The sequence below is a fragment of the Octopus sinensis genome, linkage group LG7, assembly GCF_006345805.1.
Source record: "Octopus sinensis linkage group LG7, ASM634580v1, whole genome shotgun sequence".
NCBI classification, from domain to species: Eukaryota; Metazoa; Mollusca; class Cephalopoda; order Octopoda; family Octopodidae; genus Octopus; species Octopus sinensis.
In genome coordinates this window covers 21,870,677-22,159,034 of record NC_043003.1, presented here as the reverse complement: position 1 = coordinate 22,159,034, position 288,358 = coordinate 21,870,677, and the positions used below count along the sequence as shown (strand labels likewise).

Here is a 288,358-nt window from a genome sequence, read left to right as displayed (position 1 = left end):
TAGTGCCAGAAATCAAACTCAAAATCTTACAATCATGAACTGACTACCCTAACCATTTAGCCACATCTCTTTGCTCCCACACTCACACACACACACACACACAGAGTAGTTACTGTAACATCTACTTATTTATGGTAAATATGCTCCAAATATCAACTAGCCTATCTAACCCCATGGCAAAGAAACTCCTTTCTTCTGACTACCTGCACACTGGCTCACCATCACAACATCACTTGCTCTAAGAGACATACAATCACATTGCATGCATAGCCTCCGTCACAGGCAATGTATTCCCACCATCACTGAATCCCAGTCTTTGAATCCTCTTTGGAAAAAATTCAGCTGTGCACTGTTGTACCCACTTCTTCATGGCCACTTGTACCTCACCTATGTCCTCAAATCATTGTGCCCAAAAACTGTCCTTTAATGATTCAAGCAGGTAGAAGTTAGACAGCACCAGATCTCGTGGGTATGGATGATGGAGCCTCACTGACCAGCCCAATTTGCCAATTGCCTGATTTGTTGTACAAGTGTGTGGTTGAACATTATTATGAGGAATGTGGATTATTTTCAGATTTTTGTAAATTTTGATCAAGCAAGGTTGTGAAGGAATACATCTTGTTAATCATATGAGTATGTATAAAGGTTTATAATTATGTACAATGAGTTATACTATACTGATGACAGTTAAAGGATTTACATCTCTAAACTAGAAATCGATCTATAGTTAAACCATTTTTTTCAAAAACTCTTTTTTGTTCTCTTCCCTTGCTTTCAGCCTATGCTAAAAGGGTAAATAATGTAGTTCTTAGAGCCATTTGGCACCTATTTCTAGCATGTGCCACTACTCATTAGTGCTCTTATTATAATTATATTTTTATAATTATGTATGTTACATACATACATACATACATATATATATATATATATATATATACACATATATATATACATACACATAAGTATATATGTATGTCTAACCATGTCTTACCCTACATACACGCACATGTGTATACGTCTGTGTGTATATGCATGTGTGTGTGTGTGTGTGCATGTGTGTGTGTGTGTGTATGTGTGTGTGTGTGCATGTGTGCTTGATTAAAATAGCATTAGTCTTTGACTCATATTTCAGTTATTTTGTCACTGCATATTCATTTTTAATTAGCTTTTTTTTTCCAGTATTCCTTGCATAATTATATTTGCTACAACTAATTTAACTACATATCCACATATCCCATGAGTATCAAAAATGTGCTTGATCACTGCTTAAAAAAGCAGGGATCAAATATTGAACAGGAATTCACTGAAAACCTAGCTCCAAATTTTTCATATGTAGAACATTATACATAATTGATGTTATATTAATAAACCATCCTCTTACATACATACTTGCAGCTCAGCGGAGCGAGTCATTAAGAGAGCTGTATCTTTGTTAACGAAATCAGTATTGTGTCAGAGAGAGGACACAAAAAGTACCTACTTTCAATTAATCAGCTAGTAAATATTAGGTTTAACGACTCAACACTTCTATTGACTTGGCTAACAAGCTGAATTATCATTTTTTGTTTTCCAAAGTAAACCCATTTTAAATATAGAAAAATATAAAGGAAAGTCATTCATTATGTTTTGCTGTGTCTTGCTCAAATGAACAGTTTTATTCTCGGTATTTGTAAACATTATAGAGTTGACATGTCTTTCAATCTCATTTCACCGTTTGTTTGCTTCTTTCATTTCCCCAATTTTCTATATTGAATACATTATTTTTTTTCCTTTAATTTTTTTTCCTTATTTTTGTTCTTTATTTATGTGTTCCAGCACAAAGGCTGTGGTCTTGCTGGAGCACCACCATTTAAGTACTAAAGTCTCACTTTTTATTTATTTATTTATTTTACGCTTCAGTCATTGGACTGTGGCCATGCAAAGGTTTAATTGAATGAACTAACTCTAGTACTTGCATTTTTTTTAAAGTTAGGCACTTAGTCTATCAGTTTCTTTTGCTGAACTGTTAAGACACAGGAATGTAAACAAACCAGTACTGGTTGTCAAGTGGTGGTGGTGATGGTAGTGGCAGTGGTGGTGGGGACAAACAAACACACACACATACATATATGACAGGCTTCCACATAGTTTCCATCTACCTAACTCACTCACAAGGCATTGGTCAGCCCAGAACTCTAGAAGACACTTGCCCAAGGTGCTGCAGAGTTGGATTGAACCTGAAACCACATGGTTTCAAAGCAAGCTACTTGACCTACGGCCATGAATGCACCTATATATATATATATATATATATATATATATATATATATCATCATCATCATCATCATCATCGTTTAACGTCCGCTTTCCATGCTAGCATGGGTTGGACGGTTCAACTGGGGTCTGGAGAGCCCGAAGGCTGCACCAGGCCAGTCAGATCTGGCAGTGTTTCTACAGCTGGATGCCCTTCCTAACGCCAACCACTCCGAGAGTGTAGTGGGTGATTTTATGTGCCACCGACACAGGTGCCAGATGAGGCTGGCGAACGGCCACGCTCGGATGGTGTTTTTTATGTGCCACCAACACAGGTGCCAGACGAGGCTGGCAGACGGCCATGCTCGGATGGTGTTTTTTATGTGCCACCGACACAGGTGCCAGACAAGGCTGCAAAAGTAGCCAATCAGGTTGAAGCAAAGTTAAGGACAGAATTTCATTTGCTTGATTCGTTATTAATTCACATGTCAAATACCTAACCCTATATATATATATCTGTAGAAAATATCAAATTGATCGAAAGACAAAAAGTAAAGTAAGGTGTCTAAGATGGTTTTATTCTATTAAGTTACATCATCATTTAACATCCTTCTTCCATGCTGGCATGGGTTGGACGATTTGACAGGATGGGAAGCTAGAATCTGCATCAGTCTCCAATTGTCTGTTTTGACATGGTTTCTATACCTGGATGCCCTTCCTAATGCCAACCATTTTACAGAGTGTACTGGCTGATTTTAATGTGGCACCAGCACAAGTAGTATTATATGACACAAGCACGGGTACTTTATACATGGCCCCAGCATGGGTGCCTTTTACGTGGCGCTGGAACGGGTGCACCTTACATGACATTGGCGCAGGTTCTTTTTATGTAGGCCCAGCATCCGCAAACATGCAAGACAAGGAACTCTCGGCTGAGAGAGGGAGTAGGGGCCATGACTGTAAAAGACATACTTGTATGTATGGATGGTAATGATTTTACTTAACTGAAAAAAAAAAGCATTTGCTATTTGCTAATAAATTCATTCAGCTTTTATAAAACTGATCTACAAGATAATATTGTTTACTCTTTACTCTTTTACTTCTTTCAGTCATTTGACTGTGGCCATGCTGGAGCACCGCCTTTAGTCGAGCAAATCGACCCCAGGACTTATTCTTTGGAAGCCTAGTACTTATTCTATCAGTCTCTTTTGCTAAACCGCTAAGCTACAGGGACGTAAACACACCATTCATCTATAAAAAATGTCATGCATCATAATGTTTAATTTATACACCTTCAGTTATGTCACACTGATGATTTCTAAAAAGAATGAAATGGTGCTACATATAATTATCTAAGACTATAGATTTTAAGACATTCAATTATAAGTAAGCAAAAAAAAATATACATATGTGTATTCTGCATATCAACTTCCTTATTCCTTAATTTCGAATTCAAATTTCTGCTCCTACCAAATGTTATGAAGAAATGATTATCTCCCTTTTACTGACTGTCTGCTAGGGAACATATGTTTGAAAATCTACACATATTGTATCAGATTTGTCTTATTTCTTGATATCAGTGACACAATTTTTTATTCAAAATTAAGTTTTGAAAATTGATAGTGTGTCCGAGAAGACGAAGGTTGAATTTTTTTCTTTAATTATTATAATGCAATTTTAAACCTTATAGAGTAACAGGAAATAGCAAACTTTAAATGATTAACATTATCTTGTATGTTGCTAAACTACCAAGGCTGGAAAAGAAATACTGTAAAATTGACAATTAGTCATGCATCAGTGGAACGGTTCCAGTAAACAGAATATAATTAAAAATTATCTTTCCTCAGATATGTCTGTACAGCAATTATCAGACATATCACTTCTCATAATAAGATATAATATGGCATCATTAAATATAGAATGGTAAATTAGCTTAATTTTAAAGGAGTAATGGAAACATTTTTTTTCCAAAATGGAGCATAAGAGTAAATAGATTTTGAACAAGAGTTCTTGTGTGTGTGTGTGTGCACGCGCACGCACGTGTGTGTGTATGTTGTGCATATATATATATATATACTCATTTACTTGTTTCAGTCATTTGACTGCGGCCATGCTGGAGCACTGCCTTTAGTCGAGCAAATTGACCATAGGACGTATTCTTTGTAAGCCTATTAGTCGCTTTTGCTAAACCGCTAAATTATGGGGACGTAACCACACCAGCATCGGTTGTCAAGCGATGTTGGGGGACAAACATAGACACACAAACATATACACACACAGATACATACATATATATATGACGGGCTTCTTTCAGTTTCCGTCTGCCAAATCCACTCACAAGCCTTTGGTCAGCTCGAGGCTATAGTGGAAGACACTTGCCCAAATTTTTACTAGGAAAAGATTGACAGTGCCTTTGAAGGTTCAACTTGCTTGTTGTCATTAGACAGTTTGATGACAGCAAATGAGCCAAAACTTCAAAGTCACTATCAACTTTTACCATGTAAAAATAAATAAAAATGTACTCTACTAAAAAGTATTATATAAATAAACTGTAAATTGTTTTTATATATAACTGACAAAGAAACAAACATTTGTTTATGTGCCTGCTTGCTAGCTTGTATGTATGTGTGTATGTATGTATGTATGTGTGCATGTATGTCATTATTCAGTTTATTCCAAGATTTCTTGCCAATAGAGAAAGAACCAGTTTCTAACCTAGATCCAAGGCTCCTTCATTGGAGTTTCAGGGTATTTTCCTTTGTATGTATGTATGTTTTATGTATGCATGTATTCTCATGCATATAGCCACATATCTAGACATGCTCATATGTATTTAAATGATAAACTTCTGGAAAGTTTTACAGATTTTTATAATTCCAGTGTTGAATGGGATCTGTAGTCTTCGAATTAGCTTTCTCCTTGTATGGTATGTATGTATGTATGTATGTATGTATGTGTATGTATGTATGTATGTGTGCATGTATGTCATTATTCAGTTTATTCCAAGATTTCTTGCCAATAGAGAAAGAACCAGTTTCTAACCTAGATCCAAGGCTCCTTCATTGGAGTTTCAGGGTATTTTCCTTTGTATGTATGTATGTTTTATGTATGCATGTATTCTCATGCATATAGCCACATATCTAGACATGCTCATATGTATTTAAATGATAAACTTCTGGAAAGTTTTACAGATTTTTATAATTCCAGTGTTGAATGGGATCTGTAGTCTTCGAATTAGCTTTCTCCTTGTATGTATGTATGTATTATGTATGTATGTATGTATGTATGTATGTATGTATGTGTGTGTGTGTGTTTTGTAAAGCACCATGCCCACAATATATTGCTGCACAGAGGACTTTCAGCTGTACAGCGAAATCTAGCACTTGCCCAGTATAGCAATGTAAAATCACTACTGCAGTGATCTCTCAGGAAGATGAAGAACACTTACTGGGAGGATCTTGCTCGTGATGTTCAGGCTGCTGCTGATGCAAATGACAGCAAGAAGCTTTACCATCTAATGAAGCAAGTTTATGGGCCTAAGAGCTCTGCATCAACTCCTTTGCTTTCCAAGGAGTCTTCTACCCTATTTACTAAATCAACAGAAACCACAAGTCGCTGGATTGAACACTTCTCTGAACTCCTAAGCCATGAGTCAGTTGTGGATGAAACAGTGACTGATACTATGCAACAAAGACCTATCATTGGCTCCTTAAATTCCACACTTTCAATAGATGAGGTAATAACATCAATAAGTAAAATGAATCTTGGTAGGGAACCTGGAAGAATGGAATTTGTGCTGAGGTCTTGCGATTTGGTGGTGATTACATATTACAGTCCCTTCAGGAACTTATTAGTGTAGTCTAGAGGGATGATGCAATGCCTTAGGACTGGAAGGATGTAATTATTCTTCCTCTCTATAAAGGGAAAGGAGCCAGAATAATGTGTGGTAACTACAGAGGTATTGCTCTACTAACAGCTGCTGGCAAGGTTCTGGCAAATATTCTTCTTACCGACCTGAATGTGTGTCTCGTAAATGATGTCCTATCTGAATCTCAATGTGCCTTCCGATCTGGTAAAGGGACAATGGATATGATTTTCACAGCAAGACAGATGCAGGAGAAGTGCTATGAGCAGAATATTGATCTTGTTCAGGTATTCATTGATTTAACCAAGGCAATCATCATACTGTGAATAGGGCCTTGCTATGGAAAATGCTTGGCAAACTTGGATGTCTGTATCACTTTGTATCTATAATTAAATCATTTCATGATGGGATAGAGGTTTGAGTTAATGTTGGTGATGGTATGGCAGGACCCATTCTTGTAGAGAATGGTGTCAAGCAGGGTGACGTCCTTGCCCTAACTCTCTTTTCTTTGTACTTTGCTACTGCTTTTACTCATGCTTTTGCTAAGGTTAGCTCTCTGGGAATATATGTCAGGTATCAATCTTCTAGCCACCTCTTTAATCTGCACTGATTTACTCCCAATTCAAAAGTTTTCCAGTCTCTTGTTCATGACCTCCTTTATGCAGATGACTGTGACTTAGTCACTCATACAGCAGATGACATGCAAAAACTTAGGAATCATATTTCTGGTTTCTTGCAAAGCATTATCTTTCCTCAGAAAATCAGGACAGCTGATATCTTGAGTATTGAGGCAATGGTGCACAAGCACTGGTTATGTTGGGTTGGACACCTTACTAGAATGAAGGATAGCAGGATCCCTAAGAAGATGCTATATGGGAAACTTGTTAGTAGAAAGAGACTCTGGCAGAAACCAAGGCTATGATTTAAGGGCTGTGTCAAGTCCTCATTAAAGGCCTGTGATATGCAGGAGACTGACTGGGAGGAAGATGGAGGAAGCAGGTTAAAGAAGGGGTCGACACCTTTGAGAGAGTACTTATTCGGAATGAAGAATTTAAGCATACTGCTTGAAAGTTTACTGCTAGTGTAGTAAATGGAGAAAGCTTGGTTTGCAATGTCTACAGTCGTGGTATACTTGTCAAGAGCAGGGCTCATTAGCCACCAACGGAGCCACAAATGCAAAATATAAGATAGTTCTAGAGTACACAATGTTCCTAAAGGTCACCAGTCACTATTTTGTCCAAAAAAAATCATTTGTGAGGTGTGACAGCAAAGAAGAGCACACATTTACTCTCTGTGAACAATTAGATTCAGAAAGTTTCTGAGGAACACATTGACCCAATTTGCTGACTTTTCTGAAGGCACGCGGGTGTCAATGAAAGGTTGAATGACCAAATACATGCTTCTTTGCTAGTCCCTCAGCAGCTACGGTGCGATTTTGTTCCATCAGGGTTTGCAGGCCATCCTCGTCAAGCTCTAAGGATCTTCCAGGACAAGACTCATCTTCTAGGCTGTAGTTTCTGGCTCGGAATTCCTGGCACCACCACTGATGCTGGCTTATGCTTATTGTCCAATCCCCATATACTACACTAATATTCCTTGGACTTTCTGTTGCATTGTTGCCTTTATTGAACTCATAAAGCAAAATATGTTGAATATGCTCCTTCGTCACTTCCATTATAGCTTTAAAAAATAACTGTTAAAATCAAATTACACTCTTCAAAACTTGCACTATGAATAAGGTTACAAGGTTATAACAAAGTTCATTCTTCACTAAAAGGTAAAATTACCACCTGCTTTTATAGCAAGTTGATGCAGGTAGTTTATGCTGTCCCCCTCTGACTTTTAGTCCATGCAACTGAAAAAACCACATTATTTATGGGATGACCCAATATATATATATATATATATATATATATATATATATTACCAAATATATACGTTTTATTTATTACTTTGCAATTTACTTAATCATCGATATATTATTGTTATTTTATATTTAATATTTCTATTATATGTAATTTTCTAGATGGTGTAATTTATTGTTCATTTTGAGTTGATAAAAGGTGTTTTTTTCTAATTTATATATATATATATATATATGGCGGTGCCCCAGCATGGCCATAGCTCAAGAGCTGAAGCTGGAAAACATAAAAAATAATAAAATATATATATATTATATATATATATATAATATATATATATATATATATATATAATAATAGCACCAGGTGGTGCTATTAAGTTAGACATGGCCTGGGCCAATAATGGCCGAAACCTATCAAAGTATCAAAGTATCAAAGTATATATATATATATATATATATATATATATATAATATATATATATATATGTATATATACATATACATATTCACATATATATATGTATATATATATTACTTGAAGTGTTCTGTATTATATATACATTACAGCTGATCTTACCAATGGGTTTTGCTCTTGAGGTTCAATGGAGTGTTAGATAACAGCTTGATTATGTAACCTTGTACAAATCTGTAGAACTCCCACCATGAAACCGATTGGTAAGGTTGGCTGTAATGGCTACATAATACTGTACACTTTGATTAATACACCCACTCTGTTGAGAAGTATACGAATGCATATTTTTTCTGACATGGAGTCTTAGACAATGTATTGTATATGTAACCATGGTTAGATGGATGGATGGATGATTTGAAGGATGTGTGTGCATCTGTCTCTTTCTCTCTCTTTCTTATATACTCTTTTACTTGTTTCAGTCATTTGACTGTGGCCATGCTGGAGCACTGCTTTTAGTCGGGCAAATCGACCCCAGGACTTATTCTTTGTAAGCCTAGTACTTATTCTATCGTTCTCTTTTGCCAAACAGCTAAGTTATGGGGACATAAACCCACCAGCATCGGTTGTCAAGCGATGTTGGGTGGGTGGGTGGGGGACAAATACAGACGCATAAACACACACACACACACATATATATATATATATACACACACACACATATATATATATATACACACACATATATACGATGTGCTTCTTTCAGTTTCCGTCTAACAAATCCACTCACAAGGCTTTGGTCGGCCCGAGGCTATAGTATAAGACACTTGCCCAAGGTGCCACACAGTGGGAACGAACCCGGAACCATGTAGCTGGTAAGCAAGCTACTTACCACACAGCCACTCATTAAATAAAATGTATTAAATACATTATGATATAGGTGGTTAATGAGCTACCTAATCTATTTAATATATTTTATTTGATATGTCAATATGTTATAATATCTTATTGTATTTATGTATATGTATATATAATCATGGTTGAATGGATGGATGGTTTGAAGGATGTGGGTGCGTCTGTCTGTCTTTCTCTTTCTCTCTCTCTCTTTATATATATGTATATATGTATGGATAGATAGACAAACAAATGGAAATAATTAGTCTTGTCATAAAAGAATTTTAGGCACTTTGAGAATTCAACTTGTGTCAGTTATGTTAACAGTGTTTCATTTCAATACTATTTCGTATCATAAAATCTTTCTGAATATATTTATAGTTAATAGTCAACAGTGTATATAAAGGACAGATATAACTAACATATCTTTATATACAATATATTCATGGATTGAAGAAGAGTAATCAGCTGCATGAGTTTTAAGTTTATGTTAGGATTTCATAAGCATTTGAGAGCTTTGCTTAACTATCCACAGAGATCATCCTTGTTTAACTTCTACTTTTCTCTGCTTGCATGGGTCAGATGGAACGTGTTGAAGCAGATTTGTTTATGGCTGGATGTCCTTCCTATTGCCAATCCTCACCTGTTTCCATGCAAAGTAATATTTTCCCACGGTCAGATATGTTTTTTTCCTGTATACACTTATTGATGTCTGTATGAGTTGTATTAAAGGCCTACATTTCACATTAATGTCTATAGTCTATCATCGTCAGCATCGCCATCCTTTGACGTCCATTTTCCATGTTCCCACGGCTTTATTGATCGCATTCTCACCTGGAATTGATTTTTATAATTTTTTTCAAGACTTATACATGCCCTGATACCGTTAGTATCTACATATCAAATTTGAGCGCAATCAGATGGAGGATGCCCGAGATCCCAGAAGACACACACACAGACAGAAAGAATTTTATATAATATAGCATGGGTTGGATGGTTTGGCTAGAGCTGGCAAGCCAGAGAGCTGCACCAGGTTCCAGTCTGATTTCGCTTGGTTTCTATTACTGGATGCCCATCCTAATGCCAACCACTTTACAGTGTGCTGGGTGCTTTTAACATGGCACCAGCATGAGTCTATGTTTATAGTATAACATGTTTGGTCTTTGAGTTCTAACAGATTTTATACGTCAAAGATTAAATGAAAGTATTAAATATATCACATACAAAGTTTAGTCATTTACTTGAAAGCACAAAATAGTCGTCTACTTATCACCAATATCACACCTGTTTATGGATATTTGAGAAATGGAATACTTTGGGTCAGAATAATTTACAATTTTTCAATTCAATTGAAATTTAACCCTTTTGATAACAAACAACACAAAACTGCCTTTGGTTGGTTCTATGATAGAAAATGATCTGAAATAAAATCTTTCATCAAATTTTTGTTTTAATTTATGCTCCAAAAATTTGGTAAATAAGGACAAAGTTATTTTACTAAATTCTTTATTATTTCCAAAATAATTGAAACAAAGGCAATATTTTTCAGCGAAAATATCTTTCATATTTTCCTTGTTTCAATTATTAGAAGAACCACCTTGAAGAATTTTTGGTCAAATGAATCAACCCCCGCTATTTATTTGTGTTTAAGCCTGCTATTTATTCTTTTGGTCTCTTTTGTTGAGCCATTAAATTACTGGGATGTAAACACACCAACACTGGTTGTCAAACAGTAGTGGGGAACACACACACACACACACACATATATGATGGGCTTCTTTCAGTTTCTTATTTCTTTACTGCCCACAAGGGGCTACACACAGAAGGGACAAACAATGACAGACAAATGGATTAAGTCGATTATATCAACCCCAGTGCATAACTGGTACTTATTTAATCAACCCCAAAAGGATGAAAGGAAAAGCCAACTTTAGCGGAATTTGAACTCAGAACGTAGCGGCAGACGAAATACCTATTTCTTTACTACCCACATGTGGCTAAACACAGAGGAGACAAACAAGGACAGACAGACGGATTAAGTCGATTATATCGGCCCCAGTGCGTAACTGGTACTTAATTTATTGACTCTGAAAAGATGAAAAGCAAAGTCGACCTCAGCGGAATTTAAACACAGAATGTAGCAGTAGATGAAATACCGCAAAGCATTTCGCCCGGTGTGCTAATGTTTCTGCCAGCTCACTGCCTTCTTTCAGTTTCTGTCCACCAAATCCACACACAAGGCTTTGTTCAGTATAAGGCCTTAGTATAGTAGAAAATACATGCCCAAGGTGCCACACAGTGGACTGAACCTGGATCCATGTGATTGCAAAGCAAACTTCTTACCACATAGCTACGCCAGCATCTATGGTAAAAAAGGGTTAATTAATTTATTTCAACTACAAAATTGCAGCAAATTCCTAGGCATATACAGAAAAAGTAGAAAGTAAAATATTTGTGATTGATACTCCAGGACAACAAATGAATTTGGTGGCAGGATATCAAAAACTTTATACAAGTACAGTTGAAATGTTAATCTACTTATAGCTTAAAGTATGCTTGCTCTTTATCATTTTACTTTAGCTCCAAATATCATTATCACAAATTAAATGCGTAGTATATGAAATATACCAATATATATAAGTTGTGTATCTTCCAACTACCTTCTCTTATCAGGCAGTATTATTTTCAAGAACGATTGCAAACTTAAGAAATCTCGCATTTTTGTGTAATATATAGTTTTATATTTCTCAACTAGCTACAAAGTAAAATGGTAAAATGGTAAAATGGTAAAATGCCAGCAGGCAGTCATTTGAACAAAGACAACTGACACATCATTTACCGAAAGGTAAATGGTGTGTACTGTTGGTGAAACCCAATAAGGCAAGGCTGTCACAAGACTTCGTCATTCCTTGGCATTTTCATTTGCGTGCTAAGTGTTGTCTGTCACTTTATTGCGTTATTTATTATTAACAACTTGGTCTCAGTGCTGCTCTACAATTTGTATAAGTTTTTAGTTTTGTCAGAGAAGCTGAAAACTGTATGGCTATCTGCAAAAAATTTCAGGTTCAGTCCCACTGCACAGCACTTTAGGCAAAGGTCCTCTGTTATAGCCTCACCAACCAAAGGGTATGGTAGATAAAAAATGAAAGAAACCTATTGTATAACACACACACACACACATATATGATGGGCTTCTTTCAGTTTCTTATTTCTTTACTGCCCACAAGGGGCTACACACAGAAGGGACAAACAATGACAGACAAATGGATTAAGTCGATTATATCAACCCCAGTGCATAACTGGTACTTATTTAATCAACCCCAAAAGGATGAAAGGAAAAGCCAACTTTAGCGGAATTTGAACTCAGAACGTAGCGGCAGACGAAATACCTATTTCTTTACTACCCACATGTGGCTAAACACAGAGGAGACAAACAAGGACAGACAGACGGATTAAGTCGATTATATCGGCCCCAGTGCGTAACTGGTACTTAATTTATTGACTCTGAAAAGATGAAAGCAAGTCGACCTCAGCGGAATTTAAACACAGAATGTAGCAGTAGATGAAATACCGCAAAGCATTTCGCCCGGTGTGCTAATGTTTCTGCCAGCTCACTGCCTTCTTTCAGTTTCTGTCCACCAAATCCACACACAAGGCTTTGTTCAGTATAAGGCCTTAGTATAGTAGAAAATACATGCCCAAGGTGCCACACAGTGGGACTGAACCTGGATCCATGTGATTGCAAAGCAAACTTCTTACCACATAGCTACGCCAGCATCTATGGTAAAAAAGGGTTAATTAATTTATTTCAACTACAAAATTGCAGCAAATTCCTAGGCATATACAGAAAAAGTAGAAAGTAAAATATTTGTGATTGATACTCCAGGACAACAAATGAATTTGGTGGCAGGATATCAAAAACTTTATACAAGTACAGTTGAAATGTTAATCTACTTATAGCTTAAAGTATGCTTGCTCTTTATCATTTTACTTTAGCTCCAAATATCATTATCACAAATTAAATGCGTAGTATATGAAATATACCAATATATATAAGTTGTGTATCTTCCAACTACCTTCTCTTATCAGGCAGTATTATTTTCAAGAACGATTGCAAACTTAAGAAATCTCGCATTTTTGTGTAATATATAGTTTTATATTTCTCAACTAGCTACAAAGTAAAATGGTAAAATGGTAAAATGGTAAAATGCCAGCAGGCAGTCATTTGAACAAAGACAACTGACACATCATTTACCGAAAGGTAAATGGTGTGTACTGTTGGTGAAACCCAATAAGGCAAGGCTGTCACAAGACTTCGTCATTCCTTGGCATTTTCATTTGCGTGCTAAGTGTTGTCTGTCACTTTATTGCGTTATTTATTATTTAACAACTTGGTCTCAGTGCTGCTCTACAATTTGTATAAGTTTTTAGTTTTGTCAGAGAAGCTGAAAACTGTATGGCTATCTGCAAAAAATTTCAGGTTCAGTCCCACTGCACAGCACTTTAGGCAAAGGTCCTCTGTTATAGCCTCACCAACCAAAGGGTATGGTAGATAAAAAATGAAAGAAACCTATTGTATAACACACACACACACACACACACACACACATACATACATATAATTATATATATATATATACACATATAATTTTATATATATATACACATACGCACATATACATATGTGTGTGTGTGGTGTGTATAAATATCTATTAGTTTTTGTCTTCCCTCCTCCATCATCGCTTGGCAACCAATGTTGGTGTGTTTACGTTCCTGTCACTTAGTGGTTCAGCAAGAGACCAATAGAATAAGTACCAGGCTTACAAACAATAAGTCCTGGGGGTCATTTTGTTCAAATAAAAAGGTGATGCTCCAGCATGGCCATAGTCAGATGACTGAAACAAATAAAAGAATAAAAGAATATGTATACATATGTGTGTAAATACACACACACACACACACAAATATATATATACATACACATCTAGAATGGGCTTCCTTCAGTTTCCATCAAGCAAATCCACCCACAAGGCCTTGGTTGGTCCAAGGCCATAGTTGAAGGCACTTGCCTAACGTTCCACACTGCATGGCACTTTGGGCAAGTGTCTTCCACTATAGCCTCAGGCCAACCAAAGCTTTGTGAGTGGATTTGGTAGACAGAAACTGAAAGAAGCTTGACATATAATATATATATATATATACGCAGGAGTGGGTGTATGGTAAGTAACTTGCTTACCAACCACATGGTTCCGGGTTCAGTCCCACTGCATGGCACCTTGGGCAAGTGTCTTCCACTATAGCCTCAGGCCAACCAAAGTCTTGGATTTGAATGGATTTGGTAGATGAAAACAGAAAGAAGCTCATCATATATATATTGATACATGTATGTGTGTTTGTGTGTCTGTGTTTATCCCTCACTACCATCACTTAACAACCGATCTTGGTGCATTCACGTCCCCATAAGATAGTGGTTTAGCAAAAGAGATCGATAAAATAAGTACTAGGCTTACAAAGAATAAGTCCTGGGGTTGATTTGTTCGACTAAAAGTAGTGCTCCAGCATGGCCACAGTAAAATCACTGAAACAAATAAAAGAATAAAGGAATATTCTCAAATAAAATCGCTTTTAATAAAACAGTGACATATTACAATAATGCATTGAAAATCCTTCAAATATTTTGCAATCATTAGGCTATCTAACTCTAAGTGATCAACCAGAGCAACCATTTTGACAATCTGTTTTTCCATATATTTTTTAAAACTTGCTTCGGCATTGGACGATGGCCATTCAGGTGATTTTTGTTTGATGCACCAACTGCCAAAGTTGGCTGGCAGCTACCGTCCACCTAGCCATAGACCTCCTGGTCATAAACAAATTATACCATTTTCTTTTCTTTTTATTGTTTGATAGCTTTTACTAGATGCACGATCAAAATAAAATGCATGTATTACATATATTTTAGTTCAAAAGATATTTTTTTATAAAGTGTATATATTGGGTTGTATATTTTTGTGAAGTGTATATATTGGGTTGGTGCATAATTATTGCGGCTTTTTTTCAACAAATTTTATTCCTCAAAAACAATAATAACATGTAACAAAAATATCTTTAAATGATTATTCCGGAGCTTATTCACGATCTACTTCAATTATTGCTTCTTATTTGCTTGGCAGGCAGTCAGACCGTCATTTAAAGATGTTTTTGTTAAATATTATCGTTTTTGTTGAATAAAATTTGATGAAAAAAAGCCGCAATATTTATGCACCAACCCAACAAATATTCTTTATTGAATTACTTAAAATTTTATTGAAAAGGTATTTTCTATACACATAGATGTATTGCAGGTTTGCTGCATTTTAAATATGAGTAGAATTTTAGTTTTATTTTAATTTAATTTGTGTGTGTGTGTGTGTGTTTGAGATTAAAGAACTTATCTGCATAAAAACTTATCTGTTTCTTTTACCATCCAATGAAAATGACACTTCTGATCGCAAACTAAAAAAATAAGTAGAACATATAAAATTAGTATAAAATTATGTATATATATATACATATAAAATTATGTATATATATATGTGTGTGTGTGTTACTTAGGTGACCATGTCAGTAGCTGCTAGAATAAGAATAGCCTGGGCAAAGTTCAGAGAGCTCCTACCTCTGCTGGTGACAAAGGGCCTCTCACTCAGAGTAAAAGGTAGACTGTATGATGCATGTGCACGAACAGCCATGCAACATGGCAGCGAAACATGGGCTGTGACTGCTGAGGACATGCATAAGCTTGCAAGGAATGAAGCAAGTATGCTCCGATGGATGTGTAATGTCAGTGTGCTTACTCAACAGAGTGTTAGTACCTTGAGAGAAAAGTTGGACCTAAGAAGCATCAGATGTGGTGTGCAAGAGAGACGACTGTGCTGGTTTGGTCATGTGGTGAGAATGGATGAGGATAGCTGTGTGAAAAAGTGCCACACCCTAGCAGTTGAGGAAACCTGTGGAAGAGGTAGACCCAGGAAGACCTGGGATAAGGTGGTGAAGCATGACCTTTGAATATTAGGCCTCACCGAGGCAATGACTAGTGACTGAGACCTTTGGAAATATACAGTGCGTGAGAAGACCCAGCGAGCCAAGTGAGACCATAAGCCATAGCCTATGCCAGGGGTGTAACCAAACCTCTTATGTGTACCTTTCCTTCTTTGAACACTAAACTCTACTTGTGAATACCTGTTGAGGCAAGTAAAATCAAAATCAAATCAAATTCGCAAATTCGATGACTGGCACCAATGCCAATGGAGCGGGAAGAACACCATCCGAGCATGATTGCTGCCAGAGCAGCTGAATGGCTTCCATGCTGGTGGAAAATAAAAAGCACCATTCAAACATGATCATTACCAGCGTTGCTTTACTGGCACGTGAAAAACATTCTAGTGAGGTTGTTGCTAGTGCCGCTGGACTGGCTCCTATGCAGGTGACACGTAAAAAACACCACTTGAGCATGGCCGTTGCCAGTACTGCTTGACTGGCCCTTGTGCCAGTGGCACATAAAAGCACCCACTACACTCTTGGAGTGGTTGGCGTTAGGAAAGGCATCCAGCTGTAGAAACTCTGCCAGATCAGATAGGAGCCTGGTGCAGCCATCTGGTTCGCCAGTCCTCAGTCAAATCATCCAACTCATGGAAAGCAGACGTTAAACGATGATGATGATGATGATGATATAATAAATATATATATATATATATATATATATATGTATGTATGTATGTATACATATATGTACATATTATACATATGCTAGTATGGAAAACGGATATTAAATGATTATGTCAATGATAATAATATGTGTGTAGGTATGTTTATATATAACTATATAACTATATATATATATATTGTACATATGACAGTATGGAAAATGGATATTAATTGATGGTGACAATGATAATAATATATGTGTGTGTCTATATATATAAACACACACACACACACACATAAACACGCACACACACACACATATATATGATCCAAGGGCTGACTAAGGCTGCTCTCATTTTCAAATATGATATTTAAAGTTGTGTAATTCCCTCACGCTCCCACTGCCAAATCTGTGACATCCTTCTCTAACCTTTAAATTTAACATCAGACATGTCTCCAGAGCCTTTTGCTTGCTTGGCCCTGATTCAGAATCACATCTCTGGAGCTTACTTTATCTACAGTTTTGAAATAACATAGATAGGCACACACCTGCATGTGTGTGTATGCGTATGTGTGTAAATTTGTGTGTGTGTGTGTGTGTGGTGTGTTTATGTTTAGTTGTAATAAAAACAGCTTTACATTAGTTTGATGGGTTGCTGTATATTTTTGTAGAATATAAATTTATTATTCTTAAACAAGAATATCATTGGCAGTGCCCCAGCATGGCCACAGTCTAATGCAGTGCTTTTCAAACTTTTTGCTGGAGCGGAACCCCAAGGAAGCATTCCACTGGCTCGAGGAACCCCTGTGCAATAATTTAATAGTCTTATGCATACATATCTGCACAGGAGAATTAAAAATTACTGCCGATTTTAGCAGTTTTGTAACTCCTTGCGGAACCCCTGGACTGTACTGGCGGAACCCCGGTTGAAAACCACTGGTCTAATGAGTGAAACATAAAACATAAAACATAAAAGATAAATAAATAAATTAATTAATTATATTTCTTTATTGCCCACAAGGGGTTAAACATAGAGGGGACAAACAAGGACAGACAAACAGATTAAGTCGATTATATCGATCCCAGTGCGTAACTGGTATTTTATTTATCGACCCCGAAAGGATGAAAGGCAAAGTCGACCTCAGCGGAATTTGAACTCACAACGTAACGACAGACGAAACATGGCTATGCATTTCGCCCGGCCTGCTAACGTTTCTGCCAGCTCGCCGCCTTTATATTAATAAATTAATTAATTAATGGCACCTTAAGCAGTAATGATTAAAATAAAGCTGTTGACAGTTATATTCTACATGTTCATGTTTAGGCGCAGGAGTGGCTGTGTGGTAAGTAGCTTGCTTACCAACCACATGGTTCCGGGTTCAATCCCACTGCATGGCACCTTGGTCAAGTGTCTTCTACTATAGCCTCAGGCTGATGAAAGCCTTGTGAGTGGATTTGGTAGACAGAAATTGAAAGAAGCCTGTCGTATATATATATATACATAAATTAGAAAAAAAAAACACCTTTTATCAATTCAATAATGAAAAATTAAATTATACCATTTACAAAAATTATATATATATATATTTTATTTTGTGAAATTTGATTCAGTATTTCTACATTGAATTTTTCCCTGTAAGTTTGGAATAATATACCCTCATATTATTATTCATCATCATCGTTTAACGTCCGCTTTCCATGCTAGCATGGGTTGGACGGTTCAACTGGGGTCTGGCAAGCCCGAAGGCTGCACCAGGCCAGTCAGATCTGGCAGTGTTTCTACAGCTGGATGCCCTTCCTAACGCCAACCACTCCGAGAGTGTAGTGGGTGATTTTATGTGCCACCGACACAGGTGCCAGACGAGGCTGGCAGACGGCCACGCTCAGATGGTGTTTTTTATGTGCCACCGACACAGGTGCCAGACGAGGCTGCAGACGGCCACGCTCGGATGGTGTTTTTTATGTGCACCGACACAGGTGCCAGACGAGGCTGGCAGACGGCCACGCTCGGATGGTGTTTTCTTATGATGAGGATAATGATGATGATGATGATGATGATGATGATGATGCTATGCAGTTGATGTTTATTAATGATAAGCCTTCAACATAAATATGTTCTGATTTCAAACCTTGCATGAATCCTTTTGCTAATGTTTGTGGCTTTAGTTAAGTCGTGCCTAGGATTTCTGGTCCAGTTCTAGAGATGATGAAAGAACTGGGTTTTGGAAAACAACAGAGAGAAAGAGAAAGGGAAAGAGAAAGAGAAAGAGAAAGTGAAAGAGAGAGGAGATAAAGAAGGGGATGGTGTGGGTGGGAGAGAGATAGCAATAGACAGAAGCAGAAAAAAATGTGTTAGAAACGGAACATATTCAGAAAGACAGAAGAGAAATACAGAGACAGAGAGACGGGGTGAGAGAGGAAGATATGTAAAGATGCTTTTATACATACATATATGCATACACATATATACATACATATATACATACATACATATATATACACTTATATATATATAATATATATATAGATAGATAGATAGATAGATGGAGAGACAGACAGACAGATAGATAGATAGATAGATAGATAGATAGATAGATAGATAGATAGATAGATAGATAGATAGATAGATAGATAGATAGATGGATAGACAGACAGACAGATAGATAGATAGATAGATAGATAGATAGATAGATAGATAGATACTGAGAGAAAGAGAAAGAGAGTAAAAGAAAGAGAGAAAGAAGCATAAATAGATAAATACTACCATCCCCACCACTTCCCACACAAATTATCATCAGCACCACCACCACCACCACCACCACTCCACCACCACCACCACCACCACCACCACCACCACCACCACCACCACCACCACCATCATCATCATCATCATCATCATCATCATCATCATCATCATCATCATCATCATCAATATCATCACCATATCCGAACTTAGCCACCCCCATTAACCAGAAGGAAGTGATTTTAACCAAATAAGATGATAATGGCTGCTAGAGACTTTATCATTTGAAGGTTCTAAGCCAATTTCCTGTTTATTGAATAACAGAAATCCGTTTACTATCTCTCGTCGTCTCCATCCTCCTGGACCATCTCTCCACTTCACATCTGCCCTACAAAACATAAATAGAAAAAAAGAAATTAAAAAAAAAATATAAAATATAAGTAAAAAAGAACAAAAAAATTCATGTTCCAACCATTATCCTTAACTGACAGCTAAAGGAAAATCTCTGTAAACTCCTCTCCCCACCGTCTCATCATCATCATGACAACAGCGTCTGAATGGTTGACTCTCTAGGTATATTTACCAATAATATATACACACACACTCATACACACACACCACACACACACACATAACAATATGCATATATATATATATATACACACACACACACACACACACACACATATATCCACAAATACATACATACATATTTGTGCATATATATATGTGTATTGTTACATCAGTGTGTGAATGATTGACTCTCTATGTGTATTTGCCAATAATGCACACACACACACTTACACACACACATGAATATGCATATGAATATGCATATATATATATATGTATGTGTATGTATATATATACATATATATATATATATATATATATATATATATAATATATATATATATATGTATATATGTGTATATATATATATATATATATATACATACATATGTACATACATACATATGTATATACATACATATGTATATACATACATATGTATATACATACATATGTACATACATACATACATACATACATATGTACATACATAAATACATACATATGTACATACATACATATGTACAAACATACATATGTACATACATACATACATACATATATATATATATTATATATATATATATATATATATATATATACATATATATATATACTTACTTGTAAATGGATGTGTCATGTTCAATTAAATAAATAAATAATATAAGATACATATATATTTATATACACACATACACACACATATATACATATATGTGCCTACATTTGTGTATTGCTGTAGTTTAACAATTGTAAACAACCACCTCTTCTTCTTTTGCTTCATCATCGTTACCAAACTCTTTGTGCTGCTCAGTAACCATCAATATAATTTCCATAGCAGCAGATCTGTGGGAAACTTGTTCTCCTGTTTTACAACAAATGTTCTGCCACTCTTGGGAACTTTAGCAGCAAAGGTTCAACTGTATCTGATTTCCAAACAACTACGTCCATTTTGATTCCCTTTCATCGGAAGTTATCATCAGATTACTGCTCTGCAGCATCTGTTGACAGAGCTCTCGTCAGCACATCATATTTTCTATTCTCGACTCGGGTGTACCTCAATGTTCAGTTATATCGCTCACACTCTTTTTTCCTCTAAATTGACAACATTGGCTCTTAAAGCATGGCTGGAGAAATCAACTGACATTCATATCAGCAACTATTATATATGTGTGTATATATGTGTATATATGTGTACTATTATATATATGTGTATATATGTGTATCATCATCATCGTTTAACGTCCGCTTTCCATGCTAGCATGGGTTGGACGGTTCACCTGGGGTCTGGGAAGCCCGAAGGCTGCACCAGGCCAGTCAGATCTGGCAGTGTTTCTACAGCTGGATGCCCTTCCTAATGCCAACCACTCCATGAGTGTAGTGGGTGCTTTTTATGTGCCACCAACACAGGTGCCAGACGAGGTTGGCGAACGGCCATGATCGGATGGTGCTTTTTATGTGCCACCGGCATGGAGGCCAGGCAAGGCTGGCAATGGCCACGATCAGATGGTGTTTGTTACGTGCCACCAGCACGGAGGCCAGTCGATGCGGTGCTGACTACGGCCATGTTCGGATTGTTCTATTATGTGCCACCGGAACTGGTACCACAACTACAAATTCCATTGATGTTGATCGATTTTGATGTTGGTGTGTATATATGTGTGTGTCTATATGTTCGTCTATGTGTGTGCCAATGTGAGAAAGTGTGTGCGTGTGTGTGTGTGTGTGCCTATATGTATGTATATGAATGTAAATGTCTCTATCACTAGCTTCATGTTTTTGTTTGTTCCTTCCAACACTAGAAAACCAGTGTTGGTTTGCTTACACCACTGTAACTTAGCAGTCTGACAAAATGAAACCAACAAAACAAGTACCAGAGTTAAAAAATAAAAACCAAGGTCAATTTGATCCACCAAAACCTTTAAGGCAGCGCTCCAGCATGGCCACTGTCCAATGACTGAAATAAACAAAAGAGCAAAGGAGCATACATATAATTCTATTCGTATGACACTACCCTTCACTGTTTGATAGTTTTCACACCTACATAGACTTAAGCCACAGACAATGAAGACATCTTCTGCTAGACAGGAACAACTTCCATGAACAAATATTGTATGTTTCCAATGGTAAATATAACAATCAAGCCAAACTGATTCAACAACACCAAGACACAGTCAACACATTTCGAGCTTATAAAGCTTAGCCATTACAAGCAAATATGACCTGATAGCTTGTACCATGTTTCCACTAATTGTATTAGGTGTGGGTGTGTGGTAAAAAAAAAAGCTTGCTTCTGAATCAAATGGTTCTGGGTTCAGTCCCACTACATGGTACCTTGGGCAAGTGTCTTCTACCACAGCCTCAGGCCGACTGAAGGCTTGAGAGTGAATTTGGCAGACAGAAACTGAAAGAAACCTTAGGCAGAGAGCTGGCAGAAACGTTAGCACGCCAGGCGAAATGCTTAGTGGTATTTTGTCTGCCGTTACGTTCTGAGTTCTAATTCCGCTGAGGTCGACTTTGCCTTTCATCTTTTTGGGGTTGATAAATTAAGTACCAGTTATGCACTGGGGTAGATCTAATTGACTGGCCCCCTCCCAAAAAATTTTGGGCACTGTGCCTAGAGCAGAAAAGCATATTTTTTTAGATTTGTCACTATCGTAAAAATCAAGCATGGCTGTATGGTTTGTTTTAAAATCAAGCAGTTTATTTTGAAATCACACATGACTGTGTGGTTTATTTTAAAATTAATTGAAGCAAAGGCAGTATATTTCAACAGAAATATGATAACAAAATGGTTAATTAATTGCTTAAATCGCTTGATTAATTACATTGTTTGGATCTTTTCCTTTTGATGGACGGAATTCAACACAATTTCTAGTTAACTAAACAATTTGAAACTTCGTATACTGGTAGAATGCGTCAAAAGAAAACATTATTTTCACTTGGCTTTTTTGATAAATTTGTAATTTGTAAGTTTAACGTAATTTAATTCTTCGAATTTTAACCAATGAATTGCCAGCATTTGAGCTCAAATCATTAAAACCTTTTGATACTAATCTGTTCAAGATTTTCCCAGATTCTATGATAAAAAAAACTTCCAGCTTTAACGAAATCTAAAATAGAGTCTTCCATAAAAATTTCATGTTAATTTATGTTAATTTATGTAGGGGGTGGGGCTCCGAAAGCGGTTTCAGGGAGTAGCATCCCTGCCTTCCTGAGCTAGTTTTCCACCACATTTCATAAAAATCGTGGTAGAGGCCTTGGTCTCGGGACCACTCATGTCTAGAAACTGACGTTGGGGGTAAGCAAGGGCATGCCCCCTGTAGAAAATCCAGCTCCAAAAAAGCTTCATGATAGCAAGGGAAAATGGGCACCAGCCAGCCCAATGGTTGGGGTGGGCTGCACCTGCCTACCCAGTTGCTATGGCATTGATGTAGATCCAGCCACCCCCGTCAACAGGGACAAAACCTAGATTTAAAACATTGGATGATGATGTTACAAACACCAGCATTTAAGCAGATGTTTAGACAAAGTTATTCACTCAAATTCTTCATTATTCTCAAAAATAACTGATGCAATTATAGTATATTTCAACAGAACCATAGTAACAGAATGGTTAAGTAATTGCTGAAATTACTTGGTTAACTACACAGTTAAAGCAACAGATTAAATTACATGAATGAACCATATCATATCACTTGAATAAATTCCCAGCTGACATCGTTTTACTCCACATGGTCACTTACAGTTAATCATGTAACTTGGTGACATTGCTTGGCAACATTATATTACATGGTTATGTCCCTTAGTGAAATCAGCAGCTCACATTGTTGTTATACACCATCTTGCCTTGTTCCATTATGTTAGTTGGTTATATAACTAAGTAGGTTACATTGCTGGATTGCATCAGTAGGGGTCATATCAACATTCTTATACTGTATTACATTGTTTGGTTGTGTCATCTGGATCTACAATGCGATATTGCTTAGCATTAAGTGATGTTGAACAATGATGATGATAATATATATGTGTGTGTGTGTGTGTGAGTGTGTTTCATGTTTTTGTCATTGGATTGTGGCCATGCTGGGGCACTGCCTTGAAGGGTTTTAGCCAAACAAATCAATCCCAGAGCTTATTTGTAAGCTTGATATTAATTATATTAATCCCTTTTGCTGAAACAATAAGTTACGGAAAGTGTCAAGCATTGGTAAGGGGCAGGGGGCAATCACAAACACACACATCTCTCTCTCTCTCCCTATCTATCTATCTATCTATCTATCTATATGTATGTATGTATGTATGTATGTATGTATGTATGTATGTATGTATGTATGTATGTATGTATGTATGTATGTATGAATGTATGTATGTATATATATATATACAGTCAAACCGTCCAACCCATGTCAGCATGGAAAGCAGACGTTAAACAATGATGATGAATGGCGTAAATTATCTTTACAACTTCCACAATTTGCCATCTAGATGTGTTGCATGCAACCAATAGAGCCTATGTGGAAGTGTTCTAATGATTCTAATAAAGCTTTATTTGTTTACTCTTTTACTTGTTTCCATCATTTGAATGCAGCCATGCTGGAGCACCGCCTTTAGTCAAGAAAATCAACCCCAGGACTTATTCATTGTTAGCCTAGTACTTATTCTATCGGGCTCTTTTGCCAAACCGCTAACTTACAGGGATGTAAACATACCAGCATCGGTTGTCAAGCGATGTTGGGGGGACAAACACAGACACACAAACACACACACACATATATTTACATATATATATATATATATATATATAGGACGGGCTTCTTTCAGTTTCCATCTATCAAATCCACTCACAAGGCTTTGGTCGGATTTAAGCTATAGTAGAAGACACTTGCCCAAGCTGCCATGCAGTGGGACTGAACCCGGAACTATGTGGTTGGTAAGCAAGCTACTTACCACACAGCCACTCCTGCACCTATTTGTTTGCTGAAGTTTTCCAATAAACTCTGTTGAGTTTTCCTTATTTTTCATTTCCTTCAGAATTTTTCAAATTGTAAAGGTAATTTATGAACACCCTGTATACATACATACATACATACATACATACAAACATACATACATATATACATACAGACTTTTGGATTTTACTCAAAGGATATTGGAATATTGCATATATACCATTATGCCTATAAAACGGATTTACGAATTCAATACCCACACATATCTTACATCTATTTTCTTTCCTCCACCTCACTCTCTATTTGTATCACATCGAAACTAACTATGACTTAATTTTTCCTCTCACACCATCTCCGACAAAGGGATATTATTAATTAATATCCTAGAAACAGCTGTAAGACCTTCTATTTATAAATGCTCTAATATCTATACAGCCTTGATTTTTTTAATCTCATTATGCATTAATTCTTATATACATACATACATACATACATACATACATACATACATACGTACGTATGTATGTATATATATATATATATATATATATAGCAGCTTCCCATACAGTTTCTGTGTACCAGATTCACTCACAAAGCATTGATCGATATGAGGGTGTTGTAAAAGACACATGCCTAAAGCGCACTGTAGTGGGACAGAACCTGAGACCATAGAGTTGCAAAGCAAGCTTCTTAACCAGACAACTGTATCTTAACCAGTCACATTGAGAAACTTTTCCATTGAAATACAAAGAGACATCTGACCTAAATTCATTGCATTCTGTGTTAATTAGGGTTCAGTTAAAATATGCTTTAATATACAAAACTTCACTGAATATATTGTTGCCTGAGTTCAAGATAGACTGGTTCTTGGTTTGTTTACTAAACTTGGAGTAAATAAAGAAAAGGTGCATAAGGATGTGTAATAACTTATAGACCTTCTTTTGTGGAGATGAAATTGGGTGGGTATTAATTGGGAGCATGCACAAACATAAAGATACATACAAACATAATATATGTGAGTCTCTACCTATATCTATTTATCTATTTATCTATTAATCTATCTATCTAACTATCTATCTGTCTATCTGTCTATCTAACTATCTATCTGTCTGTCTATCTGTCTATCTGTCTATCTATCTATCTATCTATCTATCTACCTACCTACCTACCTACCTACCTACCTACCTACCTACCTACCTACCTACCAACCTACCTACCTATCTAGCTAGCTTGCTAGCTTTGTGTGTATGTATGTATGTATGTATGTATGCATGTATGTATGCATATTTGTATGTATGTATGTATCTATCTATATCTATGTCCGTCTATCTACCTGCCTGTCTATCTACCTACCTGTCTATCATGTCTGTCTGTCTGTCTGTCTGTCTGTCAGTCTGTGTGTATTTATATATAATCTATCTATTTATATATAATATTTAAATGCATATATGTATGTGTGGGTGTGTGTGTATATATATATATGTGTGTGTGTATGCATACATATATATATATATATATATATATATATATATACACATACATACATACACTCACACACACTCGTATACCCTACATATTGTTTATATGCCTATTTCCTAGCACCTCTAAAAGTGCTATACAAGATATATATTTATATAACCTACACACACACACACACACACATTAGTGTGTGGGCGGGGTAGGGTATGAAGACATGTGGCCCGGTGGTTGCACTCATGATCACAAGATCAGGGTTTCGATTCCTGAACCAGTGGTGTATTGATTTCTTGAGTGAAACCTTTCATTTCAATTGACATCGAAATCAAATTCGATGACTGGCATCCGTGCCAGTGGAGTGCTAAGAGCACCATCCAAGCATGATCGTTGCCAGAGCAACGAACTGGCTTCTGAGCCGGGGGCACGTAAAAAGCACCATTTGAGCGTCATCGTTACCTGTGTCGCCTTATTGGCACTTCTGCTGGTGGCACGTGCAAAAACATTTGAGCGAGGTTGTTGCCAGTGCTGCTGGACTGGCTCCTGTGCAGGTGGCACATAAAAAGCACCATTTGAGCATGGCCATTGCCAGTACTGCCTGACTGGCCCTCGTTCCGGTGGCATGTAAAAGCACCCACTACACTCTCAGAGTAGTTGGCATTAGGAAGGGCATCCAGCTGTAGAAACTCTGTCAGATCAGATTGGAGCCTGGTGCAGCCATCTGGTTTGCCAGACCTCAGTCAAATCGTCCAACCCATGCTAGCATGGAAAGCAGACATTATATAATGATGATGATGATGATTTGATCAATTTGACATCTAATGTGGGTCACACCTTGCACCTTTACAGGTAATGACAATTTGATGGATGAATGAGCAAACGTACACCCTGAACATTTGGTTACAATAAACGAACCATCTGTGCAGGTTCCTCAGCAAGAAATTGTGTAAACCTCACCTGCTGGCAGTGGCAGGAGAGTCCATCGTATGTATATATGTAAGTATGTATGTTTATGCATTTATGTATGTGTATGTGTGTGTATGCATGTATGTATGTATGTATGTATGTGTGTATATGTGAGTGCATGTATCGTTTAACGTCCGTTCTCCATGTATATATGTATATGTATGAATGTATGTATGCATGTATTTATGTATGCATGTATGTATGTATGCATGTATTTATGTATGTGTGTATGCATTACCATCGTTATCATTTTAACATTCACTTTTCAATGTTTTAATGTTTGAGAAAGAATTTGTTGAGGTAAATATATTATTGTTACCGACCCACACTTGTTCCCAAGTAAAGTAATATTTTCCCAAGGGCAGAAATGTTTCCACAAAAGATTAGAAACAGCATTGTTTGTTTACAACTATCATGCAATGTGAAGACAAGGAGACACTAACATACACGAACATAGTTTTCATGAAGCATTGTCTGATATATATAAATGTTTTAAGTAGTTTTTTTCTAAAGCCATAACAATGGAAGTTATAACAATTTAATGATACATGTTCATGTTTTCCTTTTGTACCTGGTATATCAATATTTCAAGCTTAGGAGCCCTTCTTCAAGAAATTCAAGGAGGTGTTGACAGCTGATTTCTCTGCTTGCTAGAGTATGTATAAGAAGGGTTGTTTTACATTGCTATGGTATTCAACAAGTTGTGTGCAGTTCAGATCTGTTATTAGTTTGTGAGTTGTACTTCTTAATTTAAATAGCTTCTTTTATTCTCAAGTTCCCAATGTCTCTTTCTGTAGCCTTATTGGAAACTTGGATGTCTTGGTGTCTTTTGACAACTAGCTTTAGCATAGAGGTGTTCTTTAGCCCATATGTGAACTTGTCTGAAGGTACATACATATATATATATAAACATATATATATATATACACACATATATATACATATTTGCACATGCAAACACACACACACACACACACACACACACACACACACACATGTATATATTATATATATATATATATATATGTATGTATGTATGTATGTATGTATATAATTTAGAGAAAAACCTCTCTTAAGCAATTCCATAGTGAAAGATGTTATTCACACCATATATAAAAAAATTAAATATACTACAAAAAACATTATTCTAAAAATCAATAAAGTACATGAACAATTTTTAGAATAATGTTTTTTATAGTACATTTAATTTTTTCTATATGGTGTGAATAAAGTCTTTCACTATTAAATTGCTTAATAGAGGTTTTTCTCTAAATTATATATATATATATTATATTGTGAAATTTGATTTACAATTGTTTAATTGAATTTTTCCCTGTAAGTTTGGAATTATATTCCCTATTATTATTATTATTATTATTATTATTATTATTATTATTATTATTATTATTATTATTATTCTATGTTTGACTTTTGCTTTACATTTGCACAAGCTGGCTCCAAGTCTCACCCAGAGACCTCAAGAGACAACAAGTTGGAAGTTCATGTTGGTGTTATGCCTAGGGTGCCATATATTTGGTTTTGTACTTAGTGTTGTACTAGTGAATGCCTAAAGAACCATATGAAAATTATGTTTGTTTTAAAACTTGAGATTACATAGAAAGTATTTTGCGTAGGATATGAGCAGTTCCCATGAGCACTATCATTTGAATTTCTGCCATTTTGGGGTTTCCTGGTATCTGAGTTAGGTAGCAATCAGCCCCTTTTGCTATCATTCCCAGGGCACCTATGACAACAGGTATTGTTTTAGACTTCAGGTTCCACATTTTGCTGATTTCTATTTCCAGATCTTTATATTTGCTCAGTTTCTGGTAGGTCTTGACAGATACGTTTATATCGATTGGGACAGTCATATTATTATTATTATTATTATTATAATTATATATATATATATATATATATATAAAGATGGTGCTCCAGCATGGCTACAGTCATATGACTGAAACAAGTAAAAAGAATAAAAGAATATATACAGGGTGCAATGGGTAAATTGTCGCCATTTTTGTTATTAATTTTGCGCATGCACGTTGATTGTTTTTGAATTTGTTGACTGCACAGTATATTAGGGTTAGCTGTTGACTACACAGTATAGCAGGGTCAGTTTAGTAGGGCCTGTGAGAAAAACAGCACCCTGATGCAATTCACTCTGCCAGAAATTTCGAGATTACATGCCGTACTGCTTGGCATTCATGCCGGAAGCTCCAATATGAACATTTCAGAGTGTTTGGGTGTCAATCTGAGGACATGTGCTGAGAGTGATAAAAATCAAACACCCAGTCAACATCAGGGTGTTTAGAGTGATCACTAGTGATAGCAACATTATACCTCCAGTCATCTTCCCACATGATCTCAGACTCAATATAGAGGCTTACATTAAGTGCCTGGAGGAGGTAGTGCTGCCCTGGGTCAAGAGGGTGGCTGCTGGAAGACCCTGTGCCCAGCAACAGGACTCAGCACCATGCCACACAAGCAGTAGAATCCAGTCTTAGTAGACAATTTCTATGACCACATCACCCCTAACATCTGGCCATCTAACTCCCCAGACTGCAAACACCTTCATTATTGTGTGTTGGGTGCAGTTGAGCGAGAGACCAACAAAACTCTTTGTACACCAAAGATGAACTGAAGGCAAGGATTATGGCAGCATTCACCAACTTAAACAAGGAGATCACATAGAAGAGCTGCAGGAAATTTCAAAGTCGTCTGGAGGCCATGGTTGAAGCAAACGGCGATTTTATTGAATAAGTTTACTGTTTAGTATTTCAAGATATTTTTATGTAATTTTGGTAAATATGTCTGTTAAAAGGAGAGGTCAGTGTTATTTTCATTTTTGCATAATTTAGATGATAATTTATTCACCGCACCCTATATATATATATATATACATAGAGAGAAAGAGAAAGAGAGAGATACATATACATATATAAATAAATATATATTTCTACACACTCAAACACAGACACACACATACACATATACACCACCGCTAAGACAACCTGTTTCACTCCACATCAACTCCAAATGCAACCAGGGTATGTGTGTGTGTGTGTGTGTGGTGTGTGTGTGTGTGTGTGCATGTAGTAAGCTTCTTTTGTAGGTAGTGGAATGTTGAAAGCCTTCTATATAAAATCACAAGATTGCTAACTGTTCCACTTCAGCACTTTATTTGTATACACAGAAGTTGTGTTCTGGCTCTCTGGTTTTTCACAGAACATATCTGTACAGCCTCCACATTTACAGTCCACTCATTGAATTTTAAAAAATTTCATGTAAGCATTTTTAATGTGTACCTTGCTGTTTGTGCTGTGTATATCTTTCTCAAAGATGTGTATTTGTTGCAAGGAAGAATTAAATCCAATGAGCAACAGTTTACGCTGGGTAAAAATTTCAAGATTTGCATCTTTCTTTCATTCTCAAGGCAAAATCTTTTGTCTTTCCTTGACTTTCTTTACTTTGATGCTTTGATCAGGATAAAAACCCATTTTCCAACTGCTGCAAAACAGAATTTATGGCAGGCGTCATCTGCACATTTCTATCTGCCTCTGCTGATAAGAGATGTGCCAACGTTCTTTACACTCATAAAAATTTTAGTTCAGAAGCAGATTCACATCTTATATTATGGAGTATAATTTTACTACATACCACACGAGAAGAAAAGAGTGAGTGAGAGAGAGAGAGAGAGAGAGAGAGAGAGAGAGAGAGAGAGAGAGAGAGAGACATGAGTGGACCAAATTCTCTCATTGTCTATATATACTCACATTTATTTTCTTGATATTATAAAACCAGGCAATAACTAAGTGTTCGTTTTCAATAATTTATTCATCTCCACCGAGTTAGTCAAAATATGGTTTGGACATATTTTAAAACTCTACAGGCAAATTCACTTCAGTTACTGTGGAGGAAAAAAAACCTCTCTTATGGAAAAAGATGTAAAAACATAATATATGCCTAGTGCTTCACAGACATGATTCACAGACATGCATTTCTGGCATTTTAGTCTTCCTCAATTAGAAAACTGAAGAGGGTTAACCCTTGGCAGATTCAAAGTCATAGCTTTAACTAAAAAGCAGTCAATGCCGGTGATTGATTTGCACTATTGCACCATTAAAGAAATGCATGCTGGAAATGAACACCAGAAACACATGCCAGAAACGCACTCCAGAAATGCATACCAGAAACACATGCCAGAAATGCACGCCAGAAACACATGCCAGAAATGCATGCTGGAAATGAACACCAGAAACACATGCCAGAAACGCACACCAGAAATGCATACCAGAAACACATGCCAGAAATGCACGCCAGAAACACATGCCAGAAATGCATGCTGGAAATGAACACCAGAAACACATGCCAGAAACGCACTCCAGAAATGCATACCAGAAACACATGCCAGAAACGCACTCCAGAAATGCATACCAGAAATACATGCCAGAAATGCACACCAGAAATGCATACCAGAAACACATGCCAGAAACGCACACCAGAAATGCATACCAGAAACACATGCCAGAAATGCACGCCAGAAACACATGCCAGAAATGCATGCTGAAATGAACACCAGAACACATGCCAGAAACGCACTCCAGAAATGCATACCAGAAATACATGCCAGAAATGCATGCCAGAACACATGCCAGAAATGCACGCCAGAAACACATGCCAGAAATGCATGCTGGAAATGAACACCAGAAACACATGCCAGAAACGCACTCCAGAAATGCATACCAGAAACACATGCCAGAAATGCACACCAGAAACACATGCCAGAAATGCATGCTGGAAATGAACACCAGAAACACATGCCAGAAATGCACACCAGAAATGCATACCAGAAACACATGCCAGAAATGCACACCAGAAACACATGCCAGAAATGCATGCTGGAAATGAACACCAGAACACATGCCAGAAATGCACGCCAGAAACACATGCCAGAAATGCACACCAGAAATGCATACCAGAAATACATGCCAGAAATGCACACCAGAAATGCATACCAGAAATACATGCCAGAAATGCACACCAGAAACACATGCCAGAAACGCACTCCAGAAATGCATACCAGAAACACATGCCAGAAATGCACACCAGAAAACACATGCCAGAAATGCATGCTGGAAATGAACACCAGAAACACATGCCAGAAATGCACACCAGAAATGCATACCAGAAACACATGCCAGAAATGCACACCAGAAACACATGCCAGAAATGCATGCTGGAAATGAACACCAGAAACACATGCCAGAAACGCACTCCAGAAATGCATACCAGAAACACATGCCAGAAATGCACGCCAGAAATGCATGCCACACACACACACACACCAGAAACACATGCTTTGGAATCTGATAGTGGGAAACACTGGTCAGATATGGTGCTTTTTCACATTTTACCATTCTGGTTAAAAAACTTGCTTTGCAACCATGTTGTTTGAGGTTTGTCCCACTGTGTGGTACCTTGGGAAAGTATTTTCTCTTATAGGCCTGAGCCAACCAACACTGCGTGAGTGAATTTGGTACGTGGAAACTGTGTGGAGGCTCATTGTGTGTGTGTGTGTGTGTGTGTGTGTTTATATGCATGTTTGTGTTTATCCCCACTCAGTGTTTGGCCACAGGTTTTGGTTTATTTACATTCCCACAACTTAGTGGTTTGGCAAAAGAGACTGATCATCATCATCGTTTAACGTCTGCTTTCCATGCTAGCATGGGTTGGACGATTTGACTGAGGCCTGGTGAACCAGATGGCTGCACCAGGCTCCAGTCTGATCTGGCAGAGCTTCAACAGCTAGATGCCCTTTCTGACGCCAACCACTCCGAGAGTGTAGTGGGTGCTTTTATGTGCCACCGGCACGAGAGCCAGTCAGGTGATACTGGCAACAGCCACACTCAAATGGTGTTTTTTACATGCCACCTGCACAGGAGCCAGTCCAGCGGCACTGGCAACGACCTGGCACCAGGATAAGTAAATACTAGAGGTGATTTGCTTACCTAAACCCTTCAAGGTGGTGCACCAATATGACCACAATCCAATAATTAAATCAAGTAAAAGATAAACGACAAAAAGAGTTATCATTAACTGAAGCTCCTTATAGTATTTTCAGAGGGACAGATTTGCGGCAGGATTGGTAGAATTATAAATGAGTCAAACAAATTGCCTCACTGTATTTTAGTCTATGGCTTGTTTTATCTTTCTTTTTAATGTTCTGTGTTAAGGATACACTGAGATTAGTTTTGCCATTCATCACTTCTGTGTGAATGGGGGGTGATTGGGGGGTTAGAGGAAGGAAGAAAGGGGGGGAGTTGATAATGTATAAGTACCAGTCAAGTACTAGGGAGAAGGTGGGGACAGGAAGGTTGATGTTGATGTATAGTTGCTGTGATGCATTGATGTTAATGTGGAGGCAGAGAAGGAGGAGGTGGAGGTGGGGGGCAAGAAGAAGAAGAAAAAGAAGAAAAAGAAGAGCAGCAGGAGCAGCGGCAAGAAGGAGGTGGAGGAGGAGGTGGTGGTAGAGGAGGAGGGGGAGGTGGTGGTAGTGGTAGAGGAGGAGGTGGAGGTGGTGGTAGTGGTAGAGGAGGAGGTGGAGGTGGTGGTAGTGGTAGAGGAAGAGGTGGTGGTGGAGGAGAGGAAGAGGAGCCGGAGGAGAAGGAGCCAGAAGAGAAGGAGCCGGAGGAGGAGGAGGTGGTAGTGGTGGAGGAGGAGGTGGTGGTAGTGGTGGAGGAGGAGGAGATGGTAGTGGTGGTGGAGGAGAGGAGCCGGAGGAGGAGGACGACGACGACTACAGCAACAAAAACAACAACATACACAACTTAAAAAATACAATTTAGCAAAGGCAATATGACCGATAATGAGATTAACCAGATTAACAACAAGAAAGATGATTTATTTCACTTTGAATTGAGTTGAAGAACTGGAAAATAAGTTGGTCATGTAAATACAGGATAGTTTGGTTAAACAAACAACTAGATGACTCTTGAATACAGAGCCTCAGTGCAGTCTCATAAATGGCTAGAGATAGCAGTCAGATCACACTCAACTGTCTTAACGGCAGCTCTTTCTTGATACCACTCGCTATCCATCCTTCATTCATTAACTCATTAGTATTAAAACTGGCCATATCCAGCCAAAATAACCTGTTCTATTTTCAAACCAGCCAGATCTGGCCTCTCACATTAAAAAAGAAAAAAACGATAAACGTTGCCCTTTTCAAGCCTAGCCAGGCTCATGGGCCTGGTTTCCTGGTTTCTGTAGTGTATGTGTTCCCTCCAGCTGGACGGGACGCCAGTCCATTGCAGTGTTATTCAAGAAACAGGAAGAGAGAGTGAGTTGTGGCGAAAGAGTACAACAGAGGTCGCCACCACCCCCTGTCAGAGCCTTGTGGAGCTTTTAGGTGTTTTCGCTCAATAAACACACACAATACCCGGTCTGGGAATCGAAACCGCGATCCTCCAACCGCGATCCTCCAACCGCGAGTCCACTGCCCTAACCACTGGGCCATTGCACCTCCAAATGCGCCCTTTTAAAGCCTGGCCAGGCTCTTGGGCCCAGTTTCAATAGCGTATGTGTTCCTCAGCTGGACGGGATGCCAGTCCATCGCAGCGTTACTCATTTTTGCCAGCTGAGTGGACTGGAGCAACATGAAATGAAGTGTTTTGCTCAAGAACACAACACGTCGCCTGGTCCAGGGATCGAAACCACAATCTTACAATCATGATGCTGACACCCTAACCACTAAGCCACGCACTCACTGCTACAAGGTAATGCATGACTAATTCAAATCAATGTGAATAAAGAGACATTTCATTTTTTTTTTCATAGAAATCTGAATACTAAAGCATTAATACTGATTTCCCTCCTGCCACTTCCATTGTTCACCGACCTCCTGAGACAATAACAAGCCTCCTCTGTCCCCATATGTCTCTCATCCTCCTCATGCACTATGTCTACCCCTCTCTTCCTCACCTACTCCTACAACCTACCCAATATCATACATCTCCCTCATCCTTCTCCTATCTACTAGTTCGTCATTACTGTTCTGCTGCTCAGAACTCACTCATCTATTACTCCCTATCCCTTCATTGCTCTCTTATTCCAGTTTATCACTCACACCTTCTCTTCTAAAATGTGTAGCTCCTCTACAGCAAGAAACCTGTTCTGACTTGATCCCTTATCTCATACTGTTGCCCATCTTTTTCATCTCGTCTCCTAGCATAAAGTTGCTCCCATCTGGGTTTTTAATTTGTAGTCTTGCAAACCACCTGATGACCTCACTAGTGTTAATGGCACAAAAAAATGCACCCAGTACATGTTGTAAAATGGTTGATGCTAGGAAGAACATCTAGTCATAGAAACCATGCCAAAGAAGACCCTGGAGCATAATGCAGACCCTTGGGTTCATCAAATCCTGTCAAACTATCCAACACATGTCAGTATGGAAATATGGACATTAGATGATGATGATGACTACAAGTACGTGTGTGTGTGATATGATGATGAAAGCTATTTTGGATGATATAGACCCTGTTATACAAACAGATGGAATGGTTATAAGGAGAATGCCTTTGGTCATAGATCTGTTCAATCAGGGCTGACCAGAAGCTAAGTAACAACAACAACAACAACAACTAGGAGAGAGAATGCAAATTTTAATAAACATTTAACATTTGAATTTAATTATATATAACAGCATGCATAACCATGTGGTTAAGAAGTTTATTTTGCAGCAACATGGTTCTAGGTTCAATCCCACTGCTAGACAACTGGGGCTAATGCCTTCCCCCTGTCACTTCCATTGTTCACCCACCTCCTGAGACAATAACTAGCCACCCTCTGTCACCGTGTGTCTCTCATCCTCCTCATGCACTATGTCTACCTCTCTCTTCCTCACCTACTCCTGCAACCTTCCCAATATCATACATCTCCCTCATCCATCTCCTATCTACTAGTTCGTCATTACTGTTCTGCTGTTCAGAAGAATAATTAAAACAAGTAAAAGATACACGACAGAGGTTGACTAATACCTTATAGGTTAAATTTGTTCTGTGGAAATTGAGCCAAAGCCTGGCATGTGTGTGTGTGTGTGTGTGTGTGTGTGTGTGAGAGAGAGAGAGAGAGAGAGAGAGAGAGAGAGAGAGAGTCTGGTTGACTGTCCATTTGTAACACTAACTTCAGAAAACAGGCCAGCTGCCTGATCAGCTTCCAAAAGGTAAACATGCAAACCACTGAGATAAATTTCATACTCAACCAGGCAACTGACTGTGAATACTAAATCCTTTCCAAGTGAAGAATACACCACTAATTCAACATAGGCTAATGGTGAGTAGCCACAGGATAAGAACTAGCTGGACTCAATGACATGGCAATCCAGACATGTGTTCAAAGAAATATCAGTTGGGGCAAGTGATGAGAAAGTAAGGAAGACGTAAGAGTGGGCGAAGATATAGGCGTAGGAGTGGCTGTGTGGTAAGTAGCTTGCTTACCAACCACATGTTGTTCAGTTCTTAACACGTGTTGTCACAACCTCTCTAACGCCACGTCTCACCTCTGTCGCAGATAGCAGGAAAAAGAGAGAAAATTTTCTTCTTACTCGCCGACATGACGTCGTCTCTTCCCCTTCTGGTCTTCCTTCCACCTAAAGATCACTGCTCCCCTGTTCTGTCTCGTAATTGTCCATCCACCTGGGGCGGTGTGAAGGGAGGCGTCGTTCCCTTAGAGACCTTCGTCATCGGAAGAGCTAATAACTCTTCGAATATCCAGAACATGACGCGGTATTCCATCCACTGATACATTACTCAGAGTACTGATCGCGGCCACCTTTCCTTTTACTCATTGCGTTGTACACCGAGCGTTCGGGGGTTTCAGCTACACTTCGTCTCCAACCTGCACAGAGGTAATCCCTTCTACCTCTAGCTGCTGTGGCACCACACTCAGGTGTCTCCATTTGTTACGGAATATGGCCCTCGGCGGGACTGACTCTTCGGCTTGCCCTACCCTGGACGACATGTTGTGCTAGAAGACTGCCTCCATAGGGGAGATTCGTCCCCTGTCAGCCATGGCTTTAATCGTACGGTGGTGCCATTCCACAATTACATTTCCTCCGGGCCTGTATGCAGCTCTGAAGAAGCGTCTTGTGCTCCACCTTCCAAGCACCTCTCTCAGCTGCTCTACGCGAAAAACTTCAGTTATCCATTAATAACTCGTCTACAGGCCCCCTTTCCAAGAACACCGCATTCAACACTTCTGCGACTTCGGCAACAGTCTCCGTCCTGATTTCTCTCCATATAGTCATTCGTCCCGGTACACCTTTCTCCAATAGTGCGTTACGTTAATGGCTAGCCTCTTCCAGTCTTCCTCTACCTGAAATTTTTCTTGGTTCGTGGCAGGATCGATCGATTGGTACCTGTTGCAATTCCCCACTATCCTCCTAACGCACTTCCTGTTGACATCGGGGTATACCGTCCTAGCCCAAAATAACGTCCTGTCGACCCACATGTGGTGCATATTGTGCAGCTTCCTTATTTCTGTACCCTCAAGCCGACAAACCGTTGCTAACCCACTCGGAATATCCTCTACTGTTTCCAACCAATGATTTTTCATTCTGGTTAGAACATCTGCTATATTCTTTTCTGAGGGCATGAACATCACATGCAGCTTCAGGTCAAACTCGACAGCTAGCTCCCTCAGGATTACCAGGGGACGCTTAATCACCATTTCTGTGGCCCCTTTCATGCGAATCCTCTTCCGGTTGGTGATCACTGATTCCACCCACCCACGCACTGTAGCAAAATCAGTCCAGACCTCGACGGTTCGTAGTCAACATCTCAATGCTAGGTTGATGACCTTTAACACAACATCCAGTTCGGTTACATTGATGTGGTTGTAGTCGTCCTTCTTCCTAAGCCACACTGCATCATCCACCACAACACCTATTTCTAGCATTACTCCCAATGCTATTCTGCTAGCGTCGCACTACACGATCCCTTTCTTTGTATCAGGCACGTACCAACTACCCTTCACTGGATCTTCTGCTCGTACTCTCTTCAAGACCTCTCGCATCATCTCCATCGTCTTCTCTTCCACTTTATCACCCCAGTTCACTCCTTCTGCTCACCTTTTGACATAGCTACATGCTGTAGGCTATGAAATCCCCTTCCGTGAAGGTGTTCTCCAGCCACTCTTCAATTTTTTCCCGCTTTCTCTTGGTCCGCCTCATGCATCTCCAAGTAGAGATTCAGTGCACTACCTTCTAAGTACCACGGCATAAGGCTAGGCACATCTTCTATTCTCTGCAACTTCGCCACGAGTTTCACCTTTTTTATCCAGTCCACCACATTGCCTTCCCCAGTGAATGGTTTCAACACGTTACTACCGATTCTGATTTTTGGGGCCATTACAAAAGAAAAAAAAAGAAAGAAAGAAAACGAAGAATAAGAGCGAAAGAAAAATATTTAAAAATCCACTTTTCAGACGTATCCTCACAGTTTGTAACAAATGTGCCGAAATAGCTTGTGGTTCGAAGGCACGTAAATAAAGTCACTCTTACCTCGACATGCAATCGGGTACCCCTGACAGACTGTTCAATTCTTAACATGTGTTGTCACGACCTCTCTATCGTCACGTCTCGCCTCTGTCGCAGATAGCATGAAATAGAGAGAAACTTTTCTTCTCACTCGCCGACGTGACGCTATCTCTTCCCCTCCCGGTCTTTCTTCTACCACAGACATTCCAACCATGACCTTGTTTGTTCAAGTGTAAGTAATCTCCGACTATATCATCCATGTGAAGGCGCGTGGCTTAGTGATTAGAGTATTCAGCTTGCGATCGTAGGGTCGTGAGATCCATTCCCGGTGACGCGCTTTGTACTCGAGTAAGACACTTTATTTCACATTGCTCCATTCCACTCAGTTGGTAAAAATGAGTAGTACCTGTATTTCAAGGGGCCAGCCATGTCACACTTTATATCACGCTGAATCTCCCTGAGAAGTATGTGAAGAGGTACGCAAATCTGTGGAGTGCTCAGCCACTTGCACGTTAATTCCACGAGCAAGCTGTTCCGTTGATCGGATCAACTGGAACCTTCGTCGTCGTAAACGACGGAGTGCCAGTATAACATCCATCATGCCATACCGTTTTTTTTTTATTTAAAGAAGAGTGAGATCTGAGAGGGATTTCGCTGCTGTTTCTCGCAGGTATTGTAACAACATTTTAGGGAAGTGTATAGTCCAAGCACGGGTAACCTTTTTTGAGAAGCGAGCCGCATGGGAGATGACTCGTGACCAGGTGGGCCTCACTACTAAAAAAAGCAAAGACAGTTTTTCTCTGGGCGTGCCATTCAGAAACTTCTGCAGACTGCAGGTTGCCCACGACTGCTATAATCTGCTAAACCAATTCCTATACTCTACTGATGCTATATTTTATCATCCTTAGTAGGATAAAATGTAAGGTTGAGTTTGGCAGGATTTGAATCGCAATTAAATATTTCATTACTATTGTATTCAGTAACGCAAAAAATTGAAGAAATTGTTTCAGTGGGTCCGTTGAACCTTGTGGTGTGCGACCAATTGAGATACTTGGTGTTGAAGTGATGTGTGTTCTCTTTTTTTCTTTCTTTGTTTCTCTTTTCCCATTTTTTCTGTCTTACCTGGTTTCGGATTTGTATTTTTAATGTGGTTTTCTATATATATGAACCATATACATACATTCTGTCGTGTCTGGGGAGAGTCGTTTTCTTTTGGTGCCTTATAATTTAACACACTCACCGGTAAAATTTCCACTTATTTCTTATTTTTATTTTCCTAAAATTTCCGTTGCGTCTTGCAACCTTTTCAATAGTCTTGAAATAAGTGGAAATTTTACCGGTGAGTGTGTTAAATGATAAGGAACAAAAAGCAAATGACTCTCCCCAAACACAACAGAATATGCTTCAACACACGAACTCACATAAAGAATCTTGCAAACCAAATCCCAAAACGAAATATACATACGTTATATTCCAATAAAATCAATTTTTTATTAAAGGGAAGGCACTCTAAAGGGGAATACTTGCAAGAGTTATTTCCCTTGAAGCTATCGTATTAAATATGTGCTCATGTTTTTTTTTTGTAATCTACGCCATTTTTCAAAAGTTCATTTCAATAAATTTTATCGCGTTTACTAGATATCATAAAGTTAGCTTAAATTGGTGAATAAAGAGGTTGTTTTTCAATAAGATTCTTTATTTAATCGCGGGCAAATACCAATATGCCAAAATCCATGTAACAAAAATTCTTGATTTATTAAAATGATCTCCGCCTCTAGAATATGTATCATAATTACCAAATGGTAATTAAAACCAGCTGCATTTGAGGAGAGAAGATCATCTCAAGATTCAAGAAATTCCACAAAACTCTCGTGCTATCAAAAAAAAAAGAACAAGCTTATTATCTGGAAATAAGAGAACAGTCTTGAAGTACGTCTGTGAACGAGCGAGCTTACTCTTTTTACTCTTTTACTTGTTTCAGTCATTTGACTGCGGCTATGCTGGAGCACCGCCTTTAGTCGAGCAACTCGACCCCGGAACCTATTCTTTGTAAGCCCAGTACTTATTCTATCGGTCTCTTTTGCCGAACCGCTAAGTTACGGGGACATAAACACACCAGCATCGGTTGTCAAGCAATGCTAGGGGGACAAACACAGACACAAACATACACGCACATATATATATATATATATATACATATACGACGGGCTTCTTTCAGCTTCCATCTACCAAATCCACTCACAATGCCTTGGTTGGCCCGAGGCTATAGTAGAAGACACTTGCTCAAGGTGCCACGCAGTGGGACTGAACCCGGAACCATGTGGTTGGTAAGCAAGCTACTTACCACACAGCCACTCCAGCTTGCGTAGAAAAAAAAAAACACTAACGAGAAAGCATTTATTGTTTTGACTCCATCGAAACTAAAAAAACCCCAAAAACAAAAAAATGGGATTCTTCCCATTCGAAATTTTGCGATTACTGGTCTACCTCTTCTTTGTTACACTTTCGGCGCGTATTTATTAATATTTTTGTTAAAAGATTTTTAGATTTGGACAAAATACTATCAAAAGATGAAGGGTTTTCAGAGAACTCACTGTATATGGTAATTGATCATATGCAAGGAGAACAGTGATGATCAAAACAATGACGTACATATTTACTCTTAATACGTTCCGGCCGATTCGAACGTGAACATGCTTATCGCTGGTGTATTTTGTCTGCAGAGAACAACTTTTCCTGTCGGTCAATGTTCACAACACATTCGAATGATTGAGGGGAAAGAGTTTGCGACACTGCAGTGTTTCAGCCTGATTTATATCGTAACAGCGAGATTGGTCTGGAACGTAGTGACCGGAGATGCCCCCCCCCACACACACACTGATGGTGTTTAGTAGACTGAAATCAAACAATTCTCATCTACAACGATATATGTGTGTGTTGTTATGCACCAAGTGCCTATATGAACGGATCTCTAAAGGCTAATAACGCGGCCTCCGGTGTTCCAACAAGACATCCACGCTAAGCTGAATACAAATATTGATTTTTGGTACAGGAGTGGCTGTGTGGTAAGAAGTTTGCTTACCAGCCACATGGTTCCGGGTTCAGTCCCACTGCGTGGCACTTTGGGCAAGTGTCTTCTATTATTGCGTCGTGCCGACCAAAGCCTTGTGAGTGGATTTGGTAGACAGAAACTGAAAGAAACCTGTCATATATATGTATTTATGTCTGTGTCCCCCCACTCAACATCGCTTGACAATCGATGCTGGTGTGTTTACGTCCCCGTAACTTAGCGGTTCGGCAAAAACAAAGAATAAGTCCTGGGATCGATTTGCTCTACTAAAGGCAGTGCTCCAGCATGGCCGCAGTCAAAATGACTGAAACAAGTAAAAGAGAGTAAAGAGTATACTACTTCCATCGCTAATACCTTACACACACACACACACACAAATAAATATGCGGCGAACAGCTACAGAATACCTTAGCTATGATTCAAAAGCGAATCCACATTGTCAAGGAAGTTCTCAAGCTGTTGTCTTAGCCTTTCTGTACTGAGAAGTTAATGAGAAAAAACCGACCTCTTAGGCCTTCTTCAAGGCATTCACGGGTCAAGCCTGATATAGTGAATAATCCTATTGCTTTCGGTTGACCTAATTAAATTACGAACGTTATAAATACACCAGCGAATATTAGTCGCTCTGTTTTGGTAATTCGGTACCAACAAATAAGCATGGCTATCTTCTTAATCTTAGGTAAGTCCTGTCATGGGCACGAGAACACAACTGTTAATCTATCTGCATGCACTCCTTTTAATTTGTCTTTCTCGCTAGCAGACACAGAAATGAGAATACTATCATACAGGATAGTAGACAATCTCTGTAGACACAAATAATATGACGAAGTTGGTGACTGTAGCGCTATTTTCTAGGTAATGCTCCAGTATAGATCTTTTGGGGTCACGAAAAACGATTCGCATCACTTTTTCTGTGAAAGTTTGAGTTTTGAATTAGCCTTTCGCTGGTGAATCTGGGTTTTTTTCCACTCCATACTCTGACTTTAGAATTCTGGCCCAAAATGATGAACCTAGGTCTCGCATATGAGTATTCTTTCTGAAGAAACTACAAAGCCTCCTTCATCGGGGTGGATAGATAAGAGTCTCTTATACAATGAATGGGACGCCACCCGCTGCGTAGATAACCTCCAACCATTACTGTAGTTCATTTTAATTTAAGACGACTTGAGCAACGTAAAAAATGAAGTGCTTTGCTCAAGAATACAACATGACCTACGGTATGGGAATCGAACCCATAACCTTACTATAATGAGTCCAACACCTTAATCACTACGCCATACGTGCATCTTCACACACCCCACTCAAATCCATTGATAGACATCTTTCCCCACCGTCACATTTACACTCTGCTCTTCATGAACGCTAACAAAAATATTAATCAGTGTTATGGTTGGTTATCCCCACCATATAAATATTTCTCATCTATACTATATAAATATTACTAACTGGGTTTTCGATGCTTGTTGCATCAAATATCTCAACACTTAACTTGTCGATTAGAATACAGCCATGTACTTTGAGAATTAAGAGATTTGATCATTTGATTAGACCTATTACTTTATGCGGGGAGTAAGAAGTTATCAATACTAAATCATTTTTAATATTGACTGTAAGCTAAGGTAAGTGACCTAGCGGTAACGGTGTTGAGCTAATTGTAATGTAATGGGTTCGATTTCTGGACCAATCAGAACTTCATTTCATGTTGCTGCACCGAGGCCTTCTTAGTAGCATTACAGGCCTCCGAACAACTCAATGCTCTATAGTATTTTTTTTTATTAAGAGGTAGGAGTTAGGATGCTAGGCCTCTGCATTAAGAAAGCTCTGAGCTGTAACAGTTCATTCAGCAGCAACTGGAATCAAATCTGCGACGTACCGACGTCTCGTTCATACAGGAATTTTGTACTGACAATCATTTCAACGCCTTGGAATTCAGAGAGTGGGAGTTTAAAGCTCACATGAAGAAATTTAAGTGAGGATTAATGAAGTCGTTGTTGTATGCAATATTTTATATATATATATATAATTAAATCAAAAAATTTTTCAAAATAAAATTCCCTTACCGCAAAGAAAAATCATAATCATTAATGATGTCATAAGTAAGGGAGGCAACTCTGATATTCAAATAAAATATTGAATAGAGGAGAGGGAATGGTATAGTAAGTCTTGCGATGAAGTTATTATTTCGTACGTGGCTTGGCTTTAGAATTTACCTCTACAAAATCCAACATATCATTTCTCTCAATAGTTCAATTACTATCGATAACCCCTCACACATTTCCACTTCAGTGCCTTTAAAAACCAACTGACTCTCAATAAAACTGTCATCCCACCAAACTCAACAGCTATGATGATTAAGTCGCAAGAATTCGGATCTCCAGTTCCAAGAACACACAGCTATCTCCCTCCCGCACGGATTTCTCTTGAATCGACAAAGCTTCAGTTCTTTTATCCCCCACATACACACCTAAACGGCAGAATTTCCTCTTCCACTATCTCAACAGTCAGGCTGTCTCCCATAAACTTTCGCTTTGTCCGTCACATAAACGATTTCATTCTTTCTCAAACCTCCTCCCTATTTCTGTTTTAAAAAGTGACGATCTTGCGAGATATCCTGTTCAGAAGTTCCCTTTTCTTTTCTTCTTCTTGCAGGGTCCGGAGGTAGAACCCATGGCCTTCCTAGACTGTTGAGATCGATGTCACTAAATTTCCTCTTAGACATTAAAGTCTGACAGAAGAAGCTGAGGCGGATTTTCATAACGGGAAGATCAAAGTCCCCAGGGTAACAAAATAAAAAAAAAGGAAGGTGGGGCTGCTCATTGAATTAACGAATCTCCCTTAATTCATAATATTGTAGTTTTTCAGACAGAAGTCAGGCTGGGAACGACCAGGTAAGTTGTTGAAGTGGTGAGCTACAGGTTTGCGGATACCCAGAACACTGTTTCAGGTATCGTCTTATCCCCGGAAGCAACCACCTACACTGCTCTGTGTCTCACTTATATACAATAGATGTATTTAATGGCGACAGAAGCAGTATTAATACCCAAAGATAGTCTTAATCTCCAACTTAATGTGGAAGTGGTGTTAGAATATAGAATAAAAAAATAATAAATGCGCCCTTTTTAAAGCCTAGCCAGGTTTCTATGGCGTATGCGTTCCCCAGCTGGACGAGACGCCAGTCCATCGCAGCGTTACTCATTTTTGCCAGCTGAGTGGACTGGAGCAACGTGAAATGAAGTGTTTTGCTCAAAAACCACAATCTTACGATCATGATGCTGACACCCTAACCACTAAGCCACGCACCTCCACAGAATACAGAACACTGGGTAATTTACCTTGACAGAAGGCAAATAAATCCTTATGAGATTCTCGCAATATTCTGTATTCTAACACAACCTTCATGTTAAGTTGGCGATTAAGATTACGATAAATGTATTGTATAGAGATAAGACTCTACTGCATATGCTGTCAGAGGCACAAGCTTGGTATAATGATGGACGTGTTGTGCCGAAAATGAAGGAGCAAATTGAACTTCGGATGAAGGAAAGAACAGAAGCTCCATATTGGGGGTGACTAGGGACAAAGGAATACCTAAACGTAGTCGCTTAAGTTTTTATCTGTTTAGAAAAAGGGAGTGATGTGCTGAAAAGGGATTCAGTTGCCAGGTGGGTAAATGAATGTGTGACTGAAGTGCAAGGTTCCAGCAGATGACTGGCTTGTTTGATGGTGATGGTCACATCCACAATGGTGTGGCCTCGTGAAAGGAAAAAAGGGTGCATTTGTTACTTGGGGTGGGAAGTTCTTTCCTGCAGAGGTGGCCGAACCAAAGAAATTGTGATAAGGGGTCGACAGATTAGATGTGTGTGCGCGTTGGAAAACCAAATAAACGAAATATGAGTGGGAGCCAGTAGGTTTGGGATTACTGGAAAGTGCTGGTAAAAACATTTTAGGAAATCGAAGGAAGTGTCAGAGAAGGTAGAAGTGAATTTTGGAGCGAAAGACCAAGATGAAAGTGGTGAGCAGGCCCTTCATGAGGGTTAAGGGGACAGTGATACAACAATCGTATAACTCAGAAGTCAGATCTCCGCGAACTGGGTGAAAATCTGAACCTTGAAGTAGTCTACATGTTGATACTCACGTCTCTTCTTGTAACCTGTCTATTGAAATTCACCTGAGGAAGGAGTTCAAGGAATAAGTTCAGTGCAGAGAAATTTAATATCTGTTTGCTTTCGTAAAGTTTAAGCGAGACATGTGCCAAGAGAGCTTACTGAAGCGCATAAGCACAATCGTGTGAAGATCGCCAACGACTACAATGATGAAGGTGCAGCTTCTTTGGAGAGAATAGTCACGGATGAGACCTGGGTCCATCACTTTGAGCCAGAATCGAAAAGGTAGAGTATGGAGTGGTAACACCCAGAGGTAAAGAGGAGTTTGGAGGGTCAAAGGAAAAGGAGCTGAAGAGATGGAGGCTAATGTTGGCAAGATGGCTGTGGGATAGCAAGGTTGTAATCAGGAGCGATGTAAGGTTGTAATGGTTAACTGTGGAAAACTTCAGGTAGAGGATAATAGGATGATTGGAATTGTTAATTTTGAGGAGGAAATTAATGGCAGGGAATTGGATGGAGTGTTTGAGATTTGTACCTGAGGTCAGAAGTAGAGAGATGAGCTGGTGTATAATGGTGGAAATAAGATTTTGTTTACAATGAGTAAAGTCCCAAGGTGGAATCGGTTGCTGAGCAGGAAGTGTACTTTCTCCCTGAGGAAATCTCACTTATTAAACCGTGACAGTGTTGTTCTTGTCCAGTTTGATGGTAAGGTCACCATGGCGATATAGTGCTTCTAGTTCAGGAGAAGAGATATAGAGATGTCTTTGTTGTTTCCTGAAGTCAAAACGGTCCAAATTACGGCGACAAACAAGTCTAGACAACTGAATTGTACCAAAGCAGAGTGTCGCCTAATTTCCATGAACATCTCAAAAACTGGATGGGAAAGAATGAAGGTCTTTCATACTGTCTGTTGTGGTGGAAAACTTGGATCATTGATGCAAATCTGGAACTCAAGCACGAGTTGCTTTAAAGTGTTAGTAAGAATCCATTCAGGAGACTGGTGAGATGGAAGGGATGAGATTAAGCAATAATAATAACGGTTTCAAATTTTAGCACAATGCCCGTAATTTTATGGGAGTGGAATAATTTGATGGCATCAACCCCGAAAGAATGAAAAGCAAAGTTGACCTCAGTAGAATTTGAACTCGGGACATAAATACAAACGAAATGCTAATGATCCTACCACCGAGCCGCCTTAATAACTTTTTCTTGTAGGGACAAGGCCTGAAAAGGCGGCGAGCTGGCAGAAACGTTAGAATGCCGGGCGAAATGCTTAGCAGTATTTCGTCTGCTGTTACATTCTGAGATCAAATTCCGCCGAGGTCCACTTTTCCTTTCATCCTTTCGGGATCGATAAATTAAGTACCAGTTACGCACTGAGATCGATGTAATCGAATTAATCCCTCTGTTTGTCCCCACTATGTTTAGCCCCTTGTGGGCAATAAAGAAATAAGAAATAAGGCCTGAAATTTGGCGGGGGGTGTTAGTCGATTACATTGACCCCAGTGCTCAAGTGGTTCTTGTTCAATTAACCCTGAAAGACAAAGTTGACCCCGGCGGAATTTAAACTCAGAACGCGATGAATTAGAAGAAATGCTGCTAAGCATTTTGACCGACATGGTAATGATGCTGCCAGCTTGTCATCTTTTGTAATAAGACTAATTTTGGCACGAGGCCAGTAACTGTGAGGAGAGGGAGGGATCAGGTTGATTAGATTGAGCAAAGTGGATTCCAACAGGATTTGAACTCAGAACATAAAGAGCTGGATGAAATGCAGCTAAACATTTTGTCTTACACACTAACAATTCTGCCACTTAACAGTAACAATAACCATAATAATCCTTTCTACTATAGGCACAAGGCCTGAAAAAAAGGGGGGGGGGCAGTCAATTAGATCGACCCCGAAAGGATGAAAGGCGAGGTCGATCTTGGCGGAATTTGAACTCAGAACATGAAATGCCGCTAAGCATTTCGTCCGGCGTGCTAACGATTCTGGCAGCGCATCGCCTTTCAGCATCTTAATAATAATAATAAATAAAAATGAAATGTAGAGAAAGTATGAAAATGTTATTCCATTTTATAGGTTACAGGTCCTCAGGTTCACAGAGAAGAGGAAATGAGATTGTGATAGTCATGCTTTTCTTAATGACCAACATAAACAAAACAAAATAGTTACAACTGAGAACCAAAGCAAAAAGTATCAAAAGTTTTAAGCAGGCATGATTCCTTCCTTAACGGAAGAGTTAAAATATGCTGCTATGGACCATATTGGCAACTCACAAAATGAAATCAAGAAGAAAGAAATGTGGCTTTATCAATGCGAACCATTAGGTTTCAAATAATGATTTATAATATCAGGTTAAAGGCCACAGATTTTGTTGGAGGGACATAGTTGGCTTCACCGGGATTTGAACTCAGAATGTAACGGGATGTGGCTAAACAAATCCAAGCACCCTAACAACTGTCCTTGTAAATAATTATAATTTTTCTCACACAGGTACTAAGCTTCAGATTCATGAAACTCTTCTCAGCCCCATTATATCCATACTGTCCAGAACAATGTAGACAAACTGGAAAATAGTTCAAACTAAATTTGAAAATATATCCAACAATTGCAGGTTCAATTTATACAAACTTCAGCATTAGCCTGCAACTGTCACTATGTATAAAAATAAAATGAAAGGAAATTTTGGCAATCATAAAAACCTTCATATAGGCATTGTTCAATCAAGTTCACCAACTGAGAGTGTACAGTCACAGGCAAACAGTACATTCTTGCCAGGAGCAATCTGATCTGAATGCTACAATGACTTCTTATTTCTTTATTGCCCACGAGGGGCTAAATATAGAGGGGACAAACAAAGGGATTAAGTCGACTACATCGACCCCAGTGCGTAACTGGTAATTAATTTATCGACCCCGAAAGGGTGAAGGGCGAAGTCGACCTCGGTGGAATTTGAACTCAGAACGTAACGGCAGACGAAATACCACTAAGTATTTCGCCCAGCGTGCTAACATTTCTGCCAGCTCGCTGCCTGACTTCTTGTAACACCACTAGGTGTTTTTATTATTCTCTTAGTATTATATGGCCATTAAGCAAATAATGTTTCTAATATAAGCACAACACAAGGTCAGTAATTTAAGGGGGGAGCAAGGAGAGAGTGTTAGTCAATTACACTGACCATAAAACTTGACCGGGACCTTCTTTTATCAATCCCAAACTCCTGTACTTAGCGGTGGACAAGAGAGCATTTAGCTAGCAGTTTCCAACATGCTAATCACTGGTTAACTATTTCTGGTAATATGGAGCGACTAGGAAGTATCTGTAAACTGACGATTCTTTCCAAGTCATATAGACTCAAAGAGCAGATTTCCCAGGTTTCCATGGTACATGTATTTCCGGCCCTTGGACGGGCCACCAAACCATTGCAGAGTTACTCATTTTTGCCAATTGAGTGGCCTGGAATAACGTATTTTGCTCAGGAACACAATGCATCACCTGGTGCAGAAATCAAAAATCTCAATCTTACAATCAGGAATCCAACACCCTAAATGCCTCCACATCTGTAAACTGGTATAAAACCAACACCTCAAGACATTTTGTTTGTAAAAGCCATTCTACCTCATTCACTGCCAAAGTACCATATCACACACTTTTGTTATTTTTTTTTTAAATTTAAGAATATCACATTTACTCAATGCTAAAAGTAGAGCCCAATTATAAAACTCATTTTAACTGGGATTTGAAGTTCCGCATGATAGCATATTCACTGGAAGTCACCAAACTATACTAATCAAAACGAATTATATAATATATATCATCATCATCGTTTAACGTCCACTTTCCATGCTAGCATGGGTTGGACGATTTGACTGAGGACTGGCGAACGAGATGGCTGCACCAGGCTCCAATCTTGATCTGGCAGAGTTTCTACAGCTGGATGCCCTTCCTAACGCCAACCACTCTGAGAGTGTAGTGGGTGCTTTTACGTGCCACTGGCACGAGGGCCAGTCAGGTGGTACTGGCAACGGCCACGCTCAAATGGTGTTTATTTACATGCTACCTGCACAGGAGCCAGTCCATATATATGAATGTTTGTTTAATCGGTTGATGTAATTGATATTGAATATGCAATGAATAAAGGATTCAATTACTGTCTGTAGAGTCGAATTCATATGAATAGTGACTGTAATTGTTTATTCAAAGTTTCAACAAAGTTTGAGAAGCCAGTTTTAATGGTGAAACTTTGAAACAAACAATCGCTAGTGATATGAAATATCACTCTCTCTCTCTCTCTCTCTCTCTCTCTCTCACACATGCACACACACAAAGTCTGCTTCATGACTACATGGTTCTGGGTTCAGTCCCATTGTGTAGCACCTTGAGAAGTGTTGTCTACAACAACCCTGCTAGTGGATTTGGTAGACGGAAACTGAAAGAAGCCCACTGTACAATGTGTGTATGCGACATTGACTGGTAGCTGTAAACGAGTATCATTGTCAAACAAGCAGCCACTCATTCGCAATATTCTGTGAGAACTTGTCTGGCCATGAGGAAATATCACCTTGTTTGGAAACTGGTAGGGGTTGGCAACAGGAAGAGCATTTAGTCAAAAGAAAATTTACTATAATAAACTCTGTCCAACCAATGCAAGCATGGAAAAGTGGATGTTAAATGCTGCTGCTGCTATGTGTGTGTGTATGCACATATGTGTATATATATATATATATATATATATATATATATATATATATATATATATTGACTTATGAGACATGTAAATAAATATAAAGTGAGTGTTTGTCTTGTGACTTCAATTTCACGTCACCTTGAGCTTCTCACCTGAAGATTGCAATTGTGTGAAATTCATATCACCTCAATAAACATTCAGTTTAAATAAAACCACATATATATACTGTTGTGTCTGGGGAGAGTCATTTTCTTTTTGTGCCTTATAATGTAACACACTCACCGGTAAAATTTCCGTTGCATCTTGCAACCTTTTCAATAGTCTTGACTCTTGAGAGTTGCAAGACACAACGGAAATTTTAGGAAAATAAAAATAATAAGTGGAAATTTTACCGGTGAATGTGTTACATTATAAGGCACATAAAGAAAATTACTCTACCCAGACACAACAGAATATGCTTCAACACACGAACTCATATAAAGAATCTTGCAAACCAAATCCAAAAACGAACATATATATATACACACACACTGATACATACATACATACATACGAAAGGGTGTTGAAAATTTCCTGGCTTTAAGGGTATTGCACAAGGCCTGGTTGGAAGCCCAACCATCCGAGTTCTTCAACAGGGCTTAGAAAAACTGAAGGACTACTGCAATAAGTGTGTGAATCTGAGAGGGGAATATGTTGAATAAAAGCATAATTAGCTGATTCTCCTGTATTTTCTTTAATGCAAAGCCAGGAACTTTTCAGTAACTTTTCGTGTACATATGCATGTGTGGTTGGCTTCTGCACAGCTTCCTCCCACCAAATTCCATTCACAAGGTATTAATCAACAGAATGTTATGGGAGAAGGCAACTGCCCAAAGTATCGTGCACGGGAGATTGAGCTCAGAACTGCATGGATGCAAAGAGAGTGTCTTTAACCACAGAGCCATGCTTCATGTTTATTTTTACCGACCTCGGAAGGAGATGAATATTGAAGTTGTGCCTGGCAAGATTGGGATTTGAACTGTAAACATTGGAAGAACATAAATGAATGCTGTAAATCAATTTGTCTGTTCAACTATGGATTCTGCTAAGCCCAGGAGAGTGAAAGTTATGAAGAAAAAAAATAACAACAAAAAAGAAACAACAAAAAAACCACAGCAAATGAACAATTAGAAGCAAAGATTGAAACGAAAACAAACAAAAACAGTTATAAATAAATAAAAATTGAAATTAAATTTGTTTGAAGAAAATTTTAGTTTTTTTCTCTCTTTTTCCCCTCCCTCTCACTAAAATGAGAAAAAAAAATTCACAGGTAGGCAGACATTATACAGAATATAAGAAAAATGTACAATATCATTTCTCCTCCTCATGGGACAGCCCATAGATTTTTTCCTTTATCTTTTTTTTTTGAAATTTTTTTGTTGTTTTTGTTTACTGATCACATCAAAAATTTATTTGGCATCCTTCATTATTTCAAATATTTCCATATAGTTCTTTTTTATTCACTATATTTCATTTAACATCTTTCTGAGGGTAATTTTTTTTTATTTATTTTATTTTTTCCATCTCAATTTTTTATTTATTTATTTATTTATTTATTCTTCACATATTTTTTTTTTCCTTTTTTCTTTCTTCAAAAAGTATTTTCGTTTTTTTTTTTTATTTATTTTTAAATGTTTCTTCTTAATTATATTTGTTCCTCTTCAATGTGAATAAAGTCTTTTATCATCTCATCTCATCTCACCTCACCTCACCTCGCAATCAATTCATCCTTGTAGCCTTCTCTCTTGCAGTCAGTCATCTCCCACTGCCACTCTTTGTCTCAAAAAAATACACACACACACACGTCTGCATGCACGCACATCCACGCACGCACGCATACACATATACGTGCACAAACACACACACACAACCTAACACTCGTTCAGATTCTACTAACATCTTTATTTCATCAACCAACGTCATATCATTATTATTATTATTATTTATTATATTATTATTATTACATTATAATCATTATTTAATATGGCTTTCTTTTCCTTAATTTTGTTTTCATCTTTCACACATTAAGTTCCAAAAAAAAAATGTACATATACATATATATATTATATAGATATATATATTTATATATATATATATGCATATAAACAGAATAAAACAAACAAACAAAACTCCTCAATACGCAATGTCACGTTGTAATCAGGCAGGTCACACACAGACGTGACGGCCCGATACAGTCATCGTGACAAAATGCACCACATTTTTTGCACATCACCATGGCCTTTAGACTGCAGGCACAGTTGGGTGACTGCGCTATTGCGCAGCTGCCATTTGGGACAGGAGCGGCACCCGCAGCAGCAGCGGCGGCAGCAACCATCGACGGCAAGACGGTCGACTGGATCATGTGCATCGGGTCACCGACGCTGGTGGCTGCCAGCACGTGTACGGGGGTGCTGCCGGCGATGATGGATACGGGTGTGCTCAAAAGGTCAGATATATGCGCCTCCACATTGTTTGCTAAGCTTAATGCGATGTTCTGGACACTGTCTACTGTGTCTGGCGGTAAGAGAGAGGAATTGGGGGATTGTAAAGGTTGAGGGGTTGGGGTGCCAGACGCGACGTTTGATGTTGTAGTAGTAGTAGTAGTAGTAGTTGTAGTGGTGGTTGTAATTATAATGGTGGTGATGGGCGTTGAAGCCAAGGGTGAGGGTGCTAGAGTGGGTAGCAGGGGGGTAGGTTTATGATTACTACTAATTACGTCGTTTAATACAGAAGTTGAGTTACTTGGAGGCCCCTTCTGTTCTGCTGCAGTAGCAGTGCCAGCTCGCGATAAAAAATTTACCTCTTGTTGTGTTAGATAAAGTTTGTGTTCAGTGTCGACCTCGTCGTTCGGGGTACTTGATGTTTCCGACACTGGGGGCAGCTCGTCATCTTTCAGTTGATTGCTGTTGCTGCTGTTGTTGTTGTTGCTGCTGTAGAGAGCATTGATGCTGGTGTCCACGCTGGCCGACCGGGCAATGTTCTCCGTGTTGCTGCCGGCAATGACCGTGTGGCCGGGGGATTTAGTGGACAATGTGGTTGGCGGTGCACTTGATGACCGGGGCGGTGCAACAGAAACCTGACCATCAAGCTTTCTACTTTTGGAAGAGGGTAACTGACTACAATCAGGATTCGTGTTGTCCATAGAAGTGGAAAAGGAGGAGGTGGACGATGAGACAGTAGGTGGAGAGCAGGAAGAGGAAGAGGAGGATGAAGAAGAAGAAGTAGTAGAAGAAGAAGAAGTGGTTGCAATGGTTGCCATAACTGACTTTGCTTTAGTATCTGGTACCACGACAGTAGCTGTTGTTGTTGTTATTACGGTTGTTATAGTTGATGTTAACAACGCTGTAGTGGTACTAGAGTCAGTCTGAGAACAGGCCAATGCCGTAGTGGCAGTGTCCATGGTCTGTGACATTGAGTCAACCAGCTGGCCAGAGGCGGACGCCACCGCTACCTTGTCCGGTGGTAAAGGCGGCGGTGGCGGCGACTCCGATGCCATTTCACAGTTTTTGTCTGTCCGTTCCAGTATTCTGACCACACAGCCAGAATCTAAAGGCGGCGCTAACAAAGCCGTAGCTAGGATTGAGGTTGTAGTAGTAGTTGTTGTTGTTGAAGTAGTAGTAGTATTACTAGCAGTTGCAGCTGCTGTTACTGCTGCTGTTGATAATGCTGAAGGTGTTGTCTTCACAGCTGCTTTCTCATTTCTGCTTGTTGATGACAGAATCTCTGGATTTGGGCTTGTTTCCTCGACAACGCTTGAGGCTGGTTTCGAAGTAGGCATAGTAGTGGTAGAAGTAGTTGTGGTAGTAGTAGTAACAGAAGTAGTAGTAGTAGCAGTAGTAGTAGTAGCATTAGTAGATGTAGTAGTTGAAGTAGTAATGGCTACAGGAGACTGACTAGCTGCAGAGAGAGCAGAGGATAGAGTAGAGGTTAGAGCTACAGTTGTTGAGGGTGAAGAACAGGTGGTGGATGTCATCGCAGTGGTGGTGGTCGTCATAGAAGACATTAGAGACAGGGATGTTCTGGGGCTGCTGAGTGATGTGGTGGTGGTGGAGGAGGAGATGGATTGCAATGAGTTGGCTGGAGCAGAAAGTGCCGCAGAACCTTCAACTCTGGAGAATGCTGAGGTGGTGGTGTTGATGGTGGTTGCAGTGCTGGTGGTTGGCAAACTCGATTGTACTAACATGTCTGTTGCAGCGGATGTCAGAGCTGCGTGCACTTCTTTCTGCTCGGAAGCTGTTGTTGTTGTTGCTGTTGCCGGTGTCGCCTTGGTATCTGAGGAAAGTGACGACAAGGATGTAGATGGTAACTCCATGCCAACCGAACTAAGAGCCGAGTCATTCTGCACACTGGAACTGTCGTCCTGTCTGGAATCTCTATCTTTATTACTGCCATTATCACTGCTGTCTTTCACTCCCTCGTTACTTTCTTCGACGTTGCCTGACGACGATGATGATGACGGCGACAGCATCGGAGACGTGCTGCTCACAACAAGCTTAGAACTTGATTTCGGGTTCTGCAACTGAGCAAACAGATTAGAAACAGACTCCGACTGCGAGAACAAGATTTTCGAAGATCCTAGTTGGCTTGAGGAACTTGTTACAGGAGTGAGTTTTTGTTGATTGGAGCTGGTGATGGTTGACTGGGGGATAATGATGCTGGGGGCACCAAATGTGTGCTGTTGGAATTGATTGGTTGTCACTTGAATGGCCACGCTACTTGATTTTGGCAACAGCGATACCATTGTGCTCTTGTTCAAGTTACTTCGGCTTCTCTCAAACACAGCTTGGCAGATCTCATGCGAACGTTGCAGATTCACAGCATCATTGTTCTTCTGTGATGGTGCCAGACTACTATCTGATGCTGGCATGCTTTCAGTTTTGTTTGTATTACTATTTGAACTGTCCTTGTTGTTGTTGTTGGTGGTGGTGCTGCTGTTGCTGCTGCTGTTCGGGCTGTTGCTGTTGACAAAACTGATAGGTGATGTTGCTGCCACTGCTGCTGCTGTTGTGGTCGTCGTCGTTGCTGCTGTTGCTGTTGTTGTTGTCGTCGTCAGTGTTGGTGACGTAGCAGAAGCTGTTACAGTACCTGAATCACTAGAACTGGAGTTACTGTTGCTGCTGCTGCTGCTGCTGTTATCATTGTTGTCGTTATTGTTATTGCTCCGCAACTTCCGAAACAATGCAAAAACGTTCTGACGATACTCGTTGGACGGTGAACTCGTGTCTGGTTCGGTACATGTCGCAGCTGTCACGGACGACGTCGTCTTGGACTGACTCGAATTAGTGCTGTTTCGAACAACAGGTTTTGATTTCGGTTGAGACTTTACCAATACCGTGGCAGCCAAGAACTGAGAGGGTACCTGGAGTTGAGCAAGTACGCGGGACTGATTTGTAGGGGCAGAGTTTTTAGAAGAAGCATCGGTGACACAACTGTCAGCAGTACTAGTACTACTGTTACTACTGCTAGCTGCAGCAGGGGGTGAGGATTTGGATACTTGCAGTAAAGCAGTCTGAAGGCGAGGTGGGTGTATTAAAGGAGTGTTGGATGCTGTTACAGGAGAAGCCTGTTTCTCTTGAGGACTGCCTCCCCAGGATGAATGTAAGGTTTTTGGTTGTCGATTGCTTTCAGTCGACGCTTTGGTTTGGGCAAGAATCCTCGTACTGCCAAATTTCTGACTGGGAGAATACTTTTGACGTTTAGAAGGGCTTACACTGTCGATATCAGCAGAACTACCCAACTCACCAGTTAGGTCAGTAGCCACATATAAGGGGCGTTTCAGGTTGCTGGCAATGTCCTGCGAACCAGGCGAAGGTAGTCGGTCGTCCACCTGTGATGTTTTGATCACTTCGGGGACACTGCTGATCACTTGGTCACTCAAAGAGGTGGTAATTGAGGTAGTAGTGGTAATGGAAACAGATACTGTAGTTGCTGGTTTCACACCTGCCACAGCTTCTGAACTGGACATTGCAGCAGCTGAGGTCACAACAAGTGGTAACTTTGAATTGCTGTTGCTACTGTTTCTACTTCCATTACCACTACTATTGCTGCTGTTGTTATTACTACTGCTGCTGCTACTACTATTACTACTGCTGCTACTACTTCTATTACTACTACTAACACTACTACCACCACCACCAGTCACAGCCAATGAACGTGGTTTGAATAAACTGGAAACTCGCTTTGTTTTGCGACGCATTGGAGAGGTAACTTGAGGTGAACGTGGCCGAGAAATAGGAGTTGAACTTGTAGCTTTGGGAACATCTGTGAGATTTCTGCAAAAAAGAAACAGAAGTATTTCAGATTTTTGGATATACAAAAATTACAATGAAATATTTAATTAAAAAAAAAAAAAAAGTAACAAGCTTGGACTGCATCTAAAGTTATTTTATGTGTTTAATTTCAGAAATGTATAACTTTTAAAGATGAAGGTATGGTTCTATGTTTAAGAAGTTTACTTTCCAACCACATGGTTTCAGGTTCAGCTCCACTACATGGCATTTTGGACAAGGGTCTTCCACGATAGGCTGGACTGATGAAAGCCAATAGAAGCTCATGATACATATGTGTGTTTGTGTGAGGTCGTTGCCAGAGCAACAAGCTGACCTCCGTGCCGATGGCACATTAAAAACATCATTCTAGCATGATCGTTACCTGCATTGCCTTACTAGCACTTGTGCTGGTGGCACGTGAACAAAACATTCGAACGAGGTCATTGCCAGTGCCGCTGGACTGGCTCCTGTGCAGGTGGCACATAAAAAGCACCATTTGCGTGTGGCCATTGCCAGTACTGCCTGAGTAGCCCTTGTGCCGGTGACACATAAAAGCAACCACTACACTCTAGGAGTGGTTGGCGTTAGGAAGGGCATCCAGCTGTAGAAACTCTGCCAGATGAGATTGGAGTCTGGTGCAGCCATCTGGTTCACCAGTCCTCAGTCAAATCGTCCAACCCATGCCAGCATGGAAAGCGGACGTTAAACAATGATGATGATGTGTGTGTGTACGTATGAATGTGTATGTTTGTGTCTTATTGCTTTGACACCACATGATAATTGTAAGTGAATCTCACTGTCATACAAGGAGTATCATTCATTTCCAATATTCTTCAAGAACATGCCTGGTCATGCTGAAATATTACCTTGTTTGGAAACAAGCGAGGGTTGGTGACAGGAAGGGCATCAGACCATAGAAAATCTGTCTAAATAAATTCCAATCAAAGCCATACAAGCATGGGAAAATGGATGTTAAAAATGGTGATGATGACTTTGCTGGCACTGGTGCAGTAATGTGCTAGTTTGAGCACTCAGTCATCAGAAGGGCTAAGCTCACTGTCTTCAGTTTTCATGCCAAACCCCTGCCTACAGTAATTAATCTTGGGTAGTAACCAAATGAGTACAATCACAAATACAAGCAGCCAAAATAGGGTTTTCTAAAGGGTTGCTGAAGTAATATTATTCAAAAAATACATAGTTTGCAGATTAGGGTTGATCCACAGCTGAACTGCTAGGTTATGGGGATGAATAACAAATTCCCATGTTGGGAATTGAACCCAGGTCAACTGTGTTATGAGGATGATGTTACACATTTTTACCACATTACTTTAACAATATGGTATATGGAATAATTGGATCCTATTATTTCTAATTATTTACAATAATTAAATTATGCCACCCTACTCAGGTAGTAGTAGTTGATAAAATGACACACTCACCTCTGCCCCCACACCTGTTCAAAATGCTTCATCTGAAAAGAAAAACAAAGAGACCATGAGAATCATTAAAATCTTAAGTAGATGGAAGTATTTTAACAAGCAATATTTCTGAGGCAAAAATCAATGAAAAATAAATTTTCGCTCAAGTTCATTTCTCCCTCTCATTTTCTCACTTTGAAGTTGCTTACAATAGGATTTACAGTTAGAACAATGTCATGTTGTTATAATTACAAGTTAAAAATCTGCCAACTAGAAAGGTCAACTGATATTGTTATGCAATAAATGAGTTGAGAAACAGCAGAAATAGTAATCTATCAGATTAAATGGTTTGCGCTATTACACTCTTTTAACTCTTGTTACCAAATTTCTGTTGAAATTACACTGCTCTTGTTTCAGTTCATTTTAAAATTCATTAAAATAACATTTTTATCACTAAGCTGAGGTTTGGAACAAATTAACAAGAAATTTTGAATGAATATTTTAATTTAGATCACTTTAAAATAAGACTTTTGTACTATAGAACAAGGGACATTCTTATGTGGGTTTGGTATTAAAAGTATTAAGATACAGTGAACATCAACAACACCCGCTATCCCATTATTATGGATAAAATTGGGACCAATAGTATTCTGAGAGCTTTGTTATTCAAACGATTCATACACTTCTATATCTTTGTGCCAATATGCACAACACCAACAATAAAATGATATCTGTGTTACACCCAGATAACGACAAACTCGACATGTGTGAACTCATGGTAAAATACACATCTATCTAGCCAATGTACAAATACAAAGGAAGAAAATGCTCAAATCATTAGCAAATTTTAACCATTATATTCCTTCTATGTTCCAAGAAACTGAAATTTAGTGGAAGCATAATCCTTCATAATATCTATTCCTGAAATGCTAAAAAAAAAATTACAAAGAGTACAGGGTGCCTCAGCCAAAAGAGGTTTCTGTTAGACTCAGTAACTCCCAAGATGTGAAGAAGTTGCAGTGCTAACTTGTTCAATTACAGACAGCTCTACAAGCAACCACCAGATTTATAAAAAAAACAAGGAGATTTTTTTAGGTTCTCACTTATCATGAAACAGTTACAGAATATTGTATCGTTGTAAACAAACTGAATTACACCATCAGTCATCTTATTAAATAATAACTTACCTTCCAAGGATCCATCTTCGTCTGTTCTTTCTCTTCTTCTTGCTTCAAGCGTTGTTGGTTTTCAGGTGTAAATTCTCCTGCAAATTAGGATAAGAAAATGGCGAAAAATGAATACAGTAATGTAATGCCAGTTTCATGTAATTAAGTTTTAAAAAAAAAAGGATGATCTTCTGGTGAGCTGCATCAAATTGCTAATCATTTATTTCATTTATACTATTTATGCTAAGACAGTCTACAAGGCCAGTCACAGTCTATTTCCTTTTAAACTTTTGGCTTTATGCCTACATAAGAAATCAATTTAAAAGTAATTTAATTGTCTGTGCACAAATTTCTTAGTTTTTAAATAATGTTAATTTTGTTTAAATATCAAGTGATTCCTGTCAATAACAAAAACAGGGTTGATGCTAACTGGTCAGTAAATAAGGAGAAATTTCAATGTAAAAACACATGCTCCAACAAGCAATCAAATTCTTTATACCCAGAATTTTTAAATTACATACAACATTCCCAATATTAATATATTCTGCATTTATTTTAGGCACTTTTATTTTCCATGAGAAAACATCCGTGATTTACACAATGTAGCCTACACAGCAAATACTTTTTGCAAGCTATACTAGTATACAATAATCCCTCGACTATCACAGGTGTTACATTCCAAAACCACCCTGTGATAGGTGAAAATCCACAAAGTAGAAACAGTACTGTACTGTATTTTTTATATTATTTTTATAATTTGTATATATTTACTTTATCATATATGCAAAACAACACACACTCACCTCCCAAGTTTCATTTTCCATACAGTATGTGCGATTTTTTGTTTACTCATCTAGGGTACACTATGTATTTTCTTTTAATATATTTTAATTAATGTGTTATACAGTGCAGTACTGTATTTTTAATTATTAATTTATTAATTTTTAGGTGTGAAAATGTTTATTTTACCACAGAAATAATTAAAATTAAAAAAAATATAAATACATATTGGCTGCAGAAACCCAAGATATACTGAAGAGTCCACGATATACATAAATTAGCCAGAAAAATCTGTGATGTACTGAGGGTGCAATAGGTGAGCCGCAATATGGCGAGTGCTTACTGTAGTTTGAAGGTCACTTTCAAATTTCCTTTTTGTTTTGTTTATAATATGTAAATATTTTCAATTATTTTATACAGCAAATTATAATAAATTTATTCAGTTTTTTCCCCATATACCTTAATACTAAAGAAAAGTCAGTGTACATTATACACAAGAACAGTGTTGCTTCTAATATTTGCATGTACAAAAATCTTGCACTATGCATTGAATATACAAATATAATTATTCATTCATTATTTTAGACAAACTTTTGTGTACATGATTTTTTTTGGTGCATTGGTTGCAAAAACTATATGCCTCTGCATGCACACAGTAGAGAGGGAACAGTACATGAGATAGTTTTTATTTCATGAATGCACATTATATGCAAATGTGCTTTACATACAAATATAGTATTTAAAAAAAAAACCTCCGTGTCCCAAAACAATAAAAGCAAGAGTAGAACGACTTATAAATATTACCTTCTGCCAATCTTTCTTTCCATTCTTGACAGGCTTTGGAAAAGAACTCATTATTTAAAGCAGTTGTACTCATTCTGTATAAAAGAAAAAGATAGAGGCATAGAAAATTTCTTTCAACAAACAAATGGCTTTAAAGTTAATAATCTCCCTTGGCAATAGCATTCCTCTCCTGCACAGAAAAAAAATTATAATAATAATAATAACGAAATTATTGTATACAGTGCTCAGGTGCACCACAACTTGTCAAAAGTGAACAGTGTATGAGTGTTGGCAAATCTCAGGAAGCATGGAAGTTTTGAAGGATGCAGTGCCGGAAGTTTGTTCCATACTTCAGCAACTCTTAGCGCAAAAAAATGTTTCCGAAAGTCATGGGAGCAGTGCTGTTTTCTGACTTTGTAAACATGTTCACGTGTGTTAGACAGGTGGAGTTTGAAAAGATGCTCAGTGTTATTGTTTATATAATTGCAATCTAGTGCATGCTAGAAACACACTGCTTTGGACAAGTATCCATCAAACCTATGCCAGTGTAGCCAAAAACGAATGTTCTCATCATTGAAATAAAGTTACCATTTTCAAAAAATATATTTCTTGGTGGGTTCTTCTATTAAACACTTTTAATAGCTAATAGAGACCATGTATCTAATAAGAACCAGTTAATACAATTGCCAAACAAATTAACAGTTCTTCTAAATCAGTATTTCTCAACCACTTTTTTGCCTAAGGACCCCTTTCATTACTATTTTAGTCTGGTGGACCCCCATAGCCTCTTATAAAACCTAGTTTTATAGATACTTTTGAAATTCCTATTTTGGTCATCACACATTAACTTCTGTATGTTGAACTATGTAAAATGTCAGAGAAAGAAACTTAATTGTTTCTCCCAATAAATACATCCAAGTCAAAATTTTTTCATGGATCCTTAATATACTGCTGTGTGTATCCAATTTACTATTTTGCATGCATGGATCCCCCACCCCCACCCCAAACCTCATATGGACCCCGGTTGAGAACAATTGCTCTAAATTGTCACTTTGTATTACTGTCAGTTGTTATCAGTGCAGCTTGGCTATGTCTCCTAAATTGTTATCTTGGTTTAAACAAAGTGCACACAAAAAAAAAAAATTCAAAAACAAAAAAAACAAAAAAAGACACTATTATTTCTTACCTGGACCCTTCAACCAACCGGTCACACTCAGGTAAAAGCTGAATCAACCGATACTGGTAATCTGCTGGAAGAAGCTGGAATGTGTGCTTATTAATTAATGCCTGAAAAAGACAATTAAAAAGTATCTTGTAAAACAGTGATTCCGATTGGTTTAATGTATACAAAACAGATTATTGTATATCCCACTGGTGTAAAATCATCATCATCATCATTTAACGTCCGCTTTCCATGCTAGCATGGGTTGGACGGTTCAACTGGGGTCTGGGGAGCCCGAAAGCTGCACCAGTCCAGTCAGATCTGGCAGTGTTTCTACAGCTGGATGCCCTTCCTAACGCCAACCACTCCGAGAGTGTAGTGGGTGATTTTATGTGCCACCGACACAGGTGCCAGACGAGGCTGGCAAACGGCCACGCTCGGATGGTGTTTTTTATGTGCCACCGACACAGGTGCCAGACGAGGCTGGCAGACGGCCACGCTCGGATGGTGTTTTTATGTGCCACCGACACAGGTGCCAGATGAGGCTGGCAAACGGCCATGATCAGATGGTGCTTGTTACGTGCCCACAGCACGGAGGCCAGTCGATGCGGTACTGGCTACGGCCACGTTCGGATGGTTTTCTTGTGTGCCACGTGCCACCGGCACTGGTACCACAAAGATACAAATTCCATTGATGTTCATCTATTTTGATTTGTTTATGATATATATATATTAGAAGAAAGAAAACAATAACTTGTTACTGAGTCTATATACTTGTGTACAGTTATGGCATAGGGTAAGTTATGAAAAGATCATTTGACTGAGCAATTTATTAATGATGCTCAGATTATCTTTAAGTGATATGGCCTCTTAGGGCTGGGACTTCAAATATGGGAAAGGGGTTTTTATTTAACCCTTTAGTATTTAAACTGGTTGTATGAGGGCCAAACATTCTACATGTTCTATGTTCAAACTGACCAGATTCATCTACTATGCAATGTCTTCATAAAAATATATACATTCACATCATTGAAAGTTTGAAGCTGCATGATACTGCATGATTAATTCAAACCAATTTGAATAAATTAGCATTACATTTGACAAACTAATCTGAAAGCTAAAGGGTGAAAGATGGTGAGTATATGTTGAGATAAAATTTAAAACATTATGTAAACCTAAAGCTGATATATATATATATATATATATATATATATCTAAGTTATGAAATAGTATTCATATATCAATCATAAATAAACTGATGAAAAGACAGAGAAATCTTTTCTGTAGAGTTGTCCAGTACATACATGACAACTTGGAACGGAAATGTTATCTCACATCCTTGAAGCAAAACAAAGAATTTCTGTTTTTTTGATAACTTGTGCTTGAATAATGGTTTAAAATTTTGACACAAGGACAAACCTAAAGAGAAGGGGTGGTCAATTACATCAATCCATGCTAAATTGTTATTATTCTATTCACCTCAAAAGGATGAAAGTCAAAGTGAACTTTGGTGGGATTTTAACTCAGAACATAAAGAGCTTCGAGTAGGGCTGAAACCAATAAATGAAAAGACAAAGAAACAAAGCTAAAAGACAATTAACTCACTCTTAAGTTAGTGTTCACAAGAATGGAGTCAGGTGTCTCCAAGTCAACACATCCTTCTTTTGTTTGTTCCAGCTGGGCAGCAGGACTCAACTTCTTGTTGGTTCTCTTTCGGGGCTACAACAAATGAACAAAGTCATTCACAAAAGTAATTAATAATAAATAAAACAAATTTCAAACAGATTTATCATTTTTTTTTAAACACAAGATTAGAATAGAATAAAGGTTGATGACTACAACAACAATACAGATGATTCCGGGAAATTACAACTATTGTAGGCGCGGGCATGGCTGTGTGGTAAGGGAGCTTGCTTCTTAGCTACATGGTTTCGGGTTCAGTCCCACTGTGTGGCACTTTGGGCAGGTGTCTTCCACTATAGCCCCGAGTCGACCGAAGCTTTGTGATTGAATTCAGTAAGCGGAAGTTACTGCCGTGTGTGTATAGCTGCTCAGTACCACTCCGAAGAGAGAGAGAGAGGGATATGTAAATATTTTCAATTATTTTATACAGCAATTATAATAAATCTATTCAGTTTTTTCCCCATATATCTTAATACTAAAGAAAAGTCAGTGTACATTATACACAAGAACAGTGTTGCCTCTAATATCTGCATGTACAAAAATCTTGCACTATGTATTGAATATACAAATATAATTATTCATTCATTATTTTAGACAAAGTTTTGTGTACATGATTACACAGGTAAATTACCTGTGTAATTTAGAACACTAGCTCCATACTAGAATCATATGAATGATGATAGTGGTGGTTGTGAGGATGGTGGAGGAAGAGGAGGTGATGATTTCTAACATAGACACAAAGCCTCAGTGTGCGTGTGTGTTTTGGGGAGGGGGAGGTAATTATATTATCACCCAGCTTGTTTTATCAACTCCAGAAAAGTGGGAAAACAAAACCAAGCCCTATCGTGGTTTCCACTTGGAATGCCACTAAATACTGCAACAAATTTTGTCTGATGCACTCAATCTGCCAATCCACTACCCCCCAATGATGATGATGGTGAATATTGTGGTGATGACGATGATGATGATGGTGAATATTGTGGTGATGATGACGATGATGACTGGTGATTTACTACTATTTTTCACTATCTGCATAAATAAGATGGTTTTATTGTTTAAACTGGATACCCTTCCTCCTATTAACCATTCAACTGTGAAGTAAGAACAGAATCAAAGCATTTTGCCCAGCATGCTAATGAATCTGCCAACTTGCTGCCTTCACTGCCCTTCTGATAAGAACAATAATAATTGTTTCTAATATAAATACAAGGCCTGAAATTTCATCAACCCCCATCCCTACTTGATTGGTACTTTATTTTATTGACCAGGAGGAATGAAAAGCCAAGGCAACCAGGATCTAAACTCAGACCACAAAGAGCTAGAAGTTCAAAATCATTCCAGTGTCAACATTTCAGTTATTCTTGATAATAATCAGTATTTCTAATTTTGACATAAGCACAGCAATTTTAAGGGAAGGAAATTAGTCAACACCATCAACCCCAAAAGGATGATAGAGAAAGTTGACTTTAGTGGGATTTGAACTAATATAGGCATAGGAGTGTCTTCTACTATAGCCTCGCGCTGACCAAAGCCTTGTGAGTGGATATCGTAGACAGAAACTGAAAGAAGCCTGTCGTATATATATATGTATGCATGTATGTATGTATGTATGTATATATATATACATGTATGTATGTGTGTGTGTGTGTGTATATGTTTGTGTTTGTCCCCCCCCCCCAACATCGCCTGACAACCAATGCTGGTGTGTTTACGACCCCATATCTTAGCAGTTCAGCAGAGACCAATAGAATAAGTACTAGGCTTACAAAGAATAAGTCCTGGGGTCGATTTGCTCGACTAAAGGCGATGCTCTAGCATGGCCACAGTCAAATGACTGAAACAAATAAGAGTAAAGAGTAAGGAGAATTACTGCAAGACATTCTGTCTGATAGTCTGAAGATTCAGCCAATCAATAACCTTAGTAACATCAAATCTTTCTACTATATTCTTTCCTGAAACATATGAATAGCATAGAGTATTACCTGATTTAAAAAACAAGAAAAAAAGCCCATGTTCAATGTCTCTTAATGTTGTACTATCTATTTAATGCACAACTGAGAAACGTACTTGTCATAAATTTGTATCCTATCCAAGCAACATTCACAAAGACTTGATGCACTGTCGAGCTAAAATATACCAACATAACGGATATAAATCTACAAAATAATTTGCTAAGAGTTAGTTCCCCTGGACTGCTTTGCAAACGAGGTAATTGACCTTACATTTTTCGCAGAAAAAAAAAAAAGATTGTTTTATGTATAAAATGTTACAATGAAAAAATAAATTTTCCTCTTTGATACATTTTAATGTACAGTTCACAAAAACATCAGGTGGCTGGATTCATCACATCCATTATCCAAATAACTGCGTGGACACACCATTTCTAATTACCATATTTCTGAACAATTGGATGTTCAGTGGAAGTTGGATGCAGAGGATTCGCAGCCCATTTCCTGACCAGAGCCTTCAGCAGTTTGGGTATCGAGGGAGTGAGAAGGAGGAAGGCCATCCACAGTACCACAAATGCAGCAGAGACGGCCTTAAGATGGCTGTGGATCAAAAGAGGAGGGCCATATCTAGGCACAAGCTGGGGTCTGATCAGCCCCTGCTGGGTCACCGGGAGGAGGGTGTATGATGTTGAAAGACCTGAAACACCTGATGATACCAGGCATATCACTGAAGATGTACCCAGATGCATCAGTCATTGATGTATGCACACAATAAACAGTACACAATGCTTCATCAGCCTATGGTTTATAATAATAAACAAACGTGAAGCAGTGTGACTAGTTAAATGATAAGCAATCCTTCTCAATGCAGTGATGTTATAATTTCCAAATCTTGCTGTTTCATTCTTTCTATCAGCTACAGAGGTCTGAAAGACTGTACAAAGGTCAGGTTAAAGTTGAATCAGTGACTCACTAGACAGGTGAGCTCTTAATTCTAGTTCCCTTGTGACACTTGCAGAATACAGTTGTGCAGTTTTGGCCTTAAATTTGTTATTTTATGCAAATATGCTTCCCAGGAAGACAATTATACAGGTGTCATTCAAACTGAAAGTCACCGAGAAGACAACTGTGTGGCTGTTAGAGAAGTTAGTGGTCTGAGAAAGTTTGTATGAGATATTGAATTAACTTCACACACATGACAAAAACCAATATCTTGCAAGATGTTGCTGAAGTGAGTACTTGTAAATCATCAAGAAGGAAAATATGTAACTCATGGAGCTATTCAAATCTCCAGAGAAGAGGAATCAAAATCACCTTCACTTTTTTTTTTTTAACCTAAAAATCTGGTATTTTCCTTGTATTGCACAAAGTGAACTTAGCTTTCTAGTTTAAAGCAAGTGCACAAGATGCGTATAACGAGACGATTTAACACATTGGCAGAGAATGAAAACTGCACAAAAGCTGCCTGCTGATTGAGATGATAAGTTGAAAATAATGATGAACAGTGTGATTTTGTAAGATTTGAATAGACCTTTGTGTTTGAAATTTCTAAAAGTTATAGCGCAATTCAAATTTCTATTTGACATTCACAGCCTTAGACAGTGCTGAATTAGTGACAAAAATTCAGCACTGCTACCTACATAGTACTATTGATGAATTTGACTTTGACAAAGTTAATAAATTGAGTACAAGGGATGGAGATAAAACACAAGAGCTACAAAGTTTTGATGTGAATACTGGATAATTATTGATATTGTTACTGTAATTACTCTAATATTTCCCCACTTTCCTTTAAAGAAATATCTATATAAATAGTCAACCCCTAATTTTTAGCCTAAACATCTGGTCTAAATATTCAACTTTTACACTAGTATACACAGCCCTTGCCTCTTTCTCATAGCATTAGCATTTACTCAATTATCTAACCCATGCTAGCATGGAAAACGGACGCTAAACGATGATGATGATGATGATGATGATTATATAACAAACCAATTTCAATATTTTATTGTATGATGTTGTTGACTCATCATCATCATCATCATTTAATGTCCACTTTCCATGCTAGCATGGGTTGGACGAAGGACTGGCGAACCAGATGGCTGCATCAGGCTCCAATCTGATCTGGCAGAGTTTCTACAGCTGGATGCCCTTCCTAACGCCAACCCCTCTGAGAGTGTAGTGGGTGCTTTTACGTGACACCAGCACGAGGGCCAGTCAGGCAGTACTGGCAACGGCCACACTCAAGTGGTGTTTTTTACGTGCCACCTGCACAGAAGCCAATCAAGCGGCACTGGCAACGACCTCACTCGAATGTTTTTCACGTGCCACTAGCACTAGTGCCAGTAAGGCGATGCTGGTAACGATCACGTTTGAATGGCACTTTTTACATGCCACCAGCACGGAAGCTAGTCAGCTGCTCTGGCAGCGATCACACTCAGATGGTGCCCATAGCGCTCCACTGGCGAATTTGATTTTATTTTGATTTTTATTTCACTTGCCTCAACAGGTCTTCACAAGTAGAGTTTAGTGTCCACTGAAGGAAAAGTACGCATAAGTGGGTTGGTTACACCTCTGGCATAGGCCACGGGTTATGGTCCCACTTGGTTACTGTCATCTAATATTATTAGTTGTATGTTGTTATCAACCATTATCTAGTGTTGTTAGCCAAGATGTGATTTAGAAGCTATTACAGATGCAAGTCGATAAGCTGATACCTTCTATAACAACAGCTCACACACAACTGGCATCGTGCTGAAGAGTATCAGCAGTGCATGAGTAGAATGTGAGTTCTTGAAGGGAGTGTCAGCAGTATGAGACATAATAGAGGGAGTGGCAATACCATGAGTTGTTAGGAAGAGAATGCAATGAATCATCAGTAATATGTTAGTTGTTACATCAGTAAGTATCAGAGTGTCAGTTGTGTGTGATGTCAAGAGGAAGGAGCATCAGTAGTGTGTGTGTGCATAAATTACTAGCTAGCATATGCCATTTGGGTGTGAGTTGTTAGCAGTGAGTAAATTAAAAAGGAGGGATGAATTGAAGGAGTTAAGGAGTGTTCGGTTATGTCACCTCTAACACTATTGATGAGAAGATTGTTGTTTCTGTAAAATGAGCGCCAATGACAGAATTTCTACATAAAAAGGTCTCATAAATATAGACACACACATGCATGAGCACACAGAGACACAACTTACAACAACGTTTAAATAAGGTGTTTTGGAGACCTACATAAATAAGCGTGTGTATGTGTATGTGTTGGCAAGTGTGGTAATCTTTAGAAGCAATCCACATCAATATATTCTCATATATGTAACATTCAGAAAAGTTTCATTTTCAGTTTCTCACTTTTATCAGTGGTTTCTAAAATCTTTCGGGCTGCTGCCCCCTTGACACCCAGGCCACATTCCTGGTGCTCATACCTCAACTAACCTTTACAAACATAGACCACTTTCTGAAGCAAATTCAAAGCAACTGTATTTCACAAATAAAACTAACCTAACAAACCCATTATTTTGTTTTTACACAAATTGCTACCCAATTTTCTTCAATGCCCCCTTAAAACTTTCCACCACACTCAGGGAGTCAATACCGCCCACTTTGGGAACCACTGACTTATATTATCAACCAAATGATACCATCAGAAACTGAATAATTGAATTTTTTCTTATTATATTTTCTAAATATTTACTCTGACATGGAGCAACAGACCCTCACAAACACATCTATTAGACTATTGCAGTCCTAAAAGAAAAACAGACATTACTTTGACCTTACAGAAGTGTAGTTGGCAGACACTGTTTAATTTGAAGTATGACAACAAAAAGATTAATGAACCGATAAAATTTTTTTAGAGTATTCAAATGAAATACTGGGGGAGTGGGTAAGTCAATTACATCGACCCCAGTGCTCAGCTGGTACTCATTTTATCAACTCTGAAAGGATTAAAGGCAAAGGTGACCTCGGCAGAATTTGAACTCAGAACGTAAAGACGGTTGAAATGCTGCTAAGCATTTTGTCCAGTGTGCTAATGACCCTGCCAGCTTGCTGCCTTATTCAAATGAAATATTAATTAAACCTAATGAGCTCTGATAAACATTAGTTTATAAAGTATTCAATATATGCATACATAATGTGCAGAAGCAATACACGGGTGTAAAGAGAGAACTGTAACCAAACACGAAATTCATATGCAAAAAATACTTTTTAAATATTCCTCAATTCAATAACAAAACTCAAGAAATGCTATGTGGGCAATAAAACTCATGAAATGTTTACTACCAGGCCGGTGGCACGTAAAAAGCACCCACTACACTCTCGGAGTGGTTGTCATTAGGAAGGGCATCCAGCTGTAGAAACTCTGCCAGATCAAGATTGGAGCCTGGTGCGGCCGTCTGGTTCACCAGCCCTCAGTCAAAATCACCCAACCCATGGAAGGCGGACATTAAACGATGATGATGATGATGAACGATAATGACACTGACATTCTTATTGACAATACACAAGTCCCGTCTCTTAGAGAAAATTCCAAGGAACTACTTCCTAAACTTGGTGCCTGTGTGCTCAGATTTAAACAACCTCATTTGAAATAACACATTAAATGAATGTGCTTGGTTAAATTTTCAGTTAGTAACCCTTACCAGAGTCAGAATGAGACTTCGGCGAAAAGAAGTTTGCTAGGTGAGGACATCTGTGGGTGTTTGATCACTTGTGATGCATAAAATATAGTTGTAGAAAATGGTGATCAGCATTTGCCATCACCTAAAGACCCTGGGAAGACATCGAAAGCAACCTGTAGTGTACACAGATATCAATGATGGACTGCTGTTAGACTGAGAAGAATGGTAAGGGGGGAACAAATGACATCACCAACATGATCTCAGTGATGTCAAGCCTTCATGTGTGGCAAACAACAGTCAGTCGATTACACAGTGGTTATATCATGTTATATCATGTTTGTGAAGGCGTGTGGCTTAGTGGTTAGGGCATTCGGCTCACGGCTGTAAGGTCGTGAGTTCGATTCCTGGCGATGCGTTGTGTCCTTGAGCAAGACACTTTATTTCACGTTGCTCCAGTCCACTCAGCTGGCAAAAATGAGTTGTACCTGTATTTCAAAGGGTCGGCCTTGTCACACTTTGTGTCACGCTGAATCTCCCTGAGAACTATGTTAGGGGTACGGTTGTGTCTGTGGATTGTTCAGTCACTTGCACATTAATTTCATGAGCAGGCTGTTCCGTTGATCGTATCAGCTGGGACCCTCGTCGTTGTAACCGACAGAGTGCTCCCTCATATCATGTTTAATGCTATTTTGCCTTGTGTTTATAACTTGATAAAGACCCTCTGATAGAATTTAAAATTTCCTAAAATATTTTTTCTGTAATACAAAATAAAAGTGTTGCCAAAAATACAATTTGGCTGCAATGTGTAATGATGTTGCTGCCACAGTTACAATGGCTACGTCAGCTCTGATCAAGGAGACCTCCTCTGATCATCACTATAGACAATTCAAATATTGGCACTGATCCAATAAATCAGAACTGGTCTATTTACTGACCACAAAGAACAGTACATTATTGATTACTTATTTCAATGCCAACTTGACCACAACAGTAATCAAATTAAACCATCCAGGACTGAAGTTTTCATCAGTACTCAAGCACTCGGTTTTTATGTTTTTTTAAGAGGAATTTCAAATGTTTGACATTGTTTAACCTAATTGTTTGGTTTGCTTTCTAAACCAAATCTGACTGAGCTAGTTTTGTCCTAAAGATAAAATAAGCAACATTTAGTTAAATACAAGAGAATTGTTTGCAAAAGAAAAAAATGTATATTTAGCTGGTTTTAGCAATTTCCACCTCGATTACATCTGCTTACACTTACATAATGTGAGGCAATGATCTACTTCCCCTACAACAAGAAGACTACTTCTATCCCTTCTTTTGTACTTTAGCCTATCAGAACCTAGCATAAAGGCATTCCTTTCAACCACACTTCTGCTCAATTGAGAGGTATCTTTAGTCATGCAAGTTACATGGTGACCTCACTGGTGCTGGTGCTATGAAAAGAGCACTCAGTACATGCTGTAAGGAGGGTGGTGTTAGGGTGGGCATCCAGCTGTAGAAACCATGCTAAAATAAACATTGGACTGGAGTACAACACAGTCCTCTAATGCATCAGATCCAGTCAAACCAGTATGGAGGACAGATGTTAAATGATGATGAGGAGGAGGAGGATGACAATGATGATCCAGAAACCTACCAGTTAAACTAATACTTGAGGTTAGGAAAAAGAGTATATTTATTTATGCAGTATCTTACCTTTTTACTGACACCAGGAACACTGGCCAAGATCTCTTTCATTGTCTGCTGTGGCCTTAGCACACCCTGCAAAGAGTGGCCACCTCCAACAAGGGAAGCCCGAGTGGCATGCCGGTGGCTACTCCCTGCACCGGTGGCTGCCATAGCAGCAGCAGCAGCAGCAGCAGGGGATGTTGTGCAGCTGTTGATAATCGTTGTGCCAGCAACAGTGGTCTTGCTGTCTGCCAGGGAGTTCACATGATTAGAAGTGACGGACAAGGACGATGATAATGAAGATGAGGAAGAGGATGATAATGAAGATGATAACGACATGCTACGATGACCGGTACCACTACTACAGTTGACTTTTTCAGGAAATTTATTAAGTTTTTCATCTGCAATGAGAACAAAAGAAGAGAAAACATTAATCACATGTAGCTGCAAATATAATTAGTAAATATAATAATTATTCAAAAAGTTGTGACAGTGGTTATTAGACCTATTACAAATTACAATACCACAAATGGTCAGTATTTATCTTGGGTTCTTGTAACATTAGACTTGTGGGAAATAAAGCGTTCCTGTAGATAAAACAAAAGTCTTCTCCGCAGAGGTATTTTCTATTAGCACATACAGTAAAATGTTTCCAACAGGATGTAAACCTCATAATCTGCAAATGAAGTTTTCTCAATACAAATGTCATATGCAGTCATCTAATTCACTTCATATAAACCCTTTTGATACAAACCTGTCTGAGACCACCCTTGGTTCTATGATACAAACTTTTCTGTTTCCAAAGTGATAGAAATTAAAATTTTCATTGAAGTTTCATGTTAATCTATGTTCCAAACATCAGCTTGATAACAAAATCAGAACTGCATTCACTTACAACACTCAGTGAGAGCAGCATACATTCCATCATTTTCCTTTTGCTGAACATTGTATAACATTCATGCACACACACACATTATAGTAAAGACACACATTTAGTAGATTTAGCTCTATTTCTAGAGAACAGCTGAAAAGCAGATGTATAATAATACAAACATTCATAGAATCAACTGGGGTTGAAAAAAATTAATTGAAATGGACAATTTTATCAAGAAACCACAGTCTGTATTACAGCACCACTTCCAACATAAAGTGTTGCCTATTTGACAGTATTTGATGTAACAGTAGAAGACATAACAAAAGCAATGCTGTTGTCAGAAGAAAAGGACACTAAAGCCAACAGCTTAGTAATAATCTCACCATTATAGATATATAAAGCTTCAAGATTGGTAGTCCTCGGTCTAAATAAAATACATGATCCAAACAGATTCCAAGACATTATACAATAATTGACTAACCAGGCTGCATTATAATGAAAGAAGATAACGATCATTTCAGGTCACAAAACCCAGCAATATCATACTATATGCATCTATTACTTGAGTCTACAGAAAATCTACAACCTATTTTTATTTATTTATTTATTTTTTCAAAGCTAATGGCTTAACTTATAAATAAATAAATGAAACCTAGGTAATTCTTGAGTTAGGGTCTAGATGCTATGGACTGAACTCAGCTTTGCTGTAGTAGACATATGACATGGAGTGGCCAAGTGAATGTTTGGTGCTTTTCTAAGAAGCCTTGTAACACATGGTTTTGGGTTCAATCCCACTGTGCAGCAAGTGTGTTCCTACTAGCCCTGCACTGATCAATGCCTTGCGAGTGAACTTGATAGCTGGAAACTGCATGGAAGGAAGCATATTTTGTGTGTGTGTGATCGTCTTTTCCAGCACTTGACAACTTGTGTTGGTTTGTTTACATCCCTGAACTTAGCAGTTCAGCAAAGGAGTGTAATAGTATAAGTAGTGACCATAAAAAAAAATTAAAAGTACTAGGGTCAATTTGTTCAACTAAACCCTTTAAGGGGGTACCCCAGGGTGGCCACTGTCAAATGACAGGATCAAGTAAAAGAAAATAGCCTCAGTACAACTTTTAATGATAAACAACTGTAAGAGATACAGCAAAGCAGTAAGACCATGCTAACTCTTTGTTTCTATCTCAACACACACAATCATACACTTTGATGCTGGTTGCAGTGAAAGCAAGTGTAGAAAGTGTGTCCGTCTATTGTATGTTGAATATTGAATTCTAGCAAAATCACAGAAATGCAACCATGCAGAGGAGGAAATGACAATTTGTATATTCACTTTGTTTCAGCCATTAGACTGCAGCCATCCTGGGACACTGCCTAAAAGAATTTTAGTCAAATAAACCAAACCTTTCTTTTTTTTTTTTTTATCTGGTACTTATTCTATTGATAGGGACGTAAAAACACAAACACCCAACTGACAAGTGGGTGCGCACACACATGCATACACAATGGACTTCTTACAGTTTCTGTCTACCAAATCCACTCACAAGGCTTTGGTTGGTTCAAAGCTATAGTAGGAGATATTTGCCCGAGGTGCCATGCAGTGGGACAGAACCCAGAACCATGAGGCTGGGAAGCGAACTTCTTACCACACAGCCATGCCTACACCTATAAGTTGTCAAATCGTGAACAACCATGTCAGTGGTTACAGGTTTTGAATGACCTTAATCCCTTATCCATTGTATATCCAATAATGAGAGTGACAAGGGAGGGAGTGTAACTCAGTGTAAAGCAAATATTGCAAAGGACTTTGTTCAGAAAACATGGTTCTTTTTCAGTTTTCCAATCAATGTTTATATCCTTCACTAACATACACTGAGAAAAATATATCAAAAACTTTATTTTACATCTGCATTTTTCCATGCCAGCAGAGGTTGGATGGCTTATAATGCCCAGCTAGTTGAACATACAAGCTTTGCTTGTAGGAAGACAAGTAACTCCTGCTTATCAAATTTCATTCCCAAAATATTGGTCAAATTAAGGTGAGGTAGAAGACACTTGCCCAAGGTGTTGTACAGAAGCGATGAATGGATTTGAACCCAAAATCAGATGGGTGTAAAGAAAACTTATTAACCACACAGCCATGCCTGACAGTGTATGGTAGATGAAGAGGTAAGAAAATCTACAACTATAGAAGGATTTCAGATATTTTAAGATTCAAGCCTTTATTTACTTCAACAATCTTCAATAAAATGAGTTGTAAAATATCGCCCTCTGTTAACCCTTTAGCATGTAAACTGGGTGTATCCAGCCTAAATGTTCTATCCGTTTTAAGTTCAAACCAGTCAGATCCAACCACTCACATCTACCCTACAATTCTATTCTAAAAATAAACTATCAAACCATCAAAATCTCAAAGCTATGAAATAATGCCTGGTTAATTGAAAACAATGTGAATAAATAAACATTACGTTTGACAGAGTAATCTGAATGCTAAAGGGTCAAACATGCATAGAGCTAGCTTGTACTGGCCAAAGTTTATAAGATATAAGCCTAGTGCATTACTGGCCTTTATCAACACCAATAGGAAGGAGGGGTGCAAAGGTTACATAAGCAGCATTTGTATTTAACACTGGGAAATACCAAACCAGTTATAAGAAGGTACTGCTCTAGCCTATATCAAAAGATTAAAATCTCAAAACAGCCAGTACTCTGATACTGCAAATGAAAACCAACTGATTCTGCAGTTTGATAAAATTGATATCGCTATCAAGCAAAGCACATCACTGAAATATCAAAATATAGTCTGACACTAGTGATATGATGTTGGACGTAGCTATAGTCACAGACTAGATATAGAAAAGATATTGGATTGATATTATGGGTTCTATCCAATAATGGTTATATAATTATTAATAACTGGAAATGAATAACGCTTCTGTGGTATGGAAACTGAAGCAACATGGCCTGCTCTTCTTCTTATCCAGACAAATAAAATGCGAAATGAAAATAAAATTTTAAAAATACAAAAACTTAGTCTGAAATATTATTGCTTTAGTTTTAAAAACAAAAAAAACCCCAACAAATAAACCTTCAGGACAGAACTTGATATTGGCAAATAAAAATTAGTTAACACCCATTCTAGCAGAAAATTAAACACCAACCAACTATATCTTAATGCAATGTTATAGTACATCAACTGATAACTACAATTTCCGGATAAAACATTATATGTTTAAGTATATACATACATGTATGTATGCATACACACACACACAATTGCACATGATTTTGCATGTGTGTACACACAATTATACATAAGTGAAATGAAAATGAGCTAAGAGAAATGATTCACAGTGGCCAGAGGCATGTATTTGGACAAAGACATAGAAAGGATATGTTAAGTACCAGACAAGATATAATCTTGAATATATTGAAATCAGCTCTAGTCTCCAGAGAAGGCAGAATAATTGCTTGGTGGTAATTCATGGCCACACCAAATGAGAAGGGGGAGATAATCTCAAGAGTCAAGGATTTCCCCAAAAACCAAAATGCCATGAAAAGAAAAGACAGTCTGACTGTCTGGAAACAAGAGAACAGTTGTGGACATTTGTTTTTACCTCAGTAGGTATGACATCTCAGCACTTGCTCTGCCTTGTCTCCAGCAGAAAAAGATATTTACACATAAACAAAGAAGAGCAGAATACATCTAAAGCATAGGTAATTTGCATAAATGAAACAAAATGTACTAAAAGAAAAAGAAAACAAAAACCAGGGTGGCCAATGGCTAATTTTTGAACAACAAAGATGAATATATCTTATATGGTATTAAATACCATACAAGATATAGTCTTGGATTTTTTGAAATCATCTCCACTTCCAGAGAGATAGAACAACCGACTGACGGTAATAGGGATCAACTCCAAAGACCACACACAACACATTCATTGTAATCAAGACAATGATGCACCATTACACCAGAGTAAATCTTTAACTTATAACCAACCAAATTGGATACTTGCAAGTGAAAAAGTAAATATATATATATATAAGCACCAACCGATCATGGCCATTGCCAGCCTCCCCTGGCAACTGTGCCAGTGGCACATAAAAAGCACCCACCACACTCACAGAGTGATTGGCGTTAGGAAGGGCATCCAGCTGTAGAAACACTGCCAGATCAGACTGGAGCCTGGTGCAGCCTCCTGGCTTCCCAGATGCCGGTCGAACTGTCCAACCCATGCTAGCATGGAAAATGGACAATAAACGATGATGATGATGATATATATATATATATATAAGTTTTCTATTAAATACAAATCCAGCTATAAGTAGTAGCTCAAAACACACACACACACAATGAGCTACGATTTATAGTTGGTTTTGCATTTGAGATACATTGGTAATAGAAGACTTACACATTTCTTCAAGCTTTTATATTTACTTGTAAATATAACCATATATATAACAACTGTATGCTTCCTTGAGACCTTCTGAGTGCTTTCTGGAATTTTCTATTTATGGCACCTCTCTTACTCCAAAAGATTTCAGATTTTAGATAAAGGATTTTCAACTGTACATGTACACACACACACCACACACACACACACACACACACACAATCAAAATCCCAAACATCATTTATACATAATTCAAAATCTTGAACTTTTTGAGGCTAAAATAGCACCACAAATTGAAAATTACAGGATGCACTTGGAAGATTACTAGGGTATGTGCTGACGTTACAAGCCATGCAGAGAGAGAGAGAGACAGACAGACAGACATACAGAGAAAGATTATAGCAGTAAATATCTCGCAAATATAACAAAAATATCTACCAACATTAGATATGTTTGCAAAGAGATTTAACAAAGCTGGACCAACACACACACAATGATATATGAACTAGTGAGCAATTTTAAAAGAACAGGTTCTGTACATGATATTTAAAAAAAAAAAAAAGTAGACAACCCTATATTGCCAGAGGATATTATGAATACAGTGAGTTGAATTGTCAATGACAATTCTTACTCCAATATTCTTGCAACAGAACACAAACTCACTTTCACAAAGCCATTAATACATAAAATTCTCAAACTGTGTAAAAACAGCTATCATTTGCACTGACATAATTTACACGAAGAAATTTCACTGCAAAGCGTGTGAGCAAGTACTGATTTTGTAGATCACATCCACTGTGAAAATTTAACGGATAACACTATTTGCAGTGATGAAATGACGTTCTGTACATGTGAGAAGGCAAATCATCACATTTGGACAGATGAACATCCAAAGGACTTTGTCCAACAATATGAAAGGGACTTGTCTAAAGATAATGCTCAGATGGGTATAACAAAATGTAAGATAACTGAACTTTTTTTCCCTTCTTTACCCAATTAGAGGATCTATCTAGCTTACCATTTTACAGCAAAATCCTTTGAGCTATAGTTAACTGCAGATGAGATAATTAACATTGATTCATTTCAACAAAATTATTCCCCAATTATTCAAGAATACCTACATGAGCTGCTTCAAAATTGATGAAAAGAGATATGAGAATAATAGATGACAGCCATCTAAATGCCCAAATCTAGCTTCTTTGGTTTTCTTTACCTGTGACTTTCTCGAATTGCAAGCCAACCAAACAAGAATTACGACTCTGGAGAATTCACACGAACATGTACGAAATGCTGCAAATAATTTTAAGGACATTTTTTGGAAAATCCTGTGGCACAAACATACCAGTGCAAGGGATACTGATGACTGCCATGCTGAACTTGAACCTCGAAACTTTTCCAACGGTATTACTTATCTTTCATTCTATAATTATATATCTTTGATGTAGTTTTAACGTTGCTTCATTAAAATAGATAGGGACTTTATGGACATGTTGTATATCCTCCACCTCTCTCTTAGCACTAGTCTCCCAGTCATAAGAATATAAAAAGATCCAGTCAGTTCTATAAACAAGGCAAAATAAAACCTAGAAATTTATTATTATTATTATTGTCATTATTTGTATAAAAGAAGCAATATTATTGTATCTGGCAGTGCAAAAGGAAGCATACACAGGTACACTTGCATATGTGTTGTACTACTCCACCAACGTGAGTGCATGCGCGCGCGCGCACACACACACAAAGACTTAATCTATCTGAAGTGACCTCAGTTTGTCATTACAAAGAGATCAACTACTGTCCTGAGAAGGTTACCTTCAACAAAATACACATGTAACTGCAATACTGAAACAAGTATTTAAATCAGGCTTTTCTGTGAAGTTGATTTTCTAGTTCTGCAAGGGCAAATTCCTTTAAAGAAGTAATTTTTGCAATTATTTTGTATCATCCACAGATTTTTGCATATATAAATAATGGAAAACACCTCAAAGTTTATTTATTGTGAACTGTCAAAAACAAACAAATTTTCTTAATATACTAGTCAAGTGTTGATGAAATCTCAATACTGTTAAAATAACAGTTATTAACAACTAAGCTTGGTGCCATCAACAGAACCCACCACATAAACTGGTAACAATTTCAAACCTTGCTATCTTTATTTTCTACCTAAACTAAATTAGAAACGAATTGGATTAATTTACACTATTTTACAATACATCTCTGATGCATGATGCAGTCCTTGCACTTGTTAAAATTCTAGCAAAATGTCCAACTCAAGCTAGCATGGAACATGAATGTTAGATGGAGGTGATAACAATGATCTCAAGTGCTTGTGCCTAAATGAAATACACCAAGTACACTCTGGAGGTTGGATGGTGAAAGGAAACCAAGTCAAAACTGCTGAAGTGTGCAAGTAGGATATGGTCCTACAATCAGTCTAGGAAGAGAAGAGCCACTGTGAAGAACTTAGACAGTGACAGCCATCCAACCCATGACAGCATGAAAAGCAGATAGATGATGAAGAGGATGATTTCTCACACTGATTCCACATACATACCTTAATTTTTGTATGTCCACACAAAAAAAAAAAAAAAAAAAACCCTCAAAACATTTATACATTTACTTATATTCTGAATTCTGCTGAAACATAGACAGACCCAAATTTAATAAATAAATAAATAAAAATGTACAAGAATACACCATCTCCTAGCAAATTATATTATTATTATTATTATTATGATTATTATTATTATTATTATTATTACTACTACTATTTAGTAATAGTGGAATTTAAAAGTTGTTTTTTTAAACTTAATTTGAACAACTGAATTATATAATACCAATGGTGTTCTCTCTGATGCTGGTACCATGTTAAAAAAGCACTCAGTTGTAGAAACCATGTCGGAATATTTGGCACAGTCCTTTGGCTTGCCAGTTCCTATCAAACTATCCAACCCTTGCTAGCATGAAAGACAGATGTTAAACAGTGATGATGATGATGATGATGATGTGTCTTCTTTTAAACAAAAACTAGATCTACCCGCCGTGACCTGTTGGGTCACAACCACTCCAAGTTGAAAATGTTAATGAACGGCAGCAAAGGAAAAAATACTATTTCAAACTTCTTATGATAAAATTCTTAAATAATATAGTTCTCCTGCCTTTGGTGTGACAACATAAACACAACCAAGTGTTTCTTCTTTGAAAATGTTGAAATGGCCTTCAACTTTTTTTCTTCGCTTTCTTCTTTGCCATTCTTTGTTACTACTGTTCCAAGTGAAATACATGGGTACTTCAGCATAAAATAATGCTTTTCAAAGTCATCACTGATGCATAATGGAAAAAATCCCATCAATATTGTTCTCATATGTCATTCACTGACAACCATATATATCTTCATTATTTCTGAGCAATATTCTTTGTTCATCTGGTAGATGAACTTGCAGTTTCACTATTGCAGATGCTCTTTCAAGAATTGAAAATCTTAAAATGGATGCAACTGCTTGGGATGGTCCAATATACCAATTCATTAGGTATTGAGTAATTTTGTTATCATTGTTTATTTGGATGGCTGTTTAGTCATTTCCTTTCAGCATGAACTTGATGATGTACTTAACTGACCTCACTGCGGTAACGATTTCAATGTTGCAGAGGCATTTGAATTCTTTTAAAAGAATTTCATACGACACAATCCATTTGTTGTTGTTTTTTCCATTTTTATGAGATTCAACTCCTCCCGTTGCAACTGATTGTCTATAAAGAGATAGTCTCACTGTCTGTTTTTCTGCCTTTTCATTAAGATGATAAAGATTGATATTTTATTTTAGATAAAATATTAATTTTCCCCTTTAAGAAAAAAAAAAAAAAAAAAATCAAGTACCTGTGATTAAAAAAATATAGGGAAAATTTCTCTTTCAGTCTATAACACTTGAAAGTTGTATAAATGATTAAGAGAAGAAAAAAGGACAGACAGTGGTCGCTGGGCCGACTCTTTGAAGTGTCAACATTTTCAACTTGATTTTTTTTTTCTTAAAGGGGGAAATGACTATTTTACTTGCAATCTTGATCATCTTAATTGAATGGCAGGAAAACAGACAAACTTTGAGTTTTAGTATAATATAAAGATTATGACACACTAGTAAATTAACTGAATTCATAACTGCATGTACTTCTCATCAATTCACAGTGCCATAAAAAGAGTGACAAACTGAATGACAAGACAAACTCAATAATTCAGGCTGCCAAATTTTCCTTATGGAATATTCTAAAAATAAGAACTAATATCTAATTTTAATACTGAGTTCACAAAAGAGCATTCATTTCAGACACATACAAACATTTCACATGCTAAGCATCAAATGACTAAATAGTAAAAACATCAACATCTGATTGGAAAGAATACAGAGATATCATATTTGATATCTGATTTAATAAGCAATGTTATGATTATTGCTAATCAATGTATTTAGTGTTTCAGAATATATAACAAAATAATGACTAGGTTTACCCATTCTTCTTTAGCATTCAATCTTTCATGCTGTTCAGGAGCAATGGTAGAGTTTTAGAACTTTGGATATCATCATTATCATAATTTAATGTCCACGTTTCCATAACAAGAAGTTGTCTATTGCCAACTCATTTCCAAGCAAGGTAATATTTCACTTTGGGAAGACAGGAAATGAATAACATTGCTTGTATGACAATGATGCTCATTCACAATCATCACACAATGCCAAGACAGACACAAACATGCATGAATGCACAATGGGCTTCCTTCAGTTTCCATTTGTCAAATCCACTCATAAGGATTTGGTTGGCCCAGGGCTATAGTGGAAGATACTTGGCTAAGTACACACACACACACACAAAACAGGCTTTCAGTTTCCATCTACCAAATCCATGCAAGGTTATGGTTGGCCCAGGGCTATATTAGAAGACACATGCTGAAGGTGCAGTGCAATGGGAGTGAACCTAAGACTAAAGAGTTGGGAAGCAAACTTCATAACCACACAACCTCACCTTTATAAGTTGGTGCCCTTTCTACTGTTCACTATCCAAAAGTAGAAGTCTTATCTACACTTATAGCAAGGGTAGTAAACAAACAAGTAAATGGACCACGTTTGGGCCAGAATTACTAAATAACAACAGTAGAGCTTGCAGTCAATGGTTTAGATTTACGATCACTTTTGCTTTTCCTCTTAAGATATTAAAAGGGAGCTACAAAAGCAAAAGTTAAGACTGCTTCATTAGTACCAGAAAGAATTAAATGAAATTTGTCTGTCTTTGGGACTTGAGAAAAGTTTGACAGCTGAGCAGATTTTCCTGTCTTTATCCTTCTTTCTTTAACTAAATATTTTGATGGAAAATTCTGTCCCCATCTTTCTCTAAATTATAATGGTCAAAATATTCTGTTAGCAGAGTAAAAAAAAGTTAAAAATTTTTTTAAAAAAAAAAAAAAAAAAATAATAATAATAATAATAATAATAATAAATGAAGAATTTTTAACTTCATTGCTAAGCAAATACTTGAGAATTAACTAAAGGATATAGTTTAAACTTAATTTGTAACCCTGTTTTACAATGGATAAATTCAGCTAAGAAATCATTTTATATAAACTCTTTTTTTTTTTTGTTATCAGCTACAAAACAACTTTTAGAATCTAACACAGATGCAGTAGAGCAATAATACTTGCAAAGTTTGAGGTCAGTGGTGGCTAAATGCTATTAATACTATCTACATATTGCTTTCAATATGTGCTAAGCACCAGAATGCAGCATACAAGCCTTGCCTGTTTACTGGAAATCTTAAACTTCTGTTATTTGCGAGCAACAGAAGAGGGGAAAAATATAACCAGTGAAAACAAATAATAGAATTTGAAAATGAAATCTATCTTTAAATTCCTCATGCATACAAATAAAATATGTGCAAGCAAGAGAAATAACATCTAATGGGTAGAAGTAGCGGATGGACAGTACTGAGGAGGGGGAAGGATAATTAAAATGAGCATTCCCAAAAGAGCAATACATTCAAGAACAACCAAAATTGACACCACCCAGGGCTGTGTGGACACTTCACTTTCTCTTATATTTTCTCATATAAATGTTCTGTACTAAAATAAGTTTGAGTTATTCTACAATTTAGTATTGTTATTGTTGTTATTCATACTGACATAAATTGGGCAGGTTTCATTCAACAGCTGAGGCCGTAAGTGTTTCTAAATTCTATCTGCAAGGCTAGACTTTCTGAGCTCCAACATAAATAATTTCTGCAATGTTTTTCTTCTTTTTATATGTCTGATTTGTAGTACATTTTCACATGAAACAACAAATTCGTATTTGTGTTGATTCTGTTATACAGAAACTTTTGGAAGCTTGAGGAAATGAAACTCAAACACATTTATACAAGGCTGGAGATAGCACTGACCAAATGGCTTAATGGTGAAGCACCCTAGTGAAATGAGACATTTTCTCAAGATCTATTATATGATAACATATTGGCTTTCTGTATCATTGTTTTAGTTGTCTTAAAACTAAACTAGAGTTTATACAGATGCCCCAAGATGGGAAGGTAACAACAGCTATGTTGTGAATCAGCTTCAACTTCTGTAGACTGGAATTAGTGATGAAAATGATGAACATGGGGAGTGCTCTACAAGCATAATGTTTGTTGTGGGATCAGTAAGGATGGTAAAGTGAGATGAGATAAAGAACATCAAGTAGGTTTTGACAGATTCAGGAAATTACAAGCTAAACTTCAAAGCAAACATGACATTGGTTTCTCCACCCTCCTCAGACAATCTTGTGCAAAGCAGAAAATGACAACTTTCTCTCTCCTCTCTCTCTCACACACAACAGGCTCTAATACAATCTCCTTCAACGAATTTCATTCACAAGGCACTTGTCCCGAGGTGTCACACAGTCAGGGCTGCACCCAAGACCATGTGATTACAAAATAAACTTCTTAACCACACAGCTATGCCTGTGCCTTCAAGATGAATACTGAAATAACAGACCAGCATAGAATAAATAGCATAACAAAGAGCAACAAAAACAACAGCATGGGAAATTCAACTTAGAAGCTTAGGCTAGTTTCTGGTGGAACAGCTCATGTTTGTTAACAAAATGGTTATAAACAAATACAGTGCCATTTATGGTTCCAAAGAAACACAACAGCAATAAATTCACATCATAAGCAGCTGACTGATAGGTTTAAATCATGCATAATAATCTTACCAGAATCTATTTTCAAACAAGTCTCACTTGATAATAAATATCTAACTTTGCAAAAAACCATCTAAACTGCATTAGTTTACATAGTTTTGCTAAGTGTATGTGAGTGCATGCTATAAGAAATGAGCATAGTTACTCCCAGGTATTACAGACACTTTGTATGTGAATATGTGTGCATGCACTCAGTTGCCTAAGCATGTGCATGGACATATGCATACAAAAAAAATCTCTGTGTGCAAGCATGTATCAAACCAACAAAAAAAAAAAAAAATTTAGATATTCTAAGCTTCATAACATACTGCATAAGATGTTAGTTCTTGTTATCTCTCTGCAAGTGCTAAACCAACAGAAGGGAGACAGACAGACAGGTGGAGATAGAAGGATAGGCAAAAGTGGGAGGGGAGGGGAAGAACAATAGATTTAATGTGCAAGATTCCAGTGCATTATCAGCAAGCCAAACTACATTCCAACTAAATAACAACCAATGTCTGTTAATCATGATTAGAATCAAACATTTCAACCACAATAAATGGGGAAGGAAAAAAACTAATAAATAAAAAAAAATTAAGGAATTTCTTTTTCTTTCTTTTTTTTTTACCTGGGGCAAAAGATAAACAAACGCGTAAAAAGTTTAATAAAGCATGAGTTTGCTGGTTCTTTTCACAGTCACAAAAGATCAAAGAGAAAAAAATGGAAATAATTGGAATATTTACATCGCTTAGGTCGCAAAGCCTGCCTGATATTTCGTCTGCCAGGGATGTCTGACACAGTTGGGGTGCTTGCTATGGGAATTGCTGCTTCCTTTACAGTATCACCTCCGTCCGTGCTGGCTGGTAAAGTTCTGGGAACCGCAGAGATCGAACTACAAGTTGTCACGTTGGACATGGTAACCACACTGGCTGGACCCAAGGAAGTGACATCTTTGGATTCAGTACCAGCCACCTGAACCGGCTGCTCCCCATTCGACTGCTGCAGCTGCAAAACGGGAGATGTGGTCACAGGCAGCTGCTGGACTAGGACTTCCTGAGATTGACTATCAGTACTGGCTAAACTTTCTCCTCCCTCTCCCCCGCCACCTCCACCTCCTCCACATACTGTAAGAAGAAAAAAAACAACAACAACAACACAATGGGTGACCACCATTTGACGATAATTTTTGAAGCTGGTAATCCATGGAAACTTGGATTAAATGTGCGCAAAAAAAAAAATAATAATATATATATGTATATATAAATATATTTGTCTTGAAAAGTCAATAGTAACATAAGACTGGCTAGACCTTTTCTCCTGAATATCAGAAAAATCTGTCAACTATTTCTTTATTTTCATTTTCATTTACTTATCATCCAAGTAACAATTTTATTGTGAGGTATGAAAATATCAAAGGATTTTCAAAGAAGGAAAAAAAGAGAAAAATAGAGAAAGAAAAGTCAGGTTATCACACTGAAATAGATTGTTACATTTTCCAAATATATTATCTAAGATGGTATATGTTATTACAAAACAAATAACTTTTCCCCACCAACTTCTTTCCCTGTGGCTGCTGTCAAAACAGTGAATTAATAAAAGAGATGAAAACCATGGACAAATAAATAGGAATATCCAATCACTAAATAACTGCATTGCCGCTGCAATACAGAAATTACACAACAGTTTGAGAACAACCGAGCCAGTGTGCACAGAATATTAAGTCAGATCAATTGGAGATGCTTTATAACATTCTGTTTAAGAGACTATGTCTTTGTTTTAGTCTGCAGTTTATGGCTAGCTGTGATGATGATCTGCAACAGTCTGTGTTGTACAACCTGCTATTGGATCACCAAGAGGTATTTCAGTTGTTTGAAATTTACTGATGTCATTCTCTCTCTCTCTCTCTCTCTCTCTCTCTCTCTCTCTCTCTCTCACACACACACACATACACACACGCTTCTAGATTTGTATTTGATTTTTATTTTATGAAGACCAATTTAATGTTCTTCAGACAAATTTTTCCCTGATTATAAAAATTGTTGATTTTTCTTTTGATATTCTGTTAGGTCTCTACTGTTTTATTTGAGATTTACTTTCAAATCAATACAAGGAAACTTTCAATTATGGAGAGAGAAAAAAAACACAAAATCAGAATAATGTAATATTTAATAGTTATTCCATGCAAGCACTATAATTTACTTCGTGTTTATAGAGGAGGAGGGGGTTGCCTGAATTACCTCCCTTGGACATCATGCACCTTGGTGGTACATTCTCTTCCTCTAAAACAATTGGAAGACAAGTTTGTGCATGTGTAACCCTTCACCAACACCACAACACACACACACACATACACGCTCTCTCTCACAATCACACAGAGGCTAATTTGTGATTAAACATCACAGCTGTTCCGCAATGGATGATGAACGGAATGTAGACATTGTATGTGCGGGCATCACATCCTTATATATGCAAGTTGCTGTTACACGACTATGCCATTAGATTAATTAGGAGGAAAAGCTAATTGCAGTGAGCAGAGACGACAATCCAATAGTAATACCATGGAAAAATGCTAGATTGTTATAAGAATAAATCACTGTCGTTTGATTTTTAGAAATATTCTAGTAAAGTGTTCAGAGTTTGTAGTCATAAATGCTAACGTTTTGTCTGACAGTTCAATATCATCGTGTTAGGACAGAAGAACCATTATTTATCAAATAAAGAATCTAAACTGTAGCAAAATAAAAATGAAAATATTTTCGTTCTGTTGTGTTCAACTAATTATATATCAAAATGTTTCCAGATATTTCTGTGCATATAATGAGAGGTGAGACAATCTTATGGAATTAATAATGACAAACTGCATTTCTTATTTAAAGTTTTCCTAATGGTCAATTTACAAAGATTAATAATTGGTTACAATAATTCTCTTTCCTCCCATAATAGAGTGTTTCCAACAAGCACAAACAGCGTATGTTCGATGACTGATCATTAATTTCACTTCTCTTTAATTTACATGAAACCAATTCTTTTCTTCGTTATAGGTTTTTAATGAAAAGATAAAAGTGAAAGCTCTAGGTGGTAAATAGCATTTGCTGTACAAATTAGAGCAAAGCAAACATTTAAAAGATAATTTATTGCTGCTAAATTGTAACATGAAAAAGACTGCATCCATAAAACAAAACACACTTTGCAATAAATAAATTGAATCATGTTCTTGAACAACATTAAGAAATTTGCAGAAAATATTTCCTTATTGTTCAAATCTACAGGATCACCACTGAATAACTGTCTTTATATAGCAGTGTATCTAAGGTAACTCAACAGTACCCGTCTCTCTCTCTCTCTCTCTCTCTCTCTCCTCTCTCTCTCTCTCTCTCTCTCTCTCTCAAGCTATAAGCTAATGCAACAAATTATCTACTTTATATTCTTACTTCAGTTAACAGCAAACAACTACACTACATTGTGTGGAAGATTTAAAAGCTGAGTGCAGTTTCTCCATCAAGGTCACAATTCAAAGCTAATGGTAACACATGAACTGCTAACCTCTTGCCTCTCTGTCTAGTATTCTATCAATTTAGGCTCTGCCTTCTCTGTTCAGATATATGTTCACTTTTAATTTTATTTCCTCACAAACATCTATAAACATTTTTTCTTTATTTACATTTATGTGTAGAAAATTTATAACAAAGACTGATAAATGATTTACTTATCTATTTTTTAAAGAACTATATGTAAATGGTAACATTCAGATGGTATACACATTTAAATATCTGTACATTTTGTGTGTGCATGTGTGTGCACGTGTACACAATGATCTTAACTTGCAAACATAAAATGGATGGTTCTGGCTGTCAGTTGTGATAGTTAAACTGAGTGCTTCAATGGAGTAGTGGTGTGTGAGGGGGAATCACCTGAGATCAAAAGTATCAATGTAACCAAACAAGCAATGCTTCAGAAAATAATAATAGAAAAGGCAGTGAGCTGGCAGAATTGTTAGCACACCAAGCAAAATGCTTAGTGGCATTTTCCTCCATCTTTACATTCTGAGTTCAAATCCAGCCAAGGTCAACTTTGCCTTTCATCCTTTTGGGTGTCAATAAAATAAGTACCAGTTGTGTACTGTGGTTGATGCAATTGACTATCAATTCCCCCATCCCAATTTTCAGGCTTTGTGCCTAAAGTAGAAACAATCTTAACAGTTGGAGCATCTAAAGCAAACTGCATGCATCAACAGGCCCTGGATGGACAAACTTGTCTAAAATCTGTTACAGTAAACATGGTAACCACACAGGCTGGACCCAAACAAGTGACATCTTTGGATTTAGTACCAACTCCTGAAACTGTTTTCTTTTAACATTTTTTTTTTTTTAAATCCAACCTGTGTAACACACAACAGCATGAGCCAATGAAGGAGTATCTATATATTGGATTTGCAAGAAAGTAATTTCGTTTATTGCAAATAGATAGAGTTACGATTTTTTTGAATGACTTTTGTCAATGTTATGATTTTTTCCTTTTGACAGCCGTTACTTTTAGCTTACTTTAGAAGCAAATTGCACATAATTTTGTTTACAGCTGTTAGTTCAGTGTCAATTTTAACAAGGAGCGCAAAAATAAACATTTTTGCCATATTTTGCCTTTTAATTTCCATAAAGGCAAGAAAGTTGCTGAGGCCTCACAAAGAGATATGTGAAGTTTATGGTATTCATTGTTTAAAAGAATGCACATGTCAGAAATGGTTTCAAAAATTCCATTCTGGAGATATTTCACTCAAAGATGACCAACATTCTGGTCAACCTACTGAAGTTGGTGATGACTGAATCAAAGCCATAACTGAATCTGATTGTCATATAACTGTGCAAGAGATTGCAGAGAGGTTAATTGTATCACACACAACAACTGAAAATCACTTAAAATGTCTTGAACTCATTAAGAAGCTTGATATTTGGGTTCCACATAAACTGAATGAGATTCACTTAACACAAGTCAACATTTGCGATAGGCATCTCAAATGCAATGAAATTGACCTCTCTCTTTTTTTTTTTTAACGAATCATCACTGGTAATGAAAAATGGATTGTCTACAACAACATTAATCAATATCGACCATGGACCAAACGCAATGAACCAGCACAAACCACATCGAAAGCTTATAGCAGCAAAAAAAGGTAATGCTGTCGATTTGGTGGGGTTACAAGTGTTGTGCATATTGAGCTGCTTCGAAGGAACCAAACAATCAATTCAGGTGTTTACTGTCAACAGCTAATGAAACTGGAGGAAGCAATCAAAAAGAAAAACAGCCAGGATTGGCAAATCATAAAGGAATTGTGTTCCAACATGACAGCACTAGACCACACATGTATTTGCTAACTCAAGAAAAATTATTGGAGCTTGGTTGGGAAGTGATGTCAAATCCAGTAAATAGCTCTGACCTTGCACCACCAGATTACCATTTATTTCAAAGTTTGCAAAATTCTTTGAATGGTAAGATTTTCAATAATGATGAAAAAAGCACCCACTACACTTACAGAGTGGTTGGCGTTAGGAAGGGCATCCAGCCGTAGAAACACTGCCAGATCTGACTGGGCCCGATGAAGCCTTCTGGCTTCACAGACCCCAGTTGAACCGTCCAACCCATGCTAGCATGGAAAACGGATGCTAAACGATGATGATGATGACCTGAAATCACACTTGCTTCAGTTTTTGGCTGATAAGGACCAGAAGTTCTATGAGTGCGGAATCATGAAGTTGCCAGATGGCAAAAGTTCATCGAACAAAATGGAGAACATATTAAGGATTAAATTTCATTCTTTGTATGGAGAGAGAAAAAAAAAAGGATTTTTATTTCACACTATAAAACTGAAATTACTTTCTTGCCAACCCAATAATTGTTCATCCAACCCATGCAAGAAAGGAACAGTGAACACTAAGGTGATGATGATATCAGGTGAAAATATTTCATTTAAACTAAAGGACGACCTCAAGATGAGATGACAAAAGACTGAGATACCTGTCCTCCACAGCAGAAGGGTTAAGGCCACTTTCTCTGCTGACGAGGATTGGCTTACAAGAGTTCTGTGCAAGTGACACTCTTGTCAGTGCCGCATAAAAACACTCATGCTGGTGCTATGTTAAAAGCAACCTGCTGTAGAAACCAAGTCAAATCAGACCGGGACCTGGTGCAGCTCCCCAGTTTGTTGGCTCTGGTCAAAGTATCCAACCCATGCCAACATGGAAAACAGACATTAAAGGATAACGATGATGTAAACCAGAAACATGCATAGACTGAGTGTAAATAAACTGAGAAGGTAAGAGGATTAAACAGGCGATGGTTGCTGTTGTTGTTTAGCACCAGATCATTCTATGAAAGAGCAGGGCTATGATCAAAGGTATTCCAGTTGTTACCACCCGCTTTGTTATCAGACAATGTGTATCTAAGATCACATTATCCAATGCATCTCTTGATTTTGTAAGACAGGCAAGGTGCGATATGAGAGAGATTTGTCTGCTATGTCTATGTTAAGTAGATATATAGTTATAGCAGGTTAAGAGGCCATATTTCAAAATATGTTATGAGACCACATAACTGATTTGTCAGGCATTGGTTAATGTACGTAGAAAATAAAAGAAGTGAGCTGTCATAACACACCACAAAGTAGATGAATAATATAGATTAAAGAAGATTTGAGTCTGACGCAGTTAGATCAAAATTTAAATGTGATCAAATCTTGATGAGCCACAGCTTAAGAGGTTCATAAAAGCAATGTTTACCACAAGATTCAGTTGCTCCCAATAACATTCCAAGAAGGTCTGGTACAAATCCTATGATATTAATTACACAGAGGCAAAGTGATTTAAATACCTTACACAATAACCTATCAAAAGCTATGCTACAGATAAAAAAAAGTCATATGCTACAAGCTGGTAGGCTAATATTGTATTCATTCGGTCATTTCATCCACAGAAGCATATACACTCTTACATGCAAGTGTGTGTGTGTATGCAGGGTGCAGTGAATGAATTGTCATCTAAACTACACAAAAATGAAAATAACACTGACATCTTACTTTAACAGATATATGTACCAAAATTACATAAAAATATCTTGAAATACTAAAGAGAAAATTAATTCAATAAAATTGCCATTCACTTCAACCATGGCCTCCAGATGACTTTGGAATCTCCTGCAACTCTTCTGGACAGTCTCTTTGTTTAAGTTGGTGAATGCTGTCATAATCCTTGCCTTCAGTTCATCTTTGGTGTAACAAAGAGTTTTATTGGTTTCTCACAAGGGGGTTGCAGTTTGGGGAGTTAGGTGGCCAGATGTTAGGGGTGATGTGGTTGCAGAAATTGTCTGACAGCCATGACAGAGTTCTACTGCTTGCGTAGCATGGTGCAGAGTCCTGTTGTCAGACATAGAGTCTTCCAGCAGCCACTCTCTTGACTCAGGGCAGCACTATCTCCTCCAGGTACTCGATGTAGGGCTCCGTGTTGAGTCTGAAGCGAAGTGGGAAGATGAATGGAGGCATAATGTCACCATCAATAGTGATCACTTCAAACACCATAATGTTGACTGGATGTTTGATTTTTATCATTCTTGGTACATGTTTTGGGAATACAGCAAGCCAACAGTTATTCTGTGTGTTCACCATCTGATCCTGTCAGAAATTTTTCTTGACTGAGATAAACCAAAGCATGTTCGGTTGGAGGAGATGTTTGAATTTGTTCAAAAGCTTCATAGCACAGGGATAAAAATTGGCCCTTTCTCATCTTGTATGAGGAATACCAAATGTCTTCATGCACTACCTGCCTGATAAGAAACACTCCTGTATCCCTGGCAATGGACCTGATTGATTTGGAGAGATCGTTGTCAATCATGGCTTGGATCTCACCAACAAATTCAGTTCTTTTCTTATCAGAACAATCAGAGTGAGTTTTCTGAGCTGCAGTACCTTCGTAACCACCATTAGACTCATCCAACTCTTTCCGAATCCTCTACACTGTCCTCAGATTGACACCCAAACACACTGAAATGTTTATATTAGAGCTTCTAGAGCAAATATCAAGCAGTACAGCATGTTGTTTCCAAATTTCTGGCAGAGTGAATTGTGTTATGGTGCTATTTTTCTCACAGACGGTGTCCAACAGAACCTACTATACTGAATAGTCGACAAAATCAAAAGCCAACAATGTGCATACATGAAATTAAAAATATAAAATAACAACAATTTACCCATCGCACCCTGTATATATACAGACACACACACACACACATCCCTTACAAAAGCTGTATTTTCTACTGATGCAAAATACAGAGCACAAAATTTAGCTAGCTAATATACTTGTGGGTTGTTAATTGCAGGAACTATTACCAGGCATGAAAATTAGACTTTGAATTAAGAGACCACTAACTGTTACTGTGGTAGAATTACACTGATATTTCCACAAACTACTACAATATGCCATGACTATTTTGTGACTGAGCAAATTAGAAGCACCTTAAAAATAAACTTATATTTTGTCTTAATAACAACAATAATAAAGTTATTAATACACCTATTCCCAACCCCAACACATTTTATGACCATTTTTTTTTTTCTATTTACTTGCTTGCGATGGTTTTGTTGCTGGAGAAATTCTGCTTTACTGATGGATCCCCTTCCTGCTGCTAACCATGTAATGATCAACAGGAGAAGAACTTCTCATCATTAAGGAAAACTGTATAAGCAGAGTTATGTATCCTGTCAAAGAGCATAAAGGTAACATTAACCCTTTAGTGTTTAAACCGACTGTATCTGGCCCAAATATTCTACTCATTTTATGCTCAAACTGGCCAGAACCAGTGTCTCACACCTACCCTGCAATGTCATTTTAAAAAAACAATTACAACTTTCAACTCTTGAAGCTACGAAATAATACCAGATTCATTTTAAAAAATGTAAATAAATAAGGATTACTTTTGATATATTAATCTGAACACTAAAGGGTTAAAGTTTCAAACTGTGGCACGAGACCAGCAATTTTAGGAGGAGAGATCAAGTCAGTTAAATTGATCCCAGTACTCAACTGGTATTTATTTTTTTTCAACCATGAAAAATTGCAAGTGAAGTCAAACTCAGCAGAAGTTGAACTTAGAATGTAATATGCTGCAAGAAATGCCACCAAGTATTTTGTGCAATGCAGTAATGATTCTACTAGCCCACCACCTTAATAAACACAGTCATGAGATTTGAACTTATGATCATATTGGTGAAGAGTAGAGTATCTTAACCTTGAGGCTACAGTGTCATGAAATACTGCTTAACAGAAATGCTGAGTGCTTAACATATAACTTCTTTACATCTTTGATTTTTTAAATTTTTTTTTTATTACACCTGAAATACTATTTTGGTTTGAAGCAGAGAGGAGTGCATTCTCAGAGAAACAACAAGAACTCTGGCATGATCTTGCTAAGAATGAAATAATCAGTTTAGAAGAGAGAAAGGCAGAGGAAACTAATAGTGAACTTTTTCAAATAATTTCTTTTGCATTATCAATTTGCTTGAGTTGACAGATTGGCAAATTAGCTGACTATTCCATATCTAGGATAACTCGAGAGCTATTGCTATGTGTATTAATTTGTATCCAAGTAATTACATTTATATTTCATTTTATTTTGATATTGACTTTGTTCTGAAAAGATGGACATTGCTGCTGCTCCAGTTACTGGCATCTTTACAAAATGAATATCTAACTTAAACATTTTTATTTCCAGTCTGGTTGGCAACGAGTATGTAACGGTGCTTCGAAATATAAATATGTAAATATGTTGGCAGAACTTGAACACATTGCTTCCAAAGTCAGAATTCTGACATGTTAACCACTCATGCTATTAAAAAAAAAAAGGAAAAAAAAAAACTGTTTTATATTTGGTGTGAATAAAATATGGTGACTGCCATAACATGAAAGAATATCATAATTAAAAAGAGAGAGAATCAGTCAAGAAATGAGGAAAAAAAAATGTCCTATAAATCAATGCAGGCAAATAGAATAACAGAGTAGTAATGAAGAGGTAGGTCTGTGACTGGTAACACACTTTTATACCATACAGAGACTTACTACACTCTAGAGCAATAAACATATGGACACCAAGAGCAGCAAAACTGGGACTGAATATACTTAATAATGGATTGATTTCAAAATAAATCAAACTAAAAGAAACCTCTTTATGTAAACAACATATTCAAATAAAAAAAAACAAACTAAAAAGAAATACATAAAAAAACAAAAAAAATATAGACACAAATGCAAAGCTATCAATATACCAACAAGACTGTCTGACAGGAATCTGCAGCTGACAGCTACAACAGTCCACTAAACCACTACAGAATGTAATAAATAACAGATCTGGGGAAAATGGGATCCAGAAACAACAATAATTCGTATCTAGAAATAGATGAATAATTTTCCCTGTGAGCCATCTTATATTTAAAATACAGACCTATTGTAACCAAGAGTAATTAGGGTGCTAACATAGAACATTCTTCAATATTGATGGATGGTTACAAAAGAAAAACGTGAGTTTGGCACATTAATTTTAATATGAGTTAGAAATATCTCATAGCAAACAGTTGCAAAACAGTGCTCAACAAGTGACAGATTTAAATAGAACCAGAGGGAGATATACATTCAAAATAATACAAATGGTATAATGGTACCACTGTGGAATAAATGGCTTTTCCAAGAAGTTATAATGTAAATCACTTAGACACAATGGTGTCCCATCTAAACAGACTTAATTGAAAAAAGAATAAAACCTTATTACATAGCTATTAAAATAAAAGGACATTCGTCATACAATACTTTGAACACATATATCTAATTTGTGCTGATGCATTTCATACCCTGTCTTGAATACTAATATATGTTGGAGGGTGTAAATACTCCACATGAATTACTGGAAGAATTGTAAGAATTAAACAGCCTTCCTAATGCCAATAATTAATGTATGTATTAGGTAACAACATCAATATTTTTAGCACACTTAACTACAAGAAGTTAAAAACTGAACAAGAGAGCCAGTTTGATGCTAGAAAACTAGAACTGAAATAATAGAGGCTAATGGAAGAGAGGAAATTTAAGCACTGGTCATGGGAAAGAATTTAATGAGAGAAAGAGAGAGAGAGAAATTATATTCAATGTTTTGGAGAAGGCAAATAATTTAATAGGTGCAATGAGTGAGTTGACTACTGGATAGGGAAGCTGATCATCTTGTTTTTCTGTATGATAGATGACAATGTAACTATTGGCTAGGCTGATTGAAGGAAGTTATAAATAAGCATGGGCACAGCCACATAATTTAAGACGCTTGCTTTGCAGTCCCACTGTGTGACACTTTGAGCAAGTGTCTTTTGTTGTAGACTCAAGTTGACCAACACTCAATGAGTGACACTTAGTAAACAAAAATGTGGGACTGCTTGTCACTAACACTAGGCTTGATGTTATTTTTTTAATGACTCATTCACTGTTCACCTTCCTGTCTTTTTGTGCACTGTTCTATGTACTGTACATGCACTTTTGGCTACCTTCTGAGATGAGTTGTAGTGCACCTGAACACTGTATACAATAAGTTCGTTATTATTATTATTTTCCTTCTTTCTTCAAATTTTCTTCCGTTTCTCGTTGAGTGTTTTCTGTACATCTGGGGCAGAGAAGCTCATTGTATGCATTCCCAGATTACACACGCAAATTCACAGGTAAAATATGTATTTAAAAAATAAATAAATAAATACATGAATGGATGTTGTTTTCACAGCGATAATGCTCTTCTCAGTACGACTTTTTGAAATTCCTGTAGCGATGGTAAGCCTGGTATCATTTTCAAATAGGTTTCAGTACCTTTTTTTATCATTCCTATAGATCCTACAATCACTGGTACTGTAGTTGCCTTGAGATGCCACATTTTTCAATTTCTATTAGCAAGTCTTTATATTTACTGATCTTGTCAAATTCTTTCGCTGCTATATTGTGATCGCAAGGAATACTCATGTCAATTTTAATAAACACACCTTTTTTTGTCTGATCTTTTATAATAATATCTGGTTTATTTATAATTATTATTATTACAGGATGCCCCCACGTCTCTCTTTCTCTCACACCCCTTGACTGCTGAATGAACAAAACCGGTACAGCAAACAAACATACCTTGAGCTAGTTAGGTCTAGCTAAGTTATCTCCCTTGACATCTAAGATCACGTACCTTTTTATTTCTAATACTATCAAAATAAGCACCAGGAAAGATATTGAGTGCAACGAGAATATAATCAACTGAAACCATTAGAGACAGTGCCCGAGCTTAACCAAAGATCAATACCTAAAACCAGTATGAGAATTAAAAGAATAGATATATAGTTTTGTTTTCAAATTTCCTAACAGTAGCATGTCCAGACGAAATTTATGTTGCTCAACATTAGCTAATCTCTCTATATATAAAGCTGAAGTTGTCTGTGTATGGCAGGTTTGGTAGCCTTCAACTAACACTATCTCCTCCGAGACCCTGCGGCGCAAGTTGACCAAAATTGAGAGTATGATAGAAGGCTCGCTCTTCCTTCCATAGAAGAAAAAAATTCAAATCGGACCATGTTAACACCAAAAATTATTTACATCAAAAAGGTGCTTTTTTTTCTATGGAAATCCCTATTTTTTGCAATTTTTTGACTGCTGTGTTGCCATTTTTCGGTGTTTTTCAACCAGAAAAATGCTCACTTAAAGAGAATAACAAGCTACATAATGCAAAATTTTTATTTTTCAAAAATTCCAATTCTAACGGGTCGAAACAAACCCGAGCAATGCCGGGCGATACTGCTAGTCTAGAATAATGTAAGAGCAGTAGCAAGGGTGGAGCGGGGGTTGTGGGAGGTTTGTGTGTTTACGTATGTTTGTATGTGTACATAACGTGTACAATAGATTCACATTGAAATCAAATTGTGAAATAAACCAATGTTTATGCGACATTCTTTACAATAAATAAAAGAGGACGAGAGGGAAAGGGAGACTGAACGAAATACAAAAGAAGCACAAACAGTGAGGTGCCATTATCAGGTTTGTCAATAGTTAGGTGTTTGTTTACGTATGCATGTTTTCTGGAAGGATAACCATTGTTGCCCACGCTAAACATGGCATTAATATTTGTATGGATTTATCAGAACAATAAATTGGGAATAAATGGTTTGAAAACAAGCCTTCTTGCAGAGTAAAATACAGATATCATGTACAGAATGTATGAAATATGGAAGAAAATCTATCGAAAGGTCAGATTCCATAGGATTGCGTTTAATTTCTCTATTTTAAGGTTAACCCATCAAATATCAAATTTAAGAAATTGAAATAATTAAATAAATAATAATAATAAATTTCAAATTTTGGCATAAGGCCAGAGCAAAGTTGACTCATGCAGCATGTGAACTCAAAATGTAAATTGGAAGAAATGCCCCAAAGCATTTTTTCTGGCGTTGTAATGATTCTGCTAGTTTGCCACCTCAAAAAAAAAAAAAATAAATAAATAAATAAATAATGATGATGATGATAATCACCTTTGTCTTTCTTCTTGTCCTTCCCAATAGCTGCCTTCAGCAGTGCCATTTCTGGAGTCTCACCATCTTTAATGATGGTAGCACCAGAAGACAGCAATGCTACCTCATCCACCTGCAGTTCCCTACAATCAACTGTAGGGTTTGTTTGCTGTTGTTGTGGTGGTGGTGTTGGGGGTGATAATGATGATGATGATGATGACGATAATGATGATGATGATGTAGATGATGAAGTAGATGATGATGATGATGCCGGCACTGACTGCTGTACCACCGGCGATGACGACTCTGTGCTCTCAACAACGACCTCATCCTTAAAAAGAAAAGAGAAAAAAGAGAGAGGGAAAAATAAATAAAGATGACACCATTAACATTAAAATTTATTTCAAAATAGTTCTGAACAAAATTAAAAATAAAACGGGAGTTTTTTGGGGGGATTTTTTTAGAAAGAAATTTCAGCAGCGATGTGAATTCATAAAAATTTGAATAACATTTTCAACTATTAATCATTCTGATTAAAGCAACTGATATGAAACAGGCTAAATTAAAATAAACATAATATTAATAATAATAATAACAAAACTATCGATGAAAATATAATGAATACAAATATTCTTAAATTAGAATTAACATTTAAATATCAGTCAACTAAAAAAAAAAAGCAAACAAAAAAACTCAACAAAACCCACTTTTTAAAGCAGTCATCATCACATATGCCAATAGCCAAGTCAGTTGTTTTCATGGTTCATACTATATCAATAGTTCTGCACTTTATCAATGGCTAAAACACTTAACTCTCATTGATTCATTCATTACTTTTATCATCAACCTTTTTGTGACCGTTGTCCATGCTGGCATGGGTTGGAAAGGTTATCGCATTCTGAGCTAGTTTCTATTTGGAGTTACTGTCCTAGATTATTAGCCAAGGATCAAGTCATGGTCTTGTACATAGCATTTGGCCTTAGTGTCTACAGCTAGATACCCTTCATAGCACCAACCACTTTATAGAGTGATGCACAGTTGAATAAGCAAGATAGCATATTTTGTGGTTGTTTTTACAAGGTAGAAACAACAGCCAAACTCTATCAAATCATACCCTATTACTTGCAAAAAAAAAAACATTAGGAACTACATCATCATGTAATACCTAGATACAAGACAAAATGGTTACAGTTAGAACACCTTTGATCATAGGTCTGCTTAATCAGTATGAACTAGGGTGAACAACTTGCAGTATTTTCCTTAAATCATCCAAAGAACATAGCTGGAAGAGACTAATTTATCCTTGATACAAGAAAAAAAACAAAAATCTTGAAGTAGAGCTCTTGTAATCTTTATCAAAAAATATTTTAATTATTTTTAAACCTGCTTCAAAATTAACTACACAAACTCTTCAGTAAAGAAAGAAATGAAATCAATAGACTTAGTCACAGTATTATATGGGTATGTTTTAGTGAGCTTTCAACTGATAACAGTTATTGAATGTGGTAGGACACGAATACATCCTGATGCACCAAGCTGAACGCAGTATAAAGCATCCATTTTCTGAAGATGGCCTGCATTACTTACAATAAGATTGATCCACCAGCCGCCAGCAATTTTCCTCTCTAAGTAATACAAGTCACCTCCCAGAATAACAACTACAACTGCTACTGCTTCGTATGTAAGGAAAGCAATTCAGTGGAAGACAAACCATAACAAAAGGAAAGTAGTAAAGATAAACTGAATGACAGTATCAGACGGCACTTTTCCATAAACATTTTTCTTTCTCTCTCTTTCCAAGTATATGTGTGTATTGCCACCATCACCCACTTACATCTGCTTTCTATGCTGGCAGGAGTTGGACAGGTAACTGTTGCTCTCAGGGGAAATCTCATTTGTAAGGTTCATTTCTGGCTTGGTTTCTACACCAACCACCTTACTGAGTATAGCGGGCACACTTTCTCATGGCACTTAGCATTAGAGAAGTTGCCACATATTCAACAAGACTAAAGGTCTTGTTGAAGATGTGGCAACTTCCACACTTAACACAGTGTACTAGTTGCTTTTTATCATGGCATCAGGACTAAAGAAAACTGATGGAGAGCAAAAATGATGAAAATAGATGTTGATACTATTATAAATGGCCAGTAGGAAGTATAGATAGAATGTATAGAGTGCTTGCAGATTTGATGAGGTCCCTTACACATATAAACATAGGGCAAGTATCTTCCACTAAAGCATAGAGCTGACCAAAGCCTTGTGAGTTTGGTAGACAGAAACTGAAAGAAGTGTGTTTTCTGTGTTTACATTCGCATTCTATGAAAGTCATGAGCTATAAGTGGTGGTGGTGTTACTTTTCCTGTCAAGATATTACTGGCTTGCATTGCACATTTGAAGACATGTGAAATAAAAAGAACCCTTACTTAGAAAACAGGTAAGGGTTAGTAACTGAAAGAGCATCTGGTTGTAAAACAATGCCTCAATAATATATTGGGTTATCCCATAAATAATTCAGTTTTTTTTATACTTCTTTTATTTTCCAAAATTAAGATTTTTAATCTAAAATATACTCCCCTTCATTTTCTACAATGGTCTTCTATCTATCTGGTAGACTTTGAGGCCCCTCTTTAAAAATTCCCATGTCCGTGATGAAAAATACTCCTCCAGTACTGTTCTGACCTCGTCTATAGAATTCATATTTTTTTCTGTCTAAATGATTTTGAAGACTGCAGAATAAATGGTAATCACATGGGGCAATGTCTGACGAATACGGTGGGTGGGGCATCATTTCCCATTTAAAGTACTCCAGCCTTTGGAATGACATCCTCACTGTATGTGGCTGAGCATTATCCTGATGGAAGAAAACTTACATCTTGAAACCAAAGATGATCGTTTTTCTTGTAGCACAAACTTAAGCTGCTCACAGTAGATCTTTGTTATTGTTTGGTTTGGGTTTAAAAGTTCCAAGTGGACTAAACCTTTCATATCCCAACAAACAGATAACAACACCTTATGTGGGTGAAGACCTTCTTTAGCCTTGGGTGCTGATGCTTCTCCATTCCTACTCACTGTCTTCGGTGCTCGACATTTTTATAGAGAACCCATTTCTCGTCACCAGTCACTATTTGATCCCAAAAAGCTTCAGTCATGAGACGTGACAGCAAAGAAGAGCACACATTCACTCTCTGCAAGCAATTAGACTCGGAAAGTTTTAGAGAAACCCAACGACCCAATTTGCAGACTTTTCCGATGGCATGCAGGTGTCGATGAATGGTTGCTCTGCTATCCCTTCAACAATGGGATTTTGTTCCATCAGGGTTTGCAGGACGTCCTTATCAAGCTCTACAGATCTTCCAGGACAAGGCTCATGTTCTAGGCTGTAGTTTCCAACTTGGAATTTCTGGAACCACTGTTGACACTGGCTCATGCTTATTGTCCAATCCTCATATACTGCATTAATATTCCTCATGCTTTCTGTTGCGTTGTTGCCTTTACTGAACTCATAAAACACAATATGCCAAATATGCTCCTTTGTCACTTCCATTATAGCTTTGAAAAAAAATAACAACTTAAAAACGAACTGCATTCTTTAAAACTTGAATTAAGAATAAGGACATGGTAAAATTACTGCCTGCTTTTATAGCAAGTTGATGCAAGTAGTTTGTCCCCTGCCCACCCACTTTTAGTTTATGCAATTAAAAAAACCATATTATTTATGGGATGACCGAATATTTGTCTAATCCATACTAGCATGCAAGAAACAAACATAAAACAAATTATTTCACCCAGGGGCAGAAGCAAACAAGATAACTGGATAACATCCATGAGCTCAGTTGGTCTTGCTTAGAGATCCAGGCAGATTAATTGGAGACAGCTGCTTCTGACCTGATGGAAGGCATATTTGAGGATATTGCTCTCACAACCCTCCAGGAATAAATGGGTGAAGAAGATTAGATAAATGTAACATTTACCAAAATGAGAGTTGCTGTTTAGTTCATAGTTAGCTCTGCTTGAGCAGATTTATGATAAAAAATTGTTCCACCTTGACTAATCTTGTCTTTTTGTACATCCAGGATTAGTCAATGCATCTGTCTTTCTTTTCTTTAAAGATAATATAGAATAATCTTAGGGAGATTTGGCTGCCATTTTTAGTAGGTCAAGCAACTGTGAAAAGGTTTTCTTATTGGCTTGTGTTTTTAGATCTGGTAAGTGGCGACAAGGCAGGAGCACCATATTTCACTCCATAATGAAGGAATCGATAAAATAAGCACCCTGTAAATGCTGGATTAACTAGGTAAAAAACATATTACATTCCTTTTGCAACAAGAAAAACCAAAGTACATCATCATTATAAGCAATAATGATGACTGACTAAGCTACATTTATCCCAGACAAAATGTATGTCATGCTTACAAGCTTTAAAAAGTCATATGTAGAGAAGTTAAGAAAGAGGGAAAAAGAGAAGCAATGGGTAAAATGTCTATTTGAGCATGTGCATTTACTGATATAATTGAATGGTAAAGAAATAAAGTAAAAGGCTAGAAGATGTAGAAAGCTATAGCGAATACCCAATCGTTGATGTCACGACAAAGATAAAACATATTATGAGAAGCGAAGCTAGCTTATAAATAAATCTAAGCCATACAAACTAAGAGTTCTTATTCTTAACCTTTTGTTTTATGTTCCCCTGCTCCAACAAAGAGTAACATAGAAACGCAACAAAAATGGTTATTAATCCATACATTCTACAGCAGTAGCAGGAACTGCTGCTGCTGCTACCATCCCTTACAAGGGTATAAAATCAATTGTTGAAGTTGAGTCAACTACATTGACCTCAGCACATATTTTTATTGACCCTGCCCCTACCAGGAGGGATGAAGCTAAAATCAATCCCAGCAAGGTTTGAATGCAGATCCAAGAATAACAACAAAAAAAAAAAAAAAAAAAAAAAATCCAATGCACTTAGTCTGATGCTCCAATGTCTTGGCCATCTCTATTTTACAAACAATAATATTTAATATCAGGCAAATTATTTCTTTTCAGAGTTGAGGAGGATAAAGGATTATCATATAAGATGGGATAATGTTTAAAAAGAGATCTAGTGCTGTATCATTCCTTATCGGAAAACTGCTTCTCATCAGATTTTTTTTTTTATGACATATCAGAGAGTGGGGAAGGAGATGGGAGAAAGAGAAAGGGAGAGTTTGAGTGTGTGTGTGTGTGTGTGTGTGCACATGCACTCACACTCCTTGGCTTAAAATAAAGTGTGTGCATGTGCAAATATGTTACTTAAAACCAAGGAAGAGTTGCAGTGACCACAGGTTCTGCCAAGTTGGAGAGGCTATTACTCAGCTTGGGTTTCTACAGAGCAGTGATGGATAGTCAGTAGAATGTAATTCTGGACAACAGGGAGACGTGTAGTGTACAGTTTCAAGGTGGGGTGAGAGTAGAAAAGATAAGTCAAGGAAAGGGCAGATAGAAGCAGTGGATGATAGATCACATACTAATTCAGGAGAGCAAGAACCATTGTAATAATGATAAAAGAGGCACATGAAGGGCATAGGGCACTGGTTGGTTTGTGTTAAGAAGCTTGCTTCCCAACCACATGGCTCCGGGTACAGTCCCACTGCGTGGCACCTTGGGCAAGTGTCTTCTATAGCCTCGCACCAACCAAAGCTTTGTGAGTGGATTTGGTAGACGGAGACTGAAAGTAGCCCGTTGTACATAGATGTTGGTGTGTTTATGTCCCTGTAACTTAGCAGTTCGGCAAAAGAAACCAACAGAATAAGTACTATTCTTACAAAGAATAAATCCTGAGGTCGATGTGTTCGACTAAAGGTGGTGCTCCAACATGGCCACAGTCAAATGACTGAAACAAGTAAAAGAGTGTAAGGTGGATAAAGTTTACATATAAAACAGATGCCTCAAATGCTTTGTTTCTAGATGCAGTCTATAAAGGTTTGTGTAACAGCTGCATCATCGCTGTTACATGAGCTGTACTCTAATATGAGAGATACTATGCCTTGTGGTGAGCCAGCAAATGTTTTTAAGTATTATCTAGCCCTAAATAGGTAAAAGCATCAGTGCAGCACCACGTAAAAGTGCCCTGCGCACTCTGTAAAGTGGTTGGTGTTAGGAAAGGCATTCAGCCTTAGAAAAAATTCCACATCCGGCTGGAGTTTGGTGCAGCTCCCCAGCTCTGATCAAGCTGTCCAACCCATGCTAGCAAGGACAACGGATGATGATGCTCATCATGAAGTGTCTTGGTGTTGTTAGATGAGGTTGGCTTGTTCTTGCAGAAAGCTTTTAAGCTGTCTAATCATAAAAGTAACTGCATATCAAGCAAGATGTGTTTTGGTTGCATGTAACAGTCAAGGAGTACAGAATAGCATCACCTACATAGGAATGTATAGTTATAGATGTTTACAGTAGGAAGGTAATTCATGTACTTAGGAAATGATGGCAGTGGCACAAGTGAACCCTAAGAAAAACACGATTGAGTGAGAGTCAAATAAAAACCCATCAACACCTAATGAAGTCTCTATCTGTCAGAAAACTTCAGCTGAAAGAGATGAAAAAAAACTCGTTGAAACCCATAAAAAGGCAACTTAGCTAAGAGGAAGACATAGCTGATATATAAAATAACTTATTTCCATCTAAGTTCGTGTAAATTCTCAAATGCAAAATAGCAGTCCTCCAATAGATCTGGCTTTACAGCCATGATCACAGAGAAGGGAGAAATATTTAGTAATAGAGGAGATGGTCATTATAGCTGTTTCCATTTCTGAATGACACTAGAAAGTTAAATAATAATAACCATGTCAAAGAACTCTAATGTTACCATTCCTGCTGCCTGTTCTACTTTCCAATTCTACTTTGGAAATGAGCAGAATCAGAGAACTTGCTCTTTTTGAGGACGGGATATACTATTTACACATTTCCATAAGCTTGAACAGACAGACATCCATGAGGAGTGAAGTGGGTTTGGGGTACACAGTTTGATAGCAGAAATTATTAAATTCAGTTATCTTATTTGATTGAAGTGAATGTAAAGTTTCCTTCTTGGGAGTAATGTCCACATGGTAGTGAGGTCAGTGAAGTTCCAAGAAGGTTAATAAGAGAGAGAGAGTACTAAGTGCATGCATGCACAAAATAGAATCAGAAGTATAACAAGCAGCTGAAATGATAACAGAGTACTGCAGCAAAGTTATTATTAAATGCTCAGTGTCATGTTGTCCAGAGTAAAGTGAAGTAACTACTACAAAAACTGGCTAAATATTTAGGTGTATCTCACAAAGCTGTCCACAATTTTCAGCATTGTTGAAAACTGTTTTACCTCTGAATTACTAATGGACTTATGTTAAGATAAGGAATAGCCACGATTTATATACAAGTAATAAATATGGTGCTCTGTATTTTTTATTCTACATGTGGTCTCTCCCACCACTTCTTTCAATAATGAGATAAAATAAAAGAGCTCCAATCACTCTAATTCTAAACATAAATAGTTACTATCTTTATTGCTTTAATGTCAAACCCACTCCACTTTCTCCTAGATTCTCTTAACTCTCTACACAGATTAATCCATCATTCTCATATTTGCAGAGAGAGTCAACATGCTTTCAGTTGAACAGACAGCACCACAACAAACACTAAACAAAGACAACTTCTTTCAAACCATCAGTTTGTTTAGGGTTAGTTCATAGACTACTTAGCCATTTTTTAAAAACTTCTGGATATTTGGAATTTATAAGAATTTGCAAGCACTTCTCTCTCTCTCTCTCTCTATCACACACACACACACACATGCTCAATTTGTTTGGTTCCTGAGTGAATTAACAGATTTTGTCAACATAGTCCTTAATGTACTTACATACATGCTATACAGAATGAACATACCATGTTTATGACATTCTTGAGCAAGTATCTCATCCACCAAGGTGAAAGATCATACAACTAACTTTATATGAAGATGACTATTCTTCAGCAGATATTCTGAAGTGTTTGTCAGTATGATGCAACTGTGTGTGTGTGCATGCGCACATGCAAGTGGACACATATAGAGAACACTGTGTCAGGTTGCATTAAGTGTTGCTGGTGATGTAATCGAATACAAGCTGTTACAAGATTGGATCATCAGTGACTAAACTAGAGCTTTCTATTAGGTAAACAACACTATTTACTTGGCTAACCTGATGGATAGTGCTATTAGAGAGAGACTTAGTAGGCCAAACTGCACCCCCACCAAAAAAATGCTGTCAAAAGACTGAGTGAACCCAGTACAGGATCAACAGCTATCTAGTATTAGAGCACATGGAATATAGAAATTTTTGCAAGGTGAAGGGGTGCACTGTTAAGACGACTTTTGAATGAGGTGGTCCCTGAGAGAGAGGGGGAGGAGGCCATGGTTGGACAACCTATCTGCACTGACCTGCTTTCTTTCCAGGAAGACAAAACGTAGTGGCGTACATACTGGGAGAAAAACAAGCCGTGGTGGTTGGCTTTAACTCTTATGATATTGCCCCTCATTCTATGTTACAATCTTCCCATTTTAAAGCAACTTAAAACCTTTCATCAAAATACTGTATAATTTACATTCCAAACATCAGTGTAATAATAATATGGTTATTTTGCCAAATTCGCCATTAGTTTCAAAATTAATTGAAACTAAGGCAATGTATTTCAACGGAGATACTGTAAAAAAAAAAAGTGGGTGGGGGTAAAGTACCGTAAATCCTTGAGTATAATCCGCATTTGTCCCCAAAATTTAAAGGTCAAAATCCCTAGTGCGTACTATATACGAGGTTAAAAATGAAAAATATTTTCTAAGCAATGTCCGAGTCTATTTGCTGTCCGGCAATGTTTATACAGACTCATTTTGTGATGTCAGGCATGAAAATACCTTAAGCTAAGCCTGAGAGCAATGAAGTCATAGACCTCCTTGACTCAAGTTAGAAAAGGGGTGCATATTATACAAAAGGTTTAAGTTTTTCAGAGGTACAGCCCCCTAAAAAATCCCCTGCATGTTATACTCAAGGATTTACGGTAGTTTCCAACAGACCACATTTCCAGCAGCCTCTGGCTGTTAAGTGGAGGTACCAGTTGTCTTGAGTCACTCACAACTGTATTTATCTCCTTCACAGTAAAGCTTATGATACTGGGAAATGTACACCTCCAATGTCAAAACCTTCATTGCTCTAATACCAACTCTTGCAATATGGATAATGGATTTTGAATCTCAAGGGTGGTCACTGAGTTTGCAATGGTCAGGGTACCACACACGTCTGTGAGGAAGAAATATAATCTCATCTGTAGTCTCTTTGCTCACGGAGTACATGCTAAGTAAAACATTGGCAATAGCAGTTGGGATTCTGTGGCCCCCAAAAGGTTCCAATATTTAAGGAGAAAATGGAGTCATTATTGGATTTGATAAACAACCATATAAACAAATTGAAAACATTAGCATACCATTAATGCAGAGACAATGTGGAAATGATATTGGCTGTTTGTAAATTTTCAGATTCTTATCAACACACTCATCATTCAGAACTTCATGACTAGAATATGCATAAGTTAATGTACATTGCACAGGAGCAAGTACATGAGCTTCCATGCATATACACCATCAACACCACCACCACCATAACAACAACAAAAACAATCAGAAATAAACATCTACATTTAAATTTACTTATGATGCTGATGATGATGATGATGATGATGACAACATGAATTTATATTTAAAAGGAAAACTCTGACAAAATAGCAATTAACAACTATTTAGACAACAGAGTAAAAGTATAAAAACATTGTCATATTTTGAAGTTAATTTTCTGTTATTGTTTCCCTAAAACACTTTCAGTGGTGTTCTGACTGGTATTTCTTCTTGGAAATGCATCTGGCATCACCTATTTCATTTACAAACAACACACTTATATACACATACTTATTTGTTCTAACTGGGATTGGACTTGATTTTCACTTCCTCATACGAGGAGAAGGAGCAGCAGGAAGACCGAAACGAACTGATCTCAATCTAAGTGCTGATACTTATTTTATCAACACTAAAGTAATCAACAGCAAAAGTGAACTGCAAAGATTTAAAATCAAAAACTAAAAAGCTTATAAACATGTAGTCAAAGGCTGTATTTCTACTCTCTTAATATATATATATATATATGTATATATATATGTGTGTATGTATATAAATATATATGTGTGTGTGTATATATATATATATATATATATGAACACACACATTGTGTAACAAATATTTGTAAATTGTTTTCAGATATGTTCTAACATATCTGAAACATTAAATTTTCAAAGTTAATACACTTTGGATGTAAAATATTGTGTTTTAAAATATAAAAAAAAAATGCACCATATCTTTAAAAGAAAGAAGTTTTTATTTGTTTTAGCAGCACACACACACATCCACTGGAAGAAAATACAGCAGAAAATATGCGCAGGAAAAACTGATAGCTGAGACTTGTGAATGGAAAAGTGACTGTGTGTGTGTGTGTGTGTGTGTGTGTGTGTGTGAGGCAGAGACAGAGAGATAGATAGGGAATGAATAATACTAACCTCTCAGCTGTTAACAACTGAGAGGAAACAAAACAGAACAGAATCAAGCCAAACAACGTTTGTGTAAGAGATGAAGGAAGGGACACTGATGCAGCCTCCTCGCCTGCATTAATTTCTATTTTAATAGACACAAAAGAAAAAAAAAGTGGGTGCCAGTGCAAGTCAGCCATTGATATAATGTTTGTGTTCTGTAGCAAAATCCATGTTTGACCTACATACACTAACATGCCCTGACAACAAGGCAAAGAAAGCTTGTTTACATCGATTCAACTTCCCCCAGTACCACAGTGCCCTTTTTTGGAAGCAGGCAGGAGTGAGCCAGCTCTAATAAGAGCAGAATCTGAAGTGGATGGTGCTCAATAATTAATGCAGACAATGTTTACTCTTCTTCGGTAGTGTTGCTGTTGCTTAGCTTCTCTCATTCTCTTACATTCCACAATCAAAATAGTTAATACCTTGGAGAGTGAGTGTGGGGTAGAGTCGAAGTACAAGCATAAATTAAGATGGATTGCTGGTGAAAGGGAGTTTATATTTTCTTTCAGGTAGGTGAGCGAGTATTACAGGCCCTCCCCCCTCCTTCTAATGTTCACCTACCTCAGAGGAATACAAACTTAACATACAAAATTTTCTACCTTTTACCAGAAAAATACTGCAAACATTCATGAGCCGTAAATACCATAATCAAAGACAATACAATTTTGTGAAGCATTTAATATCAGGCAAATATAAGCAACTTACACAAAAAATTGTAATTATATATATATATATATATATATATTATATATATATATATATATATATATATATATATATATATATATAGGGAGAGAGAGAGAGAGAGAGAGAGAGAGAGAGAGAGAGAGAGAGAGAGAGAGAGGGGGGTGTTTCAATATACAAAAGAAAAGGAAAGCCTGTTGAGAAAACTTGTACACTTTCTCTCTCTCTCTCTCTCTATAACAAAGTGATGAAATCAAGCTAATGAATAGGTATAATTGAGTGGTAACATCCACTCAGTAAATGTATAGTCAGAGTCAGTGCATTGGGAAACAAAGCACTTAGAAAAGTTGCCAATGGCCAGCTGGATGTAAAGTAGCTGCCCAAAGATGTAGCTATTATGATGACAGCATATTGTAATAACAAATTATAGCTAGATAAATTCAATTGCCAAGAGAACTAAAAGCAAAACCACAGTATGAAAAGGAATGTTTTTAAAAGGACACAAAACAATTTAAAAAAAAAAAAATTTTTTTTAAAAATAATACAGAAAATCAACCTTCACTTGAAAAGAAAGGACTAAGCTAAAGAGAAGGCATAGACAGCATTATAAGCAATGAGAGAAGCCAAGAAGCCATTATCTAACAAAACAATTACAAAATGTTCTGTGCATAGCAGATAGTTTTGAATGAAAGTTATTTCTGAAATTAACTTCCGGAGTTTACTACAGTCATTTAATAAACACTGAAAATAAATATGCAAAGAAATGTCATACACACACTCAAATATAATCTCACATGAGAAACTTGAAGTTAGATAATACAGCAATTTCCCAGGATTCCTTAGTGGAGGAAATAATCGAACAAACATAGTGAAGGTTAATGCAGAAGACAATAAATAAAGAAATGCATTTTTAATTAGATTTGACTGAATTCTAAACATACCAGAGATGGCTACAAAAGCAGGGGGAAAGAAAAACAAAATGATAATGGACTGAAAAATTTTAAAGTAGGTTACATAAAAATTATACAATGGCATAGGTAATGGAAAATTTGATTCTCATTCCAACGAAAATGGAAATGAAAATAATAATAATAATAATGATAATAATAATAAGTATATAAATAAATTAAAATATTCAAAACAATACTTTGCATAATGTGTAACAATAAGAAAAAGAGAAAGTTATATGTTTTCAGGGCAAAAGGAAGAAAGGGAAAAAGCTTATCAAGATAATTTGACTTTGAACTGATCGACAAAGTCACTATGATGTGCACTCTTAAGATTGCAGCTATTATGCAATACACCAATCTTAGCTGCATGGCATTTGCCAACTGCAGGCACTAGCATGTCTAAACAAGAATAATTTTTACCATTCACACTAGTGAAATCATTGAATTCAAAACATTCATTACTACTCTTCACAATGTAACTATCTATATGTGTATATATATACATACATACACACTTGTTCAATGAGACACTATTTGGAATTGAAAACAGATATTCAGCTATGTGGACAGTTCAGCAGCAGTGGCATAGCTAAATCAAATCAATAGCAATGAATACAAGTCATCAATGAAGGCACCTACTAACAATATTAAGAGGTCAATTCCGGAGCACAGTCTATTTATCATGACTGAAGCTACAACTCAGCTACAATATTTGCTGTGAAAGAAGAAAATCCTGAAGTGATCTTACGAAGAAAATATGGAAGAATTACACACACATGCAAGCACAGAATTAAATTTCTCATTCATCTCTCTGATTATTTAATATGTAAATATTAAACTTAGTATTCGACCTCAAAAATACTTTGAACAGTGAAATGTATCATGACAAACTTACAAATCCTCATATGAATCGAAAATCAGCATACACAGTGTGTTCAGAGAGATGGTTTGTAATGTAATGAGATACAATAAAGTCTGTTTTTATGAAGAGACACTGAGATTTGAGGATTGGTATTTAAAACTGTGACAAGCAAATTGCAACAACAGATGATCACAGGAAATGTTCTTGAAACCCTTGACCTCGCAATCTTCAATATTGAAAGTAGCCATTTTAACATTCACTTTTCCATACCTGCGTGGGCCAGATGGAATTTGTTGAGGTAAATTTACTACAGTTGGATCCCCCATGTTGCTAGCGCTAACCCAGGCCTGGCCGACTCAAATTACATTGCGGGCCACTTTAATCACACAAAGTTTTTTGAGGGCCACTTGTATACTTTATGCACTAATAGTCAAATAATCAAATTACAGAATCAAGAATTTTTCATACTTTTCATTTGTTTGAAATTATAAAATTGTAGGCTATCACTTATGAATTTGAAATTTATTTTGAAACAAATGTTTTATTACAAACAATTATATTTTGAAATTAAACTCAATACTTGAAGAAAGTATCAAGATAAAAGTCTGTGGGCCACATGCGGCCCATAGGCCGCAGGTTGGTCAGCCCAGCCCTAACCCATTTCCAAGCAAGGTAATATTTCCCAAGACTGGAGATGTTTTCCTGGAAGATCGGATAAAAGACAGCTTGTATGATGATGATACTCATTTACAACAATCTCATGAAATCAAGACACACATACACACATGCAGAGGCTTTGAGCTTTCATCTACCAAAATCACAAGACTTTTGGTTGTTCCAGGGCTATAGTAGACAGACACTTGCTTCTAAATATCATGCAGTGGAACTGAACCTGAAGCAGTGATTTTTGTGACAAATATTTTCAAATGATTAAGGCATGAACATCACAACTTCTTGGATCTATCTTCTCCTCCTTCCTATATTGTAGTTGATTTTCTATTACAGTTAAAAATTTGAAAAAGTGAATATGCTCTGTACGCAGCATAAACTGCTGTCATGTGTGGTACATAGTACACATTTGAAACCAATCATACTACACTGAATTACTGAGTTAAATTGTGCAGTGAAACTATTTCATATATTAACCATAGGTATTATAATGTTTAAATTTTTTCCATCATTCTTAGCTATAATATTTTTCGCTTACAGTTTTTTAAATCATTTTATCTTACATTTGACATATTTCAATCACCAACATATGTTTAGATAAAGAGAAACTACCTCATATTTTAACAACAGTTATCACTTTTTTTTCTGTCCATCAGATATAATTGTGTTTCGATTTCTCTGCCCCCCCCCCCCCCCGCCAATTTGTCAGCAGTTAGAAATAATTATTGATTGAAACTAACATCACTTCATAAATTAGTCACTTTATGAACATGTGTAACACATGCACATATAAACATGCACTTTATACAGTACATTAATGCCATTTTAGCAGGGACTCAAGTTTCATGACCAAGTGAAAATTTACTATAACAGGATTAAATGAAGTTTGTTTTCCTTAGCCATATTCAGCAGGAGAAAAGGCAATAACAATGGCTGCCGGTAATTTTTGAGAATCTGCCATAAAATGTGGTATTTAGGAAAATAAATAAATATGAGAAAGGAGCAATAACTCCCATATGGATTCAATGCTTTCATTTGCTGAAACTTCACACACACACAGGGAGGGAGGGAGAGATCTTTTAAGTTCCAAATAATTGTACAAACAGGCCCGATAATCTTAAATATACAGAGCACTAATAATGCACATTGGAGTTTATCACTTCCTTTAATAATTAACTAGACACTGTTGTGGCATATGCAGCTGCAAACTGTCCACCGATATATGCTGAATCCATTAAGTCCATATTCTCAAATAACATCCAATTCGGTGAGAAGTCTACAGATTAAATTGCTGCTAATTCAGCAATATATCCTGACCTCATGACAGTTTTTGCAGTTTCCTACATGACTCCCAGTCAATTATGGAAAGAAAACTTCCTCCATAATGGTAAATAGTTTCTTTCCTTCCTTCTGTTTTTCTTGATTAGCTTATTTAGCAGTTTTTTAAAAAAATGATCTTCAAATCTAACAACCTTCAGTGATGCAGATTGTTTCACCTTTTGCATACAGAAATCATTAAAAGACTTGAAAGTAGCATTTCTCCTAAAGAATATTTCCAGTTTTATCATTTTTGCATAACATGCAGGTGTTTTGTGCCAGTTAATTATCTTATGTAGAGAATAGTTGTAAGAGTTTAAAGATATGCAGAAAATAGAATATTAAGGTAATGAGAGAGAAAAGCATAATTCACTAAAAGAATAACAAGTGTTGTAACTACCATCAGATTTCAGATTTTCAATACTCCCACTACCTTTTTCAAAGCATAGTCAAAGTTTCTCCATGCTCTCATTGCGCAATGAGTGATCTCCCCTGAAAAGAGTTGCAAGACCCATTGTGAGCCTGCTTTCAAGTTAGGCCCATATCTGCAGGGTCTTGACAGCTCTGTTTCACGTATGTCTCTCCTTTCTGGCTTGCACCCAAGAAGCTCTCACCAGTCGGTTTGTGGACAAAAACAGCAAACAGCCGAGCATCTGCAACCTCACACAGAAAATTAAGTTTGGCCCTTTCCACAACTTTCAAAGCTAGCTACCTTTAAAAGGTTCATTATCATTAATGTGTTTGATATGGTTAAAGCACCAAAGTGACCTTATAAACCTAGAGAAGCTTGCAAGTTTGGACAGGTAAAATTAAGTAAAAACATAGATACATAAATATTCTGTAAAAGACATTATTCACAATATGAACACATCTCAAAAAATTTAGTACCTACAAATGTTTACAGCACTGAAGAATATTCTCCATCAAATCCCAAGTGTTGGGTAACATTGAAGCAAATTTTGTATCTATAAAACATAAAATAAATATTCATATACATTCCTACTTGATCCACTAATCTGTATCAACACATTACTGAAGTTCAAATATCTACTGAATTTCCCCAAATAAAAAGCAATATGTATTTTCTATTGAAGTCAGGAGCGATTAATAGTTTGACAAGATCAAAAGAAGCATATTTCAATATCAATAACGATACACTTTGAAATAATATGATTGATAATATCGTCTATTTCTAATAGTGGTTTGTCTATATTGGCAAAGGTTGAATAAGTCTACCATACAACAGGTCACTACTTGTTTTGATCTTTTGTTCTTTCATTTAAGAGACTCCTCGTCTTAAGATCTGACTTCTCATGTCTGCTTATGTCTTCTTCTGTCATGGATACTATCTGCTGACAGCATACAGTACCCGTTTCCCATTCATATCACATATTGCCATCAGTGCAATCATTTATTCTGCACAGATAAGCTGATGCTTTCAATGAATAGTTTATTTACTATGCTCTGCCTGTCACATGCAACAGAGCACACTTTGCCTTGTTTCTCTCACCCCCACCTGACTTCCATAGTCAATACTTGTGTCACACTACCTTGTTACAGAACACTTTGTAGCTTACTTTCTGAAGAGAGAGAAACGAGGCGCACACTCTTCATTATCAACACATGCTGTAAGTCTAGCAACTTCTTCCACCTTTTCCTACTCTGGCAGCTATGCTTTCTTTACAATGCTACTTATTTAACCCTTTCATTACTGTATATATTTTGAGATGCTCTGTGTTTGTTTCAATTACTTTAAATATAACAAAGAATTTAGTAAAATAACTTAGCTATCATTCAGCTAATGTTAGGAACATAAATTGTGACTAAGGTTTGGTGGAAGATTTTAATTCAAAACTTATGAAAACAAGAAATTTGTACTCGGAGCCAGAGCCAGTTTCAGTCGGGTTGGTAATGAAAGGGCTAACTCTTTAGTATTCAAATTACTGCCAAATATAATGCTTATTTATGCATTGTTTTGAATTAATCATACATTGTCTTGTCCCTTTGAAATTTCAATGATATGATAGTTTTTTTTAGAATGACATTGTAAGGTAGGTGTGAGAAGATAGATTTGGCTGGTCTGAGCATAAAAACAAGAATATTTTGGCAAATATGACCTATTTAAATGCTAAAGGGTTAACAAGAACTATTAACTACCTCTAATGAGACAACTGAGCAGACGACCCCATTAACTACCAAAGTTCTGGTTTTTCTGCAAGTCCACAAGAGATTCCATTGCTTTTAGTGTATTTTGCATCGAAAACAACAGTACCACCTGCTGCAGAATCAGCATGCCAAACAAAATTTTATGTTGCATTCCTTCCAGCCTTATTTTCTAAGTTCAAATTCTGCTAAGGTCAAACTTGCCTTTCATCCTTTCAGGATCAATAAAAATAAGCAGTTGAGCACTGGCGGTATTTTGTCCATCTTTACATTCTGAGATTCAATTACACCAAAGTCGACTTTGCCTTTCATCCGTTAGGGGTTGGTGAAATAAGTACTAGTCATGCCCTAGGGTTGATATAATTGACTGGCCCTTCCCATCAAATTTTAGGCCTTGTGTCTTTAGTAGAAAGGGTTGTTGTTGTTGTTATTATTATTATTATTATTATTATTATTATTATATATTGATCAATGCCACTTTGAAGGCAGCATCTGGATTTTTTTTTTGCAACTAACAATTTATGATCTACCATATTGACATCTGGACTCAAGACTCTTCTAGTTTTATTAGAATGTTTTCAACAATTCAAAGGATTCTGCCATGAGAATCAGGTCATATGATACACATGTTTACAAAGACAACCTGTAATATTAACAAAATAGAAAAAAGTTTAAAATTTTACAATTTAATGTTGGTAATAAAAAAAAAGGGGGGGGGTTTAGCCACTTCAAATTAAATAATCTAACACTTTCATGAATTTGATACTATATTTGAAGTAAATTCAAAACTACATGTAAAGCCAATCAAAAATGAAAAGTTTTCAATTAAACATAACCAATTGAAAGCCATAGCTATTTTTTTTATCTTTTCATATATTTTTTTCCCTGAGAAGAGAAAAACAAAACTGCAAACTTATAAAGATTGTTAGTTAAGTGTTATAAAACTGAATGGTCAAAGTACTGACACACACAAATAGATTTCTGGCACAAGTACCCCCATAATGCTGTTATTGTTGGTTTATCTGTATTGAAAACTAGTGTCACTCACATTTGACAATTAAATGTACTAGGGGTCAGACTTCAGAGGAACATTCAGATTTAAAAAGCCTGCACGGCAGCTTAACATGTAAAGAGTTAGAATAAAAGCAACAAATATATTGAAGAATTAACATGAACAGCAAAGAGTTAAAATAAAATATAATATGGTGTACATTTCTAAGGTTTTTAATATTTACCATAATAAAAATGAAGCCAAGTTAATTAAACTAGTTGATTAAAAAACTCTACTGAACAAAACCTAACATTCATCTCTGCTACTACAATAGAAAAGATAAGAGAACTGCCATCTTTTGAAAAATGCCACCCAAACACATATGCCTTCTTTTGCTTTTGTCTAAAACATTAATCTAGGAAAAAAAAGAAAGACTTTGCTTGCATATAAGTTTCAATATTTTGCTTTCATTAAAAATCTATATACGTGAGATGGAGAAAGTATATATGTATATAAAGAGGGAATTAACAAAGCATGTAAGCTAGGCAAATAAAGACTAAAACAATAGTTTATTTAATGAAATCTTACATATCTATTACAGAAAACAAACCCAAAACAAAGATAACAAGTCCAAGGTTGCTTCTCAACAGCTCCTTCTGTGTCTTTAGCAAAATGCTTTATCTATGTTTTGAAAAAGGGCTGCAATTAATATAAGACTAATAATGTTAGAAAGAGTTGATTTCAAAGAAACCAAAGAAAAATACTATAATAATAGAAGAGTGTTGCAGTTCATGTGAATAATAATAATGATGATGATAATAGTTTCCCTATTCATATAAAAACATAACCAAGAGAAGTAAGTGTCTATAGAGAGAAGTGAGAGAGAAAGGATCTTTGATGTTTCAAGGTACTTCATGTACCTAAATTCTTCTAACTGCATCCAAAAGGTAGGTTTGGGGGCATAAATACAAACCAAAACTGCAATAAAACCTGAAGCTACAAGCAACTATGCTTATTTAAACAAACACAAACACCATTTATCTGTTTGTTTTCTGTTGGTTTTTCCATACTAGCATGGATTGGATGCATACATATTACTGAAGCATTGTTTTACAGCTAGGTGTCCCTCCTGTCACTAATCCTTACCCCCAACTCCTTTTTTTTTAAATCCAATGTAAGGAGTTTTCATTCCACTCATCTCTGAAAGCATAGAGCTATTGGACAATTTGATAATCAGGAAAATGTCAACAAATGACATGAGCCATTGTTTAGCTCAATGTACAATGTAAACATTCATACACGTAAGTGCACATGCATGAAAGATTTTCTACAGCTTCCATCTACTATACTGTGTGTGTGTGGTGTGTGTGTGTGCACGTGCATGCATATGTCATTGTCTAATGTCTGTATTTCATGCTGACTTGGCTTGGGATGTTTGACAGGATCCAATGAGTCAAGGGACTATTGAGCTCCAATGTCAGCTTCGGCATGGTTTCTAGGGTGGGATGTCCTTCCTAACACCAACCACTTTAAAGTGTACTGGGTGAGTTTTTCGTAATACTCACTGGCACCAATGAGGTTGCCAAGTAACATGCAATAATACAAAAAAAAAAATTAAGTGGCGTTGTAGAGGGGGGGGGGGAGTAGCTTTGTACCAAGTATTGAAAGTATGACAGAGGGACAGGCACAGGTATCTTGCTACAGAAGAGAGAAACAGCTTAACCTAATCCTAATGTTCGTCCTTCGGTTCGAAGATGACCAACTGACATCATCTGATGGAACTGCCGCCATGAGACCGGAGGTGGCTGGTGAGGCCAATCCGGGCAAGGAAGCCCCTCCCACAGGTGGGGCAGAAGTGGGTAGGGGCAGTGCTACTGGTGCAGGCGGCTCTGACTTTACGCATCTGACGTTCTGCTCCGCTGACCGAATCCGTCCCTCCTCGGCTGTCCCTGCTCCCACGGTGATTGCGCTGCGCCAGGATGAGCGGTTGGCAGCAAGTGTCTCCCAGGTCTCTGTTCCGATGGAGAAGTCTTTGAGAGAGACCTTGAGACTATCCTTGTAGCGCTTTTTCTGCCCTCCGACTTTGCGCCTGCCCTGGCCGAGTTCACCGTAGAAGAGCTGTTTTGGGATGCGAGTGTCGGACATGCGGGAGACGTGGCCCGCCCATCTCAGCTGGGCCTTGCGCATGATTGTGATGGTGCTAGGGAGATCTGCCTGCTTCAGAACTTCCGTGTCTGGGACTTTGTCCTGCCAGCGGATGTGAAGGAGATTCCGAAGACACCTGAGATGGAAGTGGTTTATCTGGCGCTCGTGCCTTCGGTAAGCAGTCCACGTTTCGCAGCCGTATAGTAGAGTGGTAAGCACGACTGCCCGGTAGACTTTCAGCTTGGTGTTGAGGCTGATTCCTCTCCGCTCCCAGACTTTCTTTCGCAGTCTCCCAAAAATTAAGTGGCGTTGTAGAGGGGGGGGGAGTAGCTTTGTACCAAGTATTGAAAGTATGACAGAGGGACAGGCACAGGTATCTTGCTACAGAAGAGAGAAACAGCTTAACCACACCCCCTGCATTATACAGGAGTGTTGTAGGAGTAACCAGAGAGATGATAAAGATGTTGGTGACAAGGTATGTGAATACCACTGGAGGGCTGATTGGATGTGTTCATAAGAGTATTAGAAGAGAGTGACAGATGGTTTGAGATGAGTGTAAAGGTGAATATAGTGAATGATGAGGAAAAGTGGAGGTGTGCTTGTTGGTAAATATCGTTATGGGGTGAGGGGGTAAAAGAAGTATGTATATGCATATGCCAGCATGGAAAATGGACGTTAAAGATGATGATGATTGCAGGATAGCGCAGAGCATGCTACAAAAGTTCATCCAACTATTGTACTCTCCGAGGATAAGACTTTTAGTAACTTACACATAAATCTTGTGTTTATTAAATGTCTTATTGGGCGGAGTTTTTTCTTTGCTGATCTTTCCAACAATGAAAACCGTACATTGTGTGTGTGTGTGTGTGTGTGCACATGCATATGCACATATGTTTTGCAGTGTGGATAGGCCATATAGGCTGCGATCACCATGCTCTCTACCTCAGAGAAAAATAAGAGATTGGAAGTAAACAAAATCTCAATGGCCTACACAGAAACTATTTAACATCAAATATTACATTCACAGCAATCCTCTGGACTAATCTAACTTATCAACTCCTCCTTCCTATAGTACCAGGAAGGATCCTTACTTGTCACCTTTCACTTTCATATTCTGGTTATAAAAATTTCAGTCGCTTAATAAACTTGAACTATTCTAATGTAAATAAATCATTTTTAGATCAACAGTAGAATTTTATTGCATATGTTCTAACCAGTGTGTGTGTGTGCGTGCGTGCGCGCGTGTACATTGAGGGAGTGGATTGTATGTGTGTCAAAAGTGAAAGGTTGAGAGGGGGATTTCAGCGGACATTTTCTCCAGTCAATTTCTAGTTGCAATTTAGTAAGCAGAAAATAACTGCAGTTAGTTTTAGACTAAAAACTGGAATTTCTCGTGTTCATAGTTTTGTTATTTTGTGTATTTCTTTCTTCATTTCTTTATCAAATTGAGAATCTACATAGAGGAGAAGGCATCGCGAATTCATACAGAAAGGTAAAAAGATGTTAAGAAACATGTCTGTGAAAAAATATTAATTCATTCAAAGTGTCTACTTCCTTATATCCAACATTCTGACCTAACAAAGCTATAAAGTGGTACAACAAAGCAACACTAAATTTAACTTTGTTTCATGAAAACTTTTATGCAAGCTGGATTTATTTATAAGAATGCCATCTCCCAAAAATAAGAGACTTTAGATGGGGGTATGTTAACTCACTGCAAGTGGTGGGCATGGAAGAGAAGAAATGGTGGCATAATAGAGACTTCAAAGTGATCGCTATGACTACCAGATTGGAACAGAAGAATGGTGGAAGGTGGGGGTGGTTTCATTTTCATTTTTTTTATTTCAAGATTTGGCAGGTTAACGTGTTCTTTATATAGCACCAGTACATGTTAGTAGCAACCATCATCAAAATAATGCAGATTTTGTTTCACTAATACAAAATGGCCACTCTAACAGTGCAGAGTAAAAATAGCTTTCCTATCTTGTTGATTTCAGGAATGTTTTCAGGAACAAGCTGTCATCTTTGTAAGGGAGGATTCAATCATGGCACCACAAAGCTACCAAACTACTCATCAATTACCAATTAGTTCAGTACTTTAACTAGCACTATCTCCCTTTGATGCTATATAGAATGGGAGAGGTTTGACAGCTTGTAAAACAAATATGGAAATCACTCTTACAAAGAGCCTCTGCTTATGAAAAAAGCCATTAAGGGTTTTTTTCCCTCATAGCACTTAGCATTGGTTGCAAACAGGACTTTTAGACATCTGATTTATTTTTCCATAACACTAAAACTCACAGCAGTTCAGAGTATGGGGCTGAGCTTCTGAAAGCAGACAAATTGCCCGGAAAAAGAGGCCACTGTCTTTGATTAATAAAACCAGTGAGGAGGAAGCAGAGGAATACACTTATTAGTTCTGTTCTGGCCCTTTTTCTCGTAGTTTTACCCCTAATTTCTTAGTGTAAAGCTGTCCCTTTGGTGCAAGCTGCATCACAACTTCACTAGTGCTGGTGGCATGAGAAAAGGCACCTGGTAGATGCTGTAAAATAGGGGGTATCAGGAAGAGCATTTGAGTATAGAAACTATGCCAAAGTAGTTACTAGAGCATGATACAGTCCTTGAGCCCATCAGATCCTGTCAAAATGTCCAACCCATGCTAACATAGAACATGGACTGATGATGATGATGATAATGTCAACAATACAAGTCTTTAGTCAGGTGGGGGAACAACCTTACCCAACAGTCTGAGAGGAACTAATGGTTACATGGCCACTGCTCCTCCTCTTCCATTGGCTTATTTTAACCAAATGTGTGGCATAGAAAAGAATGGCCAGCCAAGTTATTACTTTTCACAGTTACTATTTGCAAAAAAATTAGATATCAACATGAAAACTAGAAGAGATTCAAAATATCAACTGTCAATACAGTAAACGGAATAATTAGTTCAATCCTACATGGAATATTTTCAGAGATCAAGTCGTCAAGACAACAGACAGCTCTAATAGAGGAAAAATTCTCATCCACGATTCTAAAACAAGTCATTTAGCATGAGTTAGCATTTCAAAACATTTTCCTATTTTCTTTCTTCTCTAAAAGGGTCATCATAATATTGGTTCTTTTTTGCTATGTAATCAATCTCAGGTATAATGAAAAAGCCTTACTGATTGGTGGATTTGATCCCAGAAACATGAGATACAAAACAGGAGTTAACACCCTGTCAACAAATAATCTACCTTTCTACAACACCTTTACTGCCCTACAAATCGGTTAATGTTGGCTTTGTGAATGGGACATAATATACAGAGAGAGAGAGAGAGAGAGGAGAGAGAGAGAGATAGAGAGAGAGATAGAGAGAGAGTGAGTCCATTTAACTGGCATGTTTTTAATTTTAAAACAGTTAATAATAGAGTAAGGTATTAGAATTTCTAAGGATTCTGAGGTAAAATTTCCATTTGATTTTGGATTATTATTATCATCATTATTACAAGAGCTAACTTATTTTATAATTAAAGATTTTAACCTTTTACAAAGTCACAGTAGCTGCATCACTAGTGTTGGGCTGCTGGCCAAAAAAGAATCAACCTCATAAATGAGACTTGTGCTGCAGCCACAGTCAAGACATCTCACTCTTACTAGTTCTGTTCCCCAAGCTGTAAGGCAATATAGCATGGTGCAGATCTTTAGAGCAAGTGCACCACTTTTAATTGCAAAGTGTTTGATTTAAAAGTGCTGCAACCTTTTTGAGTTGGACTGCTATTAAAAAAAAAAAAAAAAACTATGGTAGAATATTAGTAGCTCATACATGAATCGCTTATTTACTGATATACACTATCCATTCCGTATACATTTACTCTCACTATGATATTTATCTATTTATTTCATGGACATTGGAGGAATGAAATGATAATTTGTTGAAATCTGGAGTTTTAACTATAAAACAACGCATAAAGCTCCAAGCCAATTATCTTTCTTAGCAGTTTGTGCACCAAATTAATTACATCATATACTATAAAACCACAGACAATTAAGAATGTGCAGCAATGGCAGGTGTAATGAAAACAAAATCCAGAGGTAAAGTGCAATGAAATGATAGATGCTAATCTCAAGAAAAGAAAGGACTATTTCAGTTTGGGGCAGATTTTATTTCCTTAAGTGTCTCATTATAAAAGCAATGAATGTTAGAAAATGTATGGGATGGTGTGAAGATAACATAGTTAATGATGGAAAAATCTAGCTACTGAGATTTGATGAAACAGAAAGTAAACTCCACTTTTCTTGAAAGGAATGAGTGTCGTTTATAAATTAAAAATTAGCCTTTGTAGGATTATTAGTTGTTACTTTATCAACTGTGGATGGAAGAAAGATTAAGTTGCCCTATGAGAACAGTGAGGCATCATATAGTAAATTTGTTGGGGGGAAAAGAATGACAAAATAGGGGAATGAGTGAAATCTGAAAGCATTTTCAATTTCTGGTATTGTATAATGCAATAATGCAAAACCGGGGTAAGAAATTATTATCTGATAACAGCAGTAGAAAAATTCATCCTAGATCTGACCAGTGAACAAGTAGATGGAGTGGCTGTGTGGTAAGTAGCTTGCTTACGAACCACATGGTTCCAGGTTCAGTCCCACTGCGTGGCACCTTGGGCAAGTGTCTTCTACTATAGCCTCAGGCTGACCAAAGACTTGTGAGTGGATTTGGTAGACGGAAACTGAAAGAAGTCCATAGTATATATATATATGTGTGTGTATATGTTTGTGTGTCTGTGTTTGTCCTCCCAACATTGCTTGACAACCGATGCTGGTGTGTTTACATCCCCATAATTTAGCGGTTCAGCAAAAGAGACCGATAGAATAAGTACTAATCAATTTACTCAACTAAAGGCGGTGCTCCAGCATGGTCACAGTCAAATGACTGAAACAAAAGAGTAAAAGAGACAGGTAAGACTTTATAAAAGAGATAGAAAACAGTGCACTGGATGGTGCATAACCAAATAGTGGTAGACTTGAAAGTAAGTTTTATAAATTTTCCCGCTAAGTAGTTCAGCCAAAAGTTTTGGAAGTTTGACAGAATGTTATAAATACTGAAATATTGGATTCCAAACCAGAAAAGTCTCAGGTGCTACACAGAACTCAGTCAGATTTTTGATAAGATGTCCTCATTTTTTTTCTACTTCATTGGTCTTTAGTAATCATGAAGAATTTCATATAAATAATTTAAATGTTTAAGCAATGAAGACTTGTTACTATCACATTCAATATTTCTTGTATGATGTTATATTCAAATAATTGTTGTACATATGTAAATGCAAATACTCTGGGTAATTAAAAATATGGAAACTTATACAATTAGTGTGGTCATTTGTATTTTCAAATGTATACTACCGATGTAGTAACAAACCAGCATTTTAAATTACCTCTTCTCTTGTGTAAGTATGGGTTATTTAGTTCTGTAAATTTGGATATGATATATCAAATGCTACAACTGAATATGAAATTCAGTTAGTTGTATGTTGTTCCAAATGCTGCTCACCTACCACAGAAGAGGAGAATGCACCTTTAGGAAGCACATTAATTAATAATGGATATGACAAGATTTCAGATCTCTGTTACTATACTGGCCAAGATGCTTGTAACTTACTGTTATAAATATTAAACAGATAGAAATTCGATCAGCTGCAAGTTTGGTCTCCGAGAGGTTAAACAATGCATACAAATATTTTAGATAAGCAAGTCTATGTAAGAAATAGTAAGAAAAATTCCCAAACGGCTTTCTGACAAAGACTAATTCAAATTAGTTTATTTTATTTTTCTCCCCTTTAACTTGGAAGAAAAACAGCAATGATTTCTTTTTTTTTCTTTCTACAGGATTCTCTGTATATACACTTAGCAATTGGTTTATTCAGGTTGATATAGTATAAAAGATACTGACTCATTTCCAATAAAAACTTTGTGAAAATATGACAATTAAAAGGAATATATCAAGTAGGATTTGCATAGGAGGTGGGAAAGAGGAGGGGATCTTTCATCTCACCAAATGCATGTTTATTGTCAAATTAGTGTGCATTACATTTTGTCAACAAGAATTTTTTAAACAAACAGCAAAATGCTTCCTTAAAAATTATGACAAAATAATGCAAAATTAAGTAAAAGAGAAATAATAAATTACTGAGAACTGCTATATAAAATACGCCTATTACCATAGTGATTAGCAATATTGCAAAGATGTATGCTATTGTGCTGACTCATCCAACCTCATACTGGCATAGAAAAGTAGATTTAGTAACATTGATGACATTGGCAAAAGTTGACAATGACAATAATAACAACAGTGATGATAATAATAATTAAAAACTGGTTTTAAACAGAAATATGTAAAAATCTTATATTCATTAATTGCAATCAATAATTGTTTGTAATCTTTTCCTTCTTTTTTTTTTCCCACCCTTCCCATCTTATTGTTATTCTTAATTTCAGTCTAACTCCGAATTGTATAACTTTCTAGAAATCTGCATTTGCTTGGATCTGTTGTGCTCATGAACTAATTTAAAATATCAACCCTCTCTGATGCAAGAATAACATCCCCCAAGAGAGTTCAAACTCAACCATCTCCATTGTATGCATGCCAGTCCCCTCTTCTCTCGGAGGAATAAAACCATTGTAAGGAAACTAGATTTGAGAGGGAAGTAACTGAAGAACAGTTAGGTATATGGATATCATGACAGAGCCCAGGTCATGACAAAAGGACACTAGTTAGGATGCTTTTGAAGAGTGTTGAATATGAGCGAAGTGCAGGATATAGATTGTTTATACAATAATGGGGTAAAAAGAAATTCTAATCTTGCATTGATTAAATGGAGGGGGGGGGGGGTGATCCAAAAGATAAACATATAAATTGGAAATATTACAAAAAAAAAGTTGGATCTACTGTCAAAATTTTAGCTAATTCTGACACTAAACCATATACAAAGCTATCCCCAAATTAGGAACTACTCTATCCAATAAGGTGAAAGGTCACTGACATCTGTCTACCACTTACATATTGAGAACAAAGCAACACACACACACACACACACACAATAACTGCATCTAAGAAAACTCAACAGATCTGCCTAAGAAAACAGTGAGTCAAGTAGCTTCAAAATAATGATAATTAAACAAGCTTTCAATCACCAATATTTTTGAAGATTTTCACATGCCACCACCACATCACTACTAAATGAGTTTTCTAAACAAAACTGCCCTAAAATACTTCTGCAGTCTCAACTGTGTCATATCCTCCAGACTAAGTACTAACCGAACCCTTCAACCAAAAGATTTACCATCAACCTTGATAGATAACACTGTGTTCAAGGCATTAGGCAGTATGTGAAGTATCTATTATCTCTCTTTGGAATGCTAAATCTATTATCTAAGCCTTGCTTTTGGGATAATTTGAATCCATCACTGCAAGTTAATAAAATCCTTGTCGTTTTTGTTGTGCACCTGCTGCATAGGCAATAATCTGGTCTTCTGTCTTTCTTGTGGACAAAGTTATGAATGGGGATTGAACAGAAAGTTTATATACCTTTGATTCAGCCAGCTGTCACTTTCTTAACGAGGACAGACAAGATTGTAAGGTCACAAGGATTTGATTGGAATCTAAATATTTTCATTCGTGTATGTGCTCGTGCATACATGTGCATGTTTGTTCCAGTCAAGAATTATTTACTGAGATAAATCAGCTAAAATACATTATTATTGTTGAAATAAAGAATTTTCTTTTTCTTCCTAACAGCATGGTATAAGTTTTTCTATTAATAAACACAATAAGAACAGAAAAGGATATTAGCCTTTTTTTTTAGCATACTTTTTTTTTTGCGATTTACAGAGAAGCAGCACAATATACTTTCCTCCCTCCCCACCCATTATATATGTATGTATGTGTGTGTGTGTATATGTATATATATATATATATATATATATATATATATATATAAACTGAAAACTAAGAAGAAAATGAAGTTCAATTACTGCTGAAATGCTTGCAGACAAAATAAGAATGAAGCTATTAAGTAAATATGAATGGTTACTGGAACCATTTATTAAAGTTAACCGACTAAAAATAAAAATAAAAACAAAAACGAAGAAATAAATATAAAAAAATTACCTCCAACATGGATTTAAGGGGGAAAATGAAATGTGTTAATGTGAGTGATTACAAGAATATAGAGTTGGAAAATGGTTTATTCATAATTTAATCATTATGAAAAGTGGCAATATTCACAGGAAAACGCTCCACGTACATCAATTATGGTTTTCTATTGGACTAAATAAAATAGTTCGCCTTATCAGCATGGTTATTTTGGTCTCATGAATAAAGTGTGTGAAAGAAATAGTAAGTGGAATCCATACAAAAATTTCACTTGTAGAGAAATTTAATTTTATATATTATACATATAATTCTACAACAACTTTTTCCAGACAGTTGTAAAAAGAAAAATACTTAAATAAATCAACTTTTAAATGATATTGTATATGCTTCACAAGAGAAACAACCTGAAAGCTAAATGCTCCTTGACTTCATTGTATTAAAAATAGCTCCAACAGTCAAATTGTCTTCATTAGACATTGGTACTATTTTTTGTTATTGGTGTTTCTTTTAGCTTTTACCTGTTCTCTTCTTGTCTTACAAGTTACTTGGTGACCTCACTAATGCTACTGATACAAAAACAAAAGATACTCAGTTCACACTGTAAAGTATTTAACATTAGCAAGGGCATCCGGCCATAGAAACCATGTGAATGACTGACATTGGCGCTCAACACAGCCCTGGGGCTTGCCAAATCCTGTCAAACTATCCAACCCATGCTGGCATGGAAATGAGTCATTACATAATGCTGACAATGAATGACCTTCAGGTTGTGCTAAAGCTGAGAGCCCACCATCTGTTATCACGCACTCACGGAGTGGTTGGCGTTAGGAAGGGCATCCAGCCGTAGAAACACTGCCAGATTTGACTGGGCCTGATGAAGCCTTCTGGCTTCACATACCCCAGTAGAACCGTCCAACCCATGCTAGCATGGAAAACGGACGCTAAACGACGATGATGATGATGATCTCACCTAGTTTTCATTGATAAAACTATCAAAAATTAAATCAACTCTTAATTTTTATAAAGCTCTTCTCCCTTTTTATAAAGCTCTTCCATGAGGTGTTGTGTATAGCTGCCTTATTTAAACATTATGTACAATTCTACACTTTCATTGAAGGGTAAAAAAAATGTTATTTACAAAATAACATTTACATGTCTGCTTCATTATCTCAGAGTATTATATTTTTTGTTATTTATATACTAATTAAAGACTTACATTAACTATTTTTAATGAAACACATCTCAGTAGCAAACAAAATTAGTTGTTTTAAGAAGTTAACATTAATCTTAAATTCTCACATAAGCAGTTTAATGGCAATAAATTCTCACTAAATATTTGTAAACGATTTCTTTTTTGTATTTTAACTTGAAAATTACTGCTTAACACCAATGTTAATACACAAATTTAAAAATGAGTTAAATATCTTTAATGCTAAAATGATAAAAACCAATATCAATGTGAATAATTTTGTATTATATACTTTGATAGTTAAATAAAAAAAGTTGCAGGTCTAGCATATGACTCCAATACTGTGCAATTTTGATGGTTTCTACTATCTTCTGCACACTTCATTCATATTTTAGTAACATCAATCATGAGAAGAGAGACAAATCCCAATACAAATGCTTTTAAAAGCAAAAATGCTTTCAAAATAAAGTCTTTCTTGTTCAAAAGATTCAGATTCTAGTTCCAGTTTTATTTTTTACTACCTTAATTCTACAACAATTCTCCACCACCACCACGACCATTATGTTATGTGCAATATTTTTTATTTTGCTGTAAACTCATTATTTACAAAATACCATCTGAAGAAAGCTTCCATTTAATAAATGTACACATAAAAACCAAGAACATCAAAACAAACTTTATTCAACAGTCAATAAATACTGATATGTTATGTATTTTTTCAAGAGATTATGTATTTCTCTCCCAAAAAACTCTCCAAAATCCATACATAAATTTCTCAGCTTCTTTCTAAAAAAAATTTTTTTTTGTAAATAAAGTATCATTGAGAATATTATATATTACCATCTTGTGATACACCTACAGGAATAAATTTGAGTATCAGTGCGTTTTATGCATTTATGTCAATATAGATGTACATTATTTGCATATATGGGGTATATATACGTTATCATCATAATCATTTTAATGCCTGCTTTTCGATGCTTGCATGGGGCAGACGGAATTTGTTGGAAGTAGATTTTCTACAGCTAGATGCCCTTCCAGTTGCCATTTCTCACCTGCTTCTAAACAAGGTAATACTTGCCCACAGATAAGCATGTTTTATGCAGAATACTGGAAATGACTGACACTGCTTGAAAGACAATAACCCTCATTTACGGCTATCATGTAATGTCAAGACAGGGAGACACAAACATATTCCAACTCAAAGTTTCTATCAACCAAGTCCATTGGTTGGTCCAAGGATATAGTAAAAGAAACTTGCCCAATGTTCCACATCTGCACCTATGTTTGCAAATACATATGCAAATATCTAATTTCTATTTTCTCTTAATTCTTTAGAGTGCAACACAACTGTAAAACTGCAAAAATTCCAACCAGAGAAGCAAGAAAAGAATCAGGAGACTGAAATGGAAATGTGCTCTGTTGGAATATCATTTTATGTAACTACAAACAAGCAACAACACTGCAAACATAGATTCCTAAGTTCACAAGGAAGTCAATGAACATAAAAAAAAAAATTAGGAAAATATGTTTAAGAGATTTCACATTATAGCAAGAATTTTAGGGGGGCTAAACACTACAATACATAGGATCACTGTGTGCATGTGTGCACACGCATGCAAGCACATGTGTGCTTGCATACACATACAGTCTTATGTATTTCAGTCATTTGGCTGCATTCATACTGGAGCACTACCTTGAAGGGTTACAATAGATCCTATGACCCACAGTGCTAATTTTTCCTTGAGAAAGGTACTTAACGGATCTCTGTTGAACTACTAAGTTACAAGATATCAACACAGAACACCATTATCCTAGTATCAGAATAAAACAGTCACGCACACAACTTTGCCTCTTTTATATTGTTTATTGCTAAAAGTAAATTAGAATGTATTTAACTAACAACGTGTACTAATTTATGACATGATTAATGTTACAGCCTTATATCACTATAATTTATTAAATATTAATAAGTACACTAATGACACATAACGAACGTGGCCAAATTGTCAATGAGAGCCTCATAGCTGATGCTGGCCTGCAAACTACTTGTAGTCAGCCAGGGTGTAATCTGGTCAATATCAGGTCTCCTCATTTTGGATCTCATGCTTTAATTTACTTCCTGTATAACAGATCAACAAGTATGCTGAATCCACATTCAAGGAAATACGATGATGGGAACAGTACAGTTTAGTTTTGGTTAGTGAAAGTATGTTTGTATGCAGCTTCAACAGATGCCAACCCAGAAATACCCATGACATAATGCAGTACTTTGACAATCATCAATGAGATCATACTGAAATGGCTGCACATACCATGAAGGAAAGGAAAGATTAGTTATATCAACAAACTGCTTGTAAAGGGATATCTTGGGTTAACTTTGGGTAACAGCCGATTATTTGATTATTTCAACAAAATCATCCAAAATACAGTGATACCAAAAAGAAGTGGGCAAAATATGGAAGTACATTATTTGTATGTACAAATGTTTATTAATTGAATATTTTTATTGTGTGCATGTGCATGTATGTACACATGTATATATGCAGACATCTAATTCCCTGCTTTTTCTTCCCCCACCCTCTTAATTAATCTTTGAACTAGTATGCAACAAAACTGAAAGACTGCAAAATTCCAGATTAAACAGGAACAGAGTTAGGTAAAGAGAAAAATGCAGGCAACCAAAATGAAAATATGCTCTCTTTCTCTAATTAAAAATGAGCTGGACAGAGCTTTAAAAATATGCTGATGTTCCACTGAATAAAGCCATCAATGTTACTTATATAAGAGAGAGCACTGTCATGGTAGGGAAAATTAAGGATTAATGGTACTTATGGAAAGTGACCCTGCTAGCTACAGTTTCTCTCTTTCTATTGCATTATTCATCATGAATAATATGACAGCCAGATACCTTAAGTATAAAGGTGTTATGAAATCTGTCTCCAAAATTGTCAGTTGCCTATGCTTAAAGAGGAAAATTCACTAATGTTTCAGAAATTTAATGAATATCTGATGCTTGAAGATAAATCCAGTGATGCTTCTCTCTACTACAATGTTAGGTGACTGTCAACCAATAATGTGTTCAGGTCTGTGGATTCTACCTAGCCATACATGGAAAATGAGAAACGAAGTAATGAATGATCTGCAAATTCTCAACTTGGCATTCAAATGGGAAGGATAACACTGTTTCTGATACTACTCAGACAATTTTCAGCTTTGAGAACAAGATAAAAAATTTTCAAAGGGACATATTGCCAAGACAGTTCAACCACTTTCCTAATTTCAGCAAGAAAATTATGTATATTGAAATAGATGACCACAAACTAGAAGAAAACATGAACAAATTAGGACTGTTTGATACTTTCAACAGTTTTGATGACTTTGACCTTTCTTTGCCTTCCTTAAAAATCCATTCATGATTGATGTGGTCACTGATGGTCAACTAATCTTCCAATTGTAAAAATGGAACTACTAATGGAATAACCGAAGAACATGGGTCAAAAATTGATCCACAAATCTTGGTTTACAACTGAGTTCTCGAAGTAAGTTCCTGCACTGAGACCATCTCACCGCAAAAACAAAAACAAAAAAAACCACCTCATATACATTGAGTCATTGTATTCTGTAATGAAGCTTGTGAAGTCAAAGTATTGTGCAATCGCAACAAATAAACATTTGATGGAGCTAATTTATACAGCCTTGGTAATGTATTGGCCAGATTTTCAATGACTCACAGCCAAGCTGGAGATCAACAACACCAATATTAGTAGCAAATAGTGGCTTTCATAGTCTGACAATTGTCACATTGTCTATATATATATATGTCATGAAAATCTTATCAGGCTGTAATTTTGGAAGGTGTTTATGTTTAATACATATCTAATTTTATTAACTTACCTTTTTTTAAACATATCTTTATCAATATTTACGCTCTCTCTGTGCACGTGTGTGTGTGTGTGTGTGTGTGTATGTGTGTGTGAGAGAGAGTGAGTGAGTGAGTGAGTGCTATTTCTTTTTTCGTTTTATTTTACTCGGTCTAATTTTCATGTTAATGAAATGCAAATTTGCATATTTCTTTTAGATGTTCCTGTACTGCATCACCTTATCAAACAGCCTTGATATAGTGAAAATTTCAAATATAGTCAAGTTTATGAAAACATCTGGTATGAATGCTTTGTAAAATTAATTCAATGCTGCAGTTTAAAAAAAAAGAAAGAAAAACTACATGCATGGATAAATATTATCGCATACATGTATTTCTTAATATTTATATAACATATTTGTAACAAAATATGTCAAAATATAAACAAGTGCAAAGTTCATTTATATCTTGCAGCTCTCAAATAAACATCTGAAATTTATCCAGGGTGACTCTTACATTAAGTAGGTTTGGTCATCCTTTTGAACAGTAGTTTGTAGATAAAATACAATGCTGAAATACATTGGAACCTGTTGAAAATATAATTCAACAAATCATGCATATCTATGTACATAAATATCATTATCCTCATCATCATTGTAATATTGATCAAAATGTGTTTTTAAAAAATGGTAAGCTAATAAAAATAGATATGTATTAACCATATACAGCTTCTAAAATTACAGTTGTATAAAATTTACATGATGTATATATAGACAATTGCGATTTAATGTCCGTTCTCCATGTTGGAATGGGTTGGATGGTTTGACAAGAGCTGATAAACCAGAGGACTGCCAGCTTTGGCATGGTTTCTGACTGGATGCCTCTCCTAATACCAACCACTTTACAGAGTGTACTGGATGCTTTTTATGTGACACCAGCAGCAGTGAGGTCGCCAAGTAACATGCAAGACAAAGATCCCTCAACTGAGAGAGAGAGAGAGAGAGAGATATACAGAGGGAAGAAGCTTTGTGCCAGGTAATGAGAGATTAAACTACAAAAGAGGAACAAAAACACATGACTTGCTGGTACAAGAGATACATGGCTACCCCAATTGGAGAGGAAGATGGTAGTGATGTGCCAGGGCATACCCTTAATGTACAAGGAGGTGAATGTAAGTGGAGTGGTACATAGGATTGGAAAGCTAAGTGATGAGCTGGAGGGGAGGAGAAGCGATAAGCAGAGACTGGTGGACATGGATATATAGTGGAGCAGCAGGGTAGCAATGACACAGTTGGCAGGGGAGAGACAACAAAGTGGTATTGGGGTGCGGGGGGTAGAAACGTGTAATACATGATGAGATGTAGTCTGATGGGTGGAGGGGAAATTCATGTAACACATGGTTGGAGGACACATAATGCACCTTCCTAGAATAAATAGATAGAAATAAGAAAAGGCTGGAAGAAATCAAGAAATCCAGGAAGATGCTGTCTCTGTTGACAATAAAAGGATCCTTTTCTCCATACAAATGTAGACTGCATGAAACATATATAAGAAGCACTGAATGTAGAAGACTTGCAGAAGTTGGAGAGAAATTAGAGAAGTATTATCTGTTTGGGCTACATTAGTTTGTGTGAAAAGCAGAGCTGCAAGTAAAGTGAGAAGATAGCTGGACATTAAAGATATCAGCCAACATGTGTAAGAAGGAAAGCTGCACTGGCATGAATACAAAATGCAGATAAAAGACATCTGCTGGATAAAACATGTACAATATGTTGGCATATTTCTAATTTTTTAAAAGAAAATTTTTTTAAGAAAACTACTTTCTTTTTAAATTTATTAGCAGACTTGAATTAAAAAAAATTATATGTAAACACAAGCACTGGCATGGTTGTGTGCTTAAGAAACTTGCTGCCAAACCACGTGGTCTTGGGTTCAGTCCAACTGCATGAAATCTTTGGCAAGTACCTTCTACTATAGCCAGGGACAACCAAAGCCTTGTGAGTGGAATTGGTAGGCAGAAACTGAAAGAAGCGTGCGTGTGTGCATATGTTCTCTTGTCTAGACTCCACATGATGGTAGTAAACAAGCATCGTTGTCATTCCAGTCATTTGCAGAAAACATGTCTAGCTATGGGGGAAAATATTACCTCAATTGGAATCAGGTGAGGGTTGGTGACAGGAAGAGCATCTGATCAAAGAAAACAGGCATCAACAAATTCTGTCTGGCCAATACAAGCACAGAAAAGGTGGACATTGGAGGAGGTGATGGAGGAAGGGAGGATGATGAGGTGTTCAAACTATAGTGCTATTGGAGAAGAACAACAGAAAAGCAATAAGACTTGACCAAAAAGTAAATTTAAAGAAAACTGTTCCCAACCCCACAAAAAAATATAAAATAATTTTGAAATAGCTACAACAGAATTTATAAAAGAAATTTAATAGATCCTAATAAGAATTATTATCTGAAGAAACAAAGATATAACAATAAACTTTATAATGAAACATCATGCAGACCATACAACGGGAATAAAAGATTTATAAAATAGTTTGGGATAATTTTCTAAAAATGGAGAAGAAACTAAGCTAGATTTTTCTAGACCTGCAAATTTAATTGATCTTATTAAATTGTCAAAAATACTGAAAATGTCTGTCTACAGATTGTGCTTGGTCAATAAGAGCTATTAGATAAATTATTCAACAAATTAAAGTATAATAATTAAATGCTAAATTAATTAATTATAAGTTGCACTTAATTAGTTATGATAATGTGCCTATGTCAGGTCAACTTTGCCTTTCATTCTTTGGTGGTAACGAGGCCTAGTAAGCTAAAGAACCAATCAAGTGCTGGCATCGATTTAATCAATTGTTCCTTCACATGAAATAATGATGATGGTGACTTGCACACAGGGCGAGCAATTTCAAGGGATAAAGTCGGTTGATTATATCAACCCCAGTACTAAACAGGTACTTTATTGAACCCCTCAGATGGATGAAAATCAATTGGAGCACTGGACCGACAGAAGCTAAAATGCAGTATTTGTTCCATATTTGTTACAAATTCATATCCAATCAAGGCCAACTTTGCCTTTCATCCTGCTGGCCATGTGCCTCAACAAGAAGAAAATTTCATAGTTATTATTATTAAGGTGGTGAGCTGGCAGAATCATTACCATGTCGGGCAAAATGGTTAGCGGCATTTCATCTTTATGCTCGAAGTTCAAACACTGCCACGATTGACTTTGCCTTCCATCCTTTAGGGCCTGTGAAATAAGTACCATAAGGTAACTGACTTGATCCCCACCCACCAAAATTTCAGGCCTTGTGCATATAATAGAAATTATATTTATCATTATTATTTGTAAGGCAGTGAACTGGCAGAATTGTAACCATACCAGACACAAATGCCCAGTGGTATTTAATCTGTCTTCATGCTCAGAGTTCAAATGCCACTAAAGTTAATTTTGCCTTTCATCCTTTTGGAGTCAGTGAAATAAGTACCAGTTGAGCACTGGGGTCGATGTAATCGACTGGTCCCCTCCCCACAAACTTCAGGCTATGAGCCTATAGTAGAAAGGATTATTATTATTACTATTATTATCATCACCATCATCATCATCGTTATGTTCTGTGTTCAAATCTCGCTGAGGTAAACTTTGCCTTTCATCCTTTCAAGGTCAATAAATTAAGTACTAGTGAAACAATGGGGTCTATGAAATAAGCTTACGCCTCCCCACAAATTTCAGGCCTTGTGCCTTTAGTAGAAAGGATTATCATTATTATTTTTTTTTTTTTTTTAAGGCCAACTTCCTCCCAAGGTCAAGACTACCTATCAGCCTTCTCAGACCAATAAAATAAGCAAATCAAATACTGGAATCAATTTTCCAACATGTGTGTCTTTGGTTTTATATCAGTAGAAACAGCAGTTGGCACTGCCACCATCATCATCAGTAGTAATAGTAGTAGTGGTAGTATAATGGAGTGCATCAGATTAAATGCTTTTCAATACTTAATAATATTCCACTAGTGTCAACCTTCCAGTGCCCTGAAGATTCAATAAAATATCAAGCACATCAATCCAATCACTTATAATACCATTTCTTTACAATTCGTGTCTTTATGCCAATGATTTTTTTTCTTTTTCTTTTTTTCCATTTGAGTATAGGATGACTTTTGTTAATTTGGTAAAGTGTAAAACTGTTAGTGCAGCTGTCCTTCTTTCCTTCCAACCATTAAGTAAATGGTACTTATAATAAGCTAGTTAGATTGATGCTAGCAAAACAATGAGCTTTATCTAGATGTATGTAAACACACAATGGTCTAAGTATTTTACATTTCTTTTAAAGTTCTCTTGGCAACAAACAATTACATGGTCTGCATGGTGCCAGGGATTATTATAGAACATCGTAAAATTCAAAACCAGAAGAGTCTGGTGCAGAACTGCGTCAGCAACAAGTAATCCAAAAGCAAAGAAGTAAAAATAAAAATAGTGACCACGAGGAAAAGAAAAATACCAACATTTCTGACTCAGGCCCTTCGTCAAAGAAGTTAAAAAAGAATGGGTTCATATGCTGTTAATCTAATTGGAACAGGCTGTCTTTGCTCGTGCCCAATAGTTTAACAATTAACCCTTTAGCATTTAATCCAGCCATATCCAGCCAAAATATTCTACTTGTTTTGTGTTCAAACTAGCTAAATCTACCCCTTAAAGAAACACTACTTTATCACCATAAAAAGCAGTTGCCACATCAAAATCTCAAAGTTACAAGATAGTGCAGGATTTATAGAAAAAAATGTGAATAAATAAGCATTACTTTTGACAGAATTTGAATTTTAAAGGGTTAATTAAAAAATGTAGTCATTTCAACAAAGTTAACAGGAAAGAGTGGAGAATTATATGGTAGTTATGGGTTTCCAATCTAGCATCTTAGCATTACTGTTTTTGTTTGTTTTAGATATCATAGCAATCATTTACAGGTGATAAGTATTTCATGGGACAATCCTGACATCATTTTCAGCTACTAAGAAAATTATTTGCTCCTAATCGTATGAGACTTAAACCAACATAACCTACTTCACAGCAAACTGACCAAACTGGCTTCTTTTGCTTTTTGATTTCTATTAAGCAGGTGAAGCATTCCCTAAACTTTAAAGACCTTCCCATGTTGTAGTAGATATTCATGTAATATTTTTCCTTCTTTGCTATATGTATGTAAAAGCATAAGTAGGAAATTATGCCTTCAGGAGACTGCGATTCTTGGAAGAAAAACAGAGCAAAATATTTCAAGACGTGACAAAATTGAGATGAAAGAAAGGAAAGTATAACATGTGGGCTTCAGCTGAGATAGTTACTGATGGAGCAACAAAAAAGACAAGGAGAACTGTAGAATAACTAAGCTATTGGTTGTACTTTGTTGGTGAACAAATCTTTAACAATTAGCTAGATGGTTCCCAGTTGTTGTTTTTTTCTTTTTTGGGGCGGGCAGCTTAGTTCTATGTGTAACAGTAGTATTGTTTCAGATACATGGGTTGAATCAAACAAAACTGAAATATTTTCTGACCTTAAAGAACTGAAGAAATCTACTCATTGGCTACAATTTTACACATACGTATTATATACAGATGTAATGCACAAGAGTGATGACTGTGATGCTATGAAAACGTGATGTAATATGGTTTCATATATATATATATAAGTTTAATATCTTTGGCAACAGCAAAAACATTACTGATTATAAAAGTTCTCTTTAAAAATCTGTTTTAATATTCTCTTGTTCGTATTGCGACAAATCTACACATTTATGCATACAAACATGCATACAAGCTTAAGCTATCATAGCGAGACTAGCAGATAATCATATCCAATAGAAAAGGTTGTCTACAAGTAAATTTCCATATACGACAATCATTATACCTGAATATATATATTCAACAGTTAATAGATGCAGACCTATGCTTTGTATACACTTACAATCTGCACCAATAAGATAATGGGCATTGATAATGAATAAGTAAATAAACAGCAACATTATTACTACTCCTACTACTTCTGGCCACAGCAGGACTGTGAAAAAGGCTAGTATAGGCCGACTGCCAAAACAACAACAAAATTCCTACAAATGGATCGTTGAAAAAATCTCAACTGAATAGTCATCAATCAATACAAATTTCAAATAATTTGTCCAAACCAAGTCTGACAGAAATTGAAGTAGATTTTGTAATGAAGTTAAAAATAACTTAACTGGGAGAAATGCTGAGAACATAGGATAACACTGATGTACCTAATTGTACACCATCTTTATGCCTACAGTTTTTGATGTGTCTTTTATCCTCACAAAGTCCACATTAGTTAAGGTGCACAGTATAGTAACTAGGATGTTATGCTCAAAATCTTAAGGTCATGACTTTCATTCCTGAACTGGGCAGCACATTGTGTCATTTCACACTACTCCAGTCCACTTTGCTGAAAATAAAGAGCAGTAGCTTGGGGACGTAATTCTTCTGATGGGCTTGTACCTTGTTGAGGGGGTTAATCTTCAAGAGTAGAATTAGTAACCGCCAAGTTGCCCAAGCTCTAGATGATGATGATGATGATGATGATAATGACTTTGGCAGACCTTTCAAATAATAATCCATATAGAAGATGGATTAACAGGTTTCACACTGAGTAAAACTAAAACTAATGACTATAAATGGATTTTTAACCCGGAAAGATTGATTTTAGAATATACATACTTTCATTTTAATATGGCTGTTAGAAAAAAATCTAGATTCACAAGCAAAATTCTGAAATGCTTCAGTTTCAGAATCACACTAAACTATCCTAGCCTATATGCAGATATGATGTCAAGTGTTATAAAGCTATTGACAGTGACAGTGGTAGTGATAACAGTATTAAAAGAAATAGATTAACTGACACAGGTATCATTCAAAAGAACTTAATCTTTGTCAATGGCTATTTCAGATAGTTTTAATAACATCCATGGCTCCAGAAATCTTGATCTATTTATAGAAATGGTATAATAAATGTTGTGTACAGAGTAACCAGATAAAACTTTTCTCAAGGACAGATCAAATTTATAACAACAAAACAGGATTAGGAAAGATGTTTTTTGTGCAAATCATTTGGATTTCATTTTGCACTAACTCCTCTCTCCTTTTCCCTTTTACCTTTTATGTGTTTCAGTCACTGGGCTGTGGCCATGGTGGGGCATTATCTTGAAGTGACTCCAGGATTATTTTTTTTTTAGTCTGGTACTTATTCTATTAGTATCTTACGGACAAATTGCTAAGTTACAAGGACATAAACAAACCAACACTGGCTGTCAAAAGGTAGTGAAACAAACACACACACACACACACACACACACACACACACACAATGAGCTTCTTTTGGGCTTTGGTTGGTGCAAGGCTACAGTGGAAGACACTTGCCCAAGGTGCTATGACTTCTTTCAGTTTCCATTTACCAAATCCACTGACAAAACTTTGATTGGTTCAGGGCTATAGTAGAAGGTACCAAGCAGTTAGGCTTGAACTCTGAACCATGCAACTGGGAAGCAAAATTCTTACCACAGAGCCAAATTTTATAAATAGAATTTTACTTAGGAGGGAGAGGGTTAAGGTTCTTTTTACCTGCCTTGTTTAGCCAAAGGCAAGTTATCAACTAATATTAAGGTTCTCAAGCAGCTATTAAAAATAGTTAACCTAGTATCTAGCCAATCAAAATGTGAAGTTATAAAGATAATCAATCATCTTGCACTCCCAATATTACAGTCATGTAAAAGGAATGACATTTATAACACACAAAATCTTTTAAAACATCTCTGAAAATAGATTCTTGAAGAAATAATTCAGTTAAGTACAGTACATATGGCTCACATCAAAGAACTTCACAATCAACATCAAAGAAATTAAATGAGCACATAAAATATCATTCTACAGCTGTTATTTTTTAAGTAGGCATTCATTTCAATAATTCTTATTTAAATGGATCTTGATTTTTATCAATGTCACGTCATGAGTAGTTGCTATTTATGTTATGGTCTGTGATTCACATTGTCTTTTCTTTTAGAGGAGAATTTACTATGCTTTGCCCATAATACAATGAACACAGTATGAAGATTTCTTTTAAATCTTCATGAAAAGTGTTTATCTACCATTTACCAAATCTCTCTCTCTCTCACACACACACACACAGTGGAATACTTAGCTGGAGTGGATTCTCAGTGTGTTTTTATGACCTTTCTCTACACAAACACCATAATACTATTCTGAAATGGATAGAATACTAAATTCTAAAGTAACTAACCACAGTGAGTGATGTATAACACTGCACAAGAACTTTACTCGATATCCGCAGTAAATTTTCTGACTATGAGTTACAGTAATAATATAAACACACAATAGTGATTTCTTTTAGGCAAGGTATGAAAGTTCCAAACATCACATTCACAGAGGAGAAAAAATAATTCTGTAATGCTACCTTCTATCCCAGAGCTTTGGTGAAAACTGTGAATTAGATAAGCTAATGACAGTCACCACAGAAAGCAAATGCATTAAAACAAATACACATTGTACTTTTTAATAAAGTTTGGTTTCTTCCCTTAATCCTGTATGTATTACCTGTTAAAATTCTAATTCTAATGGCTTTATAACCCACTTTAAACTACCCTTTCCCCTGTCCCCCACTAACTTCAGTACAAACTCCTATTTTAATAAAGAGCTGAAAGGGAATTTAATTCCTTTATTTCATTGGCTTATATTACAATATAATGTACACCCTAATTATGGACAATGAAGTCCCAGAAAAACAACTGATGTACAATACACACTGACTTTTCTTTAGTATTGTGCATGGAACAAAGGAGTGTTTAGCCTGATTTATTATAATTGCAATATAAAATACACTCGAAAAGTTCACACTTCCTAAATGAAAATAAATTTGGAAGTGACCTTTGAACTTTTACCAATGTGAGCTATAAAAGTGCACCTACTATAAAATCAACATTACAGAAATCACATGAACAAGTTTTCTTGTAATCAATCTGATTTTGACATTGTACTTTTAAGTTTATACTCAATTTTACCATTCAGTTTGCACAATGAAGCATTCATGGTCATGTTGTCACAGAACAAAATATTTATTGCTTAAACAGGAATCTTTTAAAACCTCCCCTCAGTGATTTTATTGTGCTTTTTTTAAAATAAAAAAAAATAAAAAAAACTAGCTTTAGATTTTTGGTTCCAAAAAAAGAAAAAAAATTTTTTAATCAGTATCTTACATTGAAATGAACTTTTTTCAGTATTCAGAAAATTAAAAAAAAAAATTTTTTTAAGATTTAAACCAATTCATCAAGTCTTTCATAAGAAATGTCAGGGGACATACACTGTGTTGACACGGAATGTAGAGTACGACTTCTATCTAAATAAATAAGTAAATAAATAAAAATTGTATTTCATTGCTAACCAATGTAAATTTTATTTTCTGATTTTTATTCATATTCAATGAGCAAAATTTTGCTGTATTTAGCTTGGAGACTTGATTTAATCTCCCATGTAAGCATACATATGAAATACAAATGGACTTTTAATATGCACTATTTTTTTCCTCTTATTTCATTTTAATGTCTACTTTTCCATACTTGCATGGATTGGACAGAGTTTAATAGGCAGATATTCAACAGCTACGTGCTCTTCCTATAGCCAGCACTCACCTGTTTCCAAGAAAGGTAATAGTTACCCATGGCCAAACATGGGCCGATGCCAGTGCCGCCTTGACTGGCTTCTGTGCCGGTGGCACGTAAAAAGCACCAACCAATCGTGGACACTACCAGCCTCCCTTGGCACCTGTGCCGGTGGTACGTAAAAAGCACCCACTACATTCACGGAGTGGTTGGCATTGGGAAGGGCATCCAGCTTTAGAAACACTGCCAGATCAGACTGGAGCAGCCTCCTGGCTTCCCAGACCCCAGTCGAACCGTCCAAACCATGATGATGATGATGAATGCCACTGCTTGCTGGTATGACAATGACAATTATTTACAACTATATGAAATGTCAAACTAAGGGGACACAAACTCAAATGTACAAACACACATACTCAATCAACTCATTTCAATTTCCATGTACCAAATTCACTTGCAAAGTTTTGATTGGTATGGGCAATAGTTGAAGACACTTACCCAATGTGCCTTAGGGTGGGACTGAACATGGAACCATGTAGTTCAGCAGCAAACTTCTTAACACAGCCATGCCTATATACATATGTTTGAATCACACTAGTAGACAATTCATACACCTTTGTCCTATATATAAGTTGCATGTTGCTTTTTATAAGTACTGTTTGCAATTTTGCTTAGTTTCAATTATTACCAATAGAGTGTAGTAGGTTCAGAATTAAAGATATCATAGCAACACATTTCTATGCCCAGAACAAAGAGACCACTCAGTGCCTGTAAATTTCCACTCCTGGTTGGCTGACAATTATGCAGCACCTTAAAGTTAGCTGATCAAGAACTGCCTATATTTGTTTTACATACATAAAAGCCATGCTCATACAAATTCATGAGTTTGCATAATTTCATAAGAATGAATAAATAGCTATCATGATATAAATTCATGAGAATGAAATAAACATTTAGAAAACTGATTTTAACGAACTTTACTAAACATATATCTACACAATCGCTCCATGAGTAAATCACCATAACTGGTTCACTAATGTAATGTGAGCCCATTTCTGTTCATGAATCTTCACCCACCTTGAGTTGGATGGTGTACAACATTTATGAACAGATCATTTAGGTGAAATAATATTTACCCATATCCATGGAGAGCTTACAGCTATCCATGGACAGGAGCAAGCTGTCTAAAAAATTTTCTTCTAATAGCCATGAGAGTGACAAGTCCATTTGTGGTTAATTCACATGCACAAGTATATAAATCTTTCCCCAATTTCTCTTATAGAAGAGACAGCTTTGTTTTTGGCATTTTAAGTGGTGCTTTTTGTTTCCGCCAGTCACTCGCTAATTTTTCTGACACACAAAATTTCTCTCAGCACTACAATTTTCATACTCTTCAGCATACTCAATAACATCTAACTTAAAACCAGCCTCGTAACCTTTATTGCTCATAGCCACCTTTTGCTTTCAGAAATGCAATAAATTTCTTTGAAACTTCTGTCAACAATCCTGTGCATGTACAGGCAAAATGTTTAGACAGATATCAGTGAAGCAACATGCATATCATCACAGATGCTTTTGCTTTTCTGCATATGTTTGTCATGTTTACTTTCACATGTGACATCAACAATCTATGTTTACAGACCGTGTAGTTGAGTGCAACATTCAACCTTTCCTATTATACACAAAATCATTTGCTACTGGTCTGGGTGGATGTGTGTGTGTGCAAGAGGGTGTTGTGAATTTCAAGTCCAGAGTAAAGTTTAGTAGGTAAGTTGCTGGCATGTTTTTTATGCCCTTTGAGTAAAACACTAACTTATCTATGAATATATATATATATATATATATATATATATATATATATAGCATTATCACAAGCATAGAAAAACATTATTATATTGATTGAAAGTCATCATTATTGCTCAGGCAATAGATTGAATCATGCTGCTCTAAATATGCCCAACATTTGTTTTGGGGTAAAAAATGAATAACACTGTGTTGCGTGTAATGCACACCTTTAATCTTTAATTTTACAAATTGAGAAGGCATATTGTACATGAACATTTGAGAAGGGAAAAAAAGGACAACTTAAATGGCAAGATGGATGCAGTAGCCATAAATGGAAAATGGAGTTCAGAGAGCAGAAGCCATCAAAATGAAAATAGAAGAGAGAAAGACACAAATGAAAATTCAAAATGAAACATTCTGAATGCCAGATGGCATAACTTTTGTCTGGCAAAATCTCAAAATGGAAGTGAATGGGGGCAGAGCTGACAATATTTTCCCACATCTCCTGTGGTCATTAACAGAAAGAGAGCCAAAAGATCAGCTGAGGTTTTAAATAATTTGATGTCCTATGGGTAGAAAACTGATTAACAATTGTCACTGATGTTCAGAATACTGCAGTCATAACAAAAACAAACAAAAAAAAAATTACATACAGGAAAAGAAGCTTGCCTAAATCTTAGAAAGAGATTTGGTGCTCTTTCATAATTTTAAACAAAAATTTAATTTAACATCTCAATGAATTAATACAAAAAATTGTTGCAATAAACAATCTATGGAGAGGGGTGGGGGCTCATAAAAATTTTGGTTTGAGCGGCCAAGCAACTCAAGTCATTTTTTTTTTTTAATTCCCAGACAGACCAAAATACTTGGAGGTAGCAAATACAATAATCAATAAATCTAACAACTAGATCACTATCTTGGGTCATACGAAATATTTCGAGCATGTTTCATACGATTTGTTGCACAATCTGCCTTGACATCTGCAGTTTTGTTGTTGCCATTGAAGCACAAAGAAGTTAAATTTCTCACGATATAAACGAAACTGTCATTTTGCAGTTGAACGGGCATCTGTGCTTATCCTCAGCAGAAGGAAGAACAGTGATTTTGACATAGAGTGTTGTCTTTTAGCTGAGTATATATGTAGGAGCTGTATGGAGTGGGTCAGATTATTACTCAAGCTCCCTACAACCCAGCCCTGCACACACATACAGTTAAAGTGTATAGAGCTCAGAAAGAAAAAAATTAATGCTAGTATATATGATGATGGTCATGAAGAAAAGCTCTGATTATAGATTTACTTCATCAAGGCTGACCTGGGTTGAACAACAACAAACTATTGGGCTTACTGTTAGCTTCCTAATTACAGCCATTACCTTGTGTATAAAACCAGCATAAAAAGAGCAATGACTTGTTTTGCTAATGTATATTACATCAGTAGAGTACAGCTCCGTTTCTTTTATTACTAATCAATCTGAAGCAACTTGTTCGTTCGCCCACTAAAACACTGAAATTTAAAACAAAGCTGAAGAACGGTAAAAATAATAGTCCATGCCTTAAGAGTCAGTTCAGACATTAGAAATTAGCAACTAGTGAGTCACTAAATCAGTACTGGTTACCAAAGACAATCAAATTGATAAATCAAATGAATTTATTACATATTTATCTGTGAAATGCTTGTGTAGTAATAACGAAAAAATAATTTTTTGATTATTTTTTGTTGTTTATTTGTTTCAGTCACTCAACTGTAGACATGCTGAGTACAGCCTTGAAGGGTTTACTTGAACAAATAGACTCCAGTACTTTTCTTTGGTTTTTTTTTTTTAAAGCTTGGTACTTATTGTCAGTCTATGTTGCTGAACTACTAAGTCATAGGGACATACACAAACCAACACTAGTTGCCAAGCAGTAGTGGAGAACACACATACACATAATGGGTTTCTTTCAGTTTCCAACTGGCACTGGTTAGCCCAGAGACTATAATAGAAAGAAGGTACATGTCCAAGGTGCCGTGCAGTGGGACTGAACCTAAGATCACATATTGGGAAGCTAACTTCTTAACCACACAGCACAAGGCTTTGGTCAGTACAGGGCTGTAGTGTAGAAGACACTTGCCCAAGGTGCTGTGCAGCGAGACTGAACCCAAGACTACAGAAGCCAAAGCAGTTAATTCTTTCAAAGATTTGGTGCTCCAGTAATTTAATGTTCACACACACACACACACACACACAAGCTATACACATTCATAAGTTTAGTAATCTGTCATGATCAGTTAGTGGCAGACAAAACAGTATTACTATTCAGGTAAGCCACTTTCTGCTACAGCCTAAAATTTCAGCATTGATACCTGCTGACAACAATAGAATTGAATAGCTTGCAATCTCATGGCTCATATATTAAGCCCTTTATTATACAAAAATCTGGATACAACTACATAATTTAATAGGTAATTACTCTTCCAAAAACCAATGAAATGCTTTAAAAAAAAAATTATTTTTAAGTGATATTTTTTTCTCTCTGCTATAAAAAAAAAAATTTCCATTAGCTAACATTATAAGATTTCAAAACACTAAAGAATTTAACCAAACTAAGGAATTGGATTTTAATAAAAGAACTAGGAATAACAGTAAGGAACAAACACTATTGATTCCCAAACTGAATAGCTTTGCAATTTATAACAGTTCCACTAGTACATATTATAAGGAAGAAGAAAGATAAGTTATGCAGTGCTGCATGCAATATGCAAAGGATATCTCTCTCTCTCTCTCTCTTTACACACACACACACACACTAATACATTTGCAGCAACATGCAGACCACTTCTCTGCATGCAATTAAAATTTATTTCCCATCTCCAGCTCCATAAAATCCTGGCAAGATTCTGCAAATGGAAATCAACATAGAAATGTTTTGTATAGATACATAGCCATTACACAACTAAAAGGGTGAAACTTGATCTCCAACAAAACAAACTCAGGTGTTATAATATTGCTGTGAGGTTTGAAAGATAGAAGCGCATGCACACACACACACACATATATATATATACAATAAGTTAGAAATGTACAGTGATATTGTAAACTTTTTTTAAAGAACTGTTTACTCATAAAATATGAAGCAAAATAAATTTGGTAGATATTATTTTAAAATATAGAGGAAATGCTCATTCACATATTTGAAGAATACAGGTAGAAAATTTCTGAGTGGGCACAATTGTCTTGTAGAAAAGGAGAAAACAACCATACTTATTTGTAATTCAATAGTATATGCGATAACCACCCAGAGAAGTAAAAACAGTAGCACCAAGTACAAATAAACCGTATCCTACTACTATGTCAAGAGGAGAGGGGCTACATGATCTCTTGCCTTGCTAGAAATAGGAACTATCACACCCTACTTGGAAAGATATATTGAATAATAAGAGAGAGAATGGTTACATTTGAAATGCCTTTCATCAAAAGCTCTGTTCAAATAAAACTGACCCAGGGTCGAAACAACTATTTATAACAGTTAACACATCATCTATTAATAATATGCATGCATGTGTTTTATCTTTATTTTTTACTTACATCAGTCACGTGGCTGCAGCCATGCTGGAGTACCACTTGAAGTGGTTTTGAAGACTTATTTTTAAGTCTGGGCCTAGTATTTATTCCAGCTCATCTTTTGCTGAATGGCTAAGTTACAGGGACGTAAACAAACCAACACCTGGTGTCAAGCAGTAGTGAGGGACAACACAGACCTAGAGACACATGTGTATACACACACAGCCAATTACTATACAGTTGACATCTACCAAACCTACTCACAAGGCAGTGGTCAGTCAGAAACAATAGTAAAAGACACTACTTGCCCATGGTGCAGCAGGGTAGTGTTGAACCTGAAACCACATGGTTGCCAAGTCAGCTCCATAACCAGACAGCCACATCTAGTGACTGAAAACTTCAAAATCATATTTTCAAATTCAGCTTCAAGTAATTAGCTGTGATTTTACATTGATTTACTTCAGTCTAGCTTGGCAAGTTGGTGTTAGAGAAAATATCCAACAGTAAAAAATAAAAAAAAATAAATGATAAATATATATATATATAAACAATGCACCATTTTATACAAACTTTCACAACTGCAAATCACACCAACTTTTTTGCAAGCAAGGAAAAATTGATGTAAATCGATTTAAGAAAATAACTAACTAAAATTGAGTTTGAGTGTATAGTAATGTTTTATACTCAACCAACTTATGTCATACACAAAATCTAAAACCACCCCTCCTGTGTTTGCATGGCTAGGTTTTGCAGTGGGAGTTGTTTTTTCTGTTTTATATCTAAAAATTGAACATTTGCATATTGTTGGGGTTTTTTTTTTTTTTTTTCCTTTTTTTCTGCAAGACGCAACTTTCTATTAAATTATGGAGGAGAACTGACACCTGTTTTTATCATGTTTGAATAATGTAATAAATATATTTTGCCTTGAGACACAGTGCAATGCTGTAGTAAGGTATGATCTTATAGTCCTCAGTAATCTTACAACTTAATCAGAGAGAGAGAGAGTGTGTGTGTGTGTGTGTGTGTGTGTGTGTGTGTGTGTGTGGCAGACAGTTAATTGCATATACATAGATTACTATTTGAAGCATATCTGTGTGAAATGTGCTTTGTAAATAACAAAAATTCACCCACTTTTCTCTCTCTCTTTCTCTCTCACACTCACTCCTTCCCCCCTCTTAATTCTATTTGAATTTTTTTTAATATCAATTTGGCTCTGCTTTCAAGGATCTGTTGGGGCTACCTAACTACTTTTGGCTTCATGCCAAATGCACCAAGTACTGAAAAAGGGCAGTTCAGTATATATAGCAGATGTAGTAACATTTAGTGCACTCAAGCACAGTTAATTAGAATGGTAGTTTCATGGTCCGATGCTTTTCCTAGAGCCAGGCATAGAATGTTTAATATGATAAAAATTTCAAATAACACGCCTGCATGATTGCACACACTTGAGTGGGGTGAAACTGAAGAAGTAAAATAGCTGATACATCCAGATATGTTTTATTTGCTATCAGCTACCTCTTGCACTTCTGTTCAAACAACGGAATATTTTATGGAAATAGATACACTACCAAACGTCAGGAGTGAATTTAGGATAATAGTTGCATCATCAAAGCTGCACTTATCTACATGTTTCAAGTCTATAGAAAAGAGAAGAGAGCGGTTATTTTTGCATCTGTTTTTCTCTGTTGGCATAAATGGGATGTTTACAAAGAAAAGCATTTTGTATAATTGTATTTTTTTTAATATCTAATGAATACTCAACCATGAAGTAGGAATGATGTTTCATCGGTGAAGCAAATTGAAACAAATATTAATCTAGCTTTTGAAATATGAGCTAAGGGAAATAACTCAAATGAGTCAATGGTATGAATTTGAGTAATTGGGTTAATGAGAGATGTACTAAACAGTACACAAAAAAAATTCTTAATTAGTGGAAATCTCCCTTTCAGAGAAAGAAAACAAAAACCTAATGAAAAGAAGGTATTGATAAGGAAATTAAGAAGTTATTTCTCTCAAAGCTAATTTACATGCTTATTTTTCTCTTTGTTAGTAGGCAAGGGGTATTTATAGACATGTTTCTGTCTCATCAGACCTCTTAAGCACGGTACAATCTAGCCAAGTCTGCCAATCAGTTGACACAGAATTCTACATCTCCCTGTAAATTAAGTAATTTCAAGGAAACAGTACAATAGCTGTAGTAAGTTTCATATTTATGACAGTTTTCAATAGTCCAGTACTTTAACTTCACAGTTATTATTGTCATTATTCAGCTGGTATTTCAGATATAAATTAATACAAAATTTTGATGGAAGGTTTCAATTTCAATCACTTTATGACAGTAAGTTTGTATCATAGAACCAGGTGAGGTCTCCAGCAGGTTTGTATCAAGTGGATTAACTATATTTTTTCTGTCTTGGGTATCCAGTAGTGAGGCTTGAGTCCAGGAGTTTGGAGAAGCATGGTACTATCCCTTAGTTACATCTCCCAGGTCCACTCTGACCTGGGATGATAGAACTTGTCATGGGTCCCAGTTGCAGGTCAAACTGCAGAAGATGGTCTTGTGGTTAAGGCTATATATGACATGGGCTGGCCTCCAAGAGATGTTGCCTCACAGGCGCAAGTATGTGGACTTGCTTTGATGTCTTGAACACCAGTCCTTTTGCCTCGGGGCTAAAAGGCCTTGTGCTTGAAAGGTCAACTCACAAGAACAGGAGGCTAGTAAAAAAGTAAGAGGCACAGGAATTCTCCACTGTATCTTTAAAAAAAAACAACAAAATTCCTCAGGTCTTGGCAAGGGAGGCCCATGACTGTCAACAATTGTAAAACAAGCATGGGTGAGAGAGAGAAAGAGAGATTTTTTTAAACATCTTTTCTCTCTCCATAATTATTTATAGAATTTTGCAAAAGGATGGTATTTATATGATTTACAAACACAAATATTTCACTGCTAGGTAAGCTTGTTCCCTATTTTGTAAAACAAACAAGCATGATCCCTATTTTGTGTTTTCAAACACTGTGCATGACGAAACTAACTTTTTAAGAAATTTTTCATACAAAACTAAAAAAAAATTAACAAAACATATTTTTATCCAATTAAATGTTCAAGAAAGACAAAGAAAATATTATCCATAACAGTGATTTAGTAACATTAAAATATAATTTTAATAAGAAGCTGTACAAACAGGTTTTCAGTATACATAAAATTTTTTAAAAGAGACAGTGGTTTGCTTGCATACTAATTTGTTTTTTTCAATATCTGTATTTGTAGTAATAAAAATATGTCAGTGAATACTAATAAATATGTCTACAACTCGAATTAAAAGAAGATCAATCCTAAAAATCCATTATGTATATATGTATCAAATCTAATGACATTCATATTTTTCACGCAGCAACTTATGCTTTTACTAAGTGCAATGTTCAAGCTTTATTTTCTGACAGAAGTGCTAATATAAGCAAAGGAACATACGTCAAGAAAACCCCATTATACAAATATAGGGCACAAAAGGTAGCAAATAACAATAGAAAATATAGCTATAAGAAACAAAGAAGAGAGAGAAAGTGAGAGAGAGAAAGTCATTTTCAATGTAATTTATGACACAAAATCAATATCTGTTCCACTTAAATAGGTACAAAACATCTATCCACTTTCTATATATCTGTTCTTGTTCTAGAGTATATTGTATGCTGAGTATAGATGTGAAATTAACAAAAATATCATATCAAAGGACAAAAATACAAAGAAGGGAAAGGAGGGGGGGATCTAGCAAATCGTTTCAGTTGAGGAAATTGATTATCTATCTCACTACAATTCTACAACCCAGGAACCTAGTGAGGAATGATGTTAAAAAAAGAGAGAGATAGCTCAAATAAAATGAATATTAAACACACAAAAAGTTGAAGTCTACATAAAAATCTAATGAATCTAATTTACACTCAAGCACATAAACCTATGTGAATTCAATGATTTCAATTTTCTAACAAATCTGAGAAACTGTAATTCTATTTCTAAACTAAAAATAAACCACTGATACATACAAAATGAGGAAGTAACATCAATGAATGATATGCATAAGCAAGCATACATACATGTACTCTTCTCTAGACGTCTCTCACCATTTAACATAATTTTCCATGCTCCCATGATTTTTTACAAGTCTACTACATGGACTATACTTTTCGTTAACACTACAATGCGTTTCTAGATTATATAATTGTGACACCGAAGGCTACATGTACTTTATATGAATCTACAAAAAGCATTTTGCTAAAACAAGAAGTCGTATTAAAAACTATAAAATCTGAACCTTTAAGTTTGGTGATGGACAACATAATATAGTTCATTACAACATTGTGTTGAGTTACAAATGACTGTGCCAGAGTATGATTATCCTAGTGGAAGTTAGAGATAACATATTTAATGTGGAAACTTAAAAAAAATATCTAAAAATATATATGTGCAATATGGAAAAACAATATTGGTCAATGGCTATATTTTTCTTTTATTATTTCTTTTATATGTGCAGAAATCATGCTTTGATTGGTGTGTGTGTCTGTGTGTGTGCGTGATCGAAAATACTTCTATCACCTCTCGAAGAGAGTCAATCGATTTCAAAAGCAAAACAGAGCCCCTGATCAAAATGCCTAAACCCTAGATTGAACTAGAGACTTTTAGGTCTTTAGTTTAACACACTCATGGACACACACATTTACATGTTGATATATATCCTTATCAAAATGGCTGCCAGAAAACTGCTCAGGGGACAGTTTTCCTTCTAATATCACACAATACACAATCCTACTGATCATCTCCTATGGGAAGACATCATTTATGGATTATTATCAAGAAAATATATGCTGTGATTTCAACACCTGCATTATATAATACAATTGTAAAACTAAATGATGTTGTTTGTTTAACTCTGAGTGCTCATTGAAAAGACCTATGATGAGAAGCTTTCTTGCCAAGACTATCCTATAATTTATTTCAAATTACTACATTACCCAATATTCACTCTCTTGACTATCTTTCCTTTTTTTTCTTCTTCTTTCCTCCAAGAGGAAATGTTTAAAAGTTACATGCACACTGACATACGTAGTAAATGCTGAAACATTTTCATGAAATTAACTTTAGCCAGGATGCATTTTCACCAAAATAGCTGTGCTGGCATTATACCCAAATGTTCAACAATTGTTGTATATACTCAAGAGTATTGAAGGCCAAATTTTTAAGCAAAGTGTGTGTCTGTGTGTGATGGGACAGGACCTATACACAAGTAATAGTTTGGTTACTCGAAATTTGTGCATAAATAAGAATGGCTAGGAACAACTACTAGCTTTAGACATGAATAATATTTGCCAGCTACAAGTAGTAAATACAAATTTTGAACCAATTAGTAATGAAATAATATGCAGTCTTTTATAATTATGTGCAATGCCTTTATTTTTAAGTGTATGGTGTCTGGAGTTTACATCTTACACTTCATTTTTAAGTGCAGCATCTTCATATTTAGAGGTTTATTGATAGTGAGACATTAATTTGTTTTTTGATTAAATCTGAAGCATCAATTTCTATTAAGTACATTTAAAACAAGAGAAATATATTCTGTAAGTGAAACCCAACAATATTTCTCAATATAAATTTTACTGTCCGTGTTGTCATCATCAGAACCAAATGGCTCCTGTATCAGTATCTTCTTCCTCAAGCATGTGGTCAGTACTCACACCATCTTACGACAAATCATTATTTGTTTCATCAATAGAATTCAAATTCCCAAGTTTCTTAAAAGAATGTCATAATTTCTTGTTTATTTTCATCCTAGGCCTCCACAATTCAGTGTCAAATTAATCTCAGGACTTGAGGCAATCCAACAAAGCTACACGAAGAAGATAGCCTTTATGCAGCATATAAGCTATTGGGAAAGACTCAAGAGATTAAAACTCTATTCCTTAGAGCGTAGGCGAGAAAGCTATGACATAATATACATCTGGAAGGATTTGTCCCAAACTTTGGCATCGAGAATTACACAAATACTAGAACTGGGTGCCACTGCATAGTGCCAAGGACTCCAAATTTGCCATCAAGATGTAGGACAAGATACTGCAATAGCTTGGTCTTTAGAGGTCCACAGCTCTTCAATATCCTCCCAAAGGACTTAAGAGACCTGCATGGGGTGGATATAGGTGTCTTCAAAATAAAGTTGGACCTCTTCCTGTCAGGTGTCCCAGATGAACCAACTTTGTAGCAGGAGGTGCAGATGAGGGCAGCTGCATCAAACTCCCTCATGCACCAAATGCCAATTGCTAAAAAGCATTCATGAAGTAAAATTATGTAGCAACACCAAATGGTGGTGCCCAAGCATGGGCATAGCTTGTGAGCTGAAACTAGATGAAATAAAAGAAATAAAAAAAATAATAATTCATTCACATATTGCTAGTGTTGGAGCTTGTATTATTGCCTCACTTCATATATGTCTTATGACAGTTCTTGTGAAAGATTCTGTGCAAGATCCATATCTCAATTTCAAGACAAAAAACATATACAGATTCTCAGGAAACACCACATTCATTTCATCAGTTTTCGTTGACATACTTTGCCAGTTCCACTTGCAACTATGGCCATTTGTTACATTTTCCTCTGTTAGTACATTTATTTTCTGTCATCTATTTTTCAGATAACCTTTTCCAACTACTAACACTCTAAATTCTTTTCTCTGCATATTCAATCACTCAAAGCTTGAACTTAGTTGTAAACTAGTTTCATTTTTCAAATTAATGTTAAAAGAATGAGTTTACTATGTCTTCACTAATGGTAGCCTACTCACAACTTGTTAGTTTATAGTATTCCTGTTTAGAATGTTGAATTGTATTACTTTTCCTCAATTGTTTTACAATACTGCAGGTAAAACAGTTTAGCAGAAAATATTGTGCAAATCCCATTGGGTTTCCTTTTTATTTTTTTCTTATTTTTTTTTTCCCAAACTGCTGTCTGACCTGAAACACTTGATTTAATCAGCAGAAGGCATTGTGGAAATTTCCTATGAATCTGAAGGAAAAAAAAATCTATAAATATTAGATGCAATGCAAGCTTATATATGTATGTGCTGTATTGTTTTGTATATGTATCTACTGTACCATTCTAGAAATGTTCAGAAGTGACAGAGGCAACAAGTGTTTGTGGTCAATGCATTGGTAGTTTGAATATAGTGTCGTGTCCTAGAGTGCACTGCTTCATCATAACAGCTAAATCAGTATGTTACATTAACCCTTTTGATACCAACTAACCCAAGGCCACTGCTGGTTCTATATTACAAACTTCCTGCTTTAAAATGATCTAAATTAAAATCTTTCTTTCAAAATTTCATACCAATTTGTTCCAAATACCGAGTTATTTAAGGACAAAGTTATTTTACTAAATTCTTCATTTATAATGCCCACCCTCCTTGAGTGTTGAGATTGTGCATTTTGAAAAGGATATCTATTAACATACAGGACTTAGTGGATTCATTGTGGATTAGTTTGAGTCCATAAATGTAAGGTTAAACAAACACAACATTCAGTGTCCAGAGGGAGAGATGTCATAGGTACATAATCACACATACATGCAACTGTGCAAACACAGAGGAATGACTAAACGGTGGGGTACCATATAAAGTATATTACTTTATTACTGCCAGTATAACTTGTTCCATCACCATCAAAAAAAGAAAAGGAGGGGTGTCAGCCAATATCTCGATCCTGTAATAAATTATTGATGCCTGAGCTAAAAATCAATGGCTGGCTTATACACAGGATTGACTTATGTAGATACAGTAACAATATTCTGATGCCTCCAAGAATGTATTGCTAAGGGGAAAAGCAATCACAAAGATCATGCAGTGAACAGATCTTTGTACTGTAAAACATTGTGGAGCAGTGCCTGGAATTCCAGAAAACACCGGTTTATTGATTGTAAAAAAGCTTTTGACAGAATACACAGAGAAATGCTGTGGTGTACTGCCAAGGCATATGGTATCTAAGAAGACTACATTTCCACCTTTAAGAGTCTACAGACTATGTGAGTACTGAAAGTAGCAACTCAGAATTCTTCAACATTATTACAGGGTTGTCTCCTGTCACCCCTGTTGTTTCATCTGATCATCAACTTCGTCATATAGATAGCTATGGGAGAAACAGAAACATAAATAGAAAATTACCCGAAAGAGATTGGGTGATTGGATATTATTCCATAACCCAATCAGCTGTTGGGAAAATGCAGAAGATTACAAATTCATTCATTTAGTTATTCAAAAAATGAACACTGGTAAGGTTTCCCATTGTCTTCTTCAAGATCATGAGGATATTTGAGCTCACTACAAGCTTATGAAAGCTTACCAATGTTACGATGTTTAAAATAGTAAACAATACCCACTGTTCAAAATGTGCAGTAACCTGCTATGCTGGTGACACAATATACAGTCAATTCTACTAGTATGCCAGAAACCAATCACTAAATGATTTGGATATCAATAGAAATGAAAGGAAAATTATCAAACTGACATCTGTTGGAAAAGCGCAATATGAATGGGTTGAGGTTTTTTTTTTTTTTTTTTAAGTATAAAAAAGGGACACACATTTTATATAATAAATAATGATTTGACAAAAATGTCATTTAGTCTTATCCCTCTATCTCAACTGTTTTGAATCCTACCAAGCAACCCAGTCCTTCATCTCTCTTGATCAATAAGTATCAGTGATATAGAAATCAATATTCAAAAAATAACCCTAAACTAAATTATCAAATATAAATCGTATACAGATTTTGTGCAACTCAATTCACTAACCACAGCCTAGTTACTAGTGAGCCAGCAGCTGTGTGTGAGAGAGAGAGAGAGAGAGAGAGAGAGAGAGAGAGAGAGAGAGAGAGAGAGAGAGAGAGAGAGAGAGATTGAGATTTGAAGATCTGTTGAGCAACTTCTGATAAACAAATCTGTCAAAGTCAAGTAACTTTAACCAAACAGAGTAACTATTTGGCTACATTACACAAGGCTGTTTGATTACACCTATTCATGGATGGCTACATCTAACACTATATTCTATAGTTAGCCATCATGAAGAATAGTGTTTCTATTGTAATGTCTATCCTTTTTAAGTAACTATATTAACACACAATAAATATGAACTTCATTTTCTTTTCTCCACCCCACCCCACCTTCCTCTTAGAATTAAATGATGACTATGTAGAAGGGATGCTAAAATGGTCTCTTTAGTAACACAATTTTGTTTCAGAGATTGTTTTCCTATATTCTGATCAAGGTTTTCAAATATTTTTAGCTTGTTTATTAATGAACTACGGTTAAAATACAGAAATGCCAACAATTTGATTAGAGCTACACTGACCCATCTTTTCTACTGTCATTCCTGACAAATATTTGCTTGGTTTGTTGGGTCTTTTCTCATTTTTTTTTTTTGTATTCTTTCTTTTGTAAGTAACAAAAAAGAAATATCAGTAAATTGATTACATAAATTTGCCTTTATGGACTCAAACTAATCCACAATGAATCCACTCAAGTTCTGCATGTTAATAGATATCCTTTTCAAAACGCACATTTTCAACACTCAAGGAGGGTGGGCATTATAATTGTCAATATATTTTATGTTGGGATTAAGAGAATGGAAAGAAAAATACGCCTTCATATTAATGGATTGTATGGGAGGAGGGGATATAGTTTAAGCCGCCTGACAAACCATGTCCAATTTAATTAGCCTACAATCAATCTATGCAGCTTATTATATATGTTAATTAGAGTAACTCTGGAATTCTAACCAAGAGCTTTTGTTATTTTTAACCAAATTCTTCGTTGAGTCATTTGTCCTATAAAAGCATACACAGTACACATACAATGCGTAAGTTTAATGTATGTATGTATATGTGCAGATGTTCATTCATGCAAGAAACAAAATTGCTAATATATGAAACATTTATTGAGAAAGACTGCCTTTTACAACTGTATCAAGTGAGATGTCAGGGAATCTGAGGGACATAATTAGAAGAGAGAAGGAAAAAAATTCAGAACACCCAAAAAAAAAATATATATGTGTATGCTATGCTTGCAACCCGACAACAAAAGAGGTCAATGCAATTAAAATATATTCAATTTTACAGATTTATCTAAGCATGACTTGCTCTTAATGGAAAAGTTCCTTAATTCCAAAATAGTGTTGAAAGTACATCAAAACTGATTATAAAAACATTCCAGTTTCTAAGACATGTTACATGTTTATGTTGAGCAGTGAGTGTAGCTAATGAGTCAGCATGCATAAACCACACTTACTGACAATCTTTCTCTTTACCTTCAACACTAGATTTAATTTTTTCTTTTCTTTTCTTTTTTAATATGACTCTCATAAAATCAGGAGATAATAAACTTAATTTATTTTGTAAGTATTTTTTTATTTTTATTTTTCTTAATTAATATGAATATTCAGACATCAGCAATGATTATGTGTGTATGTGAAATGTAACTTTCTACTGAGAGTTTCCCCACTGACAGCAATCTTTAGGTTATGTAACATTTTCTGTGGAGAATCTATATAATTAACCAGAGGTTAGGTTGTAAGAGCCATCAGGAGCTGCCGAGCAAAAACAATAACAGATCATGCTAAAATTTATAAGGGACATGCTAACTATTAGCAGAAAGATTCCCCAAGTTGAATGATAAGATGAAAATAAATTGACTGAGAGAATAAGTGCCTGGGGAAAGATAATAAAGCCAAGCATTAATGAGTTGAAGAAAACTCAGAATGAGGCAGAATCAGCCAGAGAATGATGTAGCCTAACAAAGGAAATGATTAAGAACAAATCAATTTGAGGAAGAAAATTTCCAAACCTGTTTAATTTAAGCCAGAATATGTAGAGAGGATAATGTAGCTCATATGACCTGCATTGTCCTCTCGATCTTATCATTGTGAAAATGAAAAATATGAGAGTGGTTGGGTAAGAGTAGCAAGTGTGGCCTTTTACATAATGTCATGCAAGATGTGAAAATTTGAATATGCACATCAATTGTAGGAGCAGACATCAACTACAGATAATTTAAAATCCTTATAGCCTCTTTTTTTTTTTTTTTTTTGATAAAAAAAGAACATAACATACATTCAGGAATTATATATATATATATATATATATATATATATATATATATACCGGAGTAAACACATAAATGTGAAACAAGGTGGAAAAAAGAGTACTCAAATACCAGTGGTAGAGTAATATGCTTTATTTTAAGCAGCAGAAAATTCAACAAAATCTGTTACTCTGAGTTTCTCGTTGCCGTTCATCAGACAGTTTTTGCTAGCAAAAACTGTCTGATGAACGGCAACGAGAAACTCAGAGTAACAGATTTTGTTGAATTTTCTGCTGCTTAAAATAAAGTATATATATATATATATGTAGTTGAAATTTATAGAAAAACAAAAGATGAAGACAGGTGTATGAACAACAAGCAAGTGTATTAATTTGACGCTCAGGAAAATGAAAAAGTCTTTTAGGTTTTGAGCCTATGCTCTTCAACAGAAAGGAATAAGAGAAAATAAACAGAGAGAGAATGAAAAAATAGTGGTCCAGCATATATATAATGGTTGCAGACATGGTAGTGTGGTAATGATGTTAGCTTTACCACTATATGGTTCTAAGTTTGATACCCATAATGATCTTGTCAGTGAAATTTAGTAGATGGAAACTGTGAAAGCTCATCACATATATATATGTGTATTTTGTTAATATAACCAGCAGAATCTACCATATTTCTGTCTCTAAAGAGAGAGATAACACAGATCTTATAGACTTCCTCATGCATGGTTACTATACACTAACTAGAATGATATCCATCATATGACAGGGGAAGTTGAGACACGAACTTTTTGCCAGTTTGGTAAAATAAGGCAATGTTATAGTTGTAATAAATTGATGATTAAACTCTAATGTTGTTATTAATAATATATGAGAAATTTAAAATAATTTTAATCTATTTTAATGTATATTTTTACTTTGAAAATACATATTTCATCACAAAATGTAAAATTATAGTTACTGTATCTATATAAAATTACCTGATAACCCAGAGCAGCATAATATATATTCCCAACATTACCTACTTTATGACAGATAATATTCCCACATACATGTGCATGAATGCATGTGTGTATCAGCAAGGAATTACCAAGAAACTGACGCAAAAACAAAATTACCTGGTGGCGTCTTTTCTGTCCATTTACATTCTATCTATTATGCATTTAATAATTACTCTAAAATACCCAGGTACATGTACAACACCATTCTAAAAAGCACTTAACACTAGCAGCGTTAATAACTTCATTAACCCTAAATACTATACCGAGGCACACACCACAAACAATAAGTACAGAATGACAGCAACTGCCATGCTTTGATTAAGTCCACTTAGAATCTACAAGAATATAAAGAGAATACATCATGTCCAGACTGCAACTTTAAACCCATGCAGTTAAGCAGATTCTGTCAGAATGTAGTCTGTTCTTCATTGACCCAAAAGCAAAGTTTATCTGAAATATATATTTGGAAATTGCATCTAGTCCTCTTTGGATGACTACTTGCATGTTGTAGGCTAGCTTGATCAGAGCTGACTTGACACCTACATACAACTGTGTTGTCTAATTTACAAAATTTATTTACTACTCCCACATCATATGAAAAATCCAGTCTTCAGGCCTTAACTACTTGTACTGTTGTTCACTACAAAAATAATCGATATATTTTACAAAATATTTTAAACAAATGAATGCCAGCAGTTAAAACCTGTATCGAGGCACATTCAGGAGAAGAAAAAAAAATTTACTTCATATTCTGAAGTAAAAATATTTCAAGAAATATAATTAAATAATTTATTAGAGTTGAAAATATGTATAAAATGAATGAAAAACTAATAACGATACAAAGTCTAAAATTGATGTCTTCATAATATTTAACACTTTTGTATATCATTTATTTTGTGCTTCAAATTCTTAGCTAGTTCAAGATATCAGAAACCAGCCGACTAATTGCTTTTTTTTCTTTTTTTCTTCTCTTTTTCTTTGTTTTGTTATGAAACATCAAACTTCTCAAAGTTACAATACTGAATGAATACTAATTTTACATTTCCAGTAATTTCAATGATGAAATAATTTCTAATGCAATTTATAAATAAGTAATTATATACTACATACTTTACGAAATATATATATACAAAATATAAAACTTTTAAAAGAAAGTGAAAAACATTTAATTTAAAGTATGGTTTATCTGAAATTCACGAAGAAAATTATTGCATTCATTTTGTAAATATACTTAAGGTAAGTTACACCATGAAGTGCAATTGAACTGAGGTGGGAGGTGGGGGGTGAAAAACCAATTCTATTAAAATTTAATGGTAAAACTCGTTAATATATAAATAATACTATTTAATTCTGAACGCTAATACAATATAACATCAAATTCCATGGAAACTAGAATGTTCAATTTCAATCATTTCTTTCTTTACTTTATTGAAGGCAATGAAAATGTAAGCAACTGAATAAATAAAGAGAGCAAGTTTTTCAACTCAGCAATACTGAAAGCAGCACAAACAAAATGTTTGCTGTTGACAACAACAATCCAGAAATTGCTGCAAGTCCTGATTACAAAGAGAGAGAAAAATGGAGGGTAGGAATCACAAAGAAAGAGGAGGTGGGAATGAAACAAGGTCTAGTTGGATAGTCTTGGCTTAGCTAAGTCACTTCAAAAATTACGAAAATCATTTTATTGTAAGGAATTGACAAGTTAACATGTGCACAATTAGCACCTTGCAGAATTGATCTGGCAACATATTGGATAGTGACTATTCTTCGACACTACCTGGATACCAAGTTAATTGTCAATAAATTCATAAAATACTAAAGTGTAATATAACTTCTTGCATTTAAATCAGTTTGAATAAGTTGGATCAGAGCTGGCCAATGCAAACATATAGTTTGTTGTAATATCTTCTTTTTTCCTTTTAATAATATTCAGCATGGCTGTGTGTTCTGAGAAACTGGTTTCCCAACCATGTGGTCATAAGTTCAATCCTATCGCATGGCACCTTGAGCAAGTGTCTTCTACTATAGCCCCAAGCTGACCAACGCTGTGCAAATGGATTTGGTAGATGGAAACTGAAATAAGCCTGTCATGTGTGTTACGTCTGCGTGTCCACTACTGCTTGACAACTAGTGTTGGTTTGTTTACGTCCCTGAAACTTGATAGTTTGGCAAAAGAGATTGGCATCTGTTCCAGAATGGCTGCAGTTCAATGAATGAAACAAATAAAAGACAAAAGACTAGAGAAACAAAAATTATCAGCTTTCCCCTTATGTGGACACAAGAATAGAGAAACTAAGTTTGTGACTGCAATTATCAAGAAACTGTACTACTTGAAACAACAATTAGCTAAAAACATTATTTTTCCACAAACATGTTGTTTACTTAACATTTCAAAATGCTATTTTATCCCTTCATCAATTATTCCAAACTTCTTGTTATCTTGGCCTGTTTTTTCTTTTCTTTTTTTTCTTTTTTTCTTGTGAAATGCAAAATACACTAGGATAAGCATAAAATCTTGCAATAATAATCTGACAAATATTTTTGCTAGAGTAAATCAGTCAACAGATGTTAATATCCAAACTGGTCTACAATATGCAACTATTTTTAATTTTAAATATCAATGAGTTGCCCTTTCAACAACATAGTTGATTGAAGTATCAGTAATGGCGAATACATATTACCAACTGTACTAATTATAAATCATGTTGTGACTAATGTTGAAGTGAATGAAGGAGGCAGGTTTACAAAAGGGAAAAAAAAGAATTATATATTTGACCCTTTTAGTAGCAACCTGCCTGGCAATGCCCATACAAAAGAGTTTATACAGGTACAACACCAACTTACCAGACACCGGTGGTCCAGAACGCCTTATAATTTGCACTAATTTAAAAGCAGAAACTTCAAATTCCCACAGCTGCCAGAGAAGTTTACTAGTGTATTAATTACACTGATATACAGGTACCTGTATTCATTTAATTGTTTAAGTAAATTGAATATTTATTTAACATAGTGTGTTGACCAAGGTGACCACCTCTGGATAGGAAAAAAAATTAGTAATCCAGAAAGACATTGGAACCAAAGATACCAGAAAATCCATGTTGTATCTCTATTTAAATTATAATCTCAATTAAAATCTTCTTATATTATGATTGATATTATGAGGCTTTAGTTAACACCAGCATAATATATCAATATATAAAGTTATTGATATTTTCATACAGCTCTCCAAAATCTTAATTATATTGAAAATTAATTGAAACATATGGCCAGTCTATTCATTAGATATATCTTTTTCTTTTTTTCACAAAACTGTTAATACATTAAAAGCCATTCTGTCAGTATAAGAATATCATAATGGTTTTTGATTTAGGTACAATGCCAGCAACTTTGGGGGGAGGGGGCTTAATCAACACCAATGGCACCAGTACTTGACGGGTACTTTGTTTCATTGAAACTGAAAAGATGAAGGGCAGAGTCAACCATATCAAGATTTGAACTTAGAATATAGAGCATCAGAAGAAATACTACACAGCAAATTTTCTAATGCCTTAATGATTCTGCCAGCATGTTAATTCTATATCTAGAAAATCACAAAATTAAAATATGATCACTTTGGAATGTAACATTAAAAAAAAAATTATAGTACATTCATATTGTAACCTCATTCCTTCATACACATGCAAATAGACACATTTTAAAATAAGCACAACTTATATCACTCCAAGTATGATTCCGTAATAATGATTCAGATAAGAATCATTATACAACAAATTCAAGTATTTGTAAACTATATTACCGAATGCTTTCTCTTTTTAATGTTGGATTATTATTTATTCATTTTATATACTGTCTTTTTATCATTTGTTTGAATCGAAACAAAAATAACTCCCCTACATAAATTTCCAAGAAGTGCTATAACAATTAAGATTAGAAACTGCGTCTCAGTTAAATTAAACGTAATGAGAAATACAAACGCTGATACTCAAATAGATAACCAGCTTGAAGGGAGCAGAAAAATCACTTTAGTGTAAATGAAAGTAAAATGCATTTGCATCCAAAATTCCAACAAAATTTTACCATATTTATGAGATGGTGGCGATGCTAATGAAAGGAACCCAATAAGAACAAATGGAAACTTAAAATATTCTTCATGAATATTATTAAAAAACTATTCATCTAGTTGCCAGACTTAATTTTATTTAGAACTGACAGCAGATGAATGAAGAGCAAAACAACTGATTTAATTTCAACTTTAAATAATAAAATTACTGAAAATTCACTTGCTATTTGAAAAGCAGAGCAGTATTTATCCTGTAACAAAATAGTTCCTTATAAGACATTCAGCAATAGACTGGTCTGAACTGAAAGGAAAATAACAAAGGCAAAACTCTTCCTGGATGCAATAATTATTAGTTGCTAATTTAATTTTGGTAGCTATTAGTTAACTCAAGAAATTAAACTTACTTCATTTGCTATGAGAGGTTCTCATTAAATTCAACATGACACAAGAGAAATAAGTTCAGAATCTTTTACTTTTAAATTATAGTGAAAGCCATCATTACAATTAATTTAACCAGCTTCAGCAAACATGGAAAAACTTCTTGAGGAAGTTTCAGTACAAATGATGTCCCTGAAAGTATTTGACAAAGCCGCTAACAAGACTGTTCAGACTGAAGTAAATTATAGCTATAGCTTTAGTAAGTAGGTCACCGTGATATTCAAGTACTAATATTTCTGTTATTGGTTTGGTCTGTGCTTATAGCTTTTGGAGCTTTCTAGGCTCAGTGAGATCAATATGGTTAATGTTTCTGAACAGTTGCAAGCTGATGGCTGCAGGAAAAAAACATGAATGGGAGAGAGAATTCAAAAAGGATGATATTTCTTAAAGAAGGACTGGTTAAAGTGATCCATACATATTTGGGATGGGGGTGCGATAGAGATGGTCAGAGATGAACACATCCAAAGTCAGTGAAGGCGAGATGAGACCAGAGAGGTTTGAGCCAAAGGAGAAGCCATTATAGAAGCAATAAAAAGGGGGGGGGGCAAAGTGAGGAGACATCATGCTTGTGAACCTGAGGTTGGACTACATGTGAATCAGCTGAGCCACCTTTGAAAGATCTGGTCTAGGATGTTGGTATATGTAGCAACAGCACTGTCCCAGATGTAAGAACAGTACTCTATTTTGGGTCTCACCTGAGTTTTGTAAAGGGTCAGTAGCTGTTGAAGGCCTATGTATTTTCTGGGGCTGAAATATTTTCTGGCTTTGAAGAGGAACAGCAGTCTTTGTGATGCAAGTTTGCTATGTTGAGATTGTGCATTTATCAGGAGAGTACCTCATTGGTAGGAGGTATTTGTAGCATTGGTGATTCTAGCTGTGTGTTGTTTGTGTTTGAAACTGGAGTTGGCAACGTTGTTTTTGTGATATGTATAGTGGTTGTCTTTGTTATAGAAAGAGACAAGATTAGTATGATCTTTATGGGAGTAGTGCAGGTATAGCCTGGTTATTCAGGTTGCACGTGGACAGCATCAAGTATGTAAGATGAGATGAACGAGAGCAGTATCAATTCTATAGAAGAGGGCTTTGTTAGAAGTGACAGCAAAGTAAGTAATCGATGTATCAGAGGAATAGCATTGGGGACAAAACTGAACTTTGGTGCACACCAGAGTTGCTAGTGTGGGGTAAGAGAGAGTGTGCATAAGAACTTCATCAGCACACACTGTGATGGTGTAATGTAACAAGAAACACTTGATGATCCAAGAGGTAGATGGGGTCCATGAGAAGACAGTCTTGCATGAGACGGACTCAAGTGCATTGCTATTGTTATGTGCAAAAACAGTTTCCACCAAATTCCTACAGAGGTCCACTGGCAGGTTGATTTTACCTGGAGTCAATATAACCAAATTACCCGCTTCCCCCAAAATTGCTAGCTTTATACTAAAATTTGAAGCCATTATATTATTCTTCTTCTTCTTATTATTATTATTAGGGCAGTGAGCTGGCAGAATCATTAGCACACCGAGCAAAATGCTTAGCAGTGTTTTGTCCGACTTTACACTCTGAGTTCAAATGCTACTGGGGTCAACTTTGCCTTTCATCCTTTTGGGGGTCGATAAAATAAGTACCAGTTGAGTATTGGGGTCGATAAAATAAGTACCAGTTGAGTATTGGGGTCAATATGATTGACTGTCCCCCTCCCCACAAAATCCAGGCTTTATGTCTATAGTAGAAAGGATTATTATTATCATTATTATTATGACAGTAGAGTTCAGGCACATGATAGCATACCAAAGCAGCAGGCTTTGCAGTAATAAATCCAACTTTCTTCTCTTCAAAGTATCCATTAGGCAATGAGGAGAAATTAACCAAATTTTATTCTGTGAACCTGAAAAACTACTGAACGGCTGATACTCTGTCTAAAGTAAATTTCCCAGACTGAAATCAGCCAAGTCAAAGCTTTGCCAAGCCATTATATTACTTCACTAAGCAACTGTCTGTCAAGTAGGCTCTCTCTTAACAAATTTTAAGCTAGAATCATCTAACTAAAAGACAACATTCAGAAAATAGGTAATAGCCAATTCCTCTCCTACACACGCATGCACACTAGAAAAAATGGGCATTAAAGCATGCACGTACAAACTACATTCATTCTAAGCAATTATCACATAGTTTAAATACTTTTATCTTTCTTAATACTATTTCTCTTTACGTTTACCTAATCTTTAAATAGAATTCAGAACAATCGCTCTATTTGGAGTTGGATTTCTAGCAACAAGAACAAAAAAAAAAAGATAAACTAAAAATAAAATAATCCCATACTGGCAATAGTGTAATTGGAACTTGGGAAAATACTCGCCTAATTAAATTTGCAAGGAACAGCTAAGTAAACAAAAAACAGAATGCCAACCTATATCCAACAAATAATTCTTGTGCCATTTATCCTTCATGTTCTTCAATTAAAGGTAGAACATAACATTCAAATAAAATAGTATAGTACTTCATTAGTTAAAACTACAAATACTTTCTCTTTAAAATAAAAATATTTAATTAGAATTTTTCCCTCAGTTCTTATGTAGGTATTGTAAATTACCTTTACTCCTTTGTTTTCTCCACTGTGTCTTGAGCAATTTTTCATTATTTTCATGATAGGTATAATTCTAGACAGAACTGTTTCACTCTTCTCTGCACTGGATTCAATTAATTCTCCAAATACCAGCAATACTGAATTCCAGTGACACATTGCCATAATTCTGTATAGTAGGAATATAATCAAATGGATTGGTTGATCCAGTACAAGCCTAGTATTTATCTTATTGATCATTTATTTTATTGAGTAATCATGGCACCTTGGGCAAGTTCCTTCTAAGGCTCATCAATGCCTTGTAATAGAATTGATAGATGGAAACTGTATGGAAGCCAGTCGCACATGTATATGTGTGTGTGCACATGTTGACATTCTATGGTTTTGCTCATCACCATATGTGCAATATAGTGATGTTTACATTTCTTGTACAAATGACCGTTTGACACTTTTGAAAACCAGTTGGGGAGAAGAAAAAAATCCTTTTTTGAAAACAAATTGGTGATGAGAAGAGCATCTGGCCATAAAATGCTGCCTCGAAATAAGTCCCCTTCTAAACAACACAAACACAGAAATGAATAAAACAGCAAGTAGTTTATTTAATCTGGTATGTTACTATTTTTGGAAATTAATTAATTTCTAACTTTGAAGAAAGCTACAAGTTTTTATAAAGGAGAGGCTTAGTCAATTAAATTAGCCCAAGTACACCACTGGTATTTCATCCACTCCAGAAGAATGAAAAGCAATGCTGAACTTGATATAGTTTGAAATCTGAACACATAATAAATACTAGTCATACTCCTATTCATACTCTCTCTTCTTTGACCTTGTCTCCTTGGTTCTTTCTTTCCCTATCACCACTCTCTCTCTGATTGTTTACGGTAAATGTGACAATGTAGAGAAGATTCTTTAATCCTGCAAGGGACAAGGCAACCTCTCCAGTGTGGGTACCTCAATGAAATGCACCCAGTACACTCCATAAAGTAGCTGACTTTAAAGAAGTGCATCCAGTTATAGAAACCCTGCCAAACTGGATTGTACAAACAAGACATGATCCTTTAACCAATCTAGGAGGACTGACTGAACTATGAAAACACATCCTACCCATACCAGCATATAAGAAAGTAAAATGATTCAGTTGAAAACATATTGATTTAACAGACTGGACAGGAAAAATATATGCTACAAAACACTATTCCCACATTTCAGTAGTTATTTGTATTGCAAGAGTCAACCAGCTTTAAATTACTAAGCTCCTACAAAGCATACAGTTGTCCAAATTTGTAAATCACCTTGCTAAAACAGGAAACATGTAAATATATTTGTAATAACAAAAGGTGGGGGGCTGCGAAAGTATGCACATGTGTACACAAGTTCATGTGCATAGTGCAGCCGTGATAAAAATAATACATTTCATTTGATTAGATTAGATTTTCATATCAAACTAAGTACCCTGAAGCAAAATACTTGTTCCAAACAAGAACACCAACATTATCATCTATATAAAAAGCACGTTAAACCAATATCAATACGCAATCTATCTTCATTTACTGTGTAAAGTATCATATTGAAGTAATTATATAGTCATACAAATAAAAAAAATACAAAAAGAACCAATATAAGTAGTTAGTCATATCTGATCAAACATCAGGTATTTAAACCATAAAATTAACACATGATTGTGCTTGCATACACAAAATAGACATAAATTGTAAAATACATAAAACTGTACAATAATGTGTAATAATATGAGGTAAATATTAACAGTATTTGACATTTACAAACATTTCTTCATTCATATCAATATGATGATAAATAGTACGCCACTTCTTCAAAATTTCTTAATAATTATATAAGTTTTAGTAATTATAGAACTCAAATACTCTGAACTTTATCAAGAGGGGAAAATCTTTAACAATTCTATGACAATGGTATAGTCATTTTCATCTAGAATACCAAAACTCCTTATTTTCAAATTCTCATCAGGTGCAGAGAAAAAAATGTCAAACCAAACTTCCTTTTAATCATTTTCAATGTTTCTAAAGAACCTAAGACTTCTCAGAAACAACTGCTTACATTTGGTATCATTGATGAAAACTGATTCAAATCTCCCATTGATTAGGACACTAGTCTGTCCAAGGTGACATTTTCCGAAGATTTAGTGCCTCTTTCCAATGGGTGAATTGAAGCATATAAAATTAAATGTTCTAGCAAGAGACATCAACAATTCTATCCAAAGATGCAATGACATGGCCTACCTATAGTTTATCCAAATAGGCTGATGGAAGCAGAGTAATTATTCTTATTGATAAGAGCAATGCTGTGCTAATCACTCAGTATGAACACATGACTAATCCAGAGTCTTATCCAATCATCACAACAAGCTTTAACAAACTAAGAATGAATATTCATATATGCAAATATATGTCAGGAACATTAATGCCATCGACAAATGACTTCAGAATGAAAATAGGATACACTGAAAGAATTTCAATAAAAATGATCGCCATTGAATCTTTCATCCCTAGTATCATCATTAAATTATCTTTCCAACTTCAGCATTAAAAAGAAAAATCTTCACGGAAGTTTCTATGGAATTGAAAATTAATGATACTAATTAGATGTAATAGCAATTCCTGGTAGCTTCCTTAACCAAGTATCAGGCAGTTTTTATAAAGGAAACAATGACCAATTGTACATACAGGTGTATTATCTTACTGTTACAGAACTATAAATGTGGAAGGGAAGGGGAACACACACACACACACAAGCTGATGTAGTCACCTGATCTGTTAGAAATCAAAGCCAAATTTCCCCCAAATTATATCCCACAGTCTTTGGAAAAGTAATGTGATCTTGCATTCCCTGCATACAAAAAAAGAATAGATGGTCGTGGCAGGAATGCCTCTGAACAAATATCTAATGAAGTAGATGTTAATAAAAGTACTGAGTTTCTTTGTTGTTTTCACAGGAAACAAACAAACTACTATTAAGTCAAACTTCACAACGAAATGCCACTAAGTATGTTGCCCAGCATGCTAATGTTTCTGCCAGGTTGCTGCCTGAATGATGATGATGATGATGGTGGTGGTGGTGGTGGTGATAAAATAATAATAACAATAACAACAATGGTGATGGTGAATTATTGACATTTTATGCCTTTCATATGAGCATTAATAATGTAAGTGAAATAAAAAGAATCAAAACTAAGTTGATATAACAATACAGCACCTAATGCAACCATGATAGCTATACATTTGATATCTAAAGGAATTTTCATTGTAAATTAAATAGATGCCAATACTATTACACATTTTCTGTCACTATTTTGCAACAGAGTTCCCAATTAATAAAGAGAACACCTGATGCATTCTGCACAAAAGGAAGTAAACCTTGTTACCAGATTGGAACAATTGATGACAAGTATAGAAAGAGCTTAAGAATCAGAGTACAGAAATTTTCCCCACTCCTCTCTCTATATCTTTGATAATTTTCTTCCTTCATTCGCTCAATGTTTTTCTAATTCTCATTTACTACTCCAAATTAATTAGGTTATTCTTACATACATGTATTTTAGTTTTCCAAAATCCATGACAATTGAAATCTATGGACAGATATGGCAGTTATCTTTGGGAAATTTCAGAAAAATGTGCTGGATACATAAAGAGGAGTTTCTATATCAGATTTTATCCAAAAATTTCCTAAAATAATTTCCATTACTTATTCTCAAACTCATTCCAGTTTATCTCGAATAAATAGATATCTTGTCTTGGCAAATTTTAGGTCTTGAGCCCTTTATTCAAGAGTGGATTCTAGCATTATCAGTATCCCTCCAAATATAGCAAGTTCCCTTTATTGCCAAGCCCTTCATTAATCAATAGCATAACATGCAAAAGCAAAGAAAGAAAATACATATTACCAATAAACAAAAACATTTCTAAACCTATCATGAAAGCATACATGAAATGTATGCTGAAATGAATAGAAAATTTTACTACAATAATACACTGGAACAGCGTCCATAAAGTAGATAAATGATGAAAAAAAATCTTACTTCGGATTGAATGTAATACAATATATATAAAAACAGCATGCTTCAATGAACATGTTAAACACAGATTGTTAACCTATAAACACATTTTGAAGGTCAAGTATAAATTTAGTTATTTGTGTCACACTACACACACATACTTTGGAGAATAAAAAAATAAAAAAAAGTATTGGAATTTTGTTGCTATTTTTGATATCCATGATTTCATCAGATCTTGACTAGTGTGCAAATGTGCGCACATTAACAGATAGCAAAAAATTGAAGGCACAAACATGCATACATGTACACATACATCAGTAATGCTAATGACTAAGAGTGATTGAAAAGAGCAGATCAGGTTATTCTTGTTCTTACTGTACTTTAGTCATGCAGTGTACGATATTTTCCATTGTTATTTTTGTTTTATTTTGCTATATGTTCTTTTTCTTTCTTTTCTTTTTTGTATTTGTATTTGATATGTACTTCAGAGAAAGTCTCAATGCAAGGAAATAAAGATAGACTAAAGGTATGGCATTTATTATTAAATATGATAAAGAAGATTATTACAACAAGATTATACATCTGTCACGTATAAGACATTTAGAATTGCTAAAATTTGCTATCAACTTAATGAAATGCAATTTGGTCACAACTACCATGAATACCCCTTCTGATGCTATTTAAGATGCATCGGAACAGTACATGACTAATGGAATAAAAAATTATTTAAAAAACAAAAACATTACATAATGGCTCAGCCTTTAAAAATAAATGGATGTGGAGTTGATGTCATATATAGAAAGTCATTTCAGGTTCAATTTGGCAGATTTTACCAAACATGGCAACATTCCTATGGAATTCTGACTACAAATTATCTTTCCAATATAAGTTTGGACTGCTTGAGATAGGTATTTGATAGAAAATCAGTTTTCCTTGAGCTTTCGCCAAAGGAAGAGTGTATGCATATATAATACTTCCTTAACATTTGTGACCTCATGAAAAGCAATACTTATAGAACCAAGTACCATTATTCCGAACACATTTAAATATAAATCAATTAAAAGTGAAGAAAATCACATTATTTATTTATGGCACTTCTAGATAACAAAAAAAAAACTTCATCATATAGTTTAACCTATTATCCTCTGCGTGTGCGTGTGTGCACATGCGCGTACGTACACACACACTTGTTTTAAATGTTGTTCAGCCCAAAGTCAGCATTTAGCAGACCTACAAAGAAAGTTATTCAAACCATGACAAATCCCATCATGTTTTCAGGAATACAATAGTATCCTAGATACATTCTGCTGTCTTGAAAGAGGAAATTTTGATGCTATTTTCCACATGAAGTTCTTTTGGTGGAGGGTACTTTATTACAACAGAAAGGAACATTTTTATGCAGTCTATCAAATAATATTACTTAACAATATGCAAGTCTCTTGAAAAGAATCAATTTCTTGTTTAAAGGCAAAGATTAATTACTATTTCTAAATAATATTTCTATAGTACATGTTTAAGATGGCTCATAGACTGTCTGAGACATACGACGTCTAATCAATAAGTATCCAGACTGTTGCCATAGTAACGAAGCTAAAGCAGGCAGAGTGAAGCCGCTTAGCATAGTTTGGCACACTAACTTTTAATGTTCTGGCTCACTTCTGCTGTTTATAGCAGTGCTTGGAAGGAAGGTGTGTAGCATGTGATTGTCACATTGATCACAACAGAGAAAGTTGTCATGAAGATACCGGCTCAGGGGCCTATGCAAAGATGCAGAAATGTATGGAGAGGAGTGTATGAGCCACATACATGTGTATGAGTGGCTCAGACGTTTCCAAGATGGCCGAAAAATGTCGATATTGACAAACGTTCTGGGAGACCTACAACCAGCAGAACTGAGAAAAATATCGCAGATGTGCATGCAGCAGTGAGAGGAAATTGTCAAATCATCATCTGTGAATTATCAGAGGATGTACAGATTAGTTATGGTTCACTTCAGCCCATTATCACTGAAGATTTGGGTGTGAGATGTGTGTCTGCCAACTTTGTGCCAAAACTGCTTTCAGCTGACCAAAAGGACACATGGGTTTCAGTTGCACAAGATCTCTTTGTGTTGAGAACAATGAAAACTTTTGAAAACTTTATGTAGCCCTCTGAACATGTATCGCCAAGCTTTTGGCAAAATTTGATGCAGATTCTCTGTTCAACTTTCTGTTATAGTCAATGTAACGGTCACACACTACACACCTTCCCTCCAAATACTGCCATAAACAGCGGATGTGAGTTAGAACGTTAGAACTTCATACGCATGCACAGTATAATTCAAAGTCAATCTGTGCCAAGTGTCTTCATTCTGCATGCTTTAGCTTCATTACTATGGCAACAGTCTGGATTCTTACTGATCAGAGCTCGTATACTACTTATTTTAACTTATATCAGCCTCCTTCTCCCAATATACACAAAGGTCGAATGTAACAATGTGTGTGTGTGTGTAGAGAGAGAGAGAGAGAGAGAGAGGAGAGAGAGAGAGAGAGAGAGCACATTTGACAGGACATATTTTTTGCTTTCTTTCTATATAAATATAAGGCCAGAGATGTTACAAGGGAAGAAAATGAGGTATTTGTGTAATATCTTTCTCAAGAACACTAGTGGTGCAAGTGGAATGAAAGGACTTCTACAACTAAGACATCTAAAACTGGGTCGCTGACTTACCTCTATTTTAAGATGCATAGTTATTAAAGCAGAAGTCAAAAGTGCCAACCTCAAAGTAAAACCTTTAAGTGCAAATCAATTACTTCAGTAGTAGTTTTTAAGTATTTACTAAACAAAATCTCATTGGTAGACAAAATTCTTTCTTAACAGCCAATGCTTTCAGTAAACTAAATCCTAACTCAAATGTGTCTACTTGACCAATTTTTTTCAGTGTTCAAAAGATTTAAAATTGGATTTTTTTTGTTGTTGTTGTTGTATCTCTCAGATGTTATATAAGCTCTAATTGAAATAATTACTCTGTTAGTTAATATTTACATTTTCAAGCTTAATTTATACCATGAATGCCTAACATATTTTCCATTTTCCTCTTTTTCTTTTTTCAGACATTGAAATAAACATCAAAATAGCAATACTTCTGCTTTTAATTTATATTATGGTATTTTACAACAATTTTACTAGCAACAAATTAGTAAAATCATTAAGAGTGCTGGAAAAAATACCTGCTGGTATTTGTTCCCAAACCAGACAATACGTTTGTACAGAGGTCTATTTGTTTAATTAAACCCTTGAAGACAGACAGTGCCCCAGCATGACTGCAGTTCAAAGTCAGAAACAAGTAAAAAAAAATATACATAAATAAAAATAAAAAAGATAACTATCTGAAATTCCTCTGAGGTCAACTTTTGCTTTTCATCCTTTCAGAGTTGATGAAATATTACCAATCTGGGGCATTAAATTGGTGGAGCAGTAGAAGGGTTGGGCAAGATGCCTTGTCCACTACAAGGTCCAGTTCTTGTGATGTGGTGGTTTGTGTGCCTCGTCAACCCTGTGACCTATATTAGCACAGCACAAGCTCCAGGTAGGTCACTCCACCACCTCATGCTAGATAGGTCAATAGGTCAAAGACTAGAGACCAGTCTAATATGGACTTCTTCTAGAGGTAGAAATGGATTTGCACAGGGCTAACACTCCTATCTAGAAAAAAAGTAAAGTCACAGAAGCATCAATACCAATTCAAAATGAAGCCTCAAGTTGAGAACAGTAGAGCAAGTTGGCTTATGCTCCATAGGGAATTCAGAGCTTAAGTAAGATGCCTTTTAATAGCTATTTCAACTCTTTGCATTCTGACAGCAGTGTCAGCCAAAATTGGGAACCTTTCCTTTGGATAAGTATAAGATATGTAGAGAGGAGAAGCTTGTATGCCTAGAGAAGTGCTTGACTTCCATAAGAAAATCATACCTAGGCCTGCACATATATATATATGCAATAGCATGGTTAACATTGACAAATAGAGAGCCCCTACCTATTACACTGCAAACCCATCATGTTGCCACAGAAGTTTTCTCCCCTCTCAATGCAACACAATGTACCCACAGCTACAGGGAGAAAAACTCATATGGCACCATGATATACCTAAGCATGCTAAAAGGGTGTGTGTGTCTGTGTGTACATGCACACCTGTGCATGCATGTACATGAATGCACACACAAGTAATTTGTTGGAAAGCATAAAGTATAGTCTCAGAAAAATGCTGAAAATGAACACTAAAGATGTTGCTGGTAAAGATAACAGCAGTGATTAGATGTTCTGTGTAATTTTCTGGGTTTGTTTAAAAACTCATTTAAACAAGAACTGATAAGACAACTTACTGAAAAACAGCTGAGACAAAACTACAAAACCTCTACTTTAATTAGATCATGTGTAATAGCCATTTAATAAATTTGAAATTAAAATCTCTAAAGCTATATACTACAAATAAAGGATAAAATGTTAATGGGTTCACAAGAATGTGTAGGCTTTGACATAGATTACTAGACAGACTTGAAATACTTCCATTAGCAGCTAATCTATATGACAAAGATCTGTAAACATGCATGCACACACACACACACAAATTTTCCTATTTGATTTGTGATAATTTGCTTGCTTCACAAAATCTCATTTCTTCTTGATTCAACAAATTAGAAAATGGGAGGATTTTTTTATCCCTAAGTTGTTTTTTTTAAAGGATTTTTATAACTCTTTAAGTCTTGATCATGAGGGCTCTTCTAAGCAACTAAAATGGCAAAATTAGCCAAAGAGCTTAAGACAGGAATTAAAAGGTCTTAAGTCCCACTATTATAACTTAAGTCTAACTTAATAATTTTATCGCACTTATTCACCAAACAGAGATTATCTGTGAAAATTGCCCTCCTAACATCTGCACAAACCAGTTAAAAGAATCTTTAGAGACAGGCACAAGCATACCTGTATGGTTAAGTTTGTGTTGCTTCACAACCATGTGGTTTCAGGTCCTATCCAACTGCATCACACCTTGGGCAAGTGTCTGTTTGAGCTTCAACTTGAGCAATACCTTGTGGGTTTGGTCAACAAAAACTATTGAAAAGCCACCACACACACACATATATATATATATATATATATATATATATATATACATGCATGTGTGTATGCTTGTATGCACACACCTGTGTGTGCTAGTCTCTACATGTTTCCACACCTAACATCAGTCAGACAGCAACAATAATGATATGCCCTATATAAACAAAAGTCCAGCAACTCAGCAGTTTATGTCAAGTCATGGAATTTTTAAAGTACTTATTTACATGGGCAACTGCCAGTTTTCCTCAAAAACATCTTGCCCAGGTTTACGCATACATATGCAGATACATGATCAGAGTTAATTGGTAATTTGTTTTTGTTATTTTTTTCTTTTCTATTTTTCTTTTTTAATAAACTTCTGTAACATTCCTATTTTGAACTACATGCAGGTATGGCTTTGTGTTAAGAAGTTTGCCTCCCAACTACCTGGTCAGGTTCCTGGCATGGTACCTTGGGTGAATGTTTTCTACCAAAGCCTTGTGAGTGGATTTGGTTGACAGAAACTGAAAGAAGCCTCTCACACACACACCAATGTGTGTATGTCTTTGTGTTTACATCCCACCCCAACATCACTTGACAACCAGTGCTGAAATGTCTACATCTCTATAACTTAACAGTTCAGCAAAAAAAAAAAAAAAAAAAACACCCAATAGAATAAATGCCAGGCCTTAAAAAAAGATTTGCAATGTCCCAACATGGCCATAATCCAATGACCAAAACAAGTAAAAGATAAATGAGATTGTCAACTTCTTTATGACTTTTACTGATTTTGCATTTCTGCTCACATTGCCCTCTATACATACTTTTACTTACAAATATTCAAACTGAACATCACATCTATCAAAGATGGTCAACCTATCTTGCATGCACCAAAAGTGTTACACTGAATTAGAAATGCTACTCTTCACATTTTTGTTCAACAGACATTTGATGTATGCTTGATCCAAAGGTAGCAGCTAGTGTCACCTGTCCATCATGGTCTTTGCTGTCAGTTTACAGTTGACGCTCCCACACTAGAGTTGGGCTTTGTTCATCCTTTGTGAATATTATTGCATTTTCATTGGGGTTTTTTTTTGTAAATTAAACCTGGTTCTTTTTTTTATATTTTACACTTCACAGTGCAAAAAGTAAAAAAAAAAACAAAAAAGAATGAGTAAAAGAAAAGCAGAAAGTGATATTAAGTGTAAATTCAATGAATAGTGGGGAAAGGAGCTTCTATTTATAGCAGATCCTTCAGGAAAACCTGCTGTGCATTGTTTGTGAAAATAGCTTTTCACATAATAGAAGACATAATAGACACAACACAACAGACTAAAATAGAAGGAAAACTAAAGCTAGTGTTGGGGATTTGAATGGGGGAAAGAAATGCGGTTGAGGAAAATGAAGAAAACAAAAAAAGACAAAAAATATTTGCTGTAAAATGCAAAAACTTTGGTGATGAAAGATGTCTTATGAAATTGCTTTAGCTATTGCCTCCAAAATGGGAGCCTTTCTTTGATAGGGAAGAAATTGTTTCGTTTTTATCTCTAAATATATGCAAGATGCCTTGGTGATAAAATATTGAAAGAAAAGAAGGTGAGTTGCTCTGTGAAAGGAAGAAGTTACAAAACATGCTGAAGAATTCATAGTTATTTGAACAAATGAAAGGCCCTAGCACAAGTTTGCACTTTATTTTCTTATACCTTTGGATGAATTGATCAACATGTGTGATATAGGTCAGTTGAACGTTTTTATAAAAGAATCAATAATTTCAGAGTCTTTGAACAATTTGTCGCTCTTGAATCACCTCAATGAAAACCTGATGGAATTATGTCAATGATCTGTTATGTCACTGGGGCTACAACTCTGCTTGAAAGCATTTTAGACTGTCCTCTAGTAAAGTATTACTGTCCTACATACACCAAGAGTCATGTGGAAAACACTTGCAATACTTCAACACGTTAATGGTTGTGAAATGCATTGCTAAAATTAGAGCAAGAGCATTTATTAAACAGATGAGAATTCAGAGAATATTGTGACACACTAGATTTGGAATATGGCAACCTTGTCCTCCATTGAGGTGGATTTCTAAGCAGACTTTTGAAAATGAAAAATGCTGTTCATAATTTTCTACAAGAGAAAAAAAATTAAGTACCAGAAAAAATAGCTCTTTTATATGCTAACAAATGACTATTTGAGACAGCAACAAATTCCTTACAGAAATACATTAATCATTATCATCATTGTTTTAATGCCCACTTTTCCACACCAGCATGGATTAGGTGAAACTTATTGAGGTAGATATTCTACAGGTGAGTGCTCTTTCTCAAACCAACCCTTATCTGTTTCCAAATAAGGTAATATTTCCCCATAACCCTTCAACAACACCAAGACACATATTACACACAAAAGAGGGGTCTAACAATTTCCATTAATTCCATTCAGAAGGCATTGGTCAGTCTGACACCATAGCAGGAGAAACCTACCCATGGTACCATACAATGCAAACAAACCCAAAACCTCATGGTTATAAAGAAAACTTTAACCATATGGTTATGCCTATCAAAATGAACTTAAGATTGTTCAATACTTAACAAATAAAAAAAATGAGGATTTGAACCAGTTTTCACACTTAAAAAAATCAAATTGAATATACTGAGGAAAATGGCAATTTTACAAACAAAAAAACTGGGTTTTTTTAATTTGTTTTTTTTAAAGAAAATAAAAAAAATCAAGTTTTCAAGAGTCATTTGAAAGTCGTTTTCATGATTTTGCTAAAGAAGAGACCTTGAACACTGGCATTTATAAACCTATTTCCACAAAATGAACACACAAAAAAAAATCATGAAAATGCCGAACATACAAATGGAACTTATTGGCTTAAAAACAAATTCATTATTGGAAATGAAATTTAAGGAGCTGCCCTCTGTTCCAACTACAATCCACATGATTAATTTCTGGCAACTGTAACCCTAAAAACACGTTTTTTAAACTTTTAAAAAAAAAAAGAAAAGAAATATATTTGCCCAGAGTTACATTTTCTTTTTTTTCCAGAATGACACACAGATGTGAACAAACATTACAGTCCATGAAATAGATTTTAGAATTGGTGGGAGAAGAAGAAAAAAACATAATCGACTAATTAAAGTTTGAAGAATTCACAGCTGCTTTCAGGAATAAATTTTAGTTCCAAACATAAAACCCTTGGCAAAATTATTTCCTTAGTATTTTGATAGGTAATCTAGTATATTTGGGTTATTTAAAAAGAAAATATACCTATTTAGCTGTTACACTATTTCAAACCTGTAAATGGTGTTGGGGAATTTGATGCACTTTTATTTTAATGATTTAGTGTGAAATCAAACTAAACAAAATAAAAGAAATCAGTCTAAAAGGAAAATATGAAAAAGGAAGAGACTGATTGTACAAACAAACTACAAGATAGCTGAGTGAGTCAAGTTAATGCATACCTTTGCCAAATTAGAGACAAGAATGCATTTGAAACAATAACCTTTAAATCATGTCTAAAAATATTCAATAATTACATTTCAATAAAATTTCTGTGAGAAAGAGATAGGGGCGGGGGACAGAAAGAGTGTGTGTGTTGTTGCTGCTGCTGCTGCTGCTGCAAAGATGAAGAACCAGTCATGGCCTGAAGAAAACATCTCTGATCTGATCGGTAATTATCACATGCATGTGCACACAGCAATACTGATTAATGTGGAACCAAATAATATGAGTCTCAATTATTATGCAGTTGGTAGTGTATCACCAGAATTTGAATATTGCATATAAGAATTTACTATTGAATACAGTATGTATAAGGAATGAAAAATAATACAGTATTTCTTCAGTTCTTTCTCTTTTACCTCCCACAGCTGCTGCTGAATCTATTGCATCGAGTTGTTTTAGACACATGACATTTGTCAAGTTGTTCTTTGGTACATTTGCATCATCATTGTTTTAATGACCACTTTTAATGAGCAAGCTTGTATGGGTTGGATGGAGTTTATTGAGGCAGATTTTTCAGTGACCAGGTGGCCTTCCTGTTTCCAAACAAGGTAATATTTCCACCATGGCAAGACATGATTTCAGAGAAGACAGAAAATTAATGACAATGCTTCTACAATAGTGAACTCATTTATAACTATCATATGATATTGAGACATGGAGATACAAACACACACACAAGCTTCTATCAGTTTGTCTATCAATTCCACTCACATTTTGGTTGGCCCAGGGCTATAGTAGAAGACACAAGCTCAAGGTGCCAGGGAGTGGGACTGAACCTAAAACCATGTGTTGGGGGGGGGGGCAAACTTCTTAACCACAAAACCATACCAGCATATACTTTCTATTTTGGGTAACTAAATTACTTCAATTTCTTCAGATCATACAATTCAGACAAAAGCTAATTTTGAATTACTATCAGGTTTCTTTGATCAAAAGAAAATCATGGAAATATAAGCTAGCGATATAATGTATTTACCAAACTTGCCAAGGAATATACCCAAATCTTGCTTTCCAATCACTTTATTAACTTATTTTAATAAAAAACAACTAAAAAAAAAAGCCTTACATGGTTCTGAATTCAGGCCCATTGTGTAGCATTTTGGGCACGTTTCTTCTACTACAGCCTCAAACTAACCAAAGCCTTGCGAGTGGATTTGGTAGATGGAAATTTTAAAATGCTGGTCGTGTGTGTGCTGTGTTTTCCCCCACCATCACTGCTTGACAATCAGTGTTGGTTTATGTTTCCATAACCTAACAGTTCAACAGTGAGACCAATAAAACAAGTATAAGACTTAAAAAATAAATACTGGGGTTGATCTGTTCAATTTCACTTTTTAAAGAGGTGCCCCAGCATGGCCACAGTCCAATGACTGAAACGAGTATAAAAGATAATTCTAAATCCTTAAAGCAACATACTCAGCAGAGAGTAGCTGTGTGGTCAAGAAGCTTCCTTCCCAACCATGCAATCCTGGGTTCAGTCCCACTGCATGGCACCTTGGGTAAGTATCTTCTACTATAGCCCCCAGGCCAACCAAAGCCTTGTAAGTGTATTTGGTAGATGGAAACTGAAAAAGCTCATCATATATACACATATATGTATAAGTGTGTGTACCTCTTGTCTTGACATTACGTGATGGTTGTAAATGGGCATCATCATCATCATACAAGTGAGGTTGTTTGTTTTCAGTCTTCAATGAAAAACCTGTTTAGATATGGGAAAACAATACCCTGCTTGAAAACAAGGTATGGATTGGTGATAGAATGGGCATCTGACCATAGAAAATTTGTTTTAACAAATTCCGTCTGACCCATGCAAGCATGGAAAAGTGGACACTAAATGATGAAAATGATGACGAATGATCAATGCTGGCTACATGATAAAATCATTGATGCCTCAGAGGAATATCACATCACTGTTAGGGGTATTTGGGTGGGGTTACTGTAAAACTGACATGGTCTGTTAGCTTTGGGTTTAAATCTTCCCATGCATCAAGAGAAAAGAAAATTCAAAGAAATCTAGTGGATTTTCACTTGCTTCATTCTATGAAGACAAAAGCCTTGAAGTGATGCTCCAATAAAAGAGTCAAAAGATTACAGAAAATTAATTCCTACAGAAGAATATTAGCATTTTCTTTTCTTTTTTTTAAAAAAACAAACAACTAATGATGTAGCATTTCTCAGTGGAACAAGGGAAGGGTGGGGGTTATCAACTTTATGCAAAAGGTATGAAAAGCTTGAGAGAGTTAAGTAGCTTACCAAATGGTCCAGAAACTGGAACGAATCACTCAAACTCGGACCCTATTCTCCAGTGATTTCGAGCACTAAGTATTGCATTATCAACAACACTACAGTAGTGCAAAGAAAGAAAAAAACTATAATAAGAATTTGATTCAAGAAGAATATTTCGAGAACAAATCTATGATTATATAATAGGTTTTATTTTTAATATATTTAGAAAAGTGGTTAAAAAATTATTACTACTATCATTACTATTTTACATGTTGCCATATCAAACTTTTCTTTTGGGGAACTACATACAACACAATGAAGATATGCTGACATTCAATACCTGTGCTGTAATATCGTCATATGAACAATATCATAAACTAGAATTGAGTTGGAACACTGCTAAGAAAGAAAATCAACTAAGGATGCCAACAGACAAGTGTGTGTGTGTGTAAGTTTGTATCTGACTTAACCCTTTTGATAACAACCCACCTGGGACTACCCCTGGTTATGTGGTACAAATTTCCAATTTGAAAGTGATCTAAAAACAGTTTGTCAAAATCCAATCTTGTGTTAATTTATGTTTCAAATACCAGTTTTCTGTTAGATCTTATATGACAGTTATCTCACAAAATTTTCTTTGTTTTTAAAAGTAATTAAAACAGAAGCAGTATATGTCAACAGAAATATGGTAACAAAAGGGTTAAGATTGTCATTGTTAAAAGGTTAAAAAAAAACATTCCTTGATGACTGTGTGTAATTATCTAAGAAATTCTCATGCCCCTGGGATTGGTCAACTAAATATTGGTAATATAATGTGACAGAGAAAAAAAAATGACTACCTTTACTGATTCCTTATAGAAATTATGAGTGGCAGAATTGATCAGAATTATGGAAAAGTTTACTGGAGATATTTGATTATATTCCCTTATGTAAAGAGTTCAAATCATGCTGAATGAACTTTGTTTTCATCCTTCTGGGAGAGTCAATGAAATACTAGTCAAGAACTCAAGTCAATTTAACCACCTGGATCCCACCTCAAAATTAGTGACTTTATGCCAAAGCTGAGAATCATGATCATCATCAATTGATATCCAAATTCTATACTGGGATAGGTTGAATCCTCATATTTGTTACCATCTTCATCATTAACCACAAACGTAATATATTTTGTTGTATTGAGAGGGTGAGGTCATTATGCCAATGATAAGCGTGCACCCACACCCACACACAGAGGTTCTATTTCATTTACTCTTACTCTTTACTCTTTTTCAGTCATTTGACTGTGGCCATGCTGAAGCACCGCCTTTAATCAAGCAAAACGACCCCCGGACTTATTCATTGTAAGCCTAGTACTTATTCTATCGTCTCTTTTGCTGAACCGCTAAGTTACGGGGACGTAAACACACCAGCATCGGTTGTCAAGCAATGTTGGGGGGACAAGCACAGACACACAAATATACATTTCTTTATTTTTATTTGTCAATTGGTTAACCATTTAACCTATTAACTACTCAATAGCTTGAGTAATCATTTGTTTGGTCAATCAATCAGCTATATTTGTTAGAGTCCTTTCATCACTATTCACAATGTCAGTGATGCAGTTACAAATGGTAACAAAACGACAGGTGGTTGAGTGACTGAATGATTAATCAAACAATCGATTAGTTAATTGGTTAAATGGTTAACAAAATGACAAATAAAATAAAGAAGTAAAACAGAACCTGTGTGTGTGAGAGTGTGTTTATTGATAGAATGACCCTCCTGAGATGCAACAAAATGTTTCAACACATGAGTTCACATCAAGCATTTTGCAAACCAAATACACAAAGCAAAATAATATATTATTTTTCTCGCAATCATATAAACATTTATGTGTATTTTACATTCCATAACAGACTACTATAGCAATAAAAAAAATTTCAATAAAATTACTGTTTCACAACAATCTAGCATGTTTTTTTAAATCCCTAGAGTTAAATTTGGTCATAGCATATATTTTGTTTGAAGAATAGGAAGCAAGTCTAAATAGAAAATAGCAATTTAGTAACATACTATATAACTATATTTTAAGGTTTTGCTCCAACAGCAGAAGGGAGAGATACAAGTGACCGTTTGATCATTTTTGCTTTGCAAAGGTTATTGCAAAAACATGTATGCATATACACACATACATCACAAACAGACCACACATAGACACACACACACACTTCCAATCACATTCTCTGCAGATCTGCAATGCAACAAAATAATATAGAGTATCACTATGTCTGTATTCACTGAATAAAAATTTTCACTAGATTTACTTTCGTAAGTTATTGTATTAGCAAAGGTACTTTAATCTAACTCAAGGCTTCATACCATATTGGGCAAAAATCAATTAGTTTAAGCTACTATTATTCCAAAGCCTCAATACACTGACTAATAATCTATTGATTGATCTGTCCCAAAATGTATGGGAATGTCTATTTTCAGAAATATCCAATCCATCCTGGCATGGTAAAATAAGAAATAATAAAATAAAAACCTTGAGAATGAAGTCTGGCAGTATGTACATATGTGTTTGTATATATGTCTCTATATGTCTGTGTCAGCATTTTTGTTTACGGATGCTGCATTCCTTTGTAATAAACAGTAACCAAACATTTTGGTAAATAAAAGTTGTTAAAATAAATACCAGGCTGAAATAAAGTACTGGGGCCAATATGATCAACTAAGACCTTTGAAAGTGAAACCCCAAGATGGCTACAGTCTAGTACTGAAACCAATGGAAGAGTAAATGAGTAGATAAATTATACAGCTATAATTTAAGACTGAACAAAATAATAATAATAATAATAAACCTTTCTACTGAAGGATTAAGGTCCTGAAATTTTGGGGGAGGGGACTAATCAATTACATCAATCCCAGTGTTTCACTGGTACTTAATTTATTGACCCTTTAAAAGATGAAAGGCAAAGTCAACCTCAATAGAATTTGAACTCAGGACATAGCAATAATTCTCTCAAGTTTTGGAACAAGGCCAGCAAATTTTAGGGGAGGGTGTTTGTCGATTTCATCAAACTTGACTGTTACTCTGTTTTATTGATCGTAACAAGGCAACGTTTTATTTTGGTAGCAAGTTTTACCTTGGTGACATTTGAACTCAGAACAAAGAGCTGGAAGAAATGCTAAGCATTTTGCCTGGCATAGCAACACTTCTGCAGTTTGCCACCTTAATAAATGAAAATACCAATTAATTTATGCACAACAACTAAATAAGACAAAGTTTTAGCAAGGTTAAACAGCTGAAGTACTCATCACGTTGTGCAGTTCTTGAATGTGTTGTGTGGGATTCCAAAACAATATTCCTATATACTCTCCTAGCTTTTTTCTATCTGACTGAACATGAGCACAGCTTTGTGCAAGCTAATGGAGAACTACACATGTGTACTGAGCTGCAACAATGATAAATTAGTAGATTTACAAAAACATAACTCCACTATAAAAGAAGAAAAACTTAGTCTATAAGCCAAGGGAGCCCCATGTGAATGCTCAACCTGCTAGAAATAGCAGTCAGTTATCCCTCAAATCATACTAAAAAAAAAAAAAATGGTACTAACAATGTAGCTGTGTGGATCTACACACACACACACACACACACACACAAGAAGTGAATGCTCTAACATAATGCAAAACAACCAAAAAGCTATTAAATTTATGGTTATAATCCTTTCTATTTTTGGCACAAGGCCTGAAATTTTGAGTGAGGGGTTAGTCAATTACATCAACCCCAGTGCTTAACTGGCACTAATTTCACCAACCCAAAAGTATGAAAGTCAAAAGTCAACCATGTCAGAATTTGATCTCAGAATGCAAAAACAGATGAAATGCCACTAAGTATTTTGTCTGGCATGCTAACGATTCTGCCAGCTTTGCTGCCTTAAATTTATGGTAATAATAAAGCTACAAAACCAAGAGAGCTAAGTATGCTTGAATAGATGTTGTTACATCTGCAAAAAGTTAATTCAGTTAATCCACAAAAAGGAATTGCAGAATATTGCTTAGTCAATGGCCATTATTGGAACAATGCTGAACGTTAACCCCCCCCCCCCATTGCTAAAATGTCTGTTCCAAAGGATCACAATAATAAAACTGAATGGTGGTGTATCATCAATGGTTAATAAAAACAAAGTTAATATAAAAAGTAATAAAACTATAACAAAAGAAAAAAAAGACATCATCATAATAATAAATAATGCCAGACAGGACAAACAACTGGAACCATACTTGGAAGAAATCTCATTTGGCAAGTGTCTGGTAACCAAGTACTTGACATAACAATCAGAATCGATGAGAACTTGTCATGTGCTTCCACTTAGACAGTTATAACCTGCAGCAATAAGAGTTAAGGTCAGGTAAGAATAGTAGTCAAGATAATGAAACCAAAAGACAGAACCTTGGCAATGAAAGTCAAAACAGGCTGATGAACAAAGGCAGCTCTCCAAGCATAATGCCATGTATTAATTTTTTCTCAATATTCCAACTTCATTATGAAATAAATGCTATTTACTTCAATTTGTCAAATTGCTAAATTTAGACAATCTTCTTAAATGCATTCTATAATTTTCACTTACACTGCTATTTCCAATAATCTAAAGTTAAAACATTTCATCAATACCATGTCAATTTTTACATAGATCACTAGATTATATCCATGGATCATAATCTTACACATTAGTAAAGACTGGGCATTCTCCAACATCAACTTCTTTCAAAGTTTAAAATGAGATATCAAACAGACCATGTTAACTCATTCATCTCTAATTTTCTACATCCTAAAGCCTCACCACACATATTGCACTGATAAACATCACAAATCTTTTATGCAATCTTCCTTTCTGAACAAAGAGAAACTCTTTGTAGTCATCAAAGAGCTTCAAACTACCTCAAATCCTATCCACTGTGCTAGTTAGCACTCTTGTACTTTTAGTACTATCAACATTGTATTATTGAATTAGTCCTGCCACTTTCTATATTAGCATCAAGTAAAAATGTTTTACAAACTACATCAAAACTTATTAGGTCAAGTATTTTATTTTTGTTGTCATAGTCTACCATTAATGTTTTCCTCTCTCTTCTTTTCTTTTCTTTCTATTTTATTTTGTAGATAGCTAGGCTGAAGTAAGTAGATTAATCTACTCACATTTAAATACAACTATAGAAAATTTTTTAACAATACCAACTCTGATAAGAGACCTTCTCAAGCAATAAATTAACAATTACATCATAGAAAGTCATTTTAGCCATTTGACAACACAAAAGCTATTACATTCATTATAAAGTTTTTTCATGTCCTAATTACACAGTCTAATATGAAATGTAAAAAAGTTTCTGCGTGCTTCTGTGCCCCGATCACTAACTAGACAGACAGAAAGATAAATAACAATATTATTTTGTCCGTGATCATGTTGCATATGAGTGCAATAAAACTTCATCATAGACTGTACTATTAAGAAACTAGCTGACGTACCTGGGAATTCCTGGGAAAGCAGGGCTTATCCCTTGTGTCCATTCTCATAATTGTTTTGCTAATCCAATAACAACAATACAAAGTATGTAGCCCTTAAAATGCGTTTTGTGCATTTACAGAAAATACCGAACTGTCTTACACAGGATCTTGTTTTTAGGAATTCCCAATAAGTTATGAATATCCAAATTGTGAAGTCAGTTATGTAATAACATGAAATTAGTTACCCAACAGTAAGAATTCAAATAAAGTAGCCCCGAAAAGGGCTTTAATGCGTTCCCAGAGTATATAGAACATAGGAGGAAATACTAATAAGGTATGTACACTAAAATCGTGAAGCATGTTACATAATAACAGGCTAATTAAATATGAGATAATAACAATTCTTGAATGGTTAAAATAGTTCTTCCATGATGAAACTGTTTCAACTACAACACACAGTCTCAGATCAAGTCATCTGTCAAACAACTGCAGTTTATCAGATAAAATTTATCGTGATTGTAACACTGAAATTATGCATTTAAAGGTACAAAAGTCAACAAAACAAAGTACCTTCATTATATACAAAAAAATAAAGAACAGCCTTTACAATTAATTATACCAATTAATAAGTTTATGTGAAAGTAGCAATGGGTGCTGTCTAAAGAATTGAGCAGTTGTAGATACTACAATCTGTGGCAAATAACCTTAACTGATAACTTCCAAAAGTAGATGTGTTACAACACAACAAACAGAAAAGAAAAACTGTAAAACTCAAATCCTCCCAAGAGCAAACCTGTGATAGACTGGCTTCCAACAACACTTAAAAAACTGGGATATGCTCCAATGTGTCTCAACATCTGATCATAAATATTAGTAATGAGAGATAGATATATATATATAGATAGATAGAGAGAGAGAGACTTTGTGTGTGGCAGGGTAGCAGAAACATATGTATAAATTTCTATGTGTAATGGAAATATAATTTTCAAAAATACAGTTATAAACACCATTTCCCTAATGTCTAAATGGCATGTTTGGCCAAAATTTAACTTTATGAATATAGTACTTTCATATTTTTTGTTAACATAAAAGATATAACCAAAACTGAGAGAGGAGGAGGAGTATGCATGCATGCGTGCGTGTGTGTGTGTGTGTGCGTGCGCATACTTATGCATACATTCATGATCATATATGCAAGTAGCATTTTCAAAAGAGTGTATATAGTTTTTAATATTGTGAAGACTGATGCTATCTAATTAGATGCAAAATTTGAGAGACCAATCAGCAAAAATTTCCATGAGAATCAGCTACACCACAACAAAGGAATATAATTTTGCTCAAGAATAGATCTTTCTGAAAACATTTTTTTTTTGGCTGAATTTGAAACAGTCACATATGCAATATTTCCTCCCTATTTAACAGACCTATTGGTTTGTAACGACAATAACAACACACAGGAAAAAATGATTTCTGACAAACACAAGATATGTAAGAGAAAGCAATGTGTGACAGTATTCATGCCTTTCTCTGGAACATCAGCAAAGCGAATGGAATGAAATAACTACAACTGGGAAATGAAATAGCAACAACATATTGTGAGCTTCCTCCAAATAATATTTGAAATATACACACAAGAAAATATCAATAAAAGATCACTTGACCAATTTTTAAAATATTATATATTAAACCTCAAAATAAAAAAGTAAATAACATACATATACATACACACACTAATATATCATCATCATCATCATATATATATATATATATATATATATATATATGGTAAATAATAAAAATTAAAGAGAAAAGTTCAGTGCTATTATGAGTGTTTCAAATGTGTGCATGTACTTATTCATAGCCATCTACTCTTCTGCTTTTAAACAATATACTCATAATAAAGCAATAAAGTCTTTGACAATAAGACAATTTTTCTTTTAAATCAACTCCATAAAGAAAATATTGTTTCTCAATGCAGGAGACAATAAAAAGCAACAACAACAATCACAACAAAAACCTACGTTATTATTTTCCTCAAAATCTAAAATGAAGAAACACAGCAGCCTATTATTCCAACAGCACTGTATTTCATTTGATATTATCTGTCTATCCACTACAAGACAAAACAAAACAAAAAAGAAGGAAAAAAAAATGTAAAAAAAAAAAATATCTATTTCAGTTGTATAGCAGGAAATCCTACAGCTTGCTCAGTATCAGGTCACAGTGACAATTCAACTGTATTGCGCAACAGCTATTTAGTATTTCTGCTATACCTGTTTTTCATCCTCCTACTCCACACAAAAATACAAAACAGATCTGTTTCCTTTGTCTTTCCTTTTCTCTATTTTTTTCTTTTAATCTTGAAGCTATAGGTCATCAATACTTTAAGGAACCAGAAGAATACAATTGGTAATATTTATAAACAAAAAATATTTATATACACATATATGCTAGACATACATTTTTTTTTTGTAACTGTAGATATAAAGAAATTTTTTCTTCTTTTTTTTTCTGTCTGCAGAAAATATAAAATCAGTAGTTTAATCAGATGTACATAAAAGAAGCGTTGGTAGATTTTATATACCTTATCTGAGTAATATAAAATTTTCCATGTTTTGCATGTGTGTGTGAGATGATCACACACACACATACATGCATGCGCACACACATGTATGTATTCACATATACACACATGCACATATGTAATGTGCAGGTTATATTTGGTTTATATTTTGTAGAATTAAAAGTAATGCAGGCAGCTGAACTCAGATGAAACAATACAGCATCAACTGCAATAGCTCAACAAATCTGAAATAAAAATTTACCATGGTCAACTGCCCCCTCCCCACCTTTGTTCACTTTTTTCTTTGTCATGGCAAAGAACATATTCTAGGGATCATCAAAAAATTAAAAAAAACAGAAAACTCACACTATCCTACACAAAAGTATATTTTGTGTTTAATAATCTTATGTTGTGACCCCCTTCGGTCAGACACTGACCATGGGTTTGCACATAGAGAGTTACCCTCTGATGCACAAGTCTGGGCAAGGTTGTTTTTATGGAAGACCAGCAGTCGCCCATGCATACCGGCCTCCCCTCTCCACGTCACCGATGTTGTCCAAGGGAAAGGCAAGGGCCGATACAGCTTGGCACCTGTGACGTCGCAACTCATTTCTACAGCTGAGTGAACTGGAGCAACGTGAAATAAAGTGTCTTGCTCAAGAACACAACACGCAGCCCGGTCCGGGATTCGAGCTCACAACCTCACAATCGTAAGCTCGACGCTCTAACCACTGAGCCATGTGCCTTCTATTAATCTTAAGATAGCAATTAATACATTTCAGTAGGCTTAAAGAACATGTGACAATTTCTAAGCATTATGTAAGAAATTAACTATTTGTTAATTAATTTCTCTTTATACGAATTAAATAAAATATTCCTAATGAATGTTTCTAAGGCTCTATCCTATTTCTAATGCAAACCATATCAACTATTCTACCAGTCAAATAGATCCAAATCCAGACAACATTCTTCTGTTCTTATATATATATATATATAATTCCTCGTCTAAATTTCAGAATAGTTTTTTAACTAAATGTTAGTTTCTTTTGTTTTTGTTTATTTCATTATCCAAACTTTCAAAGCAGATTTTAAAATAACATTACTATATTTATGTTCTCTATAAAATATATTTCAAGATTCTACAGGTTGAAAAACATCTCAAAGCCTCATAACTAGGTTATTCAGTTACCAACATGCCACCCAACAAACAAAATATATGTATCATTAAATACAAGCCATCCTATGGACTAAAGAGAAGTGTCTATCATAAATTTGCTAGTTGAACATGACTGACAAGGTTATAAATATCAGTGGTAATAAAATGTAAAAGCCACTTACAATTATTAGTACATTGGTATGGTACTTGTAATTTTTACCCTCTGAATTTTAGTTATTTTCTAGTTTAGGTTTTCCGTAAAGCTTGTACTGCATATAATATGTATATGGTCCATTAGGGTAATTATATTTTAGCAATGTGAATGAGTGTGTGTGACCAACTACTGTGATAAGTCCACTTAATACTGTCCAAATTGTTGGACAGGCACATGACAGTGGTGCAAAAGTATTAAAGTAACTGGATACACTAAACATATATGTTTCTATTGTGGCAATGGTTATGTCTCTCAAAGCAATTATTATGTTAAGTATCAAATATAATTGTGTGTACACACACACACACACACACACACGGACAATTTTTTTTTTGTGTGTCCACTTTCCATGCTATCATGGTTTTAGTGGGTTCGTACTTGAAATTAATGTTCTCTCAAACATTTTAACATGGTTTCTGCAGCTGGACATCCTTCCTAATATTGATCGCTTTACAGAATGTATTGGCATCAACACTAGAGAGGGAGTCATGTCCTTGACAAGACAAAACAAAAGGGTCTGTCAGCCTTTAAATGTCTCTGCTCGTTTATCTACCACTTTAGAGGGTGCACTGGATGCATTTTGTCAAGGTAGCAACACCAGTGAGGCTGCCTTGTACCCTGCAAGACAAAAGAGGTCTCTAACCGATCTACAATGTTTTTATTCGTCCATAACTAACAGGGTGAAATGGAAAGAGGCTGACTGCAGAAGATGAACAAGAGAGAGAGAAGAGAGTAAAAGAAGACAAGCAGAGTGAGTGAGGTGATGGTGTGAAACAGGAAGGAGAAAGGGAAAACATGAAATGGGAGCCAATCTGAATATAGAATGATGTAGAAAGAACACAAGTTAACAATGCACTCTGCTGCCACAGGGAAATGCACAAAGAGGAAAAATCGAAACAAACATCCCTTTTCCAATATTATAAAGCAAAACAATTATTACGCTGATATAAGTCAATAAACTCATAAAATATAAAATTGCATCCAATTCATGTATTTCCTTCTGTATTTACAAGGACTTTCAGAAGCTATTGTTTTATATCTTTATAATGTTCACTTTCCCATGCATGCATGGATCACACAGAATTTGTTGAGGCAGATTTTCTAAGGCTGGATGCCCTTCTTGACACCAATCCTTGCCTGTTTCCAAGTAATGTAATACTTCCTCTTGGACAAACATGTTGTTCATGGAAGACAAGATATAAAGGACACCATTTGCATGACAATGACACAATTTTCCTTCGCTTCTTTCAGTTACCATTTACCAAATCCACCCACAAACCTTTGGTTGGCTTGAGGCTATAGTACAAGACATTAGCTCAAGGTACCATGCAGTAGGACAGAACATTTTACATATAGTTATATACTGGAATATTACTATATTTTTGTGGCACACACTTCTTGCAGTAATCAGGTGTTCCTGATTATGTGTATGTATGAGTGTGTACATACGCAAGCACATAAGAACTTGCATGTGTGTACCTGTGTTTGTTGCAGCTGCAATTGCTTGAAAGAAAGTGCAGAGAGTAGTGTTATCAGCTCTTCCAGGCAACTAATTTGGGCACTTCACACCTTCAAAACCATGTGGAATAAGTGATCAGCAAGAATAATCCAGATGAAAATACAATGCTTCAAATAACATATACATCCAACCTATACAAGCATGGAAAAACACCATATAATAAACAAATGAAAGAAAGCAGGGTGGTTAAATTTTAAAGATCTATAATGTGGATCAAAAGTTGACCATTTTCTGAGTAATGTTTTCTGGTTATCTATTGTTTTTTCCCCATCTGGGCATAACATGTGAGCATTCCTGGGTTTGAAACATTATAAATGACTAGGTGAGCTGATGATGCACAGAATCAAACGTGCTCAACAAGATTTCTACTTGGCCTTTTATATGCATATATAAACAAGAATGTTATTAACACTGTCTGTAAAGTTTCAGCCAGCTAAGCTTTGAAGTTAACCATAGCTTTATATAGTCTCTGTTGAGTTAAAATTTTCTTTGGGTGTGTGGGTTACAGTGGAGTGGCATTTAGGTTGTAGGGTGTGTTGTGGTAGATGGGTGTTTTAGAGAAGTTTTTATTGATTAAATTCGATTCATACATGTAGAACTTTGTAAGCAGGTGTGTATGTTTAGGTGTGTCCTCTTCAGATCATGGGATTGTTTTTTAGTGGTTCACAAAATGGATGTAGGAAGGTCTAGCATGTGCCAGTAGTTTTAGCTATTTTTAGTTGTATTGGAAATAAAACTTCTCCAAATCACTTCTCTACCACAACCCATCCTACAACTTAATTACCACTCCGCTCAAACCCATTTACCCAAGGAAGATTTTAACTGAACAAAGACTATATAAAGCCAAGATTAACTTCAATCCATCTCAGTCCCACGATGGCTTAGCTGGCCAAAGCTCAAAGTCATTGTCAATAATATTATTGTTTAGAAATAATAAATTTGTACTCTACAAAAGTATAAAGTAACCTATCAGATTAATGTAAAATTGTTATTATGATAACTGAACATAAAAATAAACAATACACATACACATTTATATATATACACATATATGACATTTTCACAGTGAATTAAATTTCATGGCTTTTTCAGTAATGATGTAAAATATCTACCCAAAAATTAGAACTTGCATTTTCTGCAAATTATGTTGCCTCAATAAATTTGACACATCTCAACAAAAAATAGTTTCAAACATGACACTCCTTAACAGAATACAGCCTGGTATATAAAACTACTTTCTACAACAAGTGTTAATATATAAACTACAATGTTAGTTAATCCAAAAAGGTACTCCTTTGTTAGAGTGTCTATATGGTTGTTCTAACTGCTAGAAATACCAATCAAATCTCCTTCAAATCACACCCTACCATCTTAAAAACCAACACATTGGTTTTGAGTATACTGTGCGTGCATGCGTGTGCTTGTGCACGCACACACAAACAAACAAACACAATGATTACAGTTGAAATGCCCTTAATCATAGGAGCACTTGATCAAGGCAGACAGACTTGGGGCTAAACAACATAATAAAAAACAACAGTATTAGTATACATGACAAAATCTATAATGACAAAGTAATTTCAGAATAAAACTAGTGCCAATTTGTCAATGATGCTTGCAGCAACACATAAAAGTTCAGAGATAGCAAGAGAAAATGGGAAGAAAGAAATATTCAAAATGTGTACGAGAAATGGCAACACCCTCGTTGGAAAATGGATTGGTCCAATATATTAGCTTTAACAATCAACTTTGCAGCATCTTGCAACAATTCATATATATATTTACTTTCTCTTTTTACTCAGAAAATTGCCAATAATTCAGCAACGTAAACAATTATTAAATATTTTTCACTTGTTAAGAGTCTAGTTCTCTAACGAAACTATTCAAAAACAACATTGCTTCTCCATGGAAAATAGTTTATATTATGAAATATTCATAATGATAATTAGAACTAAGGCAGACAATGGTTCATTTAGCATTCTGCACCTAAACCATTTGGCAGAAGTGGATGTGACACAAAAAAGTAGATTCACTAAATTTACAAAACTACCTATGAAAAATTATTGTTAATGATGATAATTTTACTACCAATATACCAATACTATACATTAGGCGCAGGAGTGGCTGTGTGGTAAGTAGCTTGCTAACCAACCACATGGTTCCGGGTTCAGTCTCACTGCGTGGCATCTTGGGCAAGTGTCTTCTGCTATAGCCCCGGGCCGACCAATGCCTTGTGAGTGGATTTGGTAGACGGAAACTGAAAGAAGCCCGTCGTATATATATATATATATATATATATATATATGTATGTGTGTTTGTTTGTGTGTCTGTGTTTGTCTCCCTAGCATTGCTTGACAACCGATGCTGGTGTGTTTACGTCCCTGTCACTTAGCGGTTCGGCAAAAAGAGACCGATAGAATAAGTACTGGGCTTACAAAAAAAGAATAAGTCCCGGGGTCGAGTTGCTCGACTAAAGGCGGTGCCCCAGCATGGCCGCAGTCAAATGACTGAAACAAGTAAAAGAGAGAGTAAAGAGAGAGTATATACTTACATAATAAATTGGAAAAAAAAACTGCAGTGCTTAGCAGTGGAATGGGATAGAAGGAATTGGAAATTAAACTGCAGTGCTTGGTGGAATGTGGTGGGGATGAAATATACAAAATGATAAAATTGTATGTATGCACACAAACTTGAAATAAAATAGTATTGGGCATGATCCAACAAAAATTAATGTTTTATAAGTAATTTCCATATAAAATATCTATCTGTTTATCAAACATAATTTCAAATTAATATCTATTTTTCCATTTAGTAATTGTAAACATCTGCATTACTTTTTGCAGCTGAGATGCGCTTGAATAAATTATATAATTAAGACTTAGAAATGGTATCCACACGATAAATATAATTGTTGGTAACAGTCACAGGCTGACCAAACCAACAAGGTACCGACTATGGTATCATCACTTTGTATCCAGTGTTGTGACCTGTCAAAGACAATTTTCAAAACCCTAGTTCAAGTACTGTTGTACCTCCAAGCAGTATTCAGGTACTGACTGCATGGAGGTACTGCATACTGTATTTGATAGTGTAAAAGACACATGAGGATAATTAGATGCACCCAAATGTCAGCAGTGCATATTAAGAAAAAGGAAGCTTCTAATGCACTGAAACATGTAATGTGGAGGTGCATGGCTGAGTGGTTAGGGTGTTAAATTCATGATCACAAGATTGTAGTTTCAATTCCTGGGTTGGGCAATGCACTGTGTTCTTGAGCAAAACACTTCATTTCACATTGTTCTTGTCCACTCAGCTAGTAAAAATGAACAATATGATGAAGCCACAACAGGCCTGGTAAGCTGGCAACAGATGGCAGACCTGCCTAAAAAAAAAAAAAACAGAAAGGAACTTCTGGACTGACAAGACATAGGCCTACCCTGATATTGGGTAAAGCATGTAACATAGGCCTAACTTAGCACACAGTACTTGGTGGGGGTGCATCTTATACACCATTATACAGTAATTACTGTTTCATCTATTCAGTCTTTATATTAGGTCATCAAGTATGAAATCTGTAGTAAGGTATTATGGTAAACTTTGACAGCTGCTCATTTTGCACCATTATTATATTTTGATAATCTTTATTTTTTGTTAGAAAGCTGATACATCTATTTCTTTATTCTAACTCATTTTGCACGTTATAAAGTATAAATCGTTTTTTGCTATTTTTGTTTAGAGATGGATAAGTCGGAAATTCGTACAGTTTTGAAATAGTTCTTTCTTAGAAATACAGCATCACAGACAGCTCAGAATATTAATGGAATATTTCTTTCTAATGTTATTACACAGCAGACAGTATCAAAAGAGTCTGCAAAATTACATTCTGGTAACTTTGACCTCACAAATGAGCAATGCAGTCAACCAGAAACAAAGGTGGATAACGACAAACTGAAAGTAACCGTTGAGTCAGATACATCTCAAAGTGCTCATGAATTATCGTTGTTTGGTGTTAGTAAGCAAACAATATTGACTCATCTAGTTCAAATCGGTAAAGTGAAAAAGTTGGATAAGTGGGTTCCAAATGAACTCAATAAAAATCAGAAACAGCAAAGTTTGGAAGCCTGCATTACGCTACTTTCTCGTCACAAAAATGAATCATTTTTTAATTGAATTGTAACATGATGAGAAATGGATCCAATACAACAACCATAAATGTTCAGAACAATGGCTAGATAAAGACGTGCCACCAAAATACAGTCCAAAAAGCAAAATTCACCAAAAGAAGCTGATGGTGTGTGTTTGGTGGTCTGGCACAGGTGTGATCCATTATAATTTCATTAAACCTGGATCATCAATCATGGCCAAAGTATACTGCAGCCAACTGGACCAAATGATGCAGAAACATACAAAAAAAAAAAAGCCTAGATTAGTCAACAGAGCCACTCTGTTCTAGAAGCAGTTTGATTGACCAAAACCCTTTATGGTGGTGCCAAAGCATGACCAGACCCAAGTGATTGAAACAATTAAAGGAATAAAAGAACAGCAGAATTTATAGCAGTGTTAAACTGATTTCTTTTATATTAAACACCAGTACATTCGCCTTGCAACAGAAAACACATAATGCCTATGGTTAGTATGGTATACATACACATATGCATGTGGTCAGGACAACCCATGCCAGCATGGAAAATGGACATTAAATGATGGTGATGATGATACATACTACCCACACGTGTGTATGTGTGTGTGTATATATATATATATATATATATATATATATATATACACACAGATACATACATACACACACATATATATACACACACACACATTAACACATACATACATACAAGTCTGCATGCATGTGTGCATAGTGATATGTTATTCATCTTCAGTTGTAGATGTTTTATGTATTTCTTAAGAGATATATGAATTTTTTATCATTTCTGCCAGTGCTGCAACATACAGTTCAACTTTTGATTGCAACTAACTTTAAAGATCACTCACACAACAGCTAATCTTACCTTTCTACGATTACGAACTAAAGATACTACAGGAATGGAATTTATCTAAATCTATCAGAAAATAAGTTAACAGAGAAATAATAATAATAATAATAATAGCTCTTTCTACTAAAGGCACAATGCTTCAAATTTTGTGGGGAGGAGTTAGTCAATTACATCAGCCCCACTGCTCACCTGGTACTTATTTTATCGACTCTGGAAGAAGAAGTAAAGTCAACCTCAGTGGTATTTTAACTCAGAATAAATCTACAAGAAATTCCACTAACATGATGATTCTGCCAGCTCACTGCCCTAATAATAGTTCTTTCTACTACAGACACAAGGCCGGAAATGTTTCAGGAAGGGGCTAGCCAATTACATCGACCCCAGTGCTCAACTGATACTTATTTTATTGACTCTGGAAAGAGAAGCAAAGTCAACCTGAGTGGTATTTGAACAAAAAATAGAACTAGAAGAAACTCCATTAACATGTTGATGATGAAAGGCAAAGTTAAACGTGGTAGCATTTGAACTCAGGACGTAAATAAAGAACCAGAAGAAATGCTGCTGAGCATTTCTTCAGGCACTCTAATGATTTTTCTTGCTTGCTTGCTACCCTGACAGTACAATTCATAAAGAAATTTAATATTGTTCTGGCTAGCTCTATTAAGCCATATCTACAACAAGCAATTCAGTACACTGAAATTTTTAACTTCGTTACTTCACTGTTCCAAGAAAACACAAATGTCTTGAGCCAGTGAGAAAGCCTCAGTGCAATTGCTCAATTGCAAAAAAGAATAACAACTAAATCCATTTTAAACTACACTCCACTAATACCTAGGGATAGCATTAGTATTCTTCCCCACATTCTTGCTATTCTAAGTACATCCACCCACCTCTCTCTCTCTCTCTCTAGCACATACACTCTCCCTCCTAATATATATTTGCATGGCTGAGAGGTTAAGAGGTTTGCTGTGCAACCCTGTGGTTTCAGGTTCAGTTTTACAGCACAGCAACTTACCACTTAGTCCCAGGTCAACCAAAACTTTGTGAGTAGCTTTAGTAAATGGAAACCGAAAGAAACTTGTTGCGCGCGCACACACACACACACACACTTGATATCATGCTAATTTTTAACAAATGCAACTGTCATTTAACTAGCCCTGTTTGTAATCTTCTATGGAAACATGTTCAACCAACTCGGCATTTGTCTTCAAAAAGACTAGGGGGAATATTACCTTGTTTGAAAACAAGTGAGAGTTGGGGAAAAGAAAAGCATCTGGCTATAGATCACTCTCAATGAATTCAGTCTGACCTATGCAAGCCGAACATTAAAAAAAAATGGATGATGATACACATACATACTGCTGTCCTGAACAGGTAGGGAATCACACCTTAGGAAAATATTAACTCAAAATAAAATTTTAGCCAACTATAATGGCCTTTTCTTCTACTCTTCCCTATCTGAAATTCCTCCCAATCATATTTGGCTTGCAGAAAACAATGACTTACTGGTGTTCAACCATACTGATGTCCCTCACCTCAGGACTATGAAGGCCATGGGAACTGCCTTCTTCCTCCTCCTTAAGCTAATATGTGTGTGTGGTTGATTAATGAAGATTCTTTAATTCAGACTTTTGATGTTTCTAATTAAAACAATCATCGAAAAACGGATGTTTATTTATATTGCTTACATCTTCAAAAAATAAATAAATAAACTACATGATAGTCAAAATTAGTGACAGACTAACAGAAAATCTACACATGTGCACTCTTTGCTATTTGCCCTCTTAGTCATGTTGCCTTGGACCAGTGTCTCTGAGCCTGGGAGGTGATGGAAAATCTTACATATGTGTTGGGAATAAAAAAGGCTGACTTGTCTAGTAGGCCAGTGACCCTTTGAACCATGAGGACTTGTCTAATTGATATCAGAGTAAAGAACATGGACATTAAATTATGATTATATATACATATACATATGTAAATTGCCTGTGCTCCTACAGAGTGGGGTAAAGAGGGCAGACGTTTTTGAAATGGCTATTACTCAGCCCCAGGGGAGGGACATATGTCCAACAGGTACCATTTGGTCCATGGTGTCTTAGCATATATTTTTTTCAGGTGAAGTCATGGCACCATGGACAATAGAGCATTGCATGTTTACTTACGACAGTTACATGAAGAATAACGAGTCTGTCACAGCAGTTCAGCATGAGTTTCAGTGCCACTTCAACATTCACTGAAATCAGGCTGTTCCCACCTTTGAACATTAGGCCTCACTGAGGCAATGACTAGCGACCGAGACTTTTGGAAATATGCTGTGCTTGAGAAGACCCGGCAAGCCAAGTGAGACCACAACCCATGGACTATGCCAGTGGTGTAACCAGTCCACTTATGTGTACTTTTCCTTCATTGGACACTAAAACTCTGCTTGTAAAGACTTGTTGTGGCAAGTGAAATAGAAATCAAATCCAATGACAGCACCGCATGACTGGCATCCGTGCTAGTGGAGCGCTAAGAGCACCATCTGAGCATGATTGTTGTCAGGGCTGCTGACTGGCTCACGTGCCAGTGGCACGTAAAAAGCACCATTTGAGCATGATTGTTACCAGTGTCACCTTACTGGCACTTGTGCTGGTGGCACGTGCAAAACAACATTCAAGCGAGGTCGTTGCCAGTGCCACTGAACTGGCTCCTGTGGAGGTGGCACATAAAAAACACTATTTGAGCGTGGCTGTTGCCAGTACCACCTGAGTGTAGTGGTTGGCATTAGGAAGGGCATCCAGTTGTAGAAACTCTGCCAGATCAGATTGGAGCCTGGTGCAGCCATCTGGTTCACCAGTCCTCAGTCAAACCGTCCAACCCACGCCAGCATGGAAAGCGGATATTAAATGATGATGATGATATATATATAATTGTATTTGACAAATAACTCCACTCATTTTTACACGTATTTTCTGGACTGAAAGGTGGTGGGGGAAAAAAGCAGTTCAAAAAATTAACTCAACACTGCTAGATCATTTTTGGTTAGTGTGTACACATTAAAAAAAAAAAAAAATAAATAAAATTAAAAAAATACAAATTTAACACACAAGTTGAGCTTGGAGTAATGCAGAAATTTAACTGACAATAATTCAAGATGATTTACTCTTTCGACTGGTTTTCTGACACTTTCATACTGAATGTCATTAGTAATTGCACACAATAATGTACTGTACTTCACTTTCATTGTATGACAACCAATCAGAAAGGGAGAAGCTGAGAGAAAGCAATCTGTTGTTCACAACCTATGATTTGAAACCTCTAATAAAGAAAAAAGAAGCTGTCATGTTTTGAATGAAGTAAAAGCAACAAGTTCCAACTTAGATGCAACAAACACACAGAAAGCCTCATCAGAAATGGTTTTCGAGTAAAAGCACTTTTTCTCACAATAATTTTTCACTCTCCGTTTTTTTTTTGTTTTTTTTTTTTCCCGTCTCTCTAATGGTTAATATTCTAGTCTATGACAATGATTTTCCTGTGTAAATCAGGAGGCCAAAAAAAAAAAAAAAAAAAAAAAAACCACTAATATATTCTATCAAAACTGGAAGATTAAAGTACTTTGTGAGATGCCAACAATTGATGAAAACTATGAGAATTACAACTTACAAACAGGTGTGTCTGAAAATATTTGGTTGATTAATGAAGATTCTTTAATTCAGACTTTTGATGTTGCTAATTAAAACAATCATTGAAAAACGGATGTTTATTTATATTGCTTACATCTTCGAAAAATAAATAAACTACATGATAGTCAAAAGTAGTGACAGACTAACAGAAAATGAAGAGAGAACCTACTATAAAGTAGTAGATAAAAGAGTCACAACCAATTTCCTGGCTTGAAATTGCTTTCACATTGATGAAGAGACTAAGTGAAAGTGAAACAGCAATGCATTTCCTCACAGTTTAACATGAAATATAAACCAGCAAGTGAGCTCTATGGCCTGCTAGAAATAGTAACCAAATCTCCCTCAAATCACACAGTACCATCTCAATGAAAAAAATACATATTGAACAATAGTGTAGTACCTGATGTGTGGGGATGCAGGAGTTATTCTAAGATTATGGTTTCAATTCCTAGACTGGTGATATGTTGTGCTCTTGAGCAAAATACTTCATTTCATGTTGCTCCAGTCCACTAAGCTAGCAAAACTGAATAAGCCTGCAATGGACTGGCATCTCATCCAGCAGGGAAGTATATAAGTCACAGAATCCAGAAAACAAGCCTTATTAGCCTATGGCTTGGAAAAGACCTTTGCTCCTCTTTATTTATTATGTTGTTTTTTTTTTTTTGATAATCCCTGATACCCAAAACTTGTGTGGTCACAGCAGGAACACCTTTGATCATGTCTGCTTGTTAAAGATTGTCCTATAAATAACAACAGTAGGGTGCCGAGAACACCATCCGAGTGCGATCGTTGCCAGAGCAGCCAACTGGCTTCCGTACCCGTGGCACATAAAAGGGCACCATTCGAGCGTGATCATTACCAACATCACCTCACTGGCACCTGTGTCGGTGGCACGTGTAAAAAGATTCAAGCGAGGTCATTGCCAGTACCGCCTGACTGGCCCCCGTGCAGGTGGCACGTAAAAAGCACCCACTACACTCTCGGAGTGGTTGGCATTAGGAAGGGCATCCAGCTGTAGAAACTCTGTCAGATCAAGACTGGAGCCTGGTGCAGCCATCTGGTTGCCAGCCCTCAGTCAAAACCGTCCAACCCATGCTAGCATGGAAAACGGACGTTAAATGACAATGATGATGATGAGAAAACACTCAGCAAATGCAAATAATACTAGAAACAGTGAGCGCTCTCACAAAAATATATAAAAAGCCAATAACAGAGATTATTTTTTCCATTGCTTTTATGAATGATTCCACATGGCTCATATTTCATAGTAGGTAATTATTGTTGCCTCCTTAACCAACTAAAAGCTTTTTTTTTTAACTCTAATGGTACATGTGTTGTAAACCACTCAAACCAAATATCACAGCAAGTTGGTAATTGTACAATACACAAGTTAGCACTGAACATAACTAATTTGTTAAACATACCAACATAACTAGCAGGAATTGATACCATTTTCCTTTGAGCACTGGACAATTTAAAAAGCTTTTTCCTCTTTAGCAAACACAAACTTGCTCCTCAAACAAATACTCAGCTCCTTAAAAAAAGTCTGATTTTGAAATGAAAATGAATAAATTAATTACAGGTGATCCGAAGTTTGGATCAATAAGTAATATTTGGTTAAGTCAGAAGTTGTTTTGCAAAAGAAATTGAATTGAAGTCTATGATGAACAATATGATGGATGAACACATGGATAACAAATATAAATTTATCCAATTTGACATTGTTGATTATTATTCTTCAAAAAGTGGAGAACCTTTGAAAAAGCAATCAATTTGGCCAAAAGATACATAAGCTTGCAGATTGTTATGCATACAAGAAGATCCCTCCAATCTGACCAGTAGTTTTGATACTAGTGTGGATGAAGGGGACAAATTATGTGATCTAGTAGGTTTGTACCTATTCTAAGGAATAGAAACTTCTTTGAATGGTGTTAGTTTATGTCTATTGGGTATGACAAACTCGATGTCTTTGAATAGTGTGAGCTGTTATAAATATTAAGAAATTCAGCCTAACTGCAATGGTAAATGCAAACCATACAACTATAAACTTCACTTTTTGGATGTCAAGCTCAAAGTAAACTTGTACATCCACATTCATTTTAATCACTCACTAAACATCACTAAGAATGTACCAATAAGCATCAACAAAAGGGTAAGTGCCATTATCCTCCAACAAAATAACTTAACAGACTTTGAGTGCAACAGCAAGGCATTATGACATAGCCAATACAAAGAAAGAATAAAGTACAACAGTCATCTAGCAATTGCCCTAAAGAAATACTAAGAAAAGAAACCTTATAAGATATAACCCTCCATACAATAGTGGTTTAAAAAATAAATTAGTGTTGCACAATATCTCGCTCTCCTTAATCTGAAAATATTTTTTTAAATGACCATAAATTCGACAAGTTGCTCAACAAAAACAACTTTTAGACAAGGCGTATCTGTAAGAACATTAATTCAAGGTCTGTCTGCACCAGCACAATAGCTGGTTCTGTGATCACCCCCTGGAAAATGTCACAACACTTCAAAGCGCATTTGGAAAATCTCATGAAGCATAGATATTTCAGAACAGATCAAAATCTTATGACCTCTACCTCACAGAAGGTACCCATCATCCACCATCCCACTCCAGTCTTAAACAAAACAAATTAATTTTGTCTTGCCAATACAGGTTCAACATCTTCCCCAAGGAATTTTAAACTCCCCTCCACACACACACATCTAGAGTCATCTTATTACTTACATCCTGCAGCCAGGTAAAGTCAACTGACCAAGCAAACAAAATCGTAGTCTAGGTTAAGCAATTCTAGTTTGCTGCACATAACATATTAAAGATTCTACATACTTCCAACAAAAGTTGTACTGCATGCTTCCATGTCTTGGTACAATAGCATATCATTATCATCATCATTTAATGTCTGTTTTCCATTCTGGCATAGCTTAGATGGTTTGACTAGAGCTGATAAGCCAGAGAGCTATCCCAGGCACTAATTGTCTGTTTTAGCTTGGTTTCTATGGCTTGATGCCCTTCCTAATGCCAAACATTTTACAGAATGTACATGGTGTCTTTCACAAGTCACTAGCACATGTGTGTGTGTGTGTATATATATCATCATCATCATATTTATATATAGGGTCATTCCATAAATAATGTAGTTTTTTAATACTTTTATTTTTCAAAATTAAGATAAACAGAGTTCTTTTTTAATCTAAAATATACCCTCCATCAAATTCTAAAATATACATATATATATATATATATATATATATATATATATATATACACATATATATATATGTACACATATATACATATATATATACATACATATATGTACACATATATATATATATATAATATATACACATACATGTATACATATATACATATATATACACATACATACATATATATACATATATGTACACATATACATACATATATATACATATATACATACATATATATACATATATGTACACATATACATACATATATATATACATACACATACATATATATAACATACATACATACACATACATATATATACATACATACATACACATACATATATATAAATACATACACACACATATATATATATACACACACACACACACACACATATATATATATACATACACATATATACATTCACATACATATATACATACACATACATATATACATACACATACATATATATATACATACACATACATATATATATACACACATATACACACACACATATATACACAAACACACAAGTGAGTTGGCAAATGAAAGGACACTCAACCAATTTATTGGGAGTTACATGTATAGATCAAAACAGTTTGATATATATATATATATATAAGGTTTATCCAAACGGGAAAACAGAAAAAACAACAACACGTGGAACAATTACAGTATTATTATTATTATTATTAGGCGCTCAGGAAAATGGAAGAAGGAGGGTATACATGCACACACATTCACAAATACATTATGCATGTACTTATTAAGAGGTTGGAAAACTCAAACTCAACATTGTGTAAGTATAAAAGAATCAGAAAGGGTGCAAAATATTTTCCTGTTGAATGAGAGTCCAGAAGCACTACAGAATAATGGCAAAATTAGCATGTATTTAATGTGAATGGGAATGTACTGGTATTTTACAGCTGCACAAGTACCCAATATGCATTCAAAATGACTTGTAAATGGTCTTACACTGATAGAAATGGATATCTATCATTTGCCATGACACCTAAGACAGTACATGGAATGTAAATTTTGAAATAATAATTTAAGTACATAACTCTCAGAATTTATAATATTATTATGCATCAAGCTGTGACCTATCATCAGATGACTAGTGTGCGTGCGTGGAGCGGGGGTAATGCACTGAAAAGAATTCAGTACTACAATGTACGTGTTTGCTTGAGAGAAAGAGTAGGTGTGTGGATATCATTATCATCAACGTTTAATGTCCATCTTCCATGCTAGCGTGGGTGGGACAGTACAAGAACCGGCTGGGCTAAAAGCCTGCATCAGACTTCTGTGACTGCTTTGGCAGAATTTTTATAGCTAGATGCCCCTCCTAACACTAACCACTTAGCAGAGTGGACTTAGTGCTTTTTACATGGCACAAGCAGAGGTGAGGTGAGTAGTGCTTTTTACATGGTACAAGCACAGGCGAGGATATGTGTATGTAAATACTTAAAAATAAATGCTATTAAATGCATAAAAAACAAAGAACATTGACTGAATAAAGGGTCTAATGCCCAATACAAGGGCTGTGTCTAAATGTGTCTGTGTACTACACACACATATACAAAGCTATATATTAAAAGCAGCATTTCCTGGCTGATCACTGAAGTTAAACAAAACTGAAACTTAGTAAGAACTTAAATGGATAACCACTGGATAAACATAGGTGCTGTAAGCATCACTGGAACACTGGCATAGTGTTGGGTTCAGTCCTGTTGCATGGTACCTTGGGCAAGTGTCTTCTACCAAGCTTCAAGTCAACTAAAACTTTGTGAGAGGCTTTGGTAGACAAAAACTGAAACAGGTGCATTATATGTGAGTGTACTTGTGTATGTTTGTGTATACGTGTATTTCCAGTCATCCACGAAAATACATGCATAGCCATGGAAAAATATTGCCTTGTTTGGAAACAGGTGACAGTTGGCAACAGGAAGGGCATCCATCCATAGGAACTCTACCTCAACAAATTCCATCTGATCCAGGCAAGCATGGAAGAGTGGCCACTAAATGGTGATGGAAATTATATATGTATGTATGCATATAGGCACAAACATGCTTATATAATAATGCAGTTGTTTCACAAAAATAATTTGATGAATTACAATACAAAAGGAATTATGTGTTTTCTTTTATTTATCATATATAGCACACTTCTACCTACCTTAACGTTACTCCTTCACTCAGTTGAGGGAGTTTTGTCTTGCAAGGTACTTGGCGACCTTGTGAGTACTGGTGCTAAGTAAAAAGCACATAGTACACTGTAAAGTGGTTGGCAAACCATACCAAAGCAGCCAGTGAGCACAATGCAATCTTCTGGCTTGCCAGCTCTTGTCAAACCACCCAAAACTTGCCAGCATGGCAGGTAGACATTAAATGATGATATATAACCTTTTAACTAAAAGTGAAAGTAATATACACTTTTAGATAAAATGAAGGAAATAGTTTAATGTGCCTACATAATTTTATCTGATATATACAAAAGTACTTCTTTTTTTTATCTCCTATTATTATTGTAAGATACTTTCTTGAAGGAGTAATGAGAAATTTGGCAGAAGGGTTATGCTGAATTTGAATTTGATAAATACCTCATATCAGGTTAAAGTGACAGTTCTTACAAATATCAATTTAATATGTCCTAAATTCAAATCAAGTTATGAACAACACAAAACAAAAACAAAACAGGCTTATCAAGAGTATGTATCTCTAGTAACATTATTTTATAAAAAAAAAAATTACACAACAGATCAAAAAAGACACAAACATACATTATCAATAAACTGGAAAATACAGTACAAAAATATCACACTTAACTGTCTTAGGAGTAATTTAGTATTTAAAAAAATGTCTTGACAGCCATAAACTACTTGCATATTTTACAAATATCTAAGTACATGGTAGTATTAACCAACTGGAATATTAACCTCTTGTTTCTATTTCTATCTATGCTACATTTTTATTCCTCTATTGTTAGATTACCTTTAAGCCATGATTCTACTTACAGAAATATCTTGGGGTTAGGATGGTACCTATAGACCTGTAAGTCCCTAAAGCAGAGTAACTTTCCAGTAATTTCTCTTTGAAGCCCCATCCATACTCTCAAGAGTGTGGGTTTCAATAGAGTAGCAACACATCATCATACTAACTCCCTATGAAACTTCTAGTTATCCTTTTAATGTACTCTGGTAATTCATTAAACACCTTTTTTTTTCCAAACTTTTCATTTTTAAGTTTCTTTATCTTTCCAAACTGAATATTAACCCCAAAAACTTACAGGGTTGTCTCTTAAAGCAAATGTTTGGAAATTTTTTTTTTTCTAAATGAGAAAAAAAAGCTTAATGAAAATATCATTGGCTAATGGTTAATAATTGCCGGTTTGCTTATGTAGATTGTTGTGTGACAATGAAATAGTACACTAAAAAAAAAAAAGAATGCCTATATTAAGTCACTTGACTTCCAAGAAATAGCAGCTAAATCTCTTGCAACCATTCTAAAAAGTGAAAAATATAGTCCTGGAACAAGTTGGATTATAGGTCTGCTCACTTAGGGCTGATCTGGGTCAAAGCAATAACACTGAAACTTTTTATTTCCAGTTAAATATTTTTGCCATATTTTCTTCTAAGGAGAATTTCCAGGATTTTTATCATGAATAATCATGAAAGATTAGTTCTTGAATCAAATAAACATAAAGCTGCAAACCTGGTTGCATGATTAAGCAGTTTGCTTTGCATCCACATGGTTTGGGATTTAGTTGCAATGTGCAACACCTTGGGAAAGAGTCAACCTCAGGTCAATCAACTCCTTGTCAGTGAGTGAACTTGACAGAGAAACTGTAGTATCTTTGCTTGCATTATTCAACTATTCAACATCTTCATACAAAATCACTTGAGAGGGTGATGCGGTGTTAACAATTTGCCTAACCATAAAATTGCCTTGTAACTCAGCTCTTTTGAAAACAAGTGGAATAAATATTCCTCACTTGGAAAACAAATAAGGGTTAGGGACAAGAAGAGCATCCACGTATATAACAATGCCCAATAATGTCTTCATCCAATCTAATGTTAACACGGAAAAAAAAAAAAACACCTTAAGCAAGTGTATGTCATGCATAGGTGTTTGTACAAAAGTTTACATTCTCTGCCTTTACAAAGAATTGCTGGGCTATGGACAAGTAAGTAATATTGTTGACATTTCCCTGCCAACAAATCATTTGTTAGCTCTCCACTTTCAAAGATGAATGGAATGAAAACTCCTTTACTTAGAATATACCTAAGGATTTATGACAGGAAGGCTAGTCAAACTGTAAAAATCAATGCATCAACATATGCTTGTCTAACCCATGCTAGCACAGAAAAACAAATCTAAGATGAATGATCTCACAGCCATGGTACATTTAAAGACAAACAAGTTCACTGTTATCAAAGAATAGAACTTGTTATCCAAGTGTAGATCTTAAAGATACAGTGTGATGGCCATATCATTGGACTGGTATGCACTTTCATGTGAGAACAATAAAGCAGCAAAATTATCAGAAAGACAGTCACAATTATATTACTGGGCAATTGCTCTTATCAAATCAACAATGGAAATAAGTTCTAATGTTAAATGATTATTAGAATTCTATGAATAATGTCTGCTTCAACTTGAGAAAGCTGGTATGATTAGAAAAAAATACCATTAGATGCATTCTTGATAGAATGTGGGCATGGTGGGGGTGGGGTGGTATGTATATCTATATATATAAAACTGTAGTTGTGTGAGTGTCTGTCCCCTTCGATTTAGATTCCTAACTACTCCCACATTTTGCGGTGCAGTTTAACCAAATTCGGGTATCTTATAGTCGTGATTCATATCGAGCCCGTCTGAGTATTAGCGTGCGTCTACGATGAGTCTACGATTTAAAAAATAATTTAACATCATTTTTTATTCCATTTTAATGCATAATTTTTCGTGTGTCGATGGCAACGGAGTTGGCGTCCATGGTCACACCTGCACCTGTTTGCTTCTCCCCCTTCTTCCCTCCCTCGTGAAGCTGTGGGGAAGGGAGTGTAAGGAAATCAACGTCGTAAAGCGTTGTCAAGGAGACCAGCGTTCTTTTAGAACAACGACTTCATGGCTTGAAGACACCAAAACAGAAATGGCTAAGAAAGCCCGAATTGGCATCTATAAGGGAAGTAACTCTCTAAAAATGCTTATATAGTTATTTCCCTTACAAACCCGAGCAACGCCGGGCGATACTGCTAGTATTAGATAATTTTTTTTTAATAAGTGTTAATGACAACAATAAATTATTTCTAATTCAACCACAATGCCAACATTCTTGTGGGGAAGGATTAGTTGCAACTATCAACCTTTGTGTTTGGTAAGCTTATTTCATCCATCTTGAAAGGATGGAAGGCTAATTTAACCTCAGCCAAATTTGAACTCAGAGTATAAAGAACTAGAAATACAGCAAAACTACTAATGATTCTGGTGGTGGTGATTTCTAACTTAAGTACAAGACCAGAAATTTTTAGGAGGGGGTGTTAGCCAATCACACTGACTCCAGTAGTTGACTGGTACTTTTCTATTTTATTGACCTCAAAGAATGAAAGGCAAAGTTGACTTTGGTGGGATATGAACTCAGAATGTAAAGAACCGTAAGAAATGTCTTGAAGTATTTTGCCCAGTGCTTAAAAGATTGTACAAATCCACCACACTCCTAATTGTTTCTAATTTAGGTTCAAGACCAGCAAAATTTAGGAGAAGCGGGTTTGTCAATTAAATCAACCCATTTTTGACTGGTGCTTTATTTTCATCAACTCTGAAGGGGTGAAAGGTAAAGTTTAACACTGGAAGGATGAAAAGCAAAGCCAACCTCAACAAGATTTGAAATCAGAATATAAAGAGCTAGAACAAGTGCTGCTCAGTGTTTTGTGTGACACACTAACGTGTCTGTCAATCCACTGCCCTAACAATAACAAAAATTATAACAACAATAAAAGCATTAACAATTTACAAGGTGAAGAAATCAGAGCTCAAAAGTAAAAAGAAAATCAATATGATAACTACCAACATTTCTAATAACTAGATCTTAAGTAGAATAGGTTTCAATCTATCTGTAAGAAAATGTGGTATCAGTAACAATATCGATATGAACATTAAAAGCATAAGAAATAAACCAAAGGACATATAATCAATATGTGTGTATATGTGTGTGCGCACACGAGCAAATTCTCTTACATGTTATAAAGCTTAATATCATGCACTTTCACGAGACAAATCTTAAGAGTAGATGTAAAAACTGTCCAGAAAAAGCAAGATTATTTCTTAACGTGTAAAAATTATTCCAGCTTCTGAGCTTAAAGAAAGATTATTTTCCAAGTTGAAACAATAAATATTCACATATACATATTTAGAATATTATGAATATTATATACACTTAGTATGTCGTAGGTAATAAATGCACTTTCACTATTGACAAGATAGAGACAGAGAAATGCTAAAAGCAGTTGGAATTTTTATCAAAAACTAGAATCAAAAAAAGGGAAAAAAATCTTCATTTTATAAAATAACTAACATTGTAGAAAGCTCTTTCGTAAGTTATAAAAATATCCAGCATTCCCACCACCACCACCACCACCACCAAAACCATTTACATTTACATAACACTATATTGGATTTTCTCCTCAGAGATAAAACTCATTTTCATTTTTCATTTGTAACCAGAAATGTAAATGCAATAGTGCATATATGCATGAATGTGCATGCATATACCAAAGACAATGCTAGCAAAGAAAAAAAAGAGACCTTTTTGTCAATGATGAGTTAAAAAACAAAAGTAAAATTACTATAAAAATAAATATTCCCTTTACTACTTCATAAGAAAAGAGAAAAAAAATGTTGGTCATTAAAATCATCGCTAATAAAATATGAAATAAAACTGAAATGTATGACCAAAATGACTAATAATCATTTCTCTAAGACAATAAGCCATATTCTATAATGTATTATATTAAAGAATACTGAATTATCGAATGGCTTAATTCTTTAGAAATAACAATGAGATAAAGAGATTACTGAAATACAAAAGACTCAAAGTATTTTTGAAATACATTTGTTTTTTTAAACAATATATTAAAGAATATTAAACAGTTGCTTCCATTTGCTACTTAATCTGGTGCCCCTGACATTTTCAACAAATGCATTTCTCTTATTTTCAAAACATAAACCCAGCAGAGAAAGACAAATTATATATATAAATAACAGTTTTATATTCAGAATTTTTGCATCAATATATTAATGAAGTATGTCCTGAATTCTGTGATCTGAATCCTTGTTTCTATCACAACAGATAGAAAACATGGTAGTTGCAGATGAGAATAGACACTTTTCCCTCAACAATTCTTATTTTCAGATATATATATATACAAACAATGCCAACTTCAGTACAGCAATATCAGCAAACATTCACCAGTATATTGTAACCAAACCAATGTACCACTGCAGTGGAGCTAGCCATAAAACCACCACTGAACTAATCCATACCTACATCCAGTGTTAAACTAGAGACAAACCCACAGCCACTATGACGCTGGAAACAGTTTGGCATTTACAATGAAATTCAAGGGGATTCACGTACTATCCACAATTCATCTTTTTGATATTTTTTTACATTATTACTTTAAATACCTTCAACCCTTTCAATTGGTTTACTCTTTGCTAGCCCTAATAATAGTCATCTCAAAAACTCATACTGTTTTGTCTGAGACTGCTCACAAAAAAAATCATTTTAAACACCTTTGTGTTTTTCTCTTAGAGCTCCATCCTCTAAGCTGCTTCCTTATCTATGTCTCCCTTCCTGATAAAATTCAAAGCATACATTAACTGTATACGTTAAATTAATAAAATGGGTGCCAAAGCACCTTTTCATTTAATTCAGTTTGAGCTGGTATTAAAAAATTATATCTGTACAGTTTTCATAACCTAATATAGGTAAACTACTGATTTTCCAGCAACTGATAATCTGGTAATCCAGACATAATTATGTGATGGTGCTTAAATTTTCCATGACCATTGCTAATAACTTTTTCACTACCAAGCTTTTACAACACACACTTATTTACTAGTAACATATCATGAATGTGGTAACACTCTCCTTACAGATAACTGTAAAAATATAAAGATGCAAATGTTTAAAACTAAATCTAACACCAAACGCTAAGTCTCTAAGAATTCTCTCTTTCTGCAAAGTTAATAGATAATTTTAACCTTCACTGCAGAGAATTCAATGTCCCAGCATGAAAGAAGGTAAATATATGCCTTCCAAGAAGTTAGTGTGTAGATTAGATTTTGTTTTAAATATTTGCACCTTTATATTATTCATATTAATTATAGGGTCGGAAGAATATTTCCAATTTTATGACATATTTCTAATGAATAAACAAAGGTATTTCATAAAGGCTTAGTGGCAAAATAAAGTCATTAGCAATGTGGTATCAGTCTGCTAGAAATTTACCCTGAATTAATGCTACATGCCTTCTGTTAATCCAGAAAAACAGATAATCCAACACAGGTCTGGAACCAAGAGTACAGGAAAATGGGTGATGTGTTTGTACTTTAAAAAAGTTATCTTCAATCAATGTTAGCATATGTGAAATGACTGGATTCAAAAGACACGTAAGACTAAAACAAAGGGGTAGGGGGACATTTATTTTGGTAAAGTATTATATTGGTAATGATAGTTAATCCACTGTAGACCAAGAAATATTTTGATACAAGACTTGTAGAATAATAAAATCTTTAAAGCACAAATTCTCTTCTGAACATTATTGCCAAGGCTTATTATTACCATTACCACAACCAAATCTAAAAGATTTATAATAAAACAAGATTCCAAGATCAAATAAACATTCACCATAGTATTCGGAACAAAGAAAGAGATAGATAAAATCTCTATCAATTGGAAATGACATGAATAAAAAATATACATAAAAATATATAACTACAAGATCAAACATCGGAAGTGTCCAAATTCAAAGGAATAATGTAAATCCATTCACTCACTGAGAGATATTTAGGGAAAACATGAAATTGTAGAAGGGATAAAGAATTGAAAGGGACAAATTCTAAGACACAAGGACAATATGCAATTTATAAAAGATGGAAAATTGATTCAGGTAATTGAAATATAAGCTAGACACCAAGGAAGAGAATGACAGCATCATTTATAAGAGATAGCAAGGTAACGGATCAAACATCTTTCATTGAGAATCAATGAAAGATTATGCATAACAAAAGAGGTCAAAATTCTATCAAAGATCACATAGTGATAGATCAAAATAAAAAAGAGAGAATTGTTATATTCATTTATTGATTTTACTCTTTGATATTTAAGAAAACAGGAAAATATTCAAAAGAAAGAAGTGCAGCAATGAAAAAAAAAAAAAAAAAAAAAAACCCTCTCATTTCAACAGTTTTCTGTCACGTCACAGTGAAGTTTCTAAAATCATATGGAATTTCTCTCATGATATAATCCAATTTCATTATGTTTACTGATAATTTTTGAAGCAATGCTTGCCCAACAGTATCACTCCATTTGAATGTATAACCTTTTCAAAATCAGGTTATGTGTGGGTGACACAAGTACATTAACAATAAGTTTACCCAGGTTTCAGAGGTTAACTCAGGAATTCTTTAACAAGTAGTTGTCTGCATATCTTTGGTGCAAATTATACTGAACCTTACAGATGAGAGAGAGAGAGAGAGAGAGAGTAAGGTGATACAATAGCAAAAAAAAAAAACCTTCCATTCAAATATTATCAAAGACATTCTATCACAGTCTACAAAGAAAATTACTTGATCTAAGCTATCTAACAAACACTTCATACTTTTTAGACATCAAATGGTGAAAGCTCCTGTTCAATCTAGTCTCTCTTCTCCAATATACCAGACCCATTTCCAGACATCAAAACAACAGAATTCAATGATTCACAAGAAAGTAATGAATTAACCCTTTAGTATTCATATTATTCTGTCAAATTTAATGCTTATTTATTCACACTGCTTTGAATTAATCATGCATTGTCTCATACCTTTGAGATTTAAATGATGTGATTGTTTTTAGAATGACATTGTAGACTGGTTTGGATATAAAACAGGCAAAATATTTGGGCCAGATATGGCTAGTTTAAATGCTGAAGAGGTAAAGACTGCCACAGTATGGCCATGCATGTTTTGATGTCTATCTGGGCTAAACAGGTTGATAAAATGCTTTCATGTTCAACATTTTTCAGCTGCTTAATCATTCTTTCAACCTGAGACTAAAAAACAACTAACCTTAACCTTTTGAGTTTCTAGGAAACCTCCAAGACCTTATGCTACAATGTATAAGCAAACGCTAGCATCGTATAGCCATCAGTTTTCTGGCAACAATGCCTATGATCAACTAAGATTTCAAAAGAGAACACGGCTTACAACATTACCAGCAACAAATATTAACAAGTGACTTAATATTAATGATGGCCATACATATGTAGAGAGACTGAATGAAAAATAGTAACAAAAAGAAAAATAATCCAAAGAATAGAAAAAAAATTCAAAATGTCAAAAGTTAAACCAGAATTACATTCATTTACTGTTTTGCAGAAATGCAATTTCAAAAGGGCTAGAAACAAAAACTACGAAATTTACCAGAAGCTTCAGTTAGTCATCAGAAAAAGCTACTACCCAAAAAGGATGGGCATATAAACATATAAATAAATAAATAAAAAAAAAAGTAAAATTATTCAGAATTTAAAACATGATGTATTGTCATAATTCTGCCATTGGCTATCTATATGAGTCAGATTAATTATAAGATTCATCGAGAATATGGCTTCATGCAAATGTGTGTAAGTGGTGTTGTGTTGTTGGTCACATCTGGCAGGATAGAGAGAAAGACAGGGAAAGAGAAACCAACTCTTATGTTCCCACTTATTTCGAATCTACTGAAAAAGTTATCCTTCAAAGAATTACTGGTAGTTGTTTTACACTCCTCTTTTCACTATTGTTACACAAATATTTCCCAACAATACTCTATTAAAGACCAAAATGCAGTTAATTGAGTCAAAAGGATATCTAACTCAAAACGGAAAAAAGCTCATACCTCATCACCAACTATGTTCATAACCACCCAGAAGTGCCTGCAGACATAGTGCCTTCTACCTACATATTTGGTGCTTAGTATGGGTAGATGAAGCTCTATGCCACAGGAAGCGGAAGCACAATATGTTATTGTTTAATCTCCAGGTCAGTCTGATGCCCAGTTTCAAACTAAAAGGGGTCTGACAATATCCTTTGCATTACCCTCAAACAATGTGCTCCCAGAAGTAATCCCTATTTTCATAGACCATTTCACTCTTTCTACGTCTCAACAGAATATCCTAATCTTTGGCATGCTACAATTTGTCCTCTCCCCTTGAAGATCAATCTCTCAACCAACTGCACTCTATCACACTCACTTCCAATATCTTAAAGGTAATGGAGACAGTCATTAATAACAAATTCACCAACACATTGAATTTTTCTCCCTCCATAGTGGACCACCAATACAGTTTTCACAAAGTCACATCTACAGGAGACTTACTCTGTAATGCTGTTTGCTAGGAATTTGGTGAAAGCAGTGTTATTACCTTCAACATCAGCAAACCTTTTAACTGTGACTGGCATATGAATCAATTTTTTAAACTGCTCACCTACAAGCATAAATTTGGTGAGATCATTGTTGCCCTCAACCTCAGTAAAGCTGGTACAGGACACTTGTTGAAACAGAAGTATCACATTACAAGATACTCTGATACAGTGTAGTCCAGCTGAAACAGCCCACCTTTGGGGCCCATGCATTTTACATCTTTTAGCTCAGTGGCTTCTAGTTAGATTACACTAACATGGCATATGCTGATGGAGTGCTATCTGACCCACAGTTTATCTACTATGTCTATGTAACAGGGAGAGGTGTCAAGACTGACACTTTGCAATGAAGGGAAAGAGATTTTCAACTGTACTGAAAATACACAACATGCATATACAATGTAATGCTATGAAGTTGCTTTGCCAAGTTATTTGGCAATCCCACTAGTGCTGGTACCTCACACCCAAAAAAGAGGCATCCAGTACAGTCATATAGCTAGTGTTAGGAAAAGCATCTAGCTGTTTCTTGCTAATGCCAATACTGGAACATTGCGTGCCAGCCTGCAGCTCACTGGATACTATCAAACTGTCCAACCCATGCCAGCAAGGAAAACAGATGTTAAACAATGATGATGATGACCAAGGACTCTGGTGGTGATGGGAGAGGAAATGGAATACAAACAAAATGGTTGTATGTAATGTAAAACAAAAAAAAATTAATAACAGGAATTAAAATATTCAATTTTGTATAGTTACATGACAAAACAAAAAGTTAATTTTTTGTAAGTTCATGTGTGTGTGTTTTAAATACATTATTTTAAACAACACACTTTGTATATTTATGCCATCCTCCTTCAACTTAACCCTGTTATTATTCTCAGTACTATGTAAAAACCTCAGCTGAAAAAATATCTTTCCCCTTAGATCAAATGTCAGTTCCAAAGTAAGATTCCTTTTCACAGCATAAAACTTATCCAAACTCACAATCTACACCAGACAATTTCGTTTTTTCCAATGCAGTCCACTACTACTTTCCTCAGAGTGGTTTTCTTTTAAACTCAATTCTTTTTTTTTTTTTTTGCTCACATAAGCACAGGTATGACTCTGTGGTTAAGAAGCTCAATTTGCAAGGTTCAGTCCCACTTTACGGTATCCTGGGCAAGTGCTTTCTACTATTGCCTTAGGTCAACCAATGCCATGTGTGTGGGATTGGTAGACTGAAAATGTATCAAAGTCCATTGTGGATATGTGTGTGTGTTCTCTCCACCCCCACCCCTTGACAACTAATGTTGCTTTGTTTACATCCCTGCAAATTTGCAGTTCAGTAAAAGAGATCGTAAGAAATAAAAACTAGACTAAAAAATAAGTACTGGGGTTGATTTGTTCAACTAAAAACCCCTTCAACTTGATGTCCTGGCATGGCCGCAGTCCAATAATTGCAACAAGTAAAAAGAAAAAGATACTGGATAACACAGTCCTAGACAGGATGGTCATGACAGGAAGATCATAGATCTGCACGGTAAGTAATGACAGAATAATAAAAACATCCAAAGAGATCCTGAAATTGTCATCAATAGGAATTATGGCTACCTTTCAGAGAAAATATGTGAAAAGTGAAAGTAAAATTGTCAATTTCTTTAACAAATTTTATATTTCTTCAATGCTTTTCAGTTGAATCGCTTATGTTTATGTATTTTCTGTATATGTATGTATATTGGTGTATATAAAGTATATGCATATGTGTATCAGTGTATACACAGACATGTATACCCATAAAGATACATATACTTACACATGCAAAATATATACATACACACACAAACACATACATAAAAATTGCATAAAGATGTGTGATTCAACTGAAAAAAATTGAGGAAATACAAAATTTTTACAGAAATTACTAAACAAATACTTTCACTTTTCATATACTTTCTCCAAAAGATTGCTGGAATTTTAACTTCCCATACCATATTCAACTGTGTTAACCCTTTTGATACTAACCTGTCTGCAACCACTCATGATTCTATGACACAAAATTCCTATTTTGAAGTTCTCTGAATTAAAAACTTCCATCAAAAGTTCATGTTAAATTATATTCCACACATTGGATTAATAATGACAGAGTTATTTTACTAAATTCTTTATTATTTTGAAATAACTGGAACAAAGGCAGAATAAGCTCAACAGAAATTTGTTAACAAAAGGGTTAAGCAGTAGAAAACAATAGCTAGTACAGAATCATCGACACCACTCCACACACATTAGTGTTGCAAATACCATTTCCTTTGATATAAACATCAGACTAGGTTTCAGATTAAGATAGAATTTAACACATAAAGCGCGACAGGCCACAATCATGGCCGTCAGGCCACAATAGATGCATTTAATTTATGGGTGTTTGTTGGGGTCTAATATCACCCAAACACTCCGATATCCCCCAGAATGCAAGGACTAAATAGATCAACTAATGACTTTTCAGATGATGTAAAACTCTCCACCAAATACTAAGAAGATATTTTTACTATTTTTTGTTTTATTATGTATGCATGGTAGTCGCATTTTCATAAAATGTGCTCAGCAGTCCATGCTATGTAAGTGCAAATCCCAGCAGAATATTTTGCTTTCAGGAGATGCTAAAGATTACCATTTGTATTTAAATTCATAAGCCACTAAGTTTAGTGGCTGTCAAACTGGAATCAAGAGTCTCTAATTTACATACAGTCAGGTCTTGCATGTTTTACCTTTTACTTGTTTCAGTCACTGGACTGCAGCCATGCTGGGGCACCATCTCGAAAGTGGTTTTTAGTCCAATAAATCAATCCCACTACTTATTTTTTGAAGTCAAGTGCTTATTCTATTGAACTCTTTCACTGAACTGCTAAGCTACAGGGTCATAAACAAACTACTTGCCAAGCAGAGGTAGTGGGAGAATAAACAAACACAAACAACACATATATTCTTTTATTCTTTCACTTCTTTCAGTCATTTGATTGTGGCCATACTGGAGCATCGCCTTAAAGGCTTTTTTAGTCGAAGAAATTGACCCCAAGACTTATTCTTTGTAAGCCCAGTACTTATTTTATTAATATCTTTTGCTGAACTGCTAAGTTACAGTGACATAAATACACCATCAGTTGTTAAATGATGGTGGGGGTACAAACACGGACACTAAGACACACACACACACACATATATATATATATATATATATATATATACATACATATGAGGGGTTTCTTTCAGCTTGCATCTACCAAATCCACTCACAAGACTTTGGTTGGCCTAAGGCTATAGTAGAAGACACCTGCCCAAGGTGTCACGTAGTGGGACTGAACCCAGAACCATGTGATTGGGAAACAAGCTTCTAACACACAGCCATGATTATGTATATCTATACATAGGATGGGCTTCCACAAAATTTCCGCCTACCAAATTCATTCACAAAGTACTGAATGGCATGGGGCTAGTGTAGAAAACATTTGCCCAAGGTGCCGTGCAGTTGGACTGAACACAAGACCATGTGATCGCAAACTGAGCTTCTTAACTACATGGTCATGCTTACACTTATTACATTTGTAATATTATGAGTAAAACAAAATTTTGATCAACTGGTAGTATCCGAGCAACTTAATAGTTGCTTGGATACCTTCTCAATGGATGTCATTTAAAATCCACAAACAAAAAATAACTCCAATATGATCAGTTAATTGAACTTTTTAGATAATTAAGACAGGCGTGGATGGGTGGTAATAAGTTTCTTTCCAAACTACAAAGTTCCAGGTTCAATCCCACTATGTAAAACCTTGGGCAAATGTCTTCCACTACAGCTCAAGGCTGATCAAAGCCTTGTGAGTAGATGTGATAGACAGAAATTGAAAGAAGCCTGTTGTATATATGTATATATTTATGCATGTTTGTTACCCACCATCGTTGCTTGACAACAGGAGGTGGAACGTTTATGTCCCCATGACTTAGTAGTTCAGCAAAAAGTGACCAACAAAATAAGTTCCAGATTTTTAGAAAACATGTACAGGGATCAATTTGATCGACTAAACCTTATAAGGTGGTGCCCCAGCATGGCCACAGTTCAATGCCTGAAACAAATAAAAGACAAAAAATATTGGAGTGGATCTGGTCTCTAAAGCCAACTGGTGACAGCAACATACACACACACACACACACAAACAAAACACAATGAAATAGAAGACATTCATTCAAACAGCCATAGAAACAGCACTATAGTTCTCCATATTTTGTCCACTTGGCAGAGAAGATTAATAAAAACAAGTTCAAATAAACAAGAGACAGTCTAGATTTTTATTCCTCTGCTCATTTCTACAATCTATATCATCATCAGACATCATCCCCCCCACCACCACCTTCTTACATTAACTTGAACATGCTTACTCAGACACACACAGCACCTATGTACACATTTCTTCCTTAGTGGTTTAATGTGTGAAGCTTGATTCATCAAACGTAACAATATTGTCCTTAGACCACTGGACTCCCAAGGAGGAAGCAGAACAGAAAGGGGAAGGGAAGGGGGAAGGCAGCAACGACAATTCCTTACGCTCTCTCTCTCTCTTTCTCTCTCACTCACACACACACACACACACACACACACACACACACACAGTATGATATCTATGCATCACTCTTAGCACAGCAAAGTACAGAGCTGGTTATTTGAGGAGAAGACAATATAGTTTCTAAAGAAAACAAGCCAAGATGAAAAGGAAGCTAAAACCCAGCAGTCGGTGGAGCCGCACTGTCCGCAACTGACCGTACATTACCACCACCGCCGCCACCAACACAAAACAGAAACAGCTTGATCAAGCATAAAAATCCAGACTGAGGCAATTGTGACACACACACACACGCACACAAAAGACTGGCGAATATGACGCAGTGAAAAATTCATCATCATCATCATCACTATTATCGAAGGCCATTAAAATAATTTCATCAGAACTCTCATCGAAATGCTAACGACAACATTAAAAGCTAGAAAAGAAGGAAAATATAACAAAAATGGGGAGAGACGGAAGCCGACAGATTCGTGTATCAAACAGTAGTGAAGATGTAAATAAATGATAATTCCTTACATTGGCAGGGAGCCACAGATATTTGTAAGTATAAAATGTGGATTATGATAGAACTCGGCATGGTTCAAGCCAGCTAAAAATCTCTTTCAAATCACACCTCACAGGAAAAAAGAAAAAAAGTACACTGGATAAAAAAAAAAAAATACAGACAAGATGGTCATGGCTTGAATAAACTTCAATAAGTCGGCTCAGTTGAAGCTCATCTTGAACTTAATAACAACAGCAACAACGACGATTTCGAATTTTGGGTATAAGACCCAAAATGTGAAAGGAGAGAGCATGTATGATTAATCTAAACTCATTTCACTGAGCTCGGATGAACGAAAGATAAGACTCAATACGATTTGAGATTTTACTTCCAGAAAAGATGAAAGCAATATTTGTTTATTATTATTTCTTTTTTTTTTTTTTTTACAGTTGGGAGAAAGCCACGACTTTTCAAATTTTCCTTTGAAACAACGAAAATATGTAACATATATATATTCAGTCCTAAGTCAACCCTGAGAGAGCAGCCTTATGCTCAGCGACGCTCCAATCGTATTTTTTTTTTCAGACAGTTTACCTCTGACCACACTCTTTGATATGCACTTCATATATACACACACACATAATATAAAGACAGAATGATCTAGAGGAAATATTTGACTGCTATTTCTAGAAGGTCAAGCGATCTCGATTGCGTGGGTGAAACAGGAAGAAGAAACTGGATCGTACATTTTGCAGCAATTTACTTCCACCACGACAAAATCAACTATAATATGAATTATAATTATCCAGTGAGGAAATATGAAAGAATATATATATATATTTCATTAAAATTAACGCAATTGTATACTTCTGTATTTTATAACAGCAAGAACGATAAATATGAAATAATGTTAATGCGTGTGTGTGTGTATAAATGTATGTATGTATATATAGAAATGTATGTATAAAGCTGTAGTGAAAAACAGGTACAGATAGATAGATGCTATATATATGAACGAAAAAAAAGTCTTCAAATTATTCATAATCACTCTTGCCATACAGAAAAGAGAGAGGTGCTACCAGGATTATTGGATGGGTTAGCTAGCTAGCCATTTAAAACGGGAAGAGGATGATGAAATTCAGGAATAACACAGAAGAATGAGAGAGAATACAGGAGCGAAAACTGGCATCAGAAATTAAATAGACATTCTTTACATGCATCAGACATAGCTAGGACGACAGCGAGGAAGGGACGAAAAATCCGTCGCTTATTTGGTTACCAAACGGAAATGATAAAAAAAATTTTTCTGCTGTTTGTTTATCCACAACACAACCCCCTAACATCGTCTTTATCAATTTATTATTAGTATTATTATTTACTTGTATTGACTGATATATAATTTATATATATATATATATATATATATATATATAACACATATTACACCACACACACACACATTGGAATGTGTGCGTGTGAATTTGGTGCTTTATTTACACGGAACTGTATTGTGATTCGTTTTGTGGCCATCGAAGCGAATAAAAAAAATATTACTACTATTATAGCTGAAATAAATTAAAAACAGGATCAGAAACGGCAATCGAATAAAATGTGTGGGGGGGGGGGGAAAGCAGCAGAGTGTATGTATATATGTGGCCGTGTGTTAATATGTATGTATGTATGTATGTATATATAAAGTGTTTAGACATGAGTGCAATGTAGGCACCGTATACTTCAAATAAATGTACATAATAAATACCATTTTAATATAAACTGTTATTATGAGAGATAGCTCGAAAAAAGGGGTCGATACATGTTACATGTAGCCCTGCTTCAATTAAATGACTGATTTTTAAAACTGCATGCTCTGCTTAAGTACCAAGAGTCACTCCTAGAAAACACAAACTCTCACACACACACACAATGTGAATGAGTGCATGTGCACTGTGATTGTGGTGCTGGTGAGAAAGTGCGCCGTTGCTCTAAAATGAATAATTTGTTAAAATACTTTGTTTTGTTTTGGTTTTTCTAAAATTATGGAATAGTAAGGCGACATTTTAATAGAGGTTCACAATTTTTTTCAAATTTTAAAACTGAAATTTCTTTTAAATAACTCACATATTTCCTTCCCCCACCTTAGTAACGACAAAATAAATATCCGTTTGTCATCTATTTTCGCATATACACGCGACACGGACATATATTATCCAGTTATCTATTTGAAATGAGCGAGACAACGACCAACGAAGGAACAAGCCCCTCTGTAGTCAGTCACACGACGTGCTAGAAATAGCAGCCACACTCTCCCCCCTCAAACCATACTATCTTGAAAATTGATCACACCTGGGATGTCTTCAGGTTATTAAAGATCTTTCGAATCAGGAGATCTCTGTGCCTAAATACAGCAATGAAAAATTGTAAATTTAACCTCGATATAATCCAGAATTAAAACAAATCGCCATCTGAAATTATTACAAAGACCGATCATGTTTTAGCCATCCAAGCCTTGCATCATAACCAGCCATCAAAATTCCACATGACAACAAAATGAACGAGTTGATGCAGTCAGCATAAACAGTTTTAACATTTACAGACACACGGACACGGGCGCACACAGCGTATACAGAATTTTGTATTTTCAGCCTTGCGATACAGACTCAGAAAAGTACAGTTCTAAACTGTTTATATACACCAACGAAAATAGATCGACTGTTTGTCCTGCGTGTATACATATACTAACCACATAGACATACACAGACACATAAACACACGTATCTAACCATATGTATACAGAGAAAGAAAGGGAAATTCACATGCGCGCAAAAAATTAGTTTCTTTTTAGCATATGTATTATCATAACAAACCTAATTTGTTCAAGTCAAGGTTTCTTTTATAATCTGCTCTTTTATATTTCAGATTTCTCCACTGTTTCGTGAGAAATATACAAAAACACATCTTTTTATTTCTTTGGAAGTTTATTTTAACACTCCTTATTTTCTTCCAAAGTAAAAAATAGTAAAAATAATAATAATAATAAATAAAGCGTTAGTGCATTTCAATACAATTCACGTCGCAAAATGTAGGCTGAGAGAGAGACGGATAATTCTATCTACATCTATGTGAAGATAAGGAAACAAAGGAGAATAAGAGAGAGAGAGAGAGAGAGAGAGAGAGAGAGAGTTGAGTGTATAGATGATAGATTGATAAACGAAAGAGATGCACGTTGGCATATTAAAAAGAGAAACAGGAGGAGGGGGGGCAATGCAAGCTAGTTTAAACATATATTTATCTTGTGTACGCCATACTAGCGTACAACAAAATAGCTGTAACGTGTACATAGAGCTGGTGGTGCTGGCTAGCATCGCAGAACAGAACTGCAGACGAACATATATATATATATATATATACATACACATATATGAATAATTTAATATACACGCAGCATAAATACGAGCTACTATTAGTTTCATGCTATGGAAACACAATAAACCGGCAGATTAATATATATATATATGTTCCTGCAACTCTATACATACATGCATACATACACTATAACATATACATACATACACTATACATATATATATATATATATTATATTATATATATATATATATACACATACATAGATACATATATATACATATATATATATATATTATATATATATATATACATACATACACTATACATACATATATATATATATATATATATATATATATATATATATATATTATATATACACATACATACATACATACATACACACATTGTGCTTCGAAAACTATTAGTAACTCATATATTAAATTGTATTATCTCTCACTGGATACAATACTTCTATTCATTATTATTATTTTTCTTTGGTGATCCCACCAGCAACGAAACAGTGAACCATATATATATATATATATATATATATATATATATACACACATACATACAGGCGTGACTGTTGGGCAAGTACCTTCTACTACAACCCCGGGTTGGCCAAAACTTTCTGGATGTATTTGGTAGACGGAGGCCGAAAGAAGCCCGTCGTGTGTGTGTGCGTGTGTCTGTATATGTTCCCCACCACCGCTTGACAACCGGTGTTGGCTTGCTTATTATGCTCCCATAACTTAGCGGCTCGGCTTATAAAACCGATGGAATAAGCACTAAAATTTTAAAATACTGGGGGGGGGGGGCGATCCGTTTGACTAACGATTCACGGCTGTGCCCCTGTATGACTGCAGTTCACTGACTGAAACAACTCAGACACAAACACACATGAAATACAAAACAAGCATCCATACAAATTCATTGTTCCTGCAACTCTATACATACATACATACATACATACACTATACATATATATATATATATATACATACATACATACACTATACATATATACATACATACATACACTATACATATATATACATACATACACTATACATATATATACATACATATATATATATATACACATACATAGATACATACACATATATATATATACACATACATAGATACATACACATATATATATATATACATACACTATACATATATATATACATACATACACTATACATGCATACACTATACATATACATACATACACTATACATATATATACATATATATATATACACATACATAGATACATACGCATATATATATACACATACATAGATACATATATATATACACATACATATATATATATACATACATACTTATATACATACATACATACATACATACATACATACATACATACATACATACACATACATATATACATACATACACACACATACATATATACATACACATACATATATACATACACATATATATATATATAAAATTGTGTTTAACAAGGATAGTATAGCGTGATCCAGTCTTGTGAGTGATTCAATCAGATTCTTGTTCGAGGCGACGAAACAAGAAACCGCTGCATGTACGTAATTCCTAAAATGAGCATTCTTAGGGTACGGTACATGTCAAACACAGTAGGGGCCTTGAAAGATAAATATTTCTTTTATATACAGTTACATGTTTTATACACAAGAAACCTTATTAAAAATTCATATCTGACGTATTGTTGTTTCTTTCGGTTAAATATTAAACGACATTCGTGCATTGTATTCGTTTGTTCCAGTTTATATACACACACATATTTATATATCTCTACATACATGTATACATAAATATTGACACATGTATATAGATGTATATATTCATGTATATATTTCATAGTGATGAGAGACATGCGTATGTAAAGGTGTATGCGTAACGTGGGCAGTTGTGTCGGCGTAACAAGATTGTTCTCATGTGACGCTTATGCTTATAATACATGGTTAAAAATATATATATATGCATATCATATACATAAATACACACACACACACAGGGATGTATATAAGCGTGCTGGAACATTATAACCAAATATTTGTGCTAATATATATTTGGTGGAATTATTGTCGGCAAGGAGTATCGTGATCTGTTTTCAATTCCTGGTTAGACTCGCTATCAACCAGTCCTAGTGAAATGCATGGTTGTCACGACCTCCCGCCTTCCACCACCACCACGACCAATAAATTCGATGCGTCATACCCTGAGTAAATCACATATACATACATACATACACACGCAACATTTCAGCTGCTATATATATATATATAAGTTGGGGGTGTGAAATATGAAAGAGTATGTATGTGTGTCAGTGAATACACGAGCTGTGTAATATGTGCAGGTATCAGTCGTATGTATACGTGTACACACACAAATACACACACACACGCGCGAATGCTGATGAAGATAATGTCTATATTCTCAGCTCAATCCCACACGTCTTTCGTCCGTCAGACTGACTCATAACACAACGATTATGCCTCCTGGGTCGTAGAGGTAAAAAGATTATGGACATCATACCATGGGCATGCATTATATACATATTTATATATACACACACACTAAAGCCGGTTGTCTATATACATACCCACAACCAATCTCTCCCTTTCAATATATATATATATATATATATAATATATATATATATATATATATATATAGACAAATACATATATATATATATATATATATAAAGAGAGAGAAAGAAAGAGCCAAATATATATATATATATATATATATATATATAATCAAATATATATATATATATAGTCAACTATATATTATATGTTGTCAACTATATATTAAATACATATAATTTCAGGCCTATAATAAATATAATTTATACATACATATACATGTAATTTATGAATGTGTGTGTAATTCATATATACGTTTGTGTGCGAGTACACGCGTACAAGGCATATTAATTCAAATATACAATGTTGTTTATAGTTGCGTACGTGTATTGTATGTGTATTCACTACTTCTACTACAAGTACCTTCGTTGGAAATGTGTGCCTTCACTTTTCTTAGTACTTTCTATTGGTTGTAACGAAAATACGAACTTCAATACACAATGACGGTATACAGAATATATTGAAAGCCTAATGCTTAGAAAACTGGTTCTGTAGTATACGAAACCCTTGTGGTTAATAAAGAAATCATTATTATTATGAATAATAATAATGTTTAATTATATCATCCACTAATGGAGGATTATTGAATATCATCATAATCCAGTGATGGTGAGTGATGCAAGCGTTTTGCTAAGTTAATGAAATCCCTAACAAGAGAGAAAACAACCCTCTTTTAAGTCTAAGATGTTTAAAAGAAACGTTACCGATATATACAAGTTACATACATTCATTTATAGATATACACACACATATCCATCCATTAACATACATGTACATACACACACACATATATATATATCGTGTGCCATTCATAATAGAACACAAGCTGAGCAGGCCAAAAGTGGACGATGATGACCTAATGTAATTGACATCATAAGGCAAGATTCCTATCTGACATGGCAAATGAAAAGCGCATGTCATACTCCTGTATCTAGCAACCAGCCACGGTTACATAGAGATCACTAGTTTCTGGAACATAGCCAGTTCGTTCCTCTATATTCAATATCACGAAAGAGCTAGGGGGATATAGCGGCTATATGTCACCCATGGTCATAAGAAAGACATACTTTCAGTAGTTAGACGCCATAAAGACAGCAATTCTAGAACATCATCAAGGATAACTCCATCTAGTTGAAAAGAGTTATTAATGAGCAGCTCAAGATTACAAAGATTTCTACAAGACATATGATGCAGAGAGACATGAAGTTTTACATGTTAAGGACAAAGCAGTTCATATACGGAAAGCCCAGAGAAAATTGTGCAAACAAACTCAAGCAGTCAAAGAAATCCATTTATGCTCTGGATGTACTGCAAATGAGAAAAACATCATCCAGGGCCAGATGGCGAAAAGGTATCATTAAATTGTACATTTAGATGCCATCATGTCTAATAATCCTGCACTATGCAGACCATGTCATACTGCCTGATTCCTTCCTGGAGAGCTTCATGATTAATGGCATTGCTTATATAGAGCTGCTTTACATGGTGGTCAAGTTTTGGATTGAAAAGGTGGGACAAGAAGGCTATATATATACCACCAGGACTCAGTTCCCTCTCATATAACCTCCACAACCCAAGAGTGGCTGACCAAGAATTTTCAAAGGAGTCTTCTAGAATTCCCAATTCAAAATGCTCAGATAGTATATCTTGGACATCCTCAAGAGAGAGAGTGAGATTAAGTGACAGCCCCCACAATATCAAGGACTTGTTGAAAGCTGCTATTCTAAGCATGATGGACAACATGAATGAGAACCAGCTGATCTTGACATGGAGTCATTTCCTCGCTATACCAAGTTCAAATGTCTGCTTTGGCATGGTTTCCACAACTGGATGCCTGTCCTAACACCATTACACAGTGTACGTGTGTGTATAAAGATAGATACACACACACACATACACACAAATAAAAAATTAAGACACATGTAAGCATAAGTGCATGTTAGGAAGAGCATCCAACATTAGAAACCATGCCAAAGTAGGCAGCAGGGATTGGTGGAATCTTCTGACCTACCAGTTCCTGTGGAACCATCCAACCCATGCTAGCATGGAGAATGGGCGTCAAATGATGACAATGATGATATATATTTCAAAGATGTACTTCTCTAGTATGTTGATTCAATGTATTAAAAGAGAATCAACCACACACAAAACTGAAATTCCCTTTAAATTTACATTCAATAGGTGTCAACATTCTGTTGCAGAACTGCAACCTGACACAGTTTCACTACAACTGCATGATTGTTATCAGTGACTAGGTTGCATTTATACAACAGAAAGTTTGATAGCTTGTATGATGATGACACTCATCTACAACTATTGTGCAATATCAAGACAAGGAAACCCACACATACACGATGGGATTCTTTCAGTTTCCAAATTCATTGTTAGCTTTATTAGCGTGGAAAACGGACGTTAAACGATGATGATGATATATATATATATATATATATTATATATATATATATATATATATATATATATATATATATATATGTAGCGTAGACTAGTGGTCATCATTTCATGTTTTAATGTTTGTCTTCTATTCTTCCATGGACTGGACGATTTGACAGGATCTGACGAGATCCAATGTCTACTTTAGCATAGTTTCTGTGGCTCAATGCTCCTCGTATGTGCATGTGTTTATAAACACACACACCATTAGTAATGGAGAGCACTGATGGACTTGGTCAGCGCTACACATAATGATGTCTTTGGGACCACCAACCCGGGATGACCCCAGTCCCATCAAGCAAGCTTGGCTGTGTGATAAAAAGTCCACTTCCCAACTACATGGTTTCAGTTTCAATCCCACTTTCAGATACCTTGGGCAAGTGTTTTCTACTATAGCACCAGCTCAACAAAAGCCTTGCGAGTGGATTTGGAAACTGAAAGAATCCCATCATGTGTGCGTGTGTATGTGTGGGTCTCCTTGTCTTGACATTGCACAATAGTTGTAGATGAGTGTCATCATCATACAAGTGGTGCTATTCATTTCCAATTCTCCAGGGAAACATGCTGGATCAAGAGAAAATATTACTTTTCTTGGAAACAGGCATAAGTTAGCAACAAGTAACTGAAATCTGACTCAAGCATGAAGAATCAAATATTAAAACATTGAGAATGTATATATCTATGTGTGAGTGTGTATATATATATATATATATATATATGTTAATGTTTGTTTTATTTTCAGTTATAATAAAACCAATTTGTTAACCTATACTTTTGTAGAATACAAATTTGCTATTCTTAAGCAAGAATATTATCAATAGTGACTTTGAGGTTTCGGCCAGTCCAATGATGGCATAATTGGCAGAAGCTTCGAAATCACCGTCAATAATATTCTTGTTAAAGAATAATAAATATATGTCTATTTTTGTACACCTGTATGTGTTTGTGCGTGTGTGTGTATGTATGTATAGGTGCAGATGTGGCTGTGTGGTAAGAAGCTTGCTTCCCAACCGCAAGGTTCCAAATTCAGTCTCACTGTGTGGCACCTACTATAGCCTCAGGTCGACCAGAGGGAAACTGAAAGAAGCCCATTATATATGTGTGTGTGTATTTGTGTGTCTGTGTTTCTACCCTCACCCAACCCCATCATCACTTGACAACCAATGTTGGTGTGTTTACGTTGCCATAACTTAGTGGTGTTAGCAAAAGAGACAAAGATAAGTTCCGGGGTCAAATTGTTCAACTAAAGGTAGTGCTCCAGCATGCCTGCAGTGAAATGACTGGAACAAGTAAAAGTGTATATATATATATACACATAGGTAAAGTGTATGTGTATAAGCTTTATTGGATCTAATGTTCTGCACACATATTACTTGCATTCATTTTCTTTTTTAATCATTCAAAACAACTCCATCCAACCATACAAGCATGGAAAAGTGAACATTAAATGGTGATGGTCTTCCCCAAACATGAGAAGCAGGGCATCAAAAGGTCCCACATTTGGTGTAGCATCTTGGCCAAGTATCTTGGTTCAACCCAAGCTTTTGAGAGTAAAACTCAGTAGACAAAAACTGTGTAGAAGCCCATTGGATGGATTCTACTAGCATTCAAAGTTCTGGCCTTGTCATACACCATGTCATGCTGATTCTGCCAAGGAATTACATTAAGACTACCTGTGTCTGTGGAATACTCAGGCACTTGCACATTAATTCAACGAGTAGGTTTCAGCTCATCAAATTGAAAACTTATCATCGAAACTGACAGGTTAACTTTTTACTAAGAGTGTGTGTGTGTGTCTATATGTATGTGCATATCACCATCTTCATTCTTACATATACTTTTTCATGCTGACATGTTTGACAGGACTAATATGTATATATTTACATCTATGTATGTGTGTATAGTTATGAGGAAGTGCATTGTGACCAGTGGTATATAACAGTAGCCAGTAGTGTGGTCAATGTAGGTTATATATATGCACTTCCTCACGTTGCTGTGACTTTTGAACAATGCCATACTGCTGACTTGTCAAGCAAGCAGACCAACATTGCCCCCAAATGGAACACCAGTCCAATGCAGGGTTACCCATTTCCAGCTGAGTAGACTGGAGTAACTTGAAATGAAGTGTTTTGTTCAATAACAGCATACAGCCAGTCGGGAAATCAAAACAACAATCTTGCAATCCTAAGTGCAACACATCAACCATCAGGCCATGCACCTTCATGCACACACAGAGATTGTCTTGCAAGTTACATCACATCTCTAGTGTTGATGCTAAATAAAAACCACCCATATACTTTGTACAATACCTAAAAACTATGCTAAAACTGAGACACTTGAACAAAATGAGGTCTACTGTCTGAGTGGATGTCAAATGATAATGATTTTAGAGGGCACCTTTTAGGCATATTCAAAGTTTAAATAAAATTATTAATACAAAACTAATGATACTAAACTTTCTAGATATTACATTAGATCGCAAAAGAGATAAGCACATTTACTATAGCAAGACAATTGAGCTCATAGAATAGATCCATAAAAGTCCAAGCCACATTTCAGTAGTAATTAAAAATTTAATAACTGGTATAAATAGGTGACTAACCTTTTCTCAGGTAAAGCAATTTCCAAGAACTAACCAAGAGCAGCTTCAGTATGACGCAAGTTTACATAATCCCCACTATCACTTCAAAATCACAAGATTAAGGAGAAAATAATCTGGTTAAACCCTATCATCATTTAGATGTCACTATAAACATAGCTTAGTATTTCTTCTTCTCTTTTGTAATTTGTCAATTTACACCAAGAAAGAAATATCATAAGCTCCTTAATGCACACAATATTAAGGTTAATTATTCTTGCCTTGATAACACTGCTTCCATCATCAAATTTCATAATTGGAAACATACATCTACGCACCTATACCATCAACCATTTTGCAATTGTCAAAATCAATTCACATATCAGCTGAAGGAATCTTGTCTCTTCAAAAGGATAATATACCGAACATCGGTAAATAGTACACAAAGAAGCTACACAGGGATCATAACTAAGTACTTTAAATTATGTCACAATCAACAGCTGCATTCCTTTAAATGTAAAAAGCAGAGAAACTCATTTCACTGTCTCAACTGATCTGGAAATCCAGTGACCAAAGACATTACCACTCAGCAATAACTTGGAATATTACTGACAATGTTAATCCATATTCCAATAAATTATATAACTGTAGGCTTTGCTTATCTGAAAAGTTCTAGATGTGAAACAGACTACAGTACATTTCAACAGAAAATTAAAAAAGTTAGCCAACTGCCACCATATCTGGACATTGCTTACCTCCTCAGCCACATAGCAGACTTCCTTATCAATGAATATATCTTGGTCAGGTATATTCAGTGACAGCTTATATCTTGCTCAGGTAGTCTCCCATAGCATTTTGCAGGACCAAGAGCAACTTCATCCTCACAACATACTTGGACCAATAAGAAGTAACCTTACAAACACATTCATGAAATGTGTCTGAATGATCAGAAGTACTTTAAATGTGTGCTCAAGAGTATGCGTGCAAAGTTTTTAGTAATGCAAAAGTGAACCATTGTTTAATTATAAATTTATATATATGTATACACACACACAAGTGAGTGTCTATGTGAGCATATATATGTGTATGAGCATCAACATATTTATTTTTACATGCTTTTTCCATGCATTGCCAGATTACTATCTTTTTCTTTTTTGAATGGGAAGCGGAGAGATTCAGATCATAAGAGTAACTTACACTCCTAATGCGCATGTATTTTATACATATATACACACATACATGCATGCACATATGACTTGATACATTGCTATTCCCTTCTTTATCACTAATTATTGACACCCATCTCTTGTCACCACCAACTTTAATTCCTAACCCCCATTCTCTATGATATTGCCCTTCTGCCACTTAACATTGGTATCCATCTCTCTCTCTCTCTCTCTGTCAACACTCCTTTGTCTATCAACTTCTTACCATATTGTCACCTCCCATACACCTGATGCTGTTTCTGATCAAACTCCTTACCAGCAATCATCATGTACCTGTCTTTCACTCCTAACACTGAAGTTTTTCTTTCACTTTTCTATCATGCTCCCACTCTGGCTCTCTGATCCATACCACTTGTGTAGGCAACAAAGAGAGAAACTTAAGGGAACAATGCAAAGACAGATCATACATTATCTTGCTGGAGCTAAGGAAACTTTCTGTTACTGAATTAAAAAAACAAGTGGAAATAACATAGGGTAACGTGGACTGTGTTGCTGGGATAAAGACAACACATCTAATGTTAATGTCAAGAATAAATGCATCCAATACACTAAAACTGGTTTGTAATAGAAAAGGTGCCCATCTGTAAAATACCTGCCCCTCATCCCCTGAAATAATGGAAAGCACAAGCAATGTATGATCTGTATAGGAATTCACTTGATTTGTGACAAAACAACCAGAAAAGCAGACATAGAAATGATGATGTATGTAGTGTACACACACACTCCTATGACAATCATCAACCCTGTTAAGGTGGTGAGCTGGCAGAAACGTTAGCACACTGGGCAAAATGCTTATTTCGTCTGTCTTTACGTTCTTGAGTTCAAATTCCGCCGAGGTCGACTTTGCTTTTCATTCTTTCAGGGTCGATAAATTAAGTACCAGTTGCATACTAGGGTCAATGTAATGGACTGGCCCCCTCCCAAAAAATTTTGGGCCTTATGCCTAGAGTTGAAAAGAATCATCAACCCTATTTCAAGCATAACCACCACTTCATTGCAGGCCTAAGCCTGTAACAAGTTTGATAATATTTTTTACACAGACCCACAGATAACAACACTAGGCCTTTAATAAAATAATATGCACATAATTTGGTCAGGAATCACACTAACAGTAACTCTGCCCTTTGGCATCCATTTAAAATGGATTTTAGCTCAGCAGTAGATGAGCATACCCTTCTACATAGAGGACAATAGTGCTCTGTTGGTGCTACTGGATCTGTGTGCATATTAACATTACATATTGGTCTATTGCTGTGACCTTTCATGATTAACAAGTTGAGTCTGTGTAAGTGTACTGTGTCCACAGACTAATGAATGTGAAATTATCTTTAAACTCTATCATGAAGAGCTTCAACAGCAGCATCTACTTTTCAAGTACTACATAATATATATGTCCATACACACACACACACATGTGCATTTAGGATAGATCCATAAATATCAAATATATCTATATTCATCCGTTTAGACATCTGCTTTACTGTAACAGAATGGGTTGGATGGGGACTTATTTATGGCATGATTTTATGGCTTGATACTTTTCCTAGTGCCAACCATTACATGTTCTTCAAGTAAAGGATTCATTATTCTACATGTCTTTGAAAAGTCATCATGACAGGCCAAAATGTCAACAAGGAATGTAAACCAGTCTTTCACTCAAGTGTAACATTCATACACATTCAATCATGCACATTATATGTGTGTGTGTGTGTGTGTATACATATACAATGAAATTCCAATAGTTTCTGTCAACAAAAATCACACAGAACATATAGGTTGGCCAGGGATATGTTTGCAGACATTTGCCCTGGATGCAGTCTAAAAGCCTGAACAAGAAAACACAGTTGTGAAGCTAACTTGTTAACCACATGGTCATGCTTACATCTACATACGCATGGAATATAAATACACATATGAAATATATACATACTTGAATATATATATATACACACACAGAGCTGTATGTATTAGTGTATATATATATATATATATATAGTTGTATTTACATATACCCATACATATCATTTGTTTGCACATATGTATATCCATACATACTGTATTTACTTGTGTACAAGTCATACCATTTTAAACTAATTCTAACTGAAAAAGAATGAGGTACAAGTATCAAAGCTAAATCTATGAAGGGAAAACATTTTGTACCGATTTAGCACTAATTTTGGGTGCAACTCTCATACACAAATAAATATAATGTGTATACATACACATACATCATTATCAATGTTCTAACATCAACTTTTCCCTGCTTGTATGGGACAAATGGCATTTGTTGAGGCAGATATTCCATACCTAGCTGTCCTTCCTGTCACCAAACTACACCTGTTTCCAAGCTTTGTAATATTATTCCTTGCCCAGACATGTTTTCATGAAAGACTAAAAACAAAGGATGCCACTTGTATAACAGCGACAAGCTTATGCATAAATGTATGTGTGTGTATATATATATACACACACATGTATGCTGGCAGGGCTGGACAATTTGACATGATCTGACGAGCCAGAGGATTGCATTCAACTCTCATGTCTGTTTGGGCATGGTTTCTACAGTTGAATGCCCTTACGATTTTCAACCAATTCACAGAGTATAGAGGGTGCACCTTTGTGGCACCAGAACAAGTAACGTCACCAAATATCTCTCAAGACAAAACCCCTTGACAGAGTGGGGAGTGCAGTACTGAAGGAAGTGACTTTGTGCCAGATGTTAAGAGGTTAAAAGTATAACAAAGAATCAGGAAGAGGTACCTTGTTGTAGAGGAGACACATGGTCATCCCGGAAAGAAAGTAAGTTTAGTAGAGCGGTGTCAAAGCATACCCTTAAGGTACAAAGTGGATAAAGAAATAGGAATAGAATCAAGGATGGCTGGATGGTTAGGCTCACAAAAGTGTGAAAAGTATATATGTATACATACATATATGCATATACATATATTTATATGCATACAATATATATATACATACACCTACCTGCGTATGTGTTTGTGTGTGTATGTGTATGTATATATATATATATACACACACACACACATTGTCTTTACATCCACTTTCTCATGATTGCATTACACAGACAGAATTCAATGAGGCAGATTTTCTACAGCCTTATGTCCTTGTTACCAATCCTCATGTGTTTCCAACGAAAGCAATATTTTTCCTTGGCCAGACATATTTACACAGATTGGAAATGAAAGATATGACTCGATGGTGACACATACACACACTACTATCACAGACACATCAACTTAATTTCTTTCAGCCCTCTCAGAAAAATTTGGTCAGCCTAAGGCAATATAAGATATTTGCCCAAGGTGCCATACAATGGAACTGAACCCAAAACTGTGCAATTGGAAAGCAAACTTGTTAACCATACAGCACACACACATGTAAAATCACCTATGCCAGTGACACATAAAAGTATCAGTGCCGGTAACATAAAAAGCACCCACTACACTCTCAGAGTGTTGGTGTCAGGAAGATCATCCAGCCATAGAAACCAAACCAAAATCAGACTGGAACCTGGTGCAGCTCTCTCCAGTTTACCATTTCCACTCAAACCGTCTAACCCATGCCAGCATGTAAAGCGGACGTTAAATGAACATATATATATATATTATATATATATATTCAGACTAATACATATGTATATACACATATATATACTTATTGACATGGTTTTATATGGCTGGGTCCCCATCCTAATGCTAACCTCTTTACAGAGTGTCCTGAGTGTTTTCATGGCACCACAGCTAGTGTTGTCACCTTGTAGCTAAAGCGAGTGCCCTCAAATGAGAGACAAAGGATAGTAGATGGGGTGGTCAGTCTATGCAAGATGTTAATGGAAGAAGCAGGAACAGGTTTAGTGTAGTGAAGATTCATGTCTACCTCACATTTTACAAGGGTAGATAGAGGTGGATAGAGGGAAGTAGCAGAATGTGAAGTAAATATGGTGGTGACAAGGTGAGAGAAGATGCTCTCACGATACCATATCCTAGAAGGTAAACAGAAGGGAGCGTAGATATAGAAGAATCAGGGACGTTGGGTTAGGTTGCCAATATATATATATATATATATATATATTATATATATATATATATATATATATATGTATGTATGTACCGTCAACGTTTGAATGAAATTTTTGATACCGTTCTGGTACCTACGGTTTCATGACGATGGAGATCAGCGGTTTTTAAAACCAGAATTTACAACACAAATGACACTCCACTGCTAAAACCGATGAGAATAACAGAACGATAACAAAATTCTAGTTTAAAATATTGCTTATCTACTTTTTCATTGTTTAAAACTCCATCTTTCAGTTTGTTCCTAACATACACATAGATTTAGACACACACACACATTATATATATATATATATATATATATATATATATACACACACCTGCAGCCTTATACACATACAAAAATATACATAATATAATCACCCACCTAACTACTCTCATATTCATAAACATACAAACGTGTATATATATATATATAAACCATACATACATTTAGATAGACACGTATATGAGTGTGCGTATAAATACACACACAAATGTATTTACAAATATATTATACATGTACATATATAGGTTATATATTGTGTGTGTGTAAATATGCGTATATATATATATATCTATATAAATCTCACACACAAAGAGATGATGATAAAGAGTAATAGAAAGGTTGCTGAAGCCGCTTAAGATTCAAATGTATGTTTGCGTGTGTGTGTGTAGATAGATAGATAAATATAGATAGATAGAGCTGGAGTGATGGTGAGACAAAGATTATGTGGGTATATTTGCTCCAACTCAGAGGTTACGATCGGCGTCTCTGGGGAGATAATACATAGGTTTTCACAACACCGACCGACCACCATCAGCTTCCCCCGCCCCGTCGCCTTTATCTTATATACATATATATATACATGTATGTATAAATATATGTATCGTAGACGCACATTCGTTGACCTAATATAGATCATTATTAATATATGTATTCGCGAAGAAGAAAACAGAAAGAACAAAAGAAGTTAGAGTCGCTGTAATACAAAAATAACGATGATACGAATAATAACCATGATAATAATAATAATATACATCATTACACAGACGAAGAGACAGGTAAGAGTAGTTTCAACTTACAATTTTGGATGCTTCTGACCAAGTTCGACTTTTCTTTTTCTTCGATTGCTTATCTCTAGAATTCTCCGTTTGCATTGCGGTCGTCGAAACATCACCCTAAGGGGTGTGTTAACGAACAATTACTCCTTTCCATGGCTTGCGACTATCGAGAGCAAGCGCCATTTTGAGACAATAAGGTTATGTGTCCCCGGCAAAGGCGTTCGGCACTTTCCGCCACAGCTTCGGCAATGCTCGCTGGCGCGTGTCACGTTCTCGACTCGAGCAAACCAAACCAGCTTGGCCTTCAGCCAGAAATGAATACTTGAAAGTGTTGCAATAGAATCTAGTTGATCGAAATAAATATAGAAGTTGTAATTAAAAGATTAACTATCAAAACTTTTTTATTGAATTAATAAAGTGTTGGAAAAGTGTACTGTCCTTATATTTTTGTTAATCTCACAGTGATTAATTTTCGATTCTTTGCTCACGAAAAAAAGAACGGTTTACACAATGGTTATATGAAAATGTACATCGGAACACATGGATGAAACAAGATCAGTTTTGATTTATAATTGTTGTCGTTTTTAGCCCCAGATCTAATTTCAATGAGAAAATTTCGATCAAAGCTATTTTATCATGAGTGACCATCCTATTTTTACTCATCAAATGTGTCATGTTCTGGTTTTTGAAGCGGATGTGATTTGATGGAGATTTAGCTGCTATTTCTAGCAAGCCGAGTGACCACACAGAAGGTCCCTCGTTCGGTGGTTTATTATTTTGAAATTCATGCCCAACCTGAAAGCAGATTGATAAAATAGTAACTGTCTTCTGTTACCGATATTGTCTTTATCGGATTTATTAACATTATCATAATTAGGAGTGTCTCCTTGATAATGGGTTCTAGCATATACCATGTTTATTTGTTGTATTTCTTCTTCCTTATGGAATTAAAGCAAAAAATAAATAAAATCATTTATTCCGTTAAAGCTTCGGTGTAAACAAAAAAAATATGCCTATTTATGATGGCCTTCAAACCTTTGACGTTATAGAATTTGGCGCTTTTTTTTCGTTTCCGGGGGGGGGGGTGAAAGTAAGTGTTTACATTGTCATAGGGGAAGGTGTTTTTCTGGGCGAAAAAAAAATGCTATTTATTAACTACAAATAATAAATGGTCTTGATATATTTAAAAATCATTTTCATATCCATCATTCGGAGGTACTTTGATGAGCTGTATCCTCAGTACATCCAGGACAGATCAAAAGCGACGAAGGCAGTAAATTTGAAGTGAAATAATTACCTCCTTTATTTGCCCTTAACCTCTTTGACTCCCTTTTGTTAACATTTGATATACTTGGTTAGTTAATAATCATGTTTTACTGATGTTAATTATATATATATAGTTTCAAAAATGTTTGGTGGATTCGTTTGAAATAATGGGAAAGGCACAGTAGATGCTTCCTAATATCAATCCAACTCTCTGATGTTCACTATTTCTTTACAATATCGAAAACTTTCGATCTTCAATACTTTTTATTAGTGAAAAGTGAGTGGAATTCTTACAGAATGTGTTTCAATTCTAAAAGGAACCAGTAATGCGTAGACGTTATAGTTAGTATCCACTATATTTGTATCAATTCAGTAGGATTCGCCAAATATTTTATTATATTCATAATTAACGTGAAAAAGCATGGACATTAACTACCCAAGTGTAACGAATGTTGATTAGAAGAGAGTCTATCAGAACATGAAAATGAGACAGTGGCTTCTAAATAATGGCCTTCTTTCATCATCGCATTCGACTTTGTCCTGGTTCTGGTGGGGATAAACATCTTCGAAGACTCGCTAATGATGAAGTTGAACAATTATTTAAAAATATTAGATAAGGTTATTTGTAATAAATAAATCATAATTAAGAATGTCCCGTTTCTTTTTTAGTTTACGAAAACAACTTCGTTTTTAACAAGGTAAACATTTCGGCTTTCATGTGGCCTCGAAAACTAAAAAACGCAGAGAATATGATAATATTAAAAAAAAAAATTTTATGAACCATTTGATTTTGAAGAGAGAAAAAAACTTCATAGGATTCGTATAACAATGTGTAAAATACCAAATATGCTCTAAAAAAGAATAGAGCAGGGAAAAGCATCTGAGTAGAAGAGAGAAATAACAGCAGAAATTATGTTGAGAGTAAATGAAAGTTTCAAACTGGGATGATTTAACCCTGACAGTTTCTATTTGCAAAGTATATATTTGTGACGGAATTTTTCAAGCGTTAGTGTTCCTTATGCTAATTTAAAATATTTTTTTGCATTTGAAAAATTACCAACAGAAACTTTAGAATACATTTTTTATCTTTCAACTTTGTGAGAAAATTTAATTTTCTATAAATTTTTCCTAATATCAAATTTACCTCATACCTCTAACAATATTCAAAGAAATACGCCAAAAAGATAAAGGACTTTTTTATGTATTAGTAACACTATTTTAGACAGAGATATTGTATTTATAAGTAAAAAAATAAAGCCTTTAGTTAAAGAATATTATAAATTTTCATTGATTTGTCAAAGCTGATGAAATAGATACCAAATAAATAATATTTTCACGATTTTTAAATATTTAAAATATCAGCAATTAAAGCCTTTTTTTTATAGAAGAGCGAAATAATTTTACAAAGGCTTTTAATTTTAGAATAATCAATCTTTCATTCATTTCATAGAAATATAAAAACATCTTGTTTTAATTCAACAAAATAATCGCTTCTATTTAGTTAAAACTACTACCAAATTTTAATTTCTGCTTACGCGACTAAATATTTATTTCTTATAATAGCGAAAAAATATACATGCGTATATTAATTTATAATAAATAACAATTTCTTCTTTCAAAGAAAAAAAAAACATTTGCAGAAGAAAAAAAATTCTTTGCATTCACAACAGATCAAATTCCATCCATTGTTATGATTCATATGAAACCTATTGCAATAGATGTGTTGAAGAGACAATAAACATCAACAAAATCGACATTAATATGCCAATACACTTATTTATTATTCGGCGATCTTTGTAATATTTTGCTGCCTTCCCGCTTTATATTCTCAGCTTCTCTCTTTTTGTTTCTCTTTCTCTCTCTCCCTCTCTTTTTGTTGTCGGCTTCCCCCCCCCCTTCCCTCTCCGCCCAGATGGTCCGTGGTCTTAAGGGGAGATAAACACGTCAATTGTTTACACGATACAATAAAGAACGAACCAACGTGCGAGCCTATAAGTGGTCGCTCGATCTGCTAGAAATAGCAGCCAAATCTATATTATTTTACACGCTCTCTTGATAAAAGAAAGGACACGCTAGACTGTATAATCTCACATAGCCCTTAAGAGATTGAATTTTCATGGCTAGAGTGCCTTTGATGGGATGTGTGCTGAATCAATGCTATCTTGGCTCAAAACAACCATGACGACATAAGCTTTTATCTGCTGAGAAACCGATGAGTCGAGCGACCTTAACCTTTATTTATCTTTTATACTAAAATTGTCTTCAAAATTCTAAAAGCTTTTGAAATAAAAATTGATAAAATTGTTGTAAACACCTTTAAAACAACTAAAAATAAAATATCTATTAAAATTACGCGTTAATTATTAATGAGGAATCAAAAAAAATATTCACACATTTTTTATGATAATTGAAAATAAACCCTTTGAATATATTTATATATGTGTGAAATATTTAAATTTATTTTAAAAAGTTCTGTAAGCTTAAATTATAATAATATTTATACGAAAATATTCAAAAGCTTGAACACTTCCAGATGTTTACTTGTTAAAATGATCTTATCTCCCTTGTGTCAAATAATTATTTCAGTTACACCAAAACTAGTTCTTACGGAGAACGAAAAACGAAACCACGTAAGGTAGCTAACTTATATATAAAATAGATGCTGTGAGTGTGCGCGCGTTTAGCTTGTAGTTTAAAAAACGTTAGAATGAACACATACTAACCGTAAATTAATTATTCAAATTTTAAATCAGTATTTAGACATAATTTTCTCGTTATTTTATTTCTCTATTGATCAAGTGATTTTATTTTTAAAATGTTCTTCACTGGAGAAGTTATTTTGAACTGATGACGTTTTTGCTTAGTATGGGTAAAAAACCAACGTCTGTTGTGCAGTGGAATATTTTAATGCAAAGCCATATCCCAACTCTTACAGCCAAATGCTGTTATAGTTAGAAAAAGGAGCGAAGGTTTTCCTATTTTTAATTCTTGATTCAGTTTCTATAATTAATGCATATATTTATTTGGTATAACTAACAGAAAAGTCAGTTTCCAAGGCCCTCACAGAACCTCTTTAGGGTAAGCAGATCGATGTCATTAATGTTCCTCTCGAACCTTTGCACGTTAATACATGCGGAAAAGACATAAGCAGAAAAGAGGATACTAGGGAGCCGATGTTCCAGGAAGGAAGAACTGGACGTAGTGGTTAGTGAGGATCTGATGGAATTAGGAATATGAAAGAAGAGAGGAGTGGGTCGTGAATGTCTGAGTAAAAGTGGCAGGAGCTCAGTCATATCCGAGGAACTGAGGTCATTATAGTAACGATAGAGAAGGCAGAGAGAGTGGATCAAAGGCTGTACTATGTTTGTGAGAGACTATGCTTGTCAGTCGGGTGGCCCTTTTCTAAATGCAGTCTAGAATATCCGTTTGTGAAATAATAGCACCATCCCACTTGAAAGAGCAATATTCCATTGCATACTTCATCTGAGCTTTGCGGGGACTAGCGTATCGTCTTGCCTGAAGAGAAGACACAGCCATTCGTGTGAAGTGCGATGTTAAGAATATTTTTGTGCCAGGAGAGATAAGCGGTGGTAACGTGGCCGAATATTTCGAGCAGTTTGTTGGGTTGTCTCTTGCTCATTATTAAGCGGGCTTATAAAGCATTTTTCTTTTGCGTCTTTTAAATGGTATATATATTCTTCTTTTCTTCATCTTTGCTAGGTGCAACTAAAATTAATGATTTGTTTTTCAATGAAAATTATAGAGTGAAAATTCGAACGTAGATCTGAAAAAAAAATTAGAGAAAGTAAAAACCGAAAAATTACAATAAGACGGTGATACCTATCCTAGTTTGTATTTATGAAAAAATTGTATTTATGAAAAAAATTGTTTTCTGTTGTAATTTGTATTAATCTCCAACGTGAAATATTGCTTGGCGTTCAAAGTTAATGTCAACACACATTTCCACCCCTTGTTTCATTGGTGCAGCGTGTGAGAAGTGAAAAAAGTTGCCAGTCAAGGTAATGTATAAACACGTAGGAAAATTTAATTGAAATACAGAAGTGACCATGAACTTCCCCAACAAAAATAAATAAATGTTGCTAAACGCATCCAGCTTAAAAGATACCTTCGATAGCTCCTCTTTCACTTCATTTTCCGGACAAGAAAAAAAAAAAAAAAAAAGAAAGAAAATGATTTTTATTTGAATTTACTAATTCCTCGTGTGGTGTAACCAATAACGGAACTGTAGCAGAGCTACAGCCGCTATAGAACTGAAACATGCGTCTGCAGATGACAATGCGAAAGAAAGTGACAACAATTAAGAATTTTGACTAGATTTGAAGTTTCACAGTTTTATTTTGAAGATAACTATAAAGAATTAATATAGATGATGGGAGAGAAAAAACATTCTCATTAATAATACTTTGGACGTTCTTACAGAATATAGTGGGACGTTATCTAGTGCGCCAAAATCCCTAATTTCTTCGAATATGTTTACATATCGTAGATTATCAATCTGTAAAAAAAAAAAAAAGTGGGCGGGGGAAAGAGGCAGTTTCTCCGCCCCCTTACGGTAGTTTTTCAGTTTTGAGTTTTTTTCAAAAAAGAACTTTCTGATTTAAGCTGCATGATATTTTCGAAGAATCATAATTTCGGATGTTTAAAACATAGATCTAAAAATATTTTGAAGAGAAAATCAAAACTGAAAAGTTAGGAAAAGGAAGCAGGTGAGTGCTAAAATACCCCGCCGCTGAAAAGTGTTTATTTATTTATTCATTTTTTTCTTTTTTGCGCGATCGCAATAATATACAATCTTTAAACATTCTCATCTGAAGGAATAAGGTTTAAGCTGTTGATAATATCATACCTATACAAGAGGAAAGCCAATAATTTATATTAAGCAATAATTATATCTACTCCGAAAAGAAAAATAAATTATTCTACGCAACGAAAATGATTTTAAATTTTGACACAAGGCCAGCAATTTTGAGGGCGTAGGTTAGTCGAGTACATCGATCCCAGTACTCCACTTGTACTTATTTTATCGACTCCGACAGGATGAGAGGCAAAATCGACCTCGGTAGAATTTGAACTCAGAACGTAAGATAGCAAAAAGAGCGTCGCGGGTTGTTGTCATCCAAATGATAACATAAGTACTGCAATAATTTTATCTTAAACACATCAACTAATATCTTGTATAAATAATCTATATGAAGATTATTTTGATTTTTTAAAATTTTATTCCGTATTCATACAAATATTTTCGTTTTGTTTTTGTGGTTTTTTTTTTTGTCTAGCTTCTGAAGTTATACATAGCCTCTTCGAAATATCCTTGTGATATTGGATGACAATTCACTAATCGTAAATTTGATTTACCTGCAAGTTATTTCGGTAACGCTTCATAGTATCAAAGGGATCACAAGACAAGCAACCAAAGAATTCACGGTATACCTACACAGCCGTGCCCTCCCATAGCTTTCTTTTCTCATAACTTCCAGAAAAATGAATATTTTCTCTTGAAATACTTTTGAGATATTGAAGATCACGATTATAAAGGAATTCGTCGTAATTTTTTTTTTCGGAGGTGGGAAAAGGAGTTTCGGATAATTCACACGAGCTGACTTTGATGTTGCATAACTTTCCGACAAATGAATATTACTAAAGAACTATTTTACTAATATCTTTCAGATGGTGTAGATTTACGATTATATTCTCTTTTTACTTGTTTCAGTCATTTGACTGCAGCCATGCTGGAGCACCGCCTTTAGTCGAGCAACTCGACCCCGGGACTTATTCTTTGTAAGCCCAGTACTTATTCTATCGGTCTCTTTTTGCCGAACCGCTAAGTGACGGGGACGTAAACACACCAGCATCGGTTGTCAAGCAATGCTAGGGAAACAAACACACACACACATACATATATATATATATACATATATACGACAGGCTTCTTTCAGTTTCCGTCTACCAAATCCACTCACAAGGCATTGGTCGGCCCGGGGCTATAGCAGAAGACACTTGCCCAAGATGCCACGCAGTGGGACTGAACCCAGAACCATGTGGTTGGTTAGCAAGCTACTTACCACACAGCCACTCCTGCGCCTATCGGAACTTGATGTGTAAAAAAAAAAAAAAAATGCCGGCGCGCACATATAGATACTTACACACATATTTAAAAAATGAAACTAGAAATTTTCATTAAAAAAATATACTTTTTTCTAAAAGTTATGAGGAAACAAAATCGAGAGTGGGGGCACGCACATGTGTGTCGAAATGAACAGCGGTCCATCGGTCGAGACCATCTAAATCTAAGTAGGTATAAATATTAACACTAATTCGTTAGCTTAAAGAAAACTACATACGATAATCTATTTTATTTAGCGAAAAATGTGTTTCTATTTCTATGCTACATAAATCTACACCAAAGTATTCTTTAGTGACGTAAAATCTTCAGCGTTTCTTTTCAGATTTTTGTCTTACATCTGTCACAGCCAGAACCTCGTAATATTTTCATATAGGAAGAAGGCTATGTTAAAAGGAATGTATATACTGTGATATTTGGAGAAATGGTAAAAAGAAATAAATAACCTGTCGAGGTTCATATAAGACAGACAGGGATTGCATTTCTTTTATAATATACACCATTTTGTTTTCATATATGAAAATATACTGAAATTCTGGTTATTGAGTGATACATATCATACGGAATAGGTACTAGATGATCTGGAAATTTCAACTGCGATAGACTGATACGCTATTCAGATGAAGATTTATTTGATCATTTGCTTTACGCTACACGTTTTAATCACTATCTCAGCAAATCAGGGAATTGGAGTGTGTATTTGTGAGTTATCTCCCTTGGTGAACGAGTACTGCTATTCAGAATCTAATATTGACTTTTCAGTTTAAAGATCATGGATAACTTTTTTTCTCTAAAAAGAATTAAAATCATATCAAAAATGTTTGTCGATATAATTCCGTAAGTACGAGAAATTGTGTAGTAGAGGCAATTGGCGCCGGGCAAGTGATTACGATATGAAGGTGGAGCCTTATTCCAAGACTTGTGTTGAGAGCTGCTTCATGCAAACAAGTGGTAAGCAAGTTTTTCGAGGTAATCTAACTTAGATGTTTTTGTAGAAGAAAATTGGTAAACAGAACAACGTTTAACTTCTACTTCAAACAAATACAAACTATTTAAAACGTACACCGATCTTTGTCTAACTAGAATTATCGTTCACATCAAATGTGCAGCCGACAGTTCATAGCCACGTTTTTTTTTAATCCATAAATTTCACGAACATATGCATGTATGTATATGACCCGGACCGGGCTGCGTGTTGTGTTCTTGAGCAAGGCACTTTATTTCACGTTGCTCCAGCTCACTCAACTGTAGAAATAAGTTGCGACGTCACAGGTGCCAAGCTGTATCGACCTTTGTCTTTCCCTTGGATAACACTGGTGGCGTGGAGAGGGGAGGCCGGTATGCATGGGCGACTGCTGGTCTTCCATAAACAACCTTGCCCGGACTTGTGTCTAGGAGGGTAACTTTCTAGGTGCAATCCCATGGTCATTCATGACCGAAGGGGGTCTTTACCCTTTATATGACTTGGTATACAAACATTTATATATATATATATATTATATATATATATATATATAAAGAAGTATTAATTTATAAAAATATGGTAAAGTAAAAATTCACTTTACCACACACCGAACTTTTCAGAAATAGCAGCCAAAAATTTGGCTATTTCTTCAACTGCAAATAAAAGTCTCCAGACAATGCATACTCAGAAAATAACTCACATAGGTATAAGGGAAAAACAATGAAAGATCACATCCATATAAGATACCCGAGGACAGCCTGTTTCTGGATTCGTGGGTAAAACGCCACTTTTCCTTCATCAGCTCAGAGATTTCTTCTGATTTAGATTTGAAAATACTAAGAATCAAACATACCCGTCCGATATCTGTAACATCGGACAAACCATGCCAGACACCTAGTACTAGCGAATCCAAAAATACAAATGAGATCTATTATTCTCCCTGTCCACCCACGTGAGTCATAGAGTAGTACATTCCTACAGAGGCAAAAACTGTAGTTCAAATTCTTGGAGAGAAAGCATTATATATACATAATGTATATATAATATACATGCAAATGTTGAGAAATTAACATGCAGGGGGTGCCGTGATGGTTGGCATTCTCACACAAAATCACTGAGGTGTCCAAACTAAAAACTATATTTGAATCTTCCTTTCTAGAGACTGTTATACTGCCTTATAATAGGCATTTTAATTTTAGACTTCTTCAAATAAGACATAGGTCATAACTAGTAAATATACAATATTTTCTACTCTACTTGTCTTATATACTAAACCTCTCCTGCTTTTCTGGCCTGTTTTTTTTTTTTTTAATTGATTTCTTATTTTTGATAATTTTTTGTCAGACTCATGTATCCTGTACACACCGTAACAATTTTAAGGAAAGCGCAAGATGCTTTGCATCATTTTCTTCATCTTTATGCTGTGAGTTCAAATGCTACCCGAGTTGACTTTGCTTTTCGTCCTCTTGGTGTTGGGGGGGGGGGGGGTCGATTTAATCAGCTTACTCCTTCCCTTGAAGTTGTAAGCCTTGTGCCAAAATTTGAAACCATTATTATTGTGTGTGTGAGAGAGAGAGGCGGCAAGCTAGCAGAGTCGTTAGCACGCTGGATTAAATATTTAGCAGTATTTCACCTGTCGCTATGTTCCGAGTTCAAATTCCACCGAGGTCAACTTTACCTTTCATCCTTTCGGGATTGATAAATTAAGTACCAGTTGAGTGCTGGGGTCAATGTCATCGACTATCCCCCTCCCCTAAATTTAAGGCCTTGTGCCTATAATAGGATTATTATTATTATGATACCCAAAGTACTGAAAATGGCAATTTTTTAATTATTTTTTTATGAGAAATTAACAAAAACATTACAAAACATAAAAATGAGGATATTTAATAAAAGAAAACAGGTTAACATTTGCAAAGAAATTTTGCAATGCACCATAAACCCTAACATGGTTTTAGTTGGTTGCAATGGGAACATATACAACTTCCATAATAGGCTGGATAGGATGTTGAGAATCGATAAATCTGATAGGCTAAAATTTCAGTCTTTTGAGTTTGAAACTTAAATTCCTACGAAAACGTGGTTGCAATTTTCATAATTGGCATCTGTGTTGGAAGTTTCAATAAAAAGTGTGTTAAACAGAAAATACCCTATGCTTATTTTCAAGCATATTTGTATATGGTCTGGTACATTTACACTCATTACTTTAGCAAGTAATGGTGGAGTCTTTGCTTTTCTGATGAAGTCTTATAAAATTAAAACATGCCTGGAGTTGTTCCCCATACTTGCTGGAAAACTAGGATAATTTTAATTATTTCTAATTAAGAGAAAAACAATTAGTTTTAAATATCTGAGCTAGAAATAAGTTGTAACAGTACTACCGCAAAAAAGTCTATTTGCCAATGTAAAGTGGCAGTCCTGATAAGGATGGCATTACTAAGGGTACTATGTTGGGTATGTAACCTTGTTCCATAAATTTATAATGGAAGAGAAGTGGAATATTTGACAGTAAATTATTAGAACTTGAATCAAAGCAGGGTAATAGACTGAGCTTCAAAGTAGTTTACTTTTACTGTGATACCTGTAGAGGCATGGATATTATTCAATTACTATAATTGTCAAAGAATAATTCCATTAAAAAAAATAATTTTTCAGGCTATTAATTATTAGATATAAAAAAAATTTCAATATTTATATCTGTTCCCTTTTTTGATTAGTTTGGTCTCTAGCAGTGGCACAGCTAGAGTAAACCGTGCCAGGGGCAAGCCACAAAAATGTGCTCCCTGCCACTTACAAAAACAATGATATTATATAGTACTTATTTGTTGCAAGTAATAAATGTTTTAAAGAAATATTTTTGGAATAAATACTTTACCAGGGTTCATTTGCTGGTACATTTTATATATATATATATATATATATATATATATATATATATATATATATATTTATATATATATATATATATTTATGTTTACTTTTATGAAACCTTATTTTAACTGATTGAAACATTAAAAAAACCTAATGTGTGAAATGAGATGTAATAAAAAAAACAAAAATACAATTGTTTAAGTCAACTTTCTTGCTTTTGATGAACAAAACACTCCAACTGATGTAAAGTGTACATAAAAGATATTTAGATCCCTGTAAGAGTCTGAATGGGTCTGTTTCAACAATGAGGATTCAGTTGTTTAACAAACTGAATTAATACGTGGCTGAAGATACCCTAGATAATGTGTATGGCAAGGCCATACCTTGGCCTTACCAGGTACAATCCATCCTGTTGACTTCCATACAGTTTCCATACAATTTTACTTTATACCTTTTGTCAAGGATACCAAACCTTATGATTGCAAAACAAACTTCTTAACCATTTAGTTATGTTGTGGTCACAAAGACAGACAGACAGACAGACACTTCTAAAGAACTAAGTCAAAAAGAAACTTTATTCAATCTGATTTTATTGTTCCAAAATGACAGTATGAGATGTAGTGGAAGTCAGAATCACATGATATTTACATTCTCCCACCACAAAAAAAAAAATTATTCATACACGATTTTTTAATGGCTTTTATTTATATTTTCATATCGAATAAATCTCATAACAATTTCAGTAAATTAATATTACATGAAAGAAATGTCTAAGTGATAATTTATATAATTGTTTTCTTTTTACATGAAAATCAACAACCACAAAGAAAAACATTTGTTAAAATAGGCTCAGTTTATTTTCTTCATGGTGAAACCGGTCTATCAATCAGCACAATTCAAAAACAAAAAGATAATAAATCCCTTAATTATGCATGAAATATGTGATCTATGGGGATGAAAAATTAATTATATTCTCCTTATGGAAAATGCAAATCTTGTCACTATAATCCAGTAAACTACACAACTGTTATTTAGTTCAAAATATGACTGCTGAACTCAAAAACTCCAGTCAAAAGCTCAGCTCACCAGGAGCTAAAGAGAAGCCAAACAGCGCATACTTCAGGGTGATCAATTGAGCCACATCTTAGAACTGGTTTGATTGATATATAGACAATAGCAAGTAATCACAGACATAAAAATAAGTAGCAACTGGAGTCTAATCTCAGATGCTCATAGTCAAAAACAATGTAAGATCTATACCTACTTTTCCATTCTGGTATAAGCTGGACGGAGATATGAAAATATATTTAATGTAGGTGTTTTATGTACATACACAAGCAATTTACTAAGAGTGGTAATACTTATTTCTCATTGGCACAAAGCCATGCAATTTTAATAGCAAAGGCATAACTAACTAATTTTATCAGTCCTGAAGAGATCAAAGGTCAACTGCAAGATTTGGCCGGTGTAGTTTGGAAAAAAGTAAACACTATATACTGAAGCTGTGGCACTGCCAAATTATGGACAGAATCATTTAAAGAACAAATCTATTTGTAATTTCACAACTAAATTATGTCTCCAAGAGTTTATTTTTTATAATTGGCGGTATCATTCAATTGGCAGGTAGCCTGACCAACATCACTGGGATATTTTTGAGGGACAGGGAAATGAGATGAAAACATATCTTCTGTGAACACACTGATATGAATGAAATGAGACTGGGAATTGAAACCAGGTAATGAATTCCTGTCATTGAATACATGTTGTCACTATACACCTCTTGTCTGTGATAGTTATACCTGAGTACATTAGTAAGGAGTAACAATAAAGACTGAAGATTAACATTACATATAGACTTTTATGAAGATAGATATATAATTGCAGTTTTTGGCACTAACAATGCAGTGTATCATGTGATGAGGTGGATGCATTCCAATGTTGTGATGCTATAAGCACAGCATATTACAGACAAGTTGGAATAGCTTGAAGAAAAACAATGTGGCAGTGTGGAGCAGCATGATTTTCATGCTGTAGTATGTATTTCAATGCAGTGCATATAATAATGCCATAGTGATATGTCATTTATGTATGTAATATTGCAGTACTGATAAGAGTTCTAGTAAATCTATGTACATTCTCAAGCAGTTCACAAATAAAAGTAATGATTTCTCACTGACAACATCATGCATTTGCAATGGAAAGGACACAATCAACTGAACCAACAGTTGTACGTGTGTGTGTTACATGTACACAGGTTATGTATTGATGTATTGCAATGAGTAAGCTCCTGTTATTGTACTATGCACTGACTAGTAAAATGAAATGTGGATGTCTAGGTTTTCATAAAGGCTGTTATAGCATAGCAGTAGTAATAGTTATATAGTGCAATGTGATGTATGCATACTATTACATGTAGTGAACAGTCTCCGATCCTGCACAGGAGTTAACAAGGGTGATAACAATTTTTAGAACACAATATATCATTTGCATATTCCCAAATAAAAATATTTGGAGACTGGTGCAGTTCATTCAAATACACACATCATTTAAATCACCTTCTGTTTGCAGACAGGGGGTTTCCTGTATAACCACAGTTATTTGAAACAAATTTTACCAAATATAGAATTTGCTTCCACTGAGTATATAAGAGATGTATTGAGTATTATAACAGATGGCAGTGGGGAGGGGGGAAATTATAAATTAAAAATTCATATATAAATTCTAACAGTGTTCATCATACAAATAATGACTACAAAATGGCATATTTGTGTATATATCCCCTTCGTAATACCAAAGTAATGAGTGGAGAGCAAACCAACTGCGTGTGTGTACATTTCTACTAAATCCCTACAAATAAGTGCACAATACTCTTTGCTAATATGGCAAGAAGTACATAGAGGCACGAATATGATGTAGCAAATAGTGAATTCACATACCTATTTAGAATATAGGAACATTACAAATATACACGTATTTGTGGTTGGATGCACTCAGTTACTTTTTCTAGAGTTATTACCAAACATTTTCCAAGAGGTAGCTGTCAGCTTTTCTTTTCTATTTAAATTATTTTTCGCTATAAAAAAAATTCACTTTGAAAAATTAAACTCTGCGAGAAAATGAAAAAAACTATTTTACAATAAATTAGGTCAAGAAAAATTTACAATTTTCTATTTTAAAGAAATTCTGTCGGTTTGGTTTGGTTTGGTTCCTTGGAAGGAAATTATCAACAAAAAAGACAGAAAAAAAAAATCTTTAACTCTACATCATATTTCTGTTATTTTCACCCAGTTATAGCTATCTTCTGGTTTTTTATCAGCCAATCAAACGTGTGGATTCCTCAAGTTCCTCTGGATTTCGACTAAAAAAATAAATTTAAAAAAAGATTTTTAAAAAACTACTATAAGTAACAATGTCTTTTTTTTTTAATGCATAGATTTGAAAGTTCTGTTAACTGACATGCTTTTTTTTTAATAAATGGTTAGAATGTGTTTCACCACAAGGTCAAGTCCTTGTTGGGGGTAGGGGTGGGGGTTCATGTGCTAGCTGAATACAAGCTCCAAGTGGGGAGCCGAATAGGTCAAAGGATAAAGACCAGACAAATAAGAATCACCTCTTTCCAGAGAGGAAAATGGACTTGTGTCAGGCTAAAAACCCACACCTAGTAAAAAAAAAAATGGTTACAGATGCTTCAATGACAATTCAAAACTAACAAGACCTGGGAGAGAAAGGCCTTTTCTCAGGGAGACATGATGTGGTGCAGCAAAATCTGAATGGAAGCTGCAAGAAGCAAGGATACAACTTGAGAGAAGCAGAAAAGATAGCCAAGGGTCAAGAACAGCAGAGAAAAAAATCATCTTGGTGGCAAGTTTTACATCATCTGAAAAGTCATTAGTTGAATTAACAAACGCCCATAAATTACATGCATCTATCTGGGCCACGATCGTGGCCTGACGGCCTCTATCAGGACCCGTCGCGCTTTATGTGTTAATATAAAGCAACATAAAAAGTTTACCGTAGACATAGAATCTTTATTTACTAAACTTGATCTGTTAATCACATAATCTGTCTAGTTCAACTACCCTATAACTTACTGTAGTTAGGGATAAACGTAGATTAGGCTAAAACAATGTTTTATGACATCTCGAGAGATTCATCATGTCTCCAACACATATCCATACCCTGTTGTACCCACGTCATATGCTTACGTATTCATTCTAAGACCAAGTATACAACAATGAGGTAAAACATGTTATTAGTGAATATCTGACAAAGTTATGTCCCTTGTTTAATGGCAACCTCACACAGCTAGCAAGACGGACGAGTTCACTTAGTGATTGTTGTTTGATCTAAGTCACACCTGATCGAGCAAACGTAGCGTAACAAGCACTGAAGCCATTATCATCTTGTTTATTTTCTAAGGCTTAATTTAACGATGGCAACATTAGATAAATGTTGCCCTTCAATATGGTATGATTTGAGGGAGATTTGGCTGTTATTGCTAGTGGATTGAGCCAACACGTAAAGGCTCCCTTTCTTGGTTTGCAGTCTAGTCACTAATCAAGCAATCATTGCAGATTTTAAACACAACTGAAATGTTGGCTTCCAATAAGAGAAATGCGTGTAGAGGACTGATAAAAAGATTAAGAATTTTGGGCCTCATGGAGGCAATGACAAGTGACTAAGGCAATATACTGTGCTTGAGAAGACCTGTCAAGCGAAGTGAGATCATAGTCAAGGCTGATGCCAGTGTCGTATAACTAGCACATAAAAAGCACCCTTCCAACAGTGGGGCAATATGCTGTGCTTGTGTAGACCTGTCGAGCCAAGTGAAATCATAGTTGTGGACAGTGCCATCTGACTAGCACCCATGCCGGTGGCACGTAAAAGGCACCATTTAAGCATCAGGCCTCATGGAGACAATGACAGGTGACCGAGACATTTGGTGATACACCATGCTTGTGTAGACCTCTTTTACTTGTTTTAGTCATTTTGACTGCGGCCATGCTGGAGCACCGCCTTTAGTCGAGCAAATCGACTCCAGGACTTATTCTTTGTAAGCCTAGTACTTATTCTATCAGTCTCTTTTGCCGAACCGCTAGTTATGGGGATGTAAACACACCAGTATCGGTTGTCAAGCGATGCTGATGGGGGACACACACACACAAACATATACACACACACATACAACCCATACTAGCATGGAAAGCAGACATTAAACGATGATGATGATGATATATATATATATACGACAGGCTTCCTTCAGTTTGTCTACCAAATCCACTTACAAGGCTTTGGTTGGCTTGAGGCTATAGTAGAAGACACTTGCTCAAGTTGCCATGCAGTGGGACTGAACCCGGAACCATGTGGTTGGTAAGCAAGCTACTTACCACACAGCCACTCCTGCGTCTATGTCAAGCCAAATGTGACGCTATAGTAAAAAAACACCCACTACACTCTCGGAGTGGTTGGCATCCAGCTATAGAAACCTTGCCAAATCAGATTTTCAATCAAAACATCTAACCTATGCCAGCATGGAAAACAGTCGTTAAATGGAGATGTTCAAAGCAATAAATACTTACTTTTTACAACAGAAACAAAACACAGTGCTGCAGTCCCAACCCCGTAGTTCTTGGCGATAAATCTCTGAGTGAGGAGGATCAGTACATTCATCTATGAACTCAAATAATTCACTGCGTGGGAAACCATTTTCATAATAATGCTAAAAAAAAGTTCAAAAGAGAAAAAAAAATATTTGTGAAAGAATTTCATTGAGAATTATTTTTTCGTTCTTCAATTTTATAAACATTTTCTCTGTTAGCAAGCATTGGATGGGTTTCAGAATTCATGTGGCCTTCCAATTTATTGAATCTTGTTGACCAGTATGGAAAACAGACATAAAATGATGAAGATGGCATTGGTGATGACAATAAAATGTAAGGGTGAACTTCAAGTGAGCCAGCCTATGGTCAAAAGTATTATGCATTATTATACCATCTTGTTTTTCAAGATGGTAAGGTGTTATTTTAGATGATTTGGCTGCCGTTTCTAGCAGAATGAAGCTCTCATTGGATGGTATTCACATAATTTGCATTTTTGTTCACAAGATTTTCTATCTATATTCTTTTACATGTTTCAGTCATTTGACTGCAGCCATTCTGGAGCACCACCTTTAGTCAAACAAATCGACCTAAGGACTTATTCTTTGTAAGCCAAGTACTTATTCTATCAGTCTCATTTGCCAAACCACTAAGTTACAAGGATGTAAACACACCAACATCAGTTGTCAAGCGAAGGTGTGAGGACAAACAGATACATATAGATGTATGACAGGCTTCTTTCAGTTTCCGCCTACCAAATCCACTCATAAGGCTTTGGTTGGTCTGAGGCTATAGTAGAAGATACTTGCCATAGGTGCCACACAGTGGGACTGAACCCAGAACCATGTACTTACCACAAAGACATGCCTGCATATATTAGTTTTAAATTTATTTAGTATTTACATATGTTCAGTGAATCCGGAAGACTAAAAGAACATAGCTTACTTAGGGTGAGGCATTGTCAGATGAAAGATTTAGACTTAGGATTTATTACCCTTCAAGCTACAGCAGGGATCCTCAAATTGTGCTGTGGTATATGTATAAGCATAGCTGTTTGGTTCAGAAACTACATGGTAGGGGATTCAGTCCCACTGAGAGGACAGTCGGCTAATGTTGTATACAATAATCATGGGTCAATCAAATGCTTAGGAGTAAAACTGGTAAGCAGAAAATGAAGGCTGTGTGTGTGCATGCGTGCATATGTACATGCATGTGTGTGTATTTGTGCATGTGTATGCATGCATATATTTATGGGCTAGTGCATGTGTGTACGAGTATGTTAATGTGTGTGTATACGATTGTGTGTGTGTGTATGCGATTGTGGGTGTGTGTGTGTACGATTGTGGGTGTGTGTGTATGCGATTGTGGGTGCATGTACGATTGTGGGTGCGTGTACGATTATTTGTGTGTGTGTATACATGATTGTGCTTGTGTGCGTGTGTGTACATGATTGCATTAGTGTGCATGTGTGTACATGATTGCATTAGTGTGCGTGTGTGTATGATTGTGTTAGTGTTAGTGTGTGTGTATGATTGTGTTAGTGTGTATGATTGTGGAGTGTGTGTGTATGTGATTGTGGAGTGTGTGTGTATGTGATTGTGGAGTGTGTGTGTATGTGATTGTGGAGTGTGTGTGTATGTGATTGTGGAGTGTGTGTGTATGTGATTGTGGAGTGTGTGTATGTGATTGTGTTGGTGTTAGTGTGAGTATGTGATAGTGTCAGAGTGTGTGTGTACATGATTGTTAGTGTGTGTGTGTACATGATTGTTAGTGTGTGTGTATGATTGTATTAGTGTGTGTATTTCCCGTGTCCTTACAAGTGTTTGGTGTCTGTAAACAAAACTGCAGCCTTTTTTTTTTTTTCAATACAGTGTCATATGTCTGCAGTCAACTGGGAAAGAATGTTCAGCCTTCTTGACACATTTTGACATGTTGAGATTTATGTAAACAAAATGTCTTGTAACTATGTCTGGGCTATTTATTGTCTGATAGTTCAGGAGACTATTACCCCACTTGGAAACTGAGGGTTGGTGAAAAGAAGATCAAAGCATAGAGAAATCACTCTCAACATTTTCCATCCGATCCATGCAAGAATACAAAAGTGGGCATTGAAACAATAAATGCTCTGTGATAAAATAGACACTGTTTTTTTTTATATGCAAATGTACAAGAGCTGCAGCTCAATTAAAACAAAAAAAAAATGTAAAAATTAAGGTAAATATCTACAAATAGCAGTTCTTACCTTAATTGTTTCATAAGAATCCATGATGACAGCAATAAATAAACTTAGCACAACATAGATGAAGATGCCAATAAAGCAGTAAAGATAGACACGGGAGTAAAACCAAATGAAACTGTTGTTGGTTTGCAATGCAGAGAAAGTCACAAACATATCATCACCATTGACTAAAGAAAACAAACATTCTGATGTGGTGCTCAAATGACGGAACTGGTAGAAAAGACAAAACAAAAGTGTTCAGATTAATAACAAGAATAAAGAAATGGTACAATTGCTTATAATATTTGTGTGTGGTAGATTTACTGAATATTCTAGAATAACTGAAATAAAATCAACTTTTGTTATACTTAACATTTAATTGTTTCAAATTTTTGGCACAAGGACAGCAATTTTTGGAGTAGGGTTAAGTCAATTATGTTGACCCCAGTGCTCAACTGAAAGGCAAAGCCAACATTGGCAGAATTTGAACTCAGAAGGTAAAGACAGACGAAATGCTACGAAGGCACAGGAGTGGTTGTGTGGTAAGTAGCTTGCTTACCAATCACACGGTTCCAGGTTCAATCCCACTACATAGAACCTTGGGCAAGTGTCATCTACTATAGCCTTGGGCCAACCAAAAAGCCTTGTGAGTGGATTTGGTAGACGGAAACTGAAAGAAGCCCGTCATATATATGTATATGTGTGTATATGTTTGTGTATCTGTGTTTGTCCCCCCCCCCAACATTGCTTAACAACCAATGCTGGTGTGTTTGCGTCCCTGTAACTTAGCAGTTCTTTTATCTCCTTTACTTGTTTCAGTCATTTGCTCGACTAAAGGTGGTGCTCCAGCATGGCTGCAGTCAAATGACTGAAACAAGTAAAGGAGATAAAAGAGAAATCATTTTGTTTAGCATGCTAACGATTCTGCCAGCTCGCTACCTTTTTTTAATAATAATAATCCAGAAAAGAATATGCTAATTAATTCACTCGCAGGTTGAGAAAGATAGAGAAAAAAGAATTTAGAGTTCTTATTTGTAGTCACTGCCCTCATAGAAAAGTTCCTGGACCACATGTTCATTCAATCCATTGTTGGCAGATTTCTCTGGCAAGATGCCCTTTATAACACCAACCAAATTACAGAGTGAACTGTGTGCAACATATCACCAGCATCAGAGAGTTTAATTTGTTGTGTGTGCATGCATGTGCGCTTGTGTGTGCATGCAGTGCTTGTGCATACGTGCACTTGGGTCTATATGCACATGTGTGTGTGCGCTTGTATGTCGTGTGAGTCGTGTGTGCGCTTTGTGTGTGTATGTGTTGTGCGAGAACTTTGTGTTGTGCATGCGTGTGTGTGTCGTGCATTCGCTTTGTGTGTCATGTGCACTTTTTGTGTCGTGATTGCATGTGTTGTGCATGGATTTTGTGTCCTTGCATGTATTGTGCGTGCACATATGTGTTGTGCGTGCACATATGTGTTGTGCGTGCACATATGTGTTGTGCGTGCACATATGTGTTGTGCGTGCACATGTGTGTTGTGCGTGCACACGTGTGTTGTGCATGCATACATGTGTTGTGCATGCACACATGTGTTGTGCGTGCATACATGTGTTGTGCGTGCATATATGTGTCGTGGTGTGTGGTGGGTTGTGTGTGTGGTATGGTGTGTGCTGTGGTGTGTTCACCAATAAAGTCTACTTACCTTTATATGATAAGGACCTAATATAACCCAACCACAAAACACAAATCCAAAGTACATAAGTAGAGCACAAGTAAGAAAACGTAAAACATTTGGTGCAGCTCTCTTGAGGGTCAATATCAAAATCTGAAAACAGAAATAAAATTATGCAGCATTGTATAACTAATTCCACTTCAAAACTTGATCTCATCCTTACCACTGTAAAATACTAAGTCAACAAGGTAGCAGCTATGTAGTCACTACCTGCTAAAAAAGCAACCAGTCTCACAAAACATTATCATATTCCATTACCTTATATCAGGTAAGGACACATGAAGTAAAATAATGTACCCTTACGTATACTTAAAAAGGTGGGATTGTCATAACTGGAATGTTTTTGGTCAAATATCTGCTAGATAGAGTTGGCATAGATTTAAACAATAAGACTATTTGTGAATTTCATAAAGCTTTCCTTGCTCCTATCTGTTTGGTAAGCCCAGCATATCTAAATTATAAGGAAAACATTTTGGGTAAGGGAAATGTGTAATAGGATATTCCTTATGCAAGAAGTACTAGATTTTAGCAATTGCTGTGATATGTAATAAAATACACTGGAAAAAATGTAAACAAATGTCTTAAATTCTCCCTAGACAAAGTTTTGGCGAAACTGGTTTGAGTTCTCATTGGGAATTCTCTTCAGAGCTTACATACCCACCATTTATCTGTCCAGAGATTAAGACAGTCATTTCAATTTGTCAGTGCACACACTGACACAATCACTGCATGTATGATGGCGTCAGTGTGTGTGCATATGATTGCATTGGTGTGTGTGCGCGTATGATTGCGTTAGTGTGTGTGTGCGCGTATGATTGCGTTAGTGTGTGTGTGCGCGTATGATTGCGTTAGTGTGTGTGTGCGCGTATGATTGCGTTAGTGTGTGTGTGCGCGTATGATTGCGTTAGTGTGTGTGTGCGCGTATGATTGCGTTAGTGTGTGTGTGTGTGTGTGTGTGTGATTGCATTAATGTGTGTGCGTGTGTGTATGATTATAGTGTACACAGTACTCAGGTGCACAGAGTACAATAAGTTCATTATCTTGCTCATGTCTACAACATTTTCCGCACATAGGAAGTTCTGCTAGGTATCGGAAATCACCCACTTGCTTCACACCTTTAGAATTTACATGAAGAGACCTGTTACTTAACAGTAATGGGTTAGCAACAAGTAGGGCATCCAGTTGTAAAACAATACCTCAATGACATCTAACCCAGTGGTTCCCAACCCATTTATTTAAATGAGTTTTCTGACAGATCCCTTTTAATATGTTTATCATTATGTATGTGTATGTATATGAAATTTTGAAATTAGTTCATGGACCGCCAGGGGTCCACAGACGCTAGCTTGGGAACCACTGATTTAACCCATGCAACAAGCATGGAAAAGAAGTCATAACATTGAATGACGTTTGTATCTGCTTTTCCTCTTGATTGGGGGAAAAAAGATAAATTTATGACAAGTACAATGATAATTGCATGAAAATAAAGTGAAAAGCTTTTAACTTACATTATATTTTTTGAAGAATCCAAGATAGCGGAGAACACCAATCCAACTTAGGAGATTTCCTGTGCCAAGCATAATGGCACAGAGATCGTAGTTTTGGGATGTATTGGGTACATTCTAAAATGAAGCAAACATTTGAAAATTTCATGAAAAGAACACAGAACTATCCATATGGTATATATTTATCTCTCACTCTGTGTGTGTGTGTAAAAGCTATACAGTAGATATTTGAACAAAGCAAATTCAACTAGTTCTCTGTGTAGCACCTCGGGTAAGTGTGCATCTTCTATCAAGACGTTGACCAATGAATTACGAGGTTAATTTAGAAGGTAGAAACTGGGAAAGCCTATTGCATGTTTATATCAGTGGAGAGTGAACATATATAATAAATTCAAACGGGAACATCCTATGGTAGTAGTATCTTACTGAGTTACCTCCCTTGAAGTAACTGTCTAATTGCATTTTCGTATCAAGATCCATTAAATCAGATACGGTTGTGTGGGTAAGAAGCTTGCTTCACAACCAGACATTGTACTGGAGGTGATATAATTCCCTAAAAATCTTTAACGCTCTTGCTGCAGTCCAATGACTGCCACCAATAAAAGAAAAAGTATACATACATAAATACATACATAGATGCAGGCATGACTGTGTGGTAAGAAGCTTGCTTCCCAACCACATGGCTCATGGTTCAGTCCTACTGTGTGGCACCTTGGGCAAGTGCCCTCTATAGCCTCAGGCCAACCAAAGCCTAGTGAGTGAATGTGGTAGGCAGAAACTGAAAGGCGGCGAGCTGGCAGAAACGTTAGCATGCCAGGCGAAATGCTTAGCAGTATTTTGTCTGCAGTTACGTTCTGAGTTCAAATTCCGCCAAGGTCAACTTTGCCATTCATCCTTTCGGGGTTGATAAACTAACTACAAGTTATGCACTGGGGTCGATATAATCAACTTAATCCCTTTGTCTGTTCTTGTTTATCCCCTCTATGTTTAGCCCCTTGTGGACAATAAAGAAATAAGAAACTGAAAGTAGCCCGTCATGCGTGCATGTGCAACCACTGCTTGACAACTGGTGCTGGTGCATTTATGTCCCTGTAACTTAGTGGTTCAGAAAAAGAGACTGACTGTAAGTACTAGGCTTAAAAAAAAAAAAGGAAAATAAGTCCTGGGGTTCATGCATTCAATTAAAAATTCTTCAAGGTGGTACCTCCAGAATGATTGCAGCCTAATGACCAAGAAAAAAATATGCATACAGATATCTAAATTTAGGGTTTGGTCCAAGTATCTGACATCTTGGATCAGTGCCTTTACTTAGTCTTGAGCTAATCAATGACTTAGAGGAAACTGATACAGAAATTGTGTAGAAGCCTGTCATATGTATTTGTGCATGTGTATGATTGCATGCAAGAGTGCATGTTTGTGTGCAAGTATGAGTGTGTTTCCCTTGATTTCATTACCACTGAGAGCAAATATGGTGATTTTTTTTTTTATAATCTTCAGTAAACAAAAGCTCACCAGTTCAGCAGCCACATTGGATTTTGTGAGTGAAGACTGGTGGAATGAAAATTAATAAAAAATAAATAAATGCACCCTTTTAACCCTTTTGTTACCAACCGGACTGAAACCGGCTCTGGCTCTGTTGTACAAATGTCTTGTTTTCTTAAGGTTTCAATTAAAATCTTCCACCAAACCTTAGTCACAATTCATATTCCTAATACAAGCTGAATGATAACTAAGTTATTTTACTAAATTCTTTGTTATATTTAAAGTAATTGAAAGAAACACAGAACATCTCAAAATAAATACAGTAACGAAAGGGTTAAAGCCTAGCCAGGCTCATGGGCCCAGTTTCCTGATTTCTATGGCGTATGTGTTCTCCAGCTGGACAGGACGCCAGTCATCGTAGCGTTACTCATTTTTGCCAGCTGAGTGGACTGGAGCAACGTGAAATGAAGTCTTTTGTTCAAGAACACAATGCGTCGCCCGGTCCAGGAATCGAAATCACAATCTTATGATCATGATGCTGACATCCTAACCACTAAGCCACGTGCCTCCACTTGTGGAATGAAAATTACCTTACTGAAAAACAAGAGTATGACTAGAGTAAGAGTATGTGGCCGCAGAAAATCTGCCACTCCAGGAATCTCGTCCAAACCATGTCAGCAAAGAAAAAAAATAGATGTAAAAGCAATGATGATGATGAATATTAAAGGCAACTGAATTATTGAGGAAACAAGGAGTAAGCACATTTCAGAGTTTAAAAGCTTATGGATGTTATGAAATAAAATGTTAATTTAGGGTATGCTAATTTGGTACAAGATTTGGAAGGAAGGAACAAAAGACAACAAAAGAAAAAAATTATAGGAACAGAGATGGCTGTGTAGCTAAGTAGCTTATTTTGCAATTATGTGGTTTTGAGTTCAGCCCCACTGCATGGCACCTTGGGTAAGTATCTTCTACTGTAACACCCGGCTGATCAATGCCTTAGTGAATGAATTTGTTGGCTGTAAAGTGTATGGGTGCACATTGTGTGTGAGAGAGAAAGAGTTTTAAATTGTGAAAAACTGACTGGCCACTCTTAATTTGTTTCCACCTCCCCATTTGACAACTGGTATTGGTTAAGTTGGTAGTTTTGCAAAAGAGAACAATAGAACAAGTACCAAACTTTTAAAAAAATATAAATACTAGGGCTAATTTGCTTAAACCCTTCAAGGCAGTACTCCAGCATGGCTTCAGTCCAATTTTGGGACATATTTATAACTAAAAAATTTCCCATATCTTGCCTTTGTTGCTAAGGTAAAAATTCTTTTTAGACCTGGATACTAAACAGGTTCCTTTCTGAAATTACAGGTTTAATATTTATTGTCCTATCAAGTATTGCTTAATAAATTCCGAAAGAGATTACAAAATTTGATCCCTGATTAAAACATCAATCAAATATTTGGAACATGGAAACTGAAAGAAGTCCATTGTGTATGTGTGTTCATGCTACCTTGTCTTGCAACCATGTGATACATATAAATAAGTATCACTGTCATAGAAGCAGTGTCATACGTTTCCAATCTTCCATGGAAACATATTTGGTCATGGGGAAATATTGCCTCGTACAGAAACAAGCGAGGGTTGGTGACAGGAAGGGTACTGCCACAGAAAATCTTTCTGGCCTATGCAAGCAAGGAAAAGTGAACATTTCAACGATGATCACACATACACATAGGCATGTACATTTCATGGATATAGGGATGTGGGCAATAAAAACAGAAAAGAAATGTAGATAATAAGGAAGAAAAAAAAGAAAAAAAAGTAGAAAAATAAATGAATGTTATGAAATTTGAATGTAAAAGTGTTAAGTTTTATGGCAAAGATTGGGTTAGAGGAAAGAAAACTTGAAGCAGCTGGCCTAAATAAGAGCAGAGAGGATTTTGTTATGGTGCTTAAAAAAAGATTAAAAAATAAAAAAATTGCAACATTGCAAAAAGTAGATGTGGAAGCATGCAACACGTTTTAGAAAGTGGGATCTCATATTCCATGTCTAAATGGCTGAATGAATATATATATATACAGCTCAAATGCACAGAAAACAAAATATTGTTTTTATCTTTTTTTGTTGTCTTTTTAGAGGAATTAGGTAATTTTGTTATTCAGATAATTTTCACTTATAATTAGTAGAAAATGTTATTTCTTCAGTAAAATGGACCTTGTATAAAATGAGATATTTATTAACAGTGAGACTGCAAATGTCTTGTAATCCCAATGCAAAATATTGAATGTATTACCCTAAAAAATGATAAGGGTTACACAGCAACAAGAATTCCCTTGAAAGGTTTGTTCTTGTGGATGGCAATCTCTAATCTGACTAAACTATATAAGGAAGTCATTTGTGAGGAGGGGACAGAATGTCAGTTGTTTCCACAACTATAAGTTTGAAAACATGTTTGATAGTAACCAGTACTTTGTCTACCTGCTTTCACTACAAATCACATTCTTGGATTAAATATTTGCCACCTCAAAATTTGAAGACCAATGATGTCATCTGGTCTTTTGTCATTCTTCAGATATAATTCCACTGGCTTCAGTTGCTACAGAAAAAAAACACAGCCATGTCTAAACTACATTTCACATCATTCAGAATGGTATGCCAAGGAAATGCCTAGCTAGCAAGGAAGGTAGCACGACAACCAGTACAGACCAAAAATATTTACTGCAGACCTGCAGTGACATTTGGGTCAGTCACATATCAGAAGACTAAATGAAATGTAAATTTGGACTGCTATCCTGCTGGATGCCAGTCACCCTTGTGAGTATAATTTTAAGTCATGTCCTGCTGTGTAGCAGAACTGAAACATACCCGACTATGCTGGTCAAGCAAATTAACTGTCTAAGATTTTATAGCACAAATGGAATTGAATTCAAGACATGTAGGTAGTTTCAAACACCTTCAAAAGGTTCAGCAGAGTTGGAGAGAAGCTCATCTTTGAGAGTATAAAAAGAGCCCAATAATGATAGTGCTAAAATCAATGAGTGAAGGTTTCCATATCGAACAGAGATGGTGGCTTATATCTGGTGTGATTGAACTGGACATTACATACCTTTAATCACACTATGTGGGGAAGTACTTTTGAGATCAGTCAGGCAGACTATCTGGTTGTAACAGGGGGAGTACAGATGAAAAGGTATACAACAGATTCAGTATGGCAAAGCGGCTCTTCAAGAAGAGCCAGATGCACATTAATCAAGCGCTATTTGCTCACAATTATTTTTCTTTTTTAAATCTTAATTGCCAAAATGGAAATGAAATAGTGTAAAGTATCTGAAGGTTAAAAGGGGTAAACAAATGAAAGAGGTTGGGATGAAAATGATGAAAACAACAATTGGAGTTAAAAGCAGGTTTCTTATAATTACCTTGCACTTACAACACTGGAATTTAAAGAATTCATAAAAAAAAAAGATTAAAGTTTCTAAAGCTGATTGAGCATTTCATAATTTTGTAAAATTGATTTAAATATAGATATTTTTGACCATATTTAAAACTGGTAAAAAGTTGATTATGGAGAGCAAGCTTTAAGTATATAAGGAGTATTTAATACATGACTGCATCTTTGTCTGTATGGATAGGACAAGAAAACAGTAAAAGGAAACTAGATAGGATCTTAAATCCTTTGTAACCAACCACCCAGAGACTGCCTCTGGTACTATGATATAAAATTCCTGTTTAACCCTTAGCATGTAAACTTGCCATATCCAGCCCCAAAAATTCCATCTATTTTATGCTCAAACCAGCCAGATCCAGCCTCTTACACTTACCCTATGATGCCATTCTAAAAGAATATATCATTGAAATTTTAAAGCTAAGAGATAATGCTTAATGAATTCAATACAATGGAAATGAATAAGCATTACATTTGATAATAATCTGAATGCTGATTGAAGTGATCTAAATTAAAAACTTCCATACAAATTTCATGTTAATTTAGGTTTCGAACCAAAACAAAAAGTAGTGCATGTCAATAGAAATATGGTAATAAAATGGTTAAAAGAGCAAAAAAAAAAAAAAAGAAGAATTAACTGGTAGAAGTGAAAAGGGACATGAGAATAGCTAGTAAATAAAAAAAAAGAAAGGAACCAGTTTGCAGTAAAAAACAAAAATGTCAAATAGAGAGAAAAATGAGAGGAAAATAGAGGGAAGATTATTTATTGGCAAGTGCAAGCATAAATAAAATGTTTTAAAGTTGATCACAGCAAACTATTATCAGGAGTTAATTTAAGTGAATTAATTTTAAAAAAAACAATAACTCTATTCTGCAACAACAAAGAAAATCATACAATGAAAGCTGAAAACATCCACTTAAGTCATTGTTATTGCGTATTTTACCACTAGAATCATTGATAATTTCTTTCAATACTTACTCGAGTTTCTATTTTGATTTTAAAACAAGATCCAACAATGGTAAGGCAGTCATTTATAACAATGAGGATAAACCACATGTTCAGAAATTCCAAGCGGTCATACCACTCTAATACTTTCCGAAAATGATTCTTGAAAAATTTGGCAGTTTCCTTTTGTGTAAAATAAACAAAGTAATAAGTCAAACAATTGAATGAAAACACAAAACAAATTGTTATGGTTGAAATTTCAATGTGCGCACACGCACGCGCGCACACGCACACACACTCCACATAAAATAAATGAACAAATATCAAACGAGTAAACAGTATCATTTTTACCTTATACTGAGAAAGTATTGTGAAGAAATGTGGGTGGAAAGAAAGACAAAAAAAAAACAAACATAACTGCTTTGTATGACAAGTGGATGAATAAAGCACTTGACCTGGAATTCGAAAAGGGGTTTGTTCAAATTCTCTCATTGTGCATACAGTGCACATTTTCCTTAAAACGCGATCAATTTTCTAAACTATAATCTTCAAATTCATAGTGGTAGCAACAGAAATTCAAAACCTCAACTAGTTTTTATGCTGTACTTGGTTGTTGCCTGTCACTACCTGTCAGTAAAAAGTATTTGTTAATCATGCATGTACCTTCATAAATTGTTCAAAGAGTAAGTCTTAGAAAATCTGTTGCATTGTCTTTATGTTGAAAGACACAGAAACACAGAAAGAAAAAATAACTATATATATATATATATATATATATATATATATACATATATATATATATATATAATACATATATATATATATACATATATACATATATCACCGTGACCGACCCGGCTATCAGATGTTGCTACACATCACTTGTCACAATGCGCTTTGCATTGTTTTAGCCTCCAAATGATGCCACCCCACTGGCTAAGTGAGCAGGCCAACATAAGAAAGAGAAAGTTGTGGCGAAAGGGTACAGCAGGAATCACCACCACTCCCTGCCAGAGCCTCATGGAGCTTTTAGGTGTTTTTGCTCAATAAACACTCACAATGCCTGGTCTGGGAATTGAAACCGCGATCCTACAACCGCGAGTCCAGTCGATTAGATCGACCCCAGTACACAACTGCTACTTAATTTATCAACCCTGAAAGGATGAAAGGCAAAGTTGACTTTGGCAGAATTTGAAGTCAGAATGTAAAGACAGACGAAATCCCGCTAAGTATTTCACTCAATGTGTTAATGTTTCTGCCAGCTCGCTGCCTTAAAGTGGCTAAATATTGATACAAAATCATATTAGATAAAACAGCATATAAGTCCCAGAAGGCAGTGAACTAGCAGAATTGTTAGCCTATTGGGCAAAATGCTTAGCAGCATTTCATCCGTCTTCTGCATTCAAATTCCGCCAGGATCAACTTTGCCTTTCATCCTTTTGGGGTCAATAAAATGAATATTGGGGTTGATGTAATTGATCCCTCTCTGGAAATTGTTGGTGATATGCTAAAATTTGAAACCAATATTATAAGTCCAGAGCAATATCTACAAAACAATTAAAACATTTAAAAATTTCATTTGATGCGAGAGAGAGAGAAAGAAGGAACAAAACATGCATAACTACAAAAGAACTATTCACTTACATGTTTTAAACTTTGAGCTCGCCATATTGACCTTAAGCAAAGAATACTTGACATTGTGCTGACAATTATGATAAAAATATCAAAGGCTGTCTGGACTCTCTTCTTTTCTGTTTCATTTAAGCCTGAAGAAAAAGACAACAAAATAGTCTCAGTGATAACAATATAGCATTATTTTTCAGTTTACCTTTTAGATTATGTTAACATGTTACTGAACTGCAGAACAAACATATGTCTGGCTTTTACATGAATCTTTCTACAGGGAAGACAGCTTATAAAAAAAATAATATAATAAAATAAATAAAAAGAGAGAGAGAGGGGAGGAAAACAACCAAGTTGTCTTTTATACAATGGCTTTTGGTTCTTTAAATTTTCTTATTCCAGGCCATCATCATCATGGTTTTTTTCTTTATTTTTATATAGATATATACTATATGTCAAGCTGAAAGAGTCATGACGTGTCAATGCTGCTGAAGATAAGGCTACTTCAGGCTGCCGTTTTCTCTATTACGATGTACAGCTGAGAGTCATGGACAATGTTGAAAGCAGACGAGAAAAGATTGAGCGCTTTTGAAATGTGGTGTTACCGCAGAATCCTTAGAGTGTCGTGGACGGAGAGAAGGATGAACAAATGGGTACTAAAAAAGCTCGGTTGCGAGATGACGCTTCGGCAAAACATCGTGAAGCAGAAGCTACGGTTCTTTGGCCATGTCATGTGCCGGGATGGACTTGAGCGAAGAATCATAACTGGCAAGGTGAATGGCAGACATAAAAGAGGCAGACCACCCACTTCTTGGCTGAAAGACATCACAACCACAGGATTGTCTTTATTCTCAGCTGTCCATGGGGTAGAGGACAGGAGAAGGTGGCAAGACATCGTGATGACCACAGCATCACATAATGCGACACCTGACTAGGATGATGATGATGTCAAGCTATTCAAATGAGAAAAACTTGGTTGAAGTGACCAATTTATTCACACACAAAGGTCTGATCAAAATGTATTGGACCTGGTGCAATAAAAAGAAAACTACAATTACATATCAAGTTGGCATTTCATCTTCTCCAGAGTATCTCCTTCTAAAGCCACATACTTTATCCAGCATCGTTTCCATTGATGGAAGCATTCCTGGAACTCCTTTTTGGATTAGAGAGCAGCTGCCTCTTCACATTCTTTTGGATTTCCTCAACGTCTTGAAATCTTGTTGGAGGTCTTCTGAGGCAAAGACTGAACCTTGGTTTTGGGGTCACAGTAATAGATGCACAATCTGTCACCCATTTTTCAAAAAAAAGGTTTCCATCTTCCTCATCACAATCAATGAGATCCTGTGCGGCTGAAACCCAATCTTTTTGAGAAGACCACACTACTTCCAAGCACTACTATGAATAATGGAAGTGAGTGAGAATGTTATAACAGTCTACATGAATGACAATTCAAGGTCAATCTGTACCAAGTGGCTTCACTGTACATACTTTAGCTCTGTTACCATAGCAACAGCCTCAAAATATTTTGATCAGACTGTGTGTGTGTGTGTACGTGTAGATTTGTGTATACATATACACAAGTGAGTGGACAAATGAAAGCAAGTGGCACTCAACACATTTGGTAGAGGTTGCCACAGCTCACGAGCTGAAACTAGAATCAATATACATTTTTGATAAGTTTGACTCAGCTCCATATGACACGTTCATCTCATTCTGACATCTGATGAGATGGACACTTCCATGTAATTTGAAGTCATATGGAGGGGAGTGAAACTATTATATATATATATATATATAACTAATAGTTTAAATAGAAATATTACATTTCTAAATATCTCAGAGTATTATACAGTAACAGCACGATAAAGTGATGGTATGTTGTCAACCTAATGAGACAGTCCCATGGAAGGGAAGATAAGCACCTCCACCCAGCAGAAAATGTGACATGGCCAACTGGAAATGGTGTTTCCTGGGGCTAAATAGCAGGAGCATTCTTCCCTTTCATGGGACTATCACATTAAGTTGACAACATACCATCACTTTATCGTGCTGTTGCTGAGTAAGTCTCTCTGAGAGATTTAGAAATGTAATATTTCTATTTTCAAAATCAGCAAATGTATTTCACTTGAAATATATATGTTTTCAAAGGCGAATAGGCATTGGCAGTTAGCAAACCATGCTACTCCAGACTGATGATGAGCAATAACTCTGAAACTAGTCTCTGAATGCTGGCTTTGCTGGGTAGAGGTGCTGATCTCCCCTTTGAAAGCATAAGGACACAGAAAATGTGTTGCGGCCAACTGGGAACGATGTTTCCTGGGGCTAAATAACAGTAGCATTCTTCCCTTTCATGGGACTGCCACATTAAGTTGACAACATACCATCACTTTAATAGTTTAAAGAAAGCAGAATACACATAGAATATTCACTTTTTCAATCATTGTGCAGTCATATTAAGTTCTTTTTTGCCTACATGACCAGAATTATCAATCGATAGTAGTGCAAAACTGGTGCCTACTTGGATAACCTCTTCAGAAAACACTGTTACTCACCTATTATCATTCCACGACACCCTACTTCAGAAATGTTTGGATTGAGAAACACCAGCATTTGCCCATTGCGGTCACTATTGTCAAATGTAATCTGTTCAAAGAAAATTGAAGAAAAAACACGGGAACAGGTAAATTATATATTAAAAAGAAAACTACTCCAAGGTTGGTCATGTCCAATGAGGACATTTAATATTGGTTTAGTACTCTTTGGCAAAACACATTTGTCAATACCTATCTAGATACATTCAGTGTAGTATCTACAAACAGGTCATGTAACTGGTTCAGTAGTTAAACATAAAAATATTTAAAAATCCATAAACTTATGAGAAACTATCTATACATAGCCACAAGCTAAAAGCTTAACCTTGCATTCTATGCCTAAATAAAGGACACTATTCTACAGCCTCGAGTTAATTTAACCCTTTAGTGTTCAGATTACTCTGTTAAATGTAATATTTTTTTACTCAAATTGTTTTTAATTAATCATGTATTATCTTATAGTTTTGAGGTTTCAATGATGTGATTGTTTATTTTTATAATGTCAATGTAGGTTAGGTGTGAGAGCCCTGATCTGGTCAGTTTAAACATAAAATAGGTAGAAAACTTCGGCCGGATATGGCCAGTTTAAACACTAAAGGGTTAAGTGGGGAAATTTATGACTTCTACTTATAGGTGAATGCACTCACACAGCAACAATTCACAATAGAGTACTTAACATGTAAACAATGGAAATATAGAACAGGAATGTATTTATAAAATATTGGATATTTAAAATGAAACTGAAAGCAGATAATTCATGGAGCAAACTTTCAACAATCACTTTTGTATCTACAAAGAATTTATGGTTATACAGCTGGATAAAGAGCATGTGTGTATGTGTGTAAAACCCCAATTGCTTTTGTCTGGTCAGCCAGGGTTGCTGCTATTGTTTAGCCCCAAGTTGGCTGTGACTGAGCACGGGCACTGATTGTATTACTGATGCTGTTTACAACTATCATGCAGTGGCAAATCTCACACATGCACACACGATGGATTTCTTCCAGTTTCCATCTACCAAATCCACTCACAAGGTTTAGGTTGGCCTGGAGCTATAATAATAGAAGACACTTGCCCAAGGTATCACGTAGTGGCCAGGGAAACAAACTGGAAAATTGATGAAAAATAGTACCAAAACATTTTATAACATAATATATGTGAACATGAATAAATTAAAACGATAACTCACTGAAACATTCATCAGGAAACAGATAGGACATCGGTGAGGAACATCTAGCTCAAGACGCACTGTATGCACCAAGAAGTTGAGTTCAATTTTCAATAATCTAGAGAACAAAATGACAGTTATAAGTAAAATACAAAGTCAGTCAGTTTATTACATTGAAAAATATGCAAAATATAAAAAGAGAAAAAGCATCAAACTATTTTCTCTATCTTTATACCATTTTCCTCAGTTACGATGAAAGAGAAGATTCCTATACATTTAAACATTAACGTAAAAGAACTGTCCAAGCAAGTGGTTTTTTTGAAGTCTGTGGCAAGGTGGTGACCGAGCATGGTCACAGTCCAAAGACTGAAACCAGTGACAGTAAACTTATGGCTGAATGGTTAAGAAATTTGCTTTGTAACCATGTGATTTTGAGTTCAGTCCCACTGAATGCCACTTAAACATATGGCCATGCCTGAACTTTGGCATATTTCTGATGGAAGCACATTTCCATAAAGATCGATTAATATAAGAGGTGCACCAAAGGAACTTGAGTCTGAATCAGACTAGCAAGAACAGATTTCATGTATCATCATTTAATGTCCACTTTCCATGCTGGCACGGGTTGAATAGTTTGACAGGAGCTGGCCAGGTAGAAGACTGCACCATGCTTCACTGTCTGCAGAGTGAACCAAGCGCTTTTTATGTGGCACCAGTGCATTATATATATGTAGATGGTTAAAATAAAATTTTTGTTTAGAATTTTTTTTTATATATATATATTTTCAAAAAGAAGGAACCTCACCGATCCAAGCTTAAACGAATCTTCTTTCGTTTCAGAAATTCTTTAAAATCAAACTTCACTGTTCCATTTCCAAAATCAACTTGTGTTACATTAGCACATGCTGAAAATAAAGAAGATAAGTATAATCAGAGGGAAATTACTTTGAGGTGTCAGTCATATAAAGAAAAAAAATCCATCCATTGTTTCTCATTAAATCAAGATTGCCCATGAATTGAAGAATATACCAGAGACATGGCAGGAAGAAGGTATCATTAAACCAAAAACCTAGACAAATGCCTGCAACAAAGTGGACAATGCTAAAAGCACCCAAGGTGCCAGGTGATGGTATTAATATATTTAATACAGTGATTATCAAAAGCTGATGAAAAATAATGGTTGGCCTGAGGCTATAATGTGGCGAGGAAAAGCAAATATTAGCTCAATGGCCAATATTATACAATATTACATTAATCATTCAGGCAAGTATGGAAAATATGGGAGACAACTTTCAACATGTTTCAATCTTATTAGACCTCCTCTGTGAAGCATAGATTTCTCAAATACTTGCTGAAGTAGTTGTAAGAAAATCACTAAGTAGATGTACAATATCATACAGGGAATAATTTGTTTTAAATTGTAAAATCACAGAAATTACTAAAAGCCTTTACAGAGTAGGAGGGCATAAGTCACAAGCAGTTGATATTTTTGGAAGATAGATTTAGCTTACTAGGCTATGATCTTATATGTTCAATTGCAATAGCAGGGAATGCTTATTTAAATTTAAATATTGTCTGAAGATAATTTGTAAACAGATTAATCCAGAACTTTCTGCATCACTGCAAGTTTACTCATCACTCATTGTTTAACATCCACTTCCCATGCTTACATGGGTCACACAGAATCTGTCCAGGCAGCTTTTCTAGAAGGAGATGCCCTTCCTGTCACCAACCTTTACTCGTTTACAAGCAAGGTAATATTTCCTCATGGCCAGACAGGTTTTTGCAAAATATTGGGAAAAAAAAAATTACACTGCTTGTGTGACAGTGACACACATTACATGATGTCATGACAAAGACACAAAGAACACATACACAGAGGCTTCATTCAGTTTTCATCCACCAAATCCACTCATAAGGTTTTGATCAGCCTCCGGCTACAGAAGACATTTGGCCAAGGTGTCACACAGTGGGACTGAACCTGAAACTTTGCACACCTTGGTTTACGACCTATGCAACTGATGACCATCCACACTTACGACCACAAAAATAGATAAAGTTTAAAGTAAGTTTAATGATTTTTGGACATTGGGTATTGGACTGTGTGTATGATAACTATGGCAGCATCTGACAATGCAGGCCTCCCTCAGACCCAGGTATCCACTGCCTGTCACTGCCTCACTCAGTTGCTGTCAAGCATCAGCTACCCAACATATGACCAGATTAACTTATGACCTGTCAGTTGGAACAGAACTTGCTCGTAAGTCAAGAAGGTGCAGTTGGAAAGCAAATTTAACCACACAGCAACACCTGAATCTACATAAGAGAAAAGATATGAGAAAAAAAAAATACATATATTTTTAAAAAACAGGAAAAGTAAAAAAAAATGAAAGGTAATTCTGATGAAATACTTACTGCGAATTAATCTTGGGTTGAAAATAAATGTTCCGTTAGGAAAATAAGATCCAGAATAATAATTAGTTTTGCACATTGAAACAGTTGGAATTGCAGAAGCATTGTGGTGCCAGAAATGGTATCCTCCAATTGCTATGCGATTCATTTTACTGTACTGTAATAAAAGATAAAAATAAAAAGTTTATTGATGTGTTAATCACAGTTTAATTCTACATTACTTGCTGAACAGCAGTATATTATGTATCAGACACTTAGGTAATGATAAAGCTTCTATATGATCAAATAACTTGCTAGAAAAAGCAGCTCACAGATTATATATATATATATATATATATATATATATATGGTGACCTGCTGTGCTTGAGGAGACCTATTGAGTCAAGTACATCAATATCAAAATCAAATGGAGATTGTAGTTGTGACACCCATGCCGGTGGCACGTAAAAAGCACCAGCTGATCGTGGCTGTTGCCAGCCTCCTTTGGCCCGTGTGCCAGTGGCACGTAAAAAGCACCCACTACACTCATGGAGTGGTTGGCATTAGGAAGGGCATCCAGCTGTAGAAACACTGCCAGATCAGACTGGAGCCTGGTGCAGCCTCCTGGCTTCCCAGACCCCGGTCAAATCATCCAACCCATGCTATCATGGAAAACAAGCGTTAAACAATGATGATATATCATTTGTAATTTGGTATGTCAAACAAAATAGTCCCTTTATGTCAAAGGAAGGTTTAACCATTCAATAAACAGATGATTGAAGTGCCAGACTAAGAACTGGGGCTGATATAATTGAGAAAAATCCCTTAAAAACAGTGATCCAACAAAACCACAACTGAAGGATTGAAACTAGTAAATAACATGACATTGAAGAGTAATTAGATATCATAATTAAGAATTAAGGTAAGATAAAAATGCAAACATCATAGGCAAGGCAATAAACTTCATCAGGTGGTCAGGTTCTAGCTTGGAAATCTAAGAGGTTTGTAGAATATGGAGTCACACCTTAGTGACTTTCCATAGTCATATTCAAGAATTTATTTTCTTTGCTGAATACTTCCTTTATGGAAGTTGATGACTAGACCAATTCTTGCATAGTAGAATCAATGGCATTGATTGCATGGTAATATCGGTAAAGGACAAGGCTGATTTTGTCAAGCCTTTCTCTCCATTTGTCTGATTTCTTCTTTTTCTTTTCTGGTGGCTTTGAAATTTTTGGTTCTGATGATGGTGAACACTACTTTCAGATCTGCTCTGGCTTAATGGTGTGTGGGCATGCCCTGATGAAACCAGAACTAATCCCTCTGCCTAAAGGTTAAATATGCCCTATGCTTCAAAAGTTAAGCTTGGGAGAACAGCAGAATATACCAGAGTAAACTGAATACACTAACAGAAGGCAATAGGAAACCACTGCTTTATCTTTCCAAAAAATATTCAGGAGTTTTCAGGCTTTGGTATGGAGGTTCATGATCACTGATGTCTGTAAAACTGGCAGGGAGCATGAAGAGACAAAGAGAAACAGACAGTGACACAAAAAGTATTGAATCAATGCAACCTACAGTGACTCAGTAAAAGTTTGTTTGGATACAGGCAGTTGAGGTGGTAATTAAACACTTATTAAAGAGTTAATTGTATTATCATTCTTGTTAGATAATTTTCTAATATACACAAATCTAATAACACAAATTCTCATTATCATAACATTTACTTTGCCAGGTTTGCATGTGTCAGATGAAATTTCTTGGTGGTAGATTTTCTATGGCTGGATACCCTTCCCGTTGCCAACCCTCATCTGTTTCCAAGCAAGGTAATGTTACCCTGTGATTGGACAATTCTCATTTACACGCATCATATGATGTCAAGCCAGAGAGACATACCTATCCCTCCATATTATATATATATATATATAAGGAGCACTCAGTCGGTTACGACGATGAGGGTCCCAGCTGATTAGATCAACTGAACAGCCTGCTCGTGAAATTAACGTGCAAGTGACTGAGCAATCCACAGACACGTGTACCCTTAATGTAGTTCTCAGGGAGATTCAGTGTGACAGAGTGTGACAAGGCTGGCCCTTTGAAATACAAGTACAACTCATTTTTGCCAGCTGAGTGGACTGGAGAAACATGAAATAAAGTTTCTTGCTCAAGGACACAACACGTCGCTGGCAATCGAATACATGACCCGAATGCCCTAACCACCAAGCCACGCACCTTCACATGTGATATATATATATATATATATCATCATTTAACGTCCGCTTTCCATGCTAGCATGGGTTGGACGATTTGACTGAGGTCTGGCAAACCAGACTCCAATCTGATCTGGCAGAGTTTCTACCGCTGGATGCCCTTCCTAACGCCAAAGGCACCCAGTATGTTCAGTAAAAGTGATTGGTGTTAGGAAGAGCATCCAGGTCATAGAAACCAAGCCAAAACAACCAACAGGAGCCTGGTGCAGCTCTGGTCAAACCGTCTAACCCATGCCAGCGTGGAAAATGGATGTTAAAGGGTATTACACACAATGGGCTTCTATCCATTTCCATCTACCACATCTATTCACAAAGGTTTGGTTGATTTGGGATTATAGCAGGAGATACTTTCCCAAGGCATTACAAATATTACATTCTCTCTCTCTCTAACACGCAAATTAGTAACTTACCTGATTTGATACAAAATCAATATGTTCAAAAACAGAACTGATCTCGTAGACAGCATATGTGCCAGTTGCAGGCGGGTAAGGAAGGGTTTCATAGGCAGCTTCCCAGTCTTTCAGAAATAGGTGCTTCAATGATATTGTATTTTTCTCAACATAGTCCACAAAATTTCCTCGTTCCAAACCAAAAATGCACAACTGGAAACAAAAATTTCAAAAAAAAAAACAGAAGGTAAGTTATCATAACCATCTTCAAAACAATGCACAAAATTAAAAACACAACACTACATGAAATTAATATTTCAACATCCATTTTCCCATGGATCAGATGGAATTTGTCAGAGTAGGTTTTCTATGGCCCGATGCACTACATCACACCAACCCTCACCTGTTACCTTGTGAGGTAATATTTTCCATCATGATCAGACATGTTTCCACAGGAGGTTGGAAATGAAGGACACATCTTACTCATTTACAACTATGAGATGTCAAGGCTTGGAGACAGCAATACAGACACACACCTATAATGGGATTCTTTCAGTTACTGTTCACCAAATCCAGTCACAAGGCTTTCATTGGCTGAGGGCAACAAACAGAAGATACTTGACCAAGGTGCCATGCAGTGAAACTGAACCTGAAACCATGTGGTTGGGAAGAAACTTCTTACCGCAGTCAAGTATGTGAATGTATGAGCACGCATGCACACACACACTCTTACTAGTTTTATGTCCATTTTTCCATCATCATCATCATTTAGTGTGTGTTGTTCATGCTGGCATGGGTTGGATGGTTTGACTTGGGCTGGTAAGCTGAGTGGCTCCACCAGACTCCAGTCTGATTTGGCATGGTTTCTAGGTGAATATAAATGGTGTCATGACTACAATTTCACTTGGCTTGACGGGTCTTCAAGCACAGCACATTGCTAAAGGTTTCGGTCATTTGTCATAGCCTCTGTGAGGCCCAACACTCAAAAGGTGTTTATTACATGCCACTGGCATGGGTGCCAGTTGTATGACACCGGTCATTGAAAAATAGTAGCAACAACAATATTAGATACAATTTGAATCCTAGAGTTGCTGCTGACCTGGAGTTAAACGAAGACTTAAGCATTAGCTTTTTCAAAATAACAACCTTTTCCTCTCCCTCTCTCTCTCAAATAGCATTGAAATACCTTAAAATAAAAAAAAAAGACATAGGCTAGATCAAATGTTTTACAGCTTTATCAAGTCATCCCTGACTGAACAGATGGCTTTCAGCAATAATATTCAATCTTCTCAGACAATGGTGCAACACACACACACACACACACACACACACACTTCTATCCTAATGCTGTCCAATTTTCCATGCTTGCATGGGTCAGGCAGAATTCACTGAGGTAGATTCCCCATGGCTGGATGCCCTTCCTGCTGCCAACCCTCACCCATTTCCAAGTCAAGTAACATTTCTCTATTATCAATCCTACTTCAAGACATGTGATTTGAGGGAGATTTGGTTGTTCTTTCTAGTGTGCCAAGCACAGCAGGTACCTCATTGGCTCTCAACAAATTGTACTGTGTTTGGTACTCAGCTCAAAGTTCTGTAATGTAGAGTGGTTTTAGGGACAAAGATCTCCCAGGATAAAACTAGTATATAGCAGATAGCTTCCTCAACCATCTGTTATCTATTCAATCATTACAACATTACAATTTTGTCATGTGATTTAAGTTGAATGACTCCAGCCTTCTGGTAAATAAAAGGCAGAAGAGCAGAAATTTATTTTAATATCGTACAGCTTTGATAATGAAAACAGAGATCTGAATATAAATATTTTTGTTTAGCCCCAGACCATCTGACTTTTGTTTGAAATCTAATATATTCAGGACTACATAATCCTGGATTTATAGGTCTCCTTACATTTTCAAGATGCTAGTGTATCACATGAGAAGTTTGGTTGCCATTTCTAGCAGGTCAGTGACTACATAGAGGTACCACCATTGGCTGATGCAGGATGTTATAAAAATATGAAGGAGTAATTGGTGGAAGCTATTTTCTAAGTAGTTAGTAGTTTAGCTTGAAATAATTAGTTTTACAACAGAATTTTGTCAAAACACTAGTTTTCTATTAGCACATACGATAAGCATTTGTGAAATGAAAACTGACAATTTCTGTGTGCTTCCTACACTTGTTACAATTAGCAACCAAACCATCCACAACATCACAGCAGAGATGCATTTGATAATTAAACTAGTCCAGGGTATCTAGACTAGATCATGCCTGAAAATAGACAAGATGGTTAAGGCTGGAAGGTCTTCAGTCATAGTTCAGTTCAACCCAGATGAATCTGGGTTTAAACAGCAACCACCCCCATTTATTTTGGAGGACACCTTCACTACAACCAACTTGTATCTCTCTCTTTAACACACACTTGAAGTGGTTTTAAAATATCTTCCATGTTGAGACAGACAGAGACCAGATGTTTTTCAGCAGCCACCTAATTCAGTCTGATTCTAGTTCAAACGTCACTAGGGGAACCCTCAACTTCAATGTTGATGAAGTAAATTAACATAGAAAAAAAATTTCATAGAAAATAACATCCAGGAAAAATAATATTGTGTTTTGCTTAGTCAAAGCTCAGTAGCATTTACACTAATTACTTTTACAAATTTAATTCCAATTTATTTACATTAAGAGATGTGTGTTTATGTATATGTATATAAAAATATATACCAAGTAAGTTAGGGGTTATGGATCCAACCCACTAAGGGATAATACTGATCCAATATACTGTTGGTATAATACCCAAATTCTGAATACACAAGTGTTTTTAATTGCAACGCAATTAACTTACTTATTGTATTAATGGGTGAAGGTAAAGAAATATTTTACCATTAATTTATAATACAAATAAGAAAATGGAGAAACAATTTAGTTGGTTCATCAGCTTTCGGATATTAGAATGTTGACTTATTTATTCATTTACAAAAATGAGAACCTTAATAACATACATATATACATTATAATTCAATACATATAAGATAAGAAGATAATTATAAAAATCTTAATATAAATTATTGAAATCATTAAAATCATATATATATATATATATATATATATATATATATATATATATATATATATATATATATATCTCATCCTTTTAATATCCACTTTTTCATGCTTGTATGGGTCAGATGTAACTTATTGAAGTCATCAACCTTTACCGGTTTCCAAGTAGGATTAATGTTTCCCCATCACCAAACATATTTTCACAGACGACTGGAAATGAAGAACTCCACTTGTATCATGGTGATACTTTTACAACTATTATGCAAGTGTCAAGGAGTAACACATATGATGAAAGGCTTCATTCAGTTTCTGTCAATTATATCCACAAACAAGGCTTTTGTTGGTCTAAAGCTTTATAGTAGAAAGCACTTTAGGAGAAGCCCAAGATTCCATACAGTGGGACTGAATCCAAAACTATATCATTAGGGAGCGAACATCTTAACCACACTGCCTCACCTTCGCCCCAGTCCCTCCACATAAAGATGGTCTTAAATTTGCTCATCTTATTGAGAATTAGTAACATAATTTTCTGATAAACCAAAGAGATAAGATGACAAGGGCATTGATAACAGTGACAACAGTAGCAGCAACAGCTTACTGTTGATCTTAAAATCTGATCTTAAATTAGCAGATCTTCAAGGAGAGAATTTCCAACCTCAATACTATCTTATCCAATGTAATCCTTTGATTGTTAAGGCAGTGGAATGTAAATCAAAAGAAATTTGGCTGCACTGCTACTTCTAGCAGTTTGAATTATCAGACACAGGATCCCATGCTGGCTCATTGTCTTTGATTCTGTTGTTTAATCCCAGATCAACCCTGATGAAAAGTGGAGGCGCAATGGCCCAGTGGTTAGGGCAGCGAACTCGCGGTCAGAGGATCGCAGTTTCGATTCCCAGACTGGGAGTTGTGTGTGTTTATTGAGCAAAAACACCTAAAGCTCCACGAGGCTCCAGCAGGGGGTGGTGGCGACCCCTGTTGTACTCTTTCGCCCCAACTTTCTCTCACGCTTTCTTCCTGTTTCTTGTCCCCGACTTCCTACGCAACCGCTGAGCCTGAATGCGCATTCATACATCTGTCGATGTTCTCGGTGTCGGGGGTTGACCTGTTTTCTCTTCTGCGGGTCTTACGAATAGCAAAGGACCACGTTTCGGACTTCTCCCATCTTGCGAGCTCTGAGACGAAGACTGTTCGCTCAACAACTACAACGCTGATGAAACAAACCTATGATCAAAAGAGGCAGATGATTGGGAATCACTGGCTCAAAAGATTCCTGTCCAACTTATGCTAAAAGTGGAGAAACTGACATAAAAATGCAAGTGACATTAAATAAGAATATCTTTCTTTTGTCTTTTACTTATTTCAGTCATCGGACTGTGGCTATGCTGGAGCACTGTCTTGAAGTTGGTTGGTCAAACAGATCAATCTCAGTACTTATTTGTTAAGCCTGGAATTAATTCTGTCAGTTTCTTTTACCAAACTGCTAAATTATGAGGATGTAAACAAACCAACCTCAGTTGTCAAGCTTTGGCAAAAAGAAACTCCCACAACAGACTTTTACACATTTTCCATTTAACAAATTCATTCACAAAGCATTGGTCACCCCAGGGGTATAGTAAAAGACACTTGCTGAAGGCGGGACTGAACCCAAAACCAGGTAGTTACAAAGTGAGCCTCTTAATCACATAGCCTTGCCCATGCTTATGTATAATTGGGAGTAAACTTACCTGTATTGTTACCAAAATAATTTTCACCACTTGTAACAACATCTTCCATGGTATTCGTTTTTTGGCTTTTAATTTTTCTATGGGGTCCATAAAATGGAACTTCAAACGTCGTCGCATCCGATCTTCCATGTCTGGAGTATAATACGAAGGCTGACGTCTTAATGGTGGTTTAGCATGCCCAATTGAATTTATGTTGGGGTGTCCATCTTCATAACCAATATTTCCTGCCATGTCTGTGAAAAAGTGAAGATTTAAGAGAAATAAATTTTGAGCGAGAGACAATAACCCTTCCAACTATTCTACATATATCAATCAATACAGTTGCCAAATATCGGCATTTGTATGTAAGACTTCAGTCTAAAACTGAATTCCCATTTGAGAGCACAACTACCAAAATGTACTCTCAACAGAAACACAGAAGCCATGGTTAATAACTAACATGAAAACCATTCAATTCACTTAACCCTTTAGCATTTAAACTAGTTACATCCAACCCAAATATCATACTGGTTTTGTATTCAAAATGGCTAAATCTGGCCTCTCACCCCCATTCTAAAAATAAATTTATATCATTGAAATTTTGAAGCTATGAGATAATACTCAATTAATTCAAAACAATATGCATTACATTTGACAGAATTTGAATGCTAATCTTTATATATAAAAGTGAGGTTGTGTGCTGTCTGTCTCCTACGATTTAGATTCCTAACTACTTCCACATTTTGCGGTGCAGTTTAATCTTATAGTCATGATTTATATCGAGCCCTTCTGGGTATTAGCGCGTGTCTACGATGAGTCTACAATTTAAAAAAAATTTACCATCAATTTTTCCCATTTTTAATGCACTTTTGGGAAGTAACTCTCTAAAAATTTATTATTAAATCTCAGAACATAAAAAGCTACAGTAACACCCCCCCCTTTGTTGTTAGCCATATTGAGATGGCTATTATACTTTACATCTCTAAAAATGCTTATATAGTTATTTCCCTTACAAACCCGAGCAATGCCGGGCGATACTGCTAATTGAGTATAAAAAAAATTAAAATACAGAATCCTTAACCCTTTGCTGACTACATTTTTAATAAAATGCATTGCTGAAGTGTTTTCAATTCCTTTTATAAATAAAGAATTTAAAGTGATTTAGTAAAATAACTGAAAATAACTGCCACTATTAAACTGGTGTTTATAACAAAAGAATTTTACATAAAAAAATCGTTTGTAGTTTTAATTTAAATATGAACATTTTCAAATGGGCAGCTTTGAATCGAATGGGTTGGCATCAAAAGAGTTGGTTAAGCTTTAATAAAGACTGAATCTCACCTGACAATTGGTTGTAGTTTAACTCGTTTGTTGCCATATTTCTGTTGAAATATACTGTCTTTGTTTCAGTTTATTTAGAAAATTAAGGATCTACTAAAATAGCTTTGTTATATCAAGCTGGAGCATAAAACGATTCTCGCTGCCTTAAACCCACCACATTATTGCAACATCATCAAAAGAGATCATATAATTTTAGACAATACACTGAACTAGTTATTCTCACCTTGACTGGTTGAGGATTTGAACTTAGTATCATGAATACATAACCTCCCCACCCTGAGTATATAAAACAAACACAAAACAAAAAGGGAAACATTATCTATGTAGTGCCTTCTTGCAGCTCTATCTAAGCTATGTGTACAGATATCTTTTCTGGAGATACTGTGTTGTACCGGCCAAAGCATAAAACACTGCCAGCATTTTTTTCCTAAAGAGAAAAGCAGAAACAAAAATGCATGGACTACTTATTTTATGAAGGTTAGTAATATTAAATGGTGAGAGAAACAACTTCTGTAAGAGACGCTGTAGAGAAAACAAAAAGGTAAAGAGGATAATATACAGCAAAGTACCTAACACTAAGACTTCTCTACAAGTTATTCTAATGCTGAGTTGGATTAAAAATACAATGAAAGAGGATCAGTTTATTATGCTCTCATCCAAATCTGCCCATATGACTAAGCTTAATCAATTTGTACGTATCCTTAAGTGTCAAAAATTTAATAAAGGTTATTATAAAATTAGAGCAGTGGAGGTGAAATGAAAGAGAAAATTAAAAGCAATGAGCCTTAAGCAGGAAATATAATTTAATGTACTTCACATCATTTATCTAGGAGGAAACAGATTCTAAATATTCTGGGACAGACTGGTGTCCTATGTAAGAGAGGATTAATCTTATCTAAACCCAACTGAAGACGGAGCTAAAAAAATCTTACACCTTAGGTATTTTTATGTATCAATCAATAGTGTACATAAACTGCTGTTGAGCACTAGGCTAGCCTTCACTGAACTGAAGGAATTAGATTACATTTAATTCAACATAGTACCTCATCCGACAACTAGCCAGTCTCTTTAGAGTGAGAAGATACTTCAGCCCCCAACAGTTAGATGTGCTGCAAAGCTCAGCTGAGGCCTAAAATGAAGTGTTGCTCTCAGGCCTGGGACATAGTTGGATAGCCTAGGATATCAATTTGACATAACTTATTCAAAGACATGGCCCAGGATCTTTCCTAGACGTGCTATCACTTCTCTCAACATTTTCTACCAGTACTATAATATGCTCTGCTCCCTGGAGCTGGTTGGGCACCTGTCACTCAAGCATTCCTGTCCACCTCCCATTTTCCTCCTTATGTCCATGTTCCACCCCAAGTCCTACACTAATCACTACACCTATTTCTTCCTTCCCAGGACATTGGCCCTCTGGGACCCCACAGGTGTTCCAAAGGGCCCAAATGTTCAAGAGTACCATTTATGGCACCAATCTTACTGGTCAAAGAGGACACTACCTCTTCCTGCAGACCAAGCAAGTTTAAAAATAAGCAAAAATATGTAATGTTTATTAACCCTTTAACATTTAAACTAGCCATATCTGGCCAAAATATTCTACCTGTTCTAGGTTACTACTGGCAGGATCTAGCCTCTCACACTTATTTTAAAGATAAACAATAGCATCATTGAAATCTCAAAGCTATGAGATAAAGCAAGATTAACTCAAAACAAGTGAAAATTATGTATTATGGTTAACCAAGCAATCTGAATACTTAATGGTTAAAATCACATTTAACCCTTTCGTTACTGTATTCATTTTGAGATGCTCTGTGTTTCTTTCAATTACTTTAAATATAACAATGAATTAAGTAAAATAACTTAGTTATCATTCAGCTAGTGTTAGGAACATAAATTGTGATTAAGGTTTGGTGGAAGATTTTAATTCAAAACTTATGAAAACAAGACATTTGTACTCAGAGCCAGAGCTGGTTTCAGCTGGGTTGGTAACAAAATGGTTAAAAAAAAAATCAGTATCAGTTTGTCTCATTGAACAGTAACACTAAACTGTGAAACAAAGTCTAACATGAATTGTACTAAAATCTTATAAACTATTTTAAATATTGGCTCATAGCTGGCCTTCAGAAATAAAACCATATCTTTATAATAAATAAAAAAAGAGGGGGCAATGTATACCCTGCACACAGATAAAGTTTTTTGTAAATTTTAGTGTGGCTTACAATGTGTCACTTACCCATTCTTTTTAATTGAACTGAATTTTTATTTTATTTTTAAATATCACCATTTATGCTCCAGTGATATTTAGAAATCAATTAGTAAATAAATGAATGAAACCCTCATTTCCATTACTGTACACACACAGTCACATATCTATGTATGCATGCATGCATGCATGCATGCATGCATGCATATGTGTCTATGCATATGGGTACACCATGATCTATACACATGCAGATGAGGGTCAATTTATATGAAAAAGTGAACAAAATATGACCACTTGCTTATCGGGAAATTTGTAAGTTCAATATTTATTTATTTTAAGTATCACTATCATAAGTAGTTATATTCCGGTGAAACTAAGAAAGCAAGTCATAAATTAAGTATCACCATTATAGGTATTTATACTCCATTGAAGTTAAATCAACTCGTAAATAGACGAAACCCTTGAATTCGTCACTGTACACACAGTCACGTATGTATGTATGTATGTACATGTCTACTATGATCTATAGACATGCAGAAAAAGTGAAAAAATATGACTACTTGCTTATCAGGAAATTTTTAAGTTCGATTTTTGTTTATTCTTTCTTTTAAGTATCACCATTATAGGTATTTATGCTCCAGAGAAATTAAGAAATCAACTCATAAATAAATGAAACCCTTGAATCTATCACTGTACACACAGAGTTGCATATCTATGTATTTCTGTATGTATTTACACACATAGATACACCATGATCTATACACACGCAGACAAGGGTAGATTCATATGAAAAAGAAAGTGAACAAAATAACATGTCCACTTGCTTATCGGGAAATTTGTAAGTTCGATTTTTTTTTCAAAGATAATCAAACCAAATGTTCATTTCAAGCCACTCACCCAATGAGTATTTCTGCAAAATGTGAAAATCCATTCAGCCGTTTTCCAGTAATTTTGCAAACACACAGACAAAAACAAGTGATTACAATACCCTGCTTTCGATTACACATGCAGGGTAAAAATAATGAAATTGTATACAGTGCTCAAGTACACTGAAGTTGATAACAAAAAGAACATCTTCTGTAGTCAATTTGACTTTTGTCCAAAGGATTCACCATGGTACTCTCTCAAACATTTCATATCTAAGATTTGACCAATGTGTCCCTTCCTTTTTAAGATAGTATGTTATAAGAGAGATTGGTTGCCATTTCTAGCTGTTTGGGTAGCAGCAGTCAAGCTTCTAGGACCATCCTGTATGATGGATGTTCAATTATCAGGTCAGTCAAAAAGAATATACAGATAATTACTTACTATTAAGCCTACAAATTAACCCTCATCAAGAAGACCTATAATTACAGGCATTCCAGTCATGATCATCCCATCTTTTTTCAACTTCAGTGTAAACAAATATCTCCTTCCATTTTCTTTTAAATGGTAGGGTGTGACTTGATAATTTAACTGCTATTTCTAACAACTCAAATTACTCCTGTAGAGGCTTACCTCATTAGATTCAGAAAGACATGGTTTAATTTTAAAAAGATAGGTATCAAATTCAATGACAGCACTACATGACTGGCACCCGTGCTAGTGGAGCGCTAAGAGCACCATCTGAGCGTGATCATTGCCAGGGCCACTCACTGGCCCCCGTGCTGGTGGCACGTAAAAAGCACCATTCGAGCATGACCGTTACCAGTGTCGCATTACTGGCACTTGTGCCAGTGGTACATGAAAAACAACATTCGAGCAAGGGTGTTGCCAGTACCTCTGGACTGGCTCCTGTGCAGGTGACATGTAAAAACACCATTTGAGCATGGCCATTGCCAGTACCGCCTGACTGGCCCTCATGCCGGTGGCATGGAAATGCACCCACTACACTCTTGGAGTGGTTGGTGTTAGGAATGGCATCAAACACTAGAAACTCTGCCAGATCAGATGGAGCCTGATGCAGCCATCTGGCTCACCAGTCCCCAGTCAAACCGCCCAACCCATGCCAGCATGGAAAGCAGATGTTAAACAATGATGATAATGAGGTACTGATAAGAATGGATTTAAAATTATGCAGAAAATTTAATGAAAAATATACATTTTTCTCGTCAAACAGTAAATTAAACTATGGAACAAGGTCAAAAGTGATACTACATTTGTCTTATCTGATTTTAAATTTAAACATGACATTTGCCATGACTATTACTCTTACATGTTTTACTCATTGGACCGCCCCCAAGTTAGAGCACCACCTTGTAGATTTAATCATACAAAGTGGACCCCCAGTACCTATTTTAAGTGATACTCATTGTATTGGTGTCTTTTGCTGAAGCACAAGGTTAGGGATGTAAACAAACCAACACAAGTTGTCAAGCAGTGAGGGTGGGGCAAACACAAACATACACTTGTGCATGTGCACACATACGCACAGTGTTTGTCTGCCAAATTCACTCTCGCAAGACATTGGTTGGTCTGGGGTTACAAAAGACACTTGCCCAAGGTGTCATGCAATAGGATTGAACTTGGAATCATGTGGTTGGGAAGCAAACTTCTTAACCACACAACTATGCCTGTAAATAAATTTCATTTTTAACTCAAATTCTGCAACAGACAGAACCAAACACTTAAAAAGTTATTGGCGCTGCAGTCTTTTGCCAACTCAAAATATATTGAGCTAATAAAGGAGCTTTTACATGATCATCCAAATTTCAAGAAATAGCAACGGAAACCACCCTCAAACCACACCTTACACTTGAAAGGTGGGTATAATGGATTATACAGTCCCAAAAAAGCCCGTTAAAAAAATGAAGCTGAACAATCATTTTCCATACAGTCTACTTCCATCATGTGCTTTTATACAAGAGCTTGTACATCTCATTGTTGTTCAACTCAACCCTGGTGAACAGCAGCAGCAGCTGGCTACAGGAAACAGCAGCCAAAACCCATTTAAGTATTCGAGAAAGGCCAACGAAGCAATACATTCATTTACCGAAATTTAAAGAATGCCAACATTGCAATAATTTCCTCCCTTTTTAAGTAGTAGTAAACTGTTTTATATATTTCAATGCTAGTTATAATAATAATAACAATAATAATGAAGATTTTTGGTAAACGTGAATATTTTTACAGCTGGATGTGTCTGCTTTTGCTAGCTGCTCAGTGGGAGTGCCATATTGAATCATGTGGTTTACAAGCTCTTGCATAA

The 288,358-nt window shown here is 35.8% G+C and overlaps 2 protein-coding genes and 1 long non-coding RNA gene across 12 annotated transcripts in view; all 3 read right to left on the bottom strand.

Annotated features, from left to right (window-relative positions):
* Nucleotides 1–52,337: 52,337 nt before the first annotated feature.
* On the bottom strand, nucleotides 52,338–238,611 carry LOC115213881 (serine-rich adhesin for platelets). 4 transcript variants are annotated; one of them, XM_036504618.1, is made up of 11 exons: nucleotides 238,282–238,610; nucleotides 181,265–181,353; nucleotides 98,629–98,938; nucleotides 85,802–86,182; nucleotides 72,622–72,995; nucleotides 64,278–64,391; nucleotides 62,697–62,797; nucleotides 61,532–61,605; nucleotides 59,969–60,045; nucleotides 58,803–58,834; nucleotides 52,338–57,366 (listed from the first exon to the last, which is right to left on the bottom strand). In XM_036504618.1, the coding sequence occupies exons 3-11, from the start codon at nucleotides 98,675–98,677 to the stop codon at nucleotides 53,241–53,243; spliced, it is 5,328 nt and encodes a 1,775-aa protein (XP_036360511.1). In that variant the 5' UTR covers nucleotides 98,678–98,938; nucleotides 181,265–181,353; nucleotides 238,282–238,610; the 3' UTR covers nucleotides 52,338–53,240. The 4 variants fall into 4 exon arrangements, with proteins under 4 accessions (XP_036360511.1, XP_036360512.1, XP_029638695.1 ...); XM_036504619.1 differs by lacking the exon at nucleotides 181,265–181,353 and adding an exon at nucleotides 114,602–114,674; XM_029782835.2 differs by lacking the exon at nucleotides 181,265–181,353 and having other exon boundaries at nucleotides 238,282–238,611.
* Nucleotides 181,055–199,304, bottom strand: LOC118764190. The gene is made up of 3 exons (XR_004999977.1): nucleotides 199,182–199,304; nucleotides 196,793–196,801; nucleotides 181,055–181,065 (listed from the first exon to the last, which is right to left on the bottom strand). It is a non-coding gene; the product is annotated as an uncharacterized LOC118764190 (long non-coding RNA).
* Nucleotides 238,612–250,076: 11,465 nt separating the features above from the next.
* Nucleotides 250,077–288,358, bottom strand: part of LOC115213883 (mucolipin-3) — a 112,683-nt gene continuing 74,401 nt past the window's right edge. For 6 of the 7 annotated variants that reach the window (XM_036504625.1, XM_036504627.1, XM_036504628.1 and 3 more), the window contains 14 exons: nucleotides 281,646–281,878; nucleotides 276,877–277,068; nucleotides 274,221–274,374; nucleotides 272,611–272,710; nucleotides 271,827–271,923; nucleotides 270,602–270,692; nucleotides 268,068–268,189; nucleotides 266,457–266,606; nucleotides 265,452–265,466; nucleotides 260,556–260,669; nucleotides 259,018–259,140; nucleotides 257,343–257,549; nucleotides 255,083–255,222; nucleotides 250,077–252,861 (listed from right to left, as the gene is read on the bottom strand). In XM_036504625.1, coding sequence (XP_036360518.1) covers nucleotides 252,816–252,861; nucleotides 255,083–255,222; nucleotides 257,343–257,549; nucleotides 259,018–259,140; nucleotides 260,556–260,669; nucleotides 265,452–265,466; nucleotides 266,457–266,606; nucleotides 268,068–268,189; nucleotides 270,602–270,692; nucleotides 271,827–271,923; nucleotides 272,611–272,710; nucleotides 274,221–274,374; nucleotides 276,877–277,068; nucleotides 281,646–281,878 — 1,784 coding nt within the window. In that variant the 3' untranslated portion in view covers nucleotides 250,077–252,815. The remainder of the gene's footprint in view (nucleotides 252,862–255,082; nucleotides 255,223–257,342; nucleotides 257,550–259,017; nucleotides 259,141–260,555; nucleotides 260,670–265,451; nucleotides 265,467–266,456; nucleotides 266,607–268,067; nucleotides 268,190–270,601; nucleotides 270,693–271,826; nucleotides 271,924–272,610; nucleotides 272,711–274,220; nucleotides 274,375–276,876; nucleotides 277,069–281,645; nucleotides 281,879–288,358) is intronic. The other variant, XM_036504626.1, reaches the window with a different exon arrangement.

What these genes read in the sequence shown, in the direction of transcription:
- LOC115213881 (XM_029782835.2), bottom strand. Translation starts at nt 238,356, where the DNA reads ATGCAAACGGAGAATTCTAGAGATAAGCAATCGAAGAAAAAGAAAAGT. An exon ending in GGTCAGAAGCATCCAAAATT is followed by an intron (nt 98,939 to 238,281) that starts GTAAGTTGAAAC and finishes TTTCTTTTTAAG; the next exon opens with GATGAGGTCGTTGTTGAGAG. An exon ending in TTGTGAACACTAACTTAAGA is followed by an intron (nt 62,798 to 64,277) that starts GTGAGTTAATTG and finishes TGTCTTTTTCAG; the next exon opens with GCATTAATTAATAAGCACAC.